The sequence below is a fragment of the Geotrypetes seraphini genome, chromosome 7, assembly GCF_902459505.1.
Source record: "Geotrypetes seraphini chromosome 7, aGeoSer1.1, whole genome shotgun sequence".
Classification (NCBI taxonomy): domain Eukaryota; kingdom Metazoa; phylum Chordata; class Amphibia; order Gymnophiona; family Dermophiidae; genus Geotrypetes; species Geotrypetes seraphini.
This window is the reverse complement of record NC_047090.1, coordinates 69382590-69670947: the sequence shown is the minus strand read 5'-3', so window position 1 is coordinate 69670947 and position 288358 is coordinate 69382590.

Sequence of the window (288358 nt, the reverse complement as noted above, 5' to 3'; positions counted from 1 at the left end):
TGAAGCTTTTACGCCATTTCCTGCAGTGAGATTAAAACCAGGACTGGTTCTACTTCAGGTTTCAGACGTATGACTAAGAAATTCATGGAATCACTTTAGACAAAGCTGTATTGTTCTAAAAGAAGATGTCTTCAAAGCAAATACTGTCTCAACCCTTTGGAACACTGTATACTTCACTCTTTGTACAGAGCTGGGGTTACCAGATGTCCGAATTTATCCAGACATGTCCTCTTTTTAGAGGACTGTCTGGATGTATTTTTTAAAGGAAGCAGTTCATCCGGTTTTTCAAGTTCAGGTCCGCATCTGGAGGGCCTCTGAGCATGCGTGGGTGTGATGCGATGATGTCACATGCATGCATGCCACATAAATTTAGCACTAACTAGTTCCAGAAATCTTATCATATCAGCGATTGGCTGGCCTGGAACTTCCTCTCCGACATCTGAATTGACGTCAGGGAGAAGGCTTGTGGGCCGGCGCCTGGACCTTCCTTTCCTGTAGTTGCGGCGGCAGGCAGGGAAGCATGGATAGAGCTCATTCTCCGCAATCAACTGTCCCATTGTCCCCATGCACAGCTTCGGGACGCTGTCTCTGAAAACGGGACATTTTGGCATTCCAAAGCTGTGCGTGGGGACAACGGGACAGGGGATCTAAAAACGGGACGGTCCTATTGAAAACAGGACATATGGTCACATTAGACACAGACACCTGGAAACAGAGGGAAAGGCTGGGCTGCTCTGTGATTGGATGTGATGCCAGTTTCAGGGAGGAGACACAGCCTCTGAGTTCCTGCCTTAGGACTGGACAATTGCTCCTGGATTCTGGTGCCTCATGGGACCAGATTGCAATCCACCAACATCTATAAAACCAGAAGATTCACCCATGCTCTCTCTCTTCTCTTTGGACCATCGCTGAAGCATATTCCTCTCTCTTTCTCCTGGGGATCATTGTGCTACAACACCTCTTCTATAGACCATGTGCCCAGCTGTGCCATGTGGTCGGCTCTCCAACTAAAGGACTTTTCAACCAGCAAAGGCCTACATCGTGCAAAGGACTGTGCACTAATGTAGATGCTGAATCTGGGGGAAGGAGGGAAAGAATAGCTGAGAAGCTACAATTCTTTTATAATATCCTCTATGATCTTTTACCCGCGTGTAGCTTTTAATCACTGTACCACACACTCCCATGGTGCTTGGTGGTAGACAGTTTGATGAATTACAGAAAATGCTTTATGTTGGACTCCCAATGAAATTGGCAGCCAATGCAATTTCTTCAAAATACCCATAACCAACTTTTAAAGTGGACTAATACAGCTGCCACATTACTTCATTCTAAATTAAAAATAAAATACATTTTTTTTTCTTTGCATCTCTCCCTCCCCAATGCAGTATTTTTCCTCTCTGCTGTTTCTTGAGCCCAGCCAGTGGTACCTTTGCCTCCCCTGCATGCAATATTGCCCTGTCTCTCTCTAAACATTTTTCCCCAGCATTACTGATTATTGTGTAAAAGCCTGCCTTGAACCTATGACCTATGACAGATGACCATCTTCTAGGATAAGCTATTCTGGGCAGTGCACAGTCAGTAGGTTCCTCTACATAAACAATGAGTACTGCTGTCCTGAAAGGATATGAAAGTTGTGCAACTACTTTCTTCTAGCAAGTAAAAGTAAAAAAAAAAAAAAGGTTTAAACTTCCACCCTGAAGACGTGAGCCAGCAGTCCAGCAGAAGAGATTTAGATTGCAGGATGTGCTGACTAAATTCTGAAGGGCCAAAAGGAAGAGATCATGGATTCAGTGGCGGTTAGGGGAAGGGGGAAGTGGAGGGGACAGACAGACCGCCCCGGGCCCTCCCTTCCCCTCCCCAAACCTCTTTAAATCTTCACCAGCACAAGCAACTACTCTGGCCTGCTTTTCGTGCCGGCCTGGCTCTCTGTAATCGTTTATGGTTCATAGGGCCAGGAAGTGATGTCAGAGGAAAAGCTAACACCGACACGAGCAGCAGGCCGGAGAAGCTGCTCGCGCTGGCAAAGATTGAAAGAGGTACAGGAGTGGGAAGGGAGGGCGTGAGTGTGGCATGAGGAGAACGGAAGGATTGAGTGGGCAGAGAGGAGGGCGTGAGGGGGCACCACCGTCCTGGGTGCCTCCTACCCTCGCAATGCCAGTGAGCTCATTACATGAGGCTTTCCCTGCCTTACATGAGGCTTTCCCTAAATAACTCTCACTTCACAGCATAAGGCGAGTGTGACGTAGTGGATAGAGCTACAGCCTCAGCACCCTGAGGTTATGGGTTCAAATCCCATGCTGCTCCTTGTGACCCTGGGCAAGTCACTTAAACCCCCCCATTACCTCAGGTACATTAGGTAGTGTGTGAGCCCACCAGGACAGATATGGAAAAATGCTTAAGTATCTGAATGTAAAGCCACTTAGGCTATAAGTGGTATATAAATAAAAATGGTCCTTTACTAGTGTGGTAGTAATAGAGTTAATAGAGCTTTGAGATCTAAAAATCAAAAGTTGTTGGAGCCAATAATGCAAGGTAGATATGTTGAAACCAGAGCCGCTGCTTTTTTAATGCAGGTATTACGCTATGGAACGCATTGGTGGGATGGTTACGGTTGTGTTCTGGCTGGTTAAGACTTAAGAGAAACCAAAAAAACCACTGTGGAGTGACGATGCTCCTAAAATGGACTTTATTGAAAATGTAAAAGTTAAGAACATAAGATTTGCTGCTGCTGGGTAAGACCAGTGGTCCATCGTGCCCAGCAGTCCACTCACGCGGCAGCCCTTAGGTCAAAGACCAGTGCCTTATTTGAGTCTAGCCTTACCTGCGTATGTTCTGTTCCATTAGGAACTTATCCAACCTTGTCTTGAATCCCTGAAGGGTGCTTTCCCCTAAGCCTCTGGAAGAGCATTCCAGATTTCTAACACTCTCTGGGTGAAGAAGAACTTCCTTACGTTTATACGGAATCTTTTCCTTTCTAACTTTAGCGAGTGCCCTCTCATTCTATTCACCTTGGAGTCTCTCTTTCTCTACTAAGTCAATTCCCTTCAGTATCTTGAATGTTTCGATCATGTCCCCTCTCAGTCTTCTCTTTTCAAGGGAGAAGAGGCCCAGTTTCTCTAGAAATAAAAGATCCACATAAAAACCTTGAGGACCTAATCTGCCGAGTGCATGGGACCCAACACGGTCCATGTTTTGACAAGATAGTCTACTTCAGGGGTCCCTGATAGTCCTAAGGTAATAGATACGTGGAATAAACAGTCCAAAAGTGCAAATGCGTGGAACTCCGCAGAGAACGCGCTGCATAAACCAAAAGCAATAAGGCTTGTTTTGGTTAAGACTTAAAAAATTATTGAAATGCAATTGTTTGTTACAACATTTTTGTGAAATGCCCAAGGTTTCAGTGGCACAGTGGGTTATTTTAAAGAGTAGTTGTTTGGGGGATTTTGCTTTGTGATGTTTATTCCTGAGTTTTTATGTTCATACTCTGTAAACCACCTAATTGCAGACGGTACATAAATGTTTTAAATAAATAATTAATAAATATAAATAAAAGCAAAACCAGAAACTAAAGAGATACCTTTTTATTGGACTAAGGGGACATTTTACTAAACTACTGTCCTCTAACCCAGTGTCTCTCAAACTGTGTGCTGTGGCACTGCGGTGTGCTCCAGAGATTCTGGGGGTGCCACGAGAGTTCAGAATTTTACTCTATTTTTAAAGATTCACGTTTATTTTCTATTTATGATATAATTGATTACAATATTTGAAAGAGGGTGGGTGGGATGGGTTATAATTTGTAAGTTTTTAGGATTATATGAGAAGAATTACAAGTGTTATTGTTGTTACTAATGGCATATTCCTATATACTAGCTGTAAGTTTTCAAAATGAATAAAGAATATATTTTTAAAAAAAATTCCCTTCATAAGTATACACTAGAATAGATGACATGTACACAGGCAGGATTAATTCTTCGAAGGCCCCTAGGCACACAAGTACACTGGGCCCCCTGGCCCTGCCCTGCCCATGCCCCGCCCCCATTCATTTACTTCTTTATTTCCACCTGTATTTCTTTATTTCTTTTATTTTAAAATTCAAAACAAACAACAAAGATTACCATACCAGTGCCAGTGTAGTTTTAGTTCTATGCAAGCCCCAAACATCTCTGAACAAATCCCCCCTTTCTTCCCTTCCCACCTACTTGCTCAGGACTTTAACTCTGAACCCTTTCCATATGTATATAAAAGTGTTCAAATGCATTGTAAAGCAGTAATACTATCCAAAACATAAGTCTATATTAATAACCAAGTTTGCAACTCCTCTCAACTGCCTCACTCTATGTCATCAAACTATAACTCATATGTATATATGTTAATTTGCAACAAAACAACAAGGCAAGCGGTTAAAAACCCTAGAGATCTTGAGCTGCTTTATCACCGGGAAGGGAGTGGCACTGGAGCCGACACGAGGTGGAAACAGGAAAAAGAAAAGGGTGAAAACTTTGCACCAAACCAAGCCATACACACCTATGATGTGGATTTCAAAACTCCTAGCCCATCGAGGGAGAACTGAGCCGTGAAGTTTGCGATCCCCGCTCAGGGAAAACTTGGCGCCAGCAAGCACAAGCAGGAGCGCTCCGATGCAGAGTAAACATCGGTGATGTGATCGCTGCACTAAAGAGTGAGCAAAAAGAAGAACAGAGAGCTCAGGGTCCAAACACCAAATGGTAAATGGTAAAACTAGAGGGCATAATTTGAGGTAATAGGGAGGAAGGCTTAGCAGCAATGTTAGGAAATGCCTGAAATGCCCTCCTGAGGGAAGTAATGGAGAGGAAAATGGTGATGGAATTCAAAAAAGCGTGGGATAAAAATTGAGGATCTCTAATTAGAAAATGAAGGATGTAAATTAAAGAACTAAGGCTGGTATTGGAGAGACATGCACAGTCTGTTTTCCATATATGGTGATTCAATGTAGGATGGGCTGGGGTGGGCATCAATGTGAACTCCACTAATATGGAACAGGAGGATAGTACTGGCCAGACTTTATGGTAGATATCCTGCAAATAACGGGATGGTTGGATAGGCTGGAGTGAGCTTGGACGGCAACTTCAGCATTTGGAACCTAGGACAATACCAGACTTTACAGTCTACGGCCCAGAAATATCAAAGAAGAGACAAGTTAATCTAATCATGCATTTTTTAATGGGTATAACTATTGGGCAGACTGTATGGACCGTTCAGGTCTTTATCTGCCGTCATTTACTATGTTACTATGTTAAACATAAAATCCCCGTCCACCTCCCCATCTGCAGCCAGCATTCCCCATACAGGAGGAGCACCTACCTGCCTGCGGCTCCTGCCCTCCCTGGATCCCGTGACACGATCCCTGGGCAGAGCTTACCTGCAGCTCACCTCGATCTCCGGGCTGTATCCAGCCAAAGGCACCACCACGGGATTCACTTTATAATCTAGTCCTCCCCAGAGCAGCCCGCGGAACTGCCCTATGCCCCTTCCAGCAGCCACCACCGCCCCTTCTCGCTGCTGCCGCTCAATGGTATTACTATTTATTATTTTTAATTAGTAGCACAGAGCGAGAGAGGGGAGATGCCGATGTCACAAGTGTCATTTTTTTCTTCAAGTGAAAAGCAAAACCCCAGCACAGTGGCATACTTAGCATATGTGACACCCTAGGCCCATAATTTTTTTAACCCCTCCCATCTGTATGAAAAACATGATTTTTAGTAACAATCCACACATCGCACAAGAGTGTACCTAGGAAAAGGCAGCATCTTACATACTGCAGTGAGCAATAAAACATTAATACACACATAGGCGTCGGAATGTGGGGGAGGACCCACAGGAGCCGTGGCCTCTCCAAAAATTGGCACTGCCCCCTTCCCTCCCTCCCCTATCAGGCTTTTCATCTGGGATCGGCTTTCTTCTGCCGCAGAGCAGCAAGGAGCACTGCCCCAGGCCCCTTCCCTCCCAACCCCTGTCAGGCTCTTCACCCATGGGAATGGCTTTCTTCTGCCGCTCAGCGGCAATGAGCAGTAGTGCGCTTTGGCGAACACTGCACCAGCCCCCTTCCCTTCCCTCCCAACCCCTGGTAGGCTCTTCATCTGGGATTGGCTTTCTTCTGCTGCAGAGCAGCAACGAACACTGCCCCAGCCCCCTACCCTCCCAACCCCTGTCAGGCTCTTCACCTGGGATCAGCTTTCTTCTGCTGCAGAGTGGCAACGAGCACTGCCCCAGGCCCCTTCCCTCCCAACCCCTGTCAGGCTCTTCACCCATGCTCAGCGCTGAGTGGCTTGTTGACTGGCACCTGTGAATTCTAGCAATTCATGAGAATTCACAGGAGTTAGTCAACAAGCCGCTCAGCGCCGAGCAGGCGCACCAAAGAACGCTCCTGCTTGTTGCCGCTAAGCAGCAGAAGAAAGCCGTTCACGTGGGTGAAAAGCCTGACAGGAGTTGGGAGGGAAGGGGCCTGGGGCAGTGCTCGTTGCCACTCTGCAGCAGAAGAAAGCCGATCCCAGGTGAAGAGCCTGACAGGGGTTGGGAGGGAAGGGGGCTGGGGCAGTGTTCGTTGCTGCTATGCGGCAGAAGAAACCCGATCCCGCAGGTAAAGGGCCTGACAGGGAGGGAGGGAAGGGGGCTGGGTGCAGAGCCTGACAGAGGGGATTGGGGGAAGGGGGTTGGGTGCAGAGCCTGACAGAGGGGGTTGGGGGAAGGTGGCTGGGTGCAGAGCCTGACAGAGGGAGGCTAGGTGCAAGGGGTAGGGAGTTGGAAGTTGGGAAGGCAGGGAGGACAGATGTTCAGGGGGTTGGGAAGACAGATAGTGCATATACTGGGAGAGGGTTGGGAAGGACAAATGCAGGAGCTGGGGAGGGAGTAGGAAAGGAGGAAAAAAGAGATGCTGCACAGGTGGAGTAGTGGGAAGGGAGAGAAAGAAATGCTGCCATTGGGGGAGGATAAAGTAACGGAGAATTATTGGACATAAGTGTGTGGAGTGAGAGGGAAAGAGAGATGATGTATATGGGGAAAGGAAGAAAGAACAAGAATTGTTGGACATGTTAGTGGTGGAGAGGAGGGAGGGAGAAATGTTGCACTTGGAGGGAGGAGAGATGACCCAAAGAAGGGAGAGATATCAAACCACTGGAATGGGAAGGAGAGAGAGAGAGCGAGAGAGAGATGCCAGACCACAGAATGGAAGGGAAGATAGAGATGCCAGACCGCAGAAAGGAGAGGAGAGAGATGTTAGACCTCGGGAAGAGGGAAGGAAGGAGAGAGAGTTTCCAGATCATGGGAGAGGAAAGAGATTCCAGGCTATGGGAAGGAGAGGAGAAAGATGCAAGACCATATGAGGTGGGGAAGGGGGAAGACAGAGATGTCAGACCATGGGAGAGGGATGAGATGGTGCATAGGGATGGAGGGGAAGGGGAGACAGGGGGAGGAGATGGTGCACAGTAATGGGTGCGGCAGGGAAGAGATAAGAAGCAATGCTTCTTATGGATAGATGGGAATAGGGGAGAAGAAAGAGGGAGGAGATGATACACATGGATAGATGGGAAGGGAAGGAAAAAAGTAGATTTTGAGAAGAAAGCAGAAAATGGAAGAAAGATGAATGTTAAAAGTTAATGCTAAAGATGGATGTATGGCAGAAAGTGAAGAAGAGAAAAACAGCAAATGGATAAGGTGGCCCTGGATACACAGTTAAGAGCATAGACAGAAGGAAGTGCAGCCAGAGATTGGGAAAGATGGATTGAAAACCAAAATCACCAGGCAACAAAGGGAGGGGAAATTATTTTATTTTCAATTTAGTGATTGAATTGTGCAAATTTTGGGAATTTACATCTGCTGTCTATATTTTGCACTGTTCAGGAAGAAATGCATTTGTTTCTGTTTCTCTGAGAGTTGTACTGCATGCAGAGTCTTGAATCATAGGGTTTCGTTTATATATATATTAGTACTTTTAGTTTGTGGTCCCATATTTGCATAGGAGTTATTTGTGTTCCGGTAGAAATGAATGTTGAGAAGCATACATATAGTCTGCTTTGTGTAATTTAATTTTGTGGTTAACCATTATGTATTGTTAATAAGATTATATTGTGTGTATATATGAAAAATAAATGGAAAAAATGGTATTACAATTAGTACTATTATGGGGGTGGGGTCTGGGGCGGAGCTTGTGCCCCCCCAAACAAAAATGCAATCTTCTGCCTATGAATACACCCATTGTAAAACTAAACAAGCCAGACTAGTACAGATTAATCCTGCACAGTCAATCCTAACAGAAAACCATGTCTTTCGAACACAGAACACAGAAAACTCCTTCGCCTAGTATGGAATATGTAATCACAAACTAACCCCTCACCCTTTTACAAAACTATAGTGCGGTTTTTAGCCACAGTGGTAACAGCTCAGACACTCATAGAATTCTGAGCATCAGAGCTGTTACCACCTCGGCCAGTGCTAAAAAACGCTCTACAGTTTTGTAAAAGGGGAGATAAAATAGAAATACGTAGACAAAGATTAAACTGAACCAAGAAGCTGGACTCTGCATACAATGCAACACCATAGAAACAGTGACACATGTCCCCTAAAGCAAAAAATAATAATAATAATAATAAATAAATAAATAATTTTTTTTTTTCTACCTTTGTTTTCTCTGGTTTCTGCTTTCCTCATCCTGTCACTCTCTTCCTTTCATTCATTGTCTGCCCCTTTTATATGGCATCACCCCTCCTATGCCACTTCCATAAACTGTATGCCTCCCCCTTCCATCTCTCCCTTCACCCCATTAGTCTGGCATTCATCTTCTTCCCTTCCTTCCTCCAATGGTCTGGCATCTCTTTCCTCTCCTTCCCTTCCCTCTCCCACATCCCCCATGGTCTATCATTTCACTCTCTCTTCTCCCTTCCCCCCACCTCTATCAGCATCTGCCCCCTTTCTCTCCCTCCACCACCCTTCCATACCATCCTTCCCACCACCTTCCCATACCACCCTTCCCCTTTCTCTCCCTCCACCACCCTTCCATACCATCCTTCCCACTACCCTTCCATACCACCATTCCCCCTTTCTCTCCCTCCACCACCCTTCCATACCACCCTGTCCCCTTTCTCTCCCTCTACCACACTTCAATGCTCCTTTCTTTTTCCCTCCTAACATTGCAGCTGCCAGCTCTACCCTCTGAGCTCCTTGCCAAAAGATAGTCCAAAAGTAGAAATAGAACAGCTGGCTACATCGACAGCAACGCAGCCAGCTCTGTTGCAGGAAGATCCGGCGATGACTGCGGCTGCCGGTCCATTCCCTTATGATGTCACTTCTTCCGGAGCAAGTAAGTGACGTCATAAGGGGATGGACTGGCAGAAGCAGTCATCGCGGGCAGGGCAGGATAAACCAATAGGCCAAGTAGGCACGTGCCTAGGGCCCAAAATGGTCAGGGGGGCCCGATGAAGGAAGGCATCAACATTGTTTTTTCCAAACGGCAACGCAGGCCCCACCTTGATCGGCAACCCTCCCATCGATGGAAAGTAAGACAAGCAAGCAACGCGGGTAAGAAAGGCATCGGGAACTGTAATTTTGCAAGCGGTGCTGCTTGCCCAAAGCTTCCCTCTGATGCAGCTTCCTGTTTCCGCCTGGGCGCATGGTGGGGTGGGGCGGGACAGGGGGCCCAGTGTACTTGTGTGCCTAGGGGCCCTCGATGAATTAATCCTGCCCTGATTGCGGGACCTTCCTGTAACAGAGCCAGCCATGTTGCCATCAATGCCGGGGGGGTGGGGGGGGGGCGTTACCGTTGATGCTGGGGAGAAGCCCTTTGCTGTTTAAAAAAATGTCAAGGTGAGTCATCATCCAGTGGGCCCCCCTCACAGTTTCAGGCCCCAGGCACGTGCCTACTGGGCCTACCCTTTAATCCGGCACAGCATGTACATCATGTATGAATGACTCTGTCAATGTTATAAGCATCTGTGTGTGTAAGGATACAATGGCCCAGACAAGCATCATTCTTTGACATGATTGGTCCATGAAAACTAATGGCAAGTAATTTTAATTTTAGTTTTATTTTGTATGCAGTCATTATCCTAACATGAGCAACAAAACAATTAAGGCTTTGTTACCATTTGAATCTTCTTATTTTTGCAAACTTGGATTTTCAGCCCTGACAGAAATTAAATTAAAAAAAGAGAATGACTGCAGATGGTGAATGATGAATTATGTGTTTGCTTGTCGACTATCAAGCTGCATTTTGAGTTAATTTGCACTCAAAAACAAGCTCATCCACCACATTGATTGGCAATTATATTCTATCTACTTTAGTTTCACCGTTGTTACAATTATCTATACACAGCTTAAAGAATTTTAAATAAATAACTCTCAAATTTAATTTTTTGTTAGTTTTGCAATTTTATAATTTCAATTATAATGTGTTGCAAAAAAATTTGCTCCATTTAGGGTCTCTTCTATCAAACTGAGCTTGCAGTTTTTAGCACAGAGAGCCACTCTGAATGGACTGTGCTGCTCCCGACGCTCATAGGAACTCTATGAGTGTCAGGAGCAGCGTGGGCCATTCAACATGGCTCTCTGTGCTAAAAACTGCTAGCGCAGCATGATAGAAAATGCCCTTAGTGTGCCAGAGCTAAAAAAATTTGAGAGACACTGCTCTGACTGAATAAGTTAGGGCTGGCTAGGGCGGAGTTAGGGCAGAGCATTAACTTGGCCAGTTAATGGCAGTCTTCAGTCAACTAATCAGTTAAGTAACTCCATAAAGTTAGTACAGCACAACAATTGTCCTAACTTTATGTGCCAAGTTAACCAGGAACCGGTCTGAATGTCGGCTGATGACTGGTTAACTTCTGGGACATTCAATGCTGGGTGCCGCAAATGCCCTAGCATTGAATATCAGGGGTGAGTTCAGAAGCGGCTTACCATATGGCTCCAGAAAAAGGAGGATGGATTGAGACATCCGGGCTTTACTTTCTCTGAAAGCAATGGAAGTAAAACCCGAATGTCTCAATCCATCCTCCTTTTTCTGGAGTCACATAGAAACATGATGGCAGATAAAGGCCAAATACCCAGTTCATCTGCCCATCCGCAGTAACCATTATCTCTTCTTCTCTCTAAGAGATCCCATGTGCTTAGCCCACACCTGCTTGAATTCAGACACAGTCTCTGTCTCCACCGCCTCTTCCAGTAGATTGTTCCACGCATCTATCATCCTTTCTATAAAAAAAAGTATTTCCTTAGATTACTCCTGAGCCTGGCACCTCTTAACTTCATCCTATGCCCTCGCATTGCAGAGCTTCCTTTCAAATGAATGCGACTCGACTCATGCGCATTTATGCCACGTAGGTATTTAAACATCTCTCAAGAAAAAAACTAAGAGTAATAGAAAAATCCCAAAATTTAACTATAAAATATTACTCACCAGAGATGGGTTACACTCCCTCGATAACCATTTCACAAACCAGTGGAGAAAATCCTTAAAAATTTCAATGCAGCAGTAAACAACTTCAATACTGTTTAAAGTCCAAGCTGCTTATGTACTATCACTAGCAAAAAAACTCCACCACCACTGAAATGTAATTATCAAAAGGATAAATACCCATCACTGTGCACAGGAAAAGCAAAAAAAGTTTTACTTAGCTTGGGACCATGGTCTGAAATGCCGTGCTATGCTGGTAGAAAATGTCTGGCCAGACTGTAGATGAAAACACCACGGCACCATTTAGATGTACAGTCCAGAATCCATGTCCAATCCTCCAACAAGTGCCTTGTTTCGCCTCTCAAAGGGTTCCCCAGGGAATGTGTCAGCTGGAAAACTTCACTCCTCTTCCGTGTACACCGGCACAAGAAACACCCATTGCTAAAAAGAACTACAGGATCCAACTTCCGGTAGCACTTCCGGGTTACAGCATCATAGCAACAGCCAAAAAACAGCTGCCATTCGTCCATACAACTGCCATTCATTCTTCAAACTGTCACTCATCCAAAGAATGCCACCCACTCCACCCGCTGATTAAGGCCATTAGGCCAAATAGTATCCAAAAAGAAAATCCAGCGCTGTTCATGCTGGTACAAAAGCCTCTTCAAATTGCCCCTCCATGGGGTAACAGGAATGTATTCTAACACAAAACACACAAAATCACGCCGTTCTTTGGCATAATGGCAGGTCAGGAAATCAACTTCTTTTTTGTGACTGATATTGGACCGAGTCTTGAAACATCTGGCAATGTGACCAATATAGGTTAACCCGCAAGGACACGTCATCCCATACACCACTCCTCTTGTTTCACATCATATCTCCCCTCTCCCGCCTTTCCTCTAAAGTATACAGATTGAGATCTTTAAGTCTATCCCCATACGCCTGACGATGAAGACCATGCACCATTTTAGTAGTAACCCTAGGCTTCCCAGCCGCTTACCACAGCAGACTGAATATTGGGCCCAATGTGGGTTTAAAAAAATAATTTTATAAAATATACAACATAAAAACAAACAGACCTGAGAGAGTATTTCTATTCAAGACTGCTGTGAAAGAATCTGCTCTTTGAGATACAGCCACAAAGACCGGTAAGTTAGAGAGAGGAAAATCTTTAGAAGCTTTACAGCAGTAACTGCCATCAGGAAGTATTTTGTTTAGAGCAAAAGAAATATTTTGAAGCCTGTCACAAATCAAATAGCTGCCAGTTCTGTGGAATTTTAGTTTTCTAGGTTAAGGAAACCTAAACAGTATGAACATAGAATCTCATTTATCCTTTTCCAAAAATATACATAAAACCGGTGGAAAGAGATAGACATTTCCAAAAAGATACAATGCAAGCTGTGAGGAGAGACCGGTTTAAAATAACATACTGTGATGAGAAAGCAAATCTCTGTGTGAGATTGCTGAAAAACAATTTGCTGTGTGAGATGAAGTCATGATGACTGGCATGTGAGAGAGTGGAAGTTCTGAAGATGTTATGCAGAAATGATTCCGGTAAACACAATCACCTCTACTATAAGAACAACCATACTGAGCGGGACCAATCTGTGTAACAAGTACCAGGGGCTTCTTTTACAAGGTGCGCTAGGGCCTTAATGCGCAGAATAGCGCGCGCTAAATTGCCACGCGTGCTAGCTGCTACTGTCTCCTTTTGAGCAGGCGGTAGATTTTCAGCTAGCGCGTGCTAATCCGGTGTGCGCATTAAAAACGCTAGCGCACCTTCGTAAAAGGAGCCCCAGGAGAATCCCACGACGTAGATCTATTTTCCATAGCTTATTTCCTTAGAAGAGCAATGGCTATCCTGTATAAATGCTAATAATTTTGTATGGATTTGTTCTTCTGAAACTTGTTTGAATCTCGCTGTGTTAGGAAATCAATTAAAACCTATCTCTTTTGGGGGGGCGCTAGAGAGCCCAATGAGGTAGGACGCCATAAGCACGAGCTCCGGTGGTGAGACCCGATATTAACTCTTTAAAGCATCTATTTCCCAACACTTTGCGGCGCATTCCCCACGTTAAGTCCCTGTTATGGCGTCGAGCAAGCCGTCTAAGCGGAAAAGTGCGGAACCGCCGTCTTCCGTGAAATCGGGCTCGTTGAAATCGGACGACGCTGCTACCGCCGCCATTTTAGACGAGCTGCGCTCCATTCGTGAACTTCTCCTAAATACCAAACAGGATATTACGGATTTGAAGGCAGATATCTCGACAATTAAAGAGGAGTTTGCGGCGGCTCAAGTTAAAACCGAGCTCCTTGACAAACGTACGTCGGTGAACGAAGCTTCAATCAAGCAATTATTCCACCAGACAGCGCACATCGCCACGCTTGAATGAGCGTTGGAGGCCGCTGACAATCATACCAGAAGAAACTGTTTTAGGCTTCTTGGTTTACCTGAAGGTAGGGAAGCCTGTGATTTACCAGATTTCTTGGCTGCACTTTTACCACAGCTACTGCACATGGATGATGACACTAAACTTGAATTTGATGGGGCATTCCGGCTGCCACAGCCTAACTCAGTGCACAAAAAATATCCCAGACCGATCCTGGTTTCCCTTCTGAAGCACCAGCATGTCTTACTAATCATGAAACACGCCAAGTTACATGCACCATTAACCTTTGAAGGAAACAAGATCATCATATTGCCTGATCTTGCTAAAGAAACTGCCAAAGAAAGAAAGCTTCTTTTGTCATACAGACCTCAACTCAAGAATATAGGTGCCAAATTTGGCATGTTTTATCCAGCACATTTTCGTGTCACACATAACAATGTGACTAAGGACTTCTACAATCCTGTGGATCTCGCCGACTTTATTGAAAGTGTGAAGCCGACTTCCATAGATAAGACCTGAAGTTGATTCTCCTTATATTTCTCGGTGTTGTGTCATCTAAGGATACTAGGATCCACTGGTGTGTCATACACTTTTGCCTTCTGTAATGTGTCTGTTACTTATATCATATATTAATCTGATGGTTCACATCCATTGAAAGATTTTTGTTCTAATACGAGATGCTTTTCATTACCAAATCTCTTCCACCACCTGAAGCATTGTTGCTTGGGTTTTCTTATCTCCCTGTTCTCTAACCCACAGTATTGCTAGTTTGTTTGCCAAGGTTATGCATTTTCTTGCAGGATGCATTGAGCTATATGTATGCAGGTATTTTTCTTTTTCTTTCTCAAAGATGACTGATATTTCTTATTTTATTTATATTCAATGGTATATGTCTCTGATATTATTAACTATTGGACTCTTTTTGGTAAATCATTATATGTCGTTTCAATGTCATTAACCTTTTTCTCCTTAAATGTAAAGGGGTTTCAAAATCCTATAAAAAGACTCAAGATTTTACGTTATACTGAAGGATTTAAACCAGATATAGTGTTTTTTCAGGAGACACACCTAAATGATGTTGAAGCTTTAAAAGTAGCTCCATCTTGGGCCCATGCCCCTCTATTTTCTCCTTCAGCTGGCAGGAAAAATGGGGTCATCACTCTAATAAGAAAGAGAGCAGATATTAAAGTTATTTCATCTACTCATGATATGGAAGGTCGCTGGCTTAAAACACTATTACTTATTGGATCTACTCACCTCCAAGTTTATAATATTTATGCTCCAAATCTAGATTGCCCTACCTTTTATGACACATTAGCATCTGAGATGGGTTCAAATGCCTCTACTCACTACTTGCTGGGTGGTGACTTTAACATGATTTTATGCCCTGATAAAGACAGAAAATCCAAAGTTCCTTATAAGAAGTCTAAAACATGGTTTGCACTACAGGACATGCTTTTCCAGCTAAAGCTCATAGACGCCTGGCGTCTGATGCATCCTACGGATTCAGCTTATACTTTATTTTCGTCTCCCCATACATCTTACTCACGATTTGATTTCTTTTTAGTCAGTTACTCTTTAGTGAGTAACTTGGAAGCTTCTGATATACAATCTATAACTATATCTGATCACTCCTCCATCACACTCTCATTAACTGCTCTTACTCCCCCAAAGACTAAACACTCCTGGAGATTTAATTCTTCTCTACTGTCTGATAATGGATTTGTTGAACATATAAATAAACATATATGTGATTTTTTTGAGTTAAATAAAGTGGAAGACACGTCTTGGCAAACAACCTGGGACGCATTCAAATCATATATTAGAGGGGTCATCATTGCTTTTGTAGCTCGGAAGAAGAAAGAGGACAGAAAATGTTTGCAAGATATAGAGTCACGGATATCAAATTTGGAAACCTCACATTATGATGATCTTTCAAACCAGGCAATTCAAGACCAACTCTGTAAATTGCGTTATCAATATAATGAAAAACTTAGCAATTCTGCGTCCTCAGAACTTTTCTTACAATCAGCGACTTACTATGCAACTAACAACAAAGCTGGTCATACTCTTGCTAATTATTTAAAAATCAAATCTGAAAAAAACTAATATTTCAGCTATACGAACTGCACTGAATGATACTCTACTGGATAAATCTGCTATTTGTCATTACTTTCAAGAATACTACAAAACTCTGTATTCATCAGAACATCCATGTCTAGACTTGATTGATACTTATCTTCAGACTATTGACCATCCCACGCTAGAAGACCATGATAACAAAGTGCTTACTCAACCTCTACTACTAGACCATCTAGTGGACACTTTGAAATCTATTGCTAAACGTAAATCTCCTGGACCTGATGGTTTACCGGTCGAGTTTTATCTTGCCTTTAATGCTAAGTTATTACCAGTATTATTGCGATACTTTACTTACCTGATAGAACAAGGAGAAGCCTTTGGATCAATTACAGAAGCAACTATAATTGTATTGTTAAAACCTGACAAAGATCCCTTGTATGTGCAGAATTACCAACCGCTGTCATTGATAAATGTGGATGCTAAGCTATTTGCTAAATTGCTGGCCTCTCGTCTTCAGTCGGTGTTACCCAAAATAATTAGTATTGATCAAAATGGGTTTTTGAAAGGAAGACTGGCGAGCGATAACACCAGACTTTTTTCCCATTTAATATCTTTGGCACCCTCCTTCATGCCTAAAGGAATCACTATGGCTCTAGACGCGGAAAAAGCCTTTGATCGTGTGGAGTGGCATTTTATGTTCAAGGTTTTATCTTGGTTTGGTTTTCATGAAGATTTTATACGTATGATCAAAGTTCTTTACTCCAATCCTTCCACTAGATTAAGAATCAATGATGTCTTTTCTGAAGCTTTCACACCAACTAGAGGGACACGTCAAGGATGTCCTTTATCACTTCTCTTGTTTAATTTGGCCTTGGAGCCCTTTCTTCTAGCTGTTAAATCCAACTCAGAAATTCAGGGTTTTCAGATTGCAGATTTGACATTTAAATTGACTGCATATGCAGACGATGTTCAATTGTACACCACTTGTGAATCTCTTCTCCCTATCATCAAAGTCATCGATACCTACTCATCTGTATCTGGATACAAGTTAAATGCCTCAAAAACGGAGATCATGCCTCTAGCTGGACATCCCTGTGGTGACATTGTCTCAGCATTAAAGTTGAAATATTCCCCTGGGAAATTAAAATATTTGGGGGTGTTCTTTGGAGATTCACTTCAAGAGACTTTAATTTATAATATCGACTATATCTCTCAAATTATACTCAATACTACTACTAGGTGGTCACCACTGAAGTTGTCCTGGTGGGGTCGTTTGGATTCTCTGAAGATGGTTCTCATGCCGAAGATTACTTATATTTTATCCATGCTTCCTTTTCTTTTACCACAACAGGCGTATAAACGTTTTGAATCATCCATGGTAAAATTTTTGTGGAATAACAAAGTTCCTCGTATTGCCCTCAAAAAACTGAAGTGCACCAAAGAAAATGGTGGGGTTAACTTTCCCAGTTTATACGAGTATCACCTAGCCTTTCTATGTAAACAAGGCTCAAGGTGGATCGTTGATACGGTGGACTCCTCAGAACCAGCTCGGTTGAAATTAGAATCCCAACTTTACGGAGGTAAATTTTTGAAATTTGTTCCTTTCACATCGACTGCTGAGAATACTCGCTCTAATCCTATCATCATCTCTACTAGAACTGCTCTCACCACTGTTGATTGTCAAGCGCCCTTGTCATGGAATAAGTCGTCGGAAGCCTCTCTATGGAGAAATCCTCACCTGAAAATACAAGGTCAATATTTGGAGTGGCAATCGTGGCGTAAGCGTGATATTTGGTCTATAAAACAGTTGTGGTCCAATGGCTCATTCTTAGACTTCACAGCCCTAGTCAATACCTATGGCCTTAATGCCACTCAACAGTACAAATGGCTGCAATTGAAGCACTGTATCGCGTCATATCTACAGACCAATACTCTTTCAATGGATTCTCCTTCTATATTGCAATGGTCAACTCTGCTCAGCTCTAGCTATGGCCAAGCCTCGGCGTGGTACAAAATTATACATAAGCAGAAGTTTACTCCACCTACTGCACTATATGATTTATGGTATCGTGACATGGATACACTGAGATCGATACCCAACTGGGAAAAGACTTGGCTCTCTTCCTTCAAGGCCTTGAAATCAGCAGCCTTGTCACAATCTGTTCTTTTCCTATACCACAGAGCATATTGGACTCCACTTAAGTTAACTAAATTGGACTACTCATTATCGAATAAATGTTGCTCTTGTCTCAATGACATTGGTACTTTTGATCATATGTTGTACCGTTGTCCTCATTTGAAGGTATTTTGGGACAAGATTTGGTCCATAATTTGTAGGATACTTCCTATTACTGATGTGATTTCTTATCCGATCATTCTATACAGGGCTGATGTTTTGCGGTCACCCTTAGACAAATTTGAGGCTCGATTGTTAAAATGTTTACTACTATTGGCACTTAAGTCCATTATGTCATGTTGGAAAGATTTTTCCTCTCTTACACATCTTTCCTGGTGGAATACAGTGTGTTTATATTCTAAGTATGAAAAAATTGCTGCTGAAAAGTCTTCTTCCCTGTCAACTTATCTAAAAGTGTGGTCTCCAATGATGGATTACTGTAATTCTTAAACAAAGGTGGATTTGACTCCTTCCCCCTTTAAGTTATGTCTGAATATTATCCATGCTTTGTCTCTTTGAGCACTCATTTATTACTTTTCTGTTAGGCCCTAATTTATTTTGTGTACGATTACCTGCTTGTTCTGTACGCTATATGTTTCATGCACTGCAAGTTTTCATAGTTATTTGTTGTTCTTAGTTTTTGTATAATGTGTTGTGTTATTTTTAAATACAATAAAACATTATTGAACTTAAAAAAAAAAAAAAAAAAACCTATCTCTTTGATAAATTTCTTTGACTCCTTCCTTCCTTGCTGTACCTCTGAAATACTTATATCCCTGATATTCTTCCGGATATACCTAACCTCTTTCGACTTACCGATGTTATTTGAAAATTTTTTCTATGACATCGCTGTCTGTGTACAGTCTCTTCCTCTGTAAACCATTTGTGGTACTTGCGGTATACAAAAATAAAGTTATTATTATTAGTTGCCTTAACCATATCCTCTTCTAACAGATTACAAAACTTATGTGTAAGACCCCTCCCCCCCAAAAAAAATCTTTTTCCCATTTGCTTTCAACTGCTATCATTAGTTTCATGGAATATCTTCTTGTTTTTGTGTTGTTCGTAAAGCTAAACAGCCATTTCCTATTTATCGGTTCCACCACGCTCATGAATTTTATAAACTTCTATCATATCATTTGAAACAACAATGGAAACAATGACATTTCCCAAGTTGGTTTTAACCTGAAATATGAAAAACTGAAAATGTTTCTCCCTATATTTTCAATACACATATTCAAATTGGAAGGGCATTTTCGATATACCATCCCCGATGAGTTGAAGGAACCAATTGATCTAACACAATACATCAGAATGATTCAGTCATATTTATGATTTTATCAACGAACCACCAATGATTCTATTGTATGCAATCAGGGAAACTTATGGAACCATTGGTGGCTCATTGGCCTGGGGAGTTTGAGTAGATATCAATACAACAAAGGTTGATCTCCTGGGAACAGACTGAAAAGAGCCTGTAGACCCAAAAAAACAAAGTTGGAGAAAAATGAAATTCTATCCGAAAACAAAGGAATATAAAAGAAAAGATAATATTAAAGCAAAAAAAAAAAAAAAAAATGGAAAGGAAAGGAAAAAACACAAGGAAGGCACAAAAAGGTTAAAGTCTGATGTACTTTGAGAAAACTCAAAAGACACAAGGGCAAATTCTATAAGAAGCACCCAAAAGTTAGGCACCTAATTAGGCACTGTTCAGCGCGATTCAAGTAAAATTGGGTGCTTTTTAATAAATCACGCTGAGCAGAACCTATTTTGGAGGCGCCCAAGAAATAGGCCATCTCTAGGCACAACTAAGAGCAGCGATTCTACAACAAGGCACCTAACATGTAGCCATGCCCACGCCTAACGTGCATAGTGCCTATTTTTTTGAAGGCCACCTAAATTTTTAGAGGCGCCTTCTTACAGAATCGCGCTTTCTTAATAGGCGCCTATGTTTCAATCAGTGTTGATTAAAAAGCTCAATTAAGCTTGTTATTCAATTTAGATAGGCGCCTATCTAGTTGGGCGCCTCCAAAATAGGTGCCAAACTTTAGGCGCTGGTTACAGAATTTGGGCCACAGCTTCTCAGCTCTCCAGAAAATTAGGAGCTGCAGGTCCCACGAGCCAAAGGCACCAGCACAGACGAAGTACAGGAGGTCTTAAACAATATAAAGTGACAGTATACTTTTTGACTGTCCATGCCGGGTTCTGTAGATGAAATCACCCAGATGTGAGAATGCGATGCTTACTTGTCCTCAGGTACGCTAGATAGATTGTGAGCCCATCGGGACAGGTAGGGAAAAATACTTGAGTACCTGATTGTAAAATCGCTTAGATAATCTTGATAGGCGGTATATAAAAACCTAGTAAAATTGGAAACATTATAATAGTCTCATTTTTTGTTTTCCATTCCTTTCCTTATCATTCCTAACATTCTATTTACTTTCTTAGCCGCCACTGTACACTGAGCAGAGGCAATTACACCTTGATTCTTTTCCTGGGCAGTGATTCCTAATATCTAACCTTGTATCATATAGATATAATTTGGTTTCCTCTTTCATACATGCATCTCTTTGCACTTGTTGGAAGCTATTTTGATACCTAGGTTCCCAGTCTCGCAAGATTCTGTTAAAATTTATCACAATCCTCTTGCGATTTTACAACTTTGAATAACTTTCTGTCATCAGTAAATTTAATTATCTCACTAGTTATTCCAATTTCTAGATCATTAATAAATATATTAAAAAGCAGCGGTCCCGGAACAGATCCTTAAGGTACTCCACTATCTACCATTCTACATTGAGAATACTGACCATTTAATCCTACTCTGTGTTTTCTATCTTTTAGCCAGTTCGTAATCCACAACAGGACATTACCTCCTATCCCATGACTTTCTAATTCCCAGATATACAATATTTACCAGCTCACCTTTATAAACATGTTTATTCACCCTTTCCAAGAAATGTAGTAGATTGGTAAGGCAATATTTCCCTTGACTAAGGGCTCCTTTTACTAAGCTGCATTAGGGCTTTAATGCGCGGAATAGCGCGTGCTACAATGCCATGCGCTAGACGCTAATGCCAGCATTGAGCTGACATTAGTTCTAGCCATGTAGCGCAGGGTTAGCATGCGCTAATCTGCTGCATGCGCTAAAAACGCTAGTGCATCTTAGTAAACCCAGGCCTAAATGCTCCGATGCCCATAGGAATTGAATGGGCGTTTGGATCATTTGTTGTGCGGCACTCGGCTGCACAGCTTTGTAAAGGGGGGTCTTTGTAAAAGGGGGCCTGAGTTTGTTATGGTCAGAGTTATCTTTTTTCCATTTCCTTTCCAGTCTCTTACAATGTGGAGATTAAAGTCAAATTTATTCAAGGTGCTTCCAGGAACAGTGCCCGATGCATTTCGCCAAACAAAGCTGCCTCAGGGGCATGTAACTATGATTGCAAAGCAAAATATGTTTACAAATTTAATCACAATTTTTAAGATTACCAATACAGCTAAATTAAAAACATCTTGTTAAAAGCGAATTAAAATAAATCAAAACCTATAAAAGCTTGGCTTACCTAGCCGGGATAAGGAACAGCTTTCACAAACATTCAAAACCAGCTGGTGTAAATGAGCAGCTTGCTCCAACACTGGAATACCATCAAAAGAAAAACAAAAAAAAAACCTTAACCTTTTTCTTTTGATATAGTATTCCAGTGTTGGAGTTAGATGTTCTTTTATATCAGCTGGTTTTGAATGTTTGTGGAAGCTGTTCCTTATCCCAGCTAGATAAGCCTTCCTTTTAAAGGTTTTGAATTGTTTCTTTTCGCTTTTAATAAGATGTTTTTAATTTTGCTGTATTGGTGATCTTAACAATTGTGATTAAATTTGTAAACATATTTTGCTTTGCAATCATAGTTACATGCCCCTGAGGCAGTCTTTTTTTGGCGAAATCCATCGGGCACTGTTCCTGGAAGCACCTTGAATAAATTTGACTTTAATCTTCATATTGGCTGCCGATCTCCTTTTGTTCTACGTTGGATTCTTTGGTGGACTGTTTGCCTTATTCTTCCTTATAGTCTCCTACAATTACATTTAACTTTCAGTAATTCAGCATTAAATCGTTGATCCCTTTTACAAAGAGATCACTGTGCAAGCTGTTCAGAGACAATAGAGTCCAGTACAACTTTGCTTACAATGAGTCAATCTTCTAGACCAGTGTTCTTCGACCTTTTTACACCTATGGACTGGCGGAAATAAAATAATTATTTTGTGGACCGGCAAACTACTAAGACTGAAATAAAAAAACCCATCTCTGCCCCATCCCTCAAGCTTGGTCCCGCAAACTATCTGATCCCATCCGCACAAGCCTCAAATAGTTATGATTTTATATTGAACATATTTTATTAAAGTATAAAAAGAAACAATATTCTGTACAATTGTCATTTTATAAATACAAATATACAGAGTAAGGACCAACAAAACCCCTGTCTCTCCTCCCCTTCACATATATCCCCTCTACTATCAAAAAAATGGAATAAGCCAAATTATTACAGAATGGTACACAGAAATATCATGCTAACAGAATACCGCAGTCACACATGACAGGGCACACATGAATAGTGTTAGGGGAGTACAACTAGGGCAACTGCCCCCTGGTCAGAGAGAGCCCTAAGCCATCTGGAAGCTAAAGAGGCACTGCCTGGGCTTTGCAGTCTCCAGTTATGTCAAACACCAGCTCTAGCAGGATACATATTTCAAATCTGATATATTCTAATCACAAGATAGAAATAAAATTATTTTTTTCTACCTTTTGTCATCTCTGGTTTCTGCTTTTCATCGTCATTTCACTCTCTTCCATCCAGTGTCTGCCCTCTGTCTCTTCAATCCAGCATCTGACCCTTCCATCCACTGTCTGCCCTCTCCCCCTTCCATATGGTATCTGCCTTCTTTCTATGCCCCTCTCCCCTTTCCATCCAGCCTGTGCCCCCTCTCTCCTTTTTACATGATTCATTCTGCTCTCTTCATTTTTATCTCTCCTACACCAGATCTAGCATCTTTGTTCCTCTCTCCTTATTTCTCATCTGACCCCCTTCCTAACATCAATCTCTCTTTACTTTCTCATTCCTTTGTCTCTCCCCCTTTCCCCATATGATATCTCTATTCTATCCTAACTCCTTCCCCTCCTCTAATCTTCCTGCCAGATGTTTCCTTCCTATTTTCCTTCCTTCCCTGTCCAGCAGTACCCCTTCTCCCTTTCCTCCTCCTCTTATCCAACAGTAACTCTCTTCCCTTCCCTCCTTCCCTGTCCAGCAGTACTCCTTCCCCTCCATCTTCCCCTGTCCAAAAGTACCCCTTCTCCCTTCCCTCCCCTCCTTTCCTCTCTGAGAAATGTTTCTTCTCTTTAGCCTAGTGACACAATCCTAGACGAAAAAAAACTGCGTGATCCATACCAAAACGGGTTCACCCAGGGAAGATCCTGCCAATCTAATCTGATTAGCTTTTTTGACTGGGGTACTAGACAACTGGACGCCTGAGAGTCACTGGACGTGGTATATTTGGACTTCAGTAAAGCATTTGATAGCGTCCCTCATCGAAGATTACTGAACAAGCTGAAATCGATAGGATTAGGAGACACTCTAACTACATGGGTTGGGGATTGGCTGAGCGGTAGACTTCAGAAGGTGGTGGTGAACGGTACCCCATCCGAAGCATCGGAAGTGATCAGTGGAGTGCCACAGGGCTCGGTCCTGGGCCCGATTCTATTCAACTTATTCATAAGAGATATGATGCAGGGACTTAGAGGAAGGGTATCATTGTTCGCCGCCGCCTCCAAACTTTGCAACATAGTAGGCAGAAGCTTATTACCTGATAATATGACATACGACCTACTGCTTCTGGAACAATGGTCGACTACTTGGCAGCTAGGCTTCAATGCTAAAAAATGCAAGATAATGCACCTGGGTAAGAGAAACCCGCGCAGAACTTATGTACTAAATGGTGAGACCTTGGTTAGGACCACGGCGGAACGCGATCTAGGAGTGATCATTAGCGAGGACATGAAGGTTGCCAATCAAGTGGAGAAGGCTACCTCCAGGGCAAGACAAATGATGGGATGTATCTACAGAGGTTTTGTCAGCAGGAGACCTGAAGTTATGATGCCGTTGTACAGAGCCATGGTGAGGCCTCACTTAGAGTACTGTGTTCAGTTTTGGAGACCACACTACCGAAAGGACGTGCTGAGGATCGAGTCGGTGCAGCGAACGGCCACCAGGATGGTCTTGGGGCTCAGGGATCTCACGTATGAAGAAAGACTAAAGAAATTGCGGCTATACTCACTTGAGGAAAGAAGAAAACGGGGAGATATGATTGAAACGTATAAGTACATCACAGGACGCATCGAGTCAGAAGATGATATCTTCTGGCTCATGGGACCCTCGACCACCAGAGGGCATCCGCTGAAAGTCAGGGGAGGGAAGTTTCATGGTGACTCCAGGAAGTACTTCTTCACCGAAAGAGTGGTGGATCATTGGAACAGACTCCCACTCCAGGTGATAGAGGCCAGCAGCGTGACGGATTTTAAGAGGAAATGGGATACTCACGTGGGATCTTTAAGGGAATAAACTCAGGGGGGAGGGATACTTGGAATGGGCAGACTTGGTGGGCTATAGCCCTTTTCTGCCGCTTTTTTCTATGTTTCTATGTTTCTATGTTTAGCGGCAGCTCTGTATGCTTTTAACTTCGGCTCAAGACATGACCCTGAGTTAGGGACTTCCAAAACCCAGACAAACTGCTGGTTTTTGAAATCCCTCCAGACACCCAGTCAGTTGTCTAAAAAGAGGACACGTCTGGGTTTTCACAGATGTCTGGCAACCCTAGGTTAAATCTGAATATTGGCTTAACCGGCCATGCACTAGCCAGCCTTGAAAAACCTAGATATTCAATGCTGAATGGCAGAAACAGCTTGTCATTGAATATCTGGGTTGAATATTAATGGTGGGCGGTCAAAGCACTGTTAGGGCACATTAAACAAGCAAATAACACGTGCTAAAATGGAATGAAGCCAAACTAAACCTTAAATTTATAGACTGGGTCATCTTCAAAACAGTGAAGCTTGACTTGGTTAACAATCATAAGGTGAACCAGTAATAATAAAACAAAGAATAGGGTGAAAAAAAATCAGATAAACCTAAATATACAAGTAATGATAAAAAGAAATTTAAACAGAGCGAGTTGCTAAATGCTTAGAAAATAAAAAGGATTTTAGTGCTTTACGAAATAATTGAAGGGAGTTCAAGTCTCCTATCATAGATGGGTTTGAATTCCAAACCTTCGTTAATTTAAACATCTAAGAATTCATCAGTTTTCCTTTGGATCTAATTCCCTTAAAAGAAGGGAAAGAGAGTTTTAATCTTTATGCATTTCGCGAGAAACAAGATCTTTGAGCGTTCCAGATTAATAGAACCAAAGGAGTAAAAACACCAAACAGATTTCGTAAAAGTGAAGAACAAGGAAGGAAAAGGTTTTCTTTATCTAAGACACATGTTTCCATGAATAACTAACGCCAAGATTAAGGAAGGCATTTTTGTTGGTCCACAGATCAGACACATCATCAATGATGAGAGATTTGAAGATATGTTAGTTGGGCCAGAGAAAATCGCCTGAAAAGGATGTTGTTGAGAATTTTCTTGGCAGTTACAGAGCACCAAACTGTATTCAACAGGCTGACAAACTTCTTAGAGCATACAATACCATGAAGTGCAACATGTCATTGAAGATGCACTTTCTACATTCACACTTGGACTTCTTCCCCGCAAATCTTGGTGCAGTCAGCGACGAACATGGCGAAAGGTTTCACCAGGACATTGTCACTGTGGAAAAAAATATTGGGGCAACTGGAATCCATCAATGCTGGCTGACTATGGTTGGACACTGCAACGAGATGCACCGGACACTGAGTTCAAATGAAAATCAGCAGGAAAACACTTTTAGCCACGGCGAACTATCACAATGTATCAGAAACTTTCCCCTCCTTTACTAAACCGTGATAGTGGTTATTAGTGCAGGGAGCCTCGCTGAATGCTCCGCGCTGCTCCCGACACTCATAGAGTTCAGTACGGCTCCCTGTGCTAAGAACTGCTATCACAGTTTAGTAAAAGGGGGAGGGTTTGAGCATTAAAACATGTTATAGTCAATTAAAGATACCATCATGTTTGTCAAAATTCCTACGTGATACAGTCAGTGGGAAATTATATTTGTGTTTATTTTGAAGGGGTCTCTCATAATTACCAGTTTGTTTTAAGGAAGTAAAAGGTTTGGAAAAAATTTGTTGTCCAGTGTAATCAAAGTTAAATATGTACATACTGTACATAGTTTTGTTTTGTTTATTGCCATGGGTACAAACTTAGTAGCTTGTGTTTTTTTTTTTTTTCTGTGGGAAAAACCTGAAGGAAAAGAACCATGCAGCTTGCTGACCTATTTGCTACTTTGGCCTAATGAAAGTAGGACATGCTAGTTGAGAAGATAATTGAGAGACCACCGGGTTCATCCGTAACACGTAACAATACAGAGAAAAAAGAGGGAAATCCCACTCATGTAGCTCAGAAGGCTGAAATACATCAAATTTGTGCTTAATCCAGTGCCCTTCATGATTTTCAGTATTGAAAACTGAATAATATATTTTCATACCAAATTTCTCCCCCCCATGTCCCCCCCAAAGTTAAGACAAAATTAACTAAAATTAAAGGTTACAGTATAGCATTTTGTAACATTAAGAGCCTTATTTACTAGAGTGCTAAGTTGTTAGAGCGTGCTGATGCTTTAGCTCTCACAGTGATATACCCCGTCTTCTACAAAACCGCGCTAGCATTTTTTAGTGCAGAGAGAGCCACGCTGAATGGCCTGCGCTGCTCCCAATGCTCATTGAGGTCTATGAGAGTTAGGAGCAGCGCGGGCCATTCAGCGTGGCTCTCTGTGCTCGAAACCGCTAGTGCGGTTTTGTAGAAGAGGGGAATAATATCATCAAGTGATATAGAGACATTGTTAAATTATAAAGAACAATGGAGGATATTTGAACTACAAACTTTAGAGCCAAATGGACTGAATGCTGAATTTGACAGGATGTCCTTAACCTAATGTAAACTATGTAAGAAGATGATTTTGAATAATTTGAAAGCATTAGTGGTTGATAGAACAGCATGGATTTAGATCATTATCGTGGTCATTATAAGTTTTGATGTAGTTAATGACACTCATGTATATCTTTAATGGTGTCTGAATTATTAATTGTGGCAAATCAATTTGGTATTACAGAAGGTTACAGCAACTGAACAATGGTAAGCACAAAGATTTTGTGAGAACAATGAAAAAGCGTTTGGAAACTGCAAGGGCGCTTTGATGTTGATGAGTTGGGAAGAATGTTTTTGATAACAAAATGAAAGATACCAGGTCAGTTCATGTTGTTTGTTTATTTATAAGCTCATTGGAATAGGATATTTTTTGAATAAACCTGGTAAACACCAGTGTTTGATGCACGGGATTTGATTGACGATCTTATTGACCAACAACAAATTGCCAAGTATCAGATGACATCAACACAATGCTCTTAACAGCATTTTGGATGCTGGGGTGCCATATTGATACCAGTTGAGTGATATAGTAAGAAGTGGGTGGATGCACGATTATGAGTACAAAAACCTTGTTTTACAAAAATATAATGAGTGAGGTGCATTTAGTAATTTGTTTCGGTGCTTTTGCACTGAAATGAAAAAAACAACAAAAAAAAAAACAGAGAAGGTATACAATAAATATAATACCATAGATTAGATGTATTTTCCCTGTATGGCATAACAAACTGATTGAGGCAAATATTTTTTGTAGATATCTAAAGAATTGATATGAAAAGATTGATTACCGAGCCCTGATGCAGACTTCAAAAGCAAACTAGATGCATATCTCCATGAGAGAGGCATATAAAGATATGGTTGGCTATAAAATAAGCCAGGTGTATACCTAGCAGGGCCTCCGCGTGTGCGGATCGCCGGACTTGATGGACCGAAGGTCTGATCCGGAGATGGCGCTTCTTATGTTCTTATGTTCTTAACGAAACATGCATGTCGGCTGTGGGTTTACAACTCAATTCTTTTCTTTTTTTTTCCATATCTTTATTCATTTTAAAAGCCAACATCAAGTGCAACATATTATCAAACAATGTACAAATAAACAGCACTTAATTCCATCAACTGATATAATGATATAATAAAAACATATTCCTCCCCACCCACCCTTTCATATAGCAAAAAGACAATCAAGAATAATACAAATAATCAAACAAACAAAATTGCGATCAAATAATAAATTAAAGGCATATCCCCTCTCCCCTCCCACCCAGCCATCCTGGACATGTATAATCAAAGGGCTAAAACCAATAATCAATCTTTACAAAATTTTGGCAATGGGACGTAAACCTCCTTGAATTTCTTATAATGTCCCAATTGTATTGCACTCATACGTTCAAATTTATAAATTTGGCACAAGGATTCCCACCAAAAACTATAATTTAACCTATCCCAAGTTTTCCAATTTTTCAAAATAAGCTGTATGGTAACTCCCATCATAATGAGAAGTAGTCTATTATTATATGGAATTATTGGACACTTGGCCCTCAATAACGTTCCAAACAGCACTACGTCGTACGTCAATGCCAATGGAACTTCCAGTATTCTATTTATTTGGCCCCCAAATGGATCGTCAAAATTTAAGTATCAAGGGACAAAAGAAGAGCAGATGATCCAATGTCTCTATATTGAGATGACAGTGCCAGCATCTATTTGACTTAGAACTATCTAATTTTTGTAATCTAACAGGGGTCCAAAAACTCCTATGCAACAAAAAAAACTATGTTTGTCTCATAGATGCTGACACCGTACATCTCATCCTCCAAGTCCAAATCCGTGGCCATTGAGTAGCAGAAATTTGCTGCCATTGAATAGCAGAAATTTGCTGCTTTGTCTCAAAACTCCAAATGTTTTTTAGATTAGTTTTTGTTTTTTATTAAAAAATTCAAATATTAATTTATACCACTTGGCTGCCTGATGCCCCAGCAAATATGTCTGGAAGCACAGGCTCGGCAAGCTATACTGAGTTTTCAAGTTTCGCCAATCAGGAAACCCTTTCTGACTGGCCTGCTTCAACTGCAACCACTTATATATTTGAGACTTTGCAATACCAAATGTTTGTTGCAGTCGTGAAAAGTCAAGCAGCTTTCCATCTGATAACACATCATCCAGTGTGCGTATGCCCGCCTGCAGCCAGTGCTTCCAGAAGACGACTCAATTCTTTTCAAGCTTCAAGTAAAGAAGAAATTTTAAAAAGATAAGTGATTTTAAATAATATATGAATGCACAAATGAAAAGATATATAAATTTGACTTATGAAGAAGCATAGCAGTGAATACTCTAGACATAAGTATATAGTCAAGTGTACCACTTCTGAAGCCTAAAAAGGGAAAACAAGATAATTTTTAAAATTGATAACATGTTTGGTTTTGTCTTACTGATGTAGTTCACACAATGGCATCACTAGACAAAAGTGTGGGGAAAGCATAGAGTAGGCAACCAATGTATTGGGGGATCAAGTAAAAATGACATTTCTGCATATCACAGCCCTCCTCTCCCCCTCCCCCACCTTAAAATTAGCTGAAAAAAGATATTACAAGAAATCCCAAAGGCATTAGAAAGCTCTTTATCCTGTTTCAGTCACAGAGGACAAGTATTATTTGAAAGCATCATTCAACAAATTCTTCCATATGGGAGTGACATCTGGAGACTATGGAGGATAAGGCAAAATGGCAATATTAGCAGTAGTAATACAAGGGCTGAGTTATAAGTCATGACAACTATTTTTTCTCTCTCGAAAATGCGTTAACACTGGAAATTTATTATATACATTTGAAAGTGTGTGACATGCACTTCTTAGGGTTCCTTAGCGTTAGCTGCGTTAGCGGCTTTAGCGCGCGTGACTTTTAATTACCCGCTAACCCCCGCGCTAGCCGAAAAACTACCGCCCGCTCAAGAGGAGGCGGTAGTGGCTAGCGCAGCCGGCGGTTTAGTGCACACTATTACGCGCGTGTAACCGCTAACGCGTCTTTGTAGCAGGAGCCCTTAACGTTGTCACCAGATGAGAGATGAGTGCAGCAGTCTCTATTGAGAGAGAGGCAAAAAACATAACATTTAAAATCATTTTGTTTTATTAACAAACAAGTAATAAATGTTAGCGGTTTCACTATACCAAGCACACAATCCTTCAAAGTGTTGTCATGTAATAATAATAATAATAATAATAACTTTATTTTTGTATACCGCCATACCCAAGGAGTTCTAGGCGGTTTACATTAGATTAACAAAAAATTACAAGTGGTTTAAAAACAATTGAACAATATTAGAGGCAAGCAATAAATAATAAGTGGTTCGAAAACAATTGAACAATATTTGGAGCAAGGAGGTAGAATGAAGTTAGGAGAAGAGAGGGGGGTAGGTTAGGGGGGGAGGGGGTGGGTAGGTTGGGAAAAGAGAGGTGGAAGGGGGGAGGAGGAGATTGTTGTTCATTGGAGAGGGGTGTTAGGTGTCTTGTCCATGGAATAGGTGAGTTTTGAGAGATTTTCTAAACCCAAGGTAGGTGGGGGCCTCAAGGACAATTTGGGCTAGCCATGGGTTCAGTTTGGCAGCCTGGAAGGCAAAAGTTTTATCAAGGAATCTTTTGTAGTGACATAGTTTTAGGGAGGGGAAGGCGAAGAGTTGAATTCTGTGGGAGTGCTTGTTTATGTGATGTAGGATTATCAGAGCTTGTATGGATTTGTTCCATTGAACTTTTCAAACTCTGTGGGAGGTGTATCGGCCGAGGAGCAAATTAAGGTCTGAGGGTACTATGAGACTAACTTCCATGAAGGAGAAAACTGTCCGGTATGCTAAATCTAGAGCAGCAATGTTGTCCGTGGCGGGGGTAAGATTTTAGAATTCCCTCCCTGGCATCCTGAGGATCTGTTCTGACTGTGTACAGTTTAGAAAGATGTTTGAAGACACAACCGTTCTTTGAAATTGTGCTGGTGGTCATATCTAATAAGAATCTCGAATTACGACTGCTGCACTTTATTTCGCAGGGATGGATAACAGGTAAACTCGTTGCGTTTTGACATTATTTTAACCCTTTCAGGACCATAAGGATCGTAGGCCAATTTTTGTGGTTTTGACGACATTTTTATGGTAAAAAGGGCTTGCAGATGCCAAAAAATTGATTTTTTTTGTGAAATATCATTATTTTTTTTTTAAAAAATCAAACTTCTGGCTTATGGACAGTGTGGCAAGTGAATCTTCTCGTCAATCTGGCAACGACGCTAATGAATGAATGTCGGAACCAGTTTGTTTACATAAAGGCAGTATCATATGGAATCCGTACATATCAAATTTAGAACTGTAGACTATCCCAATCAAAATTTATAGGATTTTAAAGTTATGGGACAAATATGTCCCTTGGTCCTGAAAGGGTTAAGAGGATTAAATTACTATGTGATTGGAATGTAATTGAATGCATTTTGTAAATGTACTGTCCTTTGAACTATTGTGAAAGTTTTAACTGTTAACCGCTCAGTTATAGGCAGTTTAGAAATTTTAGAAATGAATAAATAATTATGGTGTTGTGTAACAGTTCTGGACATTTCTCCCATGCTGCACGACGCAGGTGGTACTACAGAAATGACTTGTAATACTGTCCATTCACAATGTGTGTCCCTCACAAACTGGATGACACACAAGACAACCTGGGAGACTACTTTGAGGGATGTTAATAATTAAATAGTTTGGACTTACACTGTATGCCATAATTAAACGATGATTTCAAATGTTTTGTTTATTGCTTCTCCCCTACCGGAGAGTACTGCACTCATCTCTCATCTGGTGGCAACATTAAGAAATACATGTCATACACTTTCAAACATATACCATATACTGCAAATATAAGATGATATTTTTGGACCCAAAAAATGGCCCCAAAATGGGGGGGTCTCATTTTATATTCAGGTCAGCAACTATCTGCCCCCCTCCCGGACTTGTTGCAAGCCTCTGCCAGCCTGACATATGACCTGGTGAGCCGAGACAGGAGGGATCCATCCCATCTCCTGTCCCGGACGACTCTGACATATTTTTTTACCTCCCTCCCGCTTCCCCCGCGTACCTTTTGAATCCCTGGTGGTCCAGCGGTGTACCAGGCAGGAGCGAGATTTCCACGCTTCTGCCCCATACTGAGCCCCTCTGAATGGCTGCTGTGAGTTCTTGTGGTTCAGCAGTAGCCCGGGCAGGAGTGAGCTTTTTGCACTCCTGTCTGGCGCTGAATTGCTCGCTGAATGGCTGCCACTAGGTTTCACAAGACTTGTGAGAACTGGAGGCAGCTATTCAAGGAGTGGCTCAGGGCCAGACAGGAATGCAAACAGCTCAATCATGCCTGGTACACCACTGGGCAGCGAGAACTCAAGGCATTCAGGGAGAGGCTAAGCGCGGGGAAGGAGGATGGAAAGCTCACTCCCGCCCGGTACACCGCTGGACCACCAGGGATTCAAAAAGGTACACGGCGGAGGCGGGAGGGAGGTAAAAAAAAATGTCAGATTCAGCCAGGACAGGAAATGGGAGGGGAAAAGGGGGAGAAAAAGTCACAAATGTTGGATCATGGACACAGAAGGAAGAGAGTGGAGGGAGATATGCTGGACTATGGACTGGGATAGGGGAGGAACAAATACCAGATCAGGGTTCAGAGAAGAGGGAGGGGGGAGAGAGAGAGAGAGAGAGAGGTGTAGGACCACAGGACTGATAGAAGGAAAGGAGAAATGCTGGACCATGGAGAGGGGGGAAGAAAAGGGAAGAGGCTGAACCATGGTGGGGAGGAAGAGAGAAGAGAGAAGGACCATTGGGAGGGGTTGCAGAAGAAAAGAGTAGGGAAACTTGAAGGACCACTAGGAGGGAAGAAAGAAATGCTGAACCGCTGGGGAAAGGGCTAGGGAGAAGGGAGTTTTTAGACTGAGAACCCTCTGATATAGAGGGTAACACTATTGCCCTGAAACTAATCCTGTGATTTGAAGCTGACACAGAGAGTGAAGATGGCTACAAGCTGGCTTGGGAGCTGGGGATGTCATAAGGAGTCTGGGGTGAAATATGGGAGAAGAAGGCTTTCATGGGGGCTGAGGATGGCAGTTGATGAGGTGGTAGTAGAAGGCTCAGAAGCATTTACAAAGATTAACATTGAAATATCTCAGCAGATTAGGCTAAACTTTTCTTTCATTGGTCATAAAAAGCTTCCAGAGCCATTTTTGTGTAACTTTTCAAGTGCTCTAATTTCTCTGCACACACTCTATGTTCACATTGTGTTCCTAATAAGTGTAATTTAAATCTCATTCCAGTTCCAAACTTTTCTAATCATATAAACATATCATCAGAGTTGGCTCTAAAACTATTAACAGTTTAAAGCTTTTCTAATTATATAGCCAATACTAGGTACAAAAGCAGTGGACACGGAGCTAGGATAATTTAACTTCAGACCCTATGAGGCCACCATTTCACTCAACAATATTCAGACTTCTTCAAGAGGTGTAATTTCAACTTCATTTTCTTGAAATTTTTCATTAAACCAGCATGTTTTTGTTCCCAGAAGCCAACTTTTCTTGGTTTGGTCTGTGCAATCAGCATGGCATCTCAATGCAACTGTGGCTTCAGATTGTTTTTGGAGGTTTATTTTTCAATCTGACTGCCTTCTGATTTTCAATAGTGGTAGAAAAGGGCACATAGGGCTGGAATAAGGTGGCTTGGAGCTAATGCAGGGGATGGGAGAAAGGGCAGATGTTAAGGGTTCTAGAAAGAAGGAGAAGGGTTCAAGTGTTGGGCCTTCAAGAAGGGGGTTGAGAGAGAGGCTGGGGCTGACAGGGAGGCAGGTGAGAGAAGGAAGTGGAAATGGGTCTGATGGAGCTAGTTGCTGATGGAGAAACTGGGGACAAGAAATGGAAGAAGACAGAAGGTCAGATGGGGCTCAGAGTATAGGTAAGGATAGAAAATAGTGGATTAGAGGAAAGGGGTAAACATGGAAGGAAACTGGGAAGGGGAGAGGTTAGAAGGGATCAGAATGGAGGAAGGGGGCGAAGACTGGAGGGAAAGAAAGAGTGAGAATGGTCGAAGGGTGAAAGAGTTGGAAATGGTAGAAAAGGGTCTTAAGTTACTGGAAAGGAACAGATCTGAGACGGGAATGAGGAAACTGAGTAGCAGGTAAGAGAAAGTAGGAGGCTGAATGACAGATAGTGAGCTGGGGTTAGAGAAGGAATAAGACTTGGAGGAAGATAAATGAGAGCTGGAGAGAGGTAAGAGTGGAAGATAGAAAGGTCAAAGGTGAATTGTGAAAAGAGGAAAACTGAGTTCTAGAAATGAAGAATTAGGAGTAACGTCTAGCTGCAAAGTGGTGATGCACCAAAGACAGAAACAGAGAAAAATATTACGAGGAATGATCAATGTCAGAGACAGATGTAGAGAGGTAAAGAAAGCAGGAGAAGAAAGAAAAGGCTCTTTCCCATTTAAATCTTGCTCTGTGGGCCAAGTACTGATATTCAGCAGCACATAACTGGGCAGTGCCACTAAATATTGGCTCTGACAAGTTATTTTTGAAGTGGGCCAGAGAGGGGCATTCTGAGGGTGGAGTAAGGGAAGAGGTGGCAACTATGTAGATGCTGGCAGTATTCAGTGCCAATGCCCACCTAGCTATGCAACCAATAGGACTGCATAAATACCAAACCTAACTTTCGTGGCTTAGCTTTGTGGGTGCCAGTCATAAATATTGGCTGGCACTTGCATATGTTCTGGGTTCTGGCTTGACCTGTGCCAATCCCCCTCCCTCCTTCCTATCCCCAAGAATATCTAGCAAACCCCCTACCCATAATCCCCCTTTAGAACATAAACTTACTCCTTCTGATCCCCCTCCTTCCCTCCTCAGAGCATCCAGAATTCCCTCCCTCCCCCAAGATCACCTCAGTCCTATCTGCCTGATCCCTGGTAGTTTAGCATTTCCCATACTGCCCCTGGAGAATCCCCTTGCCAGTCAGGTTTTCAAGATATCTTGAAGGAGATTTGCATATAATGGAGGCAATGTATGCAAATCAGTTTCATCGGGGTACTCTAGTACTGACTTGGGAAACAGTTGTCTAGTGGATAATGGGCAGGAACAATTATTTTATTTTTATTTGGATTTATTAACCACCTTTTCATAAAGAGAGTCACACAAAGTGGTTTACAATACATTGAATAGTAATCAGGTATTCTTAAGTATTTTCCCTATCTGTCCCAGCAGGCTCAAAATCTAACTTTACTACCTAACCCTACCCATCACAACTGCCTCTTCAAAATGGTTGCTGTAACCTCTAGCTGCAGCATTGTGGTACTACTAAAGTACTGCAAGGCTATTGCTAGAAGTTGTAGCAGCCATTTTGAAGAAGCATCAAAAATGGGCAGTAATGAATAGATGTAATTCCTGCTAGATACCAGGGATTAGCCAGGTAGGACCACTGCAATCCTAGGGGGGGGATTGGATGTTCTCGGGGAGGGGTTATTGGGGCAGTGGGAGGGAGGGAAGAGGATCTCTGGATGCATTCCAGATGTTCTTCAGTGAGGGAGGGGAATTCTGAGGGCTTTTTTGATGCTCCAGGGAGCTTTGCTGGACTTCCTGGAGGCAGATCCTGGCCAATATTCAGCTTGGACCCACATAAGATTCTTATGCAGGTCCTGGTTGAATGTGGGCCAGGACCCGGATAAGATCCGGCAGCTACCACATAATGAAATAGTTCAGGATGTGGCTGATTACACTGAACATAGCCCAGCATTGAATATCTGGGACTATGGCGGTCAGCATTAAAAAAAAACAAACGATTGCCTTGGCTTGAATATCGATCAGTTTTTATTTTATTCAGTACAGAAGGAAATATGTTTCTGTTTCTCCAGTGTCACAGTAGTCAGGTTTCTCGGAGTTCCTATTTCTAGTTTGTGGTTGCTTATTCTCTATTTGAACCTCTGTCTGTATTCTATAGGGGATAGAAGTAAGATAATCTGCTGTAAGGATCTGTAGCACTCTAGATTGTTCTGTTTTAGGAAGTATAGCAGTATTCAAAGGTACTGTCTTATAAAGGTAAGATTGCTAATGGAGTACTGGACATTGGTGCTACTTTATTATGGCAGGATTTTCTATTATGACAGGATATTTTGTGGGGTTTGCTAACTGAAATTCTGAAGGGTTTCTCCTTCTTCCCCTCCCCTGATTCCCACTACCTTGGGAGAGATGGCATTAATTTTTCTATCAGGGTCTATTCAGTCTAGCTACACTACTGATTAAAGCTAACTCCCCCCCCTCCCCCACCCCTTTTATGAAACCACGTTAAGTTTTTTTTATCATCGACTGTGGTGGTAATAACTCTGACACTCATATGAGCATCAAAGTTTTTACCGCCATGGCCAGAGATAAAAAACTAACGCAGCTTCATAAAAAGGGGAGTTTATTTTGCTATTAAATTTTAAAAACACTTTGCAGATTTCTTCCAATAAATGTTTTCTCTCTCTTTCTCTAGGACACAGAAATTAGAAACCACCCCCCACTGTCCTGCAGGAATCCAAGCAGTTAATTAGACAGCGTAATAAGTAACATTAGAGTGAATTGTGTTTGCACTTTATACAGTATTTTGTTACAAATACAGCATACATTTTCTCTTTTGACTTAAATGTATTTTGGAAAACTTCTTAACAAAGCAAGTAAAACTGTACAGGAGTAGCACAAGTACTTTCACCTACAATAAGGAGGACAATATTCACAAAGCTGATTTCCACAAGAAAAATGCATTTCACGCACACAAATCAAGTTTCAGAATTGCCCCCCCCCCCCCCATAAAAAAACCGAACAGCTTTTAAACAAGTGGAAGGAAGTATGATTGCAGACAGTGCACAGTTAAGTTGTGGAATGTGCTTCTAGAGAATGCGGCCAAAGTTAATATTATACCTGGATATATAAATAGTTTTGGATACATTTCATAAGGAAAGGTCCATTAAAAATTATAGGTACCATCCGGATAGACTTAGGGACTGCTACCTGTTAGTTCTGGGAGTGAACTTCCCCCTTGTCAGTACTGTGGCCTTCCACTAATGCAATCTACCAACCCAACTTAACCCAACAAAACTCATGTTTGTTGAGTAGTATTACACAATCAGAAAGCTGAACTATTGATATTCTGTCAGTAAAGACTAAGGCCCAAATTCTGTAACCAGCGCCAAAAGTTAGGCACCTATTTTGGAGATGCCCAACTAGATAGGCGCCTATCTAAACTGAAGAACAAGCTCAATTAAGCTTTTTAATCAGCACGGATTAAAACAGAGGCGCCTATCAAAAAATGTGATTCTGTAACAAGCCACCTCTAAAAATTTAAGCGGCCTTCAAAAAAATAGGCGCTATGCATGTTAGGTGTGGGCGTGGCTACGTTAGGTGTCTTGTTACAGAATCGCTGCTCTTAAGCATGCTTAAGCGCTCACATGGGCGCCTAACTTTTAGTTGTGCCTAGAGCTAGCCTATTTATGGGGCGCCTCCAAAATCGGTGCCCAAATATGTGCCGCTCAGTACAATTCACTAAACAGCACCCAATTTTACTTGAATTGTGCTGAACAGTGCCTAATTAGGCGCCTAACTTTTGGGCGCTTCTTATAGAATTTGCCCTTAAATATCTCCAGTTTAATCAACCACATCCTGGGCCATCTTGAGAGTTTGGTAGTATTCCATTTGGTTACAACTACAAGCTAAAAGGTGTCCTGGAAATAGTAAAGGAATATCTCCTCTTATAAAATACAGGACAGGACAGTTCAAGAGAACGCTGTGCAAATGCTGAAATTAATAACAGGCCTTTTTCTAATTTAAGAATGGCTGATTTATGACACAATAGAACCATCTCAAAGGACTTTCAAGGGCCATCTATCAAGTTTCTTAAATGGTTCTCCATATACTCCATTCTTTAAAAAAATACTTTCCTATCTTTAATCATATTTTTCTCCAGATTCCAAAAGGCTTCCAAATTCTACAACACAGCTGAAACTTTGGAAACTTGTTCCAGACCTTAAGAATGTTCCACAATCGCTCTTTTAAACTGTCTTGAAGGAGTGCAGACCCTTTGTAGGAATCCATTGTAATGACCGCCGGTCTCACCAAGACTTGAAGATCAACCCAGAAGCATCAGCCTTGCCTTTGATGCTATTCTACCCTCGCTGGCTTCTCTACACTGTTGGCTTCCAAGTACAAAACCCTTCACTTGAGATGTGAAAACCTCCAAGGCTAGGGCTCAAAGAAAAGCTTCCTGATCCAAGCTCTCCTATCCTTCACCATGGGAAGTGCTTCTGGATCTCAATAGGGCTAGTCTCTGATTAGGACTAAGAGATGCTCTTCAGTACTCTGGTTGACTTTTACTTCTGCCAAACCTGCAGACATATGTCAAAAAAACAAATGTGGAGAAAACAATTAAAATTGCGTGAAAGGGAAACTTATGAACCAACTAGAAAACAGCTTAAACTTGCTGTACTCCTATGGGAGGGTCCTTAGGTATCTTAGGCCCCTCTCCAGTGCATCTCTCTGAGGACAGTTCTGGGTCCTGTTCCTAGGAAGTGATGTCAGAGAGAAAGTAGACATGACACGGGCTGCAAGTTCATGATGTTGCTCACACCAGGAAAATGAAAGAGGTATGGGGGAAGGGGCGCATGTATGGCAGGGGGTGTGCACATGCGGCAGGGGGGGGCCTTGGATGAGCTTAAGTGGCCCTAGGCATCTTCCTAGGGCTGCAACAGACACCTGAAATGTAGGCCAGCAAAATGCTGGCATACATTTCAAATAGACATAGCAGCTAATCTGATCGTGGCATGGAAATCCCCCACCATTATCAGCTGAGTGGCTGTGGCTGAGAATAACCTCACCTCCACCCCGTGAACTCCCCTAGTAGGAGGGATGCCTACTCCCTCCCACCAGAACCCCAGAATCCCCCCAAATGCATAAAGCCTCCCGGTAGTAGAGATGCCCACTCCCTTCTGCAGAGACCCACCCTGGAACTTCCGAACCCCCAAACTGGTGGCAGGAATTGGAGGGGGCGGAGAAGAGTGGGGGTGAAGGGGCACCACTACCCCAGTGACAGGAGTGGGGGGATAGAGAAGAGGGCAGTAGAGGAGTACCACTAACCCAGGTGCCGCTCGCCTTCGCTAGGCAACTGTCTCTACTATCTAGGACTCTGCCTGATTTATCTATTCAAGCATATCCTAACTAATCCTAAGTCTGTACTGAGACTGTTTTCTATTAATGAGAAAGACTCCAAGGGCTAGATCCGATCTATAGCCAGGGTGCTGATTCACGCAGAATCCTCATGCAAATGAGGGAGATCGGAATCACACCCTCAACGGTTCACTGAATAGCGATCCCAACGCATGTGCAGACCATCTTTTTTGCCTGTAGATGGTCTGCGAATGCGCTTGCCCTCTGTAGCAACTTTTCTTTTTTATGCTTTTACCCTTCTTTTTGCCCATTTGGGTCCAGGCATTTTACGCGGAGCAGGGACATTGGGTTTGATTTGTCCTCAGTACAAAGCAATGATTCAGGTGCCCAGGCTGTTACAGCAAGCTGCAGTCAGTCCATAGCGAGCCCCGCCGGGATGAGAGCGCCAGCCGGAATGAATGTGAAGAGGACCATGCCAAAGGAAACTGAAATGAAGCCCGTGCCGCCCCGACTCTCCTGCTCTCTGCTGCCCTTCCCCGCAGTGTAGGGAAGGGCAGCAGAGAGCAGGAGACTTGGGGCGCTGATTCCTTTCGGGGCAGAGAGCAGCAGCGGTAGAGATGCAGGCAGGGTGGCAGAGAGCAGGGTTTTTGCTGCAGGGCAGGAATTTTAGGGCGCAGAGAGTAGGAAAAGACTTGAGCGACTGGTCCTCAGCTGTTGCTTGGTTTTTGATCAGCCAGCCTAGTCGGTGTTCCTTAAATTGTTTAGTGAATCGCTGCCTTCCTACATTTGCATGCCATTCCCTCATTTGCATGTGCGGATCAGATCGGAGTTTGATCGAATCAGGTCGCAAAGTGGTCGGGACACGACCCCCCCAAATCCTTAATCTAAATCAATTTAATGATGGATGTCAAATAGACAAATGGAATTCTTGAAACAATTGTAGCTGGACAAACTACCGGGTTTTGGAAGTCCCTCTGGGCACCCGGACAGTTCTCTAAAAAGAGGACATGTCTAGGTTTTTCCGGACATCTGATAACCTTACTTATGGGAGGCACATTATTTATCAGCCTCTGCCTTTGCCCGTGCCTGGATGTCTGCTGAGCTGGTTGTGGATTGAATAGACCAATCTATGTTATGTGACTTTGAAGTCCTTGAGCTATTTTTAGAGGTACAAGATTGTTGAGATGTATCATCTCTGATGGACTCTGTCCTTAATTCTGCCTTTGTAAAGATAGAAACATAGAAACATGATGGCAGATAAAGGCCAAATGGCCCATCTAGTCTGTCCATCCGCAGTAACCATTATCTCTTTCTCTCTCTGAGAGAACCCATGTGCCTATCCCTGGACCTCTTGAATTCAGACACAGTCTCTGTCTCCACCACCTCTTCCAGGAGACTGTTCCATGCATCAACCACCCTTTCTGTAAAAATGTATTTCCTTAGATTACTCCAGAGCCTATCATTTCTGTTAACATTCTTTCCCTCATCTTAGGCTCTCCTGAATGCTTTGCTCATGTAAGCTATTCTCTGTGTTGGCTCTGTGTTAAGAACTTAAAATAGCTTTCTGATATACCGTATTTTTTCTCCTTAAGACACACTTTTTGCCCAAAAAAGTGGGTGGAAATGAGGGTGCATCTTATGTAACATATCCCACCCCCGGTACTTTTATTTTTACTTCCATTAATCCAGTGCTGTATCGGCAAGAGCTTTTAGCACTCCTGCCCCTCCCTCACTGGACGGCTGTTCTCTCTTCCAGCAGGGCAGCACACAAGGCAGGTGCAAGCTTTTCGCCCTGTGCCACTCCCTATATGGCTGCCGTCAGTTCTCGTGAGTCATGAGAAATGACAGCAGCCATTCAGGGAGCGGTGCGGGACAGGGCAGGAATGCAAAATGCTCATGCCTGCCCTGTGCGCTGCTCTGTCGGAAGAGAGGACAGCCGTCCAGCAAGGGAGGAGCAGGAGCACTAAAAGCTCCTGCCGATACAGCGCTGGACCAACAGAAGTATAAAAAAGGTATGTTGGTGACGGAACCCACGAGGGAAAAAGTGATATTGGATCTGGTCCTCACAAATCTCTAATGTTCGAGTGGGTGCTCACCTGGAAAGTAGCGATCATCAAACAGTTTGGTTTGATATAACGGCTAAAGTGGAGAGAGGCCGCAAGATACTTAAAGTCCTAGATTTCAAACGTACAGACTTTAATGCAATGGGAGAGTACCTGAAGAAAGAGCTGTTAGGATGGGAGGACATAAGAGAAGTGGAAAGACAGTGGTCTAAGCTGAAAGGAGCGATAAAAATGGCTACGGACCTTTATGTGAAGAAAATAAATAATGACAAGAGATAAAGGAAGCTGATATGGTTCTCCAAACTAATGGCGGAGAAAATAAAGGCGAAAGAGTTGGGGTTCATGAAATATATAAAAATCCAAGAAGAGGAGTGCAGAAAGGACTACAGAGTGAAACTGAAAGAAGCCAAGAGAGAGATACGTCTGGCGAAAGCACAGGCGGAAGAACAAATGGCTAAAATTGTAAAAAAGGGAGACAAAAATTTTTTCAGATATATTAGTGAAAGGAGGAAGATGAAAAATGGAATTGCTAAACTAAAAGATGCTGGGAACCGATATGTGGAGAGTGATGAGGAAAAAGCAAATGTGCTAAACAAATATTTCTGTTCTGTGTTCACAGAAGAAAATCCTGGAGAAGGACCGAGATTGTCTGGAAAAGATACACGAGAAAATGGAGTAGATTCTGCACTGTTCACGGAGGAGAGTGTTTATGAGCAACTTGAAAAACTGAAGGTGGACAAAGCGATGGGACCAGATGGGATCCATCCCAGGATACTAAGGGAGCTCAGAGAGGTTTTGGCGAGTCCTATTAAAGACTTGTTCAACAAATCTCTGGAAATGGGAGTGGTTCCTGGGGATTGGATGAGAGTGGATGTGGTCCCTATTCACAAAAGTGGTCACAGGGATGAAGCAGGAAACTACAGGCCGGTAAGCCTCACTTCGGTTGTTGGAAAAATAATGGAAGTGTTGCTAAAAGAAAGAATAGTGTACTTCCTTGAAACTAATGGGTTACAGGATCCGAGGCAACATGGCTTTACAAAAGGTAAATCGTGCCAAACGAACCTGATAGAATTTTTTGATTGGGTGACCAGAGAGCTGGATCGAGGACATATGCTAAATGTAATTTACTTAGATTTCAGCAAAGCCTTTGATAGGGTTCCTCATAGGAGACTGTTGAACAAACTTGAAGGGCTGAAGTTAGGACCCAAAGTGGTGAACTGGGTTAGAAACTGGCTGTCGGACAGACGGCAGAGGGTGGTGGTTAATGGAAGTCACTCGGAGGAAGGAAAGGTGAGTAGTGGAGTCCCTTAGGGTTCAGTGCTGGGGCTGATCCTGTTCAATATGTTTGTGAGTGACATTGCTGAAGGGTTAGAAGGAAAAGTGTGCCTTTTTGCAGATGATACCAAGATTTGTAACAGAGTAGACACCGAAGAGGCAGTGGAAAATATGAAAAAGGATCTGCAAAAGTTAGAGGAATGGTCTAATGCCTGGCAACTAAAATTCAATGCAAAGAAATGCAGAGTAATGCATTTGGGGATTAATAATCGGAAGGAACCGTATATGCTGGGAGATGAGAAGCTGATATGCACGGACGGGGAGAGGGACCTTGGGGTGATAGTGTCCGAAGATCTAAAGGCGAAAAAACAGTGTGACAAGGCAGTGGCTGCTGCCAGAAGGATGCTGGGCTGTATAAAGAGAGGCGTAGCTAGTAGAAAGAAGAAGGTGTTGATGCCCCTGTACAGGTCATTGGTAAGGCCCCACTTGGAGTATTGTGTTTAGTTTTGGAGACCGTATCTGGCGAAGAACTTAAGAAGACTTGAGGCAGTCCAGAAGAGGGTGACGAAAATGATAGGAGGCTTGTGCCAGAGGAGAGACTGGAAGCCTTGAATATGTATACCCTAGAGGAAAGGAAGGACAGTGGAGATATGATTCAGACTTTCAGATCTTGAAGGGTATTAACGTAGAACAAAATCTTTTCCAGAGAAAGGAAAATGGTAAAACCAGAGAACATAATTTGAGGTTGAGGGGTGGTAGATTCAAGAGCAATGTTAGGAAATTCTACTTTACGGAGAGGGTGGTGGATGCCTGGAATGCACTCCCGAGAGAGGTGGTGGAGAGGAAAACGGTGACTGAGATCAAAGAAGCATGGGATGAACACAGAGGATCTAGAATCAGAAAATAATATTAAATATTGAACTAAGGCCAGTACTGGGCAGACTTGCACGGTCTGTGTCTGTATATAAATAAATACATTTTATTTCTTATATACCGCTATACCAGAAGTTCAAAGCGGTTTACAACAGAAATACATACAGTCAGTGTTTGAGGTACAAGATAGAATATTCGACCTAATCCTATATAATAAAGAGCTAGCCGCGCATGCGCACTCCTATTTGCGTGTTCTGTGCGGTGTAGGTCTGTGGCCGCAGGAGTGCGCATGCGCGAGTCCCCAGCCTTGGCCGCGGCTTGAGGCGTATGTGCCAGTTAGCTGCATCGGGCGACAGGAGCAGCTCTGGCATCGGATGGCGGGAGGAGGGCTCATGGTCCTGCCGCCGCTGCCACTCCTGTTCACAGCGGCCTGCACGTCACCGACTCACCCCCTCCTGCAACAACCGCTACCGCTCCTGTTCTTCCCCTCCCTCCAGTCACCGCTGCCATTCCTATTTAAAACGGCCTGCTGAGGTTCGCGGCTGGCTGTAGTGAACCTCGCAGGCCGCTCTCCACGTGGTAGCACGTTCCCTCTGACGCGATCGCGTCAGAGGGAACATGCTATTGAGGTGAACAGCGGCCTGCGAGGTTCGCTACAGCTGGCCGCGAACCTCAGCAGGCCGTTTTAAATAGGAATGGTAGCGGTGACTGGAGGGAGGGGAAGAACGGGAGGGGAAGAGGAAAAAGAAGGGCTATGGAGCAGGCAGGAAAGGGGGCTGTTTTGGTGGGAGGGTTGTGCTGAGTGCAGATAGCAGAGAGTTGGGCCAACCTCTCCTTCCTCACCGACGCCGAAGAAGCTGCAGGCCCCGCTCCCTGTCGCGCTCTAAGCACTCACGATTGGCTGAAGGATGTCGTGCCAGTGCTGCAGGTACAGGGGGATGCTTTTGTTGGAGAGGTGTGCTGGGGGATAGACAGCTTTGCTCGGGGGGGGGGAGGGGGAAGACACAAGGGGGTCAGGGAGAGGGAAAGGGGGCTGCTTTGGGGGAAGGGGTATGCTGGAAGCAGACAGCTTAGCTCTGGGGGGGGGGGGGGGGGGGGGGCGGGGGAATTACACAAGGACACAGACACAAAGAATGACACACAGGGGGCCATTAAGACAGACAGAAAGGAAGACATTCAGGCAGCGTCCAAGGAGAGACAGCTAGTGTCCAAGGAGAGAAAAACAAATAAACATAGGCAGACAGACAGCGGCCAAGGGGAGAGAGAGAAAGAAAGAAAGACAGGCACACACATCTATTCTAGCACCCGTTAATGTAACGGGCTTAAAGACTAGTATACAATAACAGTTGAAAAGAATACATCAGTTAAGTCTGAAATCTAAGAGTTGGAACAGTGGCGTGATTAAGATGTGGACAGTAGTTGGGAATAGATAATGAGTAAGGTAAGGCATTAATTGAGATTTAGAACTTATCAAACAGACGTGTCCAGTATATGGCTGTTTGGGGGAGGGTGGGCTAGAGAGGGCTTCAATGGCTTGGAGGGTTTAGATGGGATGGAGTAGGTTTTAACGGAGATTTCGGCAATTGGAACCCAAGCACAGTACCGGGTAGAGCTTTGGATTCTTGCCCAGAAATAGCTAAGAAGAAAAAATTAAAAAAATTTAAATTGAATCAGGTTGGGCAGACTGGATGGACCATTCGGGTCTTTATCTGCCATCATCTACTATGTTACTATGTTACTATGTATGGGGGGGCTGCCTACCACTAGACCTGCCATGTACCCTGTCCCGACCTACCACTAGACCATCAGATGGGGGACAGGGGACAGGGCAGGGCGGTGGGCAGAATTTTTTTCCTCCTCTATAGGGGGGTGCGTCTTATGGTCAGATGTGTCTTATAGAATGGAAAAATACAGTAAGTTGGTATTTTAGAAAGCTAGTTTGTAACTGCTGTATATGAACACTGAGATTTGTAGGGAATTCATGTACCTTCTCTGTGAGTGGCTCTGTTTCATTCCACTTCCTCTCCAATTAGGTGCTTTTGTCTGTCTGATGTGTAATTCTGCATAGCTTTCTCAGTGAGCCTGTGATCAACCCTTTTCCACTCTCAAAAGTGTCCATTCATGTGCGTGAGACCTCTGCAGTGGTTCTGCCAGCTCACTTACTGCAATCTCTTCACTTGCCATCCTCTGCTGCCACGCTGTCAGAAATAAACTTTTTGTTTTTCTTGTCAAAGCTCTGAGCACTGACTAGCTTGCCTGGGAAGAACTGCTACAATATCTGTTTTCAAGGTAGCAAAGGTGGGGGGGTTTCTCACAGATTCCTTATATGGAACACTGTTAACAGCTGCTTCCAGCTTCACTGACAGACTTTTATCACACTTTAAATTATTAAATTAACTTTATACTGAAATATTAATTCTGTCAGTTCCACACAGATCACAGTTAATACCAGTTAACAGTTTTTAAACTGACTGTTTCTGGCATCAATTCCTTGTCTTTTAACAGTTGAACTCCCATTGCAGGCACACTGAGCACTACAAAATTTTCTGCTTTATAACAGTGACTTCTCAAGCTGAATCCTCTCAAAGCAGCATTAAAATAGTGTTTTAATATCTATGACTCTGCTTGATCTTGTATTCAAGCATTTCCCAAGAGCTAAACCTATGGCTATTCTGAGGCTGCTTTCTATTAATGAGAAAGACTCTAAATCCTTAATTCAAAATTTACATTTAATGATTGATTACAAACAGACAATTAAATGGATTTCTTGAAACAATTAAGTTGGATTAGGATTCTATTAATATGAAATGAATCTGTATAACTTAATTCTCTCCTAGAGTTGTCAGTGGCTAATAAAAGATGTACTCACACACCAGCTCTAATGACAGCAATTACAGCAGTAGAGATAATAGATCACGCGGTCCCAGATATCGCTCCCAGATAAAAACATTATGGTCTTCTATGTTTAACAGCTGAGGATGCTGCAGTGTGGAATAAACTAAGGGTCAGTTCTTAGGGTCTATTGCCATATCCTTCTGCTTTCTCCTCAGAAATCAGTCAGAGGGAAGGGGGAATTCTGTTCCTCACAGTATGCCCAGAGGCAATTTATCATAATAAGCTTCAATGGCTAAAAAGCAGCACAAGTGCTTAAACAGGCAAATCACTGAGGAGTACAGAAATACAGAGACCCAGTTCATTCCACATAACTCAAATATCCATGCATGAAATAACATTAAACATTTAAACAGCGAAGGTTGTCCCCATATAATGGGGCCAGCACATCCACACTTCCCTACTAGAGACTAGTGCTGCCCAAATCAGGGAGAAAATTTTCAATTCGATTTGGCCTATTGAATCGATTTCTCAATTCAATTCTTTTTTTCTTCCCAATTGGGCGTTTTGGGTTTTGTTTTGTTTTTTCAAACATCCTGGCAGGTTTATTTTCTAACCTTTCCATCCACTCACCCACCCTTTTCCCTCTCCAACCCCATGCCAGCACCGTGGTGTAAACAAAATAAACAAAAAAGACCTTTCCTCTCTCTGTCAGGTCCTAGCTCATGCTCACTGTCTAACACTAGCTCTGGCAGGATACACATTTCAAATCTGACATATTATAATCACAAAATAGAAAATAAAATTATTTTTTTCTAGCTTCCACTGCCATATCCAACATTTGTTTCTTTACAACTGTCTACCATCTCTCTCTCTCTCTCTCTCTTTTCCTACCTTGTGCCCTAGGTCAAACCTCTCTATTCCCCTTCATGCAGCATCTTTCCCTTCCTCCTCTTCATTATGATGTGCAACATTTCTTTCTCTTTCCCCATGTACCAACTCTCTCTGCCGTACACCCTATGTCCAACATTTCTCCTTCTCTCTTCTCCATGTATATCACCCTCCCCTCCAACATATGCAGGATTTCTCCCTCTTCTCTCCCTTCCTCTCCTCCATCCCAACAATTCTTCCTCTCTCCCCCATATACAACATCTTTCCTCCCCTCCCATCCCCCTGAGCAGCAGCTTATTTCCCCTCCGACCCATTCCCCCATCTAGCAGCTTTCCATCCCTCCCACCCTCCCATCCCCCTATGTGATAGTTTTCCCTCCCTCCCTCCCTCCCTCCTATCCCCTTGTGCAGCAGTATCCCACCGACTCTCCCATCGTGAGACCTGACATAACTCTGCGAGGTCTCCTAATGTAGCAGCAGCAGTGGTGGATGGTCAGCAGCAGTATCACTTTGATTGGGCTTCTTGCTGCCTGCCCTGCTAGGGCTTCCCTCTGCCACGTCATCAGTGACGCAGCAGAGGGAACACCCCAGTAGGGTATGTCATGAGCTGCCCTTTCAGAACAATGCCACTGCTGACCTCCACTACCATTGCTGCTTTAGGGGGCCTCAGAGGCATGTAGGGGGGGGGGGGGGTGTTGGTCGCTGAATCGGTGAGTCTGATTTTCTTGGCCAACGAATCAATTCAAATTGATTCACTGAAGTGAATCGGTGAATCAATTTGAATTGTCATTGCTTATTAAGCAGTTCAAGTTCAAGTTTCAAGTTTATTAAAAATTTGATTAATCGCTTAATCCACATTCTAAGCGATTTACATAATACTAAAATTACAATAAAAAGGGGAATAATACATTAAATAAAACTGAACATACTATTGACAAAACTATTGACAAAACAAAAACATGAGGAAAGGCATGGGTAAAAGTTACAATATGTTTTAAAGATAGAAAAACAAGTAGGGAAAATACATAAGGAAAGGGAAAAGGCTAGATGTTTCAATGAAAGATTAGAGATAAAAGAATTATTATTAATTAGTATAGAAATAATTAAATAATAAATAATCTTTAAAGAGAAAACTCTTCAGCTTACCTTTAAATTTTTCTATATTTGTTTCTTCCCTTAAATAGATAGGGAGAGAATTCCAGGTTTGGGGGGCTGAAACAGAAAAGATAGCTTGTCGTCTAGTGTTTATGAATTTAAGAGAGGGAACCGATAGAAGATGTTGTTCTGTAGATCTTAATGTTCGACTAGTGGTATATGGGATTAAATATTTATGAATAAATGCTGGGGTTTTGAAAAGAAGAGTTTTATATGTAAGTAGACATATTTTATAAGTTACACGATGTGTGACTGGGAGCCAATGGGCTTCCCTAAGAAGAGGTGTCACATGGTCAAATTTCCTTGCTTTGGTAATCAATTTTATAGATGTGTTTTGAATAATCTGAAGGCGTTTAAGTTCCTTTTGAGCAATACCGTTATATAAAGAGTTACAATAGTCTATCTTAGATAAAACGAAAGAATGAATAAGAATTTTAAGAGACTTTTCACAAAGAAATTGAGAAATAGAGCGAATTTGTCTAAGCCTAAAAAAAGATAATTTGACAACACTGCTGATATGGTCATGAAAAGTGAGTTTATTATCAAATATAATTCCTAAGATTTTTATTTTTATAACTTCTTGTAATGGAAAGCCCTTAATAGTGATTGGGGAATTAAGACTTAAATTATCTTTCCAGGGAAAGAGCATTGTATTTGATTTATTTACATTCAGTGCCAGACGATTGATATTTAACCAATCTGATATTTTTTCTAGTTTCATGGTTATTGTTGAAATGTCCAAAGGATTATTAGTATCAATGGGATGTAACAATTGAATGTCATCAGCATAAGCAAAGACATTAAAACCGATGGACTGACAAAGAGTAAGGAGTGGTGCAAGAAAAATATTAAATAAAAGTGGAGATAATATGGAACCTTGTGGAACACCGTATGTTAAGGAAAAATTATTAGAGGTTTCATTATTGAATAACACAAAAGATGTACGATCGGAAAAATAGGATTGAAACCAAGATAAAACCTGGTCTGTGACACTGATAGATTGAAGCCTATTTAATAGGAGCTCGTGGTCAATAGTATCGAAAGCGGCTGAAAGGTCTAATGAAATTAATAAAACTGACTGGTGATGATCTAAGAAATATTGTATGGATGTAATCATACCTAGTAATGAGTATTCTGTTGAGTGGTGTTGTCTGAAGCCTGTCTGATTTGGGTGTAAAATATTGGTTTTTTCAATGAAATCCGATAATTGATTAAAGACTATCTTCTCAGTTAATTTAGATAGAAAAGAGATGTTGGCTATTGGTCTATAGTTTGACATGTCATTAATACTAATTTTTTGATCTTTAATGATAGGGCGAATAATTGATTTTTTTCCAGAATTTTGGCATATAGCTTTGTTTTAAGCTTTCACTAATAAGTGTAAGAATTGCTGGACCAAATATCCTAAAATAACGCTTGAGAATAAAAGGTGGTATTGAGTCGGCTGATGAGCCTTTTATGTTCAAGAATGTGTTATTACCCTTTGTACATAACATGATCTTTTCCAACCTTAGTCAAGGTTTGGAGCCGTATTTGTGGAAACAAGCATGTGACCTCACTTGAAAAATCTCAAAGCAATTTACACTATTAAAATAAACAAAAATTGACTCATAATCAAAGACCTACTATATTGAAGTGATATAAGATGTCAACGGGCCCCAAACCAGTTTAAATAAATTACTGTGCCCCAAACTATTGGCATTCATTTTTTCTTTTATTTTAAAATCTTTATTAAATTTCCAAACTACAATTGTGCAAACAATTTATATATATATTTATATATAATACTAGCTGATAACCCGGCGTTGCCCGGATATTTATTTATCCCAAAATGTCCAACCCCCTACATGTCCCACCCCCCTATGTCCCACATGTCCCACCCCCCACGTTACCCCCCCCCCCACATGTCCCATATGCCCCACCCCCATGTCCCAACCCCCTACCCTCCACATGTCCCAAAGGAATGTCCCTCTCTATGGGGCTGAACTTAGACTTAAACGGCATCGGGAGTGTCGGTATTCATCTCTGCGAGCCCGAAAACTATGGGTTGGACATTAATATCTGTCGCTTTTGATAATTTTAACATATCACCCCCTTCCCACCCCCACAGTATTTTACCCCGTCCCACCTGCACAATATTTTTCCCCAGATAGTAAGTCATATGTGTACCAAGTTTGGTTGAAATCTCTCCATGCGTTTCAGAGTTATGCTGAGTATTCATGTGTGAGCCCGAAAACACTATGGGGTAGATACTAAAATCTGTCATTTTCAATCATTTTTACATATCCCCCCCTTCCCACCCCCACAGTGTTTGTCCTCAGATAGTAAGTAATGTGTATGTCAAGTTTGGTTGAAATCTGTCCATGCATTGAAGAGTTATGCTGGAACATACATACATACACACACACACACATATATTCAAATTATAATGTGAAATATTTGAAAAAATGAATACAATTCAACTAACGCAAAACTTGATTATAAACAACAATTTTAGTTTCACCTCCAGGAGCAAGAACATATAAATTCTTGGGTGAACCCACCCTTGAGCAAGCAACATAGAGTTGTGGGCCGCAAGACCCCCAGAACATATCACCCCAGGTAGTGAGGGATCTGCATACCAAGTTTCGTTCAAATCGGTCAAGCCGTTTGTGAATTACTGTGAGAATGGTAGCTTTTTACATTTTTTCCATTGACATGAATGGGTGAAATCTGATTTTCTGTTTGTAGCTCCGCCCACGTGTGCAGGTGGGCCGCGAGACCCCCAGAACATATCACCCCAGGTAGTGAGGGATCTGCATACCAAGTTTCGTCCAAATTGGTCACAGTGAGAATGGCAACTTTTTACATTTTTTCCATTGACATGAATGGGTGAAATCTGATTTTCTGTTTGTAGCTCCGCCCACGTGTGCAGGGGGGTCGCGAGACCCCAAGAACATATCACCCCAGTTAGTGAGGGATCTGCATACCAAGTTTCGTTCAAATTGGTCAAGACGTTTTTGATTTACTGTGAGAATGGCAACTTTTTACATTTTTTTCCATTGACATGAATGGGTGAAATGTGATTTTCGGTTTGTAGCTCCGCCCACATGTGCAGGAGGGCCGCGAGACCCCCAGAACATATCACCCCAGGTAGTGAGGGATATGCATACCAAGTTTCGTTCAAATCGGTCAAGCCGTTTGTGAATTACTGTGAGAATGGCAGCTTTTTACATTTTTTCCATTGACTTGAATGGGTGAAATCCGATTTTCAGTTTGTAGCTCTGCCCACGTGTGCAGGTGGGCCGTGAGACCCCCAGAACATATCATCCCGGGTAGTGAGGGATCTGCATACCAAGTTTCGTTCAAATCGGTCAAGCCGTTTTTGCGTGATCGCGGCACATACACACACACATACATACATCCGATTTTATATATATAGATTATAAGAAAAGCACATTAAACTTACAGACATTAATGAGCAATTATTCCCCCCCCCCTACACACACACCTAATATTCATTTTTTCATACCCATAGCTGGAGCACAGAATTGCCCACCAGAAAGGAAAATTTAGGCGATCATAATTCTTCAAATTACAGGTTATAATCTGCATGGCTATCCCGGTCAGGATTAGGAAAAGACGGCATTTATATTCATCCATAGGGGGCTTAACATCTAATAATGTTCCATCCTATCATTTTAAGTTTGATTATAATTATTATATTAATGGATACTACACCATAAGAACGTAAGAGTTGCCCTACTGGTTTCCAACAGTGGCTAACCCAGGTCACAAGTATCTGGAAAGATTCCAAGGAGAAAAACAGATTTTATGCTGCTTTTCCTAGGAATAAGCAGTGGATTTCCCCATGTCACCTTAATAATGACTTATGGACTTCTCTTTTAGGAAATTATCCAATCCTTTTTTTTAAACCTTGCTAAGCTAAGTGCTCTTACCACATTCTCTGGCAATGAATTCCAGAGTCTAATTACATGCTGAATGAAGAAATCTTTACTCTGGTTTGTTTAATAGCTTCAATGCATGCCTCCTAGTTCTAGTACTTTTGGAAAGAGTAAACAAGTGATTCACATCTACCCATTCCACTCCACTAAGTATTTTAAAGACCTCTATTACTCTTCTCCAGGCTGAAGAGCCCTAGCCGATTCCTTTCCTCATAGGGAAGTTGTCCTATTCCTTTGATCATTTTGTCACCCTTCTCTGTACCATTTCTAATTAAGCTACTATGGGCTAGATTCACTACGCCCACCGATCAACTTCTGACCACATAGAGATCCCTTTACGACCCGATTTCCCTCTGACATGATTCACTAATCTCTGCCCAATCGTCCTCCGATCCGTGCGTGGAAATGAGGGGGAACAGTATTAAAATGCAGGCAGGAAGCGATTCACTAAAATAAAAAAGCAACACAGACTGGGCTGGCTGATCCAAAAATAAGTGACTGCTGAGGACCAGTCGCTGAGGTCCTTTCCAACTGCCCTGCCTTCTGCTGTCCAGCTCTCTGCCCTGCTTCTCTGTTCTCAGCCCCGATCTCCTGCCTGCTCTGAATCGCTGCCCTGCTCTTGCCCTGATTCTCCTGCCCATCCCCTGTACTACGAGCCCGTGGTTTTAACCCGCAGGTTTAAAGTGGGTTAAAACCATGGGCTCGCAAAGAAATAGTAAAAACAGCTGAAAGGTTTTTTTTTTAAGTTGCTGCTCTTAAGCACACGCAGACCATCTACAGATGGTCTGCGCATGCATCGGGATCACTAGAGAGCGATCCCGACAGTCGGATGGGGGCGTGATTCCGATCGCCCTCATTTGCATGAGGGCAATTCGTGAATCAGTCCCCTGGACACGGATCGCATCGGATCCGTGCCCTTTGTGAATCTAGCCCTATATCTTTTTTGAGATGTAATGACCAAAATTGCACACAGTATTCAAGGTACAGTATACCCTAGAGCAGGGGTGTCCAACCTGCTGCCCGAGGGCCGCATGCGACCCCATGAAGTATTTTGTGTAGCCCCGGTCGAGGGTGATGCATTGTTTTCCTCTGCTGCCCCTGAGTGTTTACCATCTTGCTGGCTCCCTCCTCTGTCTTGCTGCAGCGTTTACGCGTTTGTGCAGCCCTAGAAACATTTTTTTGGGGCCAAAAGGACACCCCTGCCCTAGAACGATACAAAAGCATTATAACATTTTTATCTTTGTCTTACATTCTTTTGCTGATGATTTCTAACATTCTATTTGCTTTCTTAGCTGCTGCCACACACTGAGCTGAGGGTTTCAACGTATCCTCAATGATGACACCTAGATCTTTTTTCTGGGCAGTGACTCCTCAACTAGAACCTTGCACCACATATAGTTTGGTTTCCTCTTTCTGAAATGCATCATTTTTCACTTGCTCACATTAAACCTCATCTGCCACTTTGATGCCCAGTCTCTCAGCCTCACATACTCCAATGTGCAATTTGTGGTCTGCTAATAAGAGGTTGTTGGATACACCATCTTTTAAGCAAATAAGATCAGATATTTATCAGGAAACAATGTTTATGGTTTCTGGACCAGCTCTTTGGAATATTTTACCAGTTGCAGCTTGTTCATTTACTACATTGTTGACATTTCAGAAACATCTTAAAACACATCTTTTTTTTTCAAATAGCTTTTTGAGATGGTAAATAGCTGTTTTAAATTAATTCTGTTTCTGCTATTAAAGACTCTAGCATTTTGCATTTGAAATTAGAAATGATGGTGAATGTATATAGGATGTTCAACCTGCCCTTCTTAAATTTTCCATCTACAGTATACACTTCCCCCTCCGGATTTGCGGTTTCCGTATCTACGGATTTGATTATTTGCGGTTTTAAAACAAAAAATGCTTTTTCATTTTTCAGGCTATTTTAAGCCCTGTAAGGCCCCCACCCCCTCCCTTAAGCCTTACCTGGTGGTCTAGCGGGTTTTCAGGGGAAATGGCTGCCTTGAGCTCCCGTAGTCTCTTGAGCCATTTCCTAAGAGCGATCTGCACGGGGCAGGAGCATGGGAAGATCGCTCCTGCCTGAAAACCCGCTAGATCACCAGGTAAGGCTTAAGGGGGGGGGGGGGACTTTTAAGGCTTAAAATAGCCGGGGAAGCGGTGGCTAGGGGCAGAACCAGCCCAAATATTATTTGCGTTTTTTTTATATTTTTGGGCCGGCTCTGCTCCTAACCACCGCAAATACGGAGGGGGAAGTGTACTGTATATTTATCTCCTGAGATTCTTTTTAGGAAGTATTTCAGAGAGATGATAAAGTTAGAAAATGCTGAAACCATGTTGTTAACTAATTATTACTGTTTACCTACAAAAAAAGGAGCTCAAAGATAACCAACAAGGGATAGATCAATTTGAAATGTCTGACATTGATTTGATGGCTTTTCTTGAGGATACTCAAGATATACTTCTCTATCTACCCTTTTGGTTATATTTGTTAATGGATGTGATAAATCACTGGTTTTGAAGAATTTCTTTAAAAAGAAAAATGCTTTACCTAATGTCTCGGTGACAGGTCATAAGCGCGCGCCGAGACAACTGAGCGCAAGGCGGAAGTCTGCGCCAAAGAAAAACAGTGTTTTAAGGGGCTCCGACCGGGTGTGTGGGAGGGAACCCCCCTACTTTACTGAAAACAGATCGTGCCGGCATAGTGGGGGGTTTGGGGGGTTGTAACCCCCCACATTATACTGAAAACTTCACTTTTTCCCACTTAAGAGCAGCGATTCTGCAACAAGGTGCCTAACATGTAGCCACGCCCATGCCTAATGTGCATAGCGCCTATTTTTTTGAAGGCCACCTAAATTTTTAGAGGCGCCTTGTTGCAGAATCGCTCTTTTATGATAGGTGCCTAAGTTTCAATTATTGCTGATTAAAAAGCTTAATTAAGCTTGTTGATCAATTTAGATCGGTGCCTATCTAGTTGGGAGCCTCCAAAATAGGTGTCTAACATTAGGTGCTGGTTACAGAATTTGGGCCTCAATGCTCTGATGCTGATAGGAATTCTATGAGGGTCTTGGCAGCGTCGGAGCATTTAGCACTTTGGGCCATGGTAGAAATCTCTACTGCGGCTTAGAAAAAGTGGAGGAATGTTTGTGGATATTATATCCTGTTTTTATTTTATTATTCTTGAAATTCTGATCTTTCTTACTTTCCCTAGATGTGGGCTAGGAACCTATGGATAGTTATACAGTATTTATATATAAGCCATTATGATGTTCTGTCTTATGTCTTATAATACTTTATCCTTTTATTCAATTCAAAGAAATGAAGAATTTATTAATAAAAATAGAAATTTGCTAGGTTCTATTTAAAATGCATCTTTTAGTCCTTTTATATAACTCTAAGTATGTTTGCACATGGTGTTTCTACTGATGTCAATTTGTTTAGAGGGGTATTTTCAAAAGGACGGCCAAATCAAAAAGTTCCAAATGAATGTCCATTTCACATGTATTTTGAACAAAACACAGCCTGTTTGAAATAACATGAGATGGACACCAAGTGCAGGAAATGATGGTGCACAGGGATGGAGGGAAAGGGGAGAGAGAGGGATGAGATGATGTGCACAGGGATGGAGGGGAAGGGAAGAGAGAGAGAGGAGATGATGGTGCTCAGGGATAAGAACATAAGCAGTGCCTCCGCCGGGTCAGACCATAGGTCCATCCTGCCCGGCAGTTCGCTCCCGCGGCGGCCCAAACAGGTCACGATCTGTCTGAATCACCAGAAGGGGCTCCCTTGCCACCTTGGTTTCTCATTGAAGTCCTATCTTCCCATCGTAGTCCTAACCCTCCGGTCTTGCACATGCACGACCTGTTGGGTTTCTATACTTATTACCTGGTTAGCTTTCTATACCTGTGTTACATCCCAGCACCTCTCTCAGTATCCCACGATCCCTTTATCCCTCAGGAATCCGTCCAATCCCTGTTTGAATCCCTGTACCGTACTCTGCCTGATCACTTCCTCCGGTAGCGCATTCCAAGTGTCCACGACCCTTTGGGTGAAAAAAAACTTCCTTGCATTTGTTTTGAACCTATCTCCCTTCAGTTACTCCGAATGCCCCCTCGTACTTGTTGTCCCCTTCAGTCTGAAGAATCTGTCCCTATCCACCCTCTCTATGCCCCTCATGATCTTGAAGGTCTCTATCATATCTCCCCTGAGCCTCCTTTTTTCCAGAGAGAAGAGCCCCAGCCTATCCAACCTCTTGGCGTATTGGCAGTGTTCCAGCCCTTTTACCAGTTTCGTTGCTCTCCTTTGGACTCTCTCAAGTACCGCCATGTCCTTCTTGAGGTGTGGCGACCAATACTGAACGCAGTATTCCAGATGTGGACACACCATCGCTCGATACAATGGCATGATGACTTCCCGCGTCCTGGTTGTTATGCCCCTCTTTATAATGCCCAGCATCCTGTTGGCTTTTTTCGAGGCTGCTGCGCACTATGCAGATGGCTTCAGTGATGCATCCACCAGCACACCCAAGTCCCTCTCAAGTCTGCTGTCTCCCAACAATGCCCCCCCCCAATTTGTAGTTGAACAACGGGTTCTTTTTCCCTATATGCATGACCTTGCATTTTTCCACGTTAAAGCGCATTTGCCATTTGTTTGCCCAGTCTTCCAGCTTGTCCAGGTCCCTTTGCAGGTCGTCACACTCCTCCCTGGACCTAACTCTACTGCACAGTTTGGTATCGTCTGCAAATTTTATAACCTCGCACTTTGCCTCCTTTTCCAGGTCATTGATAAATATGTTGAAGAGTAACGGCCCCAGCACCGATCCCTATGGCACACCGCTCGTGACTCCCCGCCAGTCAGAATATTGGCCCTTCACTCCGACCCTCTGCAGTCTACCCGACAACCAGTGCTTGATCCATCTGTGCACATCCCCTCCCACCCCGTGGTTCCACAGCTTCCTAAGCAGCCTTTCATGTGGCACCTTGTCGAAAGCCTTTTGAAAATCGAGGTAAATGATGTCTATGGGTTCCCCATTGTCCACCCGACTGCTTATTCCCTCAAAGAAGTACAGAAGGTTCGTTAGGCACGACCTTCCCTTACAGAATCCGTGCTGGCTTGTTCTCAGTAGGCCATTCCTCTCGATGTGCTCGCAAATGCCGTCCTTGATCATAGCTTCCACCATCTTCCCTATAATTGAAGTCAGGCTCACCGGCCTGTAGTTCCCGGGGTCACCCCTCGATCCCTTCTTGAAGATAGGTGTGACATTCGCCAATTTCCAGTCCTCTGGTACCTCACCAGTTTTCAAGGATAGGTTGCAAACATGCTGGATTGTGCCCGCTATTTCTTGTCTTAGTTCCTTCAGAACCTTTGGGTGGATCCCGTACGGGCCCGGTGATTTACCACATTTTAACCTGTCTATCTGTTTGAGGACATCCTCCTTACTTACCTCTATGTGCTCCAATTTTTCGGCCTGTTCCCCAGTCATGAGCTCCTCTGAGTCCGGTATATTAGATGTGTCTTCGCTCGTGAAAACCGACGAGAAGAACGTGTTCAATCTCTCAGCTACCTCTTTATCCTCCTTAATCACTCCCTTCCTATCCCCATCGTCCAACGGCATCACCTCCTCTCTCGCTGGTCGCTTCCCCTTTACGTAACTGAAGAATGCCTTTAAGTTTTTCGCCTCCCTGGCCAGCCCCTCTTCGTATTACCCTTTCGCTTTTCTAACCTCTTGGTGGCATTCCTTTTGGCATTTCCTGTGCGCCTGGTGATTTTCCTCCGTTGGGTCCTTTTTCCATCTCCGGAAGGATACTTTTTTGTCATTTATTGCCCTCTTTACTTCAGTTGACATCCAAACCGGGTCCTTTGATCGCTTGTTCTTGCAGCCTTTCCTGAAACTGGGGACGTACATTCTTTGTGCTTCCTGCAGGGTGTCCCTGAATAGGGTCCAGGCGCTTCCCACAGTCTCCATCCTAAAGATGTTTCTGAGCTTCCTCCCCACCATTTCCCTCATAGCAACATTGTTCCCTTTCTTGAAGTTGAGCGCAGTTGTGGCGGTCCTCCTTACTATGGGTGTCCCCCTTTCTAATGTGAATCTGATCGCGTTGTGATCACTGTTGCCTAGTGGTCCTCCCACTTCTACCCCTCTTGCAGGCCCCCCTAATCCGTTTAGGATGAGGTCAAGAGTAGCACCCCCTCGCGTTGGTTCTTTGACTAGTTGCTCCATGAAGCAGTCCCTCACAGCTTCTACAAATCCTGTTTCCCTGGTGCAGTTGGAGTGACCCGTACTCCAGTCTATTCCTGGGTAGTTGAAGTCCCCCATCACTGTTACACTTCCAGTCCTGCATTCCTGTCTCAATTCCGCTTCCAAGTCGTGTCCGACTCCTTCTGGCGTACCAGGTGGGGATGGAGGGGAAGGAGAGAGAGGGGGAGGAGATTATGGTGCACAGGGATGGGGGTAGGAGGAGGTAAGACATGGAGAAGTAGATAGATTTTGAGAAGAAAGTTGAATGCTAAAAGTTAATGCCAATGATGGATATAGGGCAGAAAATGAACAAGGAGAGAAAAACAGCAAATGGATAAGAAGGCCCTGGAAACACAGTTAAGAGCACAGACAGAAGGAAGTGCAACCAGAGCCTCAGAAAAGATGATTAGAAAAATAAAATCACCAGACAACAAAGGTAGGGAAATTATTTTATTTTCAATTTATTGATTGAAATGTGTCAGTTTTGCAAATTTATATCTGCTGTCTATATTTCACACTGCTCAGGAAGAAATTATTTTCTTCTATTTCTCTGATGTTGTACTACATGTAGAGTCCGGCATCTTAGGGTTTCATTTGTGTATATTAATACTTTTAGTTTGTGGTCCTGTATTTGCATGGGGATTATCTGTGTTCTGCATGTATGACCAAGGCCAGGTGTTCTGGTAGGAATGAATGTTGAGAAGCATACAGTGTAGTTGAATTTTGTGGTTAACTATTATGTATTGTTAATGTGATGATAGTGTGTGCATATATGAAAAATGAATGGAAAGATGGCATTACAATTAATACTATTATTATGGGGCAGAGTCTGGAATGGAGCCCCCCCTAATAATTTTGAAAAGTTGACTCCTATGCACACTATGGGGGTCTCTTACTGAGACTTGCTTGCTGATTCTGTGTGTGCTATAAGCTAGCATGCCCATTATATTCTATGGATGCATTAGCATTTAGCACATGCTAAATTGGCTAGCGCGCCTTAGTAAAAGACCCCCTAAGTAGGTTATATGATATCTTTTATAATTTTTTGTTTAATTGTTTTATATTCTACTGTAACTGTGTTTTATGATATTCAATGATTTGAATATATATTTAACAGTCTACCTCTGATACCATAGTAGCCAATTTTTCAAAATGATTAGGGGTGCTCCATTCCAGACTCTGCCCCATAATAATAGTATTAATTATAATGCCATTTTTCCATTCATTTTTCATATATACACACAATATCATCTCATTAACAATACATAATGGTTAACCACAAAATTCAACTACACTGTATGCTTCTCAACATTAACTCCTACCAGGACACCTGGCCTTGGTCATACATGCAGAACACAGATAATCCCTATGCAAATACCACAAACTAAAAGTAGTTGGTTCAATTTTGGGAGTGCTCAAACACCCATAGCACACACAGAACTGGTTCCTATGTCTGATGCAGCTTAGCAATGGGTGAAACATGGTCATGGGATTTTGACAATAAAAGCATCTTTCTGAGACCAGTTGTGTGTGATCTACATTCTTTGTCCTGCTATTGCGATTGTGGATCAGGATCACATCAACTTCTTCTGTTTCATTCACAACATTAGCGCACAGCCATAATAGAAAAAAACAGAAAAATGTGTTTTTTTTACAGCCATGGTAGAAATGGCCTTAGAGAGAAAGAAAGACTTCTAAGGCCAATTTTTACCAAACCTTAGTAAAGGGACCCTGTTATTTGTAAACCACTTAGACATTCATTTGATTTATGATGTATGAAATAAAATTGAAACATTGAAACACTGATATATTCCATGCAGTAGGCAAGGTGGAAAGAATGCTAAATGACTGCCAGCTTGGTTAAAAAGTGAGATATGTAAGGCTATTATAGACAAAAGAACATCTTTCAGAAATGAAAAAGGGATCTAAATGAAGAAAACAGGAAATAACATTAGTCATGGCACGTTAGATATAAAGCATTGAAAAGACAAGCAAATAAAAAATTTGAAAGAATCTCGCTGAGGAAGTAAAATGGTTTTCAGATATACAAGGGGGGTGCTGAAAGTTTTCAGCCTAACCAATCAACTTCCTAAATTCTGAGCATTATTTTGCCACTGTAGCTAAAAAAGTGATACCTTATATCATTAATTGCCAATTTGCAGAAACAAAATTCTATGTTTCACATTGTTTCAGATCATTGCTTAAACCATATCTACGTCATTCTCCTCATGACTGGGCTGAAAACCTTTCAGCACCCCCTTGTATTCTAAACAAGAAGTCTTTGAGGGAGTCAGTTGGGCCATTAATATAGTAAATAGCTGTAGATAAAGTCCTGAATGGTCCATCCAGTCTGGCCTGTAATCACAAGCATTACAATTTCAGGATTAAATTAAACTGTCTTTCTTCTTTGTTATTTATGGGCCATTAGACCTTAGAAGTCTATCCAGTACTGTCTTTAGTTTCCAACTACTGGAGTTGCCATTGAAGCTATCTCCAAACTATCCAAACCATCTTCTTTGCAGGATTCAGACCATGAAAGTTAGTCCATTCATATTCTAATTAGTGATCCTCTGTGTTCATCCCATGCTTTTTTGAATTCTATCATCGTTTTCATCTCCACCACCTCCCTCAGGAGGGCATTCCAGGTAACCACCATCATCTCTGTAAAAAATAATTTCCTAACATTGTTCTTAAGTCTCCCACCCTTCAACCTCAAATTATGTCCTCTAGTTTTACCAATTTCCCTTCTCTGGAAAAGATTTGGTCCTATATTAATACCTTTCAAATATTTAAATGTCTGTATCATATCATTGCTGTCCTTCCTCTCCTCCAGAGTATACATGTTGAGGTCTTATAGCCTCTTCTCATACATCTTCTGGCGCAAACTACCTACCATTTTGTGTCACTTTCTTCTGGATCTCTTCAAGCCTTTTTATATCCTTGGCCAGATATGGCCTCCAAAACTGAACACAATACTCCAAGTGATCATGGAGTAAAAGGGGCAGTAAGGGAAGAAAAGGCCATAATGTAAAAAAAAATCATTAACTTTAGCTTTCTCTCCCAGAAATTATATTTAAAGATGACAATTCAGAAATACTGTGGCAAATTTCAGTGAACCTGAAAGATATAATAAGGCAAATTGACAAACTAAAGAGCAACAAATCACCTGGACTGGATGGCAAACATAATACCAGTTTTAATAAAAGGTTTCAGCAGTGATCTGAGCGGTGATATAAGATCCAGACAAAATGGTAGAAACCATTATAAAGAATAAAATTAAAGAATATGTGGAGTATCATTTTTGATAGGACGTCTAAGTTTGACTTTGGAAGTTTCCCACAAAATGGCTAAAGTTGGAAGCAGAGAAACAGACTATTTAAACAGGATGTCCAAATAATTTTTTTCAAAAAACCCCTACTTGGACGACTTGGCCACCAAAACATCTAGATCGCCAGGACATCTAACTTTATTCGCCTTGTCTACCCCCTAACAGTCCAAGTTATAAACATCCAAATAGGCACCATTTAGACTTGGGAGAGGCCAGCCTTGCAATAGGCTGGCCATATAGACATCCCAAAATAGCAGTGGGGCATCTTAGAGGGCACTGTTTTGAACTTCACATAAAGGGTGCCAGATATACATTTCACCTTAACCTCCCTTCTAATGTATAGTGATCCCTCCTAAACTCCCCCAAAACCGGTGTCAGGTCAAAACTGCGGAAGACAAAGGCGCGCGCCGACAACTGAGTGCAGGCGTGCGCCAAAGAAAATAACTGTTTTTAGGGGCTCCGACGGGGGTGTGTGTGGGGGAACCCCCCACTTTACTTTATGCAGATCACGCCACATTGTGGGGGTGTTGTGGGGGGTTGTAACCCCCCACATTTTACTGAAAACTTTACTTTTTCCCTAAAAACAGGGAAAAAGTTAAGTTTACAGTATAATGAGGGGGTTACAACCCCCCAAACCATCCACAACGCCACCACGATCTGTATTAAGTAAATTGGGGGGGTTCCCCAACAAAACCCCTCATCAGAGCCCCTAAAAACTGTCATTTTCTTCGGCGTTCGCCTCCATCTTGCGCTCAGTTGTCGGCGCGTGCCTTTGTCTTCTGCGGTTTTGTCTATGAACCCCAAAACCAACTATACCTACTTTTTGTACCTAGAACACTTCTAAAACAGGTCTATCTTAGAATGTCTGTTCCATCTAGGACATCTTGCAAAAGGTTTGATTATTGCTGCAAAATGTCCAAGTCTAACTCAGTCCATAGTCCGCCCAAAACATGCTTCTAACTTGCCGCTTTCAGAGTTTGACATTTTGGAGGGAGAATGTCCTGCAAAATGTCTAAGTTCTTTGTTTTGATTATTGGCACTTGGACGTTTTGCAGAGAAAAACGTCCACATGCTGATTTTTGGCTATTTTCATGTTTTGAAAATGCTCCTAATAGTCATGGTTTTATGGGACAAAGTCAACATTTATTTAGCCTCACCAATCTCTTATAATTTTTTGAAGGTAAGAATAAGCTTGCAGATAAAGGTGAGCTAGTTGATATACTCATGGAATTTTCTGAAGAAATTTGACAGCTCTTTGTAAGACATTCCTGTGGAAATTTTAAAAAGTCATAAGACAGGAAGGGATATTTCTTTCTCAGTCCAAATTTTAAAAAAATGCTATGAATATGATAATAATATTTAAAGGTTTTACGGTATTTTGATATGTATACAAAAATGCCTTAAGTTTTGTCATGGAAATGTTGACATACAATATTGCATTGCCATCCCAGTGTCCTTTGCAGTGCCCATGATTTCTAGATGGATATTGTATTATTAAATTGGAAGTAGTTGTAGGTTTGGATATATTTTGTAACCATTTCCAGTGTGTATTGGTGGTCCATGGTAGATGCCTTTAAAAATCTATCACTACATGGGAATTATGGCTATTTAGTAGTTCTATATCCAGTATGATGTGCCAGATAGTAGTTGCTTGATATATTTTAACTTTCTCACAAAGTATAATGTCTCATATCATAGTTTAAGAATCCCCTCTACCAATCCAGATATTTCATGGGTGCTCTAACATAGATTCAAACAAAATATCAGGGAATATTATAATTCAACTCAGCATTTGAAATAAAAATTCAATCAAAAAATGCTTAATGAAAGAGCATTATAGTAAATATATATATATAAAAACAAAAAAGACAATTAAAAAAGTATCTTAATAATTTTAAATTTAAATTTTAAATTTATAGTGAATATGCTTAGCACCCCCACACACCGGTCATATTGAGTAAAGACCAATGAGTTAAAGGACCATCATTGCAGCATTCTGTCCTTGTTGAAAACCTCCCAATGATTAGCTTATGTTCATGAATTATAGCATTCAATTAAGAATTGCAAAAATAATGCTCATATCACCAAAATGAAATTTTCAACGAACCACATGCCAGCCTGAAAAAACAGCTTCAAAAAGTAATGAAATAAATCACTTATCTGAATGTCTGGTATTATCTTGTGATGGCTTCAAAGGCTATTGTCCCCCAAAATCAGAAGAGATGAATTATATAATACTCAGAGTCCAAAATAAATCTTTCCAAAGATTCGACCATGGTGCACAGTCCCAGTGTGAAAATAAGTGTTAATCAATAGTGTCCAAAATTCAAATACCAAAATAGTACAAAAATCAGGAAAATAAACCAAAAAAAGTTCAAAAAAGGGAACCACTCCTCTACTTAGACCGAGTTTCGCAAGCTTATTTTTATTCAGGAAGAATGACAAGAGGAGAGAACCAACTGCCACACTCAGCAGTAGCGAAGCAGCGCCATACTCCGCAAGTCTGCAAAAAATAAAACGGAAAAAAAGAAAAATAAACACAAATCCACCCAAGACAGCACACATAAAGATCAAAATTATTAAGAAAAACTAAAACATAGCAAAATAAAATATCAAAAAGATAAAGACTCGTACATAGTAGCTAAGCAAACAGGGCATCTACCAGGCTTGCAACTGGAAGTTGGCACAGATGACGAAAAATCAAGAAAGTATAGTGTAGCTGCCTGAGCTTAAAAAATCCCGCCCAGCACAACGTGGGAGATGTAATGACATCAGCAGTAAAGCCATCATGCTATAGGTCATTCAATTTCTTTGTTTAGTCCCATAGGAATTAAGGTGTTCCATTCATAAATAAGTCTCTGTTCTTTAAAAAGTAACTTCCCTGATATATTCTACCCCTATCAGAGGTAACTTTAAGGAGTACTAGAAACTTTAAATCATCAAAGGTATGTTGGCATTCAATCCAATGTACCGTCAGAGGAGCTTCCATTCTCCTCCTCCGTATGGTGCTCAGATGATCAGTGATAAGATATTTAATCTGTCGTTGAGTATGGCCAATGTTCATTTTGCCACAAGGGCATAAAATGCCATAAACACCACTAGAACCGCAATTAGTATGATGTTTCAGAGTAAAAAATTGGTCACAGTGAGGTTTTTTAATCAATGTCGTCTCCAAGGCATGAGAGCAAACTGAACAAGTACCGCATTTAAAGTGATATATATAGGGATACAGTCGTAAATATCTAAAAAACTTATTTGTCCAAAAACGTACTGTAGATTAGGTTTAACAGCAGGACTTCATTCATTCACATCAAAAGATACAACAGACAAAAAATATATAACAAAACGGAGAAAAACAAACCTCATACACAGGCAGCCAGGACTACACAAGTACCCTAAGCCACCTGTATCATCACTGGTTTGAAAAAAAAACTCTGTACATAAATATATAAGTATCTTCTCATTCACTTCAAAGCTTATATTTCAAAATTCATTTTGTCATGGGTATCAAAGTATATATAAAGAGAGAATTCTAGTCCAATCTGTTTAAAACTGAGTGTAATGGCAACAGCCTGGTATAAATATAAATGTAAGCACTTCTTAGTAGTAACGTGAAAGCAATAAATATAGAACTTGAAAAACTTATCTCAAACTGCAGCAGCAAACATATTTTCATCCAAATTGCCACATTTAAAGTGACCAGGATCTTGATCAAGAAAGGTGCCAAAGTTCTTTGATAATAGAAACATGATGACATATAAAGGCCAAATGGCCCATCTAGTCTGCCCATCTGCAGTAACCATTATCTCTTCCTCTCTCTAAGAGATCCTATGTGACTATCCCAGGCTTTCTTGAAATCAAACACAGTCTCTGTCTCCACCAGATAAGATTTGTCTGCCAGTAGGACAGATCAACAGAAGGAATTATTAGGAAAGGAATGGAGAAAATAACAGAGAATATCATAATGCCTCTGAATCACTCCATGGTACAACCAAATCTTGAGAACTATGTAGAGTTCTGGTTACCACATCTCAAGATATAGCAGAACTAGAAACATAAAATCAGACACACTTTGAAAATGGAGTGAAGAGGTACAGAGAAGGGTAATCAAAGCTGTAAAAGGAATGGAACTATTCCTCTATGAGGAAAGGCAGAAGAGTTTAAGGGGCTCATTTTCAAAAAAGATAGATGTTCAAAAGACAGCAAAAATTGGCACTTGGGCATCTTACTAGTCAAAATGTCCAAGTGGGCACTTGCAGAACTGACTTTCTAGATGCTTTGGTCATTTTGTCTCCAGTGCATCTAAATCTTAAAGGGGCGTGTTAGAGGTGTGTTTGGGGTGGGATTAGCACTTGGACGTTTTACTGTGATAATTAAACAGGGCACATTTTGGGCTAGACTTGTTTATAATGAGTAAGAGTCAAAAAGGTACCCAAACAAACCAGATGACTACTAGAAGAATTTGTAAATATGGTCCCCACACACTCCCCCTGTGGTCACTGATCTGTTCCAACCCCCAAAATATCTGCATGAAATAGTATATTGTATATCTGTCTCTATGACAGCTGGAGATATTATGACCAGTCCTAGTAGAGCTGCAAGCAGGTCTCTGGAGTAGTCTAGTGGGCTGTGCAGTGGACTGCAGAGAAGGGGACCCAGGCCCATATGTCACCTTAAATAGTACACTTGTGGTGGAAAGTGTGAATCCACCAAAACCTACTGTAGTACTATATAGGTGACATCTGCAGGCTTGCCTTTTTGTAGATAATACCAAGATTTATAACAGAGTGGATACTCCGGAAGGAGTGGAAAACGTGAAAAAGGATCTGCAAAAGTTAGAAGAATGGGCTAACATCTGGGCAACTAAAATTCAATGCAAATAAGTGCAGAGTGATGCATTTGGGGAGTTGAAATCTGAAGGAGCAGTATGTGCTGGGAGGTGAGAGACTAATATGCATGGATGGGAGAGGGATCTTGGGGTGATACTGTCTGAGGATCTGAAGGTGATGAAACAGTGTGATATGGCAGTGGCTGTAGCCATAAGGATGCTGGGCAGTATAGAAAGGAGTAACTAGCAGAAAAAGAGAGGTGTTGATGCGCCTTTACAGGTTGTTGGTGAGACCACACTTGAAGTATTGTGTTCAGTTTTGGAAGCTGTATCTGGCAACGGATATAAGGCGGCTTGAAGTGGTCCAGAGGAAGGCAACAAAAATGGTAGTGGGTCTGCGCCAAAAGAAGTACGAGGAAAGACTGGAAGACCTGAATATGTATACTCTGGAGGAGAAGAGCGACAGGAAGATATGATACAGACATTTAAATACTTGAAAAGGGTTAATATAGGACCAAATCTATTTCAGCCAAGGGAAAATGGTAAAACTAGGGGGCATAAATTGAGGTTGCGGGGAGATAGACTTAGGAGTAATGTTAGGATATTCTCACACTGGCTTCCCATTAACCATCGCATTACCTTTAAAATTCTACTTTTAGTATTTAAAACTTTATCCACAAGCGAACCACAATTTATAAACAGGATACTTATTCCATATAACTCTTCTCGCCCCCTTCGTTCCTCGACCCAAGGTCTCCTGGTAGTCCCTTCTTTAAAAGTGATCGGCACTAGACGACATGATATATTTTCAATAGTAGCCCCCCAAGTCTGGCATTCTCTACCCCAATATATAAGAGACGAAAAAGATATTAGCCATTTTAAAAATAATCTAAAAACCTTCTTGTTTAAAGATGCTTTTACCTTCTGAATGGAATAGTTACAGTGCAGTAGACTCTTTATCAAAAATAAAAAATAAAAAAGATACCCTTCCTAATGTTTTTTTCCCTTTATTGTTTCCCTCTTTTTAAAATTATTAATATTGTAACTTTATCCCTTCATTCCTCCACATCCAGTTTTGTCTGTTGGTCTAACCCCTTTTCTGAGTTGTTATTTTTTTTTTTTTAATTAATATGTCGTATGCATATCTTGTATTTTAATGTATGCATAGTTTGGATTTTAATGTAATTCGCTTAGTAATTTATGTATAAGCGATTCATCAAATTTCTAATAAACTTGAAACTTCTAAACTTTTACATGGAGAAGATGGTGGATGCCTGGAATATCCTCCCGAGGGAGGTGTTGGAAAGGAAAACTATGATGGAATTCAAAAAAGAATGGGATAACACAGAAGATCTCTAATTAGAAAATTAATGGTATATATTGAAGAACTACGGCTGATACTAGGCAGACTTGCACGGTCTGTGTCCCGTATATGGCAAGTCGATATTGAATGAGCTAGGGAGGATATTGATGGGAACTCCAGTAACTTGGAACATGGAGACTTTGTTGGGCAGGCTTTACAGTATGTATCCGCAAACGATGGATGGTTGGTTGGGCTGGAGTTAGCTTCGACGGTAACTCCAGTAATTGGAACCTAAGGACAGTACCAGGTGTACTTTATGGTCTATGTCCCAGAAATATCAAAGAAAAAAAGGACAATTTAATCATGAATTTATAATGGGCAGACTGGATGGACTGTTCAGGTCTTTATCTGTTGTCATTTACTATGTTACAATATGGGCTATTGGGGTGGTAGACAGATGGGTACAGTAGGTTTGGGGAGATTTTGGTGGGCTCACCATATAATGTATGGGCATTGTGGTGAAATGTATACCTGGTACCTTTAATGTGAAGTTCATAGCAGTGTCCCACCTAGGGTGCCCCACTGCTCTGCTGGCATGTCTGTGTTGCCAGTCCATCAAAAATGCTGGCCTCTGCAACATGCAAATGGCTTGTTTTGGATGTTTTTAATTTGGCTGATTTTTGTTTTTTTTTGGGGGGGGTTGATAATAGAAAAAAAAACACAACAAAACACCCTAGACATCTAGCAGAGACATAAAAAAACAAAATAAATAAGATTAATGTCTTGCAAGTTCAAAAATGGACATTTTCTCCACCCAATTTTTTTACATTTTTCTCAAAACACCCAAAGTTGGACTTAGACATTCTATTGAAAATGCCCCTCTAAGGCTCTTTAGCTTGGAGAACAGACAGCTGATGGGAGATATTATAGAGTCTCTAAAATAATGAATGGAATGCAATAGGTAAATGCAAAATGGTTGATTGCTCTTTCAAAAACTAGAAAGACTAAGGGATGTGCACTGAAGTTACCAAGTAGTATATTAAAACAAATTGGAGAAAAGATCTTTTCACACAGCACATAATTAAGGGCTAAAAATCGTTGCCAAAGGATGTAGTAAAAGCTATTAGTGTAGCTGGGTTTACAAGAGACTTGTACAAGTTCCTGGAGAAAAGGTTCATGAGCAATGATTAAGATAGATTTTGAGAAATCCATTCATCCCTCAGATAAGCAGCATGGAGTCTGTCTTTCTCGTAGGTTCCTGCCAGGTACTTCTTTCCTGGATTGGCCACCATTGGGAAAAGGATATTGGGCCTGATGGACCTTTTGGTTCAACTTAGCATGCAAATATTAATGTTCCTATGTATCCCCCACCTACCCTCTAACCACCTGAACCCCAAAATTATCTCCCACAACTATCCTTACCTCCTATCCTACAGAAATAACCACTTTACAATTATCCCATCCCCCTATTTCCTAAACTCACCAAGACAAATATCCCCAATCCTCACGCTCCCAAATCTACCCTCTTACAGCTAAATGTCAGCCCCATAACAAGATCCCCACAACTACTCTACTCTTCTAAATCTACCCCTACCCTAACCCCTATGATTATCCCTCATCTCTTCACACCTATCCTTTTCTATCAAGTTTCAAGTTTATTAATATTTTGATATACCGACCATCACCAGTATCTGGTCGGTTTACAATAATAAGAGATAAAAATGATTAAAAAATTGTATATAAAGAAAACGAAATAAAAATAGGGGCGATAATGTCGTTTCAAAGACTTAGGGCTCCTTTTATCAAGGTGCGCTATGGGGGTTAGTGCGTCGGACATTTCATCATGCACTAACCCCCGCGGCACACCAAAAAACTAACACCTTGTCAATGGAGGCGTTAGCGACTAGAGCGGCAGGTGGTTGAACGCGTGGTATTCCCTGCGTTAACCGCCTACCGCAGCTTGATAAAAGGAGCCCTTAATTACGAAGGATATGAGACAAAAGGAAAGAAAAGGGAAGGGAAGGTTTTTAAATTACATCTACTATCCCCAGAACCACCCCAGAACCAGCTCTCTATACCCCAAAACTACCTCCATAATTTCCATCCTAACTACCCTCTACCTCCACCATTATCTTCCAAAAGTACTCCTTCACACTACAACTACACTCCATAATTACCCCACTCTTATTACCTCAAATCTACCACTTAAACTGTCACCTACCCTAAAACTACCCTCATAGCTACCTCATCAAACTAACCCCCGAAAACTATCCTTCCCAACTCCCAACCCTGAAACTTCCCCCGCAGCTATTCTCCCACCATTCCCCGTCCCACCTCTGCTACCTTCCACAATTATGCTACTGCTGGTGCCCACAGGAGGAATTATTAGGCAATGAATAATGCTGCCCCCGTCTCTTAAGTCACAGACACAGAGCTGCGCAAACTTGCAGAGGAGTCGGAAAGAATTCCATGAGCCATTTCCCGCACGTGTTCCACACTTGTTCCATTAAAATTGAAGTGAGTACACAAAATTATTTGTCCTGTCTGTGTGTTTCAACTGAACTGCAAGATCCATGGAGAAAGGTCTATTTTTTTTCTATTTTATGCATCATTACAACTTTGTGTAGGTCAATAGACATGCTTAGTAACAACTGTAGTAATAGTTGTAAAACCCAAATAATCTAGTAGTTTAAGAAAGGGAGAAAAAAAGATGGTTTGAATCTGTTTCCTATAAGAATGTACTAGCAGCAGAATGTTTTGTTCCAGTGATATTTCTGACTGGATACCAGCCAAAAAGAAATTCTTTGAACTGCTGTTTGTGCAATAATGACTCACAGTATCCTGAAATGGTATGGTAAAACAGTAGAGGCATGTTGCAATCTGTCTGGCTCAGGGGAGTTTCAATAGCATAGTTCATGTTATCATAGTCAGAATGTCATAAAGCAGAGCCTGGGAGTATAGAGATGAGCTCAAGAGAACACTAGACAGATCTGTGCCCAAAAGGGTGCCACATATAAAGTTGAATCTACAAATGATCATATATATTGGCAGAGCCTACAAAAACACAAATACACACAGTTAGCTAAGTAAACAAGAAACACAGATCGGAGACAAAGAGTGCATCATGCTTAAAGCTGGCTACTGCAAGCAAGATAAGGGAAAGGAAACTGGAAGAGACCTTGGCGATGCCTACCTATCTGAAATGAACCTACCTTACACTGCAATTTCTGTTGTTATCATATGTACTACAAAATACCCCTTTTGTCACGCTCTCTATCCTCACCATTTTCTCTCGTGTCTTTCCTCGCCACACTTCCTCATTGTCCCACCTCCGTGCAATGTTCTGACTCTTTCCACAGCTGTACCATTTTTTTCATAGCCTCTTTTTTTTTTTGCTTTGTCCTTCTCAACAAGGATGTGCTATTTGTTTTGCTTCATTTAGCATCTGCTAGGAAAGTGTGGCATAGTGGTTACAGCCTCAGCACCCTGAGGTTCTGGGTTCAAATCCATGTGACCCTGGGCAGCCCCAGGAACATTAGAATAGATTGTGAGCCCACCAGGACAGTTCAGGAAAATGCTTGAAGTATCTGTATATCAGTGGCCTCTAACTTGCGGCCCGCCAAGTACTATTTTGAGGCCCTCGGTATGTTTATCATAATCACAAAAGTAAAATAAAAGTTTCTTGATCATATGTCTCTTTAGCTATAAATTGCAATATCAGTATTAAGACTTAGCCAAAAGGAAAGATTTATAAACTATAAAGAGTTTTACCTCATGCAAAATTGTCATTTCTTTAATAAGACATTAATTATTTTTTTCTGAGGCCCTACAAGTACCTACAAATCCAAAATGTGGCCCTGCAAAAGGTTTGAGTTTGAGACCACTGCTGTATATAAACCACTTTGAGTATGGTTGTATAACTAAACTAAACTAAAACTTAGCTTTGTATACCGGGTCTTCAACCACAATGGAGCTCGACTCGGTTTACAGTAACTAGAAAGATGGTATAAATGTCCCAGTCCCCTTCCCCTATTTTTTTACGTGAACTAAAATCAATGCTCACTAAATCAAATTCACACTCATCAAATTGAATTAGTGCATCTTTCAATGCCTCTTTACTTACATTGGAGAGATGATTAGCAGCCGTCAGTGCAGTGCTTCTCAGCATTTTTGTTTTATGGCACACTTTTAAGTTTGTTCAGTCCTCACAGTACACAAACTAAAATTTTGCATGAACCTCACTGCCAAGTCCTTCCCACCGGCAAAACAGCAGCACTTGTTACCTGTGTGTGACTCTTTCTACCAGCTTCAATCTAACACTGAATATTTGAGGCCAGCAAGTCATGCAAAATGATATGGCTCCTTGCATACAGACAGCAGAGGAGGCAGATAAGAAGTACTGATCTCCTTCTACCAGTGGGAGGAAAGCAGAGGGGCTAAGGCTACCAGATGTCTGATGAATCTAAGGCAGTGGTTTCCAACCCTGTCCTCGGGTAACCCTAGTCAGTTAGGTTTTCTGGATATCTGCAATGAGTATTCATGAGATTGATTTGCATGCAAATTTCTCTCATGCGTATCCAGTGTAGATATCCATAAAACCTGACTGGCTGGGGTCACCCCAGGACAGGTTTGGGGACCACTGTCCAGGGATAGTAGTGAGTTATCAATTCAATTTGGTGGGCAAGATGGGAGGAGTCAAGTGGACTTTCTCCATGGAAAATTGTGGTAAACTACTCTCAGGTTATGCCTAAAAGCACATTCTTCAAGTTTTGCTACTGCAAAATAAGTTTGGGCTAACAATTAAGTTCGGGAACTTGCCTCCGTGCGCTTACGTTGGCAACACTGTACAAACAATTTAGTAAGGTTTCATAACCTTGGTATATCAATGTCTCACAGCTGTGTTTGTGTCGACGTGTGGCAGTGTCTTCCTGAGTGGCGTTCATTATTGTTGTTGTGTGCCATCTGAGGATGTCCTCACATTACAAGAATGTTGGAGCTTGAATTAGAGCAACAAAAAAGAAGTCCAACCAAATCTGCAGGAAAACCACCGGAACAGGAAAACCAAATAAAAACTGCAGACAATGTACACGATGCAGGCAAGAATTTATTGTACCAAAGTTAAAATGCAGTAAGATAAAAATCTTTTTACCAACCAAGAGACCTGACACGGTCCGTGTTTCAGACAACACGCCTTCGTCAGGGGTCCATGGTAAATAAGGTATAAAATATACCGCATGAAATGGGGAAATCCTGAAAACCCGACTGGAATACGGCTCTCGAGGACCGGAGCTCCCTACCCCTGGTTTAAGAGGTATGGGGGTAGGGAAGGGCATACACATGTGGTAGGAGGGGGTGGGGGCAAGAAGAGGGCAGGGGAGGGGCGTCACTGCCCCAGGTGCCTCTCAACATCGCTTCACCATTGGGTAGTACTTAGTAAAAGTTGGAAACATGAACCATGTCGTAGCCCTACAAATTTGTTCACTCCACTCCAACAGTCGAGTGTATTCTTCAAATCTTTGGACAAATGTGGCCCTTGATAATATATGCTGAAGAAATTGTGAACTTAAGCTATTGAATAATGATGGCTTTCAACACCACTGTGCCCTTGTTAGTTCCACTGAACAAGTTAAAAAGTCCAACCAATTTCTGAAAATCATTATAAGAACATAAGAACATAAAAACTGCCATCTCCGGATCAGACCTTCGGTCCATCAAGTCCGGCGATCCGCACATGCGGAGGCCCTGCCAGGTGTACACCTGGCGTAATTTATAGTCCACCATATCCTTATATGCCTCTCTTAAGGAGATATGCATCTAGTTTGCTCTTGAAGCCTAGGACGGTCGATTCCGCAATAATCTCCTCTGGGAGGGCATTCCAGGTGTCAACCACTCTCTGAGTGGAGCAGAACCTCCTGACATTAGTCCTGAACCCGTCCCCCCTTAGCTTCATTACATGTCCTCTAGTCCGTGTCAAATTGGACAATGTAAATAATCTTCTCTGCTCTATTTTGTCGATTCCTTTCAGTATTTTGAAGGTCTCGATCATATCCCCACGCAGTCTCCTTTTCTCAAGGGAGAACAATCCTAGTGTTATAAGTCTGTCCTCGTATTCCAGTTTCTCCATACCCTTCACCAGTTTTGTTGCTCGTCTCTGCACCCTCTCCAGCAGTTTTATATCCTTCTTTAGGTAGGGAGACCAATGTTGGACGCAGTATTCCAAGTGTGGTCTGACCATTGCCCTATAAAGCGGCATTATAACTTTCTACGATCTACTCGAGATTCCTTTCTTTATCATGCCCAACATTCTATTTGCCTTCTTTGCCGCTGCCGCGCATTGCGCCGACGGCTTCAGGGTCCTATCTATCAGTACACCCAGGTCCTTTTCTTGTTCACTCTTCCCCAGAGTTGCACCTGACATTGTATACTCGTATTCCTTATTCTTATTGCCTAAATGCATTACCTTGCATTTCTCCACATTGAACTTCATCTGCCATTTCTCCGCCCATGTTTCTAACCGACACAAGTCGCTCTGGAGTTTCTCTCTATCCTCCTGCGATCTGATCGCCCGGCATAGTTTTGTATCGTCTGCAAACTTGATGATCTCACTGGATGTTCCTTCCTCCAGGTCATTGATATAAATATTAAAAAGGAACGGCCAAAGTACCGAGCCCTGGGGTACACCACTAGTCACTTTCTCCCAGTCGGAGAACTTCCCATTTATGCCCACTCTCTGCTTTCGGTTTTCCAGCCATTTGCCTATCCATCTTTGTATATCCCCCTCTATGCCATTGCTTTGTATTTTCCTGAGAAGTCTTTCGTGTGGAACTTTGTCGAACGCTTTCTGGAAGTCCAAGTATATTATGTCCACCAGCTTCCCACTATCAATTTGCTTGTTCAAGGTCTCAAAAAATTGGAGTAAATTTGTCAAACATGATTTCCCTTTCCTGAATCCATGTTGACTGGGTTTCATCAAGTCGTGTGCGTCCAAGTGCCGGACTATACTATCCTTGATCAGTGCTTCAACCATCTTGCCGGGGACAGACGTAAGACTCACAGGTCTATAGTTGCCCGGTTCCCCTCTCGATCCTTTTTTGAAAATTGGGGTGACGTTCGCTATCCTCCAGTCGTCCGGTATCTGTCCAGTTCTGATTGTCAGGTTTGCAAGTTTTTGCAATAACTCTCCGATTTCAACCTTCAATTCCTTTAAGACTCTCGGGTGAATTCCATCCGGTCCAGGGGATTTGTCACTTTTAAGTTTGTCGATCTGATAGTATATCTGGTCTAAGTCCACTTCAACTGTGGTGAGGCTGTCTTCTATTTCTCCTGCAAACACTTTCTCCGCTTCAGGTGTTGTTGAGGTGTCCTCCTTCGTAAAGACGGACGCAAAGAAGGAATTTAGTTTGTCTGCGATTTGTTTATCTTCCTTGATGTACCCTTTTCTTCCCTGGTCGTCCAGGGGTCCCACTGCCTCTTTTGCAGGTTTTTTCCCTTTCACGTATCTAAAGAAGGGCTTGAAGTTTTTGGCCTCCTGGGCTATTTTTTCCTCATATTCCTGTTTTGCATCCCTCACCGCCTTGTGACATTTCTTCTGATCATCTTTATGTTTGTTCCAGGCTTCGGTTGTCTTTATGCATTTCCATTTTTTGAAAGAGTCCTTCTTTTCTTTTATGGCTTCCTTCACCTGTATGGTAAGCCATGCCGGTTCTCTTTTGCTCTTTGTTCTCCGATCTTTGGAAATCCTTGGAATGTAGAGATCTTGTGCTTCTGTGATAGTATTTTTCAGTAGGGACCATGCCTGATCTACCGTTTCAAGTTTGTCCACCATCTTCTCGAGTCGTTTTTCCACCATGGCTCTCATGCGATCGTATTTACCCTTTTTAAAGTTCAAGGTGGTAGTTAAGGTTTTGGCATGCTTCCCTTTCCCGATGTCAAGTTTAAAGTTGATTACATTGTGATCACTCGTTCCCAGTGGAACCATGACTTCCACTTCTGTTATCGGTCCCGTGAGGCCATTTAGGACCAAGTCCAAGGTGGTGTTGCCTCTTGTCGGCTCTTTTACCATTTGTTCCAGGAAGCAATCCCCTAGCACCTCCGGAACTTGGCCTCCTTGCCGCAGTTGGAGGTTGCTAGTTTCCAGTCTATCCCTGGGAAATTGAAGTCTCCCAATATAATTATATTGCCTGTCTTGCATTCTTGTTTGATTTCCTCCATCATTTCTGAGTCAGTTTCCTCCGCCTGTCCTGGGGGACGATAGTAAAGGCCAATTTTCGTATCTGCGCCATATTGACCAGGAATTTTGATCCAGAGTGACTCAAGCTTCTCTTTTATTTCTGTTGTAACCATTTCAACAGAATCTATTCCCTCCTTAACATATAGAGCAATACCTCCACCTTTCTGCCCTACTCGATCTCTTCTATACAGTTTGTATCCCTGTTATTTAACATTATTTACTTCCAAGTAACACAAGAGTGCTTGATGCACATCTAAGAAACAGAGAAATTGAAGCTCCTCTCCGCATTCCTCTTTTGTAAATGAAGGCAAGACCAGAATTTGGTTTATGTGAAATACTGATACCGCTTTTGGCACAAAGAAAAGAACCAACTGCTCAGATATCCACCTCAAAGCTCCAGCTACCAGAAACATAGTTTAGTTATGATTTTTAAGCAAGACCCTCAAGGGATGCCTTCTTTAATGCTTCAAAAGATATCATACCTAAGGTTCAGAGCACTAAATTCAAGTTCAACTCCAGGAAATTGACCAGCATTGGAGGACAAAGATATGTACCGGTAATCCCTTTAAGGAATCAAACCATATCTGGTTGGGAGACTAGAAAGGCATGAAGGCATTATCTAAAAATGGATCTAGGTTCCTTCTCTTCAAAGCACTGATGCCACTACATTATCTTTTGTTCAGAAGGAACCTCTTGAGCAGCCACACTCCATGACAACCCTCAAAGGAGGCAAAGCAAGCAGACAGCTATGGGACAGATCCAATAGCAGCCAACTGTTCAGCCCAAAGCCTCAGACAAAGAAGACCTAGCATGTCATCTGGCTTGCATGGATCTGAGGGCTTCAGGGCCCATCCAGTTCAATGACTGTCCTGAATGTTTTAGAGCACAGGAAAATGCTCTCTACTCTGGAGTTGAGTCATGGTGGGGAGTCAGAATGAAGGGAAAACATCTGCTTGATATCACCCTCACCTGAGGCCCATATACAACCAACTCACACCACTGTATCCAGATGCCAAGATCCCGCTCTTACTGAGCAGAGACGCACCAGAGCTGTTGGATATCCTAGTCATGTAAAGGCCCAAGTGGCAACCCCTATGCACACAGGGACTCAACTTAGGCTGAATAATAGTGGGTGATGCCTGCTTCAACACAAGAAAGCAAAGCACCAATGTATTCACTATCAGTGTCCATGGAAAGACGATGCACCACCTTAGTTGAAGCACGTCCCAACCATGCAACTACCAAAGAGAATCATGGTCAAAAGGGATGGAACTTTGACCTAACACTCTGCAAAACATCAGTGGATTCAGAAGATTACATGAGAAACTCGGTGGTTCAAATAACCAAGACCAACTTGACACCATCTGGGAACCTAGACACCAGACTCCCATAGAAGACAACATCATACTTCTTCAGTGGAGTCATCACTACAATGGCTAAGACCTTCATTTGACCAGTCACCGAAGTGATACTTCTCCTACTTCATGAAGAGGACATGAAGAAGGACATTATAGACTGTTGTCAACTCCAGAGACTTATCTCCTTATGTGGTTTGTCTGTTTTGTCAGTCTCTCATTTCAGCTCCTGCAAGACTGCAAGAGAGAAATAATCTACCAGCCAGAGATGTCAGGAGAAGTCAGAAACCATCCAACCTTTATATTCCAGTTATTTATGGACTTTGAACAGACTTTGCATGTTAAGTATTAAAAATAGTAATAGTGGTAATACCAGGTAGGGAGTGTTCTGATCCTGGCAGATTCATGCAGTTCATAGTACAGTCCTAAGATATGTTTAATGTTATTCTCACTTCATAGAACTGTAATGCTGCAGTCATTTCCTGCCATCTTTTGTGAGTAAAACATTGTGTGAAATATAGTCTCATACTCCTGCTTACATGTATAAGCTTTGTTTCTAGTGGTCTTTCCTCTCATCTAAGCTTGAGCCTTTTGTCTCACTGCTGTACTTCCTGGTCACCTCTGCAACCTTTGATCTGATGGGTTTGCAACCTGTTGCCAAGCTCTGTTCCTATTGGTCTCTTCTCTCCCCTAGACTTCTAACTACTCCCTGAGAATCCTTTGTCTCAGAATCACTTACAATTCTGCTTCCATCTCAAATACATTCAGTTGTAATCCATGAACAAAGACCAGCCTATTTTTACCTAAAGTCATCTGACCACATGCATGAACAATTCAGCATTCCATCTCTGGAACTTGGAATACCTTACTATCTAACAATTCTCTCATCTCTGCCATAAAGCTTCTGTTCTCCAAATCTTCACTTCCAGCTGCAGTATTCAAAGATCTAACAACTGTGAGTACATCTACTATATTTATTAAATAAAGTATATTTCAAAAAATTATAAGAGCTGCCTGTTTGTGCATTGGTGTGCTAAGGTTTATCTTTCTGTTAAATATATTGTACTGTATGTCTGATGAAAGAGTCCTCGATGGAGGCAACACATATATTGAGAAACAGAATAGCAAGGTAATTATAGACAGATCAGGTCAGTTGTCTATGTTTGATTTATTATGTATGTTGTCTTGTGAACCACCAAGAGCTTTGGATTGTGTGGTATAGAAACACATAAATAAACAAGGTGATTTAGTCATGGTTTTGCTCTACTAATCGCATGGATTTGTGTTATGATTATCTCATTGATTGCCCTGAAAAGATCAGAATTAAAACTCCTTGCATGCAATTGGGGGAGGGGGGAGTTGGGGAAAATAAAACAACAGCTGAATCCATAGGTTTAAAGAAAAGTTGAAGCAGCCCATGGTGGACACCTTAATCACAACAGTGATGAAGAAAACCATCATTCCAGCTGAAAGTAGAACAGTCTTGAAGGATATCCTGGGTGAAGTGGCAACTATAAACAAAAATCATTTATTTCGATTATATGACTTTTGGATTGTTTTATGTTATACCTTCAGGCTTCTGCTGCTACTATAGAGACAATAGGCTAGTGTATGACCATATCATTGAATGTGAAGTTGAAGGGGGAGGACCCACTGCAGGGTACTAACACTTCAGAAAAGGATCTATCTTCTCTGGGATTAAAAAGGATACTGCTTAATCCAACAGCCCAGATCCAATGCCAGCTTGGTGGCAGCATTCTCCTGATCTTACCTATATCTGCCAGAGAAGCCCAGAGTAAGCAGCATGACAGACCTGGGAGACCGTTGGCCAAAGGTCTGGTACGTAACCAGTGGAGGGACCAGCAGAGAGACTGGTGATGACTCTGGTTGCTGCCAGGGAAGATCTGGATGGCCAATAATGGGTTAGGAGAGGACCTGGAAGAGCTGGAAGAACTATGGAGTCTAGGAGGAGACTCGGGGAAAGACCTAGTCAAGAGTAAATAAAGGATTTAGAACTGTTTTAACCCTGTATGTGGTGTTTTGGTAGGGTCAGTAGAATACCAGAAGGACCTGGAGGAGATATGTGAATGTTCCCCTCGTACGTTAAGATCCACTGACCAAAAACTCCTTTTTATTCCTTCTCTAAAAGAATTCTATTACACCCGAAAAACCAATTTTGCAGTAACTGCACCCACACTATGGAACTCTCTCCCACAATATTTACGGGACGAACAAAATTTAATCAAATTCAAGACTGGCTTAAAGACTTTCTTATTTCAAGATGCTTTCGATTGAACCTAAATCATCCTTTTTCATCTCTCAAGCCTTCCTCTTTTATTTTTTCTTTCTCTCTCTTTTTTCTGCCTCTTACCGCGAGTAAGTATTTGCCTCAACAAAGCTACCCTATCCCTCACGTTCTATCCCCTCCCCACTTTCTCCTTCTTTACTAAATTATGTAATTTCTCCCCTCCTTCCCCTATTTTCCTCACCTTCCAGTTTGTCTAGTCTATGTCATTTACGTTCACTTCATTTTATAAAATTTTTAGCCTTTACAAAACATTGTTAACCGGCCAGACATTTGCTTGATGGTCGGGATATTAAAAACTAATAAACTTGGAAACTTGGATGTGAAGGGCACTAACTGCTCGGCCTATTCACATGATCACAGTGGGTCAGATTTCAAGGAGCTCTGGGCAGCATTGTTTTTTGTTGGGGAAACAGCATAGATTTTGAGGTCTCTGTGGGTTTGTTGTGCCTTTAATACACATAAGCAATCAGAATCTAAATTACCTTTATTGTCTTGAAATGGTTGCTAAAGAGGTTAACATGGTGAATCTGTGATGCAGGGTTGGCAATGCTAACCTTTTCTCTTCCACTCTTCCATGCTGATACCATTAATTTTCTCATAACTAAAAACTACATGCACATGAGAAAGATAATGCATTTTAGTGCCTGGGGGATATAAGCATAGAAATATATTATCCTTATTTAAATAATTAGAATATACATAATTTGTTCCAGAATCACACAAAAGCAGAAAGTTTCCTGGTTCACAGCCAACATAAGCAGCCAGCCTACATAGTAGAAAGCCTACACATTTAATTATAGAGAGGATAATGCAAGAGATTTTGTGATTGAGAGTCCTTGGGGGAGGGGGAGAGGGAGGGGATGTGTAGTTGAATAAAAAGAGAAAAATCCAGAGCAGTCTGAAGTTACTCCTCTCCTTTCTCCTCCTCCCCTGCCATAGCTTCTCTGCTTCAGCCATCCCAAAGAAGTGAATCAGAAGCCACCTTTGGTCTCCTTCTCTCCCGTCCTCAATGCCCACAGCCCACATGACGCACTTCATGATGCAGTGCTACATTTCTTCTGTTTCCATGGTCTCAGCAGTAATTCAGTCCCTACTATATCATTCTTCAGTTACATTCATGTTGTGCCTGTTCCTCAGTGGGGGGTCAGATATGAAGGTCCCCTAATGCTTGCTCTTTTTTTGGTGCACATTACTTCATACCCTACTATACCTCTCCCTTTTTATAGCTCAAATGACCCTTTGCACTGAATCTTAATTGCCAAATTTTAAACCATTCATCAAGCTGTGCTAGACTCTTTCTCATATACCATCAGGGGTTTTTACCTTATTGCATATTTTGGTATCATTTACAAAGAGACACATTTTACCAGATAGCTCTTAGCAATATCACTTATAAAAATGTTTAAAGAACCAGATCCAAGAATCAATTCTGGTAGCACACCACCTCAGAGTGAACTCCATTTATCACTACTTTTTGCCACCTTCTATTCAATCAGTTTCTAATCCAGTCGATCACTTTAGGATCTGTACTGAGGGCACTCAGTTTATATATGTTACCAATCTGAAACCATGTTAAAAGCTTTGCTAAAATCCAAGTTCTTTCCCTTGATTCAACTGTTTGGTCACTCAGTCAAAGAAATTAATCAGATTCATCTGACAAGACCTACTTCTAGTAAAACCATGTTGCCTTTGGTCTTTGTGACAGGGTGAATTTCCCTATCACTGGCCTGCCAGTAGAGGAAGCCTATGCACTGAATCTCATTGAGAGAGCCTGAGAGGTTGAGCTGATTTGCATAAGAGTTGCAAATGCTGCTGGGAGCTGTCTACTCACCCTGAGTGGATTGTGGTGCTGGAAAGGATAGTTCCCAGGCTGAGCTAAGAAAAATAAGAGTGTCTTTGGGAGCTGGGTAACCCTCAGGAGGAGGAATTCTGGTCTCTAGCCTAACTCTCAATAAGTTTTTAAGGCCATAGCTGATAGGGGGCCCAGTGCAGCAGAATAGAGTGGCCAGACTGACCAGCCCTAACAGGGGGGACTGATGGGAGGGTCTGTGGGGACCTATACACAGAGAGGTCTGGAAAGAGAAGTAGCTGGAGTTAAGGCAATTGGCTCAGGCTTGACAACCAGCAATGGAACCTGTGAAAAACAATTAAGACTGGTGGGGACTCAAGAGGCCAGAGAGTAGGGAACTGGCGGTGGCCCCACAAGAAGAAGGAAGGTCAAACTCCAAGGCTGATCGGCAGTGGAATCAGCAGGGCCGGTGGCAGCCAGCAAATGGTACCGGTAGTGGTCAGTGGATCCCTAGGAAGCAGCCTGGTAACCCTGGAAGCATTGGTTAAAGATCTGAAGAGCATCCGGTGAAGGGACTAGCTTGGACAGTGGCAACTGATGGAGTGACCAGTAAATGGCACTGGAAGCTGCTGAAGATCCAGAGGGCCAATAGAGAGTCAGAGAGGACTTGGAAAGACCTGAAAATGTGGAGTCCAGGGAGGACCTTGTGATGACCAGAAGGCGTATGGAAGGACCTGGTTACACTGTTTTAGGAGTGTGAATAAAGTGTGCGTAACCCTGTTTGTTCTTGCTTTAACAGAAGGATCTGAGAGTGAAAGATCAGAAGTACTTGGGGGACTGTTGTGTGAAGGGTGTTAACTGCTCGGCCCAGTGACATGATCAGTCTTACAATACTTTGAATTCAAGGAACCTCATTATTCTTTGTTTTGGAAATGTTTTCATTAATATAATCATTACAGAGGTCAGACTAATAGGCTCCTTATTCCTACTTTTTGTGGAGATGGATCACATCCACCCTTTTCTGGGATGAAGCATTGAAAAGGTCAGACAGTAGAACTAGAGAGTTGTACGGGAACAGAAATCAAACCCATCCCTGCTGGAATCAAATCTATCCCCGCCTGTCCCTGCTGCAATTGAATCTGTTCCCACCTGTCCCCAACAATTTTTCAAGGATAGAAAGCTGATTTGATGGGCCAATAGCTACATACCTGCAGTATCTTAAGAATAATGCACTACCTATCCAACTGGAACAGCTCTAAACTTTTTACAGAAGGACCATGCATAGGCAGCCTGCTATTTCTAATTAACCTTTGCTCCAGGGCAGATAATAGGCCAAGCATCTCCCATCACTTAAACCTCCCTTATCTCAGCACATAGAAATAAATTATAAACCCTATCCCCCCTTCTACTAAGCCACGGTAGAGGTTTCTATCATAGCCCAGAGCCACGGTAGAAACCTCTACTATGGCTTAGTAAAAGAGGCCCATAATCATTATAAATTCTTTTTAATTGAAACATACAAAACAATACTTCACAATAATTGTCATTTAATAGTTACCATTATTTTGCAAAACTTAGGGCTCCTTTTACTAAGCTGCGTTAGGGCATTAACGCGCGGAATAGCGCATGCTGAATTGCCGCGTGCGCTAGACCTTAACGCCAGCATTGAGCTGGCATTAGTTCTAGCTGCATAGCGCTTGGTAATATCCTGCGTGCACTAAAAATGCTAGCGCACCTTTGTAAAAGGAGCCCTTAAAATAAGAAACTATCCCCCCTCCCTAAATAAAATAACTGAGTAATAATAAAAGGAAGAACACTGCATAGCAAGATGTTTGATGGTATGGGGGTTCTTGTTTCTTATACTCCCAATCCATTGCAACACATAAATTCCCAATCAAGCATCCAAAAATCTAAAATCCTATCTAAATAAGTTATATAATTTTAAAAAATGTTGTCTCCCAATATCCTTTGTAGTTTAATACACAAATATGTAGCCCCCCTCTGATGTGCATAGTCCTTTTTTAAAATTTATTGATTTAATATCTTTACAAACAAGCATGCAATACTTGAATACAGAGTCATTGAGAAAAATAACAATATCTTTTACGATGAACAATGTCACCCAACTACAAAAATTTGATTATTTAGTCCACAATTTTATAGAGACAAAGAAAAGGAACAAAAAAAATCATGGAAAGAAATTTTGCTTATTACTAAGATGACAGCACTAGATAAACAAAGTCGACAGCCGGTACGTATCAAGCTATAGGAGAAGCAATTGATTTTATCATTATTCCATCCCCTTCCTTAGTCACAATAAAGTCCAGCAATTGCTTCAGCTCAAAAAAAAAGAAGAAAATTTTAACCGAGGCAATATTTTGCAAGAAATTTTAGTATAAAAGATGCTCCTAAAGCTTGGACCCTAGGCCTATAAGCCAAAAAGTCCTTCCTTCTTCTCTGTATCACTTGAGATACATCAGGAAACAAACAAATTGATGTCTGAAATAGGTTCGAAGTATCAAGTCCCTATCATATTCCAAGGCAAATGTTACTATAAGAGTACGATAGTTCTTTCAGTAATTACCGTACTTCCAAGGAACTCTCCAGAAAAGTTAGATTCATCTCACCACCACCAACCCCTCCAGCCAAATCAGTGGGAGTAGAACTCATTTTATTTCCAATAGTCAGATATTGAGCACTCAAAATAGGTGGTAAATTCTCTGTTGGGAATCATCAGTATCGCTCTCAAATATCTCCGGACCATTTCAACAGCTGACACAACCGGAGATTTTGGAAAATTTTACATTCTCAAATTATTCCTCCTTTGCTTATTTTCAATGAATTCTAACTTTTTCTGGGTTATATAATCTCTCTTTAATAATTTCCACTTCTAAAGTCTTAATTCGATAAAGCTGTTCTTCATACTTTTCAATATTCTCATCGTGTTCTCGTAGCATTTCCCTTTGAGTGCTCACCAAGGAATTGATAGCTCCACAATCATTTTACAAAACTGTCACTGCTGCCTTCAGGCTGGAATCCATGACTTCAATAGTTTTCCACAGCATGCCCATATTGACTATGGCAAGCTTAATCATCTCTTCAAAGCAGATATTCTCACTTCCAAAAGAAGGAGTATTTTCAGCTTCCTTGCAGGGTGCCGATATCTGGGCTCCAGTAGGGGGAACCTCCACCAACAACTTTCCCCTCCAGAGGTAGACGCCGTCCTTTCCTTTTGAGAGGACTGACTTGTCTCCAAACCTGCTGGGCTCTTGCATCTGGGCTAGAGAGAAGCCCATTCCTGATCCAGGCTCAAGGAGACCTGGTCAATACTGAGGTTTGCCGGCTGGTCTGGCATTCCTCCCAAAGCCGATGCTGTATCCAAAGGGGGGCGTGCAACCACTCCGGTAAGGGTCGACTGAATCATCGCCAAGTGTTCCAGGAATTACCTTTCTGCTTTCCCATGCTGAGATGATATGCAAGAACAAGAAAAAACCCCAAGGTAAATTTCAGCGAGCATTCAAACTCCCGACGGGCCGCCTATCCTTGACGCCATTTTGGTCCCTCTTTTCTGATGTGCATAGTCCTGAGTGTGTTCTTGTAACTGGACTGCAGTTAGGGGGATTATTATTCTCAGGGTTATTTGAAATTGTTTTTGGACTACTGATGTCCGAATTTAGCTTTCAAGGATTTAATATGAATCCTGTATTGTTATGATTGATGAAACTATTTATAGTAGTCTAGTTTGGGTTCTACTGTGCACTATTTTAATCTAATCTACAACAACTGTAAAAAGGTATCTCTCCCAAACATTGTCAGCGACAGTAAATGGAAGTATGTGAAATAACAAGAGGAATGCAATTTAGTTGGGCTGTTACCTTAAATTTATAGTATGCAATTTAAAAAAATCACAACTTAGTCTTGCACGTAGTAAGTTGATAATTATCTGAGGAAGCATTGAACAGCACGTCATATACTCTCCCAATCACAAAATCTTGTAGTGTCAGATTGTCTCACATATTCTGTTTCATTAGTAAATTATGTCTTATGGAAGTAGATGAGTACCAGATACTATGGGTAATATGCCCCTATGTGAACATCTAACTGTAAGCATTCCTGAATTGTGTTGGCTCAGTCTGTCTCCTCACACCACAAAAACCGTGTGGTGCTTCCCTCACGGTATGATGGCAAAGAGGGACGAGCAGCCAGCCAAGCTGGATCCAGTGTATAGCCCTCGATGAAGACTGCCTCATCTTTGTTGGTTGGGCTGGGAACTTTCAGTGACCCCTCGTAATACATTATGCTGCTTCTGCACCATACAGAAAACTGCAGCTTGAACGGTCATTGAGATGTGAGGTTTTCCAAGGCTGGGGATATGGGATAGAGACTGCTATAACTTGAACAGTACAGTGATTTCACTCATTTTGACCAATTCCTATTGCTGTCAGATGGAAAAAATGGAACCTCGATGTTTCACCTGACAAATTTTCCCTTACTCATTTATAATCTCAGTTTCCTGTGAGCCATTGCTGGATAGGCAAAAAAAAAAAAAAAAAACAATAAAAAAAATTATAGGGCATGAAACACTTTCCCTGAAGCAGCAGTGCTCATAACTAAGAAAGATTTTTTTAACTGTTAAAAAAAAAAATGTTATTTTTTACCATATTTGTATTTCCTTCCATCGCTATCAATGCTTGAAGCCCACCCCTATACTATGACTCCTCAGTACACAGCAACTGGTGTTACTCAGGGAACATTCCAAGTATTACAATGCACAGCTGCCCTGGAATGAAGCCAGCATAAAGAGGAAAGGCCAGAGAATCCTGATGGACAGAAAAAGGCCTTACATCACTTCTTGTAGAAATGTAAGAGAGCTATAATTTCCACAAGCAATCTTACAAAACTTTTCCTTCTTGATCATTGCAGTACAGCACAAAAAGGGATTTTAAATTCTCCTAGAATGGAAATCCCAATGAAGCTGAGGAAGGGGGAGAAGAAATCTGTCACAGGCAGAGATGCCATGTAATGGAGTTTCAGGCTGGAGATTTGGGGATTCTTCTAGATTTATCTAATCTAATCAGATCACAGAATTTCTATATTGCTGTTTCCTTGAGCAACGAGCCCCGAAGCAGTTCATTTATTTTTTTTTTTTTGCCTTTATACGTATCTCTAAGTTATTCTTGAATTTGTCAAGCATTACTGTTTTGGGGTACTAGCTCAAATGGGAAGGGTTTTGTGATATTTTTCTATGCAGGGAAATGTTCAGGCTCTTGTGTATCATATTGTTTGGTATGAGTGGAGATGTGGACAATGTGTAGGTGTTGATGGTATTGGGTTTGCGTTATGTCTGGGAGGAGCAACTGAAGTGGGTTTATGGTACTTTCAGCTATGGTATCATTCAACTATTCAATGGGTCTTGCTTAGCTTTGGGACTGGTCTACTGAGTGTGCCAAATGTGTGAACTGAAACCATATTCTTGAAATATAAATTGTTTAAACTATCCCATCAAAAGAAAAAAATCCTCAATTTTTTAAGAAAGAGACCCTTTTATCTCATGCTGAATCTCTTAAATTGCAAGGTGATTGGGTTAGTCAAAGTATTTTCATTCTAGCTTTAAAAAAAAAATAAAGTGGAGCGACAATTCTAATTAATAAAGCTACCAAGACTCAAATTCATGATTCTGCTTTTGATCCACAGGGGAGATGGGTATCCATAAATTGTACTCTTAATAACAAGAATTTAAGTATTTACAATATTTATACTCCAAATACTAAAGTCTCTGGGGTTTGGGTTTTTTGGGGTGTTTTTTGTGTTTTTTTTTGCTTCATTACACATACATATAACTCAACAAAATAACCCATCTGTCATTATTGTTGGTAGTTTTAAACAAGTACAAGATCCTTGGCTGGATTGTCAACCATGTTGCCATAATCTTTTATAACTAAGGGATGTTTATACATTGACAGCTGGCTGTGGTCTAATATATCCCTGCAGACTTTTTCATCCTGATGGTCAAGACTTTACATTCCATTCAGCTGCGCACCGTGCTTTCAAGAACAATTTTTTCCTTGTCTCTAAAGATCTAATTCCAGCAACTGAGGCTACCAATATTGACTTGCATTTGATTTCTGATCATGTGAGTGTTCAACTTAATCTGAACTAACCACACAAAGTTCACCCCCTTTATGGAGGTTCAATAATGGTTTGTTGTATGATCCTACATTCCTTCAACTTATTAATGAAAAAATGTAAGGAATATTTTGAATTGAATGATCAAGTACCAGTGTCTGAGGGAGTTAGGTGGGATGCCTTTAAGGCGACAATTAGAGGAGAGATTCTTGCTTATACCATTAAAGCTAACAAGGAAAGATCTAAAAATATTCAAATGGACGCTGAAATTAAGAAATTAGAATCTGCCCTTATATCAAACTGGGATATAGCTTCATTAATGCCCAGATTCTCTAACTGGCGCCCATGTCAGCGGCCGCCTTAAAAGCAGCCACCGATCGCATGTCAATCATGCAACAGCATTGGTTAGAGAATCTTGCTCCAAGTGCCTACATAGGCATGATTCATGTAAAGATAAGCACCAGAAATGTAAGCCTGGAAAACCCTGGCCTACATTTCCGGTGCCTATCTTTGTAAGGGGATCCTGAAAATAGTCCACAGCTTGCCCTCGGCTGATTGTGGCAAGGGAATTCCCAATCAGCTGAACCAGCAGGACTCCACAAAACTGTGGCCGCACGTGCACTCCCCCTTCCTTTCCCCTGTAACTCTAGATGTCCACTGCTGCGAGTAACAGCTTCAATGTGCTCCTCGCGACCACGTCAGCTCCCACTGACTTCACTTCCGGGTGTCGCGCATAGGAAGTGACATCAGAGGGGGAGGACGCTGTCACGAGGAGCACGTTGAAGTTCTTGGCACTTCAAAAATGCTAATACGAGGGGCCGCTGAATAGTTCTCAGCCCAGCCATGAAGCGAATGATGTGGCGTCTTGAAACTTCTGAGTTATTCCATTCTTTCCTTGACACTTTTTGTTTCATTTCATATCATTGAAACAAAAAGTGTCAAGAAAAGTGGTTCGACATCATTCTCTTCTTGGTTGGGCTGAGAACTCCTCAGCGGCTCCTCATATTTATGTGCTGAGCAACAGGCACAGATGTGTGCTGACATTTTTGTTTGTGTGCACGTGTCTGGCAGGCTTCCCTCGATTAGTGTGAAAGTTCTGTGCGCTTGAAATTTGCATCTCATTAGCTTATAAATCATGTGTTTTTCATTTTGTGGTATAAGCTGTGCACTCAGATATTCACATGTGGCTCTACCATGTGGTTTTCTGCATCGGCCCTACTTACCAACGGAAGGGGCAGGAGCACGGAAGGGTCTAGATCCCTGCAGCAGCTTAGAAACCTTGTGATTATTTTTACTTTTGGCTGGGCTGCAGGGATCCTTCAGGAGGGGAGGTAAGAGACAGAGTTGAGTTGAACTGGAAGAAAAATCCCCCAGGTCAGTGCCTAATTACAATGTAGGGAACGATACAGTTTAGGGGGTGAAGAACAATACAATTCTGGAGGCCGCACCTTCAAAAAGATATAAAAAGGATGGAGTCAGTCCAGAGGAAGGCTACTAAAATGGTGTGTGGTCTTCGTGATAAGGCATATGAGGACAGACTTAAAGATCTCAATCTGTATACTTTGAAGGAAAGGCTGGAGAGGGGAGATATGATAGAGACGTTTAAATATCTACGTAATATAAATGTGCATGAGTCGAGTCTCTTTCATTTGAAAGGAAACTCTGCAATGAGAGGGCTTAGGATCAAGTTAAGAGGTGATAGGCTCCGGAGTAATCTGAGGAAATACTTTTTAAAGGAAAGGGTGGTAGATGTGTGGAACAGTCTCCCGGAAGAGGTGATGGAAACAGAGACTGTGTCTGAATTCAAGAGGGCCTGGGATAGGCACGTGGGATCTCTCAGAGAGAGAAAGAGATAATAGTTACAGCGGATGGGCAGACTAGATGTATTTCCTCAGATTACTCCGGAGCCTATCACCTCTTAACTTGATCCTAAGCCCTCTCATTGCAGAGTTTCCTTTCAAATGAAAGAGACTCGACTCATGCACATTTATATTACGTAGATATTTGGTCTTTATCTACCGTCATGTTTCTATGTAATACTTTTGCATTTTTTCATATGCATCTACATAGGCACTTTACAGCACTTCTGGCGTTAGCCATGCTTATAGTGGCATTAGGCACTGTAAAGCGCCTCAGGTGGCGTGATTCTGGCACGGTTTTTCTAAGCGGCAGTAGGTATCTTGATTTTTCTTTTAAGTCCGATTTTAAACGGCATTTTAAATTTAACTTAGATGCCGGTAGGGCACTTACTGGCACCTAAGTTAAGGCACTGTTTATAAAATATGGGTCTTAAGCTTGATTCTATAAATGACACAAAGTTAAACATCTGGATAAGCGCACTTAGCTGATCTAGGTGCCTAACTTAATTTTCTTAATTGGCTTACTTGGCACTATTAATTGAAAGCATCATTTTAAAAAACTTAAAAATTTAATTAACTGGTAGATGCCTAAATTCGGGGTAGGCTTCTACTTCGAGGCGTCTACCAGCAAGTAGGCATTTTTAGCGCTGGACTAAATGGGAGTGTGCCTACTCAATGTCACCTAGGAGTTAGGCACCATTTATAGAATCAGGGCCTTACTACTACTACTACTTAGGGTTACTAGATGACCAGGTTTCCCCAGACATGTCTTCTTTTTGAGGACTCTATTGCGAATCCGGGTGGCTTTTTACTTTACTAGTTTTGTCCAAGGAAACCAGACATCTAGTAGCCCTACAGCAGCTTACACACCTATCTGGAGTCTACATCCCATCACGTGGGATCTGGTTCTTGCTCACCGTTCTTCCCAGTGGCTCTCCTCTAACTGTTTGGGTTGCCAGCAGCGTGACTGAAACATGTATGCTGCCTTCGGCGACCCAGAAGCTTTTTCCCTGCTACTGCTTCCTGTCCCTGCATAGATGGGAAGTAGTAGCAGAGAGAAAGCTTCCGGGTCGCTGAAAGCAGCTTGTTTACTTCAGTCATGCTGCCAGCAGCCCGAAGAGTTAGAGCAGCACCACTTGGAACGCATGGAAGAACGGTGAGCAAGCACCGGATTCTACAGGGTGGGGGGCAGTAGCATGGAGAGGGTATGAGAGATGCTGGACCACGGGGATGGGGAGAAAAGGGAAGGCAAGATGCCAGTTCTCCAGGGGAGGGAAGGGGCAGATAGAGATGCCAGACCACAAGAGGGGCAGGAAAGGGAAGGAGAAAGATCTCACACTGGATGGGGAAGGGGGGAAGAAGAGAGAGATGTTAGACTAGGGAAAGGCAGGGGGAGGGAAAGAGAAAGACAGAGAGATGCCAGATCACAAAGGGGGGGGGGAAGAGAGATGCCATACTGTGGGAAGGAGAGGATAAAAATCCCAGACCATAGGAGGAGAAAAGAGGGAAGACAGAAGTCAGACCATAGGAGAGGGAAAAAGTATTTTGTGCAGCCCCGGTCAAGGGCGATGCAGTGTTTTCCTCTGCTGCCTCTGGGTGTTTACCGTCTTGCCGGCTCCCTCCTCTGTCTTGCTGCAGCGTTTGCATGTTTCTGCGGCCCCAGAAACATTTCTTTTGGCCAATGCGGCCCAGGGAAGCCAAAAGGTTGTACACCCCTGGTATACAGGGATGGGAGGGGTGGGGAAGGGAAGAGAGATGGAAGAAATGCTGTTTATGGATAAATGGGAATGGGGCCACATGTCCTCCTTTTCAAAAGAGGAAATCTGGTAACCCTAGTACTACTACTATTAATGCGTGTTTAATGTATGTATAAACAGGCATTATGAGGTTTTGCAGTAATATGTCTGTTTCCTGCGCAAATTTTTCTGAATCATTCTTTTGGGAGGTATGACATGGTGGAGAATAAGCATGGAAACATTAGCCTGCTAGCACATTATACTTATCCCATGTTGACTAACGCAGGAGCACTTAGCGACTCCTTAATAGAAAATGCTAGTTCTGCCTCCAATGGGTGCCATGTAAAATTTGTAATAACCATGCATAGTAGTATAGTAAGGGGGGAGCGAGGGGGGCAATCGGCCCTGGGTGCAGTCTTCCTCGGGGCGCCGGCACCCCTCCTCCTCTCCATACCCCCTTCCCACTCCTCCCCCTGCCGCACCGGTGCACCCGCGCCCCTTTCCCGTACCTTTTTAGCTTCTGCATAAGCAGCGACGAACCTGCCGCCCGCGTCGGCTTTGGCGCTTCTATGATGTTACCTCCGAGAGTAAGTGAAGTAGAGAGAGCTCCGAAGCCGACGCAGGCGGCAAGTTCATCGCTGCTCACACCAAAGTTTAAAAGGTACAGGGAAGGGGTCTGGGCGCAGATGCGCGTGCAGCAGGGTGGGGCAGGAAAGAGGGAAGGAGAAGGGCGCCATCATCCCAGGCGCTGGTCACCCTCGCTATGCCACTGACCATGTAGTATATTCCTTCGTTAAGCTGCAATAACTACAAATTTTAATACATTTTAGTAAAATGGCCTCTTAGTAACTTTTTCCTTAGGCAATATTCAAAGTGAGTATTTTTTCACTTTGATAGTGGTTAAAGTCCACAAGTAAAAATTACCCACAATCATTCAAACTATGCAGACAGTATGAAAATTATTCCCAGAACATTGGATTCTTCTCTCTGGCATGTCTGTGCTATATCACAATTGTTTAATCATTAATCTTGGCCAAGGGACTGTATCTACGAGATCTCAGTTCTTTGCATTATTGGGTTCAAGTCACAGGAAATGAACATTCAAAGAGGAGAGGCTTGTCTTCTACACAGTGTGATCTTTATAAATTTTAGCTTCAGAGGAACATACACATGAAAGGGAGAAATCTGTTTAACATCCAGAATAAACTGAAAACCCTCTCTGGGCAGCTCAGCTGATAGCAGGGACAAGTTACAGGAAACTGAGAGATGTGCTCATGGTTCAAGATTTTCTAAACAGATGTTTTCTGTTCATTTAAATTCAGAATCTGTGATTGCACAAAATATCTCTTCTGCAGATCCCTCCATCTCCTTTATTGTGAAAGAAAAACCATGAATAAAAATATAGTTTAAAAAATATACTGAATACAGTATCTTCTTTTCATCATTGAATCAATTGTCTCAAGCTGAACTGGAATTAAAAGCCCTGTTAATTCAATGTGCAGAACTCAGATTTTATTTTTGTTGTTGGAATATGCACATCTGCATTCTGAGTTCAGCAGATGTTTACTGGCGGGTTTTCTCTGCTGGTTAAAGAATGCTCAACATTTACACAATCAGAGCATAACACCAACTGTTACAGACCTCACCAGTTGTTCCTGCTCCCAGACCACAGGAAAACACTGAGTCTCAAATGCTCTAAATTCGTTGTTAAAATCCTGTGGGTCTAGAAAAAGTCCGATTTCAAAACGACGATTGATGTTCAAACAATTTTGTATGCAAAATGAGATTCCAGGAGTTCCGTCGTAATCCCATAAAATGAGTCATTGGAGAAAGTGACTGACACATGCGCAGAGTAGCAGGAGAAGCTTTGAAGCAGGCAGCAGTAGGGAGTAGATATTCTTCATGCCGATTTTTCATTTAAAGGTGGGGGGTTGGGGGTCAGGGGTGTGGGAGGTCTGGGTGGCTGAGGCAGGAGGGAGGGGGCTTCCCTTCTGCCAATTTTTTTTTTTTTTTTTTTAAGTTTGGGGTATGTGGGTCGCCATGGGGATGTAGGGGAGAAGGGGGACCCGGCAAAACTTTTTAAATTATTTTTAATGGGGAGAGATTTTGTGCGTGTTTAAGACACAAACAACATCTACGCCCATTTTAAAAAAGCTGATGTTCAGTGCGTTTTTAACACTACTGGCACCTCCAGACCTGCCAGAGATTTCAGAACATTAAAATTTGGCACTTCACTATATGCATCGTGTGGGCATTGATCGGAGTGCTCATTTTAATATCGATGAGCTCGTTGTAATGTATTTACATACAATTATTAGAGGCTGCTACAAACCATGGAAAAGATCACGCGTAGCTAAACCGGTTAAACTGGGTTAGCGACAATTGTTAAATGCGAGGTGAGTTTTGTGCATATGAACCTGATTCTCCAAGCCCGCAAGACTCAATTTGCATTTTAACTTTGCAATGCTGGCAATAAGGGCTAGTTTTACTAAGGTGCGCTAGCGTTTTTAGCGCACGCGGGAAATTATCGCACGCTATGCTTCTAGAACTAACACCAGCTCAGTGCTGGCATTAAGGTCTAGCGCGCACGGCAATGTAGCGTGCGCTATTCCGTGCGTTAAAGCCCTAACGCGGCTTAGTAAAAGGAGCCCTAAATGTTAAAGTTTGAAGTAGAAATATAGGACCTGATATTCAGGCTTTGGGAAGCAGCCTGCCTAAGTCCCACAGTCGATGGCAAAGCCCAGATAATCAAGATGCTGGGCCATTTCCAGTGACTAGCATTTGAATATCTGGGTTAAAAAAAAAAAAATCATCAGCTATAACTTAACTGATTAAGTCAATATTCAGCAGTGACCAGTTGAGTTAGAGCAGGTAAAGATAGGCTGGTCCAATTTGCCCACTAAACTTTGCCAGACTGTGCTCACAATTGCTGGTTATTGTGTGATATAGCTGGTTAACTTTTACATAGTTATCCACAAAGCACACAACGTGGAGCCAGTTCCTGGACACAGGAGCTTAAAAGTTCAAATGCTTTATTTCAAATAAACACTACACCAACGATCACTGGAGCATAGACCCAATGCGGGCCGTGTTTTGGCAATTTTAGCCTGCCTCAGGGGTCCTGTGAAGCTCACAAACGAAAAAGCTTTTTACATTGGTGGTATTGCTGAAACCGCCGTGGAAGCTTCTGTGGTCAAAATAACACAGTAAAGACCTGCGTGGTTCATCCAGTCTGCCCAACAGTCACACTCAATCACTCATCATCAACCAATGATCTAGTAATTATTCATTTTACTTGCTAAGTTACTCTACAACATTTCCTTCCTCTCCCCCTCCCCCCACCCATAGGTAAAACCTGTACTCAGATGATATGAATGCAGTATATAATACACACATGTTTTTAAGCCCGTTATATTAACGGGTGCTAGAGTAGATGTGTCTGCTGTTTTTCTTTCTTTCTCTCTCTCTCTCCTTGGCCGCTTTCTACGCTCAGGCCCAATTGTCCCTTTCTATTCCCTCCCTCCTTCCTTCCTATGTCCTCAGTGCCCCCAGTGCCTCCTTTCTATGTCCTTAGTGTCCCCAGTGCACCTTCCCATGTTCTTAGTGCCCCCAGTGCCTCCTTCCTATGTCCTTAGTGCCCCTTCCTATGTCCTTAGTGCCCCCAGTGCCTCCTTCCCATGTCCTTAGAGCCCCAGTGCCTCCTTCCTATGTCCTTAGTGTCCCCAGTGCCTCTTTCCCATGTCCTTAGTGCCCCTTCCCATGTCCTTAGTGTCCCCAGTATCCCTTCCCATTTCCTTAGTGCCCCCAGTGCTCCTTCCTATGTCCCCTTTCACTGCCACCCCCCTCTCCCGAAGGTAGCCAGCCTACCTCCCTCCCTATCTGCCGCACTAAAGTCAGCTTGGCTGCCTGTGTCTCCCGTACCGGCCCCTGCTGCTGCTACCTACCGTCTGGCCTACCGCAACTTCAAACACCCCCCCCCTGGTCTGCCGCCACTGCCAACCGCCGCAACTAAAGCAAAGGGGAAAGGGTCTGCCGCACACAAACCGCCGCAGGCTCCAGCTGAACGCGCCGAACACTGTCACGGAGCTACGATCACGGAGGCAGGGATCACGAAGTTGTAAGTGCGCATGCGCATTTAGGGTTTTATTATGACAGATACTTGTTCCTGATCCATCGTGCCATATATGGGTGGCAGATGCGTGGAACAGTCTCCCAGAAGAGGTGGTGGAGACAGAGACTGTGTCTGAATTCAAGAGGGCCTGGGACAGGCACGTGGGATATCTCGGAGAGAGAAAGATATAATGGTTACTGCAGATGGGCAGACTAGATGGGCCATTTAGCCTTTATCTGCCATCATGTTTCTATGATTCACAGACCATAGAAGTCCATTCAGCATCAACTTCATTTCTCCACTGTTGAGGCTGCCTTTAAGCATCATTCCTGCACATCATAAATGAAGTTATAGTTGATCTGATGAGTTTTGTGTTGATACTATACTCTTTCTATTTAGAGATCCTTTTTGTCAATCCCACACATTTTTTAACTTGGTCACTGTTTTTGCCTCCACCACCTCTACAGGCATCCACCACCCTCTCTATGAAAAAGCATTTTCTGGCATTGCTCCTAAGTCTACCACCCTGCAACCTCATATTATGTCCTCTAGTTTTACCACTTCTCTGTCTCTGGAAAAGATTTGTTTGTAGATTAATACCATTCAAGTATTTAAACATCTGTATCATATCTCCTCTATCCTTTCTTTCCTCTAGGGCAGTGTCTCTCAAACTGTATGCCACAGCACAGTGGTGTGCCCCGAAGAAATTCCGCGTGTGTCTCGAGAGATTCCGGAATTTTACTTTAAAAAAAAAAAAAATTCCCTTCATAAGTATACACTAGAATAGATGACATGTACGTCGCATATGCAAGAGTCTGTCAATATTGTAAGAGTCTGTGTGCATAGGGATACAACCACCTAAACACGCATCATTCTTTGACGTGATTGGTCCTTGAAAACTAAAACGGCAAGTAATTTTACGTTTATTTTTATTTTTTATGCAGTAGTTATCCTAATTTGAACAACAAAGCATTCAAGGCTTTGTTAGCGTTTAGATCAGGAGTGTCCAACCTTTTGGCTCCCTGGGCCGCAATGGCCGAAAAAAATGTTTCTGGGGCCGCACAAACGTGCAAGTGCTGCAGCAAGACAAAGGAGGGAGCCAGCAAGACGGTAAACACCCGGAGGCAGAAAAGGAAAACACTGCATCGCCCTCGACCAGGGCGCACAAAATACTTCACAGGGCCACAGGTTGGACACCCCTGGTTTAGATCTTCTTATCTTTGCAAACTTGTATTTTCAGTTCTGGCAGAAATTAAATCAGAAAGAAGAGAATGACTGCAGATGGTGGATGATGAAATGCGTGTTTGTTTGTTGACTGTCGAGCCACATTTTGAGTTAATTTGCAGTTAAAACCAAGCTTTTGAGTTAATTTGCAGTTAAAACCAAGCTTTTGAGTTAATTTGCAGTTAAAACCAAGCTAATCCATCATATTGATTAGCAATTCAATTCTATGTATCTTCTTTAGTTTCACCGTTGTTACAATTACCCATACATAGCTTAAATAATGTTAAATAAATAAATCTCAAATTAAATTTTTTGTTGGTTTTGGAATTTTATAATTTAAATTATAATGTGCCGCAAAAAATATGTGCTCCGTTTAGTATGCCAGAGCTAAAAAAGTTTGAGAGACACTGCTCTAGGGTATACTGTACATATTCAGATATTTGAGCCTTTTCTCATATGTCTCTCGGCGCAATCCCAATATCATTTCCGTTGCTTTCCTATGGACCACTTCAAGTTTTCTCACATCCTTAGCAAGATACAGCCTTCAGAACTTAACACAATATTCCAAGCGGGCCTCACCAGCAACGTGTACAGGGACACTAGTATCTGCCTTTTTCTGCTGGTGATTTCCCTCTCTATGCAGACAGCATCCTTCCATCTACGGCCACCGCTTTGACACATTGATTTGCAGCCTTAAGGTCCTCAGACACTATCATGTCAAGGTCCCTCTCCCACTCCTTGCAAATCAGCTTCTCACCCCTATCATATACAGCTCCTTTAGATTTTTATTCCTCAAGTGCATCACTTTGCATTTTATGTTTAAATCTATTTTATTAAGCAACAGTAAGTACAACAGCAATAATAACCATGGTATGCATTTTCATCAAACACCCGCGGAGGACTGGACTCTTATGTCCTCCCCGGACCCATCATACCCCCACCCCCCGACAAAGAAAACCCTACCCCCCACCCACCCCTCCCCATCTCCCCACAGATACAGAAAAACTCGTAAGCAGGGAACAGCAGAGACATCTAGAAGCACAGTTTCAGAGGTGGAGGCTATTCAAGACCCGGCTACGACTCTCAGGAGGCAAAATGTTCAAATATGGAGTCCAAGTGTGCACAAAGTCTCTGCTCCGGCGTCGGGAAGAACGAGCCAAACGGGCCTCCCAACCCATAAGTTCATGGAGGCGATTCCTCCAGTACCAGAAGGAAGGTGGTTCAGAAGACAGCCAGCAACACAAGATACATTTCTTCCCCAAAATAAAACATTTACTAAGAAATAATTTTTCATATGAATTGTACATATACAAGAGGCATTAAAGTTTAACTGCCAGAGCTCAGACTATTCTTTTAACATTCACAGATCTCTTCTCATGCTTTCTATTCCCTCTGGGGTGTCCACTCTGTTGCACATTTTCGTGTCATCTGCAAAGAGACACTTTTTCTTTTAATCCTTCAGAAATATCACTTACAAATACATTGAACAGAATGGGCTTCAGAACTGATCCCTGAGGCAATCTACTACACCTTTCTTTCCTCTGAGCAAATTCCATTCACCACCATTCTGTCATCTGTCAGTCAACTAATTTCTAATCCAGGTCACAATCTTAGGTCCCAACTTCAACCTGCTAAGTTTGTTGATAACCCTCCTATGAAGAACTGTGTCAAAGGCTTTGATGAAATCCAGGTAGTTTACATCTTGCACACATCCTGTATCCATATCTCTGGTTACCCAGTCAAAAAAATCAATGAGATTCATTTGGCACGATTTCATCTTAGTGAAACCATGTTGTCTTGAATCAAGTTTTAACCCACTCGATTCCAAGTAATCTTCTGTTCTTTCCTTCAGCAGAGCTTCCATTATCTTTCCATTTACCAAAGTGAGACTTACCTGCCAGAAGTTTCCAACTTCTTCTCTGTTACCACTTTTGTGAAGAGGGCCCACATTCACTCTTCTCCATTCCCAAGGGACCTCTCCTATCTCCAAGGATTTATTAAACAAATCCACAAGAGGTCCCACAAGAACTTCTCTGAGTTTCCTCAATACCCTAGGATGGATCTCATCCAGTCACATGGCTTTGTCCACTTTTAGTTTTCTGAGTTCCTCATAAACATTTTCTTCTGAGAATGGTGTGAAATCTACTCCATTCCCATATATACCTTTGTTGGCCAACTGAGGTCCTTCTCCAGACTTTTCTTCCGTGAACACAGAAGTATTTGTTTAGCATGTCTGCTTTTTCCTCATTGCTTTCCTTAACAGTTCTAAGCATCTTTTAGTCTCACAATTCCATTTCTAGTTTTCCTCCTTTCTACAATATACCTGAAAAAAGTTTTGTCTCCTCTTTTTACAATCTCTAGTCGGTTTCTCTTCTGCATGTGCTTTTGTCAAATGTATTTCTCTCTTCACTTCTTTGAGTTTTATCCGGTATTCTTTTCTGTGTTTCTCTTCTTGAGTTCCTTTATATTTCTTGAATCTCACCTCTTTTGCTTTTATTTTATCAGCCACTTGTTTAGAGAACCATAATGAGAGAACCAACCTTTTCCTCTAGTTTTTAACTTTTCTTATATAAAGTTCAGTTGCCATTTTTATAGCTCCTTTCTGCTTGGACCTCAGTCTTTCCACTTCTCTTATATTGTTCCATCCCATCAATTCTTTCTTCAGGAATGCTCTCATTTTACTGCAAACATTCAGCAAAGATAACTGGTTATCTCGCACTGAATATTTGCGTTAGCTGGTTATATGGTTAAATGCGGCTGATTAAATAGCTTTGAATACATCTCTTTTCAACCCCATCCACCTTTTCCAGAACCCCACACTCCATCCATCTTTTTTTATAGCCCCCTTCCTGCAAACCCAAACCATTCACCTTTATTTTCAGTTCCCCACTCCCTCCCTCCCTGCATACTTACTACTGCTTCTTGCTCCTCTGCCATCATGGGCCCGACTGTTCATCGGGGGTAGGGGGGAAGGGGGAGATGGGGAAGGGATACTGTTCCTTTGGAGAGCAAGCTTAACACTTTATTGGAACCTAAACAAATCTACATTTGTGGGCCCCCCTACTACGGAGCTCTATTTCTTCTTTCCTCATGCCCTACCCCTGAGTCAAATTTACTGTCCCTGCTTCCTCTCACATGGTCATTGTCTCCCCCCGCCACATTCCACCTTTTCAGAAATAGGGGAAAGTGCAGAGCTTGCTGTAACTGTAGGCCTGGCAGCAGAAGTCTAAGCGAGCATATGCTTTGAGTTATTGCTGGATTGCTGCCTACTTACCCAGTTCTGGGAAGAAGAGTTTTGTTCAGGCCTGGAATTCATTTTTTTATGATATTTCAATTAAAAACCAAGAAAGAAATCTTGTAGAGAAAAGCCTTTAACGAAATGACAGGAATTATAACAAATTTATTCTCAACAATGAAGATATGCAACATGTATCATTATGGGCTCTAATCTACAAAGCAAAGTTCCAATATTGAAAAGAAGACAACAGTTTTGGTATTGCTACGGACTGCAGAAGATCGCCAGCAATCTCCCGCGTTCTGAATATCAGCCAGAGTCTGCATGATCTGAGAGATTCCTAAATTATATCATGTTAGGAATCTCTCAGATCATGCATACTGTGCTTTCCTTTGCATAGGTGGAATAATATTGGAGAGGAGTGGCTTAGAGGTAAAGCTGCTACCTCTGCACCCAGCAGTTGTGGGATCAAATCCCAGGGCTGCTGCTTGTGACGCTGAGTAAGTCACTTAATCCTCCATTGCTCCAGGTACACAATAAGTACCTGTATATATATATATATATATGTATGTAAATTACTTTGAATGTTGTTGTATAACTACAGTACAAAAAGGTGGTAGACAAGTCCCAATCTCTTTCCTTTCCTTAATATTATCCTCCCTTACTATAGTTTCCTTATTTTAACCTTCATTTTGAATGGGTGGGGGGCCTTGGGGCTCAGGAACCTCCATTTTGTGTTTGGACACCCTCCAGAACCTTAGCTGAAGCCCCATCAGTTAAATAAATACAGTGCCGCCTCTCCTCCTCGCATTGCTTCCTTCCTACAGAAGTTGGCAGCATGCCTTTAGCCCTGGATGGTGGGACTTCTTGCACATGCACAAGAAGACCCAGCGTTGGCGTGCAAAAAACATTGAACATTCTTCACACATTATGTAACAATTATGCCAAATTCTGCATCTGCACATTTATTTGTAATTTTCTGGTGTAGAATTCCCCCATTATATGGGCTGGTATCTTCCCACAGGTATGAAATACCTCCCCCACCAACACCACCTCCACAAAAGTAGCTTCCCATGCATCTCCCTGCAGATATCTATCCATCTCTTTCACACACACACACACACACACACACACACTCACACACACACTCACACTCACACTCACACTCACACTCACACACTCACACACACACACACACACACTCTCACACACACACACTCTCAAACACACACTCACACTCTCACACACACACTCACACTCTCACACACACACTCACACTCACACACACACACACACACACACACTCACACACACACACACACACACACACACACACATCTAGGGTTCCCAGATTTTCTGTTTGGAAAATCCAGACCCCCCCTAGACCTGCCCCCCCCCTGCCTGCTCTCATTGGGCAGGAGGGTATCCATGCATGAACGGATGCCCTCCTGCTCAACTGCAATTTGATAGAAGCTTTTCAAAACCTGGACAAAGTGCTGGGTTTTGAAAAGCCGTCCGGACCCCCGGACATGTCTGGGGAAATCCGGACATCTGGTAACCTTAAGTCCTCATCCATCTCACTCCATCCATTTTTATTCCAGCCCCCTCCCTGCAAACACACACCATTTACCTTTATTTTCAGCTCCCCACTACCTTCCTGCATACTTACTGCTCCAGCATTGTAATAGGAGGAGTTGCACAGCCACACTGGCTACTTTTTGTCCCTCTGCCATCCTGGGCCTGACTGTTCTATTGAGCCTTGCAGACCTCTGTACAGCCGTGCAGCTTAAAGAAACTTCTAAGGACCAAGGTGCCAAAGGAGGAAGCAGCCTGGCCTGTGGCCTGTGCAGCTCTCCCTCTTACCTGGCTGGAGCAGTGAGTGTGTAGGGAAGGAGGGAGGCAGCCAAAAGCAGACTGCACAGAACTGTGCCCACTCTGCAGAGATGGGGAATTCTGTGCAAAATTGCTGCCTGGCTGGCCTGGAACTTCCTCTCCGACGTTAGAATTAACGTCGGGTGGTGAGAGTTGGTCGGCTCCGCAGGGAAGGGAAGCAAGGAGAGCTCAGAACTCGGTGCCGGACTGTTCCCCAATGGCGGCGGTGGCAGCCTATTCTCTGGCAGCGGTGGCAGCATGTTTCCCAATGGCGGTGGCTTGGGGGAGGAAAGGGAGACAGAAAGAAAGAAGGGAGATGGGAGACAGACAGAAAGGAGGCATGGAGAAAGACAGACAGAAAGAAAGAAAGGGGGCATGGAGAAAGAAAGAAAAAAAGAAAGAAATGGGGCACGGACAGAGAAAGAGAGAGAAAGAAAGACAGACATACAGAAAGAAAGGGGGCATGGAGAGTGAAAGAAAGAAGGGGGAAGTGTGAACGAAAGAAAAAGTTGGGGGAGGGAATGAGGTCTGGAGGAGAGGAAGCATACAGGAGGCTGACAGAAGGGAAGACATATTGGATGCACAGTCAGAAGAATAAAGTGCAACCAGAGACTGATGAAATTACCAGACAACAAAGGGGTCCGTTTTGAGAATTTATATCTGCTGTCTATATTTTGCACTATGGCCCCCTTTTACTAAACCGCAATAGTGGTTTTTAGTGCAGGGAGCCTATGAGCATCAAGAGCAGCACAGGGCATTTAGCGCAGCTCCCTGTGCTAAAAACCTTTATCGCGGTTTAGTAAAAAGGGAGGGAGTATATTTGTCTATTTTTGTATAGTTGTTACTGAGGTGACATTGCATAAAGTCATCTGCCTTGACCTCTTTGAAAACCCGTGGAATACAAATGATAATTAACACTTTCTCTGCATACAGTGTGCTTTGTGTTTTTTAAAAATGTTATTGTTGGTAGATCATTTTGACTTGGCCACGAAGGTAATGGGGAGGGAGGGGAGCTGCTGAAAGACATCTAGTAATCCTTGCATGTTTTGTTATGTGACTGGCATTATTTAGACTTTGATTTCTATGAATGAATAGAATGAAAATGATATAAAATTGCTTGCTTGTTATTATGTGCATTTGCTGAAGGGAAGTGGAGAGAGAGTGGGTTGAGGATGCTGAAGGGAAATGGGGAAGAGAGAGTGGGGAGAAGACGCTGATATATAAATTGACAATTGTACAGAATATTGTTTCTTTTTATACTTTAATATAATAAGTTTAGTATAAAACTATTCGAGGCTTGTGTGGATGGAATCAGGTGATTTGCGGGAATGGGGACCGAGCTCACGGGAACGGGGCAGGGACGGAGACAAATTTTTTCCCCATGTCATTCTCTAGGCTCTGCCATGAATCGATTTTGACTACATGCAGGCAAGCGGGGTGTCAGTCGGGTTGACGTAGCCATCGTAGCGCAAGCGGGCACAGGGTATGGCTCTCAAAAAAAATCTTAATCATTGTACTGCTGATTTTGGCTCTTTTGACTAATGAGTTTGCCTACCACTGGCCTATACCAACAGACCCCTCATACTTCTCCTTATTCATAGGCATCAGAACTAGGGAGGCCATAGGGGCCATGGCCTCCCCCAAAATTTCCAGTCGCTGGTTTTAGCCCTCTCACCCACTCTTCTCCTGGTGTTATGCTTTAAATCTTTGGGCAGCCACCGTACAGCGTCAAACAGCAGGCCTGCTTGTGGATGCTGCATGGTAGCTGCTGAAGATTTAAAACTATGGTGCCGGGAGGAGGTGGGTGGGGAACTCGGGATCTGCTGAGCACTAGGGCGGAGCTCCTGAGCCCCCCTCCCAAAAAAGCAGCATTTTGCTGCCTATGCCCTCATTCATCATATATTCTCCATATGTCCTCACCAGCACGACATTCATTGGTTTCACCACATGTCTCCAAGGCTCCACCCCAGCACTTGCAGATCATCCCTTCCTTCTTGTGACTAGAAGTTTTCCCAATGGCTGGATCCTACCACCATGTCTGCACTGGAAGGGGAAAGGACAGGAGAGCTATAGAATGCTAAACTGAAAAATGGCCAGACACTTTCGCTTGAGATTGTTAATTTATAAATTTGCAGAATCCTGAAAACAAATCCAGCCAATCAGCAATCCTAGCTTCCTGATAATATCTGATAGGGCTTTCCTAAATTTTAGGGCAGACAGAAAATCAAAATAATTATAATTATAATAATAAATATAAAAAAACGGAGAAAAATGGGCCTCATCCACGACTCAACAGTACCCTAAGCCACTCATATCATCACTGGTCCGAAAAAACCTCTGTGCATATATATTATAGCAATCAGTCTATCATTTCATGAATTGCTTCTCAAAAGTTCTTCTTCTTTTTCTGTCAAATCTATCCAATACATGTGAATAAATAGCTCGCGGCCATTTTGAAGATTGCTATTGTTGCTGGCTGACACTGTAAAAAGTTTTGGAAAGAGCAATGCTGAGCTAAATTTATTAGATTTTTCTCCCCTGAAGTAGCCCTGTTGGGGTGAAACAGAAGTGCTTTCTGTCGGGAACATTGGGGAACGAGTTCCAGCAGTTTAAGTTATTGGATGAAAAGAACATCGGCATTAAGAGAAGCGCTCCCTGAGATAAGTTTTGCTAAATCCTTCACTTGTTTTATATATTTTTGATTTTTAACTAATGTTCTGCCTCCACAATTTGTTTTACACAGAACTAACTATTTATTCACACGTATTGGATAGATTTGACAGAAGAAGAACTTTTGAGAAGCAATTCATAAAATGATAGACTGATGATACGAGTGGCTTGGGGTACTGTTGAATCCTGGTCACTCATGGATGAGGCCTGTTTTTCTCCATTTTTTGATATTTATTATTATTATTTTGATTTTCTGTCTGTTGATTGATGATTGAGTGAGTGGGTTTTTCTGGTAAACTAACACACAGAACGCTTTCCTTAATTCTTCATATTTTTACGACTGTATCCTCCTTTCTGGGGGGTCAGCCAAAAAGAACATATCTTCTGGTAATGGTTTAAAACAAATGGACAAGGGAAGGAGATGATGAAAGCATCAGCACCATCCATTATACCCGCCTCTTCTGGCCTCGTTAATCGGGTACCCTGTCAGTTTGCTTACCTTTCATTATTTCAAATGTGAATTAATTTTTAATTCTTGGTCTGAATTACTAATACAAACTTCAGAACTTGGAGCTTCTTCATAGCTTTCAGAGAAACAAAAAAATTAATAACTAATATATTTGGACAACTACCAGAATAGCATTCATAATTCATTCTTATCTCTTGAGACTGTAATGTGCTAAACAGTTCCAAACAGGATCCCAGCATTTCTACAAAATCAAATTACTCAATAAGCAAACCTATTTACATATTTAGTTAAATACCATATCCAGATGACTTGAAAATCCTGCAGTTTCAGCAAGGTCACACCCCTGTTTCTCTATCATTTCTATTACAGATACATTCAATTATTGTACTTTAAAAGCTGAGAGGAATTATTTAATTTGGAACTGCAAAAAATGTCACAGCAAACCACTGATGGATGCAGCCTCAAAATATTTAGATTTATTTTCAAGCTAACATCTGCATTCCATATAAATAAAGAGACTAATATTCAAAATATGTGTCTGGGTAATCTTAAGGAGCTGATGCTTAGCACATGATTCATTGAAATTATCTTTATACAGGTTTTATGCTGTATTTGGTCTTAAACTTAACTGAATCATTTAACAACTTAGGGGTCCATAGGTGCCTTTTAACTACATTGTGATAGGTTTTTGCCCGTACTGGGGGCATAGGCAGCAGAACACTCTTTTTGTTTGGGGGGGGGCCCAAAAGCTCCACCCTAGACCCCACCCCAGACCTACCCAAACTCCACACCAGACCCGCCCAAGCTCCACCCCAGACCCTGCTTCCACAATTATAGTACTAATTGTAAATACTATTTCTTCCATTCATTTTTCTTATACACACAATATAATCTTATTGATAATACACAATGATAACTACAAAATTAAACTACACAATGCACATTCTTTTTTCCCTCCCCACCCCTGCACAGCCTTTTTTTTTTCTTTCTCCTCCACCCCATGTGCAATGTCTCCCTCTCTTTCACTGTCCACCATCTCTCTCATTCCCTCCCTTGCTGCAAAAGGAGTGGGGAAAGAGAGAGAGAGAGGGGGGGGGTCCAGGTTGCCTCTCTCCCACCCCCTCTACTACCACATCCAACAGTTTTCCTCTTTTATCCCCCGGACTGTGTGCAGCATCTTTCGCCCCTGCCCACCAGTCCCATGCCCAACATTTTTCCTGCTAGCACCCCTCTCCAGCTCCATGCCACATCTCTTCCTCCATTCCCTCTACCACCATGTCCAATATTCCTCCCTCTTGCATCTCTTTCAATCTGTTCCACTGTTCCCTCACCATCATCACATCCAACATTTCTCCCTCTCATCTCTCTCTGCCTCACTCCTCTCCCATCACCTTGTCCAATAATCCTCTCCCTCTCTATCACCAACAATTCTTCTCTTTCTTCCTTTCCCTATGTACACCATCTTTTTCCCTCTCTCATACCCATGTTCATCAATTCTCCCTTTCTATTCCCTCCCCACCTCAGCTTTTCTTTCCCCCCTCTTCCTCCATCTGTCCATCCTATGTCCCAAGTTCATGCTCCCTCCCTTCCTTTTGTGTTCCAAGTTAGTGCCCCCTCCCTCCTTCCTTCCAGCCTTTGTCCCAAATTTGTACCCCTCTCTCCCTTCTTAATCCCAACACATTCCCTATTCTGTGTTCCAAATTCATACCCCTCCATCCTTCCTTCCTTAGTCCCAAGTTCACATTCCCTTCATTCCTTCCTTCTGTATCTCAATGTGCCCCACTCTCTCCCTCCTGTGACCCAATGCACCTCTCTCCCTCCCTCCCTTTTGTGTTCCAAGTTTATGCCCTCTCCCAAGAATGTGTACCTGTGTTCTGGATGGCTCTAAAACATCCAAATAGGTCTCTTCCTCCTTTTTTCCAGCTGCACTTCTTTCTTCACAAAGCCACGGGCAGCAGCAGTAAAGCATGGCCAGAGGTCCTGGTGTGCTGGCTGTGCAGCCTGCGATGTGCGGCCAGGCAGCTTAGAGAAAATATTGCTCTATACCTTTTCATTTTTTATCTAAACAACTTTATATCTCTACTATTACTATTAATTATTTCTAAAGTGCTACCTGACGAACGCAGCGCTGTACAGTCACAAAGAAGACAGTCCCTGTTCTAAAGACCTTACAATCTAAACAGACAAGACAGACAAACAGGATTGCCTGATCTCATCCCCTAGCTTTCACATTTCTCATCCTCCTATTCTCTTTTATCTGCTTCCCATTACCACATTTCTAACCTTGTATACTCATTATTTTGCTCACTAACCTCCTTGACAACTCTCTCACTTGGATCCACCATTTCTAGCATCTCCCCTCCTTGTTGCTTACTCCACCCTTGCAACCCAGCATTTCCTTCTTATCTTTCTTTCTCTCTCCCTCCAACCAGTCCAATATCTCTCCTTTCTTCCCTTTCACTCCCTCCTCCCAAGCCTGACATCTCTCACCCCTCTCAGCACCCAGTCCATATCCCCTCCGCCTTTCCCTGTCCATCTTTCCTATCCCTCCTCTGCTCTCCTCGAGTTGTCCATATCTCCCTCCCCCATCTTGCCCTCTCCTCCAAATCTTTCTCCCTCTCTCCATTTTGCCCCCTCTACATTAATTTCTCCCTTTCCCCCACTGGTTTAGCTTTGAAGTATTTCAGTTATCGATGCCCAAAATGGCTAATCGTGGTCTTTTCTGAGGTTTGTTGCATCCTCTGATAATCGTATATAAATGGATTACAAGCTCATCAATATTCATAGTTTCATAGTTTATTTAAAATTTGATTACACGCTTGTCAAAATTCTAGGCGAAAGTACAATATTAATAAAAATAAGGGGTAGAATAGTTTAAAACACAATTATCTTCAAACTACGGACAAAGCATACAGATTATACATGGAAAGGGGGATCGATGCCCAGATGATGTACAAAATGAAGTGCCAGGTAGTAATGATCCAAATTTAATGACAGATCAGAAGGTGCTGGTAGCGTTGAAACACATGGGTTAGAAATGTATTCCAGTAGATCTAGGCAGCTGATTGCATGTGGAAGTTCATGCATATCTGTTAAAAGCATATTCCAGCTGTTCTGGGGCTGCCGATTGCATATGGCCCATTGAAGCAGTGTAGAAAAAAAGCATATATATCTTGCGTTTTCACATTTGCATGGTTTGTTAGTTTTCCGCCCTTTCCCTCTTATGACTTACACCAATGATGTGCTACCAAAAGGCACGCCTATGATTGACGCTCATGTATTCTTGTGACATAGCTATTCTGCGCATGTGTCAGTCATTTTCTCCTATGACTAACCAGATGGGACTACAGCAGACCTCCATGAAACTCATTTACATGCAAAATTGAACATCGATCGCTGTTTTCAAATCAGACAATTTACCAGCACCACAGAGACCCAAAGGATTGTTTAACAGTGATTTTAGAGCATCTGGGCCTCAGTGTTTGAATCTCTGATGGGGAGGGCTAGTTGGAAGTAGCCCTACCTCCAGAAAAGATTTAAGGGCAGAAAAAGGGTAGCTAATCTGTCTTTTAGAAATGCTCCTCCATCTGATCAAGATCCATTCAACAAGGAAGATTCTCATTCTGATGCTTTCCAGGATCTGGACTGAACAACTGAAAAGCATAAAGGGGAGAGTTTTGGAAATTGACTTTTGTTTTGCAACGCTTGTGTTTCACTGTTTTAAGACAGTGCCTCGGCTGATTCTTAGAGAACAGAAACTTTATGTTTGGGGTTTACAGATTTTGTGTGGTCTCCCTTAATTTTTTGTAGTAGAATTTTTTTGTAAAGGTGAGAGTGGATTGTCTGGTGCTTGATTTCTATGGGAATCTAGCTGATAAGTTGGTCCCGGCTCTGATCCAATAAAATAAAAATAACTTTCTGTGCTCCTGCCAGCATCTGGTCAAACAAAGGGGTTGCACATACTTTAAATCATTTTTAATTTATCTAGTTCCACCTGCAGTGTGTGTCTGTCCTGTTCCCTTGTGAGATTCTAGTCCTCTAATTCATCCCATTCTGTTTTCAGTTTATGAAAGGGAATATATCCTGAGGAATTTCTACAATTATCTCTGCCTCATACTTTCCAGAGGGTCCTGTCTCCTGTTTTGTCTCTGTTTTTTGTTTGTTTGGTTTTTTTTTTTTTTTTTTTGGGGGGGGCAGGGGTTGTGTGTGTGTGTATTAGGGAGGTCCTTCAACGTGCCAGTTTCTTGCTTATGAGACTGCTATTATCTGAAATGGCTGGGCCAATCTTAAGAACTAAAGTGTAAAAAGAAATTTCTTTAGAAACAGCAGAAAGGTGTTTAGCTAATCAGGGAACAGTAACTCTATTAGAAGTTCCTTAGGTTGTCTAACCATAAACATCCATGGGGGAGATGCACAAAACTTACTCTGCTTCCAATATTTCATTTAGACTAGTTTTAGCTAGTCTAAATAAAACATTATTGTTCAGTCAACATACAAAGGCTTTTGGCCACTGCTTTACCCAGAATAAGTAACACAGAAGAAGTAACTGAAAGTCCCTTTCGAAATTTAACAGGAAGAAAAAAATAAATAAATTTAAAGCAGAGATATTGGTGAGAAAGTGCTGAGGACTGCTCCAGGAACTGGCCCATGCACAGAGCCTGTAAGCTGCAGAGAGATCATAGACATGGACAGAGAGAGAGTCTGCAACAGGAAGCTTAGCACATAATAGCAGCTCTATCATTAAGAGTTATTGTGAGCTAGAGAAGAGCAGAGAGGTTAAGGTGAAACAAGATATTGGTGAGAAAATGGTTTGTAGTAGCTGGGTGAGAGATTCTATGGGCTTCTTTTACAAAGATGCACTAGCATTTTTAGCGCATGAACCAGATTAGCGCATGCTATAGTGCGCGCTAGGCGAAAAACTACCACTTGCTCAAGAGGAGGTGGTAGCGGCTAACATGCATGGCATTTTAGTGTGCGCTAATCCACACGTTAAGGCCCTAACACACCTTTGTAAAAGGAGCCCTATGTCAGCTCTGCAGTTTGTGTGTTTGTGGAAGGAGAGGATATTTTTTAACTATTTCCTATAAATGTTGGATTTCATGAGAAATGCTGCAAATTAAACCTGCTTTTAAAGGCTGTTGAGCTGAAGTATGTAATGAGAAGGCTTTGAAGGGGATTTCTAAATTAAATTTGGAGTTATATTTCAAAGGAAAATTGGTAAGAATTTTTAAAGTGCGTTTCAGAATTTAAACTAGATTTTTGTGACTCCAGTTGCTGAAAAGAAGTGTTAAGTACTGGGAAATAGATAATTTTATCCCTTTACTGTGTAAAACCACAGATTCAACTCAGATTGCCTAACATTGGTGTTTAAGGCAAATATTTTGTATTTAATTTAGGGATCAGCTGTTTTTTGCTGGAGTGTATTCAAGCAGTCTTTTCTGGTTGCTGGTCTGCTGGTCTGCTGAGACCTTGGCCAGTAAAAACCATTAGGTGAAGTTTGGAGAATCTGAAATTATTTATTGGGGGCTGAATGTTCATATGAGAACTGAGGGTCTGGAGCCTTGGGAATGATCTATTGTCTTGGGAATCTAGGAAGTTCCGTGGTACAGAGCTGTTTCCAGTCAGTATTCCTGATATACAGCACTATCAGGCTCTGAGTGAGGAAGCTGTGAGACTGTGAGATAATTACTGAGGAGTTTCCGTATTTCTGAATCAAAGATACTTGGATATTCAGATAAAGCTGAGGTGGCTCAGATATTGTGTAAATGTGTGTGTTGAAAGCTTTTTTTTTTTTTTTTTTTTAATTTTCATGGGTGCGTTAGCTTAGAGATAAAAATAATTATCTGTTCTTTTGCACATGTAGTTAGAAATACATGGCCTTAGCCTAAGAAGACACTGATTTTAGCCTGCATTCATCCAGGGAGTTTAGGGTTTTGCTTCCTTTCATTTGTTTACAGATAGGATAGTAGCAAATGCCCAAAACTTCAGAGGAGCTGCTTGTTCCAGACAGGTAACTAGATAATAACTCAGCGGTATCCAGTCAAGAAAACGGTGACACCAGTATAAACAGCTTTATATATATATATATATACATACCGTATATACTTTATTTTTGAGTGGGCACAGATATACACTTTTTGTATTTTGTTGAACTCTGAGACTGAGAAACACTCTTTGGTTTCAAAAGTCCCTGATCAAATACCAGTGGTTTTGGATATCCTAGAACAAAGTTGGTATTAAGCTGAAAGGCATGACATGTTTGTTTGAGATTTAAATATTATCACTAACTATAATGGCTTAATCAATATAAATTTGATCACACGTGAATGGTAGATTAGCCTTGCTATTCATTTATATTTAATTTATCTTGTTTAAAGAACATCTGATAACAATTGTTGAACATACTTATTTAGTTTTCTTTCACCCTCAATAATTGTTGGGGGGGGGGTTTAGGTGCAACAAATAAATACAAGTATTTTAAATGTTTAACCTCTGTGTTGGTATGAATTGAAGGGAAAACATCTGACCATATTATAACATCTCATATATTTAATTGTAATAATTAAATTGTAATGGAATTGTATCACATCACCTTAGAGGGTTTTATATAATGAGCTTTGTAGTACTAAAACAAGCTCAATAGCAGATTTTGTGCAATGCCTAAAATAGTCACATGGAAAACCCCTGCCAAACTACCAAAAGCTCTGAGTTGTTGGTAGGTTTCCATGCTTTATTTTCAGGTTAGTGCCTGAACACTGATTGGCTCAGACACTAACAGGAAAGTTAGGGCATGCCATGGCCCCTCACCACCAAACCCTTTCCCAAGCCCAAGCCTTCCTCTCCAAACCCAAGAAATCCCTGGTGCTTCAGTGGGCCCCAGAAAATTACCTGATGGTCCAGTGGGCCCACCGACCTGACCAATCTGATGTGTCCCAAGCCAGGCCAAACTTAACTCCTTAGACACCACTGGCCCCAGCCATCTCCTCCCCAAGATACCTCCATGTAGCTTTGGAAGGAGGCAGGAGGGATGTGTACTCTCTTCTTCCTTTGGGCCCACTCTGTGGAGCGTTTTTTAGCACCAGCCATGGTGGTAGCAGCTCTGATGCTCAGAATTCTATGAGTGTCAGAGCTGTTACCACCGTGGCTAAAATCCACACTACAGTTTTGTAAAAGGGGGAGGGGTTAGTTTGTGATGACAAATTCCATACTAGGTGAAGGTGTTTTCTGTGTTTTGTGTGTTCGAAAGACATGGTTTTCTGTTAAGATTGACGGTGTAGGATTGATCTGTACTAGTCTGGCTTGTTTAGTTTTACAATGGGTGTATTGCTGTTGTACTTTTCACTGCAGTATGTAAGATGCTGCCTTTTCCTAGGTACTCATGTGTGACATGTGGCTTGTTACTAAAAATCATGTTTTTCGTACAGATGGGGAGGTGCCAAAAAATGATGGGCCCCGGGTGTCACATATGCTATGTACGCCACTGGGAGAGACCCTGAGGAAGAACATCATAACAGTGGAGGGAGGGAGATCTGTAACAAAGGTGGTGGCAGGTACAAAGGGGAACTGACACTGGATCTGGGGAGAGTATAGGCAGAGGGAAAAGAGATAGAGACCCGAACCCCCGGACCCAAAGGGAATGAGGCTGGATTGTGAAAGAAATGTTGGATGCACAGTCAGAAGGAAGTGCAACCAGAGACTCATGAAATCACCAGACAACAAAGGTAGGAAAAATGATTTTATTTTCAATTTAGTGATTGAAATGTGTCAGTTTTGAGAATTTATATCTGCTGTGTGCACTGTGTATATATGAAAAATGAAAAGAAGAAATTGCATTACAATTAGTAAAGGGGTAGTATCTGGGACAGAGCTTGGGCGGGTTTAGAGTAGAGCTTTGGAGGTCTGTGGATGTCGACGTGATGATGTCAAGTATGTGCGTGATGTCATCACAGCAACATCATCATTGCAACGTCCACGTACTTCCGGGTGCCTCGAGCCGTAGCCACTACCTGTGGCCTGCGCTACATCTTCTGACTTTGTTGTGGCCCCAGATTATTTTTGAGTTGTGCAGGCCTGACTTAGGTCTTATTACATAAAATGGAACCTGGGCTAAAATATGAGTTTGTGGCAAAATAACCCGTCTTAATGGTAGCCCAAATTGATAATTATGCTCCTGACTCAATAACGACTGCTCCCAGCACCCATACTGAGTCTAAAGCAAAAAGTCTAACTGCGTGCTTACCCAGGTTGTGTATGTGCTTTACTGGCCAAGCATGGGTGTTAACTCATGTTGCATTTAATTGTATGGTAATTAACATTTAATTGTGTGGACCATTAACATACTGTGCACTTTGCAGAGAAGGAAACAGTGGCTTTTAACACACACAAGGTAAGAAATTTTCTGCCATGTCTGGAGCAGCATAGAAGGTTAAGCAGAGAGGATTTAGTGCCAGTTTTTAATAAGATTTAGCTGCCAGTTTTGTCTTCTGTAGCCAGAAAATAATGCTTATAAGTTTAAAAAATTGTCAAGAGGTAACAAATCATGTGTATATGTTTGAATAAAAACAAAAATGTCAGGACACGTCGGTACCTCTCTTCCGCACATAAATCAGCCTCATAAAAATTTTATGTGCTAGAAATTTTTATAAGGCTTATTTTTTTTAACGCAAAATAACAGGCGCTGATATGTGTTGACGTTTTTTTCATATTTTGTTCAGACATGCCCAAGAAGCCATGTTTACTGTGAAATCTTTGTATGCCTGAATCCGCTAGACTCTCCCTAATTAGTGTAAGTTCTGTGTGCATAAAATTTGCATACACTTAACTTTCTGCATGGTGCAGTATTACATTCGTGGTAGAAAGCGCAGTTCCCTCTAAGATGAGTAGGAGTCCTCTAGCTACAGTCCTGCCACTGGGGGAGGGGGGTGCTGTTTCCCTATCACACTTCTAATTGTGAGGAGCAGGCAATCTCTGCAGGGAAATTTATTTATTTAGTTCATTTTCTATTCCGTTGTCCCCAAAGAACTATGTATACAGTTAACAGGTTACGATTTGGACTGGATATGCCTTAATTTCAGTACATATTTACGATATCAAGTTTTTATCCTAACTTGACACATACCAGGGGTCTAATATAATCTGCTTGTCCTTAGTGACTGAAAACATGATATTGAAACATCCTCCCCTCCCCCACACCCCAGACTGACAGTAATGCAATTGGAGAACTCCCGCTCATCTTAGGGTAGGGTTACCAGATTTTCCGGGTTTCCGGGTTTCCGGGTTACCAGTGCCGGGTTTTGAAAAGCCATCCGGACCCTTGGGCATGTCCTCAAAAGGAGGACATGTCCGGGGACATCCGGATATCTGGTAACCCTAGCTTCGAGGGGGGGCAGTCACCCACCACTCTACAGCATGGCTTGCTGCTACAGCCCCACTGTAGGCAAACTGTTCACACATGAATCATTTGGCAAACATGACAGAGTTCTAAATACCTGAACTAGGTTTGAGTGAAATAGTTGCTCAATACCCATCTTCACCAATTGGCATGCATTCGTGAGAGAGCCAAATTAATAAGTGTACAGTCGCAGAGCCAAATGCATAAACCTGTCAACCTCAGAATTTTTCTTTTTTTATACCTTCCTAGGCCCCGGTGAATGAGAATATCAGTGGCCTATATACACTATTCATTTAAGTTGAGTCATAGGACCAGCATTCTATCTGAGTTATTTTTCTTTACTGCCTAAGGAAATTCATTATTATTAGAAGAACTTTCCACTCTGCGCCTCTCTGACTACCCTCTTCATGTTTCTCATATTTATGCCTTGCTACTAACACTTCTGTGCTCTGTTTTTTTCTCAATAAATTCCATAATGGCTTTTAGGGCATGTCAAGTACAGGAGGTACTGAAGGGGAAATAGTAACTAGGGCTCCTGTAACCGAACAGCAGTAAAAAGGGGCCTTAGCATGTCCTTACTTGGGTCATTCCCTGCACTAAGGTCATTTTTTTAACTGCTGGGGTAAAATGGCCAAGATTCTGAACACCAGGGATCTAGAATCAGAAAATAATATTAAATATTGAACAAAGGCCAGTACTGGGCAGACTTGCACGATCTGTGTCTGTATATGGTCGTTTGGGGGAGATCAGAATTTACTGACCATACCTTCCATCAAAGAATTCTATTACACTAGAAAAACTAATTTTTCCGTTGTAGCTCCAACTTTATGGAACGCCATGCCACCTCAACTCCGTCTTGAAAATTCACTCGACAAATTCAAGATTAAACTAAAAATGTTTTTATTCAAGATGCATATTTCTTCTCCAACAGCTAGCAAACTAAATATGAACCACTTTTAAGAAACAATCCCCTTTCCTGATATTATATCCTCCGCCTCTCTTCCTCTCTTTTTAATTTGTTTTTTAATGATGTAATTATTAACTTTCCCTTCCCCCTTTCCCCTCAAGCTCATGTTCATATTTGTAATTTGTCCATTTAATGTTCACATTTCCCCTCCCCTTATAATAATTTATTTTAACCTTTCATTTTTAACATTGTAAACCGGCCAGGTGCTCGGCGATGGTCGGTATATTAAAATTTAATAAACTTGAAACTTGATGGGCTAGAGAGGGTTTCAATGGCTGGGAGGGTGTAGATGGGCTGGAATAGGTTCTGACAGAGATTTCAGCAGTTGGAACCCAAGCATAGTACCGGGTAGAGCTTTGGATTCTTGCCCAGAAATAGCTAAGAAGAAAAAATTAAAAAATTTAAATTGAATCAGGTTGGGCAGACTGGATGAACCATTCGGGTCTTTATCTGCTGTCATCTACTATGGTACTATGTTCTTATTTTTGGTATTAATGGCCATGGACCATTAAAACAGATTAGCATGTCAACCCTTACCATCACATAACATAAAGACTAGAATTGCCCTAATCAGACTGATAACCACAACCTATTAAAAAAATGTCCTTCTACTCATCCAATGTTCAATTCACTTTTTTCATCCAATAACTCAATGACTCGACATGTACATGTTTCAGCTGAACAGGCCTGCTTCAGGACTCTTAAGAAACTACTGAGTTAGAATAGATGATGTTTTGATTAAGTGAATAGTCTTTCAAGACAATGCTACATTGTAAAAACTACGGCGACAGTGCTCTAGCCGAAAAAGGTCTCGGGCATTCTGGAACTATGTAGGTGGTAAGGCTCACACACTAATCAGTTAGCACATAGCAATTCTATTTTTAGCGTGTGGGTAGTGCTCGCATATGGCATAATTATGGCCCACTCAGCCCAGACACGTTCTGCCCAAGTTAAGATCAATTCCATCCTAGCCTTGCCCCCCTCAACCTCTTCTTGTGCTCAGAACCACATTGGGAGGGCATCTACGCATGAAAAGGTGTGACGTGATGATGTCACTCGCATGTGCACATGAGCGTGACATCACTACGCTGCAGGTGTACATGCGCAGATGCCCTCCCGACGCCATCCCAAGCTGGAAGCTTTTCAAAACCCAGACAAAGTACTGGGTTTTGAAAAGCCATCTGGACACCCTGACATGTCCTCTAAAAAGAGGACATGGCTGGGTAAATCTGGACGTCTGGTAACCCTAGGTATAATTACAGTGGGATGACTCAGCGTGCCCTGTGGTACGCCATTATTTTCAGCTTTGTGAAAGGCCTTCTCAATTTCTCACTATGAAGCCAGTTTAGTTTCTAGTTCATTTTCAGGTTTATTGAATTTGATTAACCCCCTAGAGACAAGTTTCCAAGGCAGAATACAAATAAAAATAATAACAGAGACTGTACATCTGAAAAGAATTCCAATATCAAAAGAGGACAGAAAAAAAAAGATACTGCCTATTCATTGTGGATCCAGACTCGGGCTCATAGTCCCGACTAAACCAGTCAACTGGGCAAACATCCGTAAACGGTTCAGGGATCAACATTAAAAGTGTCTCAGGGGCGCTAGTGAGCATGACAAGGGATGGCCGCATTGTGGACGAGCTTTGCCGACTAGCTTTTAAAAAGTATTATATTGGCTGTGACCCGAATCGACCTGCGCCTGCCGAAGTGTTTCTCACTCGGCTCTAAATCATGGCTACCAGCAAAACTGGGAAACGCAAGAGCGTTGAGCCCATTTCTCCGCAAAAAGCCTCCTCGAACAAACCAGAGAGTGACACTGAGGCTCTACAAACAGTGATGGCAGAACTCGGAACCATGCATGACCTCATACAAACCGCAGTTCAAAACACTGAAGATCTGAAAACGGATCTTACATCGCTCAGCACGGAGATGGCTGTTTTCCGATCGAGAATGGATATCGCCGAACAACGGGTGGAAACGAACGATATAAATATTAAAACACTACAACGGCAGTACCAGAAAATGGCGATCCTTGAACAGGAGCTCAAGGACACGCAGAATAGATCATGGCACAATAATTTTCGGATCCTCGGAATCCTTGAGGGTCGTGAAGGGAGAGATGTTATTTCTTTTATCCAGACCATGCTCCCGAAAATACTTGATATAAATTTCAAACATGACCTGGAAATTGTTTGTGCTCACCGCGTGCCAACGCACAAGATGGATCCCAGTGCACGCTATCCTAGGCCAATTGTGGCGAGACTGCTGCGCTATGCCCAGGTCATGTAAACCATGAAGCAAGCTAAACTCAAGCACCCATTAAAATTTGATGGTTCTTCACTCCTGATTGTCCTGGACCTGGCTAAATAGACGGCTAAATGAAGGAAACTTCTGCTAGAGTACCGCCCATGCCTCAAAGCGATCGGGGCTCAATTCGGCCTCCTCTACCCTGCCACAATGAGAATCACCCACAATAACATCACAAAGAGCTTTTCGAATCCCAACAATCTGGCTGAATTCCTGGAATGTCTGATGCCTAGTGACATAGATAAGACCTGATCTTTCTGTCTATATGATATCTCTCTGTTTATCTCTCCTATAATCAGACAGCTCTCTCTGTATTCATCAATGTTTCCCTTGGATATGGAGATCGCGCTTTAAAGGCCACATCTCGGTTGCCAATGTTTAATTTATACAGGTTTCAATGCATAATTCATCTTGTATATATTAGACAACTTACTTCTTATTTAACTGTATTTTATTATAAATGGTGGACATTATGCTTCTCTGTCCTACTTACCTTACAAACTTTTTAGGTCTGATGTTTTTCTTACTACGACAATTCTACTGTTATGATCTCACTGTATACTCTGCTCTTGCTTTTACAACCCTCTATATATTTGGAGATATATATCTGGTCACAGCCTTATGTATTGATACTCGACTGATATAGCTGACTGGCTCTGTTTGACTCTCTGCGGCCCTTGTGGGCTCACTATCCCATCTTTTCTTTCTGATCTTCCTCTTTCTGTCTCCCTTTAAAACTCTCAGTATTGCAGGTAAAACTGTATTTGTCACAATATATGACTTCATGCAGCTTTGCTTATGCTTCATTGTGTGTCTGCTTATGGATATGATTAAGTCATTGTTCTCTCGTTATTTGGCAATATCACTTTGTATACCTTTACCTATTGCTATGAAGTATATGCACTTTTCTCATAGTGTACCCTGTTTTATCTTTGAATTATGTGTATACTGGCTATGTCATTAACTTTCTGTTCTTTGAATGTCAAGGGACTAAACAATCCCCTCAAGAAGCAGAAGGTTTGAAATTATATTAACAAATTACAACCTGACATACTCTTATTACAGGAATCTCATCTGTCCGCTACTTACTCAGTCAAGCTGTCCTTCCCTTGGGCACGCCGGGTGCTTTACTCAGCTGCAGTAGATAGACATAATGGTGTTATCACTATAATAAGGAAAAGATTAGATATAGAATTGATCACTCACTGTGTAAGCACTGATGGGAGATGGATTTGTGCGGTGCTTAAATTTAATGGCAAACTGATCACACTAATCAATATTTATGGACCTAACTCTGACAACCCAAGTTTCTACGATGAGATCTCTGAGCTACTGGCGTCTTCACTAGAACACCCAATTATCATCGGTGGAGATTTCAACTTGGTCATTGACCCACCCAAGGATAAGAAGTTGCATGCATTTTATAAGAAATCTAAGTCATGGCACAAACTTCATGATATGATTCTTCAATTTGACCTTATAGACCCATGGAGACTTCAACATCCTCAATCTCAAGAATTTTCTTTTTTCTCGGCTCCCCACTCTTCTTACTCCCGTATTGATTTCTTCCTATTGAGTGCCTCCTTATCGACTGATATTAACACCACTCAAATCAAAGAAATCGTAATCTCTGATCATGCAGCTGTAACACTACGGCTTCAGGGTCTCTCTTCTATAGCCTCACAAAAACTCAATGAGGCTCAATGAGGCCCTTTTTGCTGAACCTGATTTTTGCCATTGACTCAGCTATTGATGAATTCTTCCTCTTCAATAAACCAGAGGATACCACCTGGGTGGTGCTGTGGAACTCTTTCAAGGCCTACATCAGGGGCCAAATTATTTCGTTCACAGCTTCATCTCGGAAAAAGAAATTGCTAACTTTGACTGAATTGGAGACTACCATTAAGGTACTTGAACTTGACCACATTTGTATCCCCAATGATTTCTCACTTCTGACTAAGCTTCAATCCCTTCGCCTTCAAAACAGTGTAATTATGAGTCAACTGGCACATCACCAACTATTTTTGAAAAATGCTACCTATTACTTTGAAAATAATAAGTGTGGTCATTCTTTGGCCCAATACCTTAAAGGTAGACATACCAAAACTTATGTTGCAGCGCTGAAGGACACCTCTGGATCGAATGTAACGGATGCAAATGAAATTGTTAGTTCATTTCAAAGATTCTAACAATCTCTTTACTCTTCTGAAATAACAGATTCCACTGCAACTGCGGCCTTTCTGGATTCTCTTTCTACTCAACCATTGTTGGACACTCAGATTACGACTCTATCTCAATCCCTACAAGCTGAAGAGGTATCCTCTGCAATCCGATCCCTTGCCAAGAAGAAATCTCCTGGCCCAGATGGGCTTACTGCGGAGTTTTACCAGGCATTTCTACCCCGCCTCCTACCTCATATGTACGCATTCTTCTTGGCTCTAATTGAGTCTGGTCAAGGTTGTGGTTCCTTCACTGATGCAACAATGATTGTTCTTCCTAAAGATGGAAAAGGTGCTACGGATGTCATAAACTATCGTCCCCTATCCTTGATCAACACCGATGCTAAGATATTTGTGAAACTCATAGCTCTCCATTTATAACCTATCCTTGATTCCATCATTGCTCCCGACCAGAAGGGCTTTCCAGTGACAATACTAGATTATTTGCGCATATAATACAACAATCTCAAATGTCTTCTCTACCAATACTAGCGATTGGATTAGATGCATAAAAAGCATTCGATCAAATTGAATGATCTTACATATTCCAGGTAATTCACTGGTATGGATTTCCGCTATATTTTGTGTCTTTGATCAAAATTCTGTATCCAGACCTTCAACGAAGTTATATATCAACGATATCTACTCTACTGTGTTCTACCTAACCAGAGGCACACGACAAGGATGTCCACTATCTCCGCTGCTATTCAAAAAAGCTTTGGAACCTCTACTTATTGCTGTTTGGTCTGATGGGAACTTTACTGGCCCTTCTCGTTCCATCCCTTCCCCTCTATCTCATTTCTTCTAAATTATGTAACTTTTCCCATCCCCCCCATTTTATCCTCACTTTCCAGTTTGTCTGTGTATGTCATTTACATTTAATTTATTCACTTTCGTGCACTTACTATTATCTCTTTCTAGTTTCTCCTTTTTTTTTTTAATTCTACTGTTAACCGGTCAGATATTTGTTTTATGATCGGGATATTAAAAACTAATAAACTTGGAAACTTGGTCATGGCCCTCTTGAAATCAAGCTCTCAGCATATGCTGATGATGTACTGAAATATGCATCACCCTCCTCTCTGCCTCACATCCTTGCAGTAATACAGTGATACTCTGCCATCTCTGGATATAAGCTTAACCTTTACAAGTCCGAAATAATGCCCATAAATTGCCCGGAGGCTGGTGCGGAAGTTAAAGCACTTGGCTTTCACTGGACACAAGATAAAATCAAATATCTGGGAGTATATTTTGGCCCGACACTAGACGATACCATCTCTTATAATACTAAACTGATTACAACCAAAGTTACTCACTCTCTGGCTCACTGGACACCTCTCAAACTATCCTGGTGGGGTAAGCTCGATACCATTAAAATGATGATATTATCAATGATTACTTATATCCTCAGTATGATACCATGCTTTTTCCAGAGACATTTTTATTAAAAAATTGAGTCTTTAATGGTGGACTTTCTCTGGAACCATAAAACACCAAGAATAAGTCTTCAGAAATTTAAATGTTCCAAACAAGATGGAGGAGTCTCATTTCTGAGCTTATTTGATTACCATGTGGCCTTTATTCTGAGACAGGGCGCTAAATGGAATTATGTATCATCCTCCAATCACCAACCTCCTTGGCTTCTTCTGGAATCTCAATTGAGCTCTGTTCCACTGAAATTTGCCCTCGTGACGAAGCTATCTTTAACTCTGACTATGAATCCTATCATATTATCTACGATAACAGCTAAGCATTAAGTTGATTCCTTCTCTGACATAAAATGGGAGTCCTCCTCACTTGCTCCGCTTTGGCTTAATGCCAGGATAAAAATACAAAACAATCCGATTTCATGGAAACTCTGGCAAGATTGTAATTTATGGACAGTTGGTCAGCTTTATGATGGTCACCATTGGACCACATATGCTGACCTTTGCAGATTGCATAACTTACCTCCATCACAGTTTTTTAGGTGGCTCCAACTTACCCATGCTATCAGGAAGGACCTTCTCTCGTTTTGATACTGCACAGGTTACCCCTCGCTTCTGTCACATTGTGACAAAATCAGTTTTAAGAGACAAGAAGCTTCCATCTGGTACAAACTTATCCGCTTTCATAAATTCCCACATGATGTACACCTTAGAGAGGCCTGGCATGCAGAGATGAATCTGAATATGGATGCAAATGTCTGGAACTCCATATGGGTTAACTGTAGTAAGGTCTTCATTTTTCTTCACTGATGCAAACCGCCTATTTTACTCTTCACAAAGCTTTTTGGATGCCGCATCGTCTTGCCAAAATTGGATCACGACATCGTCCCAACTGCTGGTCATGTAATACTATGGAGGGCACTTTCAACACATGTTTTATGATTGTCCCCTTCTTAGTAAATTCTGGAGTCGTGTATGGCAATCAATTACATCCATATTATCACTTAATCATACTCTATCATTTGCCATAATTATTTTTGGTGCTGAAGCGATATCTTGCCCACTTAAAACATCAAGAGTCCCTACTTTTGCGGGAATTATTAGTCTTGGCCTATCCTCTGCCTCCTTTTCTACATGGTGAGTTCATGTTACTACTATTGTTAAGTGTGAACGTATTTTTGCTGAAAAAACTGGATCTTTATAGAAATTTCATGAGATTTGGGATCCTTTATTGGAGTTTTGTGCTTTACACTCTATGTGATCTGGTGTCATCATTGCTCTTCTGCTTCTACACTCTAATCTCATATCTCTTATTCTCTCTCTTTGTTTAGACTCTTTTTGACAAATTTCTTTCGATCCCTTGCTGTCTTATTTCTGGTTTGCTCCACATTAGCCTATATTTGTACATTTAGTCAATTTTACAACTGATGCTGTATGCACCTGTATGCCATATTTTACCTGCTATGTTTAAGTCATTACTTATTGATTCTAGATGGACAGTGGTTCACGTGTTGGACTATCTGCTGCTGATGTTATTATGATCTCTGTTCTCATTTGACCTTGTTTTCTTCTTGTTATATACCAATAAAAATATTGAACACAAAAGTGTATCAAAAATAGTAAGTTGTATTATAATTTGTTAAAAGCAGACAAGACTGGCTCTGAATGCAAGGATATTAGAAGCTGGTTCCAGAGCTCAGAACTCATCACATTAAATAATGAACTCCTGTAGATTACTCTTTAATTCAGGATTGGCTTAACCTATAGCAGGGGTAGGGAACTCCGGTCCTCGAGAGCCGTATTCCAGTTGGGTTTTCAGGATTTCCCAATGAATATGCATGTGATCTATTTGCATGCACTGTTTTCAATGCATATTCATTGGGGAAAACCTGACTGGAATACGGCTCTCGAGGATCGGAGTTCCCTACCCCTGACCTATACAGTAGGTGAGGCTCTAGCCCAGGGCACCAGTGCTAAAGGGCACCAAATGCCTGGGACTGTAATGTCATTGGCCCATAAGATAACCTACCATTATACAGTGTTCCCTCTAAGCGGGCGGGTGTTGTTAGCAAACTTTTTTCACCGTGAGCCAAAAATATCGGGCACCAGCAAGTTATGAGCCAACTCGCCCGATTCTCCTCTCGCCGCCCTGCCATCTGCCGTACGCCTCTTCCGATCGTGCGCTGTGACGAGAAACGTGTGCACTGCGATGTAATATTTTGTGCGCCAGCGCACGCCAGCGCAGCTTAGCGGGAACACTGGTTCAAATGGTTTTATTTATTTCCCCAAATTTATTTTTGTTATACGCATTGAAAATATTTGATATTGCGTTTAAATCAAAATCTCAATAAACTTGAAACGAGTGCCCGTGAGATTGTGGGAGGGTTAAATACTCAAAACTTAGAAGTTTTTGCTACGCCAGCTTTCTGGTATCTTTACATACAGTGGCGTACCTAGCATATGTAACATCCGGGGCCCATCATTTTTTGGCACCCCCCCCCATCTGTAAGAAAAACATGATTTTTAGTAACAAACCACACGTCACACATGAGTACCTAGGAAAAGGCAGCATCTTACATATTGCAGTGAGCAGTACATCAATACACCCATTGTAAAACTAAACAAGCCAGACCAGCACAGATCAATCCTACACCGTCAATCCTAACAGAAAACCATGTCTTTCGAACACACAGAACACAGAAAACACCTTCGCCTAGTAAGGAATATGTAATCACAAACTAACCCCTCCCTCTTTTACAAAACTGTAGTGTGGATTTTAGCTACGGAGGTAACAGCTCTGATGCTCATAAAATTCTGAGCATCAGAGCTGCTACCACCAAGGCTGGTGCTAAAAACGCTTCACAGTTTTGTAAAAGGGGGGATAAAATAAAAATACATAGACAAAGGTTAAATTGAACCAGCAAGAAGCTGGACTCTGCATACAATGCTTCACAGAAACAGTGACACATGTCTCCTAAAGCAATAAATAAATAGAAATTTTTTTCTACCTTTGTCTTCTGTGGTTTCTCCTTTCCTCATCTTCTTGTAACTCTCTTCCTTCCATCCACTGTCAGCCGTCTCTCTTCCCCTATATGGCATCTTCTCTCCTTCTATGCCCCTTCCAGAAACTGTATGCCTCCCCCTTCCATCTCTCCTTTCACCCCATTGGTCTGGCATCTCTCTCCTCGCCTTCCCTCTCCCACACCTCTCCTCATAGTCTGGTATCTCCCCTTCCCTGATTCTCTGGCATCTCTCTCCTTTCCTTTTCTTCCATCTTTCGCTCCCCCTCCATGCTCTCACATCTCCCCCTTCCTTTTCCCTTAGACTGGCATACCTTCCTCCTACGCTCCAAGCCCTGGCATCTCCTTTAATTCCCTCCCTCATCTTCCTTCTCCCTCCAGCTGGGTACCGCAACACTCTTCCCTGCAGCTCTGCACTTCCCCACAATTGCCATGCTTCGGTTCCTCTTCTTCCTTCCTTCCTCCCCCCCCCCCCCCCGCGGGACCCTGCGGCACCATCAACTCTTACTCCCTCTAATGTCGGCCCTGCAGCTCCAGACTTCCTCGCACCTTCTCCCCTCCCCCTTTGGATCGCTATTATTTTAAATGTTATAGCCGCGGAGCTGTATCCATCAGTGGAGATGTCTAACCTCGGCCTGCCCCGGAACTCTTACTGCAGCAGCCGCCCGTCTAGGCAGGAACAGGAAGTCACTGTTGCAGTAAGAGTTCCGGGGCAGGCCGAGGTTAGACATCTCCACTGATGGATACAGCTCCGCGGCTATAACATTTAAAATAATAGCGATCCAAAGGGGGAGGGGAGAAGGTGCGAGGAAGTCTGGAGCTGCAGGGCCGACATTAGAGGGAGTAAGAGTTGATGGTGCCGCAGGGTCCCGCGGGGGGGGGGGGGAGGAAGGAAGGAAGAAGAGGAACCGAAGCATGGCAATTGTGGGGAAGTGCAATCCCCCCAATGCGTCCCCTTACCTTACCTCCCCTTACCTTTGCGACGCGTGTGTGCGCTGTGAAGAGAAACTTGTGCGCTGCGATGTAATATTTTGTGCGCGAGCGCAGGCCAGCGCAGCTTAGCGGGAACTTCACGATTTTGTAGACTTCAATCATATCTCTCCTTAGCCGTCTCTTTTCCATCCCCTTTATCATCTTGGTCGTTCTTCTTAGAACCTTTTCTAGCACCACTATATCTTTCTTGAGATAAGGAGAACAGAACTGATCGCAATACTCAGATGAGGTTGCACCACAGAGTGATACAGGGCATTATAACATTCTTAGGCTTGTTAACCATCCCTTTTAAAATAATTCCTAGCATCCTATTTGCTGTTTTGGCCACAGCCGCACATTGGGCGGAAGGTTTCATTTTATTTTCTACGATGACACCCAGATCCTTTTCTTGGGCGCTAACCCCCAAGGTGGACCCTAGCATCCGGTAACTGGTTATTCTTCCCAATGTGCATCACTTTGCATTTGTCCACATTAAATTTCATCTGCCACTTGGATGCCCAGTCTTCCAATTTCCTAAGGTTTGCCTGCAATTTTTCACAATCTGCATGAGTTTTAACAAATTTGAACAGTTTAGTGTTATCTGCAAATTTAATCACCTCACTCGTCATTCTAATTGTGCACAATTCTGGAGGCCGCACCTAAAGTGTGTGGTCTTCATCATAAGGCGTATAGGGACAGACTTAAAGATCTCAATCTGTATATTTTGGAGGAAAGGCGGGAGAGGGGAGATATGATAGAGACGTTTAAATAACTACTTAATGTAAATGCGCATGAGTTGAGTCTCTTTCATTTGAAAGGAAACTCTGCAATGAGAAGGCATAGGATGAAGTTAAGAGGTGATAAGCTCTGGAGTAATCTAAGGAAATACTTTTTTTTAAAGAAAGGGTGATAGATGCGTGGAACAATCTCCTGGAAGAGGTGGTGGAGGCAGAGACTGTGTCTGAATTCAAGAGGGCCTGGGATACGCACTTGGGATCTCTCAGAGAGAGAAAGAGATCATGGTTACTATGGATGGGCAGACTAGATGGGTCATTTGGCCTTTATCTGCCATGATATTTCTATGTTTCAGATCATTTATAAATAAGTTTAATAGCACTGGTCCCTGTACAGATCCCTGCGCATTCCACTGTTTACTCTCTCCTCCATTGAGAAAAATGAATATTTAACCCTACCCTCTGTTTTCTATCTGATAACCAATTCCTAATCCACAGCTGAACTATGCCACCTGTTAGGGTCATTGGGATAGGAAGTTGGTGGGGGCTACAAAAGAGAAAGGATAGTTGCAAAGAAAGAATGGGGGTACAGAGGGGAAAGAAAATAACTTTTATGGAAATGATAGGGAGAGGGTGGGGGCAAGAAGAGAAAAGGGATTGTGAGGACTGGAAGGGAGGAAGCACAGAGGGGAGCAAAAGCCCTCTCCCTTTTCCTTTTTTTTAAGGTTGGGGGTCAATGATATGGAGTGCAGAGGGCAATGAGAAAGGGGACAGGAAGAGGTGGGGTACAAAGGGGAGAATTTGGGATAAAAGGGCAGGATGAAAAAAAAAAAAAAGAGAAGTGAATGAGTGTACATTTGCAAAAGGAGGGCTAGGAGAAGAAGGGGCAGAAGGAGTGACAGAATAAAGTAAGGGCATGGAGTGAATGAAGTTTGAGGAAAGAAAAGAAAATGATGGAGAAGGCGGGAGATGAGGAGGCAAAGACTGGGGAATGTGGGATGTCAAGTTCAGCTCTTGTTTGAGAGTAAGACAGGGAGTTGATATCATGGGACCATTGTGCTTTTCTTGCTGTGTCTTGGGGTGGGGGTGGGGGTGGGGGGATCCTCTTATCTTTAGAGAACCTGCAAGAAGGAATTGGTTGCCTTAACATATCACCTCCCAATAAGTGATAATATGATAGTACTTTAGAGCTCCTCTTCTTGTTGTTTTGGGAGTGACAGATGATTTTGCTGGGACTGCGAAGACCCTCTTGCCATTTTCTTTGTTCCACAGGGCCTCTCTTGTTGTTTTCTCTGGGAGTGGGAGCATCCCAGCCTCAGAAAAGAGCTACAGTTTTCTCAGAATCATCAAACCATATTCAGAATGACATCACTTCTTCAGTTGCTGCAGTGATTGATTTTTCAATTAAAGAAGAATTATAGAAATCAACATTTGCTGCTGTCTTGGCTGATGAATCTTCTGATGTAGCTGATCTTCCTCAACGTTCTATATCTGTGAGGAATGCTACAGATGACAGTGGACCAAAGGAGAGATTTTTGATGGTCATCTTAAGGAATTCAAGTGCTTGGAAAAGCTTACTAGATGAGCTTATAAAGAATAAGAATTCCTACAGTGGCTGCTAAATGGGTCACAGATTGTCAAAATTGTGAAAGAAAATAAAAAAGGATTATTTGAGCTATTTCAAGATATCTAATATAATAAAACTCTATGCGCACTCTTACCTGCGTGTTCAGTGATCTCTGATCCATGATCAGTAGGTCCATGGCGGCAGGAGTGCGCATGCGCGAGTCCCCAGCCTTACTTCTTCCCAACACCTACCTACACTCGCCAGCAGGACTGGCCACTAGTGTTGAACTCCCTGCTCTCCACAAGATTAAAAGCCGCAGTGTTGGCTCCTCTCACGAGCCGCACCAGTGTTGGAGAAGGCTTCCGACGCTAGCGGGGATCAAGAGGAGCCGCCATGACACCTTAAAACTTAAAAAAAAAAATTTGCCCGGAGCAGGCCAGACCGCGGGGCGGGAAGGGAAGCGCTGACAAAAAAGACTCCAGCCGCTTTGCCGGCTCCCCACTCACTCAGTAAGTAATTTCTTCACGGTCTGACCCTCCCATCCCTTCCTGATGTCTGACCGGCTCACTTAGTCCCTTGCCGCTCCCCCACCCCTTCCTGCGGTCCCGACTCCAAACCTGCCGACTCCAGCAGCGTCTGCAGCACTCTAATCACACTGCTTCGGGGCCTTCTACTGCCCTGATTTGCTCTGCCGCATCTCTGATGATGTCATCATGGACGTGCCAGAGTAAATCAGGGCAGTAGAAGGCCCAAAGCAGCATGTGTAGAGTGCTGCAGATGCTGCTGGAGTCGGCAGGTTTGTCGGGACCATGGGAAGGGAGGGGGGGCGGCAAGGGACTAAGGGAACCGGCCAGACCACGGGAAGGGAAAGGGGGGGTAGGGGAAATGCTGCTGCTGCTGCTGCACAGGGAAGTGGTGTGAAGGGAGGGGAAATGGAGGGGGAGGGAATGTTGCTGCTGTGGCTGCTGCATAGAGAAGTGGTGGGGGATTGAAATGCTGCTGCTGTACAGGGAAGTGGGGGGGGGGAGAAATGCTGCTGCACAGGGAAATGGAGGGGGAGGAAATGCTGCTGTGGCTGCTGCACAGGGAATTGGGGGGGGAGAGAAATGCTGCTGCATAGAAGGCAGGGAGAGAGACAGATAGATAGAAAGAAGACAGACAGCGGGAGGAAGGGAGACAGAAAGAAAAGAAGAAAGACACAGGGGCAGGGAGAAACATAGAAAAACAGACAGACAAAGGGGGCCAGGGAGAGAGACAGAAATAAAGAAAGACAGACAGACATATATTCTAGCACCCGTTAATGTAACGGGCTTAAATATTAGTAATTAATAATGTTCAAGAACGGGATGGTGAAACAGTATCTGCAGCAACAGGTTTTTATCATAGACTCAATGATTTTGAGTTTTCTTTCCCTTTGATTTTTGCTGCATTTTTGCTTGCACAGATGTCTTGTTATCTATCGTACAAGTAAGACAATTTGATATTTCATATTGCCAAGAAAAGGTAAAAGAAGTAGAATTCTGAATTAGAGAAAAGTTTCAGGAAATATATGAAAAACTTGAAAAAGGACATGGATCCTTCAAAGAAACGAAGCTGTCAAGATACAGTAACTAATGGTCAGTACAAATGGCTTGTCAATGAAATAACTGTAATTGATTGCTTGTTGCTCTCTAAATCAAGAGAGAGGTTTTCTGACATGGTTAAGCTGAAATTTGTAGCTTTTCTAGATCTTTCTAAATTTATAACACATGCCAAAGCTTTCCCAGAGGATGCATTCTCCTCTTTGAAGGAAATATATAGTCAGCATTTTGACTTTGTCAGGCTTAAAAATGAGCTGACAATGATGTATACATCTAAAGAGTTCCATGGGAAATATCCACCAGAAATCCATAAAGTACTATGTAAGAGACACTGGGCAAGGTTTAGTTGACTTCAGTGAAACTTACAAACTTGTCACTCTAAACTAAACTAAAACTTAGGGCTCCTATACTAAGGTGCGCTAGCGTTGTTAGCGTGCTGCATTGCCATGCGTGGTAACCCCGCACTATGTGCCAAGAACTAATGTGCTAAAACCACTAGCGCAGGTTAGTAAAAGAGCCCTTAGTTTTATAGACCAAGTCATCAACCAAGAGGAGCTCAACTCGGTTTACAATAATGTAAAACATAATACATAAATTTGACAAGAAAAAGTAGACTGAAATAGTTAATTTCCAAAATGTTTAGTAAACAAAAAAGTTTTCAGAACTTTCCAGAATAAAGCAAAAGAACCTAAACCTCTTAATGTAAGCGGTAAAGCATTCCAGAATTCAGTTAATTTAAAAGCATAAGAATAACTAAATCTCTTAAAGGTTCTGTTTTTACCACTGAGAGATCTGGCAAGATGAGATCTATGAACATTCCAGTCTAAAGGAATCAAAGTGGCAAAAATGCCAAATAGGATCTTAAATGCAATACAAATACACTTAATTTGAATTCTGAGATACACTGGAAGCCAATGTAATTCCTTGAGCAGAGGGGTTACGTGATCAAATTTACTCTTACCGAAGATAAGTTTAGCTGCAGTGTTCTGTATTAATTGAAGTCTCTGCAGATTGACCTTTGAAAGACCCAAATACAGTCAAATCTCGGTTTGCGAGTGTTTTGCAAGATGAGCAAAACATTTTTGCAAATCGTGACCCGCAAACTGAACGTTGACTTCTGGCTCCCGCCTCTCTTTGAGATTCTCCGAGCACAGATGCTCAAGACACAATCCAGCAAGGCCCAGTCCAGCAAGCATGATCTTCGGGCACAGGCATCAGCACCTCCTGTGGGTTGGTGCTGTGTGCCGGTGCCAGATGGGGGTAAGGCTTCAGTTTGGGCGGGTGGGCGTTCGTGAGGGGGGGGGGGGGGGCGGCGATGCCGGTTCATGGGGTGGGGGATGTGGAAGCGCACCAGTGGCCTCGGGGGTGGGGGGGTCTTTTGGGGATGTGGTGGGGTGGAGCAGTGCCGATGGCCATGGGGAGGGAGAGGTAGAACCAATCAAGCGAGTTTCCCTTGCTTCCTATGAGGAAATTTGCTTTGATATATAAGTAATTTTATTTATGAGCATGCTTCTGGAACAAATTATGCTCGTAAACCAAGGTTCCACTGTACACTGAATTGCAGTAATCCAGCCTTGACAAAATGATTGATTGAACCAATACAGAGAAGTGTTGTTGGTGAAAAAGTGCTCTCACTCTTCTCAGAGCACAGAGATTGAAAAAACACTTTTTAATATGTGAGTTTAGTTAGTCCTTAAATGTAAGTGAAGAATTGATAACAATACCTAGTATTAACGAGGAAAACTCAATTTTTAAAGATTCTCCTGAGTCTAAGATCACAGCAGAAGGGAGAGAATCTAACTTTGGGCCAAGCCATAAAAGCTTAGAGGGGCATAATCAAAAGGGACGTCTAAGTCCGTTTACGTCCATTTCGCAAGTCATCCAAAGTCAAAAAGTGCCTAAGTGACATTTTCGAAAGAGACGTCCAACTTCTTTTGACTTTCGAAAATCGTCCAAATTATACATCCTGTAGATCTGATCTAAAACGTCTATCTTTATTGTCCATTTTCGTACAAATGTCTGTCCAAGTCAAAAACGTCTAGAACAAGCCCTGTTGGACGTGGGAGGGATCTGCAAAGTGATTGACAGAACACCCAGACAGGGCATCTAAATAGTGGGGTACCTTACAGGGCACGGCTGTGAACTTCACAAACAGGGTGCCATGGCTTCTCCTCACTACAGCTCCCTTATAGGTCACGGTGAGCCCCCCAAACCACCTACAGAATTCCATAGACCCACTTATCTACCACCCCAATAGCCCTTATGGCTGCAGGAGTCACTTATATGCCAGTACAAAAGGGTTTTCGGGGTGTATAGGGGAGTGCACATGTTTCAGTAACAAAGCAGTGATTACAGGAGCTTATGGGCATGGGTCCATCTCTCTATGGGTCCCAAACCCACCCCCAAAATGACTTAAGCTGCCTCTGGGCTAGACGACTAGACTTTCCTAAGCTAGGCAGCCAGGTGATGATGGTCTGGAGGCTGAAATTTCAAGTTATGACTAAAATTTTTATTGGAGTGGGGGGGGGGGTGTTAGTGAGCACTGGGGTAGGGTGTGGGGATCTGTATTATGTGTTTTCGGTGATTATCTGGTGAGTATAGGTGGGTTTTAGTGACTTAGACCATGTTTTAGATGGTCTAAGTCAAAACGTCCAACTTTCCTCTAGGCTCTGTTGTTTAACTTTCAGTTATATATGCTGTACGACTAAGTCTAAGCCGGCCCACATCCTGCCCAACTCTCGCTCTCGACACGTCTCCCGAAACGCCCCGTTTAGCTTTGGATGTTGAGGGGCTCTATGAAGACCTAAGTCGTTTAGAAATACGTCCAAAACCCGGTTTGATTATCGGCACTTGGATGTTTTAGAGAAATGTTCGTCCAAGTGCCGATTTAGGCCGGTTTTGGACGTTCTTCTCTTTTGATTATGAGCCCCTTAGTCTTTGCAGCATTTAATTTCATCTGGACCATTGTCGCCCAGGACTGAAGTTTATTAATACAATGGTTAATATTGGATATCAAATTATCGAGATGTGATCAACCTCAAGTAATATGAAGATATCATTAGCATATGTTAGTAAAGTTTCTTGGGTATTCAAATTGTAATGTTTCAATGAACTCATGTAGATGTTAAATAAGATTGGAGACAATGGAGAGCCTTGGGGAACACCACAGAGGGCTCTCCATGATTTTGAATTGGAACCTGCAGGCTGTGTTTATTAAACCAAATATAAAATGCAGTAACTATTGTCACCCTCCAGCATCTCGCTTTTGCAATGTACAGTTGGATCACATTGATTGCTTTAATGCAGGCTCTTTGCTTATTACCAATTTATATTGCGGTTTGTTTAAACCCATACAACTCATGCACCCCTGAAGAAGGCGTGTTCTCCGAAACACGGACCGTGTCGGGTCCCAGGGTTTGTAAAACAAAGGGTGACAATAGTTGACGCATTTTATATTTGGTTTAATAAACACAGCCTGCATCTTGTACATATTGTGTGCAGTTTTTCTTTTGTTTTTTGCTTGCTGTTCTTGAATTGCAGATACTGTTGGATTTCCTTGTTGTTTGCCTTTGAATTGGAGCCTTTCATATTGATTGAATAAGAGCGAGAAGATTTCTGAAAGCAGGTAGTACAGAATATTGTGATTAACTACATCAAAAGCTGCAGAGAGATCGAACTGAAGTAAGATAGCGTGCTTCTTATTATACTGTAGCTGTTGGATCTTAGAAAGAAGTGAAACCAGAAGAGTTTCTGTACTGAAATTTGGGTGGAACCCATGCTGAAAAGGCAAAAGAGTAGAAAATTTATCCAGATAACTTGAGAGTTGGGTGGCAACAATTGATTCCATAAGTACAGTGGTGCCTCGCATAACGGCCGCCTCGCACAGCGAACGCTGCGCTCAACGAACTTCTTGTCTTGATTCGTACAACGGACTTCGTTTCACACAACGAAGTCGCCCGAGCTGCATCGCAAACCTCCCCCCGCCGCCACCGCATATTGTTAAACCTCCCCCCGCCGCCACCGCATATTTTTAAACCTCCCCCCACCGCCACCGCATATTGTTAAACCTCCCCCCGCCGCCACCGCATATTTTTAAACCTCCCCCCGCCGCCTGGGCCTGCGCTGATCTCTGAATGGCTGCAGTCAGCTCTCGCGGGACTCACAAGAACTAACTGCAGCCAGCTCTCGCGGGACTCACAAGAACTAACTGCAGCCATTCGGAGATCGGCATGGGCCCACACAGGCGTGCAGAGGAATTGCTCCTGATCTCTGCGCTTCTGGCCTGTACGCCACTGGCTGGGAAAGATGGGAGGAATTAAAAAAGGTACTGGGGAGTATGTGGGGGGTGATTATAATACACAGCAAGGATCAACAAAACCCCTGTCTCCCCTCCCCTTCACATATATCCCCTCTATATCATGCTAACAGCTCTAACAAGATAAATTTATCTTTTTTTATGTCATCTTAGCATATTTTATGCTACAGAACGAATTATTTTTTTTTACATGTATTGTTATGGGAAAACGCGTTTCACATAACGAACTTTTCGCATAACAAACTTGCTCCTGGAACGAATTAAGTTCGTTGTGTGAGGCACCACTGTATAGTTAAGAGATGTATATTAGAAAATCGGTCTATAGTGGGAGGTAACAGTTGGATCGAGATCTGATTTTTTCAGGGGAGTAAGACTTATTATACCCATATCAGGCTAAAAACATCCTTTTTCCAAAGCATAATTTAATAATATAGTCAGCCAATTGATCGCCTGAGTTGGAATATTGGCAAAAAGAGAAGAGAGAAAAGGATCAAGAATACATTTACATCTCATTAATTTTGCACAAAGTTTTGAGACTTGAGACTCAGATACTGAGTCAAATGAATACCAGAAGCGATCAGCTGGCTTCAACATAGAATTATCCTTAGAATCCCTTATAAAGAGGCCAAGGTTCACTGCAGAAAAAGAATTCCTAATAGTAACAATTTTATTTTCGAAAAAAGAAGTAAGAGAGTCTGCTGTGGATAGTAAAGCCTGAGAAGATATATGGTCATAATTGATCAGTTTGCACTATAGCTACAGTGGAAAAATTGTTCTCTGCTTTAAAAAGAATTAAAAACTATAGCAGGAATAGAACAGGGCAGGAGAGACTTTCATCTCTGGCAAAACTATCATCTGAAAATAGCTACTCCTGACTTTAAAGTCAAATACGAAAGTCTTTGATGATGTCACTAAGCATTTTATTAAAAAAAAGGAGAGGAGGATGGAATTTCAGATGAAATGAGCATTTCCAGAAAGTTCTTAGCTCTACATACACTTCAGCCTAAGCCATAATTGACTGAAAGCTTGTTAACTGGTTCTGTTTGAAATATCAAGGGATTTTCATACTGTAGACGTTGCAAGCAGCTGTCCCATCAAAGCAGCCCAAAGTCGCAGCATTTGTAGTCTTGTTAACTGTTAAAGTCACTTTCATGAATGTTTCAGGCTGCTATACCATCAAAGCTACTCTCAAGGAGCATCACTATCTGTACCTTTATCAAAAGAAATTGGACAATGTGATACCCACCAGTGAGCCTTCTCAGGCGTAGCCCCCACGCTCCAGAATTTATTCCCAGAGTGGCTATGTCTTACTCCAGACTACCTCTACAGTACTTCAGGAAGCAGGCGCAAGCCTGACTTTTCACCAAAGCCTCTAATAAATAGGGTGATTGACTATACACTCATCTTACACCAGAACTAGCTTGATGTACACACTGTAACTAAATCAGTTCCTTATATCTTGTTTATCTGAATAAACAACTTGAGTTTTGCCTACCAGTGGCATACCAAAGCCAGGGCGTGGGACAGTCCATCCTGGGTGCAAGAGCCTGAGGGTGCTGGAATGGTCATGGGTCTATGGGTCAGCCTGCATGCGGCCATCGGCTCTGCTGGTCCCCACCATCTCTGATGTCAACTTCCTGTTCCAGGGCAGGGGACTGGCGGAGCCGATGGCTGCGCGCAGGGAGCTACCAGACAAGGGGGTGCTCTGCCCTGGATTTCCACTCTACCAGGTAGGCCACTATAGCCTCTCATTTGTTTATCACAACAAACTTTGTATCACCCATCTTGTCCCCCATCTAATATCTGCAAGGCCCCTTGGCTATATGATAAGCTGTATTGTACAAAAGCATTAGCATCATATCTACATTATTTGAATGTTCTGATGTGTGCTTATTAGGTTTCATAAGTATTCCAAAACTTCCTTGTATGTAAACTCCTATTTAATTGTACAAAAAAAGCATTGATTAACTAGCACCTTCTTATGACTACATACCTTTCCCCATCCATTCCTTCCCCTATTATATAGAAACCTTTTGCACCGATGTACACACACAGCTTTAGGTGCATTATATAGTATTTGGGGGTTAGTGGCAATATTCAGTCTGCTAATTCGGTAACTATCCAGATAAAGTTAGCAAAGCAAAAGATTGTTCTAACTTTATCCAGGTACTTATCTGGGATCTGGTCTGAATATTGCTGTTACCTAGATAAATGCTGGGAACCACATTATGGGCCTCTTTTACAAAGCTGCAGTAATGATTCCCCCATGGCAAATGTGATGCAGCCCGTTCAGTTCCTATTCAGTGTTGGTATCCATATATAGCAGGGTCAGTCCAATAGTATTTGGTGCCCTAGGCAAACCTTCAGTTTTAAGCTTCCCCTTTCAATTAACTGTCAAGCCTCTATCCTGTTTACCTCTCCCCCCCCCAACAAGATTTTGAAAATTATACTTAACAATCATGATCATCTGTGACAGGGTGAAGTTCCTGTCACAAACCAGCAAAGGGAGACTGAGCAGTGGAGTGTGAGGAGCTCATTTGCATAATATCCTGCAAAGGCACCTGGGAGTTGTCCACTCACCCTGAGTAAAGTAGGGTGCTGAAAAAAACAGTTCCAGGACAGAGAGCTAAGAAAAACAGAAGCTCCTTTGGGGACTCAGGTGACTTTTTAGGAGAGGAATGCTGGTTGATGGTTTAATCCAGTGGTTCCTAACCCTGTCCTGGAGGACCACCAGGCCAGTTGGGTTTTCAGGATAGCCCTAATGAATATTCATGAGAGAGATTTGTATATAATGGAAGTGAGAGGCATGCAAATCTGCTTCATGCATATTCATTAGGGCTATCCTGAAAACCCGATTGGCCTGGTGGTCCTCCAGGACAGGGTTGGGAACCACTGGTTTAATCCTCATTAAGTCTAATAGACTGATCTACTTGGTAGAGCTTGGGGTAAGCAGGAGGGTACCCCAGGTTTGATGACTGGGTAAATGAGTTATTTGAAAATTGTCTCCCTCCTTGCCTTCCTGCAGGTAAATTTTATGGGTGGTATTTTGAGAATGTGAGACTGTCAAGTTTTCTTTGACAACAGCTGCTGTTTGCTGCATCCCTCCCTCTCTAGCCATAAGCTGGTGCTCTAGATTAGTGGTTTCTAACTCTGTTCTGAAGGACCATCAGCCAGTCGGGTTTTCAGGATAGCCCTAATGAATATGCATGAAAGATATTTGCATGTAATGAAGATGATAGGAATGCAGATCTGCCCCATGCATATTTATTAGGATTGTCCTGAAAACCCGACTGGCTAGTGGTCCTCCAGGACAGGGTCGGGGACCACTGCTCCATCTAGATGATAGCTAGGGATAGGCATCCCATAAGTGTTCATTTCATTTTGACTCCCATGCCATTTGCAGCATTGTTCATTCTGTTTTGGCTAGCCTTCATTATTGTTTTGGGGGCAAAGACCATTATGAGTGTGCACTTTTTTGAAATACTTTTGTGCTTTTTGCAGACTGTGCATGATTTGTAAAGAAGATATACTCTTTCAGAAAGATTGTGCAATCTTTCCCAATGGTTCATGAATACTGTGTGTGACGGTTTATGCATGTGGACACTTTTGGAAAGTGTATGCTCTTTACGAAATCCTTTTTGCAAATAGTGTGCCCACTATTATCAGCAAATGAAAAAAATAACACAAAATATCATGTGTTTTTGCTCATTTTAATGATATGCAATGGCATTGGATATGTCGACATTTTCCATGTAATTGCAAATGACAGCCCATCCCTGGCAACATCCTTTTTATTTTTTTTAATCTGTTTTTTTGAATTTATATCCTGCTTTAATCAAAACAGGTTACAAAAAACAGCTCACAAAATAATAACAATTACAAAGCCCCAAATTTTAACAAAGATAAAAACACACTAAAATACAGTATCAACATTTGCATAATGGTTTGGCCGGTACTGGGTTGGAGCCCAGATGCTCAATATCTGGATATAAAAGGCTCATAGTGGCTGGTGTTTAAAAAAATTCTGAGCACCACAGTAGAGAATGATACAGGGATGAATTTGTCCCCGTCCCTGCGGGATCTATTTCCATCCCTGCAAGCTCTGTCTTGGAGTTCAAGAAAGGATTAGATAATTTCCTGAAGGAAAAGGAGATAGAAGGGTATAGATAGAGGATTACTATACAGGTCCTGGACCTGATGGGCCACTGCGTGAACGGACTGCTGGGCATGATGGACCTCTGGTCTGACACAGCAGAGGCACTGCTTATGTTCTTATCTGCACAAGCCTTGCACACTATAGTGATGAGACAGGGACTTGTGGGGATGGGATGGGGGATGGAAATAGATCCCCTGAGGAGGGAGACAAATATGTCCCTATGTCTTTCTCTACACCACATTCTAATTGACCCAAATGTTAGCAGTATTTTTCAGAAGAACCATGCTTAACCATTGAGATAGCCTTTTTGAGATAGCCTTCAACTACTCTGCTCACCTCCCTAACCAGTAGTTTAACTGTAACCCCTACCCTGGCATCCTGTTTGTCTTTCTTAATTGATTAGATTGTGAGCTCATTCGAGCAGGGACTTTCTTCTTCGTTACTCTGTACAGCGCGGCATATGCCTGGTAGCACTCTAGAAATAATTAATAATAGTAGTAAAGACATTTTAATATACATTTTTGCATTAACAGATATATGCAATTTATTTTCAAAAGTTATCCAACACAAATAACATTTAATAATCCCAGTGGTGTGCTCAGAGCATACTCAGATCTGGAAACAAGCAACAGGGAGTGGCAGCAGTCCATTTATTTTGGCTGGTGGGGCTCAGCATTCCTACCAGTAAAGGTATGCCTAGCTTGCCCTGGGGAGGGAGGGCGAGAGAGAGGAATGTGTTACCCCAGTGGCATAGTAAGGGGGTTGAGGGCAGACTGCTCTGGGCACTGTCTTTGCGGGGAGGACTACGGCACCTCTCTCTGCCACATCACAAATCTCTTTAAAGGTTCTTCGATGCAAGCAGCATCTTCTACTTGCTGTTTGTGCTGGCCTCAGCTCCCTTCTGATATCACTTCCTGGTTGTGGGCCCAGGATGTGACGTCAGGATGGAGTCGAGGCCAGCCTAAGCAGCGGGTGGAAGATGCTGCTTAGGTTGGTGAATATTTAAAGAGGTCTTTGATAGGGCAGAGAGGAGGAGAGGCGCCGATGAACATTTTAAGAGGTTCATGGAGAGGGGGGGGGCACTCAAGCGGTGGGGAAGAGTAGGGGAAGCCCAAGCGGCAGGGAACAGTGGGGGAGTGCATTGCACAGAGATGTTGGGTGCCACTGCCATGGGTGCTAACCTCCCTCACTATGCCAGTGCATTGCCCAACCCTCAGTCTATCCCTGGGTCCACCCCCCCCCCCATCAAATTGCAGTGCTGGCTAAGCCCGGAGAGAGCCCATTGTTAAAAATTTATCAGCACACCTCTCTTTTATTCTGACCCATTCTTCTACTTTGTCTCTATTGGGAATCTATTTTTTTTTCTTTTCTTAGCAAGGTTGTCTGCAACAAGTCTTAATATTAGATAAGAAACATAGGGGTCCCTTTACTAAGGTGCGCTAGTGCAGTAATGAATTAGTATGCGTTAAGTGCCATGCAACCCAAAGGTATACAATGGGCTGTGCAGCATTTAGCTCATCCTTAGTAAAAGGACCCCCTTAATATGGCAATTATTCCATGCTTCTCTATAATGTTTTCCCAAAAGATCAAGATCTTTTCCTGAAGATCGCTCTGCCGCTTTTATATTTTGAGTATTTTTCCAAGAAATAAATAAATATATGTTTTTAATCAGGCGAGCATGTGAATAGCTATAAATCCAATTGCTAGGATATGAAAGCTATGAACTTATTCAGAATTGCTTAGGCTTCTCACAACTCAAGTTTTTTTTGACAGGGTTCTGAGGTGACCTCATGACTTCCTCTGGCTCTAGAAAGAACACTTCTTACGCCTGGCAGAATTCTGCATGACTGGGCAACACAGAATTTGTGCAGAATTGCGCAGTTGCGTAGAATTTCCCTTTTCTGCACAGAATCTCCTACCTCCTCAATGGCATTTCTTGAACGGGTCACGGCATCGGCAGCGATTCCCACATGCTGCCTGCTGTTTACCCAGAAGCCTCTCCTCTGCTTTGGAGAGATTTCCAGGTTAGTGGCAGGCAACGCATGGGAGCTGATGACTGCTCCCACTAACCCTGGACTCTCCCATACCTCCCTCACCCACCTTTAAATACTGGAATGCAGAAGTGGTGCCTGCTTGCTTCTGCTTCAGTGCCGCCATCTTCAGAAAAGACAGCACCTGACCCATAGCAGTGTGCTTTGATGCATCGCTAGGGATCAGTCTACTAGGTTAGATTAGGTTTATTAATATACTACCCTCTACTGCCTCACAGACCAAAGCAGTTTACAATAATAATAAAGAACAAAATGAAAAAAATATAGTTTTTACAGGACAGGATACAATCATTCATAAAAAGATAAATCCATAAAACAACATAGCTAGCTCTGCCCAAACCCATATCCCAACCACTCAAATGCCTTCCTAAATAAAGCAAGCTGTCAATAAAGCCTTGAATGGTATAATAGATTCTTCGGCATGAAGTTCCCTGAGCAATTGATTCCATAGGCATGGGACTAGGAAGAAAAAAAAACACCTTGATCTAATAGTATCTAAGCATGCCATTGATGGAGAAGTAAGTATAAGAGGATGCTCTTGGAAGGAGCTCAACATATATGATGGTTAGTATGGTTTAATCAAGGACAACAAGTAACCGAGAACATGATAATGTCATGCTCTAAATGTCATTAACAGAATCTTGAATTGAAAGCAATAAATTATTGGCAACCATTGTAAATGTGCTAATGAAGGATTTGCCCTATCACAATGGCAAATTTGACAAAGTAAGTGGCCTAGTGTGTTCTGTAGGGTTTCTAGACATTTTAGGCTATAAGGTGGAAGACCTGTATATACTATGGGCTCCTTTTACAAAGGTGCGTTAGGGCCTTAACACGCACAATAGTGCACGTTAAATTCCCGAGCGCACTAGCCACTACCGCCTCATTTTTAGGAGGCGGTAGATTTTCAGCTACTGCGTGGTAATTTTGTGTGTGCGCTAAAAACCCTAGAGCACCTTCATAAAAGGAGCCCTATATTGCAGTAATCTTTTTTTTTTTTTTTTTTTATAATTCTTCATTGATTTTTAAACAAGAACAGTGTTATATAAATAAAACAACAGTATATTATTGCATTCAGTCATAACACTAATATCTATATAGATAACAGAACTATCATTCAATAATTACATTATTTTGCATATAGTAATAACATAAGAACCAAGTAAATAATATAATATGAAACCAAGTTACCTAAAATATCATTATAAATATTTCCTCCCAACCACCCAACCCCCCACCCTCCCTGGATGTGTAAACATAAATAAACCAAGAAAAAAGTAAGACAAAATACAGTATTATATTTGTACAAATGCAGTCAATGGGCACCAAATTTTGTTGAATATTCCACTAAGTCCCCTACACTCTGCATTAATTCGTTCACATTTGTATATAGTACACACATTCACCCACCAGAAAGTATAATTTATTCTATCATGATTCTTCCAATTACTTGTAATCAATTGAATGGTATACCTGTAAGAATTAAAAATAGACGACTTTTATACTTATCTAAAGTGGGTTTAACATATATTGCAGTAATCTAATATGGAAAATAAAAAGGCACGAAGCAGCATATGCAAAGTATCAGAAGAAAAATAACCTCTCACTGAATGAATGTAGAGATATGGGGGACATAAGTAGTTCAGAGTCTATAGTCACTCCTAAATATTTAAAGCAGTCTTCAGGAGTAATAAGTGAATCAAATAAATAGTTTGTCACTAGGGGGCATTCTGGACCACCTGTAAGCCATCAAACAATAGTCTTAGAACAATTTAGTTTAGACGGTGATTTTGAAGCCAATCAGCAAGGTCCTTCTGGCAGTATTGAATTGGTGTAAGATCAGGAGCCATCAAATCAGTATAATGAACCAGTAAAATGCTATATGCATAAAATAAATGCAGATTCTGCAATCTTGAATCAGGACTCATAAACATAGTAAATGGAACAGGTGAGAGATCTTTTCCCTGTGGCACTCCGCAAGGTAATGAGTGAAAAGATGTCTCTGACTTGACATGAAATATTCGCCCACTTCAAGATTGAACAGAACCAATTATGTACTGTGCCTGAGATTCCTAAATAAGGCAATTCTTCCAAAGCATTGCCTTTTTATCTGACTCCAATCAGTGCCTCTGAAGCAACATTCATCAACTGCGCAGCTCTCATGCTTGAGGCAGTAGGCACACTGCTCCATCTTTCTAGCAAAATATATATACAACACTTCTCATTTCTGCAGCACACAAACATACACACACGCCATATGAAACACAAACACAGAAACATTAGGGCTAAGGCGCAATGAGTGTATGTGTGACATAAACACATTGCCCCTAAGCCTTAAAACAATGCTTCTTGAACTCTGGGTCGGGACCCTAAATAGGGCCAGAAAACCCAAATTCGGGGTCACGACCTGGGTGGGCCCTCCACAGGTGTACTACTAATCTACATAGTTTTATTTGAATGCTGGGAATCACATAGATTTATTTGAATGCTATTGTAGAATCACAGGCACAAAATGATTGATAAACCCTGACCTAAAAGATTTAAACAGGTCAGTATTCAAATATATATATCTGTGGACAGCGGCAGTGGCAATGCCACTGACAGAAGAAGTGAGGAGTGGTTTTTTTTCATTTGGGACCATTCTACTTATAAGGTACCAAATATTTTCGGCATCATTTATAGAGTTCAGCCACTAAACATATATATATATATATATATAAGATTCAATTATGTAAAATATACCCAAGTCTGGGCACCACAAAAATGCATGCGAGGAGGGGGATTCCCCTGTTCATTACATCTTTCAAAGTGCAGTGAGAAATGAGATTCCTGTGTTCCCTGAATCAAAGTGCAGAAATTCAGCAGGCCAGCCTCTGAAGTGTGCATGATAGCTTCACTGTTGCCATGACATCAGAGTAGGGTTACCAGATTTTACGTTAGTAATCTCCGGACCTCCTAGACCTACCCCCAGGCCTGCCTAGTTCCACTCATCCCCGCTCCCGCTGCCTGTTCGTCAGGCAGGAAGGCATCCGCACATGCACGGATGCCCCCTCCTGATGCAATTTCTTTTCAAAACCCGGAGAAAGTGCGGGGTTTTGAAAAGTTGTCCGGGGAAATCCAGACATCTGGTAGCCCTACATCAGAGGCCTGCCTGCTGAATTTCTGCACTTAGATTCAGGGAACACAGGAATTCACCTTCTCACATTCACGCTAAGCACTACTCCATAAACAAGACTCAAAGTTGGATGCCATGTATAGACCAACACTTAGCACCAGAATCCATGCCCAATTTTGGGCACGAGGATTTACACCAACTGAATCCTGGTGTAAATCCCCCTGCCAAGCTTAGTCACGGATCCTACAAATTCTATAACACTGCAGGTAAATCCTAAAAACACCCCTGACCTGCCCATGCTCCTTCCTTGGCCTCTCATTCTTTTCAGATTCACATAGAAAAATTTACGGTACAGTTTAGGGGGTGAAGAACTTATGTGCACGACGGAAGAGTGGGACTTGGGTGTGATTGTATGTGATGATCTTAAGATGGCCAAACAGGTTGCAAAGGTGACGGCGAAAGCTAGAAGGATGCTAGGTTGCATAAGGAGAGGTATGGCCAGTAGGAAAAAGGAGGTATTGATGCCTCTGCATAAGACTCTGGTTAGACCTCATTTAGAATATAAACAGGATGGAGTCGGTCCAGAGGAAGACTACTAAAATGGTGTGTGGTCTTCGTGATAAGGCATATGAGGACAGACTTAAAGATCTCAATCTGTATACTTTGGAGGAAAGGCAGGAGAGGGGAGATATGATAGAGATGTTTAAATACCTACGTGATATAAATGTGCATGAGTCGAGTCTCTTTCATTTGAAAGGAAACTGTAATGAGAGGGCATAGGATGAAGTTAAGAGGTGATAGGCTCCGGAGTAATCAAAGGAAATACTTTTTTACAGAAAGGGTGATAGATGCGTGGAATAGTCTCCTGGAAGAGGTGGTGGAGACAGAGACTGTGTCTGAATTCAAAAGGGCCTGGGATAGACACGTGGGATCTCTCAGAGAGAGAAAGAGATAATGGTTACTGTGGATGGGCAGACTGGATGGGCCATTTGGCCTTTATCTGCCATCATGTTTCTATGTTTCTATCTTTATAGCATATCAACTATAAAGATGAGCTTGTAAATTCCAGATATTGCCCATTAACACTGATAATTGATTGTCAGTGCCCATTTCTTGACTCTGATTGGCTCATTAAGCAATTAAATTACATGCATAATTTGGGCATGTACACAAGTTTGAGTTCTGTATATAGAATTAGGGAGTGGATGAGTGGTTTAGTGGTTAGGGCCGCAGCCTCAGCACCCTGAGGTTGCAGGTAGGAACCCAGTGCTGCTCCTTGTGACCCTGGGCAAGTCACTTAGCACTCCATTGTCCCAGGTACATTAGTCAGATTTTGAGCCCACCGAGAAAGATAGGGAGAAATACTTGAGTACCTGAATGTAAACCACGTGGGCTATAAGTGGTATATAAATACCAAAATAAATAAATAAATACATTGAGCCCCATTTTACGGAGAAAGTAGAGGTCAGAATTGGCAATGTCCATGCTGGAACGTTCTAGATTCCAGTGAAAAGGGCATGTTGAAATCGAGTCTTTTCTACACTACATGCAGATGTGCACATGGAATTGCTGGCACTTGCTGTGAGAGCAAGTAATTTACAAACATACACTTTGAAAATATCAAGGGCAGACGCACATTTTGGCTCTTCCACACAGAAGTGGTAATTTTGAAACTTCCTTGTGTACTTGCCTCAACCCCATACACTTTACATACACTTTACATTCTGCAAGTTTACTGAGGCCACAGTTTTGATGTGGTTTCACTTCAGAGGTAAGGGAAAATAATTTATCCAGAAGGTCCAATTGTTATAAAGAGCCCCTAAAGGTCAAACCATAGTTAGCCCTATTTTGTTTGATGTGAAAGAGGCATTTTTGATATGAAGTCTGAGTCCGAGTTTGGACGTTTTGTGAAGTACATTCAAAAATCTGATTGTGAACATGATCATTTTTGAAACCGCAAAATGGCTATCTTATTTTTTTGAAAATTACCTTTCTAGACATGTTTGCTCTTAGTGTGTTTATCTTTTATGAACATTTTCAAAAAACAAAATATCCAAATGAAAAACACACAAAACAGCCATTTGGACATAGGAAGGGCCAGCATTTTTAGTAGACTGGACACACAGACATGCAAGCAGAGCAGTGGGTCCTAGGGAACACCACTGTGAACTTCACATAAGGGATCCCAGATACACATATCACCATAACCCAATTACATTGTTTGGGGAGCCCTCCAAAATCTCCTGAAACCTACTGGACCCATGTCTACCACTCCAATAGCCATTATGGCGGAAGGTGTCACCTATATGTCAGTAAAGTAGGATTTTGGTGGGTTTTGATGGGTTCACAATCAGCAGCATACAGAGTACGAACCGAACTTTAGTTTTACTGTGTAGCTGTTCTTATTGTGTATGCTGCTAATTGCTTTCCAACTCTTTCAGTATTTCCAATTCTTTTAGTACTATGTGTGACCTGGTACTCCATTCATAAGGACTCCTGAGGCAGACTTTGTAGCTGAAACAAGGCCCATGTTGAGTCGTATAAATGCTTAATGAGATATGAATGTCCAGAGGTAGAGAGAAGGGTGACAGAAATGATAAAAGGGATGGGACGATTTCTCTATGAGGAAAGGCTAAAACAGTTAGGGCTCTTCCACTTGGAGAAGAGATGGCTCAGGGGTGATATGATAGAGTTCTATAAAATAATGAGTGGAGTGCATAGGATAGATGTAAATCACTTGTTCACTCTTTCCAAAAATACTAGGACTAGGGGACATGCAATGAAGCTACTAAGTAGTAGATTTAAAACAAACTGGAGAAAATATTTCTTCACACAATGTGTAATTAAACTCTGGAATTTGTTCCTGGAGAATGTGGTGAAATCAGTTACTTTAGTGGGGTTTAAAAAAGGTTTGGATAACTTCCTAAAAGAGAAGTCCATAGGTCATTATTGAGATGACTTGGGGAAATCCACTGCTTATTCCTAGGATAAGCAGCATAAAATCTGTTTTACTACTTGGGATCTGGCTAGGTACTTGGGACTTGGGTTGGCCACTGTTGGAAACAGGATACTTGGCTTGATGGACCTTTGGTCTGTCCCAGTATTGCAATTCTTATGATCTTATTTATATGGTTGATATTAAAATGTGTTTGGTTTGAAGACCTGGCATTCTCTGCTCTTTTTTTGGATTCTTTTACAACCTTGTCTCATGCCATGATTTAAACAAAAATCAGATAAATCTCCATAGGCTGCAATTCTAGCAGAAGGAGAAATGTGAATGAACTCAGGTGGAAAATCAAAAGTAGCTAATACATGAAACAGATATTTCCACTCTACACAATCAAAGGCTTTCTCGGAATCTTGTGATTGTACAGAATGTATTAAGTGACAGAATAATCTTGTGTTTTGTAAACCAAATCTATTCTTAATAAATCCACTCTGGTCTCTATGTATTAGTACATGAATGATATTGTCTAACCTGGAACAGTATCTCCTGCAGTCAAACGTAAGACATTGAAAACATAACTAATCCAAAACCATCTCAATGTCCTTGATGTTCCTTTAATTTTCTTTTAAACTTTTTTTTACTTTTTTTAGACCTCAGACTAGCCATTAGGTGCCATGCATTTCTATGGTCACCAAACAAACTTATGGCAATGGCATCCTTATTAGCCCCATTATATATTTTTTCACATTTTTCTTATTTGAAGTGCTCAGTGCTATTTTTCTTTAATGTCTCAAATAACTTAATTCTTAAAATTATTATAACTTAATTGACTTATCTTAAGTCAGTCTTGTACTATCATTGGGAAGGGACCTGTAATTCCGACATGTTTCGCCTTCTGGCTGTTTCAAGAAAAGTCCCCCCTTTTTTCAAACTTGTTCGCACCATGCTTATACAAATCAGGATGGTGCGAACAAGTTTGAAAAAAGGGGGGACTTTTCTTGAAACAGCCAGAAGACGAAACATGTCGGAATGACAGGTCCCTTCCCAATGATAGTACAAGACTGACTTAAGATAAGTCAATTAAGTTATAATAATTTTAAGAATTAAGTTATTTGAGACATTAAAGAAAAATAGCACTGAGCACTTCAAATAAGAAAAATGTGGAAAAAATATATAATGGGGCTAATGAGGATGGCATTGCCATAAGTTTTTTTGGTGACCATAGAAATGCATGGCACTTAATGGCTAGTCTGAGGCCTAAAAAAAGTAAAAAAAAGTTTAAAATAAAATTAAAGGAACATCAAGGACATTGAGATGGTTTTGGATTGTCTAACCTGGAACATAATATTATTGTGTAAATCTTGTAATTGAGATTTAACATAGAAATTGGACATTAACCCTCTCCTAAAGTCACTTCATTGGCTTCCCATCCATTTCCAAATAAAATTCAAACTCTTCTTACCTACAAATGCACTCACTCAGCTGCCCCTCACTATCTCTCTTCACTTATCTTCCCCTATTATTTCCCCCCCCCCCCAAGTGCTCCGCTCAACTGCTAAGTCCCTCCTTTCTGTGCCCTTCTCTTTGGCTTCCAACTCCAGGCACTGTCCCTTCTGTCTTGCTGCGCCTTATGCTTGGAACAAGCTACCCCAATCCCTACGGCGGGCTCCGTCTCTGGCAGTGTTCAAGGTCCACCTCTTTGAGAGTGCTTTCGACTCCTAACTCCTCTCACCTTGGGTTCTGCATCCTCAACCCTAAGTGTCATGTTTGTCTGTCCAAGTTAGATTGTAAGCTCTTCTGAGTAGGGACCGTCTATAAATGTTAAAATGTACAGCGCTGCATACACCTTTCAGCACTATATAAGTGATAAGTAGTAGTAAACAGATGCGATGAACAGCAGAATAAAAGGAAAAATCCTTGTCTGGAGGGTGCAATAAACTCCAGAAATCTGTCCAACCATTTAGATGCATGAGCGAAGTTAAAGAAGCCCTTACATTCAGTATTGCTGGATGACACTGTGAAGATCTATCAAGAATAGAGTATAAAGGGAAATTAAAATCTTTTATAAGCAAAGTATGTGCAGATAGTGAAGTATAACCCGTAGTATTCAATTGCGGGGGAAAGCTGGGATCATTATTATTAGGAGCATAGATCTTGATAAGAATTATAGATTTTTCCTTGTATGCTTTCTTCTAGGTGAGGTCATCTACCATTAGGGTCATAAACTTGAGTATCGGGTTGAAATGGAAAGGATTTCTGAATGAGAGTCATAACTCCATATTCCTTGCCCTTGGCAGACGCTGCGTAACATTAATTGAATCATTTCCCAGAATGTTTGCTTCTTCCAAGTTTAAATGTGATTCTTGTAGAAAACATATGTCAGGCGCTTTAAGTAAAGAAGGATCCTTTTCCCTTTAACCGGATTAGAGATGCCTTTGACAATCAGAGGTATAAAGTTAACCTTTACTATATTGTGAAACGCTGAAAAGAATGAATATTATTGCATTCCAGAGAACATCATTTTGATTAAAAGAGTCCCAAACAAGTGAAAAAAACAGGAGAACAAACATGGAACAGCGATATAATCAGAATCACATGCATCCAGTAAGGAGCAAGTTGAAACTTCATTGCCAGCTTCTTTAAAACAGTCTGAGTTTGATTAGCCAGTGGTAAAACAAGCAGTAGAGACAGCGTCGAGAAGATAAATTAAGACATGGGTCCAGAATAATCATTTAAAAATTGTTTGCAAAGTAGAAGGATCATCAGAATTCCTTGCAATGTTGTGTTGGGATAAAATAAGCCATTCTGGGGATCCCAATGCTTTCAGTTTGGGACTTAGGGATCCTTTTACTAAGCTGCGATAGCGTTTTTAGTGCACGCTAAACCTGCGTTGCACAGCTAGAACTAACGCCAGCTCAATGCTGGCGTTAGCGTCTAGCGAGTGCGGCAATTCTGCGCTAAAAGCGCTATCGCAGCTTAGTAAAAGGAGCCCTTAGTTCCAGAAACTGTTTGTTTCTTGGCAGTTGCTTTAAAACACAGGTGTCAAAGTCGGTCCTCGAGGGCCGGAATCCAGTCGGGTTTTCAGGATTTCCCCAATGAATATGCATGAGATCTATGTGCATGCACTGCTTTCAATGCATATTCATTGGGGAAATCCTGAAAACCCGACTGGATTACGGCCCTCGAGGAGGGACTTTGACACCCCTGCTTTAAAAGATCAGGTATAAGAATGAAGATGTAGCTATTAAATTGCAAGGTTGGTTTTTTTTTTTTTTTTTAGCTCTTGCAATCTGCAAAATTTGAAGTGTCTGCGTATGTCGCAGCAGCTTCATGACCATCGGCTTAGCATATTGTTTGCTAGTCACAAGCCTGGGGGAAATCCACTGAGTGCACTCTATCTCAAGAGGAGAATCAGATTTTATTTAATAATAATAATTTTATTTTTTTATACCGCTATACCAGAAGTTCAAAGCAGTTCACAACATAAAAATGAGTACATGCAGTGTGAATATGCTTCCATAGCTTTCAGTGATTTTGGTTACTCTGGCATGTTAGTTGGACCGTGTGACCCTTGATGCAGGCGTTCTTCAGATGCCAAAACACAGTGCTGTGTCGGGTCCACAGCTTCTGCTTGTGTCCTTTTATAAAATAAACAAGTTGATTTTGCTCATTGATTGAACACACAAATTCGGTGACAAAAAAGTGCTTCTCCATACTTTGGAAACTAAAAACCATAAAAAAATATTTTGACCCACTATCTTTCAGACTTCTGGTACAGTTATTGATTCTATCCACCCTGGACTACTGCAACATCATTTATGTGGGTATACCTAAAAAAAAACATGAGAAAATTAAGAATAGTTCAAAATACTGCTGTCCGCCTAATATTCGGACTAAAGAAAAGTGACCACGTTAGTCCCTTCTTCAGACTGCTGCACTGGTTGCCAATTGAGGCACGAATCTTACTCAAATTCTCTTGCTTCTGCTATAAACTGGTGTGGAGAATGGCCCTCAACTATTTACTATCTCACTTCGAATTTTACTCCCCCACAAGGATAACCAGAAATCACAACCTCTTTGCCTACCCGAAAATCGCAGGTTGCAGATACCGAACCTTTCTGGATAGAACATTCAAGTTTCAAGCTGGTAGGCAGCAAACTTGGCTAGGCTACTTCATTGATGGTGCCAGGTTGACATACGGCGCCTTTTGGAAAGAAATAAAGACCACTCTGTTCAATAAATTCATTTCCTAGCCAGACTTCCTCCCCCCTTTTCAAAGCTACCGCTCATCATACTGAATCCACTTTTCCTGTATTCACTGACTGTTCAATGTCTTCTTCACAATTTGTATCCAGCTATTAGCTGGCTTTCCAACCATTTCAATGTAACATGTTAAAATTATATTGTAACCTATGTATATCTTTCCTCTTGCCAATTTGCACCATGTAATCACTGACCGCCCAGTGACCTCTTCTTTATCTGTACACTGTAATCCGCTGACTGTACAGCTATTCTTCACTGTGAACCGCCTAGAAGTTGCAAGATTATGGCGGTATAGAAAAAATAAAGTTATTATTATTGTCCATTCCCACTTCCTTTTGTACTGTGTGAATAAAAATAACATAAAAAGCTACGGCAAGTAAAATGAAATGCAGCAATTAAAGCATAAATAATTTATAGGAAGACATATTAAGATACCAACCTAGCAAACAGATGTGTTTTTAACAATTTTCTAAAATCAAAATAAGAAGTAGCCTCTAATATAATTTTTCCAAGCCATGTATTCAATTTGGCGGCTTGAAATGAGAAGGTTCTATCATATAACTTCTTATAAAAGCTCCAATCCAATCCTTAAGTTTATATACCAAATCATCCCCCAAATATTGGGGCTCGATTCGGTTTACATTATTGTTATATAAGAGAACAATAGGACATAGAAGGAGTCAAATCTATTTGCTCACCGTAATACTAGATAAGATCAGTTTTATATTCATCTAAGGCTTGTTGAAAAAGATAGGTTTTCAGGGATTTCCTAAATAGATGAAGTGAGACAAGCAATCTAATTTTGTAAGGAAATGCATTCCAAGTAGTCGCAAAAATGTATCCCATGGTTTCAACACCCTTAACAGAAGGGAATGAGAGTTTAAGCATTTGAGACAGTCTTGATCTTGTAGGTCATAAGGAATCAGATGAAATAGCTACCAATGGTGTAAAGATCCCATGTATAATTTTAAAAATTATACTAGCGCATTTGAATAAGGTTTGTGAAGAAGAGTTAATATTTGCCGATGTTCAGATGCTTCTGCACATCGGCAACCTGGGTCATGTGCTGAAACATGTTTACTCAAGAAGTTCCATCCTCGCATTTAAATGAGTAAGTTGAGTAGCCATTGCTGCACTATCAGACATACTACTCACATCTGATGTATTTTTAAGATTTTGTTGCATAAGATCTTTTAAAAGCTTCAAATCTTCAGTAATAGTGTCAGATTGATCTGACGGCAGCAGTGACGCTAAGGTCTTCTCCAGCGTAGAGGGCTCATACTTTTTGCACTTAGTTGTGAAATGCACAGGGAAAGAAGTGCCATTTTTGGAGGCTTTGAGATCCATAATGCTCAGAAAATAGGGTAAGACAAAATCTATAACAGGATGTGTTTACCGGCTGACACCCGATGGTTTAGCAAGTGCTGGCAAGAGAGATCGTCTTAAGTGTCCACACCAGAGGAGATCGTGTGACTTCCCCAGCAATTGTAGAACAAAAGAGAGGGAACAGAAACCCCATGTAAAATCAAGCGAGAGAATAACTAGTGGGGAGTGGGATAGACCACGCCAACCTTGAGTTAGACAATCTTTATTTGTATTTATAAACTTAATATACCACAGGACCGTGAAGTTCTATGCGGTTTACAATGATTAAAAAGAATGCTACAATTGAGTAGAACTTACATAGTTGGAGGTTAGTGACTAACAGAATATGCGAGCGGTTGTTATGGGAGAGATTGTGCGGATCAGCTACCAAGGTAATTCAAGAACAGATATGTTTTTAGGTGTTTCCTAAATTCACCATAGTTGTTTGTATCCCACATGAAAAAGTCCCATGTATAAAATGTCCTATATTGGAGAAATCCAATAGACGACCTTAACGACAATTGCCAGCTTTACAAGGGGTTGTTTATGAACATATAGAGAAAAGGCTTTCAATATACATGGATGACTATACAGTATATCTCAATGCTTTTGGAGCTTATAGAAAAATCAATTGGTTAAACATGGGAATGGCTATCCAAGTTTCTTAAATATTTGGATGTATATAGGATTTATTACTAAGATGGTCTGCTTCTCCCCTTCAGCTATTTTGATGGGGGCATATTAATTCTATTAAAAAAGCAATTACACCAAAAATCTTCTACATATTAAGCATGCACCCCCTGCCTATCCCTCCTGCATTCTATAAGACACTTAATAGGATCTTATCCCAGTTCTTGTGGGATGGGAAACAGCCAAGAATAGCTCTTAATAACCTTAAACTCTCAAAGATTTGGGAGGGGTTAATTTTCCTGCTTTTGCCAAATATACTGCTTTCTTGTTGTACCAGAGCAGTGCTTGGATTAAGCATTTATTGAATGCAGATAAACTGCACTGGTTGGAAATTGAAAGAATCTATAGCTTCACCTTTTCCCCTTAAATTACTCTCAGCAGCAGGAATTTCTCTGAGCTACAATCTAGCTACAAATGCAGGATTGTTATCTTAGAGAGAGAGCAAAGAACCTTTTTCATTCTTTAAGTCATGTTCCTTTGCTACACTCCAAAATTTCTTATCAATAAAAGTTTCTGGCATGGAGAATATGATAAGCGTGTAGCCTTTGGCAACTAAATCAAGTGCTTGAGAATAAGTTTAAATCTTTTGAACAGCTGCAAGGAGAATGTAGTATACTTAGCACACAATATTTTTCCTGGATACAGCTTCTTCTTGCTATGTGAGCAATATGCCCAGATCTTATAGGCGTCTGAATGGGGGAGGCCACATGGCCCATGGCCTTCCTAAAAATTAGCAATCGTTGGTTGATGCCCACCTTCCTGCCTGTTTCCCGACATTGAACTTTAAATCTTCGGGGCAGCCGCTGAAAAGCGTCAACGATCAGGCCTGTCCCGAAACCCTTCATTCTACTTCCAGGGGCAGGCCTGCTCATTGAAGCTGCTTGGCAGCTGTCCCATATATTTAAAGCGCAACGCCGAGAGGAAGTAGAGGGTAGGGCCGTTCCACAGGATTCCGCTGGAGCTAGGGTGGAGCTCCTGGCCCCCCCCCCAAACCAAACAGCATTTCACTGCCTCTGATCTTACTACAGTTCTAGAAGCTTTTACATCTTACTTTGTCAATCCAAGAATGAGGAAGATATTGGTCAACCATAGCTCAGATGTCCAAATCAGCCTCTGTACTCAATGATTTTTTGCAATGCATAGAGCTCTGTGGACCCCACATAAAGTAGCTACATTGTCTTCTGAATGATCTAATGGCTTTTGGACATATTTAGGAGTCATAGGTACTTTACAACATATGCTCCCCTCCCTTTTATCAAGACATGCAGCCGAGGAGTGCGAGCTAAATGTTGAGCCAACCATAGGAATAGAATGGGCTGTTCGGCATTTAGCTCGCACTGCTCAGAAGTATGGCTTGCAAAAACAGGGGGGGGGGGAATATTTATTACTGCTCTGGAAGGATACTGGGCTACAGTGAGTAATAGAGTCTGTATGATTTTGGGCATTCAAGAGTCTTTTTCCTTCAACATACTTGTCTGGAAATCATTAATGCTTCAGGACAAATTACCGAAGAATGAGGCTTTTGTGCTTGATTTTCTATTAACAATTGCTTTGAAGCTTACGATTGCCAACTGATGCAATAATATTCTCTTGGATGTTCCTATGTGGTGTAATGGTGTTTGTCTTGCTATGAAATATGAAGTTCTAGAAACAAAATAGGAGAAACTGTGCTACAAACAAAGCAGCTCCTCATATAAACTGACTTTGAATAGCACTATAGAAAACCTAGTATTTTAGGAACCATTAGTATCATATGGAGTAGATTAACTTAGTGCAACTGCTTCTCAGGCTTATCATTGTGCCATAGCAATCACACTGCCTTAAATATTAACCTGTGACTACTAAAGCGCCACAGTGTATGCCAAACCACATTTCATCATAGGTTCCGAATAGTGAGTTTCCTGTGCTCATAAGAACATAAGGTTTGCCGCTGCTGGGTCAGACCAGTGGTTCACCGTGCCCAGCAGTCCACTCACACGGCGGCCCTTAGGTGAAATACCAGTGCCCTATTTGAGTCTAGCCTTACCTGCATATGTTCTGTTCCAGTAGTAACTTATCCAACCTTGTCTTGAATCCCTGAAGGGTGTTTTCCCCTATAACAGCCTCTGGAAGAGCGTTCCAGATTTCTACCACTGTCTGAGTGAAGAAGAACTTCCTTACGTTTGTACGGAGTCTATCCCCTTTTAACTTTAGCGAGTGCCCTCTCGTTTTCTCCACCTTGGAGAGGGTGAACAATCTCTCTTTCTCTACTAAGTCAATTCCCTTCAATATAAGTCAGTGAGGTTGCAAAAATGTCCCAATCAAAGTGAAAAATAAGCTGTGACTGGAATAACGCCAAATAAATATTTAAAATAATATCACACTTAGCTTAATTCAATTCAGTGTGGCATTGATAGTAGCCACCGCACCCAGTTTATATCATTAATCTTTTTTAAAAAAATCTTTATTCATTTTTAAAACTCACAATAAGTGTAACACAAAATACAATCATTTTACACTTTAACATCACTTAATATATCATCAAATTATAGCTCTCATCAAATATCCCCCCTCCCTTTTACCCAACAATTAATCATAAGCAAAATAAATCATAAAATATTCCCCCCCACCCCACCCTGGACAAAAGGGAAAAAATTAATATTTATTCCATGCATTAATTTCAATCTTTACAGTATCTTGTTAATGTCTCCCAAATAACCTGAAATTTCTTAAAATTTCCTTGCTGTATCATTAATCTTAAGTACAAAGAACATAAGAATAGCCATATTGGGTCAGACTGATGGTACATCTAGCCCAATATCCTGTTTTCAACAGTGGCCAATCCAGGTCACAAGTACCTGGTAGAAACCCAAATAATAGCAACATTTCATGTTACCAATCTAGTGGTGAAGTTACTTTGTTTTAATATGTTGTAATGTGAATTAATACGAGGGGCTGCTGAAAAGTTCTCAGCCCAGCCAACAAAATCGGGGCAGTCTCCATCGAGGGCTGTACACTTAGTCTAGTGATTTCCCTTTTTTTTCATTCTCTCGGAAAAATACAAAATGAAAAAAGTGAACAATTGCTGGACTAAGGCCTCCTTTTACGAAACTGCAATAGCAGTTTCTAGCGCGGGGAGCCGTGCTGAACGGCCTGCGTTGCTCCTGACACTCATTGAGTTCCTATGAGCATCGGGAGCAGCGCAGGCCACTCAGTGCAACACTCTGCACTAGAAACTGCTATCGCAAGTGTATAGCCCTCAATGGAGACTGCCCCAGCTTTGTTGGTTAGGCCGATAACTTTTCAGTGGCCCCTCATAAAGATACTTGAAATCTAGAAACCAATGAGCTCAGTACAGATTGCTGAGGAAACCCACAATTTACCTTTTATCCATTGAGAATATTGACAATTTAACCACACTTTCTAGTTTAATATTTTAACCAGCTCTTAATCCACAGTAGGGCACTGCCTTTTGTTCCATAGCTTTTCAATTTTCTCAGGATTCTCACAGGAGGTACTTTATCAAATATTTTTTGAAAATCCAAATAAACAATATCAATTGACTTACCTTTATCCACATTTATTTTGTTTCAAGAGGCTTGATTTACTCCCTGTCACATAAATTTGGTACTGCTAAGTGGTATACAATAGATGAGAGAGAGGTCAGATAAACAGATAGAGAAATGGAAAAGAAGGAAAAAAGATAAAAGGGGGAAGTTAAGAGATATGGAAGGGAAATATCATGTGGTAGGAAGCGTGTAGATGTGAAGTAACCAGGTCTTGACTAGTTGTTTAAACATGTCAAATGAAGATTCAAGTATGAGTTTTTGTAGGATAGTGCTCTAAAGATAGAATTCTATGTAGCAGAATGCAGTTTCCTGAGTTATATCAAGATGAAGATAAAATAGTGATGGGAAAGATAAAACCATAATAGTTGCTGTACTGGTACAAACCGAAATTCCATCAAGTCCAGTGTCCAACAGTGGCCAACCTTGGTCAAAAATACTTAGCAAGATCCCAAGGAGTAAAGCAGATTTTATGCTGTTTATCCTAGGAATAAGCAGTGGATTTTCCCAAGCTATCTCAATAATGACTTATGGACTTTTGTTTTAGGAAATTATCCAAACCTTTTTTAAACCCCGCTAAGCTAACTGCTTTCACTACATTCTCATAGTAACATAACATAGGCCCTCTTTTATTAAGGTGCGATAACATATTAGTGTGCGCTAATCGATTTAGCGTGCGCTAAACGCTAATGCATGCATGTTAGTCTATGGACATGTTAGTGTTTAGTGCGTGGAGGCAATCTCTCAAACCCCTTACTCAGTAACATATGGCATCCCACAAGGCTCCATTCATCCTCTAATCCTATTTAGCATCTTCCTTGCCCCCCCTCCCTAATTCTTACTATCCAATCCCTGGGCTGTAGCCCATACTGCTATGTGGATGACGTACAAATCTTATATACACTTTCAACATCTTCGGCTACTATTGATGATCTCACTGTTTGCTTTAGCTCATGGTTAAAAGGCAATCTTTTATTCCTTAATGTGTCTAAATGTGAAGCAGTACTCTTTCCAAATCCGTATTCTGTTGTTCCCCAACAGCCTTCCATTGACAAATCAATCATTATCATACTCAGAAACAGTAAATAATCTTAGGTTTCTTTTCAATCACAAACCCAATTTCAAAAAACAAATGAACATAGTCATATAGAGGGCAATTTTCAAAAAGGATGTCTTGTTTGGAATAGTTCTCTATCATCTTATAAAGCGCAGCATACATGAGAAACAAGCAATGTTGTTGTACAGCATAGCAATAATGTTTTGTCATCTTAAAAACAATTATCTTATAAACTTTCTGTCATCTTATGAACAGAAACATGCATAAAGTGTACAAATATTAAAATACAAAGTACATAATGACATACTGAAATGAAATCATATAAGAACCAAAATTGTATTTGAGGAAAAATGAAAGTGTGTATGAGGAGCCAAAATGTATACATATTCATGGTCTAAAGCAGGGGTGTCCAATGTCGGTCCTCGAGGGCCGCAGTCCAGTCGGGTTTTCAGGATTTCCCCAATGAATATGCATGAGATCTATGTGCATGCACTGCTTTCAATGCATATTCATTAGGGAAATCCTGAAAACCCGACTGGACTGCGGCCCTCGAGGACCAACATTGGACACCCCTGGTCTAAAGGAATATATGTCTTTAAAAAATATATGTATAAGAGTAAAAAGTGGAAAGCATTGTAGATTTTAGAAAGAACTGACATTATCATATGCATATCAAAGCAGATGACTCAAGAAGATGTTATAAAAAAGCAAAAGCCTCTCAGGGTGACCCAATGATCAAAAACATCTCGAAATGCTTGCTAACCTGTTTCTCATGTATGCTGCTCTTTATAAGATGATAGAGAACTATTCCAAATATCTTTTCCCCTCTCTTATATGTCACTACAAGCCTAGGAACACAATTTTCTCTTATTGGTATGAATGAAAAATCCTTCATGTCCTGTATGGTTTTATACATAACTAGTGTTTAAGCCCGTTACATTAACAGATGCTAGAATAGATGTGTAGACTTAGGCATTTCTTTATTTATTTATTTCTGTCTGTCTTTCTTCTGTCTCTCTCCCTGACCCCCTGTCTGTCTTTCTTTCTTTCTATCTCTCTCCATGGCCCCCTGTCTATCTTTCTTTCTTTCTGTCTCTCCCCCTGGACGTTGTCTTTCTTTCTTTTTCTTTCCCTGGCCACTGTCTGTTTTTCTTTCTTTCTGTCTCTCTCCCTGGCCCCCTGTCTTTCTGTGTGTGCAATTCTTTATTTCTGTCTTTCTTTGTTTCTGTCTCTCTCCCCTTAATAGCCTATTATACAGCCCTTCTCCCCATCTCAAATTACAAAAACACTTTATTATGCCATTCGGTCACTCTGGTGCTACCTGAGTGCCCTGATGCCGGTAAGGAGCGCTTTTGCCTGCGGGGCACCTTAAGTTTTAGCGGCTTTCTTCAACATGTCGTACACATTGAGGATCATAGGCTGGTTGGCCATCCTCCTTCCCCGTGGCTCCTTGATTCAGTGCACGGTCCTCCTCATCGGCAGATACCTTTAGTGTTAGATGGAGTGAGGGCGGGAGGGGGGAGTCGCCGCCTTGGTGTTCACCACATCAAACTCAATGCCTCTGCATGCTGTGAGCTTGCCGGTGCCGGGTTTTGTAACAGACCACCGGTCAAAGCTCAACAACGCCGAACTCGCCGTGCCTTCAAAGGATGTTGAAGGTCCTGCTGGCTCTCATCACAATAATAAGCAAAATAAATGTCAGGAACAATAAAGATTCAGAGTAACTTGTGTCTGACTTTATTCCTAAAGTAGCAATTGCTACAGTCATAGTCTTTGAATTAAATCAATACAAAGAAAAATCCAGGCTTGCAAAAACATAGCCTATACACCTTCTGGCAGGTAAGTTTAAACAAAAAAAAATACTGTTGTAGCCTTGCCCTCACAGTCACACAGTCCACCAAGGGCACAGAGCAATATGGCTACTGGAACATCCAGTGTTTCTGCTGGTTGTTCCCAAATGTCTTGCACACTCAAATGAATGTATTGCCTAAGCCTGGCTTAACAGGCCTCCCCAGCCAACCTAACAAACAGTTGGTGGGGGAGGGGAGTAGCTGAATCCACTTTAGCTTAAAAGCTTACCAACAAAATTGGCCCCACAATCCCTCCCTGAGGATATTCTGTGGATTCTCCCCACTACTTCCTTGTCCATACATTCATACCCCCTCAAAATTAGGGGAAGAAAAAAACAAAAGGAGAAAATGTACAAAAAAAAACCTTCACACTTTTTCCTCTGTCACCAGCCTAAGATACAGCTGCAGCAGTTAGCTCAGCACTGCTCAGGCTATCAGCACTTGACTGGTGTTAACAAACAAACTCAGAGCACTCAATCAAAAAGGTGATTTAACTTAGCTCTGGTCCATCTGAGTTTCCTCTGGTTCTTGAATAGTATCCATAAATTCCATGGCTTCCTGGCAAGCTGGCTGGTTCACCCCAGGAACAGTGGAAACCTCGGCCATTTCAACATCCTCATTCATAGGAAAGTCAGGAGCCCAGTCCCTGGAGACTGCTTCCTGGGCTGACCCAGGGAAGACTGATTTGTTCTTCCTCAGCACAGCCTCTAATGCTCTGAGTTGGCCACGCCCTGACCTGGAAGGGGGAGGGCTAACCTGCTGTTTCTGCTGGCCTCTCAGTTTAGCCTTAATTGGCCCCAGCAGAGGCTCCTTAGATGTTCGCTGACCCTGACTCCTGGGCTGTCCTTCTGAATAAGTCTCCTCCCTCTGCAACAGGCTGTTCTCCCACTCCTCTTCTACTCCCTGGGATTCTGCAGACTGAGGTTTCAAAGGAAACAGAGACCCTGTTTGTCTATCAGAACTTAGCCTGCTGCAGTGATCAGCCCTTTTCAAGAGAAGGGAAGGATTTGGAGGAGATTTGACTGTCACAAGCCTAGCCTTAAGGCTAGGGTTGTGACATACCCTCACCTTTAAGGGTTGAACATCCCTAGCTTTTGGAGTAGATTTACCACTCTCTTGCATTCTGGAAAGGCTATCCACATTAGTGCTCATTTTGCCTGGGCGATGCAATACCCTAAACCGGAAAGTCTGCAGAGCCAAATACCACCTTGTCAACCTGGCATTGTTATTTCTCATTGTATTGAGCCATTTAAGTGCCGCATGGTCAGTGACAAGGGTAAATTCACGCTCCTGCAGATAATGTTCGAGGGTCTGCATCGCCCACTTGGCTGCCAAACATTCGAGTTCCACAGTGGCATAATTTCTTTCATTAGGGTGAAGTTTACGGCTAAGGAACAACACAGGATGCTCTATCCCCTGAGTTTCCTGGCTTAGTATTGCTCCTAGCCCCGTCCCTGATGCGTCCGTCTGAAGTACAAAAGGTTTTGTAAAATCGATGGACATGAGTACAGGATCTGTACACAAAGCCTCCTTCAGTTCTTCCACTGCCTGCCTACCCATATCTTCCCACTGAAGAGTATCCGGTCTATCTTTCTTCAGCATGTCAGTAAGGACAGCAGCCTTTGTGGAAAATGCAGGTATAAATCGTCGGTAGTACCCCAGGAGTCCTAGGAATCCCCTCAGCTGTTTCTTCGTACTAGGCATGGGATAATCCTGGACGCACCGTACCTTGTCTACCAATGGTTTAACCTGTCCCCTTCCAACTATATACCCCAGGTATTTTACTTCTCTCTGGCCTAAATAGCATTTCTTAGGATTAATTGTGAACCCTGCCTCCCTCAGGGACTGCAAAACCGCCCTCACGTGCTTCAGGTGCTGGTTCCACTCCGAGGAGTATATCACGATGTCATCAAGGTAGGCCTCTGCGTACTGGTGGTGCCCACGCAGGACCTCCGTGACACCCCTTTGGCAAGTAGCCGCAGCACCATGAAGCCCGAAAGGCATACGCCTAAACTGGTACAGCCCGTGAGGTGTGCTAAACGCTGTCTTGGGCCTGGCACCTGGGGAAAGGGGAATTTGCCAATAGCCCTTTGTCAAATCTAGCGTAGAGAGATATCTGGCCTGTCCTAACCGATCTAACAGGTCATCGACCCTAGGCATAGGAAAGGCGTCAAATTGTGACACCTCATTGAGCTGTCTAAAATCTATACAGAACCTGGGGGTACCGTCAGCCTTAGGTACAATGACGATGGGACTGCACCATGGACTCTGAGAGGGCTCGATAACCCCCAGGGCCAGCATTTCCTTAACCAGGTCCTGCACTAGCTCCTTCTTCCCTTCAGACAAGCGATAAGGTTTCACCCTTACTATCTTTCCAGGGGTGGTGACAATATCGTGAGTCACCACTTCAGTGCGTCCGGGTATCGGGGAAAATACATCCTTAAACCCTTGTACCAATGTCCCAACCTGCACTGCCTGGTCGTCAGATAGTTCAGTCCCTATATTCACTTCTTCCTTTTGGGTCATATCCGCAATCTGTGGGCCTAGGTCATCGTCAGGTTTCTGCTCTGCTATCAAGGCCAAGATCTCCCTATCTTTCCAAGGCTTCAATAAGTTGATGTGATAAGTCTGTATCCTGTTTTTCTCATCCTTAACCCGGTAATCCACCGGATTAAGTTTTTCTACAATAGTAGCAGGTCCTTTCCATTCTGCTAAAAATTTATGAGGGTCCGAGGGTACCAATATTAGCACCCTATCCCCCACTTTTAAGTGACGAACTTGTGCCTTCCGGTCATAATAATGCTTTTGTTTCCCCTGAGCCCACTCTAGATTTCGGCTGCCCACCTTGGCCACCTGTCTTAACCTCCTTTTCAACTGGCTCAGGTAGGATATTACATTATCATCCTCCCTTTCTTGTGATCCCCATTGTTCTTTGACAATATCCAATATACCCCTGGGGGACCTGCCAAATAACATTTCAAAGGGGCTCACCCCAAGGGAGTCCTGCACTTTTTCCCGGGCCGCAAATAACACCAGGGGTATGAAAAGGTCCCAATCCTTCTTCTCCTGAGCTCCCACTTTTTTTAGCATTTGTTTTAGGGACTGATTAAACCTTTCCACCATCCCGTTGGCCTGGGGGTGATAGGCGGATGTTTTAATGTGGCGGATACCAAATACCCGCCAAAACTTCTCCATCTCTTTTGAGAGGAAATTGCTCCCCTGATCTGTCAATACCTCTCTCGGGAACCCCATCATACAAAAGAGGCCCATTAACTCTTTCATTATAGCTGCTGATGTGGTTTTCCTTAACGGGAAGGCCCAGGGGTACCTGGTGGCCACGTCCATAATAACCAATATATAACTATATCCCCGGGGGGTTCTTTCCAGGGGACCTACTATATCCATTGCCCATCGGGTCAAAGGGTCCTCCACTCTCGGAATAGGTATAAGCGGAGCCCGAGCGGGTTTACTTAAAGATATCCTTTGGCAAGTAGGGCAGGATTTACAGAAATTGGCCACATCCTTAGCCAATCCTGGCCAAAAGAACCGGCGTACTATCTGGATCTCCGTAGCTTCAGACCCTTTATGTCCGGCTAGCGGATGATCATGGGCTGTCTGCAGAATAATCTTACGGAATCCTTGTGGGACTACCAACTGTTCTATTCTTATCTTAGAATGCTCTCCCGGAATCTGCCTGTATAACAAACCCTGCCTAACTTTGAACCTAATAGGGTCGTGGCTAGGGCGAGAGGCCTGCTGCCAGGCTTCCTGTAAGGAGGCATCAGCTCTCTGTTCTGCTGTAAAAGTGGGAAATGTCCCCACTATCTCCTTAGGTAACCAAGGAACCTCCTTATTTTTACTGATCTGCCTAAGGGTCTGACTCCTATGTTGTTTCTGTTTACGGTTCTGTGCCTTGGTCTGACGTGGTTGTCTTAGGGCCCGTTCTTGGATCACCTCCCCTTCGAAGGGAAACACACTACCCAAGTTCTCCTCCCCCATCAAGGACGGGGGTCCTTGTGAGCGAGTGCCCACTAGCCCCTGTTTTGGGGTGAGACAATTTTCTAACCCTTCCCAGTCCCGGCCTAATATAAGGGCAAAGGGAGATCCCGGTACTATTGCAAGCTTCACCCTATAGACTTTATTGCCATACAAGATGGTAGTGGCCCGCCGTGGATATCTTAGGCTATCCCCGTGAACACACTTAATGGTAATCGAGTCCATCTCCCGTTGCAAGTTTTCCTTAGGGAACAGCTGCTTATAAAAATCAGTGGCCATCATGGACTGATCTGCTCCGGTGTCCACCAAGGCAGCTATCTCTTTACCCGCTATTGAAACCACCACTTGATATTCCTTAGGGATATTAATGTTGCTCCCTTGGGTCACCACAAAATCCTTCCTTTCTCTACAAAACCTCTGGGTATGACCCGATTTCCCACACCGAAAACATCGGAAACCTTCCTTTTGCGAGGCCTCCTTGGGTTTGGGATACCCAGTGGTTTTGTGAGTTTGGCCCTGAGGCCGCACTGCCTTCCCCTTCTCCAAGCTCTGAGCAGAGGTTGTTTTATCCTCCTCAACTATGTCCTGGGCGTCTAAGTACGCCTCAGCCACTTCCAGAGCTTGGGCAAGGTTCTTGCATCCCTGTCTCCGGACCCAGCCTCGTAAATTCTTCGGGGCTGACTCCAGAAACTGCTCTCTAACGATCTCTAAAAACAGAGCTCTAGGGTCGCCTAACCAAGAGTGCAGCCACCTCTCAGCTAACTTGGATAGCTTTTGTACTAAGGCTTTAGGCCTTTCTCTATCCTTCATTATTGTGGTCCTGAACTTTTGTCTGTAATGCTCTGGGGTAAAACCTAAATATTCCAAAATATGGGTTTTAACTGCCTGATAGTTATTAGCCAGCTCTGGGTTCAACGTTTGAAATGCCGCCAGAGTTTCCCCGGCAAGGCATGGCAAAAGTCGGACGGCCCACTGTCCCTGTGGCCAACCAGCTGCGGTAGCTACCCTTTCGAATGCACTTAGGAACTCATCTGGTGCATCTGCAGGTGTTATCTTGCATAAGTTCATAACAGAAAGAGGATTAGCTCCTACCGCTGGTTGTTGCACATAACTCAGTCCAGGGTCACCACCTGTAGTCGACGAGGGTTGTTGCAATAGCTGGGTCAGCGCCTTGGTCTGCTCGCCCATTGCTATGACCATCTCGTCATGTTGTCTCCTAGAATGTTCTTGAGACCGATACCAGAGGTCCTGATTGGCTTTTAAGACTGCCTGTAGGTCCTCGCTCTGCTTCTGCCGATCCGCAGCGAGGAATGCCATCAACTGTTGCTGATCCATCTTCCCCGGCTCTGTAACAGAAGTAAACAAAAAAACAAATCCAAGTGCGGAACCACAGGACAGACTGGCCAATGTTGCAGTTCCCCCCTCACCCTTTAGCTTAGGTACTCTTACCAGCAGTCTGGGTGAGTCTGCGCCTTTGGTTGTTAGGCCTCCTTGGCCTCCAGTCGTTCTCCGCACGGCTTGCTCCTCCGGAACTCGGGTCTGGTCCTTTATCGGCCACTTTCCGGAACAGGTCCAGCGCAGGTAAGTTCCGGTCCCCACCGCTTCGTCCTCCGACTACTTCCTTCGGGGTGTTTGGCTCTCCTACCCGGAAGACTCGTCCCTCTCAGCGACCGCCACCAGAAGAGTCCTTCCGAACAAACAGCTTCAGTGCAGGAACAACAAAACAAACTAAAAAAAAAAAACCAAAAACGTTTTTTTTTTTTTTTTTTTTCAAACTTCAGAGTTCATCAATATGTCCAGCAGGAGGCACTATATCCCACTCCTGATACCATTTGTGAGCTTGCCGGTGCCGGGTTTTGTAACAGACCACCGGTCAAAGCTCAACAACGCCGAACTCGCCGTGCCTTCAAAGGATGTTGAAGGTCCTGCTGGCTCTCATCACAATAATAAGCAAAATAAATGTCAGGAACAATAAAGATTCAGAGTAACTTGTGTCTGACTTTATTCCTAAAGTAGCAATTGCTACAGTCATAGTCTTTGAATTAAATCAATACAAAGAAAAATCCAGGCTTGCAAAAACATAGCCTATACACCTTCTGGCAGGTAAGTTTAAACAAAAAAAAATACTGTTGTAGCCTTGCCCTCACAGTCACACAGTCCACCAAGGGCACAGAGCAATATGGCTACTGGAACATCCAGTGTTTCTGCTGGTTGTTCCCAAATGTCTTGCACACTCAAATGAATGTATTGCCTAAGCCTGGCTTAACAGGCCTCCCCAGCCAACCTAACAAACAGTTGGTGGGGGAGGGGAGTAGCTGAATCCACTTTAGCTTAAAAGCTTACCAACAAAATTGGCCCCACAATCCCTCCCTGAGGATATTCTGTGGATTCTCCCCACTACTTCCTTGTCCATACATTCATACCCCCTCAAAATTAGGGGAAGAAAAAAACAAAAGGAGAAAATGTACAAAAAAAAACCTTCACACTTTTTCCTCTGTCACCAGCCTAAGATACAGCTGCAGCAGTTAGCTCAGCACTGCTCAGGCTATCAGCACTTGACTGGTGTTAACAAACAAACTCAGAGCACTCAATCAAAAAGGTGATTTAACTTAGCTCTGGTCCATCTGAGTTTCCTCTGGTTCTTGAATAGTATCCATAAATTCCATGGCTTCCTGGCAAGCTGGCTGGTTCACCCCAGGAACAGTGGAAACCTCGGCCATTTCAACATCCTCATTCATAGGAAAGTCAGGAGCCCAGTCCCTGGAGACTGCTTCCTGGGCTGACCCAGGGAAGACTGATTTGTTCTTCCTCAGCACAGCCTCTAATGCTCTGAGTTGGCCACGCCCTGACCTGGAAGGGGGAGGGCTAACCTGCTGTTTCTGCTGGCCTCTCAGTTTAGCCTTAATTGGCCCCAGCAGAGGCTCCTTAGATGTTCGCTGACCCTGACTCCTGGGCTGTCCTTCTGAATAAGTCTCCTCCCTCTGCAACAGGCTGTTCTCCCACCCCTCTTCTACTCCCTGGGATTCTGCAGACTGAGGTTTCAAAGGAAACAGAGACCCTGTTTGTCTATCAGAACTTAGCCTGCTGCAGTGATCAGCCCTTTTCAAGAGAAGGGAAGGATTTGGAGGAGATTTGACTGTCACAAGCCTAGCCTTAAGGCTAGGGTTGTGACAATGCGCAGTAGAAGGAGCCAGAAAATCGCTGCACACAAAATACCACAGGCTTCTTCTACTGCACATGCGGAGACACGGAGCTACGGATTACGGACAGAGGGATCACAGAGTTTGAAGTGTACATGCACGCTAAGGGTTTTATTATGATAGATAATGAAGGGTGTGTACTTATTTCCATAGTTTGGTCCATGGTAATGCACATTCATTATCTTTCAATACTCTACATTCTTTGGGATTATATTCTGCGTCTCGTATTCTCTGATTTAGGTTACTTTACTTTTTTCATATTCCTCCTATTTATTATTTATTTATTCTTTACATTTATTTATTCTCTTTATATTTATTTTCTTTATATTTATTTCCTTCTTTTTTTGGCTTCATTTGTCTGTTTACACCTCTATTCATTTTTTACTTTTGTGTATTTGTTTATTACTTGTTTATTATTTTAGGACCCCTGAGGAAGGTGTTTCACCGAAACATGGCCCCTGTTGGGTCCGTGGAACACAAATGTGGTTAATGTTTTATAGTCCATTCTGAAGGAAAAAAAAGAAGGTTTTTAACATTGTTGGTTTCCACACTTTTTGTTTGGTTTGGTTTGCCATTTTCCCTGTGGAAACTTGGGTCAATTTTTTGTTTGTTTGTTGTTCTCACTCTTTGGGTTTTTGCCAGGTACTAGTGACCTGGATTGGCCACCGTGAGAATGGGCTATTGGGCTTGATGGACCTTTGGTCCTACCCAGTAAGGTTATTCTTATGTCTTATGTCTTTGTATAATGACTAGAGCCACAAACCCTAGGGGGTCATACAGATATTTACTATTGACGAAACATCTTAATGAGCATATAGTTTTTCTTGAGCTGAGACCTGGAAGGTAAAGATAGTTTTTTTTAGATTCTAACTTAGACCAAGGTTATGCCTAAGTGTGGATGTATCACCTTCCATGACCCCAAGCAGCATTCTCACAGTAATCAACTTGTTCAGGAATTATAAGGATGAAAAGGAGAAGACCAAGTGGAAATGTGGTAAATGCAATAGATGACAGTGTCAAGTCACATTTACCCACTCTCATTGAATGCAACCAGATATCAGTTAACAAGGTTGTAATTCCCACCACAGGTAGTTGCTTGGTACTATCCTCAGCTCAGGAAAGGGCTTTCATTACTTCAACACTGTTAGAGGTTATTTTGTGGAGTCTCAAGTTAGCCTCTGCTAGCAATTGCCTGTGTTCTTTTCAGCAGGTCAATGTCTTTATCAGGAGGTAAAGACTTCAGTCCATCATTTATGTAAAAGTCTCATTCTATGAAATGACTTATTCCCTTTCTCTTTCTTGGACTGTTCTTATGAAGTAGCTACTACAGAGGATGGACTATTGCAAAGATATGGACTCACATTCTGCAATGATTTCATGTCAATATACCATAGGAATTTTAAGTAGTTTCTGTAGTCTCTGTAAACAACAAAGGATTAAAACATTTGCTTGATATTGGTCATTAGGGCAACAGGCTCCTTTCTGAAGCAGCCTGAGATCCCTGTCAGTCTATTCGTTAGGTCATACCTAGTAAAGAGTACATTGTTTAGTGAGGTTCCTTGGACCTGAGCACTGGAATCAAATGCAATCCAGAACTGACCTGGTTTCTGTGGGTGATACACACCAAAGGCAAGTAGGTACTAGCATTTTACATTCTCTTTCAGTGGTGGAGCTGGCTCTTCATGGCCATTGCCTAACATATTTTTCACAAAAGTTACAAAATGTTGCCTTGTCTCTTGCTTTCTTTATACAGTTTTTTGCAGAGAAGAGAGTTGTGAGAGGGCTTAGTTTCTATTGTTAGTCTCTTATTGTTTAATTATGTGTGTGTTTTTCTGTAACTCACCTAGAATTTTGGATTGTGCAGAATGTAAGTGCAATAAATAAAAATAAATAGTAAGCTAAGGTCTGGGTATACAGAACGGAAGAGGAGCCACCCAACAATTTGATTTACGCATGTTTGAAGAATTCTTTGTCCATTATTTTTAGGAATTCTGGGGAAAATTCTTGAAACGGCACCTAAACTTAGGCTCATAAGTTAATTAACAAATGCCATTTAAAATGGAAAAAATAATGTACATATTTGAATCATGCTTACGTAGGTGCTTTAGGCTGCCTAACACCACTATGATCATGGCTAATGCTGAAAGTGGCATTAGGCAACCTACATAGGTCACTTTGTGAATCATGACAAAGATAGGCACCAGGAATGTATGCCCAGAAAACCCTGACCTACATTTCCGGCACCTGTCTTTTGTGGAGGCGTGATTCTCTATAGGATGCTGTCACATGATTCACACACAATTGGTGGCCCCTTTATAGGCAGCCACCAATAGTGGCCTCCTATAGAGAATCCGGGCCTCTTTGTCTTCCATGGAGATAATAGGCTTATCATCCTTTTTGATGACCTGGAATATTAAGCTCCTCAATGTTTTTTCAAGTCTAGCAGCAAAGTAGTCTGGTGGATTGATAAATCGTGACTTGACTCCTTGCTGTTACGAGTCTCCTTAAGAGACCTTGTTTTTGTGTTCTCTTGAAGAAAACGGCGACCAGTATCAACTATCCTAGAGTAAGTTGATGGGAATAGAGAGTCATGTGTGCTGATAAACTTTGAGTAACTGCAATGCATTCCTGGCCAGTAAAAATATGAGGGGCTTTCAATAATTTATCTGCCTCAGTGTGAAAGAAAAGAGTTTTCAAAAAAAAAAAATTTGTTTTCTTTTTCAATATAGTCCCCTGATAGCTCCATATACTGCATCCATTTTTTCTGCAATGACTTTAACTCCTTTGAAAATAATTCTTCTGTTTGACCTTCAAACTAGGACGTCACAGCTTCTGTGACATCTTCATCACTTGAAAACTGCTGTCCATGGAGAGATTTCTTCAAAACATGGAAAAAAAAATAATCTGAGGGAGCCAGGTCAGGACTGTAGGATGGATGGTTCAGCTGCTGAAACCCACATTCTCAGATGGCAGCTTGTGATTGTTATGACATATGTACCTACGCATTGTCATGAAGAAGCAGCACGCCAGCTGTGAGTTTTCCTTATCTTTTCTCTTTGATTGACTCCAACAAAGTGATCATTGTGTTTCAGTAACTCTCCCTGGTTACGGTTGTCTTGTGTGGCATAAACTCCAGAAGCAAAGGACCTTCATTATCCCAGAAGACATTTGCCATGTCTTTGCCTGCAGATTTTCTGTCTTGAACTTTTTTGGGGTAGAGGATGACTTGTACTTCTACTGCATTGACTCCATTTTGGACTCAGGATCTCTGTGATAGACCCAAGTCTCATCTCCAGTCATGAAATGTTGAAAAAAATTTAGTTCATTTTCACGGAGTATCTCCAAGTTCTCCTGATAGCACTAGAGCCTCGTGGCCTTCTGACATGGCGTCAGCACTCTTGAAACCCATCTTGCACTAACCTTGGACATACCTAACTTTTCATGAATTATTTTCCAAACTGTACCTGCGGAGATACCCATTTCTTCAGCTATTCAGGAAACCTTAATTTATCTGTCTGACAAAATTAAATCCTCAACTTTCTTGCACATTTCTATGAAAGTTGCTTCCACAGGTCACAGGTGTGAGGGTAATCTTCAATGGACGCTCTACCCCACTTAAACTACTTGCTCTAAAATTTTATTTTGTAGGATGATGGAGCAGACTCACCATAAACTGCAGTCATGGACCTCCTTTGGCTTTTTCTCTTCTTTTGTGAGAAATTTTTATCACTGAATGGTGCTCCAAATCTCGTAGTTTCTTACTTGATTCACATGAGGACTCTTTTGACTTCCTGTCTCTTGGAATATTAGACTTGTATTGAGCTGCAATTGTGTATGAGTAAGCTTGAGACATTTAACAACATGCAGAGACTTGTTTCAACATGCTTGCATCTTTCTTGCATACTCAGGTAGATAAATTATTGAATGCTCATTATATGATTTACGCATCTGGCTCCAAGGGTGCACCTCCCTCTCTGCCCTAACCTCTTCTCCATCCATGTACACCATCTTCTGCAATCCATGTGCACCATCTTCTCACTCTCTGCCCTTCCCCTCCCCTCCATCCATGTGCACCATCACCTACCTCTTTCTCCTTCCCCTTTTTCCATGGTCTGATATCTCTCATAACATAACTTTATTCTTCAATACCGCCATAATCAAACAATTTCTAGGCAGTTTACACAGTAGAAGACTGGACAATCAGCGAAATACAAATAATTAAAATACAATAGTTTTCCTAATATATTCAATGTAGAATTTTGATTAATAGTAATATCCTCATTTAGGAAATAAATTTATCAAACAACTCTGACTTAATTACGTTTCATCTCTCTCTTCTCCTTCCCTTCCCTCCTCCCCTCCCCCTACTGTGGTCTGGCCTCTGATTCTCCTCTTTCCCTTCCTTGGCATCTCTCTCTCCTTCGTTCCCTCCCCCTCCCCCTGACATCTTCCTCCTTCTCTTTGTCTCTTCCCGTGGTCTGCTACCTCTTTCCTCTCCTGGCAGTCCGGCATGTTTCTCTCCCCTCCTTTCCTTCCATCCCTGCTCTGCATCTCTCTCTCCTTCCCTTCTCCTTCCTATGATCTGGCATCACTATCCTCCCCTTCCTTTTCCCTTATATTTTCCCCAGAGAGGTCTGACATTTTCTTTCTCTTTCTTCCTCATCTCCACAGTCCAGCATCTCGGTATTACCCTCTCCCTACCCCCCCAGCAGAATCCATTGCTTTTTCACCCTTTTTATTTCCAGCGCTGCATTCTTCAGACCATGTGCAACACGAGTGAACATGCTGCCTTTGGTAGTCCTAGAAGCGTTCCGTTTGCCACAGCTTCCTACCATGAGGACAGGAAGCTGTAGCAAAGGGGAAGCTTCCGGAGCTGCTGAAGACTGCATGTTTACTTCACTCACGCTGTCCGTGATCCGAAGAGTGCAGCATTGGAAACACAAAGAGTAAAAAAAAAAAGTGCCGGATCCCAATAGTGGAAAAGGGGGATAATATTCTGCAAAGGCTCTTTGGGCTATCTCAGGGGTCTTGGAGGGTCGCCATTGGCTCGTGGGCCTTGCAATGAAGACTACTGGCCTAACCTGTTAGTCGTGTGCTCTTTCCTGCAGACTGCCCTAGCAATAAATGGATAGTGCTGGGGTAGGTTGATCTGATATTCAGGGGCACTGTACAGTTAACTACCACCGAGTATAGTGGATAGGCAGGAATGGCCTCCTGGTGGAGACAAAAAATATATCTGAATTCAAGAGAGCGGATCTTTTCCAGATAAGCCCCGCCAAAAAGTTAACCCCCGCCACAGTTTTAGCTAACACCATGCTAAGTGAATACTTGGGAAAAGTGATATACAAGAGGGGGCGGAGCCCCCCCTTGAAACCCCTCCCTCCGAGTCATTATTCAAATCATGTGAATAATTTCTTCAGAGGGCTTCAATAGTTTAATAATTTATAAGGTGGCGTGGCTTAAGTTTTCGCCCGTGCACTTTTTGCATTAGTGGCGGGGCTTATCTAGAAAAGACCCAAGAAAGCTTGGGACAAATAAGTTAGATCTCTAAGAGAGAGGAGGGGATAGCAGATGGTTAGGTAGACTAGATAGGCTATGATCTTTACCTGCCTTCATTTTTCTATTTCTATGATTTAACCAGGTTGGAGGCTCGCCTGCCCAGTTAAATTGCTTTGAATATCAGCTAGAATGCAGGTGCCTTATGTGGTAATTAATTTTTGCAGAGAATTCTGAGACTTCACTCACATTCTGTTCTACTTTGTGCCACGTTCTGTTCAGATTATACAGTGTTCCCTCGCAAATTCGCGATTCACGGATCGCGGATTCACTCATTTGCATTCTGCTCCAACTGCCTCTTCCTGTAGTAAAGTCGGGCTACACCAATCAGGAGCTGCGTGTCAAAAAGCTCCTGATTGGTGTAGCCCGACTTTACTACAGGAAGAGGCGGTCGGAACAGACCGCGAGTGATTTCTTCACCCGCCGGCGCTCCAGCTGCCCCCTCCTGCCTCTCCAGCGGCCTTCTCCTGCCTTTTGACAGGCAAAAGACCGTATTCACAGTTTTTCAAATTCGCAGGGGGTTCTGGAACGGAACCCCCACAAATTTCAGGGGGAGCCCTATAGAGGTATCTCTTCTTTTGTCTGCACAATAATTGTCCCATGCTTTCTGAGTCAGTCTACAGATTCTCTTCAAACTGTTACTGGACAGAGTCCATGAATACTGGACTTAAATTAGATTACTATCCAGGTTGTAACTCCAGTGCTCATCTGGGTAGGAAACAGCTCTTATCAGAAGCAAAATCTCAAATTATAACATGTAGCAGTGATTTGTAATCTGGAATTTGTAATTCATATTATTGGGACACCCTTGATATCTGGGATAGTGTACAAGAAACACTGGTTTTATTCACTTTTAGCACTATTTTCTTTTTTCTCTCAGAGCTTGTAACTTTTTAGGTATTCCTCCCTTTTTACTGTATATTTATTTTATTGTATATTGATCAGATATGGACAATTGGCGGTACATCAAGTTTTGAATAAACTATAAACTATACACGGGGGTGGGGGGGGGGGTAGACTAACAGGCTGAAGGCTGGTTCTGAACAACTTGTTTACTACAAGCATTCTGTACAGAAACTGATACTGTGTCAGAAACTGTTACACACCTTTTATTTAAAATAAATGATGTTTGACTGATCTTCCTCTTGTTTCTATGACTCCAATTGAATATTTATTGCTTCTTTTTTCTACCCTCACACAATGCCTGTTGCACTGCTATGGCAGAGAGTTAAACCATTTGTTGATACTCACCAAAAGGAGACTTGAACCTTAGTTGCAACTGTTCTTTATTATGAATAAACCTAACAGTCACTTACGGAACTGAAGCTATAGCTGTACTGAAGATTGTGTCAAACAGAGAGAGTTTCTGAGCCCAAACTTCAGATCAGAGGAACTGTGAACTCAGCTCCTGGAAAGTTGGTACATATGCCTGAATGCATGCCTGTGTGGTGAAAAACAATGCTATCTCTAGGGGAAGAGAAGAGGAGCCGCAAGCATGCTTATAGGGCTGAGGTACAAAAAATCTTTCTTCACAGCACACTAAGGGCCTTTTTTTTTTTTTTAAATCAAGCCAAATAAAACGAGCTGATGCAGTGAATGCACCAAAGCCCATAGTGACTGAATGGGCTTCGGTTTATTTGCCGTGCGACATTTGCTCCTGCAACAGGATAAAAGAGGTCTTAAGGGTGGACAAGCAAAAACACCAGGCAAAAGGGCAGAAGCTAGGGCCAATGAGAAAAAGGAATGTGTGAGAGGAACTGATTCAGGCCAATAGGATCATTTATGTTACTAAGAGCACAGTGATGTCACTGAAGCTAACTGAAAAAAAATCTCTGCCATTACTTCAGTGACTGGAAAGAATGGGACATGTAAGAAACTAAGGGTCCCTTTTACTAAACTGCGCTAAGAGCTAATGTGCACTTAACGTAGAAAAAACCCCTAATATAGGATGCATTAAAACTTGTTGCGTTAATTTTGTCATTTGCACATTTGTTGTTTTTTTTTATATTGGACATGTTAGGGGTGGAGAATGGGTATTAAAGCTCTATTCAGGAAGCTTGCTGACATTAGCATGCACAAACTGAATAACACTGACTTAATATGAGAGCCCTTAGTTAGGAGGTGGTAAGGGGTCCCACATTAATTTTTTTTGGGCTGTATGTTAATACTAACTTTAGCGCAAGGCCAGAAAATGAAATAATCAAAATAGGCTGTATTGAGAACCAACTCAGAAAATGCTAACTCTGGATTGTAACACCTTTACAAAAGCACAAGTATTGATTAAGGTTTAATAATGTATTGATTATGGTTTAATAATGTCTGTATTGAAACCATCTGTGAAAACAAAAAGTTCACCCATAATTTGCTTACCTATTTTTCACCTTGTAACCCTAAAGTACTCAGAAAAGTTATGGTAGAGAAATGCAAACTCTGAACATCATTACAGAAGCTCATGTATTGTAACATCATTACAGAAGCTCATAAACCGCTCTGAATTAACTCCCCCAGTCATTAGCAGTGGTACAGAAGCTTTCAATAAACAATTTACAGTTGCACTAGAAAATGGCTTAACATGCAGGAAAGTCCTGCGTTAGGACATGTTAAGACCATTTATTAGCGCAGCTTAATAAAAGGACCCCTATGCTACCAGAGCACAGACAATTGGCATTCTTGTGATCGGAAGGAAAGACTCACATGTAGGAAGCAGCTAATCTATCAGGACCAAGTAGGGAGAATATCTTACATAGCTGCAGACTGCAAATATAATCCAAACAAATGTAAATATGAACATGTGGCAGGAGGAAGGGCAGATAAGTTGACTTGACACATAAAGCCCTATTTGTTAAAGAATCATTTGAGAATGATAGACCAGAAATTGGCATTTATTTTCTTTATTCAATTTAATATATAACTCAGGACCATTAGCCTTTACGTGGTTTATATGGAGAATGTTATAATCAACACCATGATACATAGTCATTTCTAGAGTACTGTACATGAATCTCCCTGTCCCCTTCCTATTCTTGCTCCCCAGATAGCCTTATCTCCCCTTCCCCTTTCTCCCCCTCCCCCCTACCAGGTATCCAGAATCTCCCCTTCCCTTCCTTATTCCTATCCAGGCAGCCAGCATCTCTCTTTCCCCTCCCTATTTCCATCAAGGTGTCCAGCATCTCCGGGGCTATCCAGAGATATTCAGTGGCACTTAGCCGATTAGTGCCACTGAATATCCCTGCTAACTGGCCATTCCCTAATCTACTAGGTTGGGGATGAGCCACGGCAGGGAATGGGTGGAGTGTGAACTTAGCCAGTTAGTGGCCTTATAAAAAAATAGTAGGCCCAACCTGGACCCCATAACCTTTATGTTGCTATGTCCTGAAACATGCTATATTCCTTGGTGCAAAAAAGAAAGAAAATAAATTTATCATAAAATTCATTAATCTGTGGTACTGGGATGATGCAGAGGAATGACTCTCATGAAGCTTTCTTTGCAGTGCAATAATATATAGAGGTACAATTTTACCACAGGTAAGGAAATAGGGTGGGTAAAGTATTGTAATCTCAGTAATGTCTTTTGTGGTTCCTTAAGAAGAGAATCCTGCTGAGACAGGTTGGTCAGATGTGGCTGTATCACAGTGCTTGGCTGTAGACAATGGATCTAGTGGTGACAGTATCCTTGAAGCCTGTAGATTTTGCTTATGGTTTCTGATATAAAATGATGCTGTGATATTCAGGCAGTTGCACAGCATTATTGAGAAAGTAAACTGACTATGTAAACTGTTCTAGGCATGATAGCAGGGCTGAAGTTACTGAATTCCTGACCAGATTTCTTTAGGGCTTCATGGCTGTGAGTTGTGATAGAGCAGGGGCTTCTGGGTAGAAGAGTTGAGCAGGTAATGATCTAGACCAGGGGTGCCCACACTTTTTGGGCTTGCGAGCTACTTTTAAAATGACCAAGTCAAAATGATCTACCAACAATAAAATTTTAAAAAAACACAACGCACACTGTACGCATAGAAAATGTTAATTATCATTCCTATTCCAGGGTTTTTCAAAGAGGTCAAAGCAGATGACTCTATGCACTATCACCTCAGTAACAACCATACAAAAATAGACAAATATACCCCCCTCCCTTTTTACTAAACCACGATAGCAGTTTTTAGAGCGCAGGGAGCTGCGCTGAATGCCCAGCGCTGCTCTCGACACTCATAGGCTCCCTGCGCTAAAAAACTCTATTGCGGTTTAGTAAAAGGGGACCTTAGTGTAAAATATAGACAGCAGATATAAATTGAGACACATTTCGATCACTAAATTTAAAATAAAATCATTTTTCCTACCTTGTCTGGTGATTTCATGAGTCTCTGGTTGCACTTTCTTCTTCTGACTGTGCATCCAGTCTTTCTTCCCTTCTTTCAGCCTGTATGCTTCCTCTCCTCCACACCTCATTCCCTCCCCCAACTTTTCCTTCCTCTCTCCCTGCCCTTTCTTTCTCTCTGCCTCCCTTTCCTTTTTTTCTGTTTCTCTTCTTTCCTTCTGTCTCCCTGCCTGCCCTTTTTATTTCTTTCTCCCTGCCCTCCCCCAAGCCACTGCCACTGCCATCAGGGACCAGTACCCAAACTGCCATCGGGGACCAGGACCCAAACCGCCACCAATAACAGGCCCAAAAGCCGACGACGCCCCAAGCTCTTCCTGCTTCAGCCGGCCAGCATCGCAATCGACCTATTGGGGGAAATGCTGCCAGGTCCTGCCTTCGCGGAAACAGAAAGTAGGCAGGACCCGGCAGCAAGAAGAGGAAATGCTTCACTAACCTGTCTCCCGCCTTAGCCCGTAGCGAACGCTTGCTTCAGGGCTCTCAACATGTGCGTGCAGGCTTCCCTTCTCCCCCCCCTCCCCCTCCATGGGCATAACTTCCGGTTTCGGAGGGAAGAGAAGAGAAGCCTGCACGCACACGTTAGAGCCCGGAGCATAAGTTCGCTAGGGGCTGAAATCTCCAAGCCGTTTTTTGGGGGATTTTTTTTAATGTTCAGCAGCGGCAGATGACAGCTGGGCGGACCGCCCAGCTAAAAGGCCCTAGGGAGAACACTGGAGAGGAAGGCTGATCGGCCCGTAGATCAGGACAGCAACACGAGTGCGATCGACTCGAGTTGCCTTCCTGAGCTACTGGTTGATCGCAATCGACGCGTTGGGCACCCCTGATCTAGACCAACCATGAAAATGTTGGCATACTATGGGCTATCTGCTAGATTCTATATAGATTACCCTAATCTGAGTGCATAATTTTGGGTACAGATCACAGATGTACATGCAAACTCATAAGCTACACAGGAGATAACAATCACGAGGGGTCATTGAAAAGTTCTCAGCTCAACCATGAAGAGAGCCATGAAATCTACAAGTTATTCCACACTTTTCTTGACACTTTCCGTTTCAGTGAGGCAAATGCATCTAGTAAATGAGCACAAGTATAGGGAAACCAAGCCATTGTGACATCACCAATGAGGTTAGCTCTTAAGCATTGATGGAATGAGGCGTTATGACATCACAATATGAAGGACAGCTGAATAGGGCATAGTGCAGATTCATACGAGCCATGGCTCGTATGTAACTCATAAGTACTGACAATTACGAAGGGCTACTGAAAAGTTCTTAGCCCATACAAGAAGAGAATGATGTGGAGCCATGAAATCTACAAGTTATTCCACACTTTTCTTGACATTTTCCGTTTCAGTGAGGCAAATGCATCTAGTAAATGAGCACAAGTATAGGGAAACCAAGCCATTATGACATCACTGATGAAGTTAGCTCTTAAGCATTGGTGGAATGAGGATTTATGACATCACAATATGAGGAACAGCTGAAAGTTCTTAACCCAGCCAAGAAGAGAATGATGTGGAGCCATGAAACTTACAAGTTATTCCACCCTTTTCTTGACATTTTTCGTTTCAATGAAATGAAATGAAAAGTGTCAAGACAAGTGACAGAATGTATGTGAACACTAAAATTCATAACTGAACAAAGCATGCCTAGATATTTCATTTTTTAATTATAGGTTTAGTATGAATTTACTCATCTTATATCAAAAAAGCTGTAAGCAACCTATCGGTCCCAAATTTCTCACTTGTCATACAACAAAACAAATATACTGTATATTCAAATTCTGGTGTCACCTCAGTAACAGCCACACAAAATCCCTCCACTGCTAGATACTGTGATGCAAATATGCTACTCAGAAACTATACAGCAACTGGACGGCGTTCTGGGGAAAAAGCAAGTACTACAGAAAGGACGGACTACACCTCAACAAGGAAGGAGCAAGAGTTTTGGCAGGCAACATGAAGAAGGCAATCGAGAAGGCTTTAAACTGAAAGATAGGGGAAAGCCGACAGTCGACCACCGGTCGATGGTACGGATAGCAGGATGCCCCGACGAAGAAGCCAAGGACAACTACACCTACACAAGAGAAGACGACCTCACAGCCAATAAGGGAGAAAAAGCAGGAAGGGACAACTCAGACATAGGAGGGGACGACCACACAGCAAAAAAGGGTGATAACACAGGAGCAGTAAAGGATACCAAAATTGAAGCTACAGGGACGGCCAAGAGTAGAAGGTCCAAAAAGGTAACACGAAGAGAACTTAGATGTATGTATACAAATGCTAGAAGTCTGGGTAACAAAATGGGGGAACTAGAGACAATAGCAAGACGTGACATATTGGATATCATTGGCATAACAGAAACATGGTGGAATGAAGAAAACAAATGGGACACAGTACTACAGGGATACAAACTGTATAGAAGAGATCGAATAGGGCAGAAAGGTGGAGGTATTGCTCTATATGTTAAGGAGGGGATAGATTCTGTTGAAATGGTTAAAACAGAAAGGAAAGAGAAGCTTGAGTCACTCTGGATCAAAATTCCTGGTCAATATGGCGCAGATACGAAAATTGGCCTTTACTATCGTCCACCAGGACAGGCGGAGGAAACTGACGCAGAAATGATGGAGGAAATCAAACAAGAATGCAAGACAGGCAATGTAATTATATTGGGAGACTTCAATTTCCCAGGGATAGACTGGAAACTAGCAACCTCCAACTGCGGCAAGGAAGCCAAGTTCCTGGAGGTGCTAGGGGATTGCTTCCTGGAACAAATGGTAAAAGAGCCGACAAGAGGCAACGCCACCTTGGACTTGGTCCTAAATGGCCTCACGGGACCGATAACAGAAGTGGAAGTCATAGTTCCACTGGGAACAAGTGATCATAATGTAATCAACTTTAAACTACACATCAGGAAAGGGAAACATGCCAAAACCTTAACCACCACCTTGAACTTTAAAAAGGGTAAATACGATAGCATGAGAGCCATGGTAGAAAAACGACTCGAGAAGATGATGGACAAACTTGAAACGGTTGATCAGGCATGGACACTACTGAAAAATACTATCACAGAAGCACAAGATCTCTACATTCCGAAGATTTCCAAAGATCGGAGAACAAAGAGCAAAAGAGAACCGGCATGGCTTACCATACAGGTGAAGGAAGCCATAAAAGAAAAGAAGGACTCTTTCAAAAAATGGAAATGCATAAAGACAACCGAAGCCTGGAACAAACATAAAGATGATCAGAAGAAATGTCACAAGGCGGTGAGGAATGCAAAACAGGAATATGAGGAAAAAATAGCCCAGGAGGCCAAAAACTTCAAGCCCTTCTTTAGATACGTGAAAGGGAAAAAACCTGCAAAAGAGGCAGTGGGACCCCTGGACGACCAGGGAAGAAAAGGGTACGTCAAGGAAGATAAACAAATCGCAGACAAACTAAATTCCTTCTTTGCGTCCGTCTTTACGAAGGAGGACACCTCAACAATACCTGAAGCGGAGAAAGTGTTTGCAGGAGAAATAGAAGACAGCCTCACCACAGTTGAAGTGGACTTAGACCAGATATACTATCAGATCGACAAACTTAAAAGCGACAAATCCCCTGGACCGGATGGGATTCATCCGAGAGTCTTAAAGGAATTGAAGGTTGAAATCGGAGAGTTATTGCAAAAACTTGCAAACCTGACAATCAGAACTGGACAGATACCGGACGACTGGAGGATAGCGAACGTCACCCCAATTTTCAAAAAAGGATCGAGAGGGGAACCGGGCAACTATAGACCTGTGAGTCTTACGTCTGTCCCTGGCAAGATGGTTGAAGCACTGATCAAGGATAGCATAGTCCGGCACTTGGACGCATATGACTTAATAAAACCCAGTCAACATGGATTCAGGAAAGGGAAATCATGTTTGACTAATTTACTCCAATTTTTTGAGACCGTGAACGAGCAAATCGATAGTGGGAAGCCGGTGGACATAATATATTTGGACTTCCAGAAAGCGTTTGACAAAGTTCCACACGAAAGACTTCTCAGGAAACTACATAGCCATGGCATAGAGGGGGATATACAAAGATGGATAGGCAAATGGCTGGAAAACCGAAAGCAGAGAGTGGGCATAAATGGGAAGTTCTCCGACTGGGAGAAAGTGACTAGTGGTGTGCCCCAGGGCTCGGTACTTGGGCCGATCCTTTTTAATATTTATATCAATGACCTAGAGGAAGGAACATCCAGTGAGATCATCAAGTTTGCAGACGATACAAAACTATGCCGGGCAATCAGATCGCAGGATGATAGAGAGAAACTCCAGAGCGACTTGTGTCAGTTAGAAACATGGGCGGAGAAATGGCAGATGAAATTCAATGTGGAGAAATGCAAGGTAATGCATTTAGGCAATAAAAATAAGGAATACGAGTATACAATGTCAGGTGCAACTCTGGGGAAGAGTGAACAAGAAAAGGACCTGGGTGTGCTGATAGACAGAACCCTGAAGCCGTCGGCACAATGCGCGGCAGCGGCAAAGAAGGCAAATAGAATGTTGGGCATGATAAAGAAAGGAATCTCGAGTAGATCGGAGAAAGTTATAATGCCGCTTTATAGGGCAATGGTCAGACCACACTTGGAATACTGCGTCCAACATTGGTCTCCCTACCTAAAGAAGGATATAAAACTGCTGGAGAGGGTGCAGAGACGAGCAACAAAACTGGTGAAGGGTATGGAGAAACTGGAATACGAGGACAGACTTATAACACTAGGATTGTTCTCCCTTGAGAAAAGGAGACTGCGTGGGGATATGATCGAGACCTTCAAAATACTGAAAGGAATCGACAAAATAGAGCAGAGAAGATTATTTACATTGTCCAATTTGACACGGACTAGAGGACATGTAATGAAGCTAAGGGGGGACAGGTTCAGGACTAATGTCAGGAAGTTCTGCTTCACTCAGAGAGTGGTTGACACCTGGAATGCTCTCCCAGAGGAGATTATTGCGGAATCTACCGTCCTAGGCTTCAAGAGCAAACTAGATGCATATCTCCTTAAGAGAGGCATATAAGGATATGGTGGAATATAAATTACGCCAGGTGTACACCTGGCAGGGCCTCCGCGTGTGCGGATCGCCGGACTTGATGGACCGAAGGTCTGATCCGGAGAAGGCAGTTCTTATGTTCTTATGTAGACCTGCAACATGCTCAGATGGGGTTGGAGGCAGCAATTATCACTGGGGTTAGTGGGGAAGCAGAAATAGGGATCAGTTATAAGGGTGTCAAGAACCTGACTCTTAAGATTGCTGGTCTTCTCAACTTGCAGGCAGTGATCATTGTAAAGAAAACATAGGCTTGCTGTCTACTCTATACCAAAATTTTTAGGACACACCGCCCATCTCTTGGGGACATACCAGGTTGAGAACCACTGATCTAGAATGATGTTCTTGATGGGTTTTGGTTTTGGCGGATGTTAGTATAGAGTTTCACCATCCACAGTTTTTCAAATGAGCTTTCAAAGACAAAAGTTCTCTTTATCAGATGCTGGTTTATGCTAATGTAGCTACTACTCTGAAAACTCTCAGAAAAGCAGGAAACGAAGAGTAGACCACAGTGGAAGAACAGCGAATTAAACCAAATGATGAAACAGAAAAACCATGATGCAAATATGAAGAAATATAGATTCTGCAATAGCCATTGTAACACTGTTATCGGAGATGAGCGATTGTGAATAGTCTCCAGAAAAAAAAGATCAAAAGTAACTGAAAATCATTCTGCTATTGCTCAGATAATATGAAAAAGGGGGACAAGTTACAAACAATGTAACAGGAGTGATAAAGTGCATGTGTTGAAATAAGAAAAAAATCACTCCATGGACCTATTCAAAGTATTATATGGATGATATAACAAAGTTCACAGGCTTGCTCAGAATCATGGAGGGGAAAACTGGGGCGAACCCCAGGAAAAAGCACCTCACAGCCCAATCATCGCATGGAAAGTAAACAAGACGTTATATCATTTCATATATGTTTTTTATATAGTGAAAAAACTACGGTTTACTGAGCTTTTAGTCAAAGAACTTAGGCAAACTTAACTTGCAGCTTGCATCTGGAACCCGCAAGCTGCAAGTTAATTTGCCTAAGTTCTTTGACTAAAAGCTCAGTAAACCGTAGTTTTTTCACTACATAAAAAACATATATGAAATGATATAACGTCTTGTTTACTTTCCATGTGATGATTGGGCTGTGAGGTGGTTTTTCCTGGGGTTCGCCCCAGTTTTCCCATCTATGATTCTGAGCAAGCCTGTGAACTTTGTTATATCATTCATATAATACTTTGAATAGGTCCATGGAGTGATTTTTTTTCTTATTTCAACACATTGCTCAGATAATAGCTGGAAGAAAAAATTGAAAAACAAAATCAAATAAATCTGGCAGAAGTCCAATTTCCTGAAGCAGCTCTATCCATATAAGGACCCCAAATCCACAGATAGGCAAGTTGCACTTTCACCAACTGCAACTTGTACAACCTGTTTGGAAAGATTGAGGCATAGGCAAGAAGCTGCACCTCAGGAACTCAATGAAACTGCAGGGAAATACTTTTAAAACCAATAAGAGGAAATATTTTTTCACTGAGAGAATAGTTAAGCTCTGGAGCGCGTTGCCAGAGGATGTGGTAAGAGCGGATAGCGTTAACTGGTTTTAAGAAAGGTTTGGACAAATTCCTGGAGGAAAAGTCCATAGTCTGTTATTAAGACATGGGGGATGCCTCTGCTTGCCCTGGATTTTGGGTTTTGGCTAGGTACTAGTGACCTGGATTGGCCACTGTGAGAACAGGCTACTTGGCTTGAAAGACCATTGATCTGACCCAGTAAGGCTATTCTTATGTTCTGAACAAGAGTTAATATAGCAACAATGATCAACAAATGCACTGGCTTCCAATGGAAGGGAGAATATTTAAATTTCTTTGTATTCTCTGTATGGAGAACTTGGAATACGAGGAACGACTTAAGAGACTGGGATTGTTCTCCCTTGAGAAAAGGAGACTGCGGGGGGATATGATCGAGATTTTCAAAATACTGAAAGGAATCGACAAAATAGAGCAGGAAAAAAAGTTATTTACAATGTCCAATGGGACACAGACAAGAGGACATGGACTGAAGCTAAGGGGGGACAAGTCCAGGACAAATATCAGGAAGTTCTGCTTCACGCAAAGAGTGGTGGACACCTGGAATGCTCTCCCGGAGGAGGTTATTGTGGAAACCACCATTCTAGGATTTAAAAGCAAACTAGATGCACATCTCCTTACGAGAGGCATAGAGGGATACGGGTCACTAAAATTTTGCCAGGTGTACACCTGGCTGAGCCTCCGCGTGTGCAGATTGCCAGACTTGATGAACCGAAGGTCTGATCCGGAGATGGCAGTTCTTATATTCTTATTTTCCATAAAGTCGTATATGCTATGTTACTATCATATACTGTAAATATGTTCTTATTCTGCTAAATTTAATAGAGATTGCAGACATATTTCCCTTTTTCTTTCCAACACCTGCTAAAATTTGAAAGGATTTACTAGTGAAATTCTGAAATACTTCTGATTATTGTATTTTCTGTAAATCTGTGAAAACCGTTTTATGTAGTAAATATTTCTCACACTGACTACACTATCCCACTCTTATACGAAACCACGCTAGCGGTTTTTTAGCGCAGAGTGCCATGCTGAATGACCTGCGCTGCTCCCGACGCTCATAGGAACTCAATGAGTGTCGGGAGCAGCACGGGCCATTCAGTGCAGCTCTCTGCACTAAAAACCGCTAGCGCGGTTTTGTAGAAGGGGGGGGGGGGTATATTTAAGATTTTTAAGATTGTATTGTAATTCCTAGAAGCTGTTCTAGTTTTCTTACTATTGTAATCTGCTTAGAGCTGCAATGATATGTAGTGGAATATAAATTTTAACATTACGTTATGTTATATGTGGAACATTGCTGCATATCAAGCCTCCCATGGATTGCTACAAAGGCAGGCTTTTCTTGATTATGACAGGGATTGCTATGCAAATGATAATCCGCAATTGGAAAAATTGCGACCTCCTCAACTTCCTGTTTTGGTGGGCCGGTTTAGGGTACAAATACGAAAAGTTGAATGCAGATATGTTAGGGGATAGCAAATTATTTTAATTGGTTTGGGGTCTGTTGACATCCTTTGTTAATTCAACATAGTTGGCTTTGTTTAATTTTAATTTTATTTAATTTTTTATTTTTATATATATATATATATATATATATATATATATATATATATATCCAGGATGGGGTGGGGGGGATATCTTACTGGTTCATTTCTTGATTAAATTGTTGGATGGGAGGGATATTTATTTTCTATATTGTTATTAATGGAATTTAAGTACTTATTTTGTTATTAATGTATATATAATTCATGGCACTTTGTATTAGCTTTGAAAATTAATAAAGATTTTTAAAAAACATTACATTATGTTATGATTGAAGAATGGCCTGACAAGTCAATTGACTGCTTTTGCAAATTGCTTAGAAAAATTGGGTTGCATAATAAGGCAAGGGAGCAATACAAGATCTGGGGGAGGGGAGCAGAAGAGGTTCTCAGTTTGGGCTGGCATTAAGATGAATTAGTTTACTTTTGATCCCAGTTTCTAGTAACTAACCTCCCTCCATTATACAAAGCCATGCTAGTGACTGCCGCACAGCAAAAGCACTAAAGTCCATAAATTCCCATTGGGCTTTGCCGTCACAAGCGACTCTATAAAAGAAGGTTTAAGCCTTTTTGCTTAAAATGGGAACTATGATAAAATCACATTAGTTAGTGGTAAAATAACACATCTTAATGGAGGCCCCCATTGATAGTTACTCCACTCTGATGACTAATTCTGATGCAGTTTCCCCCACCCCACCCCGCTTTTTATCAAACTGTGCTAAAGGTGTTTAGTGCAGACCAGTGAGGTAAGTGCTCCGTAAGTGCTCCGACACTCATAGGAATTCTAGCACAGCTTGATAAAAGGGGACCTTAGATTGTTAGCCTATTTTTATAAATCTAAATACCGGATTTATCGTTCCATAAGATGCACCCATCCATAAGACGCACCCTCCTGTAGAGAAGAAAAAACCAAGGAAAAAAATGTCCTCCTCTACAGGGGGTGCGTCTGGTGGTGGGAAGCCTGAAGCAGCCCGCCCGCAGCTGAAGGAGACTGCCCGCAGCCCACACACAGCCCGAAGCCACCCGCAGCACCCCAATACCTTTTTTAAGTTGCGGTGATCCAGCGTGCTCTCCTGCTGGACGGCTGGCTTTGGTAGCAGAGCGGCGCGATGCAGGAGCGTAACCTTTGTTACTGAGTGGCACGGAACCAGGCAGGAAGCACAAAGGTCGCGCTCCTGGTACCGGGGGAGGGGGGTATACACTCCATAAGATGCACCCACATTTCTACCCCCTTTTTGGGGGTGGAGAAAGTGCATCTTATGGAGCGAAAAATATGGTATGTTTTTACTGGTAACCAGTATAATTGGATATATTGACAGGTGTATTATATGTATACATTTCTGTAGATATGGTGACTGTATGAGGCTCTGAGAATTTAAGACCATTTTTGAGCCAATCAGAGCTTTTAGATTCAAAACTTGTATTTATGCAAATAATATTAAGATCCTGATCTTTCTGGGAAGAGATCTGAGACTCTTTTGCTAATTATTTTGATACTGTACAGGGCTGAACTTCTTTCCATGGCTTAAAATTAAATCAGAAAAATAATGAGATATTATGGGTAGATAAGGCACCTATGGAAGAAGGGATAGTTGCTTTTCTTCGTAAAATTGTCTAAATTCATCATCTCAGAAGTAAAGAGTCTAGAAGTGGTACTTGACCTGAGACAGATATTGAAATCACAGGAAAAAGGGGTAGTAAAAAGTGTCTTGGGCAAGCTCAGGAAGCTGAAACATCTTTGGCCAATTTTGACAGCAATGCATTTCAGAACAGTTATACACGCTATATGTCTTTCACCATTTATATTATTGCAATACAATTTACGTAGATCTGTCAATGAAATTAGTTGAAAGGTTGCAAATTGTTCAGACTAAGACAGCATAACTTCTGAGTTGAAGGGCAAGATCCCTTTTACAAATCAAATGGATTTTAAGATTATCTTCCTTCTATTTAAGATTTCTAGATCATAAGAACATAAGAACTGCCATCATCGGATCAGACTTATGGTCCATCAAGTCTGGCGATCCGAATATACAGTATTGATATGCAGTGTTCCCCTGCAAATTTGCAATTCACGATATGGGATTCAGTTATTTGTGGTATTTTCTGACTGCCTCTTCCGGCCAGAAAATACAGGGAATGAGTCCGCGAATCAGCCTTCTGCACAGCCGATTCCTCCTCCTCTCCCCCCCCCCCCAGACCATACTGGGTATGATTTACTGCACCCACCGGTGCCCCAGCTGCCCTGTCCTGCCATTTTACAGACTCAAAACCGCATTTGCAGTTTTTTTAAATTTGTGGGTGTTCCTGGGTAAGTACTGTACCGCTAATAAAACCAAGGTAAATCTAAACAATGTACAATAAAAATATAACAATGAAAATATAAAAATAAAATAGGGTAGGGAACAAAAGTTATAACAGAAAACAAAAATCAGACATTAAACAAACGTTTATGGAAACATAAGGAGAGAAAGGGATGGGTAGGTTGCAATAAAAACAAAAAAGTTGGGGGGAAAGGGAGGAGAAGAATGATTTGGTTGAAAAATGGATCTGGGGCTATATATCTTCTGGTTAACGTTTTGCAAAAGAGGCTGGCTGTGCCTTTGCTATTTGTGACGGGTTGTGTGTTCCCTATTCTAACAAGAAAGCAAGACAAGCATCTACTTGGAAGTACATTTTTTCATTTATTACCAATGTTCTAGAACAGTGTTCTTCAACCTTTTTACACCTATGGACCAGCAGAAATAAAATAATTATTTTGTGGACCGGCATCGGTCCGCAGACTGACGGTTGAAGAACACTGGGCTAAGTTGTGGGCCAGACTCTGCCCATCTCTATCCAATCTCCACCCCAGACCCTGCCTCCATAGTCCTTATTGTAACACTATTTTTTCCATTCATTTTTCATATATATACACACAATATAATCTTATTAACAAAGCATCGATCGCACCGCAGACCGGCAGTTGAAGGACACAGTTTTGGGCCTGATGCACATGCCAGCCCTGTGGACCGGCAGGAAATTTCTGTGGACCGGCACCGTTCCATGGACCGGTGGTTGAAGAACACTGTTCTAGAATCATATGCCACCCACATTAGGATTATGTATACTGTAAGTTGTCAGCTTAAATAGGAGCCCACTACCTATGTCCATCTTTGATCCTCCCCTGTATACACATGTCTTGCAACTACCCACTTTGTATGTTAAGCGAGCAAGTACAATATAGCACTTAGGGAAAATTTTGAAAATTACATAGGCATGTGTACACATGCACACATAAATGTCAGTATTCTGCATAGTACTCCTCCCAAAATTCGGACCCCCCCCCCGTAAATTTTGAAAAACCGCAAATGTGGTTTTTCACCTGTCAAAAGGCAGGGGAGGCAGGAGAGGGCAGCTGGAGCGCCGGTGGGTGAAGAAAATCGCTCACGGTCTGCTCTGCCCGCCTCTTCCTGTAGTAAAGTCGGGCTACACCAATCAGGAGCTGCTTTGACACACAGTTCCTGATTGGTATAGCCCGACTTTAGTACAGGAAGAGGTGGTCAGAGCAGACCGCGAATGAGTGAGTCCGCGATTCGTGAACCACAAATTTCGGGAGAACACTGTACATTTTTACACTTAGGCCCAGATTCTATAACCAGTACCAGAAGTTAAACTCCTAGATTGGCATATCTATCCGATCTAGGTGGCTAACTTATTTTTTTTTATTGGCTTAATCAATGCTGATAATTGAAAGCGCCATTAAAAACTCATTTAAAAAATGATCTAAAAAATTAATTTGCCTTAGGTGTCTGAGTTCAAGGCTTTTTAATGCCGGAGAGGTCCCCAGTAACCTTGGGGCATCTCTGCCAGGAAGAGGACACAGACTCTGTGTCAGACGTTTGCAGCTGGTAAGGCAACCCTTAGGGTTCCTGTCCGTCCAGACTGCATTGGAACTTGTGGAGCACAGGGTTCATTCCCCTTGAAACTAGCTCACATTCTGATTTATCAGGTGCTTGAACGCAGGCTGTGTGGCCCCAGTTGTGGTCCATCAGGGCTTAATGGATTCTGGCTATGTAAATACTCCCCCCCCCCCCTATTTGCATGTGGATTCAAGGGGGTTGAGGTTTTGGTCAGGCTTTAAGTCTGACTGGCAGCCCAAAAATCCCAGCTCATGGAACTGGTATGTGTGAGGCAGTGTCTTCTCTGTTTCCAGCTTCTGTGACAGCTGCTGTGGCTGCTAACCCAACACAGACACTGCGTATTGATCTCTATGGAAAAATGGGGGGAGGGTCTGAATTTGCAGGTTTTAAGGGTTTCTGGTGTTGGGTTTTGGGTCCCCCACCTCCAAAATCCTTCCCACAATTTTTTGACCCTTGTGTGGGTGTTCCCAGGCCATTTTTAGCATGACCACACTCTCACGGAGGCCATCTTGGATTTTCCCGATTATGAATAAAAACCTCCATTTGCTTCAAAAGCCCCTCAATTTGCTCTAAAACCATTTGGGATGGACTCCTCTAGTGGAGAAACCCCTATATCATGCCAGATTTGTGATGGAAGGTCGGCTGAGCAGCGGTCGTGTGCCATGTGTCCTGAGGCACATGAGGGAGGGGCAGGAGCCTTGGGCTTAGCCCCATCTGTTATCCTTAGAGCTTGGGAATTGCAGAGGACCCCTTGTCCAGAAAAAGAACTTATCTGAAGCCTGGGAATGGAGCTCAAGGGAAGCGCAGGTGTGTGGACACTGTGGAGTTCAGGAAAAGGCAGAGTGAAGCCTGTGAGGATACAGGGGTTCCCAGTCAGGGCCTTACCCCAGAACTTGTAAGCTTATTATGGAAAGTCTACTTAAACTGTTGGGGGTCTTCTACATTGACTGAGGGGGCAGTGGTGTCTATGCAAGGGATTTGTCCTCTCCAAGTGTGCTTTCTATAGCAGATGTTCCTGGGCAGGAACTAGAGGACCAGTCTGATTATGACTGGGGGGACTGAAAGTAAGATTATGTGCCTTTACTGTCTCAGAGTGAAGCAACCCTCCTGTGAGATGTGGGTTCTTGTTCAGAGACCAGGAGACTGTAGTCCCCCTAGAGCAGGGTTGCCCAAAAGGTCAATCGCGATCGACCAATAGATCGCAAAGGCAATGCGAGTTGATTGCAGCCTCGCGTTGCCTTTGCGTTCTGTTCTCCCTGCTTCCCTGACTCCAGGCCACGTGTGTACAAGCACCGGGACCACAGTCTCCCCCCCCCCCCCTGTCAATTCTGATGTTGAAGAGGAAATTCCAGGCCAGCCAATCGCTGGCTGGCCCGGAACTTCCTCTCCAATGTCAGAATTTGATATCGGGGGTGGGGATGGGGTGGGAGGCTTGTTGGCCTGGTGCTTGTATGTGCCTGTCCTGGCGTCAAGGAAGCAGGGAGAAATCGATGACAGTGGCTTGGGGGGGGGCAGGGAGAGAGAAAGAAAGAAAGAAAGAAAGGGGCAGGGAGAGAGAAAGAATGAAAGGAGGCAGGAAGAGAGAGAAAGAAAGAAAGAAAGGGGAGGGGGCAGGGAGAGAGAGGAAGAAAAAGTTGGTCTCATGGAGGGACAGAGAGAAATGCTGTTTGGGGAATGGAATGAAGTCTGGAGGAGAAGAAGCATGCAGAAGGCAGAAAGAAAGAAATATTGTATTTACAATCAGAAGAGTAAGTGCAACCAGAGACTCATGAAATCATCAAGCAGCAAAGGTAGGAAAAATGATTTTATTTTAAATTTAGTGATCAAAATGTGTCTGAATTTATATCTGCTGTCTATATTTGCATTATGGCCCCCTTTTACTAAATCACAATAGCGGTTTTTAGCTTTGGGAGCAACGCAGGGCATTCAGTGTAGCTCCCTGTGCTAAAAACCGCTATAGTGGTTTAGTAAAAGGGGAGGGGGTATATTTGACTATTTTGAAAAATCCCCCAAATATAAATGATAATTAACATGTTCTCTGCGTACAGTGTGCTTTGTTTTTTAAAAAAAATTTATTGGTGGTAGATCATTTTGACATGGTCTTTTTGAAAGTAGCTCGCAAGCCAAAAAGATATGGGCACCCCTGGTATATTGGATATTTTGTTTTATTTTCTCTATTCCTCTGGAGAAATTTAATTGAATTTCAATTATTAATTACCTTTATAATGTTTATTTCAGTTTATGTCACTTTTTCTTTTTTCCTTGTTGGTTATATTAACCTTTTCATACATATGTTTATTTCTGTAACTATGCAGTGCACATACCCCCCCTCCTTTACTAATGCGTAGCTTGAGTTTTAGCGCCGGCAGCGGTGGTAACTGCTCCGACGCTTCTATGAGTGTCGGAGCAGTTACTGCCGCTGCCGACGCTAAACCCCACTCTACGCGTTAGTAAAGAAGGGGGATAAATTCTTACCCACATAAGAATATAATATATTCATTGTAAATATCATTATAGGTTTCTCCTAGTTGTACTTGACAGATTGTTTGGCCTATCATCCATACACTTTGATATGGGTGTGTCTTGGCATGTATTTATTTATTAATGTTCTTCTCAGATATTCATAAATGTGTTGGTATTTTAGTACAAGTGCTCAATTTGTTTCTCATGTTTGGTGGAAGTTCATTTAGCCACCATTTTATCATTTTTATATAGTTTTTAATATAATTTTTTTATATACTTTTAACATTATGCATGCTGAATTGTGGTTTGTATTTATTTTAAGTTTTAATATTTGGAAATTTTTTTCATGTTTGTTATATTTATATATTTATAGACTCCCGAGGAAGGCACTGGCCGTGTTGAGTCAATTTAGATAATAGAAACATAGAATATGACGGCAGAAAAGGGCTGTCGGCCCAACACGTCTGCCCACTCATAAGAACCCTCCCCTTAAAAGAACACTCCCCTAAGCAATTCCCCGAAGTGAACCCACATATTTACCCATCCAATCAATAAATAATAAAGATACCAGTTGATACATCTCTACCAGCTCTACTTTCTTTTGTTACACAATAGATAATGCATTACTTTAGCCTCTTTTTTGTGATCCCATTCCCCCTTTTTATGCATAATGCATTAAACATATGATAATAAACTCACTGCAAAGCATCAGCGTAAGCATGTTTTTCCCACACTTTCTCTGAGATGCTGATACAAAGGTTTGGTTTTTTCTTACTTACTCACTGCACACTTTAAGCATATACATTTAAAATACTTTATCATTAGTCCTGTACTTCTTATAAGATCCTCATTTTAAAGTTATTACTGAAGTAAAAGCTCCTGCAATTTCAGCATTTTTTTACTTGCCCACACAGATGTCTTTTATATGCTTTAGAGGTTTTTTTTATATCAATAATTTAATATGGAGAGAGATGATCACTTTCAAATATTTGATTTGATTTTAAGCTGCTTTTATAGTCTGTCAGTGATCCATATATCATGCACCAGAGAATGACCATGTCCTGCACTGAACGGCTCTCATTTTCTTCACCTGCCCTCTCCTACACCTAGTGGCCACTGTGTCTTCCTCTACCTTTTTTCTACATCCCACCCCCACCTTTATGGCAACATGTGACCTATCATTGCATCTTTGTCTTTCGGGCTGGTGCCCTCTTTCCTCTTGCCCCTTTTCCACCTTCTTCCCTCACTGCTGTGTGACATAGGCCACGTAATATGTGTACTGCATTTAGAGGAATGGCTGGCCATAGTACAACCCAGTGCTGCCTAGTGAAACAGTCCGATGGCAGACGTATGAGCAGTGCTTCCTGCATCCTTGTACCCCCAGTGTAGTTATGTGGAATGACTGCATGCGTGTACATTTGCTAGGACTGCTGAGGTGAGATGTGCCTTTGTTTGGTGCTACTGGCTCACCCTGTCCATAAGTTCTTACCTTTATCACTTTCCCTTTCCAAGCCTCGATGCAATAATGCTGCCATATCCATGACACACTGCACACCATTGTGTCATGCATATCTAAAATCTTACATATCTATTTCCCTTCCATGAAGAACCTTTCTCTCTGCTCAGTCTCTCTGATGATGTGAGCACTCACCTCACTGGGGAATAGCAGCCTGTTGATTGAAATTCATGTTCAGCCTGTCCTCCCCCTTCCTTATTTTCATTTAGTCTCTCCTGTGGCCAGACTCTGGAAACTGCCTCTGGCCATAGGATAAAAGGTGCCTGATCAGCCATAGGGTGTCATCTGCTCTGAGGCTGGGCATTATTATTATTATGAATACCGTTTTTCTCTATATTCCTGCATCTGTGATGCTATTGCATACTTACGTACAGTTTATGTGAGCGTTCAAATGCAACAGTGTATTCAGGACATGGGTGCCCACTGTATTTGTGCCTAATGATTTGCACCAACATATGCATCTATTCTATAAAGGGCACACTCTCCTGTGCACATGTTATAGAATCTGAAACACTCCTATTAAGCAAAATGTAACCCCCATATATTTCTAAATCATATAATGTGTACAAAAAAACTCCTACATGAGATAGTCAAAGGTGTGCAATAAAGCCTAAAACTACCCGAATACAGTATATTGAATCTCCAGCATTAAGCACAGACTAATAAACGGCTCTAAAATAAGGGGAGGAAAAAGCCTCAGAACCCCATCATCCCCCTCCAGAGATTGGGTGATGGCAAGCAACAGGATAAAGGGAATCTCATAGGCCGTAAAAAAAAACCCCTCCTCCATTATGGCCAAATCTATAGCCTTGTGCAATACAGCGATTCAAAATCTTTCTAAATCATCGACAGATGTAACGATGCAGGAATCAGAAATGTACTTATCATAATATGGAAGGTCAATGTTCAGCGACGATGGCCAGCATTTCGCTATCCAAAGCTGCCTGAGGTTGTGACCACATCGATCCGTTCCTTGCATTATATTTCTCTATATCCTCATCTTTCCACCATTATAGAATACATGCATACTTGCCTATGCCTATTTGTGCGTGCCTCTATCAGACTGGGCACCTTTAATGGAACTGTCTCTTAAAGCCAGATTCAATAAATGACACTGAAAATATGGCCACAGGACACAGAGAAGATATAGAGAGCCCACACAAAGCAAACAGGCAAACAAAGCAAGTGGGTATAAAAGCAAAGTACATAGAGAGGTGACATAGATGAATATGCTCTTTATTACGAATCTCCAAATAATGGACTCAACACAAGCTGCGTTTCGGCTATTTGTCTTCATCAGGACTCCAAGTCAGATTGTACACCATTTTATGTAATACAAATTAAATAATAAAGAACTCAGTCAAAGACATATACTTAAGCAATGCTCTGCTTGGATCAGCTGCTGCAAAGCTATGCCTAAAAAACTTTCTCTTGACAGTAATGTACTTTTAAAGACTGGACACCTTTAATAGAATTGCCTCGAAAGAGCCAGATTCAATAAATGGCGCTGAAAATATGGCAAGATAAAAACAACAGACTGTGGATGTGGATGTTCTGAAAGATGATTTTTTATTCGCTCTTCACAATAGAAAATACAAATAAAAGTATGATTTTCCCGACGGACCCCACACGGTCAGTGTTTCGGCAAAACCACCTTCCACAGGGGTCCAGATGATGTAGGGGACAAAGATAAAAATAGGAGCAAAACAATATATGTGTCTTTGAGCATAAAACCTGAAAATGGCTTGAAACAAGCAGAGTGCGCATAAAATCACAGTGAGCTGAAAATATGGCACCAACAAAATTCAGCATGTAACTTTGCACACTGAATTCAGGGTGCTCATCTTTGGGCACAAGGATTTACGCCAGCTGAAGCCCAGACTGTAAATTCTGGCATGCAAAGTGGGCATAGATTCCCTGTAACACTGCGCACATCGTTTGTGACCGCACCAACTCAATCGTACCCCTTCCACGGCCATACCTCCTTTTGTGTTGTGTGCGATCCATTTTAGGTGCCCATTGCTACAGATGAGCACGTAGCCAGATCGGCACCCAAATCAACTTAGTGCCAATTAAATGCTTGTTAGCTCCAATGATTAATGATTTTAGACACCAATCTGGGAGCCACACCAAACTTTTTGCAACCTTTATAGAATCCGGGGAAATAATGTGCTTACACATTGCCAACAGTATAAGATTGTTTTTACGGCTCGGTCTTGTCTTTTGCAATCAGGTATGGTTAAGGATGAACAGATGTGCTCTATCAAATGACTGCTCTCACATGTCATGAAAATAGCAACTGCATTGCATAATCTCAGAACTACTGATTCATAAAGCTTTGGAAATTAGATCAGCAGTTGTACAGAAACCTTTCAATCGAAAAGGAAGATTGTGAAACACCAGCTGTTGGGTTCAATCAGTTTACCATAATAGTGATGAAATTCTGAATCTAAAGCTGATACTGCACAACCTATATACTGTATATAAAAGTAAGGCTTCTGATTTTTGGTTTTAATTGATAGAAAGAATCTGATAAAACACCCCCGGGATGAAAAGCGGGTCTATTAGTTTAAAGCAAAAATCACTGCCACATCAGACCTGGAAGGCAAAGCAACTCAGCCAACCACTTTGCATCATGCACTACAAATGTGTGCAAAACTCACTGACTTCTGCTTGCTGATTTTGTGCTGTGCACTGCAAGAACAGCAGGCAAAAAGTGTTGACCTATGAGTATTAGATATGGTTACAATGTCAGCCCAAATGAATCACAATGGTTACACCTATGCCATCCAGTGAATTTAACAGAGGAAGGCAGGCAAAAGATTCTAGAGTTGAGGGGATAGTGGGAGGATGGAGGGTGGGCAGAGGACATAAATTCATGGGAAGGGAGGTGAAAGCAGAAGTGTTGCAGGAAATGCAAGGAAAATTAGTGCTGGGAATGGGGGATAAGAGGAAGGACGAGTGCAGATTCTGTGGAGAACTTTGATGGGAGGTACAGAAAGCTGAAGTCAAGGAGATTTGCAATATGTAGAGGGTGGGGCGTGCTGGGCTTTGAGAGATACAAGGGATTATGTTGGTTGAGAAAGCATTGTTAGAATGGAAAGCAGCATTTTGGGGGTAATTTTATAAACCATTTTCTGCAAGTAAAACATGGTTTATACGGGGAGAATAGCTGTTATAAAAAGAGCTGCATCCTAAGATTTTTCCTACTTTTAAGCAATCTGTGTGTAGATCTTCTTAGAGGTAGAGCAGAGCAGGAGTTCCAATATCTGACCATATTTTATAAAATATTCCAATTATATATATATATATATATATATATATATATATATATATATATATATAATTTAATTTTTTTCCCCACAATATTAACTACTTTCCTTTGTAGAACAAGGTTCTACTAGGCACCTGGCTATAGAATGACTATATATATATATATATATATAGTCATTCTATAGCCAGGTGCCTAGTAGAACCTTGTTCTACAAAGGAAAGTAGTTAATATTGTGGGGAAAAAAATTAAATTATATATATATATATAATTATAGTCATTCTATAGCCAGGTGCCTAGTAGAACCTTGTTCTACAAAGGAAAGTAGTTAATATTGTGGGGAAAAAAAATTAAATTTATAACTTAGAAATATACTTACTAATATAGGATTAGGCTCAGTTTCTATAACATTGTAAGCCTCTGGTTAATTCTTTTCCCAGATGTAGGTTAACTCATGTCTTTAATGTGAATAACAGTACATATGTTACTTGACTCTGAGACCTTCAGGAACGATCAACATAGTAGGGCATTCATAACTTGAACAGTTACCAATTGTAGCCCCAAAAGATAATGGGTAATGGAGTTTATCACAAAGATGGAAACCATACGTATGAAGTTATTAGTAGACTGACCTATGCACTCATGCTAATATATCTTTTCCACATTTATGTGATGCGTTTGAGCTCTAAGATGTTACATTTCCTATATACGGGGCAAGCTTTTGTCCAGAATTTAGAGCATATTATATTTGCCTTTAAGACATGTATGTCCTCATATATCAATATATTAATAAACAATTGTTAATTCAAAGCACAAGCTAGTGTTTTTTTTAAATTTAGAGCTTCCACAAGTCCACAGGGACAGAGCTTGTGGTGAAGGAGCGGGAATACAGATGGAGCCTGTGGGGATAAGGTGGAGATGGAGATAGAGCCTGCAAGGACAAGGACGTTCTCCCTGTGTCATTCTCTACTGCAGAAATCTGTTGAGGCAGGTCATGTCATACAAACAGTCATCCTGCCTTGGTAATGATGATGTTACTGCTTGGGATGGCTGATGTTTGTACAGCTGAGGAGGGTGATCCACAGGATAGAGTGTTATACAGAATCGATAAAGTGTTACTCGTACAAAGGGATTATGCACTGTGTCCTATAGCATTAATAACAACTGGTATTTTTGCTGAACATGTTACATCAATGCTTCTCACGGAGAAGTGCAGAGAGTATGGTGTAGTAGTTAGAGCTATAGCCTCAATATCTTGAGGTTGTGGTTTAAACTCCACGCTTCTCCGTGTGACCATGGTTAAGTCACTTAATCCACCACTGTCCCAGGTACATTAGACAGCTTGTGAGCCCACCAGGACAGGCAGGGAAAATGCTTGAAGTACCTGTATGTAAACCACATTGAGTGTGGTTGAAAACTACAATAAGGCAGTTAACAAATCCCTTTCCCTCTAATGTTATAACTGCACATGTTCTGCACATGTAGTAGCAAGGAAAAACAAATTTGAGTGCCTCTAACACTACAAACCACTTATATGTTGGCAGGCAACACGTCCCCAAACATGTTTCCCAGCTGTAAGTGAATGATGCTTCACTCTTAAAAATGGTCAGATGGATGGGGATACCAGCACAGGGTACACTTCACATGCAGATTAAAAAAAACCCCTCTAGAGCCAAATGTTTATTACAATTCTTATATACCACTGTACAATTCAAATAAATGATTGATCTCTTCATACAGGCAACATAAGCCTTTCGAGTTGAGCATTTCTGCATTGTTTGAGCTGCTGGCCATTTACATCAGAAATATTGTTCCTTACAACTATGTCAGCTGCCTTCTGTCAAAAGGTCTGTCACATACCAAGTTGGTCAGCAGTGCAGTGATTGATAGCTAAAATTTATCATTTCCTTGACTGTCATTGTTACCTGTGCAGCTGAAACTGAACGAATCCAAAACAAAACTTCTCTGGCTCAGCCCAAAATTGGACCAACTGCCCACCTCCATCCCTCTGTCCAATGGCCCCACTCTGCATCTTGAATATTCAAGTAAAATTCTGGGAGTCATCATTGACTCTACACTTTCCTTCAATGATCTCCTCAACTCCCTAATAAAAAAATTTTTTTCAGCCTTCACATGCTGAGGAAAGTGAGAACCTGTTTCCATCAAAAACACTTTGCCATCCTTGTCCAATCCACCATCCTTTCCAGACTGGACTATTGCAACTCTATCTACCTAACCCTAACAAAGAAAAACCTTCAAAGACTCCAGCGAATTCAGAATGCCGCTGCTAAGCTTATCTTCACAAAAAGCAAATTCGACCACGTCTCACCGCTTTTGTCCAAGCTCCATTGGCTTCCGATAATCTCCAGAGTCCACTTCAAATGTGCCTGCCTTACTTTCAAGATCCTACACGGCATCCTCCCCCCCCCCCCTTTATTCCTCTTTCTTGGAATTCCTCTAACCCCAATTCTACCAGATCCACCCAAAAACTGAAACTCTCCTTTCCCTCTCTAAAAGGCGTCTCCCTTGTAGGAAAACTAGGTTCCTCCCTCCCTTTTAGAATCACTGAGCTCTGGAACAACCTTACCTCCCCTCTTAGGAATCTGTGCTCCCTCCAACTCTTCCGTAAACATCTGAAAACTTGGTTATTCTCAAAAATGTAACTCTTCCTCCCTCTCTGATTATTCTAGTCCTCTAAATTTCCTCTTCATCCTTCCCTCCTCTGGAGTTCCTTTCTACCCTAACTCCTGTTAACCGTGTCGAGCTTTGCGAATGTAGAGATGATGCAGTATACAAACCTAAGGTTTAGTTTAGTTTAGTTTATCCCAGCCTACAATCATTCTTAATATGCGCATTTCAGTTGGCACCATATAACTAGGTCTCCTCTCTCAAATGATCCATATTCATAATTAGACACATCAAATTATTATCACCAGCTCTTTTCAATTTGTATCTGGTCCCTTTAGTGCAGTTATTAGAATCCTGGAACATCAAATTCCACATCTTTGCAGATTGTATACAGCTGTTAATATTTGTGGGTAACAACCAAGAAGAAATAATTTCTGACCTCAATAGAAAGTTGAAGGATTTTAACATCTGGCTAGCAGACAACAACAATCTAACTGTAAATGCAGACAAATCCACAGCTTTGTAGCTATCACGCAACCAATCCACCTTATGTATATTTCCAGAACTTACTGGCAAACCCATCCAACTTAAGTTTGAAATCCTGACACTGGGAGTATGCTGCAAATATGAGCTAAACTTCAGACCTCAAATATTCCATGTAGTAAAAATGTGCTTCTACCACCTAAAACTACTGCAACAACTAAAACCTGTGCTGACTGCGGATAGGAAACAGAGAGTGGGGGTAAATGGACAAGACTCGGACTGGTAAAGTGTCACAAGTGGAGTGTTGCAGGGTTTGGTGTTTGAGCCCGTGCTCTTCAACATACTTATAAATAACCTGGAAACTGGTACGACGAGCGAGGTGATTAAATTTGCAGACGATACAAAGTTATTCAGAGTAGTGAAGACACAGAAGGATTGCGAAGACCTGCAACGTGACATAGCACGCTCGAGAAATGAGCTGCGAGATAGCAAATGAGGTTTAACGTGGATAAATGTAAGGTGATGTATGTCGGTAACAAAAACCTTATACATGAATACAGGAGAGACCCCCCCCCAGGAAAGAGACTTGGGAGTACTGGTAAACAAGTCAATAAAGCCGTCCGCGCAATGCACGGTGGCGGCAAAAAGGGCGAACAGAATGCTAGGAATGATTAAGAAGGGGATCACGAACAGATTGGAGAAGGTTGTCATGCCGCTGTGCCGGGCCATAGTACCTGGAATACTACATCCAGCACTGGTCGCCATACATGAAGAAGGACATAGTACTACTCAAAAGGATCCAGAGAAGAGCGACTAAAATGGTTAAGGGCCTGAAGGAGTTGATGTACAGTGAGAGATTAGAGAAACTGGGCCTCTTCTCCCTTGAAAAGAGGAGACTGAGAGGGGACATGATCGAAACATTCAAGATAATGAAAGGAATAGACTTAGTAGTTAAAGCCAGGTTGTTTACCCTCTCCAAGGTAGAGAGAATGAGAGGGCACTCTCTAAAGTTGAAAGGGGATAGATTCCGTACAAATGTAAGCAAGTTCTACTTCACCCAGAGAGTGGTGGAAAATTGGAACGCTCTCCCGGAGGCTATCATAGGGGAAAACACCCTCCAGGGATTCAAGACAAAGTTAGACAAGTTCCTGCTGAACCAGAATGTACGCAGGTAAGGCTAGACTCAATTAGGGTACTGGTCTTTGACCTAAGGGCCGCTGTGGGAGTGGACTGCTGGGCACGATGGACCACTGGTCTGACCCAGCAGCGGTAATTCTTATGTTCTTAAAACTAATTCATGCTTTTATTACTAATCGGCTAGATTACTGTAACACATTATTTTTAGGGTCAAGAATAGCCAACCTCTTCCGCCTATGGCTAATCCAAAATGCTATGGACAGGCTTCTAACAGGCACACGCAGTACTGACCACATTACACCAGTACTATTGAAATTACTCTGCCTACCAGTAACCAAATTAATTGAATTTTAAGCTGCTTTGTCTAGTCTTCAAAACCTGGCATCTTCATCTTCCAGAATACCTGTTGTGACAGGGAAGCTCCTGTCACAGTGAAAACTACTGCTAAAACTCCCCAGAATGCAGCACAGGGCTCTGTAAAACCCGGCATGGAGCTAGGACAGCTGGCTCAGCCAAATGAATGCAAGCCCAGGCAGGTTCCAGCACAGCTGAAGAGCCAATTAAGGAAGGCTCTGAAAACCACTAATTTCCCCTATCACTCCTTTCCAGAGGTCAGGGAGAAACCTGAGACCAATATAGAGAGGGGTGGAGTCAGACCCAGGAGATTGCCTTATAGGCAGAGTCAGTTTACAGACGAGAGGAAGCAGGACGGGAGGAAGCAGGAGAGGAGGAAGCAAGAGAGGAGGAAGCAAGAGAGAGAGAATGAGGACACAGCTGTCTCTGATGAGAGCAGCCAAACTACTCCAGGAGTTTCCAGGTCACAGAGGGTGCCTGAATCCCAGCATGAGCGTATGGCAGGAAGCCAGCACCTAAGGAAAGGTGGTGCAGCACTTGGGAGGTACAGTGACTGGCAACTTAAACCCCAGAGAGAAGGGCTGAGAAATTATCCCCAGGGAAAGGCTGCAAGTATTTTGGCAGACTTGCAGAGAGGGGGATGGGCAGCACAACCTGAGAGAAGTAATGAAACTTTAAGCCAAGGTTCCCATGAGGGTGAGTGGGAAATGTGCAGTGTCCTGAGTAGTATGAGTGAAGAGGACATGGACCTGGGGGAATACAATATGTGAGAGTCCTCAGCTGAGCTCCTGAAGAACGTTCCCTCATTGTATGTGTTTCCCGATAGCCAGAGCAGTGCTGGCCAAGTTAATGAGGTGAGAACAATGTGTTAAGCAAATGAAGAGAGCTGAGAGGAGAAAAGGCTTGAAGCAAGCCGTGCTCAGCTAAAGAAGCTAAACGGTGTTAAATGTCCAGAGAGATCAATAAATCCCAGTGGGGATACAAGCCAAGGAAGGCTCTGAACTGATAATATTTTGATGTTATAATAATTTTTGCTGTTTATAAAGAGGTGCAATCCAGCTCCTCAGTAGAACACCTGAACTGGACTATCATAGTGTGCAGGAGGCACCTAAAGGACTGTAACCAACCAAGGTGAATGTTTTTCTTTCTTTTTGCTTGTGTTTTCTTTTCTGTATACTTTGGGACCGTAATAAACCTGATACTATTTTCCAAGGAATCCGGTATCCGGGTCTTCCTTTCACTACCATATAAAAGGCGTACTAAAAATCTTACTTGTGGCCCGGACCATAGCTTCCCACCTACTCGGGGACGGGCCCGGCCACACTGTCCAAGCAACTGGCCAGATATCAACCTAATAGAGCTCTAAGATCATCTCAACATGACCGATTTGAAATCCCAGGTCTGAGAGATATAAAACTACAATCAAGTAGAAAGAGAGCCTTTGCTTATGTGGGTCCTAATCTATGGAAACCCATACTTGAAGGATTCATTGAAGAAGCCCCATACCTTTCCTTCCGAAAACAATTAAAATCAACTCTATTGTACTAACACTATGGAACCCTATGCGATTACTCATCATAGTCTGTGTATGAGCGTTTAGCATTTACAATAATAACCCTAGTTCTTACTAATCTTTGTGTCTCTAATTCTCATATCTTCATTGCTCCTGCCCTCTTTCTCTTTTCTTGTCCTCTATCGATCCTTTCACCTTTCTTTTACACTTGGATGCTTTGTAAACGTATAACTCCTATCCCTATTTTAGGTTGTTTTTTGGGGTTGTTTGTTGTTGTTTGTTTTTTTTTTTTTTTTTTGTAACTTCCACTTCTATTGTAGTAACATCATAAACCGCTTAATACTCACATACTAGTGGTATATCAAATGTAATAAATCCAATCCAATATTCCGTATGAATAGCACAATCTGGGAAAAGGGTGGACATTCAGACACATTTTAAATTTCATGGAAGTTTCATGCACATGGAAAAGATGTGCCTATCATGGTAGCATCTCTACATGAATAATGTATTTACGTTAAGGCTGCTAATTGGATCCAGATTCACAGGACAGGATTGATGCAGTCCTGGGTTTACCCCGGTACGTGCTGGGACTTGTAATCTTGGGGGTTTTTTTGAGAATGCAATAGGGAAAATCAGAACAATGTCTGCATGTAATGGAGTAAACCCAGGATTGGATCAACCCTGTATTCCAGATCTGGATCCAGTCGACAGCCTTAATTTACATCTTCTATTCAAAAACCTGAAATAGACTATTCAGTATTGCATCACAACAGTACTCGTGTTTCTCAGAATTCAGCAACATAAAACAGAGGATGCAGCATGTAACAGAGAGATGTGCATTGTCTATGGCATAGTGGCAACACACAAATTGTGGACAGTGCCCTTGACCACCTATGAAAGGGTGCTGAAAAGTTCTTAGCCCACCCAACCAACTTCCTAAATTCTAAGTGTTATTTTGCCATAGTAGCTGAAAAGAGTTTTCTTATATCGTTAAATGCCAATTTTCAGAAATGAAATTCTATGTTTTGATATTGTTTCAAATCATTGATTGAACCATATCCACATCATTCTCTTCTTGGTTGGGCTGAGAACCTTTCAGTTCCCCTCATACATCTAGTGCCATCTGTTTCCTTATCTGGAACCTGGATATACTCGAGAGATAGTAGCATACCTAGTGTATTTGACACTTGGAGACGATCATTTTTTAACACCCCCCTCCTTTATATTAATAAAATTTTTAGTAATAATCTATGAGTTGCACAACAAGGGTGTATCTAGGAAAAGGCACCATCTTAAACATTGCAAAGAGCACTACTGTAGATCATCAATACACCCATTGTAGAACTAAACAAGCCAGATTAGTACATATCAATCCTGCAGTCAATGCTAACAGAAAACCATGTCTTTTTCATACACACAGAACATAGATACACCCTCGCCCAGATTAGTATAAGTAACCACAAAATAAAAATAGAAGTACTGTATGTAGACAAAGTTAAACTGAATTGCCAGGAAGCCAGTCTCAGTCCCCTATACCGTACAAAATATATAAGAATATAAGAATTGCCATATTGGGACAGACCGAAAGGTCCATCAAGCCTAGTATTCTGTTTCCAACAGTGGCCAACTCAAGTTCCAAGTACCTAGCTAGATTCCAAGTAGAAAGCAGATGTAAATTTCAAAAAACCTGACACATAGCAATCACTACTTTACAAATTAACAAATAGAAACAAAAAAATGGAAACTATGATAATATTATATTATTGGACTAGTATATTTTTCAGTTAGTGTTCAGAGGCCAAAACCTCCTTCCTCAGATCAGTACAATATACAGTACTCCCCCGGTCATTCACGGTTGGCGATTTGTGGTCCCGGTCATTTGCAATATTTTCTGACCGCGAATGACCAGGACCGCAAGAGGCTGCGACCATGAATGACCAGGCAGGAGAGGGCAGCCGGAGAGGCAGGAGAGAGCAGCCGGAGCAACTGTGAGTGAAGGAAATCACTCGCGGTATGCTCCGACCGCCTCTTCCTGCACTAAAGTCGAGCCTCACCAGGCCAATCAGGTTTTCAGGATAGCCCTAATGACTATGCATGGAGCAGATTTACATGCCTGTCACTTTCATTATGTACAAATCGCACTCATGCATAGTCATTAGGGCTATCTTGAAAACCCGATTGACCTGGTGGTCCTCCAGGACAGGGCTGGGGACCACTGCTCTAAGACATCTGCAAAGGGATACAGGGGATCTTAATATAGATCTGGATGAATTTTATAAAGTTTTGCCCCTTTTTTTAGTTCCCCTTAAAAGTGGCACAATATTATAATCTGAGTAGCGCCTTTGATCTAGTAGTAGATCATGCTTGAATGCTTTAGGATTAGATGGTAAAGTTTATTCATGGCTTAAGGAATTTCTGGAATCAAGATCTTATCAAGTTAGATTCCAGACTCAATTCTCCTTTAGTTGGAAAAATGCGGTGTCCCTCGGGGATCCCTGTTATCACCTACATTGTTTAATGTTTATCTCTTGTCCCTTGGTTCGTGCTTAAAAGACTTGGATAGTAGATTATTTAGTTATGCCAATGACATAACAATAGTCATACCTTATAATTTGGTTCTATCTCAGATTTCTACCACAATTGAAACTGTATTAGAAAGGATGAATCTTTGTATGCAGCAATTTAAATTAAAGCTTAATTCTGACAAAACAAAATTTTTTGTAGCATTCCCAAGTAAAACTGCTCATGAACCTTCTATTCAAATTCATTCAATATCTTACAAAATTAACACTACAATTAAAATATTAGGAATCATTTTAGACCAACATCTCACGATGAAAAGTCAGATAGAAGCTTTTGTACGTAAAAGTTATTTTACTTTATGGAGGTTGTAAACAATTAGACCTTACTTTGAATTTTCTGCTTTTAAGCTACTGATTCAGTCACTTTTACTGAGTCTCCTTGACTATTGTAATATCGTTTACTTAACAGTCGCTAAGAAAGAGTTATCAAGACTATCACTAATTCAAAATACAGCAGTAAGACTGATTTACGGACTGAGAAAATATGATCATGTAACGCCATTTTATTGTGAACTTCATTGGTTGCCTGTGGAGGCTCGGGTTTTGTTCAAGCTCGGCTGTTTTTGTTATAAGGTTCTTTACGGCTCAGCCACAATTTACCTGCTTGATAGCTTTATTATAGCTACACATAACAATAATAGAAAAACACATACTTTGTTCAATTTCCCTCCCGTAAAAGGTTGTAAAAATAAGAAATTCCTCAATCATGTCCTAGCATTCCAGGCAACTTTCCGCTGATTCTTACAAACATTTCAGGAAGAAGTTGAAAACCTATTTTTTCCTTAAATACTTGACTAATTAATCCATTCTTTCTATGTAATATGTTATAATTAATAATTTTTTGTAAACCGCATAGAACTTTTGGTAATGTGGTTAACAAGTACATTGTAATGTAATTAGACATGTAACATGCTTTTTCATTTTTTACTTTACATCTTTCATCTTTTGGAGGGCCTTTTATTTTCTTTTTTCTGGTACTAACTTTTGCACTATTGTTAATATTTTGTCACATTTTTTCACTTTTGTTTCCCTATATTTATTTAGAATGAGTGTTAAATAGGCCAATTAACTAAAGATGACATATAATTGTAATCTATACTTTTGACTGTGGATCTCTTTGAATGTGAGATTTGCAACAAAGAAGGTAATATATAATGTTTTAATGAGGTATGTGAGAAAATACAAGGAGTGGACTCGTGGTTAGAATCCCTGCCTCAGTACCCTGAGGTTGTGGGTTCAATCCCCAAGCTGCTCCTTGTCTCCCTGGGCAAATTACTTAATCCTTCATTGTTCCAGGTACTGTTAGATTGTAAACCCACTGGGACAGATTGGGAGAAATACTTAAGATTATTTATTTATTTAATTTAATTTCTATTCTATTCTCCTCAACGAGCCCAGAATGGGTTACAGGTTAACATACACAATATACAGTTAACGGGTTACAATTTGCCATAGTTACAACACAAATCCTTTCAATGCAAGATTTATCCTAACTTGACACATACTAGGGATTTAAACCCAATATACATAATATATAGTTTACAGGTAACAATTTGCTATAGTTACAGAGCAAGTAACTGAATGAATAGAAGCATTATATACGAAATGTAAATAAATGTTTTTTTCTTTCTCTTTGTATTGGAAGATATACATGTGAACACTCTAAGAAAGGATGGTGGTTCATTAGAATGAGACTTGGAACACTAAAAGATGACATCACTTACCTATGTGGCTCTTCAAGTGGTTTGGGAAGTTGTCGGTACTCTGCTCTTTTCTCCAGGATGCCTTGTGATTGGAGCCTATTGGATCGTGGTGAGTCGGTGTCGGTTTGGGTGCTGGGCCTCTCCCTTCTTCTGACCGACTTGTGTGTGACATGTGCGCATGGAATCCTGAATCTATCATTCTGTATTTACTAGATTTGATTGACTGATTTGGAAAATTTTCTGGATATAAAATATATTGGAGTAAATCGGAGGTTCTTCCGCTAAAAGTACACTGTCCAAAAGGATTATTTGACTTATTCCTTTTTCTTTGGAAGGAAGAGGGTATAAAATATTTAGGTATTTGGATTCAAAAAATGTTGGAAGAGACGATGAAAGTAAATGAAAAATCCTTATTGATAAAGGTCTCAGAAATGTGTGAGCAATGGAACCCACTACATCTATCTTGGTGGGGGAGAGTCCAAATGGTTAAGATGATGATTTTGCCTGTGTTTTGCTACCAAATGGGTATGCTGACAATTTATTTTCAGGGGTCCTTTTACAAGTTAAATAGCATTCTTACCAAATTTATTTGGCTAGGTAAAACTGCTAGAATTGCTTTAGTATCTTTACAAAAACCAATTGCAGCGGATGGGGTAAATTTCCCAAACTTATATAGGTATCATCAGACCTATATACTGCATCAGGGTATGTATTGGGTCCTTCCTGATCTCATGGAACATCTTCCTGATTGATTGTACTTAGAATGGCAACTTATGTCCCCATTACAATTGTCTCATGTGTTGAGTATCAAGTTATCTAGTTATGTTATGAACAATAGTATATTATTTGATACCTGGAAAACCTTGAAATTTATTAACAATTTAACAGAAATTCCAGTAGAGTATTCCATGTGCCAATCCTTATGGCTAAACTCCAGGATTCAAATTGGCGTGTCTAAGATCGCCTGGAATCATTGGATACAGGCAGGCATACGTACATTAGATCAGTGTTTTTCAACCGCTGTTCCGCGGCACACTAGTGTGCCGCGAGATGTTGCCTGGTGTGCCGCAGGGCCGCCATCAGGGCAGTACTACCAGTCCTGCATTCAGGGGCCCGGAGCTGACAGGGGGCCCGAGGCAGGGGCGCCAGTAGCTCGCCAAGGCAAAGTGAGTCGATCACCCAGGACTCACTTTGTCTTGGCGATCTAATCTATCGAGCCGATAAGTCTTCTTCTCCCCGACGTCAATTCTGCAGTCGGAGAGGAAGTTCGGGCCAGCCAATCGCTGCCTGGCTGGGCGGAACTTCCTCTCCGATTGCAGAATTGACGTCAGGGAGAGCATGCGTCGGCGTCGGCTTAGGGGCCTGTTATCCATTGGTGGGTCCTGTTCCCCGATGGCAGTGGCAGTGGCTTGGGGAACGGCAGGGAGAAAGAAAGGGGGCAGGCAGGGAAACAGAAGGAAAGAAGAGAAACAGAAAAAAAGAAAGAAAGGTCAGGGAGAGAGGAAGAAAAAGTTGGGGGAGGGAATGAGGTGTGGAGGAGAGAAAGCATACAGGCTGATAGAAGGGAAGAAAGATTGGATGCACAGTCAGAAGAAGAAAGTGCAACCAGAAATCACTAGACAAGGTAGGAAAAATTATTTTATTTTAAATTTAGCAAAGTGGAGGCAGTATTACCACAGTTTTCAAAGGAATTTGCCCAAATAACTTAATAGTTAACTGGGTAAATTCCCAGAGATGAAAACTTCCCTTCACTTACTATGCACAGTTCTGAATTTATATCTGCTGTCTATATTTTACAATATGGTCACCTTTTACTAAACCGCAATAGTGGTTTTTAGCGCAGGGAGCCTATGAGCGTCAAGAGCAGCGCTGGGCATTCAGCGCAGCTCCCTGCGCTAAAAACTGCTATTGTGGTTTAATAAAAAGGATGGAGGGTATATTTGTCTATTTTTGTATGCTATAAAAACCAAATACAGAGAGAGACTGAGAGCTGTTGACGAAGAGCTACGTGTATGTCTTTCTTCAATTCCAGCCAGAATATCAGCTTTGTGTTCAGCCAAACAGGCCCAGGTTTCGCACTGAATAAAGTATTTTATAATTTTTCACTATTCTGTCTACTTAATATTTCATAATAAAGTAATTATAAAATACTTTCTTTGTGTTTATTTGATTCCTATTCAAGAGAATTATTTTATATATAGTCAATATAGGCACAGAGTTAAATTTTTTAACATTTTCTAATGGTGGTGTGCCTCGTGATTTTTTTCATGAAACAAGTGTGCCTTTGCCCAAAAAAGGTTGAAAAACACTGCATTAGATAATGTTATATCAAATGGGAAAATGCTTGATTTTTCACGACTGCAACAATCTTTTGGTATTTCAAAGTCTCAAATTTATAAGTGGTGGCAGTTGAAGGTACAGGTATAAATATCGACTTTTTCTTATTATGACGGGGATAGCCATGCAAATGGTTACTCGCAACTGGAAAAATTGAGATCGCCTTAGTTTTACTTTTTGGTGGGCGAATCTATGCTTAATTTATAAGTATGAGAAAATGAATGCTGACATGCTAGGGCATACTAAGATATTCAAATTAGTTTGGGGTCCATTGACATCTTATGTAGCATTGTTATAGTTGTCCTTTATCTTTATTTCCCGTTGTTTAGCACCCACACATCCAGGAGAGGGGGGGGGGATATATCTTTTGTTTGGTATTATTCCCTGATGGAAAATATTGGACGGGAGAGGGAGTTTTATTTTTATATTAATACTGATTGATTATACGTGCTTATTTGATTAGTGTGTTTTGTATGTATATTGTATTGCACTTTTTGTTGGATTTGAAAACTTAATAAAGATTTTTTTAAAAAAGGAAGATATACATGGATTGTTTTTTGCTATGCATTTGTCAAGTGTAGCAGGATGGAAAATACTATACACTAGCGGGGCTCATAATAATAATAAAAAAAAAAACATTCAAAAAATGGCCTAAATTGGTACTTGGACATTGAAAAAGCCAGATCGTCCAAGTACCGATAATCAAAGCTGGTTTTAGATGTATCTAAAACCAGCTTAGGCCTTTACCCTGCCTCTAAATGCCTAGAGCGAAAAGAAGCGTTTTTAGAGGAGGGGAAAGGGCTGGAGGTGGGCCGACCTAGACTTAGTTGTTCAGCAAATATAACCAAAAACTTTAACAGGTTGCCCAGTCAGAACTTAGACCAAGTCAAAACAGGTATAAGTTCTGAATAGGGGCTGCTGAGCTGATCGCGGCTGTTGTGATTAGCTCAGCAGCCCAGGCAACCTGCCCACCCCCCATCACAACGATCACAGCAGGAGAGATGGCTCATCTCCCCTCCTGCGAATGCATTCCCCCCCCCGAACTGCCACGAACCGCAGCAGGAGAGATGCCCAGTCTCTCCCTCCTGCCGTGGTTCGCGGCAGTTCAGGGGGGATCACGATCATGGCAGGAGAGATGCCCAATCTCTCCTGCCGAGATCATGATCTACCTCCACCCCAAAACCCCGACAATACTGGCAGGAGGGAGCCCAACCCCTCCTGCCGAGGCGACACCCCCTCCCCTTCAGACAATACCGGCAGCCCAACCCCTCCTGCCGAGGCACGAGCCCCACGCGACCCCGACCCCCTCAAATACTGGCAGGAGGGAGCCCAACCCCTTCTGCCGAGGTGACACCCCACCCCCAGACAAAACCAGAAGAAGGGAGCCCAACTACTCCTGCCGAGGTCATCCCCCACCCCCCTAAAATATAGGCAAGAAGGATCCCAGGCCCCCCTCCCAGGGTGCCCCCCCATGACTGCCCCCCAAACCCCTGATTGCCCCTAAACCCCCAAACAGCCCCCTATCCCCCTGTGACCTCTCCCACCTCCGACCCCCCCCTGAACTTATGTTAATGTGGCCGGACAGAAGGGGCCCAAGCCCATCTGCCCGGCAGGCCTGCCATCCTTCGAATAGCAGGCCTAGGGCCTGATTGGGCCAGGTGGTATTATTTTTTTTATAGTAAGATGTAGCCCATCATTACAATATAGTCTCTTGTTTTTACATGTATTTCCCCATCTTCCTATGTCCCTAAAGCCTTTTGTGACACCAGGCTCTGAACCACCTATTGAAGATCTCAGTATCTCTTTCCTCTCTTTTTCCATACGTGGGCAGTAGTTCCGAAAAAGCTTCAGTCTTTACAAAAGGTTTTAACCTCTCCCCCAGCTTCTGAAAAGCTTTCAATGCCATAAGTGGAGTATTGCTAGTTTGGTCATTTGTTCCCAAGTAGATAACATCAGCTTTAGAATTGTTAGATTCTTCCCTAATTATAAACAGTATTTGTTTGGTATTCCTGGTAGCCAAGGATCCTAGGAGACACTTCACTATTTTAGGCTCCTTGACTTGTGTCCCAAGGTTAATGCCTCTTATGATGGAATCTCCTAACAACAACAATTTTCCTGATTGAGCTTTCTTTTTTTTTCCCTTTGGGAGTACTTTTCTTCTTCAGTTACCTTCATTGATTCCAGTTTCTTCTCAATTCTTTTTTCTTGAGTATTGCAATGCTCTAATAGAGCATAAGAATTCTGTAGGTGCAACAATTGTGAGAGTGGATGTTTTTGTGTCACATGTCACAATCTATCTGACCCTTCTATGATCCATTTATTTTTGAATTGTTTTATTCTTTGAGGCAGTGGTGGTAAATTGGTATGATTCTGTGGCGTGATGGAAGCAGATTAAATTGTCTCCAATTCCTGATTAAGCTTACAGAGCTCTTACTTAATACTAGAAAGCTGAAGACAGATGAGGCAGGCCCTAAATCTCCAGATGGTGTGCCTTGGAACTAAGGCAATACAGTGATTGCACTGAATAAAAGTCATCCTGATTGGTTGGTATAGGAATTGGCTGAGAAGTATTCTTCATTATTGAATTGTTTATATATCAGTAGCAAACCCTGGGGTGGGTGAGACTAAAGTCCCTAATTCAGGTGGGGAGGAGCCGGCAGTTATGCAGGTGCTGGCATCCGCATAGCTATTCTGACAAATCTAGGATCAAAGTCAGTGGTGTATTGAGGGAAGCTGGCACTCGGGGTGAAGGCGCCTGGTATAGCAGCACTATGCACTCTGACATTCTCTTACATGCTGCTCACACTGGCCTCATCCTTCCCTGTGAAGTCAATTTCTGGTTTCCACAAACAGGAAGTGACATCAGAGAGATGGATGAGGCCATCGCAAGCAGCAGGTAAGAGATGCTGCTTGCAACTGGTGAAAATTTTGAAGAGGTATAGGGGAGCAGAGAAGGGTGCATGGGGAGGGGGAAGAAAATTGATGCTGGCACCCTGACCAACGCAGCACCTGGAGTGGTCCACTGCCTCAACCCCCCCCCCCCCCCCATTACTATACCAGTGGCTGAAGTACTGCAAAGCTGCAGCTAGAGGTTGTGGCAACATTTTGTTGAGGCAGCTGCTAGGGGCAGGAGCAAGTGAGGTTTGCTCCTGTCCCATTGCACCACTGGTCCATGAATTTAGATAGGCCCTGGATGGGCCTATCCTGACTAGCAGGAAGGGGTTGGGAGGTAGGTTTTAGCTTTGTCGGAGTGTGTGATAATGGAGTCTAGATCTATAGGGGTTAAGTAGGAGGGAGATGTAGACCTTGCCGGGGGTGGGGGTGGGGGTGGGGGTGGGAGGGGTGTCTGGGCCTCACCAGAGTGGATCAGAACTGGAGAGTGAAGGAAGAGGGAATTTGTAAAAGCACAGGGCACCTTTTTATTTCATATGGGTCCCAACTGATATTCAACCAGGTGCAACATAACTGTCTTATATGCAGAAATGCCAAGTTGCATGCATTTGGCGCCCTTCTCCAGCTCACATGCACAAATGTCATTTTTTCCATCATTGGTGCCTTCCCCCCTTCTTCATGATAAAGCAGTGCTCTTACTCTTTCTCTCTCACTCCCACCTTCCAGTCCTTTAAGTGTCTCACTGTAGATCACTGGTAGCAGCAGCTCTGAAGCTGGGCTACAGGATCTTCCCTGTGCCAATTCTGACTTCGCCATAAACAGGCAATAAAATCAAAGGAGGCAGAACCAGCAAAGAGAAGGTCCTGCAAGCTGGCTGATACAGTCTCAGTGCTGCTACTGCCAGCAATCTAGGGTGAGACACTTAAAGGACTGGATAGGGTGGTGGTTAGGGATAGGGTTACCATAAGGCTCCAGAAAAAGGCTGACGGAAGTTTCAATCTAAGAACATAAGAATAGCCTTACTGGATCAGATCAATCCAAGTTTCCAAGTTTATTAATTTCTTGATATACTGTCCATCAAAATATTTCTGGACGGTTTACAATCAATAAAATAGTTTTAAAAGCAAATGTTAAAAAAAAAGGAAAAAAATAAAAACTCATCACAAAATTTAGTGAGGGGTGGGGGTGGGGCTTACATGACTTAAAACTGACAACACAGGAGGGGAAACAACAGGAGGCGGTAAAAAAATACATCGAGATAAAAATAAATATAAATGAAAACACATTAGGGGTTAGTTCACTTCTAGAGAGGCGCTTGGAATTGATACCCTGAGGTGAAAATTATTTCATGGAAAGTAGATCGGATCCTGAATTAAGTATCATAAGCGCCCTTGAATAAAAAGGTTTTGAGTTTTGTCTTGAATAATGGGAGAGTGGACTCTTGCTTTATATGTAGTAGAAGTGTGTTCCAAAGTGAGGGCACCATGACTGAGAAGATGGAATTTCTGGTAGTATCGTAGAAGATTTCTCAGATGGAGGGGACAACAAGAAGGTCCTGATGGTTAGAGCGGAGTGCACGAGAAGAGGCATAGGGGGTCCATCTAGTTCAGTATGCCGTCTTCACGGAGGCCAAGCCAAGTCACAAGTACCTGGCAAAAGTCCAAATAGTAGCAGCATTCCATGCCACCGATCCAGGGCAAGCAGTGGCTTCTCCCATGTTGTCAACAGCAGTTTATGGACTTTTCCTCCAGGAATTTGTCCAAACCTTTTTTAAAACCAGCTACATTAATCGCTCTTACCACATCCTCTGACAACGAATTCTAGAGCTTAACTATTCTGAGTGAAAAAATATTTCCTTCTATTGGTTTTAAAAGTATTACTCTTTACCTTCATCGAGTGTCCCCAAGTCTTTGTTGATCGATTTTTTACTGCATCAAGATTTACTTGTACCCGTTCTACACCACTCAGGATTTTGTAGACTTTAATCATATCCCCCCTCAACTGTCTCTTTTCCAAGCTGAAAAGCCTTAACCTCTTTAGTCTTTCCTCATACGAGAGAAGTAACATCCCCTTTATCATCTTGGTCGCTCTTTTTTGAACCTTTTCTAGTGCCACTATATCTCTTTTGAGCTCTGTCCTCCTTACTTCCTTTGCTTAAAATGGAAGTAAAACCTGGATGTCTCAATCCATCTTCCTTTTTCTGGAGTTGGTGAATCTGGGAATGAAGAGCGCAGTCTTACTGTGAGGGGAAGGGATGAGGCAGTGGAACAATGCTGGACACATGGATGATGACAGGTATGTGAGGGGGAGTGCTGGACAGGGCAAGAATGTGGGCACAGAAAGGGGATGCTCCAAATGGTGGAAGAATGGGGCAGGGGCACAGAAAATACTGGATAGGGTGAATAATTGCACAGAGGGAAGATGAATGGTGGACATGGAGAGAGAAGAAATGCCAAATAGACCTTAACAAGAGAGTTAACAGGAGACAGAGGAGAACAGAAATCAGAGACTGGGACCAATGTTATAAGAAAAATAAAATGACTAGACCACAAAAGTAGAAAAAAAAGAACTTTATTTTTTATTTATTGATTAGTGCTGGAATTTTTGGAATGTACATCTGCCAGAACTGATTTTAGTCATGGCTAGAGCCAATGAAATAAAAATCTCTGGCATTCTCCAGCATATTAGTGGTAACGGGATGGGCAGTCCTTGGTATCTCTGTATGTGGGCCCTGGCTGAATATCAGCCGGGACCAACATATGCTCCAGAGCCACTAAATACTCAGTTAGCCTCGGATATTCAGTGCCAGTGCAAGACATGGCCCAGCACTGACTATCTGGGGCTAACTCTGCCTGCAACAGTCAGTGTTTAAAAAAAAAAAAAAAATACTGATCCCTGTGTGCTGAATCTGCCAGACTGTTTCTAAAATCAAGGTTTTACGTTTAGAGAAATGAAAGAAAAAAGAGAAAGGTCCCTGGACCTATTACAGCTTCAAACATGGAAGCATAAGACTTTAAAGAATTAAAAGGGAAAGGAATTGGGACTTGTATACTGCCTTTTTGTAGTTTTACACTCAAAGTGGTTTACGTAAGGATACGTCAAGACTTTTCCCCTTTCCCTCTATCATCATCAGTGGAGGATTAGTGACTTCCCAGGATTACAACGAGCAGTTTCGGGTTTGAACCCACAAGCTCAGGGTGCTGAGGCTATAGCTCTAACTACTACTCCACAGGAGAAAGGGGCCCATATGATGGTGAGTTTTCAGAGTTCATGCCATTCAAAAACATAGGCTATCCCATTACCAAGAATTACAATAATTACGACTTACAATAATACAGAATACAGTGGTCAGAATGATTTATGGCCTGAAGAAATTAGATCATGTTATACCCTTTTATCACGTACTAGTCTTATAGCCCATTACATTAACGGGTGCTAGAATATATGTGTGTGTGTCTGTCTTTATTTCTTTCTCTCTCTCTCCTTAGCCGCTTTCTTTCTTTCTGTCTTTCTTTTTCCTTGGCTGTCCATCACCACCCCTTGCCTGCTCCCCGTCCATTCTCCCTTCCTTTTACCTCCCCTGTGTCCACCACCACCCCTTCACTGCTCTCCTTATGCAGCAGCAGCCCTTCTCCCTTTGTTTTACCTCCCCTCTGTCCAGCAGCACCTCTTTCCTTCTCCCCCTGTCCAACATTAGGCCTCTGTTCCTTTTTCTTCACCCCCCTTATCTATCAGCACCTCTTTCCTTCTCCCCCTGTCCAGCAGTAGGCGTCCCTTCCTTTTTCTCCCCCCCTCCTTCTTATCCCTATGATACACTTACCTTGCTCTGCCCCTGATCAGAGGTTTCCAACAGCCGCCCAGTTGCACCCATTGGAAAAGTTCCCTCTGCTGCATCCCGCACCCCTCCTGACGCGACTCTCGTTGTCTTTCTTTCTTTCTGTCTGTCTCTGTCCCTGGCCCCCTTTGTCTGTCTGTCTTTCTGTGTATCTCCCTGCCCCTGTATCTTTCTTCTTTTCTTTTTGTCTCCCTTCCTCCCTCTGTCTGTCTGTCCAAAGCAGCATTCCCTCCCCCTCCATTTCTCTCCCCCCACACCAGTTCCCTGTGCAGCAGCATTAGCGTTTCCTCTACCCCCCTTTCCCTTCCCGCGGTCCCGACTACGAACCTGGCGATTCCAGCGTGTGCAGCAGTCTTCACACGCTGCTACGGGTCCTTCTACTGCCCTGATTTACTCTGGCACGTCCCTGATGACATCATCAGAGATGCGGCAGAGCAAATCAGGGCAATTGAAGGGTCCGAAGCAATGTGTGTAGACTGCTGCACATGCTGCTGGAATTGCCAGGATTGTAGTCGGGACTGCGGGAAGGGAAGGGGGGCAAAGGACCCGGGTCCCAGACGGCAGGGTCAGTTTAAGAGCCGGGGTGGAAAGTTGCTGGGCTCCTCTCTCCTACGAGAAACCCCCCAACCCCCTGCAGGAGGAGCGGAGATTGGCGGCTGGCTGCGGTCCCGGCTTGTGCAGGCGATCGGCGACTGGTGACGTAGTAAGCGTGCATGCGCACTCCTGCGGCCACAGACCTACTGATCACAGAACACGCAGATAGGAGTGCGCATGCGCGGCTAGCGTTTTATTATATAGGAGTGCATTGGCTGCCAATGGAGGCTCGGGTATTGTTTAAACTAGGCTGTTTCTGTTACAAGGCTGTTTATGGTACAGCCCCTTCTTACTTAGTCAGTAGATTTTCTTTAGCATCAGACAGATATAGTAGAAGAACTCATCCTTTGTTTAATTTTCCATCTGTCCAGGGTTGCAGGAGTAATAAATTTCTGAATCATACTTTGGCATCTCAGGCAGCTCTTCATGACAACGAATTCCGAATATTGTTGCTTACTACCCATTCCTATGGCCATTTTAGAAAACAAATGAAGACCTATCTTTTTTCTAAATATTTGACTGTTTAACGAATCATCTTATTTCATGTAACATGTTTACTTTTATAACTTTTTGTAAACCGCGTTGAACTTCTGGTTACGTGGTCAATAAGCACAATGTTATGTTAGGAAATGAAAAAGAGAAACAATAAGTGAAAATATTTTGGCATGTGTGGGGGTCTCATTAATATAAAGCAGCAAAATGATGGATTAGCCAATCAGTGTATTCAGCTTACTAGAAACTTGGACAAAGCACAGATTTGAGTCCAATATACTCGGAAAAAACAAGACATTAGAATAGTGAGCAATTAGAACATTTTAGGAAAGCAATGAAACATCTAAAGCAGGGCCAGCTCAAGAGATTACAAATCCCCAGCCCATACCCCACCCAGCTCTGGTCCAAGCTCTGCCCCCCCCCGGTCAATTACCTCCTCCCTCCTCTGATGCTCTGCCCAGTCCCAGCTTTCCTATGAAGCTGCTTCAATGGCCAGTTGCAGAGAGGAGGGAGTGCCAGCGTCACTGTCGAGCAGTAGCATCAGAGGAGGGAAGTACAACACTCAACTTCCCTCCTCTGATGCTGGCCCTTCCCCCTCTCGGTGGATGGCTTTTGAAGCCACATCCTGATGGGACTGGGCAACAGCATCAGAAGAGGAAGAGGAAAAAAGGAGGTAGAGGTCCGACAAGTGGATCATTTTTTCACTCCGTCAAAAATTATAAAGACTAGGGGGGCACTCAAAAAGTTACAGGGAAATACTGTTAAACCCAATAGGAGGAAATATTTTTTCACTCAGAAAATAGTTAAGTTCTGGAACGCATTATCAGAGGTTGTGGTAAGACCGGATAGCGTAGCTTGTTTTAAGAAAGGTTTGGACAATTTCCTGGAGGAAAAGTCCATTGATATTGAGAAAGTCATGGGGGAAGCCACTGCTTGCCCTGGATCAGTAGCATGGAATGTTGCTACTCCTGGGGTTTTGGCCAGGTACTAGGGACCTGAATTGGCCACCCTGAGAACGTGCTACTGGACTTGATGGGCCATTGGTCTGACCCAGTAAGGCTATTCTTTTGTTCTTATGTTCTCTGTACCTCCACCTTTCCCTTCCCTCCCACCCCACCCCCCTTTCTCTCTCAGTCATCCCCCTCCAAAAGGTAAACTTTTTCTCCCCTCTATATTCAGCCACTGGCTGCTCCTTCCTCTGATAATGGAAGCTTCAGCTGTTCAGCACCAGAAACTAAGGAAGCTGAGGCAGGATTGCTCCTTTGCACTACTTGCACCTGCTATTTTGCTCCATATAGCTTCTGAGCCTGGTCAAACAAACAAACAAAAAAACATAGCCATAAGGAATTCACAAGCTCCTCTGAAGAAAGTTGGGTCCACCCACTTCCTGTCCCAATGACTCCAAAATTAACTGTAAAAGTAATTCCTTCTTCCCTCTGCACTCCCATCTTTCCATCTCATCATCCCTTCTATGGTTGCTCTCCACCCTCTCTCTGATGTGACCCCTACAATTAAGAGTCAATTTTCTCAGTCTTCTCTGTACTCCCATATTTATCTTTGTTCCATCCTTTGTTATCCCTATCCACTCCCTCTCAAATTCATTGATGACCACCAATAGTACAAAAAAACAAAATTTTTTCTCCCGTTACCATCCTTTCTTTTCATACCCCCCACCAGCACAAAAAATTAAAAAAGTATTTTTTCCCTCTGAAAACACCAGTACAATAAAAAATGTATTTTTCCTCTGTCACCAAATATCTTTTCTTTTTGTACCGGTTGGATGCAAGAGGAAACAAGAGAAGGGATGGTTACAGAGAGGAGAAAATGGTTTTTTCCTTAGCACCAGCAACAAATGAATCCAGAGAAAAGTGGTTTGTGTCTATCTACCAGCAGCTGGAGATAGAGAGTACTGAGTTGAACTCAGCCTTTTTGGATGTACAGCCTCCTGGTCAATCAGTATACTCTATCTCCAGCAAGAAGATGGATGTCTTTTTCACAGCTCCTGTCCAGCCTTGGTCAGTTGAGCTGAGGGGTATTCTGGCTATGCAGTGCCAGCTTTAGAGGATCACACCTGGTCCTCCCAGGTCCCTTCTCTACCCTCCTATTAAGGCTTCTGTGCATTTCTCCTTTCCCACATGCTGATTTTTTTTTAAAAAGGCACAGATTCAGGTAAGAGCTTTCCCGGCTACTTACTCTGGCAGAAAGAAGGTCCCTGTTACTCCTAGAGACTTATCTCCTGGCTCCTTCAGTTTGGTATTTTTCAGATGAGTGTCTCTTTAAATTTTTTATTACCATCAGGACTCCATGGCTTTAGCAGCATTTGTTGTTTACAGCATTTGTTGATGGCTGAGGGAGTTAAGAGGTGCTCTTGCTGTGAAAAGCGTCGAGCACCATCGGGCCTTTCTTCCAGTTCGAAGAGAGCATGTTGGCGGGAGATGCCTTGCTGTTTTCCTGTGCTTGGGAAGGGAGGCTGCATTCTCCATAGTCTCCAGCAGCCATCTTGAATCAGTAGGATGTTGCCTCAATGTGTCACGAGCAGCCAGTTGTGAGGTCAGGTTCTGCTCAGCCAGCTACAACAGCAGCAGAAAAGTATGCCATGAATCACATGGAGGGGTGGGGCAGTTTTTGTATTCTACTTTGTCAGAGTCCTTTTTTCAAGAGTTGGTCTTGCTGCTCCATAGAGCCTAGGTCCACAGGAAATGTGGATTTCTTAGCAGCTGTTAATTTGTCTGTTTCTACAGCTAGCCCAGCATCCCCTGCTATTCTTCAGTCTCAGCAAGAGGGAATTACAGCTAAGCCCAAGTGGTGGCATTCTGTGTCAGAGTTAGGCTCGTGTCCTCTCTCTCCCCATTGCTTTCTAGCCCCGAGAGGGCTGCTTCATCCTCTGGCAAATTTGCTGTTAATCTAGAAGAAAGAGGACTGCTGTAAGCTAAATCAGATGACCCTACAGCAGTCCAGATAATCTATAGAGAGGAGTTGTTTGCGTTCATTTCAAAGGCAATACAGGCTCTTTATATTTCTGCCCCAAACTCATGCATGAGCTGAACCCCTGGGCAAAAATTTAGATATTTTGAGTTTGTCTCCCTGCATTTGGTTAGTACTGTGGGACTATTTTGTCCTATGGGGGCTTATAGTTTGCATCAAAAAGACCCACTTGCATTCCATCTGCAGGGGCTACTTGTGGTATCTGTCTTCTGTGACATTTACTTATAAAGTTTTCCTACAATATTCCACCTTCCTCCTATCAGCTTCTTTTAGCTGCATAGGCTGTCATCTTTCAGATGACAAGGTGGCTCCATTCTTTATGCTGTGCAAGGATTAGCCTTAAAGTTAGTATATATGTTCTAACCCAGTAACAAACTGTTGCAATTATCAAAACATGAAATGACCAGGGTTTGGATAACTAACCTGAAATTCTCCTTTGTGAGATAATCCCTCAGACAAGCCTAGCTAATCTTAGTCTATAAAAGTCTTGCTTGATGACTATATTAAAAACATGAAACCGTAACTTGACTATATTTCTCAGCAAGACAAACCAGCTAGAGCACAGCAGATCAAAATTTATTACCCTGTTTTTCTCTCTCCAGGATCACTACCAGAAATCTCTGTCTGAGAAAGATTTATTTAAAAACAATCCCAAAAGATGTTAGGACCTTTTCTTTCTCTCTTATTTTTCTTATACAGATCAACTATACAAAGCCAGTGTGGCGCAGTGGTTAAAACAACAGCCTCAGCACCCTAAGGTTGTGGGTTCAAGCCCATACTGCTACTTGTGACTCAGGGCAAGTCACTTAATCCCCATTGCCCCAGGTACATCTGTGAGCCTGCTGGAACAAATTTTTGAATACCAGAATAAGTTCATGTAAACTGTTCTGAGCTCCCCTGGAAGAACAGTCTAGAAAATTGAATAAATAAATACCGTATTTGCCGGCATATAAGACGACCCCCCAACTTTTACAGTTAAAATATAGAGTTTGTTATATACTCGCCGTATAAGACTACCCCTTCTTCCGCACACCTTCTCTACCGCCCCGGGTGCAGCACAGCCGGCCAGGTCCCCTTACTTTTGTGGCACTTCCCCGACCGACCGACAACAGCCCCGGTCCAACAAACCTCCCTGCCCTTAACCGCGAATCTAAATTACCTTCTTACAGCTGCTGTAAGAAGGTAATTTAGATTCGCGGCTACAGGGCAGGGAGGATTGTCAGACCCGGGCTGTTATCGGTCGGTCGGGGAAGTGCCACAAAAGTAAGGGAACCTGGCCGGCTGTGCTGCAACCGGGGCGGGGCGGGCCGCTCCTCTCCCTTGGTAGCCACTCGAACCGCGAGGCTACTCTCCTTCTCCTTATCTGCCCTGCCTGCAGCACAGAGCCGAACGGAAGTCTTCCCGACGTCAGCGCTGACGTCGGAGGGAGGGAGGGCTTTGTTTAAGCTTTGTTTAAGCCCTCCCTCCCCTCCGACGTCAGCGCTGACGTCGGGAAGACTTCCGTTCGGCTCTGTGCTGCAAGCAGAGAAGGTAGGGAGAAGAAGAGCCGCGTACATCCAGAAGACTGAGTACATCCAGCCCCGCGACCCTCGGAGGCGTCCCCATGGGATCCCCGCGACCCTAGGGGGCGTCCCCACGGGATCCCCGCGACCCTAGGGGCGTCCCCGTGCAGCTCTCTAATGTAAAGTAAGGGCATGTACCCGGCGTATAAGACGACCCCCGACTTTGGGGAGGATTTTAAGGTACTGAAAAGTCGTCTTATACGCCGGCAAATACGGTACCTTTCTTGCTCAGGAACCTAGACTGTTATTTTATACTACTGCATATTCATTTTTTTTTTCTCTGCTTGAAAGTGACATTGTATGAGCTGTTTTGTTCTCAAACATGCTTCAAATTGCTCTTCTCAAACAGTTTCTCCAAATTCTAGGATCTTAAACTCTTGAAGATGAGATGGTAGCATGGAATGCCACTACTATTGGTTTTTTGCCAGGTACTTGTGACTTGGATTGGCCATCGCGAAGACAAGATACTGAGCTAGGTGAACCATTGGTCTGACCCAGTAAGGCTATTCTTATGTTCTTAATTGATATAGAGACCCTTCTTCTCTTTGGGAGACCCCTTACCCTTAAGCTTGCTTGGCGATTGCAGTGAACTACATTCTGTATGCTCTGAAAGCCCATTTTAAGCTCGGCTTTGTCTATTTTATTTCCTCCAGGACCTCCTTGCCCAGCTTCCTGGAACCCAAGTTCCCTTGAGTTAACAGGCAATATACATTATTTAACACCAATTTTTTTCTTAGACTCTCTTCCCAAATTTTTACATTTACTTTAAAAAAGCCTCATGAAAATTCATTTATATACTCATATTTAAATTTAATAATAATGTTTACAATTTTTAAAATAAAATCATACTCTCAGTAAAATCTTTCACAATGCAATACAGAACAATCCAATGAACAATCTCTCGTATGAAACCCAGTATTAGTGGTAAAGTTTCTGAATATAGCAATGTTTTTAACTTAACAATATTGAATTTCCTAAGCAACTATCATCTATTCTGCTGCTAGAGAGAGATTTGTAAATCTGTGAAATAGATTTACCGATATTTTTTTTGTTTGTTTGTTTGTATCCATAAACTGCTTAGCAGTTAACAAGGATAATTTGCAATCTTCACTCTACTCTGTTAAAGACTCCTGATATACCTTTGCCTTTGTGGTAACCTCTCTGTTGGAATGCCCTAACTTTCCTGCTTTGATAGCAACCTTCAAACATACATGACTGAACCATGCACTTCTGGGAGACTGTTGGCTTTCTCCCTGAATCTAGTTTAAATGCTAATCTGTCTCCTTTATTAATGTTAGCACCAGCAGCTGGTTCCAACTCTGTTAAGATAGAGCCCATGTTATTGGAATAGGCTCCCCCTTCCCCAGAATGTTGCCCAGTTCCTAACAAATCTAAATCCTTCTCTGCATCACTGCCTAATTGTCTGATCCATTCATTGAGAGTCCAGAGCTCTACCTGTCTCTTAGTTCCTATGCATGAAACAGGGAGCATTTCTGAAAATGCTACCCTGGAGATTCTGGATTTTGGTTTCTACCTAAGAGTCTAAATTTGGAACCTCCCTCCAACATTGTCGGTACCCACATGCACCAAGACAGCTAACTTCTTCCCAGCACTATCTAAAATAGTATCTAGAATTGATGACCAGTGAGGTTCGCCACCTGTGCATCAGTCAGCCAGTGGCTAAGAGATCTTCACATCCACCAGTTACACAGATATCTACATGCCTAATCATTGAATCTCCACTAAAATGGTTATCCTAACTTTTCTCTCCTGGGCAGATAACCCTGGAAATACATCATCAGTGCAAGTGGATATTTCATCCCCTAGTGAGCAGGTCCTGTCTACAGAATCACTTCCTGCCTCTTCAAGGTGAGGCTCTCTCTTCAGGTGACTTTTCTCTTCAATTGCAGCATAGAGTATGCCAGACTATAGGTGGATCTTCTCTATTATGTGCCTGTAGGCCTCTCTATATACGGGCAGGAGGGATCCCAGGCCCTCCTGCCCTCGACGCAACCCCCCCACGACCGGCTCCCCCCCCCCCTGATCACCCCCACACCGACCCATGACCCCCCCGCTGACCCCACGACCCCCCATTCCCAATCCCACCTCCATACCTTGAAATCGTTGGCTGGACGGAAGGGTGCCAAGCCCACCCGTCCGGCAGGCCAGCCATCCTAGGAATGGGGCCGGATTGGCCCAGGTGGCTCAAACCCCGCCCACACGTGGGGCCTGAGGTGCCTGGACCAACCAGAATAGGCCCAATAGCCTTAGGCCCCTCCTGTGGGTGGGGCCTTAGGCACATGGGCCGGGTTGGGTCCATGTGCCTAAGGCCCTGCCCACAGGAGGGGCCTAAGGCTCCTCAGGCCCCATCTGTGGTTGGCCCAGATGCCTCAGGCCCCACCTGTGGGTGAGGTTTGAGCTGCCTGGGCCAATCCAGCCCCATTCCTGGGATGGCTGGCCTGCCGGACGGCGGGCTTGGCACCCGTCCGTTCGGCCAACGATTTCAAGGTATGGGGGTGGTATTGGGGGTGGAGGGGCATGGGGTTGGCGGGGGGGTCACGGGTTGGTAGGGGGGCAATCGGGGGTTGGGGCGCCAATCACGGGGGGTTTGCATCGGGGGCAGGAGGGCCTGAGATCCATTCTGCCTATATTTTAGTGGGGGGTGAGGGATAGGGGGTGTCACTGGGCCAGGAGGGCTTGGGCTCCCTCCTGGCCCCATTGGACTCGGGGAGGGTTGGGGATCGCGGGGCAAGAGGGTTTGGGCTCCCTCTTGCCCCTAATGTAATCGGGGGTTCGGGGGTGCCGCGGGGCAAGAGGGCTTGGGCTCCCTCCTGCCCTGATCATTGTCGGGGGGGATCATTGCTGTAGGGGGTAGGCAGGTTGCTGGGGCCGCTGAGCTGATCGCAGTAGCCATGATCAGCTCAGCGGCCCCTTTTCGGCACTTATACCTGTTTTGACTTGGTCTAATTCAAAACGTATAAGTGCTGACTAGGCAACCTGCCTAAAGTTTTGGTTATACCTGCTGCACGCCTAGGTCTAGGTCGGCCCACCTCCCGCCCGCCCTTTCCCCTCCTCTAAAAATGCCTCTTTTCTCTCTGTGCGTTTAGAGGCAGGGGAAAGGCCTAAGCTGGTTTTAGATATGTCTAAAACCAGCTTTGATTATGGGTACTTGGACGATCAGGCTTTTTGATCGTCCAAGTAGCCATTTAGGCCACTTTTTAGACAATTTTTTTTTTTATTATGAGCCCCTTAAGGTTTAGTTTAGTTTGTCTTAAAATATAGACACTGAGATTACCCATTTAATCCCATCTACTTTTTTCTAAGTTTAAATGTAATTTCCCAGCAAGTAAAAATACTCACCAGTGAAGTTTTCTTCCTCTCAGAAAGTTCACTCACAGCATCTCTTCTGGATATACTACAGGCAAAATCCTGTGTAGTTTCTGTCAAAAAGAATGACAAAACATCTGTGATTTTTAATTAAAACCAAGAAAGCTGTTCAGAAAACATTTTTTTGTATTCCATCTAACAGTACTCTCTCATAATCTGGCCTTAAACAGCTGTCTTCTAGAACAAGACTGACCCCTTCTTGACTAGAGCTATTTCTCCCTATTTTTTCTACCATATCTGGTTAACAAATTAACCCTTGCTTTACTTGTGGATAATAGACCAAGAAACACATTTACAGGGGAAAGGGAGCCTGTATATGGGGATAAAACATAAGAATGGGGCATAGAGGTAGATGAGGCTTGGTAGTTTATGAATAAAGATAATGAAAATGGAGAAATAGAAGGTGGCTGAAAGATGGGAATGAGAGACATGGAAATAGAAGGACTAGAGAAGTAAATATATGAAGGAGAAGATAAAAAGGCAAATAAGAGACATGGGGGTGGGGAGAAACAGAATTAGAGTAAGACAGAAATGATGGGAAGAAGAAAGGAGTAAAGGATATAGAAATGAGATCCTGGGAAAGGACATAAGCAAAAAAAAAAGAGGAGTTGCTAAAGAAAGACCTGGAAAAATTAAATGATCAAAGGAAAAAATATTTATTTTCAATTTTTAAAGAATGAAAAACGTCAGCTTTGAATATGTGCATTACTTATTATTTTTGTTCTGTACAGCAGAAAATGCATTTCTGTTTCTCTTTCTTCACAGTGTCTGGGGTTTTTTGGGGTTTCCATTTAACTTTTTGTCTGCATATTTCTTTCAGTTTACTATCTCTTATTTTTTACTAGGTGATGATCTGTGTTACTAAGGTGAGGGATTTTGTTAATATGTACATTAGCTTGTACATTAGCGACTGCTGCGTGGCAATAACCCCGAAGCCCTTTAAATCTCTATGGGCTTCGGGGCTGTTGCCGCACAGCAGCTGCTAGCTCAGCTTTGCAGAAGAGGGGGTTAAGTGTCCGTTTTCTGGGTTTTATGTTACCTCACACAGTTTCTGGCAGTGGGGAGAGAAGCGTATGCTAGGAAAGGAGAAGAGAAGGAAAACAAAGGCAGCAAAATGGAATGTGCCATAGAGACAATGACCCCACCAGGTGGGGCGGGAGGGGGGCAAGAAGGCAGAAACTGAATTTGGTTTACTTGGCTTTCCTAAGTAAAAGTGTGTCCTGCTATCTCCAAAGAAGAGTTCCAGATGGGTGGAAGAAAAGAGAAAGTGAATTGGAAGGGGGGAGGGATAGATGGTGAGCCAGAAAGAGAGAGAGCCAGGATGGATGGAAGAGAAAGATTGTAAAAGGAAGAGGGAAACGAAGGAAAGAATAGAAAATTGCATGCATGCTGAGGTAGAGGGCTGGGGTAAAGGAGGAAAGAGAAAGCAAATCAATATCTATTGAGAAGAAGAAAAGAAAATTCATTATTCCTCACTAGTCTCAGCTCCCTACTCCTTGCCCCCTCCCGAAACAAAGTGGACAAACTACTGTGTACCTATGCTAATTATATATAGTGAAGGTAGCCTGATCTTTTGAAGAACACAATGAACTTTTTTTATTTTTTCTGCTGGCCTCACTTGTATGTAATATTTTTAGACATCACTTTACCAATGGATGTAGTGTTTGGCAGGACAATTATGGGGCAGACATACAAAAGGGTTAGCTAGGCAGGAAAGACTCCTGTCCAGTTAAACCTCAATCAGTGGGTCAGGAAGGGATATTCAGTGACACTTAATTGGATAATACTACTTAATATCCCCTCTGACTATTGCAGCACTGTCTGGTTAGTACCGAGGCTGTCCATGGGGAGAGTTGGATGGTGCCAGAAGATATGCAGGCTCTGGTGATATTCAGTGTCAGCCCTATTTCTGCCCAATTTGGTATGCACTAGTGCGGTCTGATTCATCGAATCGAATCGAATCGATTCACCAATTCACATCAATCAATCGATTCACTTTCTAAAAAAATTGGACTCTCCAATTCAGTGAGTCCTGAGCGGGTCTCTGAAAGCAAAGCAGCGAGGGAGGTGGCCAGTGGGAAGAGGCAGCACTCGGAACAGGCTGCTTCTGACCTACCCCACCAGGGTCTTCCCTCTACTACATCACTAATGACATCACCGATGATGCACCAGAGGGAAGCCCTGGTGGGGCAGGCCAGAAGCAGCCTGCTCCGAGTACTACCTCTTCCTGCGAGCTACTGACATCGCTGCTGCTGCTTTGTATGTCAGATAGCAAGGGGGGGGGTCAGTCTGGAGATGGTGCACAGGGAGGATAGGAGGGATAGATGGTGCACAGGGAGGGAGGGATGGGAAGCTGCTACACAGGAGGATAGGAGGGATAGAAGGCTGCTGTGCATGGGGGAGAGGAGAGAGGAAGAATTGTTAGACATAGGATGGAGAAAATGAAGGGAGAGATGCAACAAAGAGATGAGAAGGCAAAATCATGCATATGGTGGAGGAGAGGGAGACATGCATGGAGAAGAGAGAGGGAGAAATGTAGGACATAGGGTCGAGCGAAGGGAGAGATGGTGCATGGGGAGAGAGAAAGAAATATTGCACATGATAATGGAGGGAAGGAAGGGAAAGATGCTGCATGGAGGAGAATAAAGAGGTTTGACCCAGGGCACAAGGCAGGGAGAGAGAGAGAGAAAGAAAGAAGAGAGATGGTAGATAGTGGGAAAGAGATGTTGGATATGGCAGTGGAAGGGAAGGTACAGAGATGGAAGATGGGTGGTGAGCACAGAGAAAGAAGAAAACATCAAAAGGGCAGAATACCCTGGTGACCATGTTAACCAAAGACAAACAGAAACCAGAGCCTGAGATCAACATGATTTGAATAATAAAATGACCAGACAACAAAAGGTAGAAAAAATTATTATATTTTCTATTTTATGATTACAACTTGTCAGATTTGCAATGTGTATCCTGACAGAGTTGGTGTTATACAGAGAGCATGAACTAGGACCTAACAGAGAGAGGAAAAGTGTTTTTTGTTTACACCACAGCGCCGGCTTGGGGATGGAAAAGTCAAAGGGGGGTGGGGTAGGTGAAGAAGCTACAAAAATAAACCCGCCAGAATGTTTGAAAAAAATACCCGATTGGGTGAGAAAAGTGAATGAAATCAAATCGAAAATTTTTTCCCTGAATCGGGCAGCACAAGCATGTGCATATGCAATACTTCCAGATTCACTAAGGACTCAAATATATAATGCTGCTACCCAGACATATCCTGGCATTGAACATTTACCGTATTTTGCGCTCCATAACATGCACTTTTTCCCCCAAAAAGTGGGTGGAAATAAGGGTGCGTCTTATGGAGCAAATATAATCAACCCTCCCCAGTACCTTTTTATCAAGGCCCGCGGGCCCGCCATTCCTTTTCTCCCTCCACCAGGTGCAGCGCAGCTCCACCAATGTTAAAAGGAGCCGCATCAAAATCGGAGCACTGACGCCACTTTAGCACGTTCCCTCTGCTGCTGTCCCGTACGTCAGAGGAGGGGCAGGACAGTGGCAGAGAGAACATGCTGCGGTGATGGCAAGGCTGTTTAGAAGCAGCAGAGAAGGCTGTTTAGGCAGACGTAAGTCTGCTAAGAGTCAGGTACAGGGCAGAGATAGGGGAGGATCGTGAGGCTGTTTCTTTTCTTGAACGGACCTCAAGTCAGATGCGTTCTGTGGCATAGTTGAGGCGGGAGGAGAAGGTGTAGTGATCCTGTTAGCCTCTGCCGACTTCAAAGGTTTCCCTCCAGTCTACACCAACTTCTTCAGGCCCTGGGGGGAAGGAATGTGAATGGATGTTGGTGGTTGAGACACGGCCATTTGGGGCTCCGATTTCGAGGCGGCTCCTTTTTACATTGCCGGATCTGCACTGCCCCTGGAGATGGTTGTGCAGTTTATTGGTGCCAGCGGAGCCTGCCTGAGTGTCATGATTGGATTAATGCTGACATCAAGACCTGCCTTCTTCTTGGATGGTTGTTTTCGGCTGTTGGGCCCCTCTTTGGCCTCTGGGCCTCTCCTGCCTCCTGTCTCAGACCACTGGGGGAGGTGCCTGTGTTCAGCTGCTGGGATGGAGGGAGGGAAGGGAAGAAGAAAGAAGAAGACCCTGGCAAGCGAGTTATCAGAAGACAACCAGAGCCTGGGACTACAACATAATTTGGATAATGACCAGATAACAAAAGGTAGAAAAAATGATTTTATTTTCTCTTTTGTAATTACAATATGTCAGATTTGAAATTTCTGCCAGAGCTGGTGTTAGACAGGGAGGGGAGGGGGGACAGGTACAGAGCCTGGCAGGGAGGGGAGACAGGGTGCAGAGCCAGGCAGGGAGTGAGGGAGGCTAGATGCAGAGCCTAGTATATATTAGTACAGAATTTGGTTCAGAATGGATTTTTTCTTGTTTTCCTCCTCAAAATCTAGGGTGCGTCTTATGGTCAGGTGCATCTTATGGAGCGAAAAATATGGTATTTATTTATGTATTTGGTTTTATAGCCCATCCTCACAGAAGAACTCATAACAGGTTACAGAATTGCATACATAATTCCAGATAGATTAGAGATGCATATTTAATACATTCAGTGGTGTGTGATTAAAAGTTACAGGATTACATATGAGATAAGTACATTCTGTGGGTTACTACATGGTGCAAGAATGAATCAAGGAGTAAGCGATGTGGGTGGAGCAGAAATATAGGTAAGGAATTGGAGGGTGCTAGTTTACAATTCTGTGGCTATTAATTGCTTTAAAACATCTAACCGCCCTGGGCTATATGTCACTGCCATTTACAAAGTGATAAGAGATCCCTTTGTACATTCAAACAATGGTGTAATAAGGGGAGGCGGGGGGTAGTCCACCCCAGGCGCAGTCTTGGTGGGAACACCGGCAACCATCCTCCTTTCTGCCCCGCTCCTTCCCGACCCCCCCTGGCCGCACACGTGCACCCCCTTCCCTCATACCTATTTAATTTTTCCAGCACAAGCAGTATCACAAACCTGCTGCCCACGTCGGCGTCGACTCTCTCCGACATCATGTCCAGGTCCCACGCTGACACGACACAGGCAGCAAGTTTGGGATGCTGCTCATGCTGGGGAAATTAAAGAGCTATGGGGGAAGGTAAGGGGGTGCGCAGAAGGGACGGTCAGAAAGGAGCGGGTAGGCGGAAAAGAGGGCAGGTGAAGGGCGCACCTGCCTCGGGTGCCACTAACCCTCGCTACATTACTGCATTCCAATATACTCACTGATGCACCAGGATTGTTTTAGACTATGGCAATCAATATGCAAGTTTATGGTAGCTACTGTCACAGGGTGGACTCTGTTCCTAGCGAAGAAGCCTTGCCGGAAGAAGGAAATGAGGTTAAAACCCTTGAAAGTATTCCTAAGCCTGCTAAGGAGAGTCTCAAAGCAGCCCCTAGGAATATTCACAAGCCAAGCCTTCCAGCAAGGAAACCTCCTCAAGCACTGCCTAAAGCAGGCAAATCTGGTTTAGCTTTCTCTTAGCCAGTTGGGAAAAACAGACGGAAAGACTACAGCTCCCAGCAGGCATAGGGCCAGAGAAGCGAAAGAGCAGGAATGGAATACTGGCCACACCCAAACAGGCTCAAACTGGTTCAGACCAGGTGAGAAGTTCTCTGAGAGCAAGCTACCCTAGCACACCTGCAGGAAGGACTAATCTCCCTGTAGTGAAAAAAAAGGGAGTAGCTTTCCAAGAGCCAGGACCAGCATCTGAGATGACACCTACTCCAGACCCAGCAAGCCAGAGCCTTTCGGCAAGCTGAAAGCAGAAGATTGCAAGCACAGAGAGCCAGAAAGCCACAGTCCACTTCCTGGCAACAAGCCCAGGCAGAGGTTGGTGAGGTAGAAGCTAATGAGAAGGGTGAGTCTGTGTTTGGGCAAGATAATGAGATGGCTGATGATGACCTTACTTGTGATATGGAGGTAGAAGAAACGGTTTTGCCCAGCATGGAAGGAATGGAGATAAGTTAATCTTTTCTTGATAAAGAGGGCTGGGAGAAATTGGATTGTGTACCCTTCCAAGCCACCAGGCAGCCATTTTTGTTAAGGGAACTACAGGAGAGGATCAGGTTTCAGGGTTATTAAAAATTTGATATACCACCTTATCAAATATCAAAACGGTTTTACATAGAATAATAAATAAATTATAAAACATATATTAAAAACAAATTTCAATACAATAACATTAACAGTCTGATGCACTGACAATGACTTACTGATACGAGAGGTAACTGGGCAGAAGTACAATATTTACATAGAAAAAAAGATGGGAAAACAGGCAAATTATCTAAAATACGAGGCTAATGGAAGGAAACAGACTTCCATTACCATCCTTAAAATGACTATCATACATTGTATCAACTTAGTAGCATACCAGACTTTCAGATGGCTATTTAAATATCAATTTCAATAGAAATAGGAACTTCTTCCTTATTCCAATTAGCAATCTGTTACTGTCACTTATTATTATTAGACCCTCAGCGTCACCACTCAGAACTCAAACATATCACCGTTCTGAGCTTTATGTGACCAATCCTCATTGGGTCCAAGTTTTACTTATTTTCACTTTTTCAAGAGTTTTATATATTAAAATACTTATAACTTTCTCATACATTTACTTCATTTTAGTTAGCTTATTTTACTTAGCTTTAATGTAGTTGTCTCTGGTAGAGATATTTTTAGATCAAGCAGGGTGACATAGCCGACATGTTTCGCGGGAAACCGCTTTATCAAGGCTCCACCCCTTTTAGCACTATCGACCTCCTCAACTGCTTTAAACCCTGCTTTAAACTGCTTTAAACTGCTTTAAAGCAGTTGAGGAGGTCGATAGTGCTAAAAGGGGTGGAGCCTTGATAAAGCGGTTTCCCGCGAAACATGTCGGCTATGTCACCCTGCTTGATCTAAAAATATCTCTACCAGAGACAACTACATTAAAGCTAAGTAAAATAAGCTAACTAAAATGAAGTAAATGTATGAGAAAGTTATAAGTATTTTAATATATAAAACTCTTGAAAAAGTGAAAATAAGTAAAACTTGGACCCAATGAGGATTGGTCACATAAAGCTCAGAACGGTGATATGTTTGAGTTCTGAGTGGTGACGCTGAGGGTCTAATAATAATAAGTGACAGTAACAGATTGCTAATTGGAATAAGGAAGAAGTTCCTATTTCTATTGAAATTGATATCATACATTGTATGCATCTTTAAAAAGAAAGGCCTTTAAACTGCTTTTAAATTTATCGAGGGATGTAATTTCTCTTATGTGATTTGGTGCTGAATTCCAGATTGTAGGGGCCCTAACGCATGGTGTTAATGTATCTTAGTGAAGGGAGATAGTAAGTTTTGATTTGAGGAACGTAGAGTATGATGGGTAGTGTGAGGGATTAATAGTATGTTGATGAATTCTGGTTGGCCGGCAATTTTTTTTTAGTAAAGGTCAATAGCATTATTTTGTAAGTGATTCGGTGCTCAATGGGGAGTCAGTGAGCTTTGGTCAGAAGAGGTGGGCCACCAAGCTAAACCTCCAAGGGGACTTTGTGCCTGGCAGAAGAAAAGTTTGCCATTTGGACAAGTTTTTTTGTTTCTCTTTTCTGATATTGAGGGCTTGGAACTGAAAATTGTTTTGTTTTCTGAATGCTGGATGATAGAAGGGGATACAAACATAAAAATCCCATCTGGAAGTTTGTTTTATGATTTATGAACAATATATGATACAAAGAAACTGAACCATTGTTTTTGGAACTCTTTATTTATGACAATACCAAGCTACCAAAGAACCTCGCAAAACCGCTCGGCCGAGGTTTGTGTGCACTGGGTAAGGTCAATTGCTGAGCCCAGCTTGGCCACGCCCGGTCACACTACACATTGACATAAAGATGTCTGTTTACATTAACATTCTGTGCCCTTGTAAACGAGATTCGCAAACACTGCATAGATCGGGATGGTGCAGAGAAGGTATTGAAGGAGGTGACTTTTCTTGAAACAGCCTACGGGCGAAGCATGTCGGAATGACAGGTCCCTTCCCGATGCGAACAGGAGAATAACACTAAGATAAAAAGATAAGTTTTAACGTTTAAAGTTTATTAACTTTTACAAGTAGAGCACGGAGCACTTTAAAGTTTAAGTGAAAAACGAAAGTAATGGGGCTAGTGAGGAGGCCATTGCCACAAGTATGTTTGTAGCCATAGAAAACACTTGGCTAACAATTGGCATATCTGAAGCCCTTGAAAAAATGATCAAAGGAATCTAAGATTTATTTAGGATACTGAATGTTTATAAGAGTGATTATTTGACAGTATCTTACTATTGACTGCAGGATATACTACTACTTGTAAACGAGAGGGCATCTGGGGTAGTGCAGACATTCTGCCATGTATTTAGCAATCGGCTCTAACTTTTCACCTCCCACTCTTCTCTCTCTTTTTTTTAAACCACATTCAATGAGATCCTTCCAGATCCTGAGGGCATTGATACGTTGTCTGTGTAGATTGCATCTTAAATACTCCAGGAGGCTTTCTTTGGCATAATATGAGTGCTGAGATGAACACTGGCAGTCAAACTGAGAGACTGAAATCATCTCCACCATATACAGTACTGCCTTTGGAGCACGGTTCATCCTTCTCAGGAAACCACTACCTGTACTAAATTACCAAATATTATATTTGGACCTCCATAAACTAGGAATCAAATTGGCATTCACTTCAATTGCTTCTGTTTATTCTTAGTCATAAGCATTGGTGCATGCACCTAAACCTTCCACAAATACTGTTATAAAATGTTAAATGTTTTACGGATTTTCTTTTGCATCTTAAACAGTCTACAACTGACAGAAAAATTCAAAAGGAGTACTTATCCTGGCACGAGTTCAAATTTTGAAAGACAGGCTTCAGGAAACTTCATCTCACTAACTCCTCTGTTTCAATTTCACTGTCCACTCGTTGCAGTTGTGCAGACTGTAGCTTAAAAAACCCAAATTGTTCCCTTTTATTTAAAATACTCCCAGAGCTCCCACAAACACACAGGACCAGATATTCAAAGTGATTTAACTGGTCAGCAAGAGCTGCTGACTGGTTAGATTGCGCATAACCAGCTATCTGTGAATATTCAGTGAAAGAAGTAAGGAAGAATTAGGGAATTACAGGCCAGTAAGTCTGACTTCTGTGGTAAGCAAATTAATGGAAACACTTAAAATAGAGAATGGTGAAGTTTCTGGAATCCTGTGGATTACAGGACTGGAGGCAACATGGATTCACTAGAAATAGGTCTTTTCAGACAAATCTGATCAATTTCTTTGACTGGGTGACCAGAGAATTGGATAGAGGGAGTGCGCTAGATGTGGTGTATTTAGATTTTAGCAAAGCCTTCGACAGTGTTCTACACCGACGTCTAATAAATAAACTGAGTGCCCTCGGGATGGGTCAAGAACTGGTTGAGTGGAAGGCAACAGAGGGAAGTGATCAATGGAGATCACTCTGAGGAAAGGGATGTTACCAGTGGTGTGCCTCAAGGTTATGTTCTTGGGCCTGTTATTTTTTTAATTTGTATAAACCATATAGATGAAGAGCTGTCATGTAAGATTTGCCTCTTTTAGGATGATACCAAAATCTGCAATAGAGTAGATACCCAGGATGGTGTGAATAACATGAAGAAAGACCTGGCAAAGCAAGAAGAATGGTATGAAATTTGGCAGCTAAAATTTAATGCTAAGAAATACAAGGTCATGCATTTGGGCTTTAAAACCCGAGGGAATGGTACAGTTTAGGGGGTGAAGAACTTATGTGCATGACAGAAAAGTGGGACTTGGGTGTGATTGTATGTGATGATCTTAAGGTGGCCAAACAGGTTGAAGGATGCTAGGGTGCGTAGGGATAGGTATGGCCAGTAGGAAAAAGGAAGTATTAATGACCCTGTATAAGACTCTGGTGAGACCTCATTTAGAATATTGTGTTCTGGAGGCTGCACCTTCAAAAAGAAATAAAAAGAATGGAATCGGTCCAGGGGCAGGCTACTAAAATGGTGGTGGTCTTCATCATAAGGCAAATGGGGAAAGACTTAAAGATCTCAATTTGTATACTTTGGAGGAAAGGCGGGAGAAGGGGGATTTGATAGAGACGTTTAAATACCCACGTGATGTAAATGCGCATGAGTCACGTCTCTTTCATTTGAAAGGAAGCTCTGGAATGAGAGGGCGTAGGATGAAGTTAAGAGGTGATAGGCTCCGGAGTAATCTAAGGAAATACTTTTTTTTTTATTGAAAGTGTGGTAGATGCATGGAACAGTCTCCCGGTAGAGGTGGTGGAGACAGAGGCTGTGTCTGATTTCAAAAAAGCCTAGGATAGTCATGTGGGATCTCTTAGAGAGAGAAAGAGATAATGGTTACTTTGGATGGGCAGACTGAATGGGCCATTTAGCCTTTATCTGCCATCATGTTTCTATGTTTTTATGTTTCTATCCCCACTAAATATGCATGGTTACGAGCATATAACCATGAGCTGGATATCTCAGGAGCATTCCAAGAGCATTTGGGGGGAGGGTCACACTTCAAACTTGATGTTGAATGCTAACTAGGCAAGATTAACATGTAAATAGGACAACATAAATAGCTGTCCTATTGTTATGCAATAGCCAATGGCTGGTTAATGTTTAATATTAGCTTAACTGGTTATCAGCTGGCAGCCAAAAATAAACTGAATATTCAATGCTGGTCACTGACTGAAAATTGGGCTGAAATTAATTACAATACTAGCAAGTGCACACGTCTAAATGGCAATATTTTAACTACCCATCTAATATAATAAAGCCCTAAGTGCGCATGCGCACTCCCACCTGCGTGCTCCCATTTTCCGTGAGCTGTAGGGACCCGCAGATAGGAGTGCGCATGCGCGCTTAGCTGTGGCAGGGGCCAATTGACAGAGGCACCAAACACGCCGCGACGTCCCCCTCCTGCCCTCAATCACCCACCACCAGAGAAACATTGCTATGGCTGACCGCATTGGATTGCGAGGAGTACTGGGGACGGACACGTGCACAGAATTGGCGTTCGGGGGTAAGTAAAATGGGAGACGGGCCTTATTTGCAATCTTATACCTGGTGGCCACAAAACAAATTGGAAACCGCTGGCCTCCCTGCACTCCACCTCACGCAAACCTAAATCCAGGAAAAACGGCACTACCAGTAGAAGTTTATTTTTAAGATTATGTGAAATAATTTTTATTAAACAGCATGTCAAAACAAATACGTAAACTAGAATGTCATGTTATAGAATGATCAAACGTTCCCAAATCCCCAACCCACCCAATCCTCCCCCCACCCTCATCCCTCCCCAACCCACCCCACCCAGGCAGCAACAGCGGAATACTACAGTAATATAACACCTAGAGCAGTAAAGTAGTAATCAAATCAGTCCGTCCATAGTTGTTGTTGAATGTGGGTGACAAACGTGAGACTAAATAGGTACCAACATTGTCGGAACAGCCTGCCCTTTTTAGATTGCAAATCCACAATGTCCCTGCGTTCCAACAGCATTTGCTGTAGCATAAGGGAGCGCCACTGTTGCAGTGAAGGAGGTTGAGGTGAAAGCCACTGTGTCAGAATGCATTTCCTGCCCATAAGAACAGTCTTTCGGAGAAAGGCCGCACATCCCGGCTTCGGTGGGTGAAATCGAATTTGTGCAGTAAGAAGAAAACTGGGATGCAACCTCCACGAGCATCCCCATAGTGCCGCCAGCGTAGGCACTAAAGTCAACCAAAATGTAGACACCAGGGGGCATGTCCAAAACATGTGTCCAAAGGATGCCATAGGAGAGGAGCATTTTCCACAACCAGAAGACGTACTAATCCCCATTATCAGAGCCCTCTTGGGTGGGTAGAACGCTCGCAGCAAAAACTTATAATTACGCTCTTTCTCCGGTGAAGACAAGGTAGGGTCGCGTCCCACGCGAAGTCCCCTTCGCAGCATGTCATCAGATATTGGTACCTGCAGGTCAGCCGACCATTTCTGGGCAAGAGAGATAAAATCCAGCTCTCCGGATAGGTCTTGCAAGAATTTATGGTAAAATTTTAAAGGTACATGGTCGAGTGCCGTGAGGTCAAGGGCCTCACGTAAACTAGATCGAACCTCGTCTTTCAATAATTCAGGGGTCAAAGTCTGTATGTAGTGGCACAGTTGTCGGTGGGCGAACCAGTCCCCAGTTATAAAAGTAAATTCCCTCTGCAAGTCAGTAAGTGGGGTCGGAGTACCCGCGTCCTGCACCACCTGGAACAAATAATGAAGACCCAGAGAAGTCCAGCGGGCAAAAACAGCAGAGTCCATGCCAGGCGGGAATGCTCCGTTGCCCGCCACTGGAAGGTAGGGCGTTGTTTCAGAAGAAGCTTTCAGTAACCGACATAACTTTTTCCAAGCTGTTCGCAGCACCTGCAAAAAAGGATGACTATGTAGAGCAGGCAAGTCGGGCAACTGTCGAACATGTAAGAGAAAACTGAAATGATACGGTCTAAATTCAAAGCATTCATTCTCAGGCTGGGAAAACCATGAAGTATTACAAAACCAATCGTGTAGATGTCTAAATTGACATGCAAGTGCAAATCGGGAAACATCCAGTAAGCCCATCCCCCCTCGATGTCGTGGTAGCATTAATTTGGACAAAGCTATCCTAGCCCGCCGTCCCTGCCATAAATAAGCAGAAAGGTGGGAGTTGAGCCGTGCCAAGTGTCTAGGTGTAAGCATAATGGGCAGCATTTGCATAATGTAGAGCCATTGCGGTAACAGCAACATATTGTACAAAGCAATACGGCCCGAAAGTGATAGGGGGAGCTTCCTCCAACCCGTGAGAGTGGATAGAGTGCGCTGAAATAAAGGCGAGACATTAATGGCATACAGTCTGTCCAGGTCCTGAGGGATCACTACCCCCAAATAGGTCAGCTGAGATGTAGCCCACTGTAAGGGAAACTCTCCCTGCCAACCCAAACGCACCCCCGGTGAGGTGGGCAACACTATGGACTTCTGTTTATTAAGCACCAGACCGGAGTAGAGATTAAATTCATCCAGGAGTTCCAGAGCTCGCGGCAAAGAGTGATGCGGATCACCCAAGGTGAGCAGAAGGTCATCCGCGAATGCCAGCACCCTCAGCTGAGAGGAGCCCTCAGGTAACCCCACTAGTACGTCGTCCCTCTGTAATGTGCGTAATAGCGGATCTAAGTATAAGAGAAAAAGGAGTGGCGATAACGGGCATCCCTGACGCGTCCCTCTGCCCACCTCAAAAAAGGAGGAGCGCACTCCATTAACCAAGACCGATGCCCTGGGTCTCAAGTAGAGCGCACGAATCAACGCTAGGTAACTATCAGGGAACCCCATGTAATGTAACACCCGAAAGAGGTAATGCCAGTGGACTTTATCAAAAGCCTTAGCCGCATCTAACCCAACCAACAACCCTGGAATGTGGGCCCTCTGGGCTCGAGAAAAGGCCAGTAGTACCCGGCGTACATTGATTACCGATTGACGAGAACGTACAAAGCCCACCTGCTCCGGCACGATCACGGCAGGAAGCAGGGAGGCCAACCTTTCCGCCAAAATACGGGCCAAGATTTTCAGATCCACATTCAGCAGTGAGATCGGGCGGTATGATTCAATATCCGTCGGCGGTTTAGAAGGTTTAGGGATCAAGGTGATCAAAGCATCATTTGCATACCGCGGGAGGGCACCGGAGTTCTGTACCTCAGAGTAAAAATTTAAGAGAGACCCCCCTATTGAGGTCGCCAAGATCTTATAAAACTCCGGAGAAAAGCCGTCCGGGCCCGGAGCCGTACACGGTTTCAGAGTTTGTATCGCCTGTATCACTTCCTGGAGTTGTAATGGTCTATCCAACCGAGATATTTGAACCACCGATAGTTTAGGCATCCCCGCGTCCTCTAAGTAATCCCCCACGTCCGGGCCCGTATAAGGACCAGGGGCCGAATAAAAGTCTGCAAAATAATTTTGAAAACAATTAGAAATATCCTCCGCGGATGTCAGTGTTTTCCCCGACTTCTCCTTCAACATCGCGATATATCGAGATCCCTTCCAACTCTTGGCGACAGAAGCTAACAACTTCCCGGTTTTATTGCCATATTTATAAAATTGGTATTTGCGAAAAAATAATAATTTCTTAGTACGCTCATGAATGAGAGAGTTCAACTCCGCCAAAGCGGCGGAATATGCCTCCCTAGCAGACGGAGAGGGAGAGTGTAGCAACTCCCGTTTCAATTGCGTCGACCGTTTCTCCAGTAGTACTATACGGTGAGCAATTCTCCGATTTCTGGCCGCCACATAAGCAATCACCTCCCCACGGAGTACCGCCTTGGCAGTGTCCCAGAATAATATGGGTTGATTTAAATGTTGAGCATTAAAAGCACTGTATTCTTCCCATTTCCCAGATAGAAATTCCCTAAAGTGAGGATCAGAGTGCAAGTAAGAGGGAAATCTCCATCCCGACCCAACACCCACCGATCCCCCCACTGCCACGTCTAGCCAAATCATATGATGGTCAGAGATTTCAAGGGGGCCTATGGTTGCCTCAGAAACCCAAGCAAATTTGTGTTCAGAAATCAAAGTGTAGTCAATTCTGGAAAATGTACCATGAGCCCTGGATTGGTGCGTATAATCTCTGTCAGTGGGGTGGAGTAACCGCCAGGGATCCACCAGCCCCAAAGTCCGACACAGATAAGGAACGCCCTTTGTCTGTCTCGCCGTCGTAGGCCCCAACCCTCCAGAGCGATCCACACCAGGATCCAGAACCTGATTCAAGTCACCCACCAATATCAGCGGGTCACCAGAATGCTGTAAACATATATTAACCAGATTTTGGAAAAAAGAGTGTTGGTATCCATTAGGGCCATATCCCACTAGTAACCGGAACGACCCGCCCGGACCAGTCACCCTCACCAATAAGTATCGACCATCAGTGTCACGCCTCAGGACCTGGACAGAACATGGCAAACCCTTTCTGATTAATATAGCCACCCCCGCCCTCTTCCCCGAGGAGGATGCATAATAGAGGTCCCCAACCCAACCTCTCTTCAGTTTTTGGTGTTCTGTGTCAGTAAGTCTAGTTTCCTGGAGGCAAGCTATGTCAACTAAGTGATGTTTCAACTGTGACAAAATCTTTGTTCGCTTGGCAGGCGAGGTAATTCCTGATACATTCCAGGAAAGTATACGAAAATTCCTATCGCTCATGAGTCTCCCCACTAGTCAAGTCAGAATACAAAAACCTTCCCATCAGGAGAGTCCAGGGGTGCCCAGCCTCACCCCAAGACTGCACACACACACTCCATTCATACCATGCACAATGTCCCAAAAAATATAGCAACCATAGAAAACACTGCAAGAAAGACACAGTCTGCCCTATAAGTACCGCTGTTGCCACCCAGGAATATCCCACCCCCCAAAACCCCCCAACACTTCTCACAATTCCCCACATGTGGGAGAAAAAAGAGGCACGATAGATGTCTCTCCCAGGGCCACCCCGGCCTGCAAAAATAAACTCAGGAGATATTCAGCACAAGGTCTCACTATAAGCAAACACGAGAACAGCAACCATCAAATCACACAAGTCAAAACCAGAGAGGACACAAGCCCCAATGTCAAACTGGTCCAGAATCAGGTCTGTTAAGCAAGGCAAAAGTCCAACAGCCACCTCAGATGATTGGCATGGTTTCCAGACCCCAGTGTGTCTTCAAATAGTGAAACTAGAAAACATAACAGGTAAGGTGCAAAAACAGCCCAATAAAATGAGCTCAGCTACCAGAGTCAAGCCTGTCCCGGAGTGGATTTTTCAAGCTTTTTAATGAAATCATTGGCTGCTTCGGGTGATTGAAAGGACTGCCAAACTCCATTACTGTAAATTCGCAGCAGAGCCGGATAGTTGAATTGAAATCTCAGGTGAAGGTCAGAGAGCTGTGTACAAAGTGGATAGAAAGGCCGCCTCCGTTCTTGCAATGCCTGAGAGAAGTCCTGGCTAATACGAATTAGGTTTCCATCATATTTCAGGGCATCCCTTTTCTTACGGTATAGTTGTAGCAGTTCCACTTTATGCCTGAAATTGAGGAGCTTCAGGATGACCACACGAGGACGTGTCTCCCGATCATGGCGGCGGCCCAGGCGATGAGCACGTTCAATGTGCAGAGGCCCCAAAGAGGGCGGGAGTGGCAATTCATCCTGCAGCCAGGTCTCCAGGACCCCCAATAAATCGCGGTCGGAGACCGTCTCAGGCATGCCCAGCAAGCGCAGGTTCGAGCGTCTGGAGCGATTCTCCAAATCGTCCAGTTTCTCTGCCTGCGCCCGAACCTGCGCCCGCAGCTCACTCAACTCCGCTCCCCGAGACGTGGATGTATCCTCTAGGTCAGAAACTCGTTGTTCTACCTCGGTCGTACGTGTCGCCGCCGCCGCCAGCAAGGTTTCCATATTCGTCATGCGTTCTGTAATAATTTCCAGCTTAGGACCTAGTACCTGGGCCAGCGCCTCCCTGATATCACTCAGGGCGGTCTCGGTCAAATTCGAGACCGCCGCCGCGGGACTTGCCGCCATTTTCCTCTCCCCCGGCCTCGCTCGATCTCGATCCTTGCGGGCAGATTTCGGGTGCATGAACTCCTTCGATCTGGTTAGATATCTGTCCATGCACCCCGAACGATCTTGTATACGGAGAAATCGCCACAAATTCGGCAGCAAAGCGATCAATTATTGAGCGGTGTGCAGGGCAGCCCCGGAGCTAGCAAGGAAGCGTCCTCACCGGCTCATGGCATCACGTGACCTCTATTTTTAAGATTAAAGGTGCTGCGGCGGCTCCTCTCACGAGTCGTACCTGTGTCGGAGAAGGCTTCCGATGCAGGCAGCGATTGTAAGAGGAGCCGCGGCGGCAACTTTAAACTTAAAAATAAACTTCTACCAGTAGTGCCGTTTTTCCTGCTGTGCCCTCTCGATCTCTCACAGTGAGTGCGATGGTAGGCCAGACCACGGGAAGCAAAGGGGGGGGGGGGGTTGGTGGAAATGGTGCTGCACAGAGACCTGTAGGGGAAGGTAAATACTGCTGCTGCTGCTTCTCAGAGAAATGGACGGAGAGGGAAATACTGCTTCTGTTGCTGCACAGGGAAGTGAGGTCATGGGAGGGAAATGCTGCTGCACAGGGAAATGAAGGGGGGGAATGTTACATATGGAGCAGGGAGAGAGACAGATAGAAATAAAGACAGACAGACAGACAGTGGGAGGGAGGGAGACAGAAAGAAAGGAAGAAAGACACAGGGGCAGGAAGAGGGACAGAGAAAGGGGGTCAGGGAGAGAGAAATACAGCAGGAGGTAGAGAGACAGAAAGAAAGACAGACAGACAGACATCTATTCTAGCACCCGTTAATGTAACGGGCTTAAAGACTAGTTATTCTATAAAATGGTAATGGAGCTTATAGTCCACCAAATCCCTGATATCAGGTTCAAAGTGGATGACTTATAAAAGCGATATATTTAAAAATTTAATTAAAAAAAAAAAACATGTTAAACAGATAAGTTTTCAAAGATATGCATAATAATAAGATGGAATGGCTCTCAATTCAGTAGGCAACGACCACCATACTTGAACTGCTTGATAGGGAAATGGAGTGATTCTGGATTTTTAAAAAATATTTAACCTTAATAAAGCTAACATGCCCATTATATTCTATGGGTGCATTAGCGTTTAGCGCGTGCTAAATCATTTAGCACACCTTAGTAAAAGGAGCCCTAAATGAAATCATTAGCTCGAGAGGTTAGGGGGAGAGAGAGGAAATGAAAACAAAGAGAAAATTGTTCTGGACAAGTTCCTTCAAACGTCTTATAAATACTAGCTTGACAGTTTGAAAATAAGTCAGGCTTTAATTGGGAGCCAATGAAGTCTCATCAAGGTAGATGTCACATGATCAGATCTTTTCAATCCGAAAATCAACTGAGCTGTAGTGCTTTGAATAATTTGCAATCTAGAAATCTGATTATCAGGAATAAGGCAATAAAGACTGTGACAATAGTCTAGAAAGGCCGCAATCCAGTCGGGTTTTCTGGATTTCCCCAATGACTATGTATGAGATCTATGTGCATGCGCTGCTTTCAATGCATATTCATTGGGGAAATCCTGAAAACCCGACTGGATTGCAGCCCTCAAGGAGGGACTTTGAGATCCCTGCTCTAGAGTCACTTGGATGCCTTCAGTTAATTCAATAAGCCACTGTGAAGCTAATCTATAATGCTAAAACATTTGATCAGGTGACACCCCTCTTAAATGAGCTACATTGGTTACACATCCAGTATTAAATCCAAAATTTTGTTTCTTGTTCAGAAAGCGTTCTCCTTTGGTAATCCTTTATAACCCGATTCTCTTCTAGTTCCACATCAACCACAGTGATTTATTTAAGCTGTTCGTGTACCAATCAATTAGTTGTTCCAGCACTTAGAAAACTAGTTTTTGTTTCTTCCCAAGGCTCCACTTTCTGCTGTACTGCCCCTAACCTCTGCAACTTTCTTCAAGCAGATATCCATTGTGAACCTTCTTTAGTGAAATTTAAGAAAACCTGCCTGTTTTCATCATGGTTTCCATGAATCTTTGCTCTTATGTTTTGCCCCTTTTCTCCATTTCCGTGATTCTTCTCACCTTTATCTCACTATGTGTTTGTTCTAAGGATAAATATTGTGCTATAGTAGAAAATACAGGATATAAATCTTTTCTTACTCAGGATAAAGCAAAAAGAACAGCGAAAGTGACCATTGGGTTCCAAAAAGTTTTATTAGCTCAAATACAGACTTGACACATCCGTGTTTCGGCCTAACCGGCCTGCATCAGGAACCTCTGTGTGGCGTAACTTTTGACAAGTATCAGAGAGAAAGGTAAACCCAAAATGAATCAGCACGTACTATGGTCTGCACAATGAGAGATACTTATATCTAATTGTTTATTGTTTAGTAGACAATAATTATTGTTGATTTGTCTTTATATGCCATTGACTTTATGTTATTTTCACCTCCTTGATGATTTCTAAATGGCGGTATATCAGATTGCATAAATAAATAAACACTCAAATAAATTTAGGGCAAGAATTTTATTCTTTCCTACCAAATTATGACAATCTTGCTATACGGTGCTTGTCGGTATGCTCACTCCTCTCAGCACATTTTTTTAACTTCTAAACTGCAGCCAGAGAAAATATGTATCTCTGCAGATTTTTTATGAGAACTGAACTCAGGCAGTCTCAGGTCTTAATCTGATTTACTTCAGGCAGGCTTCCAACTTTGCCACTTTAAAACATTTTTCCCTTTAAAATCTTTCCTCAAAAACATTTGCCAAATTTTAATTAGCTAAACTTGCCAAGAAATATTAAATTTTGCATCTAGAAGAGGAAGGTTGTACGTCAAAAAGTCACCTCAAACACAGCTCAAAAGCACTGTTCTTACACTTGCTCATTTTCACAGCCAGACGCCTAACTAATTTTGGCAATTTTTACTGCTAAAACCCTCTAACGGCTCATATCCTCTGCAGTATCCTGCCTCTCTTACCTCAGATCCCTATCACAAGGGAACATCTGTCAGTGTATTTGTTCCTACATCACTGCCCGCTTGTGCCTGCTACCCCCCCCCCTCGTGCTCCATTTCAGATTATGCAGCCTACACTCCATTTTAGCTTAAAACATTGCCCAAAATTAAATCAGTTTCTCTGTCATGCACACTCACACTCTCTCCCTCCCACACACATTTATCTCATAAATATATACAGTAAAACCTTGGTTTGCGAGCATAATTCGTTCCAAAAGCATATTTGTAATCCAAATCACTCGTGTATCAAAGTGAATTTCCCCATAGGAAATAATGGAAACTCAGACGATTCATTCCACAACCCAAAAACTTTAATTCAAAATACTATATGTACTTGTATTGCAAGACCTCGCTCGTTTAGAACCGTCACTACACTCCCGCAGCGTCAGAGAGAGAAGAACCGTCAGCTCAGTTGTGATGTGTGTATATTGTATGTACTTGTATTGCAAGACATTGCTTCTATATCAAGTTAAAATTGAATAAAATGTTTTGCTTGTCTTGCAAAACGCTTGCAAACCAAGTTACTTGCAAGAGATCATATGATCTGATCCATAAATTTCTATGATGCCTTTCTCCTTTTTTAATTCTTCTTATTAGTTTGGTTCTAGTTTATATCAGTGTTGATGATTGAAATATTGGCATAAATAATAGATCTATAATCTAATATAATAAAATGATAGGCCGCGCATGCGCACTAAAAAAAACGTGTTCCCTGGTCCCGTCGTGAAAATACGAGTGCGCATGCGCGCCTACAACGTCAACACAGCCTGCTCTCCGTCTCCACCTCGCGCCGCTGCAGGCCCCACACTCGCAACTCACACATCCGCTGCAGCCTAGCAACTCTGACCACAGCATGATATTAGTAAAACTTTCCCTTTTTTAGATATATTCTGAATGTCAACTATTAAATCTCTGTCCTCTTCTTCCGTCTGTGAAGGAGGCCTGTATATGACACCAATGTAAATATATTCACCATTCCCTCTTTCCAAATTGATCCACAGTGCCTCTTCCTTGCTCTGCAGATCCTGCAATTGTGTGGCTTTAATATGATCTTTAACATATAACGCTGCTCCTACTTCTTTTCTTTCTACCCTGTCTTTCCTAAACAGATTATAGCCCAGTATAATTACATCCCAGTCATGGTTCTCCGTGAACCACGTCTCCGTGATCACCTCTATATCCAATTCATCTTCTTCCTTCACAGCTTCTAGATCCAGAATCTTGTTTCCCATACTTTGAGAATTAGTATATACTTCTTTCCAGACATTGCCCCCTTTTCCTATCCATGTAGAAGTATTCAGTGATTTACTTAATTATTTCTCCTTCTCCCACGTCCAGCATCTCCTCACCCTTCGCTTTGAAATGGGGCTACTGTCACCCTACATCTTCCAGCATTGTTCCAAAGTATTATGCTCTGATGCTGTCACCCAACTCTTCCAGAACCATTCCAAAAGCATGGGGCCTTCAAGTACAGGGCTGTGCTCAAGTGCTGCCATATCCCGTCCTCTCCAGATGCATTTCCTATCAGAGAAAGGGTGAGACAAAATAGCACTAGCTACTAGTACTATCCATTGAGTCATGTCCAACCCTTGGATACTCTGTAAGCCAGTCCTCACCATGCTTCCCTGTTTTCCACAGCTTCTTTCAATTGTTTGATGTTTATTCCCGTGTCAATCTTGATGGTATCCAGCCAATGGGCCTTTGGTCTCCCCTGCTTCCTTTTAGCACTGACCATTCCAAGTAGCACATGCTTTTCTAGTGAATTCACTCTCATCACATGCCCAAAATAGTTTAGTTTCCGTATGGTAATCTTGCCTTTTAGGACAACTCTGGGTATATATGATCAAGAACATCATTGTTGGTGATCTAGCTGTCCATGGGATTCATAGAAGTCTTCTCCAGCACCACAGCTTGAAGTGCCATTTTTTCTTCTGCTTTTGTGAGTGTCCATGCTTTGCAGCCATATGTCACGATTGGGAACACAATGAGAGTGGTCACTCTTTGATGGTGACTGAGACATTCTTGCACTTTCATATTTGGTTCATGCTCACCATGGCTGCACACCCCAGTGCTAATCTAATCTAATCTAATCCTTTACATTATCTTTGGGACAGTGCTGTGAACAAGGCTGCCCTAAGTTACTCAGCATTTCATATTCTGCTCTTTTCACTGTTTTTCAGCATTATATCTGCTTAATTTCTCTTCTCCTCCCTGTTTCTTACTTTTAAAAAAAATCCAAAAAAGCACAAAAAAATAAACCCTTCTCTTTCCTCTGTTAAATCTTATTTCCTCTTCCTCTTCATAGGAATAAGGGTAAGACTTTATTAATTCTAATTAAATCCTGGTGCCTGTGGCTCAGGGTGACTAAAGTAGGGAAAATCCTGTTATAAATCCTGTGTTTTAGGGTAGCCACTGATTTGTTATAGAGCCTGCATTTTTGTTTAAAATACTGTGTTTTAGGGTGGTATAGAGCCTGTATTTCTGACTTACTAGTTTTTAGCTATTGTGTCTGCTGATTAGGTAGAGAAGGGAGGAGTTCTGATTTACTACTAAGGTTAACTGCATTATCTTTGGGACAGTACTGTGAACAAGACTGCCCTGTGAACTTCTAAAAGCTAAGTTACTCAGCATTTCATATTCTGCTCTTTTCACTGTTTTTCAGCATTATATCTGCTTAATTTCTCTTCTCCTCCCTGTTTCTTACTTAAAAAATTAAAAAAACACAAAAAAATAAACCCTTGTCTTTCCTTTGTTAAATCATACTTCCTCTTTCCTAAACTAAACTAAACTAAACTAAACTAAACCTTAAGTTTATATACCGCATCATCTCCATGGAAGTAGAGCTCGGCATGGTTTACAAGAACTTAAAAATGAGAAAGGGTAGGAAAAGGTTTACATAAGTTTATAAAACGAGTGGAAAAGTAAGGGAAAAGAAATTACATGTTAGAGAAGAGCCAGGTTTTTAGTTGCTTGCGGAATAAATGGAGGGAGCTCAGGTTCCGCAGCGGGATAGTAAGGTCATTCCAGAGACCTGTGATTTTGAAAAGAAGTGATTTTCCCAGTTTACCTGCGTGGAGAATACCATGTAGGGAGGGGAAGGATAGTTTTAATTTATGAGCGGTCCTGGTGGAATCAGGACACGAGGAGTTGAAAGAAAGTGGGATTAGGGAAGGAAGGACAGGGACAGGTTCTTCAGACTAAAAGGGACGACAGGTACGAGGGGGCACTCAGAGAAACTGAAGGGAGATAGGTTCAAATCAAATGCAAGGAAGTTTTTCTTCACCCAAAGGGTCGTGGACAAATGGAATGCGCTCCCGGAGGAAGTGATCCGGCAGAGTACAGTACAGGGATTCAAACAGGGATTGGACAGATTCCTGAGGGAAAAGGGGATCGTGGGGTACTGAGGGAGGTGCTGGGGTGTTGCATAAGTATGGACAGCTCACCAGGTCGTGCAGGTGCAAGGCCGGAGGGTTAGGACATTGATGGGAAGATAGGACTTCGATGAGAAACCTAGGGGGCAAGGGGGCCCCTTCTGGTGATTAAGGCAGGAGGCGGACTGCTGGGCGGGATGGGCCTCTGGTCTGACCCGGCAGAGGCACTGCTTATGTTCTTATGTTCTTAACCTTCCACCCCTCAACCGCCTATACCGGCTCAGGCTGGCGCGTTGAAGAGTCGGAATGCAGACCCGGAAGAGCGAAGGAAGCCTCACACTGAGCAACTGTATTTACACTGTGCAACGAGCCTCTGCCACGGTCCCGGGTTCCTCTCAGCCCAAACTTCTCGCGGTCTGGCCGGCTACCTTAGTCCTTTGCCGCCGCCGCCACCCCCTTTCCTTCCCTTCCCGCGGTCGACAAAACTCTTGCCTCCAGCAGCCGCTGCAGCACTGTAAACATGCTTTACTGCCTTCATTTGCTCTTCCGTTTCTCTGATGACGTCATCAGGGACATGGAAGAGCAAATCGGGGCAGTAGAGGCCGCGAAGCAGCGTGTTTACAGTGCTGCGGCGGCTGCTGGAGGCAAGAGGTTTGTCGACCGCGGGAAGGGAAGGGGGTGCCAGACCGCGAGAAGAGAAAATCGCGTGGGCCACGAAGAGACAGGGAGGAACTGGGAAGAAGGAAGAGGAAGAGGGAAAGGGGCCTGCTTTGGGGTAAGGGTGTGCTTGGAGGCAGACAGCTTTGCTTGGGGGGGGAGACAGAAGGGGGACCACAGAGAGACAGGGAGGAACTGGAGCAGGAGAGGGAAAGGGGCCTGCTTGGGGGAGTGGTGTGCTTGGAGGCAGACAGCTTTGCTTGGGGGGGAGACAGAAGGGGGGGCCACGGAGACACAGTCAGGGAGGAACTGGAGGACCAGAGGGAAAGGGGTCTGCTTTGGGGGAGGGGTGTGCTGGGAGGCAGACAGCTTTGCTTGGGAGGGGAGACAGAAGGGGGGCTATAGAGAGACAGGGAGGAACTGAAGGGGGAGAGGGAAAGGGGGCTGCTTTCTAGCACCCGTTAATGTAACGGGCTTAAAGACTAGTAATATAATAAAGGAATTGAATTGTAAATTTACCCCTTTTCTTTTTTTTTATTCTTATGTGTGGGTAATAACGTTATTAACACCATTTTTTATGTGATTATTTGGATTTTTGCCAGGAGCTTGTGACCTGGAGTGGCCACCGCGAAGATAGGCTGCTGGGCTAGATAGACCCAGTAAGGCTATTCTTTTTTTTTTTTTTTTTTCAGTTCAATAAATAGTTATTATAATTTGAATAATACATTATCCAATAATACATGGAAAACAAATTACATCAAAAACAAATTACATAATCAAAAATACATAATTCCTTTTTAAGCCCACTAAAGAGGGAGACTTAACACAATATATTTATCATTAGAATAAAGAAAAGATAAAGGACATGATTCTCAGTGCCTTCCGCAAACTTTGAATCATACCTTACTACAATAGGGATCTATGTTCTCCTCTTAAATCCTTAGGAGTGAAACAAAAAAAAAAAAAAAAAGAAAGCTTGAAACTTATTTCTGTTCTCTAGCCACTAAGAATTGTTGTAATTGAATAGGTTCCCAAAAAACATATTCAACATCTTGTAGTTTGACTAAACATTTACAAGGAAATTTCAAACAGAAAGATACTTCTATGGCCAAAACTCTACTTTTTAACCTCAAAAAACTCTTTCCTTCTGAATTGAGTGGCTCTAGAAACATCAGGAAAAATTCTAACCAAATCACCGCAAAACTTTGTTAACCTATTTTTAAAATAAAGTTTCATAATTAACATTTTATCTATCTTACTCATGCATGTTATTACCAGGGTAGACCGACTCTGGATCACATCCTGAGTATAAGGCTATACTTATGCTCTTATGTTCATTGTCTCAGATACAAAAACTTAGATTGTGAGCCCACTAATTGTTTATTACCTCTTCCTCTAGGAATTGGTCCAAACGGTCGTAGTATGGGGTGGGGGCAGTCCGCTCCGGGGGCCATCTTCATATGGGTGTGGCACCCGACCCTTCCCCACTGCCGCACACGCCACTTCCATTCTCCCCATACTTCTGTAACGTTCCTGGCGGTGTCAAGCAACCCCCAACCTGCGTCGGCTCTTCTGTCCTCACTTCCTGGACCCGCGCCTAGGAACTGACATCAGAGAGAGAGAGAGCCCACGCAGGCGGGACAGCAGGCTGGGGGTCGCTGCTCGCGCCAGGAACATTACAGAGGTACAGGGGAAGGGAAGTGGCGTGCATTCGCGGCAGTGGGGGGGTGGGAGCGGAGAAGAGGATGGGGAGAGGTGCCACCACTCCGGGTGCCTCTCGCCCTTGCTATGCCACTGTGTCCAAACCCTTTTAAACTCATTATGCTAAATGCCTTTGTTGAATCCTCTGGTAGCAAATTCCAAGGTTTGAAGGCTCACTGAGTAAAATTGTACTTTCTCTAGTTTGTCTGCTCCCTCCTAGTTTCTTGGAATGTCCCACAGTGCTGGTGCAATCTGAAGGCTTAAATAACCAACTCATGATTTTATAAATCTCTATCATATCCTTTCTCAGTTATATTTGATCCAAACTGAAGAGCTCTAATCCTCAACATATGTTAACCTGACCATAAATATTCTTGATTGCCTCAGCCAAGTTAGATTTTTTTTTTTTTTTTTGTCGTACATCCGTATACCAGAGCTGCCAAGTTATTCAGTTAATCAGGGAGACTTCTTGAGCAATCCTGGCGTATGGTATTTATAGCTCCTGATTCTACCCAGGGGCGGCTCAAGGCAGTCTGCTGCCTGAGACAAAGTATGAGATTGCACCCCCATAACCCCCACTATGGCATTCAAAAAGGAGGACCCCCCCTCAGAGCTCTAGTCGGGGAGCGAGGTCATGGGAAGGACCTCTACTTAAAACACTGGTCAGAAGATACCTGAAGAAAAAAAGAATATATGGTAAATTCTGCACTCCTTGGTTAAATTCAGCAAATACTGTAGCAAAACAAAAAGAGCAGAGATAACCACCAAATGCAATCGAAGAACGAGTGCAAATTGAATTGATACAAATCAATAAACACAATAATATTTATTAGCATCCTTCAAATGCACTCATAATAAAAAGGAGATCTGCCTGCAAGCCAGAATGTGTGGTGCAGTGGTAAAAGCTACAGCTTCAGCACCCTGGGGTTGTGGGTTCAAACCCAAGCTGCTCCTTCTGACCTTGGGCAAGTCACTTAATTCCCCCCATTGCCCCAGGTACATTAGATAGATTGTGAGCCCGCTGGGATAGACAGGGAAAACTGCTTGAGTACCTGAATAAATGCATGTAAACCGTTCTGGGCTCCCTTGGGAAAATGGTATAGAAAAATGAATAAATAAAGAGTCCATTGTACATTGTGAACAACCAGATGTCATGAAACATGCCAACATAATCATTAAGAAACACAGAAAAATCACTGTGAAAAATAAAATGCACCACAAGAATTGATGTAAATCATCAAGAATCTCGGTAAGATCCAGCAAAGAGGCCGAATCTTGTTTGCTTCTGTTTTGGCTCTTGAGCTCCCTGCAGATCATCCGACCCCTTATATAATGTTCCCTCCTCTCCTGATTGTGCACATGACCAGTAGCCTCAGTGGTCGTTTTTACACACCTTGCTCAGAAAGATCTCTTTGTTGTCATGGTACAGGTAAGAGGAGGCTCACAGACTCCAGAGCTCCAGTCACGTAATTGGGTGAGTGTAGTTGCCTCAGTGTTGATGGATGGTGTTTTCCTGGGTCTCGCCCTTCCGTCTCTAAGCTGTGTCTTCTCATCTCCTTCACCTCTAATCTTCTCTACTCTACTGCGTCTCTTCTTTCCTGTTCCTCTTCACTGCGTAATATAGCTTGCAGATCAGTCATGCTGTAACCATACCAAGCTGACCTTCTCACTGTAGGCATGACTATCTTTCTTACCTCTTCGCACTGTTCTTTCAACAGTTGCAGCTGAAAGAGGCAATGCTTCAGACCTTGTATCCAATCGCTATTTACTTTTTATATTGAACCAGTTATGTACAGTACTCCCCCAAAATTCACGGGGGTTCCATTCCAGGAACTCCAGCAAATTTCAAAAAACCCGTGAATGCGGGATTTTGCCTGTCAAAAGGCAGGGGAGGCAGGAGAGGGCTGCTAGAGCGCCGGCAGGTGAAGAAAATCACTCGCAGTCTGCTCTGACTGCATCTTCCTGTAGTAAAGTTGGGCTACACCAATCAGGACCTGCTTTGACACACAGTTCCTGATTGGTGTAGCCTGACTTTACTACAGGAAGAGGCGGTCAGAGCAGACCGTGAATGAGGGAGTCCGCGAATTCGCGGGGGAACACTGTAAACCCCAACACAGAACTCTATAATCATTCTTATGTTTTATAGATTCTTTCCTTTAAGATTAGAAATCCATATTCTAAGTCTAATAGATGCTGGCATTGTCATACTAGGACTTTGGATCATCTATTGTATTTTTGTCCGTTTATATTAATATATTGGAAGTCAATTAGGGGACAAATAAATTTAGTACTAGATTCAAATGTTCCAGTGTCATATGAGGCTATAATTTGTGGAACAATTTTACATGTGAAACCCACTCTAGATAAATATAAGAGTCGTCTATTTATGATCCTAACAGGTATAGCCATTCAATTGATTACAAGTAATTGGAAAAACCATGATAGAATTAATTATACATTTTGGTGGGTGAATGTGTGTACTACATACAGATACGAACGAATTAACGCAGAATGTAGGGGTTTTAGTGAGGTATTTAATAAAATTTGGAGCCCACTGACAAAATTTGTAAAAACATAATAATGTATTTTCATCATATCTCTTCTTTTCTTTGGTTTATTTATCTTTACACATCCAGGGGGGTGGGGGTTGGAGGGAGGGGAATAAATATTGATAGTGATATTCGGGTAGCTTTATTCTTTATTTATATTATATATTAGGATATATTATGATATTATTATATGCAGAAAAATGAAATTATTGAATGATATTTATGTTACTTGTATAGATAATAACATAATATGTGGAATATCTTTTGTTCTTTCATTTGTATGACACTGTTTTTGATTAAAAATCAATAAATAATTTAAAAAGAAAAAGAAATCCATATTTTTCATGAATGTTAGAGCTGTTGTGAACCATCTGCTATTTGTCATAGATCCTATTTCCAGCAGAGCCAGATCCTTTGGCAAGGCACCCCTTCAAATGGTAGTTACAGTTCTATAGCCATAGCTTTGATCTGTGCTTAAGTCTTTGATCACTTCATCACTGAGCTGAGAAAGATCAGGGCCAACAGAGACCTTTGTAAAATCTGGATTTATTTCCAGTTCCAGTTGAGTAGCAGAATCCAACATTTTCCCACTGGGACCTGCCCATTTGTTGTTGCTTAATGGCTTCCCATCAAAAGCAGTCACCAAGGCCCGGATTCTCTAACTGGCGCCTTTGTCAGTGGCCGCCTTAAAAGCAGCCATTAATTGTGTGTCAATCACATGACAGCGCTGGTTAGAAAACCGCTCCTCCGGCAAAGGTAACATAGTAGATGACGGCAGATAAAGACCCGAATGGTCCACCCAGTCTGTTCAACCTTACCCGCTCTTTAAATTACTGATTCAATTTAAATTGGAAATGTAGGCCAGAATTTTCCAGGCCATCATTTCCAGCACCTACCTTTGATGTGAATCACACCTCTGTAAGTGCTTTATACCAGAGTTTCTCAATTTCTTCAAGGCAAGTCCCCCTAAGTCTAACAAATATAAACCAAGTACCCCCTCCCAAGCTCTGCCATAGACCAACCTAGGCTCTGCCACAGACCCACCCAAGCTCCACCCCTGACCCTACCCCTATAATAATAGTACTAACTGTAATGAAATTTCTTCCACCCATTTTGCATATACAGTACACACAATATAATCTTAATACATAATGGTAACCACAAAATTAAGAAAGCACACTGTGCGCAGAGAAAATGTTAATTATCATTTATATTCAGGTTTTTTTCAAAGAGGTTAAGGCAAATGACTTTTAAAATATGCAATGTCACCTCACTAACAACTATAGAAAAATAGACAAGTGCCGTTTAAACCTCCGTATTTTAAACTTTCCACAAATTCCGGGTGTGTTACCCCTTGACTTATTGAAAAGATATCTGATTGAAAATTAAAAAATTTCTTCAAACTGCATTCCTCCAATAAATAAAATCTACTATTTACCAAATAAGAAGATTCCCAGAAGAAAATAAGATGAAATTGAAAATCAGAATGAAAGAGGGAAAAAGGAAAAAAATGAGATAGATTTTGCTAATGTGACTGCTCTTCTTGAACAAACAATAACAACTGACACTGATAGAGCAACCCTCTTAGAATCATTTGCATTTGAGCAAGATGTAAATATGATCATGAAACTGTTCTTTAAAAATTCACAAAAAATATTCGGGGAACAGAAAATATGGATTTATCCCGACGTCGCTAATACCACTCAAGAACGGAGGAAAAAATTTCTTTCTATGCATCAAGAGCTTTCCAGTGTACTGCATGGACTGCCATATGTACGACTACCTCCCCTCGGGAAGGCGGGAGTACATATGCAGTCGGTGTCGGGAACTGGAGAGCCTGAAAAAGGAGGTCGGGAGACTGCAGGCCAGGGTCCAGGAGCCCTAGAAGAGCCAGGCCAGGAGTCTGAGGAACCAGACACAGCAAGCTCCATCGAGGATCAGGTGAGGGACCTTGAGTGATACATCGAAGAAGCCTACAGGAGGGTGGAGGAGAAGGACCAGCAGCATCACGGACAGGCGTCCCTAGATGATGAGAGCCACAACCCACCGGAGGATGGACAAAGTGGAGAGGCCGAACAAACAGAGGGGGCCGAGGCGAACCAGGACCCCGAGGGAGGAGCACCAAGATACACCAAGGATACGGACCTGAGGCAGAGGAGGCTACTGAGAAAGGGGAAGACTGCAATTGTTGTAGGAGACTCGATCCTGAGGGAGGTGGACAGTCATGTGGCCGGAGGGAGAGAGGACCGGCTAGTGACATGTCTCCCAGGGGCCAAGACAAAGGACATCGCCGACAGAATCGAGAGGATCCTGGACGGAGCCGAAACAGAGGAGACAGCAGTAATTATCCACGTCGGAACAAATGATGTGAGCCGGAGGAACTTCAGCATGCCTGCGCTAACGGATCAGTTCAGGGTCCTGGGAAGGAAGCTGAAATGGAGGACACAGAGGATAGCCTTCTCGGAGATCCTGCCGGTCCCGAGGGCAGATGCAAGGAGGCAGGCCGAGCTCCAGGATGTGAATGCGTTGCTGAGAAAATGGTGCGAAGATGAGGGCTTCCACTTCGTGAGGAACTGGTCGTCCTTCTGGGGAAAGAGCAAGCTCTACAGGCGGGACGGCCTGCACCTGAGCACGGTGGGAACAAGAATACTGGCAACCAACATGAAGAAGGAGATCGAGAGGGCTTTAAACTAAGGAGAGGGGGAAAGCCGACAGCAGACCTGATGACGCTTCGGACAACGGTATCCAGAAAGGATGCTGAACGGGAAGACTACTACAGGGAAGAGGACGGGGAACCGATGGAGCTCGAGATCAGACAGCGAGGGAAGCACCAGGTAACAGCAACTTGCTGTGAGGGACTTAAGTGGCAGGGGAATTCAGGGGGGCGGGGTGGAACCAAAATGCAAGCAGAAGGCAATAAGGAGGAGCCACAAGGCAAGAGGGATCAAACCAAGGCCCAGGGGACAAGAACATGGGAGGGGGCTGGCAGGGCAGGAAATTTCCGAGGAAAAGCGGGGAAGGGGGGTGGAGGGGACACAAGGAGGCAGAAATTTGCGAGGGTAAAGGATGAGGGTAAAGCAGAGGCACAGTTAACGGGTGAACAGCCCGAAACTCAAGGGAAGGAGGTCCAGGTAAAAGCAGAGGTGGGGGGCAAACACCGGGACCTACAGTGCTTATACACGAATGCAAGAAGCCTCAGGGCCAAGATGGGTGAACTGGAAGTCATGGCCAAAGGGGAGGACCTGGATGTAATTGGAATTACGGAAACTTGGTGGACAGAGGACAATCAATGGGACGTGGCGCTGCCAGGGTACAAGCTCTACAGGAGGGACAGGACCAGTGTTCCCTCTAAGCTGAGCAGGTGTCCTCCAGCTGCATTGCTACCACTAGGGGGTGGAATATTTTCAGTCGCTAAGGACAGGTATGTTCCCTGGAGTCCTGCAGAACTTGCCTGTCCCTCACAATTGAAAAATGTGACAGTAAAACAGCACCCTCTATTGGTGAGACTGTGGGTGGAGGACTCCTGCTCAGCTTAGAGGGAACAGTGGACAGGACCCACAAGAAGGGGGGAGGCATAGCACTATACATAAAGGACTCTATCTACTCGGTCAGGATGGATACGGCAACAAAGGCAGAGGGGCTGGAATCACTATGGGTCAAACTGCCGGGAACCAAAGGTGCAGACATAAAACTGGGGCTGTATTATCGTCCACCTGGTACGCCGGATGCAGTTGGACACGACTTGGAAGCGGAACTGAAGTAGGAATGCAGTACTGGAAATGTAACAGTGATGGGGGACTTCAACTACCCGGGGATAGACTGGAGTATGGGTCACTCCAACTGCACCAGGGAAACGGAATTCGTAGAAGCTGTGAAGGACTGCTTCATGGAACAACTAGTCAAGGAACCGACACGAGGGGGAACTACTCTTGACCTCATCCTTAACGGATTAGGGGGGCCTGCAAGAGGGGTAGAAGTGGGAGGACCACTAGGCAACAGTGATCACAACGCAATCAGATTCACATTAGAAAGAGGGACACCCATAGTGAGGAGGACCGCATCGACTGCGCTCAACTTCAGGAAAGGGAACTATGTTGCCATGAGGGAAATGGTGGGGAGGAAGCTCAAGAACAGCTTTAGGATGGAGACTGTAGGAAGCACTGGACCCTATTCAGGGACACCCTGCAGGAAGCACAAAACCTGTACATCCCCAGTTTCAGGAAAGGCTGTAAGAACAAGCGGTCAAAAAGCCCGGTTTGGATGACAACTGAAGTAAAGAGGGCAATAAGTGACAAGAAAGTGTCCTTCCGGAGATGGAAAAAGGACCCAACGGAGGAAAATCACCAGAAGCACAGGAATTGCCAAAAGGAATGTCACCGAGAGGTTAGAAAAGCAAAAAGGGAATACGAGGAGGGGCTGGCCAGGGAGGCGAAAAACTTCAAGTCATTCTTCAGTTACGTAAAAGGGAAGCAACCAGTGAGAGAGGAGGTGGGGCCGTTGGATGATGGGGATAGGAAAGGAGTGATTAAGGAGGACAAAGAGGTAGCTGAGAGGTTGAACACATTCTTCACGTCGGTCTTCACGTGCGAAGACACATCCAATATACCGGACTCAAAGGAGCTCATGAGGGGGGAACAGGCCGAAAAATTGGAACATATAGAGGTAAGTCAGGAGGATGTCCTCAAACAGATAGACAGGCTAAAAAGCGGCAAATCACCGGGACCGGACGGGATCCACCCAAGGGTTCTAAAGGAACTAAGACAGGAAATAGCGGGCACAATCCAGCATGTTTGCAACCTATCCCTGAGAACAGGAGAGGTGCCAGAGGACTGGAAACTGGCGAATGTCACACCTATCTTTAAGAAGGGATCGAAGGGTGACCCCGGGAACTACAGGCCGGTGAGCCTGACTTCAGTTATAGGGAAGATGGTGGAAGCGATGATCAAGGACAACATTTGCGAACACATCGAGAAAAATGACTTACTGAGAACAAGCCAGCACGGATTCTGTAAGGGAAGGTCATGCCTTACGAACCTACTATACTTCTTTGAGGGAATAAGCAGTCAGGTGGACAAAGGGGAACCCATGGACATCATTTACCTCGATTTTCAAAAGGCTTTTGACAAGGTGCCACATGAAAGGCTGCTTAAGAAGCTGTGGAACCACGGGGTGGGCGGGGATGTACACAGATGGATCAAGCACTGGCTGTCAGGTAGACTGCAGAGGGTCGGAGTGAAGGGCCAATATTCAGACTGGTGGGGAGTCACGAGCGGTGTGCCGCAGGGATCGGTGCTAGGGCCGCTACTCTTCAACATATTTATCAATGACCTGGAAACGGAGGCAAAATGCGAGGTTATAAAATTTGCAGACGATACCAAACTCTGCGGAAGAGTTAGGACCAGGGAGGAGTGTGAGGACCTGCAAAGGGACCTGGACAAGCTGGAAGACTGGGCAAACAAATGGCAAATGCGCTTTAACGTTGAGAAATGCAAGGTCATGCATATAGGAAATAAGAACCCGTTGTTCAACTACAAAATGGGGGGGGGGCACTGCTGGGAGACAGCGGACTTGAGAGAGACTTGGGTGTGCTAGTGGATGCATCAATGAAGCCATCCGCACAGTGTGCAGCAGCGGCGAAAAAAGCCAACAGGATGCCGGGCATCATAAAGAAGGGTATCACAACCAGGACGCGGGAAGTCATTATGCCACTATATCGGGCGATGGTGCGCCCGCATCTGGAATACTGCGTTCAGTATTGGTCGCCGCACCTCAAGAAGGACATGGCGGTACTTGAGAGAGTCCAAAGAAGAGCAACGAAGCTGGTAAGAGGGCTGGAAAACTGCCCATACGCTGAGAGGCTGGATAAGCTGGGTCTCTTCTCTCTGGAAAAGAGGAGGCTCAGGGGAGATATGATAGAAACCTTCAAAATCCTGAGAGGCATAGAGAGGGTGGATAAGGACAGGTTCTTCAGACTGAGAGGGACAACGGGTACGAGGGGGCACTCGGAGAAACTGAAGGGGGATAGGTTCAAGACAAATGCAAGGAAGTTTTTCTTCACCCAAAGGGTCGTGGACACATGGAATGCGCTCCCAGAGGAAGTGATCAGGCAGAATACAGTACAGGGATTCAAACAGGGATTGGACAGATTCCTGAGGGACAAAGGGATCGTAGGGTACTGAAAGGGGTGCGGGGACAAAGGGTCAAGAATTTGATGGGAATATAGGACTTCGATGAGAAACCAAGGGGTGATTCAGACAGGTCATGACCTGTTGGGCCGCCGCGGGAGCGGACTGCTGGGCGTGATGGACCTGTGGTCTGACCCAGCAGAGGCACTACTTATGTTCTTATGTTCTAAGAGACTATTAAATTAGGAGCAACGTTTCTTTTAGCATATCCCTGCAAATGTTTGGTTAGGTATTTAGGAGTTAAATATACATTTTTCTCTCCAAATCATCTGAAGGAATTCTTAGATGTTAAGAAGATCATTAGGGAATGAGGAATAATGGAAGTAAAGATGTTTAGATACATTAAGCCTATTTGTTTTAACTAAATTCCTCTTTTTCTCTCTTAATTATTGCTTGATCATCCCCCAGTATAGTGGTCTAAGAAGGGGATAAAGAATGTATTATTGCAAGATTGATTCTCAATATCCTTGATTTGGTTTTCCTCCCTGTGTTATATGGAGCAAGATGTATTCTTGTAAAATTTGATGTATAATTAGAAATAAAAAAAGTAAAATAGACAAATATAGTGCAAACTATAGACAGCAGATATAAATTTTCAAAACGGACACATTTCGATCACTAAATAGGAAAAATTATTTTATTTTCAATCTTTGTTGTCTGGTGATTTCATGAGTCTCTGGTTGCACTTCCTTCTGATTGTGCTTCCAATATTTCTTTCTTTCTGCCTCCTTCAAGCTTTCTTTCCTCTGAATCTCATTACTTTCACCCAACCAACATCTCTCACTGTCCCTCCATGAGTCCAACTTCTCTTCATCTCTATTCCACCCCCATTGGCAACATGTCTCCCTCTCTCTCTCACTGCCCTTCTTTCATTCCCTCCCTTGCTGCAAATGGAGTGAGGAGAGAGAGAGATATCCAGGGTGCATCTCTCCAACTCCCTCTACTGCCACATCCAAATTTTCTCCTCAGATCATGTGCAGCATTTTTCACCACTGTCCACCAGCCCCATGCCTATTTCTCCTTCTATCACCCATCTCCAGCACAATGCCACATCTCTCCCTCCATCAATATGTCCAACATTCCTTCCCCTTGCATCCCCTTCAGCCTGTCCCTCTTGTTCCCTCTCCACCACAATATCCAACATTTCTCCCTCTCATCCTTCTATTCCCTATGCATCTCTATCTCACTCATCTCACTCTCTATGCCCAATTTTCCTTTCTTCTTTTCCCCATGTGCACCATCTTTTTTCCCTCTCACTAACACATTCATGCCCAACAATTCTACCTTTCTATTCCCTCCCTCCTATGTTCCAAGTTAGTGCCCCCTTTCTCCCTCCCTTCTTTGTCCCATGTTCATGCCCCCTCCCTTCCTTCTATGTCCCAAGTTCGTGCACTCCTCCCTGCCATCCAGCCTTTCCAAAAATCATTCCCCTCCCATGTCCCAACATACTCCTCCCCCCCCTTTCTCCTTTTGTCCTAGATCATGTCCCCTCTCTCCCTTACTTGCACACTCCAGGGCCGCACTCGCTTCCTTCAGGGCTATTCAGCTGGGCTGCTCCTTCTGCCTTCAGCGGAACTTGTTGTAAGGACACGCAGACAACGGTTCACACGCTGCATTTGGCTGACCCACAAGCCTTCCCTCTAACATCAGCTCTGATGTTAGAGAGAAGGTTTCTGGGTCAGACATGTCAGCCTGAAAAACAACTGACGCATCTTTGCAACAAGTGCCACTGAAGGCAGGAAGGAACAGCCCACCTGAAAGGATGTAACTTTGATCCTCCGCTGACCAGGAAGACTTTCCTCTGATGTCAGCACTGACATCGGAGGAAAGCCTTCTGGGTCGACTTCGGTGGAGGAGGGTGGGCAGGAAGGAGGACATGGGATCCCTGGCAGTGGCAGCAGCTTCGGCGGAGGGGGGCGGGGAGCAGGCAACAAGGAAGGCATGGGATCTTTGGCGGCGGCGGCCAAAGGAGGAAGGAGATGGGGGACCCACGCAATGCCATGTACCCCTAAGGGTATGCATACCGTGTGTTGAGAAACACTGCTTTACACCACTAAAGCTATGTCCGTCTTTAGCCATGCCTACAGTGGCATTAGAAGACGTAAAGTGTCTAGGTAGGTGCCTTTAAAATCAGTGAAAATGCCATTTAAATGGCACCATGTAGAGAATCCTGGCCTAAGTGCCTGAATGATAGTCAGTGGCGTAGTGAGGATGAGTGGCGCCCCTTCCCTGTCCTCTTCCTCACCGTCTGCCACACACCCCTGCTCTGTACCTTTATAACTTCAGCGAGAGCAGCCACCAACTTACTACTGGGTCCCAGAAGTGACAGAGAGAGTGCCAAAGCCGATGCGGGCAGCAAGTTGGTAGCTGCTCATGCCATGCCAAAGTTAAAAAGGTACGAGGAAGGGAAGGCACGCAAGTGCAGCAGTGGGAGGAGTGGAAAGGGGCAGGAAGGAGGAGGGGTGCCGGTGTCCTGAAGAAGATGGCACCTGGGACGGACCACCACCTTTCACCGCCCCCCCCATTGCTACACACTGATGGTAGTTCAACTGTGTGCAGATTACAGACTGAACTTCCATCCTGCTCCAATGTCTCAGAAGGTACAGGGGGGTTAGGAGGTTGGCAGGGGTCCTCCAGTGGCAGGAGGGAGTGGGCATCCCTCCTGCATTTTTTCAGGGGGGAAAGGGGGAGGGTAGAGGATGTTTTGGGTGGCACCTGTCATGGGAGTGGGCCTTCGGTGGCAAGAGGGAGTGGGCATCCCTCCTGCCATATAGCTGCCATGGGGGGAGTCGCATTGGCAGGATGGATTGGGCATCCCTCCTGCCATTTTCACTTCTGTGGGGGGGCCGCGGTGCCTTAACAGCAGTGACAGGAGGCTATTTCCCTTGTCACTGCTGTAAGGGCTCTGTGCAAGTGTCAATTGCTCATTGAGCGATTGATCTGCCACGTTTGCATGCAAATAATTTGCACCTCTGTGCAAATCATTTGCATGCAAACTTGATAGCGCATCGATAGCTGCTGGAGAATCGGCCAGAGAATCAGCCCACAGCTATAGGGTTGGTATTTTTAATGCATCTAGCCCAATGTCTTGCTACACCAGGGAGGCTGAAGGTCATTACCAATACTGGTGTGAAAACAACTGTGAGTGAGCTCTGTCTAAGTGACTGAAGGCTGCTCCCATTGAGAAACCATCTCATAAGTAGAAGTCTTTCGCTACTCAAGAAAAGTTATCTGTACTCAGTCAACTGAAGTCTGATAAGCAACAATCTCAGTTGACCAGAGAATCTGCTCTAAGAGGATGGAGGAAATAAGAAGAAACAGTAGCAAATGTTCAGCAAAACGTCACAACCATGCCATCAGAAGACGATACTCTGTGATGAGGAACATGATGATGATGTTCCTCTTGCTCCTCCACCAAAAGTGTCAGATCTTAAGACAAACTCTTTTAGGGTTTCCGCAGCTGGCATCATGTTTGTTGCAGGTTTGCAGGTCTCATTGCGTCTTGTCAGGTAGAAACCGACGTTTCAGCCATCATGCTATGGCTTTCTTCGCGGTATGCTGTGAGGTTTGCAGTTTGTCTTTATAAATAGTGCGTCTACTGACCTGATTGGGAACAGGGCAGTCCGTTGGTCACAAATTTGAATTTTGGTGCGAAAGTCAATTGGTCTGTTTTTTGGTTTCCCATAGAATGGAAACGTCTTTCATGAATTTAAAGATGTTCCCTCCGTGAAGCTGGGTTATATTTTTTCTCAGAGTTTCCGTAGCTGGCATCATGCTTGTTGCAAGTTTCCATGTCTCACTGCATCTTGTCAGGTACAAACCGGTGTTTCAATTCAGCCTTCATGCTGTGACTTTTTGCAGGGTATGCTGTGAAATCAGCAGTTTCTCTTTGTAAAAAGTGGGTCCACTGACCTGATTGGGGAAAGATGTTCTCCCCATAAAGCTAGGTTATATGTTCTCTCAGGGTGCTGATTTTCAAAATCTGACCCTACCAGAGGGTTTACCAGGGATCTCAATACATATTAAAAATACTACAGGAATTAATTGAAGTGAATTGTGGGTCAAGATGATAACAGTTTAGTGGTTTAGAAAGGAAGATATTTATAATTATAGATGACATTTTGAAGCTGATGGCAGGTTGGAACACTAAACCACAATGGAAGGAATGTGGAGTACAGATAACTTTATCCAATATATAAATGGACTCGACCCCACTTTACAAAAACAGTTTTAAATAAATGTCTAGGCATTCAAGCCAGTTTCAGACATACTGTTAGAGCATAATATAGGAGGAAAAGCCTCAATGAGCTCAGACAGCATGTCTCAATATCGGTACTGGTCTTATCCAGAAGGATGTTCAGCTGTTTAGAGAGAGGAGTAACCAGCAGAAGAAAGGAGGTATTGATGCCCCTGTAAGAGTCATTGGTGAGACCTCACCTGGAGTATTATGTTCAGTTTTGGAGGCCATATCATACCATAAAAATCATCATATAAAACATATTAAAAACATAATAGTCACAAATGCACATACACCTATGCAGCAATATAGATTATTTTCAAGCAAATTATGTGCAAGCTTTCATTATTTGAACATCTTGTCATAATTTGTTCTGCGTTATCTTATGCAAAATTCAGATCAATGGTTAAGACGCATCTTTTAGGATTGCCATTTTTATGATGGAAATGAAAATGGTGACAGAGTTCAAAAAGGCGTTGGATGTACCCAGAGGATTTAGAATCAGAAAATAATAGGAAATATTGAAGAACTAAGGCCAGTACTGGGCTGACATGCATGGTTTGTGTCTGTATGTGGCCGTTTGGTGGAGGATGGGCTGGGGAGGGCTTCAGTGGCTGGGATGGTGTAGATGGGCTGGAGTGGACTTTGACGGAGATTTCAGTAGTTGGAACCTAAGAACAGTCCCGGGCAGAGCTTTGGATTCTTGCCCAGAAATAGCTAAGAAGGAAAAAAAAAAAAATCCCAACAACAAATTTTTAGATTGAATCAGGTTGGGCAGACTGGATGGATTATTTGGGTCTTTATCTGCCGTCATCTACTATGTTACTATTTTACTATATTACTATGAGAGGATTGGCGACTTAGGCCTCCTTTTACAAAAGTGCATTAGGGCTTTAACCTCTTGAGCAGGTGGTAGTTTTTCAGGTAGCGCGTGCTAATCCGGTGAGTGCACTAAAAATGCTAGCGCACCTTTGTAAAAGGAGCCCTTAGGATCCTGTTTCTTTCTGACATCTATTTAAACAAGGTTTAAACAAAAATTGTTTTGTTTTTAGTTTTTAGATTTATAGATCACTTGGATTTAATTTTTTTTTTTTTTTTTTTGCTTTGTCTTTTCTTTGCTTTCCTATTTTAAATGGAGTTCTTTTTATTTCTTGTTTTTATATATTTTGTACACCGTGCTGTTGATAAATCGAAGTGCAGTTAAAACTTTTAATAAACAAACATAAGGTTCAGAATAATGATAGAAAGAGTATGGAATGTTTGTCATGGAGATTGGCTTTATATATTATGTTGTAACTCGCCTAGGTTTTAGTCAAGAAATAAATTTTAAAATAAATAAAAATCCATTAATTACATCATTTCTTTCAATCACTACACGTTTACTCAAAAAATATTTATAAAAAGAGATGTTTTTAAAAAAAATCAGAGCTGATTCAAATCTTATTCCTCTTCATCTATCCTTGGAGCACTCCAGAGAAAGGTAACAAAATGGTATGGGCCTTGCGCCAAAAGACATATAAGAAACTGGAAGACCTGAATATGTATAGCAAGAGTGTCCAACCTTTTGGCTAGAAAGCTGCACGGGAATGGGGATGACGGGAATCCCGCGGTACCCGCGGGGATCCCGTGGGTTTCCCCTTCAAGTCGCGGGAATCCCGTGGGGACGCCCCCTCGGGTCACGGGGACCCCGTGGGGACGCCACCTCAGGTCGCGGGGATCCCGCGAAGTTGGAGGTAGCTCGAGCCGAGAGAGGTTCATCTTCTTTTTCTGCCTGCAACACACCACACATAGCTGACCTGGAAGTCTTTCCCCGGAGGGAAGGCTTTGCATCAGTTACGAGCAGCGTGCAGGGATCTTCTCAGAACAGTGCTTCTTAATCTCCCTACCAAAGGCTCCATAGAAACTGACTTTTGATTGGACACAGGCACAAACTAGAAATCAGCCAATGAGTTTTAAGTTAGCAGCAAAAGAGACGCCGCAGCCATGCTATTCAAATTACTTCTGCAGAGTCTTTGGTAAGGAGATTTATTTTTGTGCGCTTGTGTGATGTTAATTTATAGTGATAAGTAAACATTTGAGGCTATTGAGAACAATGCTATTTTACCATGTTACCATTACAACTCCTGCTGTTATCTGGACTCGTTTTTAAACTAGTGGTAGCTTTCACCCCCCTCTAGATTTTGTTGTGGTTTTTTTGGTGCTGGTTCAACATATGCCATTGCATGTCTTCCTTTTTCATTGGAGTGAATCACGTCTTGGAATGAACTTCTTTAGTTTTCTTTCGATGCGATTCATACCTTTAGAGGTCCACCACAGGCTCTATGAATGCCGTTATTTGTTGATTGATTTTAAAGCCTTCCACAGCTGTTCTTTTACATGGTTATGGCTTAGTCCATTTAGCCCTCAACATGATGTTCACACATTTTTATGCCTAGTGTTCGAGGTTTTCTGTTATGACTGTCCATTTCTTATCAGTATTTAAACGGGCTTGCCATGAGTTTTAAATCAGTTTTTATTGATTTTCATGTATGATGTGATTTTTTTTTATGCATGGTTTATGAGTTTTTTCCCTGTTATGACTGTCCGTTTTTTGGTATCTAAATGTTCCTGCTATCTCTTAAGTCTGCTCTTATTAATTTTATTGATTTTTATGGATGATGTGATTCTTATGCAGAATTTATTCCTGTTGTATGGGCTCTTTATTGTTATGACTGTTTATTTTTAAATTGGTATTTTAAAGTGCCTGCTATGAGTTCTAAGTCTGTCTTTTTTTATTTTCATGTATGATGTGCTCTCACACATAATTCATTTCATTCACAGCTTTACATGTATGATGTGGTTCTTATGTATAATTTATTCCATTCACAGTGTAAAGACATTCATTCTGTCTTTAGTCTACATTTGTTTTCTGAGGGAATAGAAAAGGAGAATTGGGCATGAGTGGACAGCAACAGAAGGGTTTATATAAGATGGGAAAGCGTAAAATAGAAACTAGGACCAACTTGATGGAAAAATAAGTCCAGACAACAAAAGTAAAAACTGGAATTTATTGACTATAATATGTCAGCTTTGGGAAATGTATATAGCACATGTCTTTGTATTGTGTTCAAAAGAAAAGGAAATGAATTTCTGGGTTTATTTCTACTGTTGCTGACCCTTGCTGTTACTGGTAGGAAATTAGAGAGTTGCATGGGAATGGGGACATTAGAGGCTCTGGTAGAAACCCGTTTACAAAGTATGTATTCTTCCCAATTAATATTTCCAAATTAATAAAGTGTCTTTGCTTATTTGTAAATGGGTCTCTACCAGAGCCTTTAATTCAGTAGTATAATTAAATGAAATAACTATTTCTGAAGTTTATAAGGACGGGCGGGGACGGAGGGGATTCCCCACGGGAACGGGTGGGGACGGAGGGATTCCTCACAGGGATGAGTGGGGACGGAGGGATTCCTCGCGGGGACAGGTGGGGATGGAGGGATTCCTCATGGGGATGGGCGGTGACGGGTGGGATTTTTGCGGGGATGGGTGGGATTTCTGTCCCCGTGCAACTCTCTACTTTTGGCTTCCCTGGGCTGCATTGGCCGAAAAAAAATGTTTCTGAGGCCGCACAAATGTGCAAACGCTGCAGCAAGACAGAGGAGGGAGCCGGCAAGATGGTAAACACCCGGGGGCAGCAGAGGAAAACACTGCATCACCCTCGACCGGGGCCACACAAAATACTTCATGGGGCCGCAGGTTGGACACCCGTGATGTACAGTATACTCAGGAGGAGAAGAGGGACAGGGGAGATATGACACAGACATTTATTTATTTAAAAATTTATATACCGCATACAACTATGCGGTTTCCAAGTGACATACATAGAATCTTGTTTCCCTCCGATATCACGTATAACAGACCTATCAAGACAACATCGTTAATCATCCCTGTTATAATAGGGATAGAGCACATATTCGATTAGGTCAGAAGTACAAACAAGCTTTAAATCATACTTCGATGTCAGAAAAATTCTAGAAGGCGATTATAAACTGAAATACATCATAGCATAAGAAGGCATTAGCAAACAATTGAGTTTTCAGCATTTTCTTAAAATTCATCCTCCCCATACAAAACCGCAGGATACCAGGCAAGGCATTCCATAGTTGTACGCTAGCCACAGATTTCATTGATGCTCTGATCCTAACATGCATAGTCGATATTCTCCCCTCCAAACTTAATTTCATCCCATTTACATCTCTAAGTTCTCTTCTCGGTTTATAGATCTGAAAAAAGTCTTGTAAGGTCTTTGGGGAAGCATGATACAATGTCTGATGTATTACAAAGGAGTGCTGAAAAGTTCTCAGCCCAACCAAGACGAGAATGATGTACATATGGCTCAATGGATAATCTGTAACAATGTCAAAACATTGAATTTTGTTTCTGCTAATTGGCACTTAACGAAATAAGATAACACTCTTTTCAGCTGCAGTGGAAAATAACGCTCAGAGTTTAGGAAGCTGGTTGATTGGGCTGAGAACTTTTCAGCACCCCCATGTAATATAGATACAAATCTTTTCCAGAGAAGAGAAAATGGTAAAACTAGAGAACATGAATTGAAGTTGCAGGTGGTAGACAGGAGTAATGTCAGGAAAATTTTTTTCAGAGAGGGTGGCTGATGCCTGGAATGCCCTCCAGAGGGAGATGGTAGACATAAAAACAATGACAGAATTCAAAAAAGCGTGGGTTGAACACAGAGGATCTCTAATTAGAAAATGAAGGGTATGAAAAACAAAACTTAAATGGTTGCATGTGTGTTTGATGTGTCGAGTGGTACTTAGATGCAGACTTCGGCTGTGAAGAATTAAGGTCAGTACTGGGCAGACTTTTACGGTCTGTGTCCTGCAAATGACAAGATGGTTTGGATAGGCTGGAGTGGGCTTTGACAGCAAATCCAGGAATGGGAACCTAAGGACAGTGCTGGGCAGATTTCTAAGATCTATGTCCCAGAAATGCAAAAGAAAAGCAATTTAATCATCCTCTATAATAATCCTAAGCGCGCATGCGCACTTAGGACGGAGTGTTTCCTGACAGTGTGCTGTGTCCCTCCGTGTTGAATTCCATTTGAGAACACAGAGGCAGGAAACACGCCGGCGACTCCCCCCTCGCGCCCTCATTCACTGCCAGAGAAACCTCCATAAGCATCAGAACGGGAGGGGGAGCACAGGCGCCCCTGCCGGCATCTACTTCTCCCCCTCGCCTGCTCACCCATCTGCTGCATTTAACTTCAAAGAAAAGCACTGAGCCGTGCTGTCGCTGGCCTCGCTGTCTTCTCTCCACTGTGGCCCACCTTCTGACAACTTCCTGTTTCCGCTAGGGCTGGCCGCAGTGGACAGAAGACGCCGAGGCCAGCAACAGTGCGGCACAGCGCTTTTCTTTGAAATTAAACACTGGGTGGGGGTGGGTGGAACAGTTTTCAACTGATTTTGCTCCTTCCTGATGAAAACTGGAACAAGCACAAACAACATCAACGCAGGTGCCATAAGGCGGTAAAAGGGGACAAAAGTGACTACGAGGAAAAAATAGCCAAGGAGGCGAAGAACTTCAAGCCGTTCTTTCGATATATTACGGGGAAACGACCTGCGAAGGAAGTGGTGGGACCGTTGGATGACTATGGAATAAAGGGAGTGCTAAAGGAGGACAGGTGATCGAGGCCAACAGCGTGCCAGATTTTAAGGGTAAATGGGATGCCCATGTGGGATCCCTGAGAGGGTGGAGTTAAGAATGGGTTATTTGGAGCGGAGTCTCTAGAGCAGACTTAGGGAGTGGGTCTGTGGAGTGGGCAGACTTGATGGGCTGTGGCCCTTATCTGCCATCATTTTTCTATGTTTCTATGTTTCTAAAGCAATTGCCGACAAACTGAACACATTTTTTGCATCTGTATTTACAGAAGAAGATGTACACAGCATACCCATCATGACTTTTCTAGGGATTATCCATGTCCAACAGTGAGAAGCAAAACAAAAGAAAGGCAAAGCCGATGTCACAATACAACACAAGGGATTTTACTGAAAGTTCCCTATGGGATGTCCCAACTAGGATCCTGGTTTCGGCAGAACACTGCCTTCCTCAGGGGACATACCAAATTGATAACAGGATATTACAATGGTATCTCTATTTCAGGTAGTCTAGAAAAAGATCTTTAGGAATGTACTGAAAGAAGTACTGACAGCCAAGCTTCTAAAGAAACTTGTCAAGGAACTCACAGTGAGAACCAAAAGTTTCTTTAAAAGTTTGGTGGTCATTACTTCTTTCAGTACATTCCTAAAGGTCTTTTTCAAGACTACCTGAAATAGAGATACCACTATAATATCCTGTTATCAGTTTGGTATGTCCCCTGAGGAAGGCAGTGTTCTGCCCATAGAAACTTTCAATAAAGTCCCTTGTGACATCGGATTTGCCTTTCTTTTGTTTTGCTTCACACTGTGCTGGGCAAAAGAAGACTCCTCTTTTTCTGTCGCCATGTCCAACAGTGGCCAGCATTTTATTTTACTGCTTCAGTGAAACATTAGAAAATATGAGTATAAAATTAATTCAATACACAAACACAAATATTAGAAAAGGTTGGAATAACATCCAGCTTCTAACTAATGGAGCCTCATAAATAATAGTTCAAACTTCAGCAGATAATTTATCCAATAAATATTAAGCAGCATATTTAGAGGCCCTATTTAATTGGATAGGGCTGTTGAATATTGGGCCTAAAAATAAATGCCCTTTTTGGTAGAGTCACATATTTGGGGAATAATAGTTTCAGATCATGCAGCAGTGATGCTGCGGTAGGAGGGAGATTTTTCTGATCAAGGAAGCAAACATTGAATACAAGACAAAGTCTGCAGCGGTCAAAACAGCAGTCAGGGAGGCCAAACTTTGAATGGAAGAAACTCTAGCGAAGAACATTAAGAAAGGGGACAAATCCTTCTTCAGGTACATTAGTGACAGGAAGAAGAACACAAATGGGATAGTACGCCTTAGAACGCCAGACGGGAATTATGTGGAAACAGATTCCGATAAAGCCAAACTGCTGAATGATTACTTCTGCTCTGTCTTTACCCGCGAGGCACCAGGGCACGGGCCAAGGCTGGAAACAAAGCAAAGCATGGAAGATCCATTTCAGAATTTTGAGTTCACAACTGCTGATGTGTACAGAGAACTGTCAAGACTCAAGGTGAACAAAGCCATGGGACTGGACAATTTGCACCCACTAGTGCTCAGAGAGCTATGCGATGTTCTAGCGAAACCGTTGGCCATGCTCTTCAATCTCTCCCTAAGTACGGGGACAGTCCCCCTGGACTGGTAAACAGCTAACATTGTTCCTCTGCACAAAAAGGGATGCAGAGCAGAGACTGCGAATTACCGACCAGTGAGTCTCACATCAATAGTGTGTAAACTCATGGAAACTCTACTTAAAGGTAAATTAGACACGATAATGGATGAAGGGAATCTAAGGGATCCCTGTCAACATGGATTCACCAGAGGCAGGTCATGCCAATCCAATCTTATAAGCTTCTTTGATTGGGTGACAGGAAAGCTGGACTCGGGAGAGTCTTTGGACATAGTGTACTTGGATTTCAGCAAAGCGTTTGACAGTGTCCCACACTGTAGACTGTTAAACAAGATGAAATCGATGGGTTTAGGCGAGAAGCTAACTGCATGGGTCAGTGATTGGCTGAGTGGAAAACTTCAGAGGGTGGTGGTCAACGGCACCCTCTCTGAGACATCGGAGGTGACTAGCAGAGTACCGCAGGGCTCAGTCCTGGGACCATCCCTTTTCAACATATTCATAAGGGACTTGACCCGAGGGCTTCAGGGTAAAGTAACACTGTTCGCCGACGCCGCCAAACTGTGTAATATAGTAAGTGAAAGCAATCTCAAGGATAGTATGACGTAGGATCTGATCACGTTGGAAAACTGGTCCTCGACATGGCAGCTGGGCTTCAACGCTAAGAAATGTAAGGTCATGCATCTCGGCTGCGGAAATCTATGCAAAACTTACACCTTAAATGGAGAAACACTAACTAGGACTTCAGAAGAACGGGACTTGGGAGTAATCGTCAGTGCAGACATGAAGGCTGCCAAACAAGTGGAGCAGGCCTCATCCAAGGCAAGGCAAATGTTGGGATGTATCAATAGAGGCTTCGTCAGCCGCAAACCTGAAGTCATAATGCCGCTTTACAGAATCATGGTGAGACCTCACCTGGAATACTGTGTGCAATTTTGGAGACCACACTACCAAAAGGATGTGCTTCGAGCTGAATCGGTCCAGCGAATGGCCACTAGAATGGTCTCCGGACTCAAGAGTCTCTCATACGAAGAAAGACTGGGCAAACTACAGCTATACTCTCTTGAGGAGCGTAGAGAAAGGGGAGACATGATTGAGACATTTAAGTACATCACAGGTCGTGTCGAGGCGGAAAGCGATATATTCTTCCCCAGGGGACCCTCGGTCACAAGGGGGCACCCGCTCAAACTCAGAAGAGGGAAATTTAATGGTGACACCAGGAAGTATTTCTTCACAGAAAGGGTTGTAGATCACTGGAACAAACTTCCGGTGCAAGTGGTCAAGGCCACCAGCGTGTTCGACTTTAAGAATAAATGGGACATCCATGTGGGATCCCTATGGGGGTCGAGCTAAGGAGCTGGGTCATTAGCACTCAGACTTGATGGGGTGGGTCAGAAGAGTGGGCAGACTTGATGGGCTGTGGCCCTTTTCTGCCGTCATCTTTCTATGTTTCTAAGAGATCTTTATGGAGGTTGAATCCTGCTTTACTTCAGGATGACCTTCAAAAAAATGGCAATAGATCTAAATAACGTGGGTGTAGCCTTGGTCACTCGAACTTGAATCAAAATCGAATGTATAAGACCCCGGCTAAAGACACAGTGCCCTGTGCTTTATTCCTCTAGAAGGTAGCCTCAGCCCCACCACTCCACTGCTAGTTCAATGTTTCAATGCGGGGAGAATTATGTGGGAACTCATCATCAGCTGCCCATAACGCTATGCTCAAAAGATTTTTCTATAAATCAAAAACTGTTAAAAAATGTATATATATATCTTGTTTGCTTTAAAGTGCCATTCAGATAAATCTGTACTTAACTTTGGTTAACAGCCAATATCCGGGAGTGGAACCCGACATGCATGTTTTGCACAATACACGTGCTGTTTCAAGGGTCTCCCTGGAATGTATAAAAAGAACAAGAGAGAAAAGGGGCCATTAAAATTGCACACAACCCCCTCTCCTCAAAGTGTAACCACCTCACTAAGATAACAACTCAAGAAATACCCACCAGGAACGTCCCTGTCATCCGACTCTACGGTGTTTAGAGAGTAAAAGATGGCCGCGGCGTCCCAGCAGGAAGTTTAAATAGCCCGCCCTACAAAAATTAAAGATATACACCCCTCAAATCTCATTGGGCCGACCTCAACCAATAAGGGAAACCCACTCGATTTCTCCATTTAAACCCCGTGGCTCTACTGTATCCAGCGTGAAAATGTATCTCTGTTCACATTCATTCAAGTTAAAAGGATCTTTTTCCCCATCCCTCCCAACTACCCGATCAATGACTCGCCACATAATTTGCTCTACTGTGTGCTGATGGGATAACCAATGAGCCACAAGGGGGGCTTGAATAACAGAATTAACAATACGGGACTTATGCTCGGTAAGTCTAACCCGAATCGCCCTACTTGTTCTACCAATATAAATCAGCTCACAGGGACAGACTATAGCGTATATCACATCCTGTGACATACAGTTGGTATCAGATCTTAAATTCAAAATAATATCCCTCCCTGGAACCTTCCAACTCCCCCCTTCCATGGTTAAAGGGCACCATTGACACCTGCCACATCCCCTATGACAACCCCCCTGATCCTCAACCACCTTCTTATAAAGCAAACGATTACATTTTTGCCCTAAAGTCATGCCCCTAGAGTATGCTACCCTGGGGAACTCCCTCAATGTCTGGTGAACTTGCACTATATGCCAGTGGCACTTCATCAATGCTACCAACAGATTTACTGCCCTAGAGAAGGGAAGCACACAGGTGAGCACCTCCCCCTCCGTTGTCTGGGCTTTCTCAGATTCCTGTAACAAGAGTTCACGCTGGGCATACTTAGCCCTAAGATAGGCCTGGCGTATAGATCTTTCTGGATACCCCCGACTTCTAAATCTATTTGAAAGGGTTCGAGCCTGCTTCTTAAATTCTACCAAGGTAGAACAGACCCGCCGGACACGAAGAAATTGGGCAATAGGAAGATTGAATCTCAACCTATAGGGGTGAAAACTGTCAAAATGAAGGATAGTATTACGTGTGACAGGTTTCCTATAAAGGGATGTTTCAATTCTGTCATGCACCACAGTGATGGAAATATCAAGAAAATCAATCCTCTCTTGGTGACAAGTCACAGTAAATTTAATGTTGTTATCAACGGAATTCAAATATTCAAAAAATTGTTGAAGATGTTCCCTGGTATCATCCCATATCAAAAAAATATCGTCCAAAAACCTCCCCCAGTATAATACTTTAGAAAACCACCGGGACCCATAAATGTGATTGTCTTCGAATTTGGACATAAATAGGGATGCCACCGAGGGGGCTAAAGTAGCCCCCATCGCAACCCCTTGAACTTGTTTATAAAACTGCCCCTGGTACCGAAAATAGTTGTCGTTAATCACCCATTGGGCCAACCTTAATAAACATTCCGTCGTTATACGTTGGGGGGCCTGTCTCAGTTGGAGAGTCTCCTCAATAATAGACAATGCTTCGCATTGTGGAATCTGAGTATACAGTGCTACCACGTCTAAGGTAACCATCCATTTGCCCTTCATATCAAACTCAAAGTGACTTAGTTTACGCAAAAACTGGGAGGAGTCTCTAATGTAGGAAGAAATCATAGGAACCCTAACTTGTAGAAAATAATCAACAAATTTAGAAAGGGGCTCAAGAATAGACTGACGTGTGTTAACTATCGGGCGCCCCGGAGGGTCCAATAAGGTTTTATGCACTTTAGGAACAAAGGAAATCTGGGGAATCCTAGGGTATTTTTCAAAAAGAAAGGTATATTCTTTTTGGGTAAGTACCCTTAGTTCTAAGAGACCGTTAAGATATTGTAGAATGTCCTTAGACAGTTGGTAAGTAGGATCCTGCTGGAGAGGCAAATAGGCATGAACATCGTTCAACTGGCGTTTGGCCTCAATATCATATTTATGACAGTCCAGCACCACTGTGGCACCCCCTTTATCGGCCTTAATAATTACTATATCTTCTTTTTTAAGAAGTTGATGTAATGCTTGGTTCTCAGATTTAGTAATATTATAAGGGCCTCTATTGTCCCATGACCGCTGTATTGTTCTTAATTCTTCAGTGATAATACTCCGAAAGGTAAAAATAAAGGGGTCCATGGGACCAGGGGGAACCCACTTGGATTTAGTCTTACAAATCTCTACAGATGATACGAGGTCTTCATTCTCATTGTCAGGTGCCTCGTCCGTCGAACGGATGTCGGAACTGTCAGGATCTCTAGTGAAAAACACCTTTAATTGCATTTTCCTGATGAAAAACTGAAAGGCTGCATGAAGTTTAAAGAAATCCGGGCCATGAGGTGGTTACACTTTGAGGAGAGGGGGTTGTGTGCAATTTTAATGGCCCCTTTTCTCTCTTGTTCTTTTTATACATTCCAGGGATACCCTTGAAACAGCACGTGTATTGTGCGAAACATGCATGTCGGGTTCCACTCCCGGATATTGGCTGTTAACCAAAGTTAAGTACAGATTTATCTGAATGGCACTTTAAAGCAAACAAGATATATATATATACATTTTTTAACAGTTTTTGATTTATAGAAAAATCTTTTGAGCATAGCGTTATGGGCAGCTGATGATGAGTTCCCACATAATTCTCCCCGCATTGAAACATTGAACTAGCGGTGGAGTGGTGGGGCTGAGGCTACCTTCTAGAGGAATAAAGCACAGGGCACTGTGTCTTTAGCCGGGGTCTTATACATTCGATTTTTACTTCAGGATGAGGCATTTCACAGGGAGGTGGCACTAGCCATTGCTAACTATTTTCAGCATAATTTGTTGGCTGCTTACTCTCCACAGATGTGGGATGCATATAATGCTACATTATAGGGTGTGGTGGGAAAGATGAAGAAGAGGAGGCAGGAGCTGGCGGGGTTATAGGAGGTGATATTACATTTTGAGCAGAACTGTATAGGTGCAAGGGATCAATTGGGACAGTTGCAAAAGTTAAAATATACTTAAAATGCTATATTAAGTAGTGAATCAGTGGATTCTATTGTTATGCATAGGTCCCTGGTCTATTCTTGGCACAGTACTTATGTGGGAGGAAAACCAGTGTTAGGGTACCTCTAGTTGTAGGGAGACAAGGGACCTCTCTAACTTGTGATGCTGGTATTGTTGAGGAGTTTTGGATGTTTTATCGGTGCTTGTATCTATCGGAAGTGGAGTTCTCTTTGACGCAGCTACACAAGTTTTCACTAGTTTGCTGCATCCCATACTTATATTGCAGCAGCAAGATATGCTTGGTGGAAATATGACAGTTGACGAAATTAGAGAGACTCTTAAAAGCCTTCTAGTGGGGAAGGCGCCCGGCCCTGATGGATTGCCTGTGGAATTTTATTTGACATTTCAAGATTTATTGGTCCCTTAACTATTGCAGCATTATCAGGCTTGTTAAAGCACGGTGGTAGGTTGGTATCATTTGGTGAGTCTTGGACTGTAGTTCTACCTAAATTGGGACGGGATTCTACTCATATGGAGACCTATAGGCTTATTTCATTGATCAATATGTATTGTAAGATTTATGCTAAAATACTTTCAATGCAGCTTTCAAAATTTTTGCCTCTTCTAATACATGTGGCTCAGGAGTGGATTTACGCAAGTAAGGTATACTATTGATAACTCACATATGTTTTAGGTGGTACTTTCTCTTTTGCTTGTTCTTGTGTACCATTGTTTTGGAAATCAATATGGGGAAGAGTTTTAGCTATTTTTAAATTTCATGTTCCACTAACTTACATATTGCTTGTTCTGCGGCCTTGGTTGCAATGTTAAATAAAGCAGAAGCTAAGTTATTTGATGGATTAATGGTTTTAGCGATTCAGCAATTTTTGACTTGTTGAAAGAATAGTTCTGGACTTTCAGATTCTGCATGGTGGAATGATGTCTGTTTGGTGGGGAAGTATGAGGAAATAGCTGCTGTAAAGCAGAAGCGTTTGCCATATTTTAGATGCATTTTTTTCTCACATTATTATCAGTTGTTTTGTTTTCCCTTCCCTTCGTTCTACCCTGCTACTTCCTCTCTATTTAAATATTTTAGCTCTGCCCTTTTCCTACCATTTCAGTCATGTTTGTGATTTACAATTGTCTATTATTCCTCGTCTTTCGTCCTTTTGATTATGTATTAGTTTATGTTACCCTATTTTATCTTTGTAAACAGCCTTGTATTCTGATTTGGCGGTATATCAAATTTTAATTAAAAAAAAAAAATAGTTGGATTCTTATTGTCAGACAGATATATAAATTTATGAAACCTGGCTCTTCTTGGTTCCTTGGGTGGATGTGGGGATGTTCTGTTATTTGTGATTTAAAAGTCAATAAACATTATTGAACATAAAAATAATAAATGGCTAAGGGCTCCTTTTACGAAGCTGCATTAGCGGTTTAACGCGCGTAATAGCACACGCTAATTTTCTGGCCATGCTCCTCTTGAGCAGGTGGTAGTTTTTCGGCTAGCGCGGGGGGTTAGCGCACACTAAAAGTCACGTGCGATAAAGCCACTAACACGGCTTTGTTTTACTAAGGTGCGTTAGGGCATTAATGCATGGAATAGTGATCGCTACAATGCCGCGCGTGCTAGACGCTAACGCCTCCATAGAGCTTGCATTAGTATTTTTATCTATCGCGCGGTTTTGCACGTGCTAATCTTCAGCGCACGCTAAAAACGCTAGCGCACCTTAGTAAAAGGAGCCCTATGTCATATGTTTCTCTTTCTTCGATGGGCATAGGTCTAAATATATCGCCTTCTATTTCCAAACTACCTTCTCAAATTTATCTCTGCCTGTTCCTGCTCATTCGCTCTTCCTTTTCTTGTTCCTGCTCTTCCTTTTATTCATCTGGGTTTTAGCTGCAAGGAAAAGATAAGTAGCCACTTACTGATACAGGCTTGTTTAGTGGGCCAAGCCACTTAACCCGATTTCCATATTCATTTCTATTTTGGATCTCCCCTAACCTTAGCTTCTGTGAGAGAGCTTCGTGTTTTGTATTTGTTGTAGTAACTGCGTTGCATTATATATTTTTATAGATCATGTTTCCCACGTAATCTGTGGTGAGTGGTATTTTGGAGTTGCATTTCATAAGACTGAAGAAAACAATAAATTGAGAAGAAAACAGGACAATTTGCAGGAACTTTTAAACCTTTCTGGGAATGTGTTGCAACCTGTGAACACTTATGGAAAGCTGCAAATTTGCAACTAAAGTAAATTTTGCCAATACTTATATCATTTTCTGAAAATAGCCAAAGATTTCTTATGCAGCAGAGCTGGGCAACCTCAGCCCTCGAGGACCACAATCCAGTTGGGTATTCAGGTTTTCCCCAATGAATAAGCATTTTCCCACTGCCGGCTTTGGGCGTCTAGCGCCATATGCCCACATCGGATTTAGACGTATGTTTTGATTATGCCCCTCCACGTCTTTAATATCAGTACACCACCAAATGTTCCTTCTAGGCACAACACAATGTCGTTGGACTAAATGTCACACTTCAACTGCTCTGTAACAGCACTGAGTCGACCTAACATCACAGAAGTGCTATTTTCATTTGACCAGTCTGGTATTTTTAATAGAAATCCTTGATGTCAGAGATACAGAATCAGTGTCACATTCTTTCAGCTTTAGAATTCCACCGAACGTTTTATATTCCAACAAGTTCATGGGTCTGAACTTGAAGTATAATATAAGCTATGTGCTAACTGATATGTCTGTACTTTCATCAAAAGTTAAAGTATGACACATTGACGATCTGATTTCAACTACGATATCCTTTTGTACTGTACAACACTGTTAATTATTTCCAAGAACTCGTAAGCATAATTTTTACTTCTCCAGCTATCAGGTACTTGGACATTTTGACATGTATTCGTGTATATCTTTAACTGATAAAACTAAAGTGTTCATTTTAATGGCCAACAATACACCGTCAATGATACGAGTATTTTTTTATTTCTGAGTCTGAATACTGATGTTCGAGATATTCTCTTTTTCTCCTCATTCAGCTCTCTAAACCTTATTATCATTTTTTTAAATCATTCAAGCATCTGATAGGATGGAGGTACTCTGTGGAAGCACAGGGCTAACAAGCTATTTGTATGCATACAGCAGCACTGCCTATCTCATTGTGACTGGACTTTAGCTGACAACTCTGTTACATAGAAACATAGAAGATGTCGGCAGATAAGGGCCATAGCCCATCAGGTCTGCCCACTCTACTGACCCACCCCCAAGTCTACTATCCTAGGGATTCCACTCCTGGTGACAGGTTCCCTTGGCTTAACCCTCTAAGGGATCCCACTGGGCATCCCATTTGCTCTTAAATTCTTGCACGCAGTTTGCCTCGATCACCTGCACAGGGAGCTCGTTCCAAGGATCAACCACTCTCTCGGTGAAGAAATATTTCCTGATGTCGCCATGAAATTTCCCGCCCCTGAGTTTGAGCGGATGCCCTCTTGTGGCTGAGGATCCTTTGAGAAAGAGAATCTCTTCTTCCATCTCAATACGGCCGGTAATATACTTAAACGTCTCGATTATGTCTCCTCTCTCCCTACGTTCCTCGAGTGAGTACAGCCGCAAATTTTTCAGCCTTTCCTCGTACGATAGATCCTTGAGCCCTGAGACCATCCTGGTGGCCATCCGTTGCACCGACTCTACTCTCAGCACATCTTTTTGGTAGTGTGGCCTCCAGAATTGCACACAGTATTCCAAATGAGGTCTCACCATGGTTCTGTATAATGGCATTATGACTTCAGGCTTTTGGCTGACGAAACTCCTGCGGATGCAACCTAACAACTGTCTTGCCTTAGATGAAGCTTTCTCCACATGATCAGCAGTTTTCATGTCTGCGCTGATGATCACTCCCAAGTCTCGTTCTGTTGAAGTTCTAGCTAAGGTCTCACCATTCAAGGTGTAAGTTCTGCACAGATTTCTGCTGCCGAGGTGCATGATCTTGCATTTCTTAGCATTGAAGCCCAGCTGCCAGGTCGAGGACCAAAGCTCCAACAAATGTATGTCCTGTGTCATACTATCGGGTGAATTGCCGTCTCTCACTATATTGCATAGTTTGGCGTCGTCAGCGAATAACACTATCTTACCTTGAAGCCCCTGAGTTAGGTCCCCTATGAATATGTTGAAAAGGAGCGGGCCCAAGACTGAGCCCTGCGGTACTCCACTGGTCACCTCTGATGTTTTAGAGAGGGTACCGTTAACTACCACCCTCTGAAGTCTGCCACTCAGCCAGTCATTGACCCATGTAGTTAGTGTTTCTCCCAGCCCCATTGATTATGGCAGCAAGGCTACAGACAGCAAATCTCTATAGTCACTTTGGTGGCTAGAAAATATGGGGACATGGACTCAAGTCTCACCACATGACCAGCTAGCATGCTGCAATGCGCTGCCCCTAATAACAGTGAAGCGCTGACTGATCCTGAAAGGGAGGGAGGTATAATTTACAGTTCTGTGTGCTACTCCTATTTATCCTACTGGGAGTGGCCTAAGGGATCTGACCAATTGGAATGTTAGGCCACTCCCAGTGCATCCCATGATGCACTGGGAAAGAGAAGGCACGCCATTCAGTGGAAGTAGGCCTGCCAGCTGCAGGGAGTAAGCATCCCTTACTCCTTCTGGCCGACCAACTTAATAAGGTACTTGGGGGGTTTGGAGGAGCTTGGGAGGTGGGGAGTTTCTGGCAGGAGGGTCTGGGCATCCCTCCTGCCAGGAGATGTCTTGTGGTGGTGGCAGCAGGAGGAATTGGGCACTGCTCCTGCCATGGACATTCAGGGGTAGGGGCAGCTTCAGGGGTTCCAGCAGGAGGGACTGGGCATCCCTCCTGCTGATAGTCTTCACGGGGGGGGGGGGGGGAGTACGGGTTCCCTGCCACTAAACTGATTGTGGCAAGGTGATTCCTTTGCCATGATCAGCTCAGCAGCAACCCAATTCTCTAACCAGTGCCTATGACATTAAGCGGCTTCTGAGACTGGGCATCCTATAAAGAATCCAGCCCAAGATGCCTAGATGTGGTAGCAGCAATCCATTGTACTCATGGTTTCCAGGTGTTTCCTTACCTGGACGATTGGTTAATCAAAGCTACATCACCTCAAGCAGTTCAGTCAGCTACACAGGCAGCCATAACTCTTCTGGAACTTCTGGGATTCGATGTAAATTTATCAAAAATCGAGAATGGGACGAAGACCTCCCATCTTCTTTGGAATTAGGAAGTACTTTAAGTAGAAACTGCATGTGAGAATATCTGCCTGCTATCCCCGGATAACACCTGTTACGGTAAGTAACTGTGCTTTATCCATATACCCCTGGATTCTATATATGATGCTTTGAATTGTACACACAAACGTGACCACATGGCCAATTTGCTCATGCAACTTAACTGAATAAAGAATCCATTGGTGACAATAATTGGGCAATAACAAGAAATTATTGACACTACTTGCCTATAATTAGAATTTATGCATGCATCATTTTAGGCATATTCTCTGAGTGTTCTTCACAAAGTTTCCACACTTTCATATTTTCACATGAAATGGTTGGGGCGGGAGACATGGTAAGAGGGTGTGTTGTACAATGTCATGTGACTAGTCAGTCAGGCAAAACAGGGTGATTATGTGGAAAAGTGATATAATAAATAGTGTTTAAAAAATAGTGATTAATAAATAGTGTTTAATAGTGGTGTTTAAAAAAATAAAAGTGGGGGAACATTTTGAAGATCCCTCATATATAGAGATGTGTGTAAATTCTAGTGCATGCATCTGGAAAAGAGGCATGGCCTGGAGGGTCATGGGTGGAGCAGAGGTGTTCTTACAATTTATGTGTATTATTATAGAATTAGAAGAACCTATGCCTAATTTACATGTAGGGATGTCTTCACTAGTGTAAATGGTCACGCCTAAATGTATGTTCAAAACCAAATATAAATTTATGAAGAATAAATTGCCACTCTGAAATTTACATTACATTACATTACATTACATTAGTGATTTTTATTCCGCTTGTACCTTGCGGTTCAAAGCGGATTACATAAGAAGAGAACTGGACATTTCCAGGATGGTACATGACAATAGAGAATACAGTTTGAGGATAGAGACTTAATAACAGAATGATAGTAAAGACTTAATAACATCGGAAGATGTTTTGGACGGCAGTGTTTTGGTTTCTTGGGGGATGGGGTGAGGGAGGTTAGGTAGATTGTATATGCTTTTTGAACAGCAGTGTTTTGATTTCTTTACGGAATGTCTTGAGGTCTGATGTTGTCTGCTGAATATCATCCAGGACCCAAATAAGGACAAGTAGTGTTCTGATTTCCCCTCTCCTTCCCCTGGCCCAATTCCCCCCCCCCCTCCATCCAGCCTGAAGAAAAATCAAGCTCTGGCCTACCTGGAATCTCCCTAGTAGTCTAGTGAGGGTTGAAGGAGCAGGAGCAATGCCCATCTGTTCCCACCCATTGCTGGTCCAGCCTTATAATGGCTGCCATGACCCCTAACGTCAGTCTCCTGGTATTCCATCTGAATATTGCTGCTAACAGATTAAGACCCTATCTGGCTCATATTCAGACTGTGAGAGATCGTTGGTGATCTCCTGAGGACTGTGGTAGTCCTAGAAATTCAATACTGGTGCCATATCAAGCCACTGACATTGAATTTCTGGTCTATTTTTGGCTGGCTGAGACATAGCTCTATGCCAATATTCAACGGTTAGCCGGCTAAGTTCAATGGCCAGAGATAGAACACCTTTTTAGGTGGTTGTCTTTGGCTGCTGAAATTATCTGGCAAGCCGCTGAATATTGGTAGCAACTGGCTATGTCAATTCTGAGATCGGGATATTCAACGGGAGATAGCCACATATCCCTTCCACTGAATATCAGCAGATAGCTGGCTATGGATGATATTCAGCAGGGACCCACAGCTTCTTCCTGCTGCTAGCCTGACAAACAGGAATAAACTGAGGCACCATGTTATTGCAATAATTTATCCTCTGAAGAAGCTTTGGTGAAACGGGTCTCATACCATACCACACATTTTCATCTATACTGAAAGTTTTGACAAGGATTCAATGCTGTTCACAACAAGATTTCTAATTGGTGGTCATGAACAATGAATTACAGGTTGAAGAATAGAAATGTCTTTACATTTTGTATTATTTATTTATTTAAAAAATTTCTATACTGTTTTTATCCGAAACGGTTCACAAGGGGTTACATACATAAAATATTAAAAGTCTATACAAAATAAGAAGATAAAATAGAAATATTCAGTACAGCATGAATTCAGTATAGTATAAATCAATTGCTCAAAAAAATGCTGAGTCTTCAACATTTTCCTAAAAGAATTCCTCTATTCACATTTTTCAAATTTGGCCAAGGCCATTCCATAGCTTAACTCCTGCATATGTAAAAGTCATAGCGTTCGTATCTACGTTTGTTATTAGCCTTTGTTTTCAATAATACAACACCCGCAGAATGCAGAGACCTTTGTGGTTGATAACGAGACATCATATTCTTAAAAATTTCGCCAATTTCACCAGCCTTCTCTCCTGTCTGATGGCCCTTTACCTTCCGTGAAGCTGAAAAAACTGCTGGCCTCGACAGTGATTCAGCTACGTCGCCCACAGCTCCCCTTCGTGCTTTCCATGTCTGCCAATGATGCAACTTCCTGTTTACCTCCGGATGGATTGCGGCAGAGGCAGACACGGAATGCAGGAAGGGAAGCTATTGGTGACGTAGATGAATCATTGCTGAGGGCAGCAGTTTTTTTCAGCTTTACAGAAGGTAAAGGGCCATCAGACAGGAGAGAAGGCTGGGAACATGCTGTGCCATGGGGACTACCCAGAGCCTTGGCACCGGGCCGTGAGAAAGGAAGTTCCCGGACCATGACTCCCAGGCTGGGAACACCCCCCTCATGGCTTGCACCTAGGGGAACGTTACAAAAAATATTTTTTTACATTGGTGGGGGGTGTCAAAATGATGGCAAGGGTGTCAAAAAACAATCAGCAGTTAGGCAGCTACAAGCACTTTAGCAGGGTAGGAGGCTCTCCAGTCTGTTTAGATCATTTGCAATATCAGGGGGGATGTTACTATATCCTCAAATATCCCCTCCCAAAATTTCTTGCAAAAGTGTTGCTTGCAAATCTTCTCTGATTTCAATAGTTTCTTCTGCATTTGGAAAATATCCCTCTATACCAGGGGTGTCAAAGTCCCTCCTCGAGGGCCGCAATCCAGTCGGGTTTTCAGGATTTCCCCAATAAATATTCATGAGATCTATTTGCATGCACTGCTTTCATTGTATGCTAATAGATCTCATGCATATTCATTGGGGAAATCCTGAAAACCCGACTGGATTGCGGCCCTCGAGGAGGGATTTTGACACCCCTGCTCTATACTCAGCAAACCTCATTAAATGTTCAGAAAAATGCAGTTTTCCTCAAGTCTCAACCCCTCTATTTTATTGTCTTCATTACTAATGAAGTTTTAATTGTGTTTCTGCTGCCAATTCTGCTCCCAAGGGAGAGAAAGGAACCTTTCTTCAGAAAAGTGTATCCATTAATAGGGTGGATCAAAGAATCGCATCCAGGATAAACAGTCCAACCCTAAAGAAGGAGCTTATACCAGCTCTCATCCAGCCACCTGCATTTACTCTGGTCCAGTGCCAGCATTACCTCATCCTGCAAGCCGGCTACTACTGCTATATGGCTCCACCTCTTTTTGTTCTGTACATACCCAGGTAATGTCAAAACTTCCATATACTTAATCTCTGTACCGTGGTTGTGATTTAAATATTGCACCTTTTATGTTATTACTGCTTTGCTATTGTGCCACTGTTCCCCTCTGTAAGCCACTCCTGCTGCCATTTGGATCTACATCCCTCTTTTTCCTATGTGCCCAGGTGATATTACTGCTTCTGTGTATTTAATATCAGATCTCAGTGATGCCAAACTGCTGGAGAGCTCCCAAAGCGTAGGATGTGCCCCTTTGGGCACAACTTTGAATGCATTACTTTCTTTTATTTTCTAGAAAGCAATCATCTTTTGTCAATGGCATTTGTAATCTTGGCATACTTTTTGTTTATGGCAATAGAAAAGACTCCTAATAAGATTTTCTACAAACTGTCTCATAAATACTTAAATAAATCATGGAAGTACACTTCATATACACTCAGAATTGTGTAATTCGCTCCTATAGTCGAACACACCACCCAATCACTGTATATGGAATGGTAAGTAGTGTCAATAAAAGTGCTATTCAAAAGATAAAATCATTATTTTGATGGTAAAAAGAAAATATTCACTTAGCTTTTGGGATTTTTCTACAGGTCCCGACATGGACCATGTTTCAAATTTATTTTTCAAGGAACCCAGAGTGAAAATTAAACAACTTAAATGCCAGACTGATGGGAGTGAAATTGGGTCAAATGTGTTATTCTGTCATGTGCAAACGGCTGAATGAAAAACTTCTCTGCTTATTCTCTCGTACTGAGTTTGCATACTTTTGGTTTAGCCCTGATCTCCTCAGCCCTCTTTGGAGTTAAACAGAGAGAGGAGCTATCTGATCCTTGGAATAATCGTTGTAGGGTTCAGCAGGGATCTCAATGTTTACTTACACTCTCTATGGTTCACTAGCCCATCCATCAGGTTAGTTAAGACACCTGTGTGATGCTCTACTAGGCTTTCCCATACCAAATGCTTTTGTTCTAGAGACAGGTATGTACACTTTCATTCGTATTTTGGGGGGTTGGAAGGGGGTCAGTGAGCAATGGGGAGTGGGGGGGGGGTCATACCTTCATGTATCCAGTGGTCAAAATAGAGCAAGAAACATCGTTATTCACATTGTCAAATGTGACTCGGACAAGAGGTCATGGACTGAAACTGAGGGGCACCAGGCCCAGGACAAATATTAGGAAGTTCTGTTTCGCACAATGAGTGGTGGACGCTTGGAACGCTCTCCCTGAGGAGGTCGTGATGGAGACCAGCATTCTGGGTTTCAAGAGCAAGTTGGATGCACACCTTCTTGCAAATCACATTGGGGGATACGAGTAAACAAGGTTTCTCATCAGGGAACACCTGGCTTGGCCTCCGCGGGTGCGGGTCGCCGGACTGGATGGACCTAGAGTCTGATCCGGTGAAGCCATTTCTTATGTTCTTATGTCATCTGGTCAGTTTGAGTACTTTTGTGGCACTTAGACACTTCTAAAACAGGTCTAGCTCTGAACGTCTAAGTTCCATCCTGGATGTCTTAGGAAAGGTTTGATTATTGCCACAAGAAGTTCAAAGTTAAGTACATCCAAAATGGAAACACTATCCAGATTGCCTGAGAAAGAAGAGCCACATGATGGAAGTGAAGATTTGGACAGTTTTTTCCTATTGACCAATTCAGCAATTAAATCATATTTAAAGACAAAAAACAAACAAACAAACCTAATAAAGGGAAGGACAAAAAAGGAATTACTGTAATTGACTAAACATGTTCCATCTGAGGCAGTTACAAGTTAGAAGTATATAATGAACAGTTAATTTAATTCATAAACAGAGAACTAATAAAGGTATAAGAGAAGTAATACAGGCTGTAAATTCAGGTCAAATACCTGATTAACCCCTTCCTTTACAAAGCCGCGCTAGCGTTTTTAGCGCTGGCCATGGCAGTAACAGCTCAGACGCGCATAAGAATTCTATGAGCGTCGGAGCTGTTACTATAGCAGCCGGCGCTAAAAACACTCACACAGCATTGTAAAGGAAGGGGTAAGCAAGTAGTTAAATGGAGCTAAAAATAACCCTTTGGAATCAAAGATATTGTTTACTTAAAGATATATTCTATATATGATGTCAGAAAAAAAACAGGACTCCTTACATAATTTCAAAATACTTTGCAATTGTTTAAACATTTAGTATGACCTTTGAAAGTATATTAGTATAATGGAGGGGTTTCCTATGTACCTCTACAGCAGGGGTGCCCAAATGGTCGATCGTGATCGACCAGTACATCGCAAAGGCAACGCGAGTCGATCGCTTTGCCTTTGCGATCTTGTTCTTCCTGCCTTCCCAAGCCAGGCCAGGCACGTACAAGCACCGGACCCACAAGACTTCACCTCCAATTCTGACGTCAGAGAGGCAGTTCTGGGCAACCAATCGCTGTCTGGCTGGCCTGGAACTTCCTCTCCGACATTGACGTCGGAGGTGAAGGCTTGTGGGCCCGACACTTGTACGTGCCAGGCTTGGCTCCGGGAAGAAGGGAGAAATCGGCGTGGTGGCTTAGGGGGGGCGGCAGGGAGACAGAAAGAATCGGGGAAGTGGATAAATCGGCGTGATGGCTTGGGAGAGCAGGGGGAGAGAGAAAAAGACAGAAATAAAGAGGGGGCGGGGGAGAGAGTAAGAAAGGCAGGCAGGGGGAGAGAGAAAGAGAAATCAATAGGGGGCAGGGGAGAGAGAAAGAAAGACAGAAATAAAGAGAGGGTGCAGGGGGAGAGAGAAATAAAGAGAGACAGAAAGAAAAAGAGAGGGGGCAGACAGAAAGAAAGAAATATCGGATTTACAGAAGGAAGTGCAACTAGAGACTCATGAAATCATCAGACAAAAAGGTAGGAAAAATGATTTTATTTTCAATTTAATGATCGAAATGTATCAATTTTGAAAATTTATAAATGCTGTCTATATTTTGCACTATAGCCCCCTTTTACTAAACCGCGATAGTGGTTTTTAGCGTTGGGAGCTGCGAGGGGCATTCAGCGCAGCTCCCTGCACTAAAAACCTCTATCACAGTTTAGTAAAAGGGAAGGGGATATATTTACATATAAAATAGCACTACTTACACACAAAATTTTAATGAATAAAGCTCCTGCATTCTTAGAAAGGCTTCTAATCCCTTATATTTCTATAAAATCCTTAAGATCAGAAGAGAAATCCCTCTTCTTAGTCCCTTCACTGAGACTCATTTATTCAAGGAGAAACACGATCTTTTCCTTCATGGCCCCTCAAATCTGGAATTCTCTCCCAATCAATATAAGGGAAGAAAAATTACTTAGTAAGTTTAAAAGTCTCCTGAAAAGCTGGCTTTTTTTTTTTATTTATTATAATTTTCAAAATTACACAAATATACAAAGTATAAGAATGGAAATTTTAAATAAGATAAAGTTATATCGATCATCTTCAATTACATTAACATTACCATCTAGCCCACATTTAGAAAGGTTACCATTTTCAACAAACAAAGGTAATCAATGTTTAAAGAAATTCCAAGTAATAATCAAACAAATACAATTCTTCAAATAAATTTTAGCTTTCTCCATTCTACTGGTATTTCCAATTAACTCCGAAAGAAAATCAGTAATTATCAGTTTATGATTTATGAGATTCTTAAACTAATAAAAATTGCTCAAGTTGTAATGGATCCCAGAAAATGTAATCTTTTTCCTGATGTTTAATCAAACATTTACAAGGAAACTTTAAGTAAAAAGATGCTTCAATTGCCAAGACTCGGGGTTTTAATACCAAAAAAGTTTTCCTTTTAAACTGAGTTGCTTTGGCTACATCTGGAAATACTAGAATAAATGTAATCTTTTTCCTGATGTTTAATCAAACATTTACAAGGAAACTTTAAGTAAAAAGATGCTTCAATTGCCAAGACTCGGGGTTTTAATACCAAAAAAGTTTTCCTTTTAAACTGAGTTGCTTTGGCTACATCTGGAAATACTAGAATATTGTCTCCACAGAACTTCTTATTTTTATTCTGAAAGTAAGTTTTTTTTAAATCAGTGTTTTGTCAGACTCATTTAGGCATTTTACCAATAATGTTGCTCTTGTCAAAATAGTATCTTGAAAATAGTCTTCTTAAAAACCGGTAAGATCAAATTCTGTGGGGACAAGTTCTTCCACTCCTGTTCCAATAGTAATTTTCTTCTTTTGTGGAATATAGTAACATGTTGATATTGGTAATAAATCTACGTTAGCTAAACCAAGGATTTCCTTAAAAAAACTTCCTTAATAAAATTTCAGGTGTTAATAAATGAGTCCTTGGAAAATTAACTAAATGCAGGTTTTTAACTCTTAGAAAATTTTCAAACATTTCAAATTTTGAGTGTATTACATGGGAATCCTTTACAGCTGAAACAGTAAATGTTTGCAAAGATATTATCTGCGATTCAGTTGTTACAAGATGTTTATCTAAGATCTTTACATTAGTATCATTATTCCCTAACTTCTAAGTAACTTCCTGAGAAAATTTTAAATTCTGAGTAGCTAGCTACTGACTTCAACAATCCCTCGACTCGTGCATTAATCAACCAGAGATCTTTTAAGGAAATTTCTTGAGGAGTCTCATGAGTCTCATGCACGGTAAGGGTCTCCTCTTGAAAGGAGATAACCTTAGGCATCGCTCCAAAATTCACAGCCAATGCTATTCCCTGCTAGGGCTCTTCTAGAGACTCAATAGGTCCTCCCTGTGGGTTGACCTCAGAAGAAGTTACCTGAGGGAGTGGAGGAGTTCTGTCCAAGGGACTGAGAGATGCCCCCGATGTTGACGCAGCATTAGACATTATAGGATTAACATTAGTCGGTAACAAGTGGCGGTCAATCGGACCCATTAAGACTGGAGTTGAACTTTTAAGTTTTGCCTTCCTTTTTCCTATATTAACCAAGAGAAAAAAGGTAATACATTATAAACGTAGTTTAAAAAGGAGGAAGGAACGATATTTACCAGTATATTCCAGACTCTTCAATTTTAACTCCACTTGGCTCCATGTGGCTCCAAAGGGGCTCCCAAGGGGCCTGACATGCCCCTTGGGCCACACCCCTTTGGCCACGCCCTGCAGCCACACCCTGTGGCCACGCCACAGCCGCAGCGCCTCTTGAGGGAAAAGAGAAGGTCCCTGATGACACGGTCCCGACATCCCCACAAGTGCCTGTTTGGGAAGGGGCTCCATAAATCACCAGCAGGTAATACAAATTCTGGAAACCCTGGGTCCCCAAAGAGTAGAAAACAGTCCCTCAATAATTTACCAGCATGTAACAAGTAGCCTCCGATGGGGAAAACAGCCACAGCGCCTCTTGAGAGAAAAGAAAAGGACCCTGATGATGCGGTCCTGACGTCCCTGCAGGTGCCTGTTCGAGGAGTGGCTCATCAAATCACCAACACGTAATACAAGT